Below are 237,681 nucleotides of genomic sequence, written 5' to 3' on the forward strand. Positions count from 1 at the left end.
TTAGCAGAAGTTTCTGCATCATTAACATATTAATGAAGTTTTAAATAACCTATGAACCTTCCCTTGCTGCTCCACCCTGGAAAATCCCAGCACCCTTTGGATCAGTGGGAAGGGCTGCCCTGGGGGGGGGAGGTTCTCCCAGTTGATCCAGTCATTAATTTTGGAATAAGGAATAAGCTCTGGAAAACTCTTTGGGTGGCTGAAATTCCCCTAAATCCCCTGGGGTTCCTGTCTGTGGAACAATCCATCACTTTGCAGCTCCAGGCCCTGAGGAATCTGCATTTTTATTTCTCTTACTGCCAACATTTTTTCATTATTCGCTGGATTTTTTTTTTCTTTTTCACACACAAACACGACAGGGTAAAATCTCAGCAGGGATAATAGATGCTTGATAGGTGCCAAAAATAAAATATCAGCAGATGCTACACAGGAACTAAAGGTGTTGAAGAGCTTTCACAGCTCTCGTGCTCCCCGAGAAGTGCTGCTCCTTCCCTCTCTCAGCTCCAGGGCTGAAAATGCAGTTTTCTCCCCAGTATTTCGTGCTGAAGACTCCAGTTATTAACCAAGGATGTGCACTGGGGCACAGAAGATCTATCCCTCAGCCTGAGAGAAAAATCACCCTGGATAAAATTGATTCCTTTGCTCCTCGAAGCCCTTTATTTCACACAGGTGGCTCTTGCAGCTTTTCCTGCAGAAACTCAGGCCAGGCAGACACTGAGGGTGATTATGTTTCATTTCTCCTCTCTGCTCTCATTGCCACAGGCTCAGAAATCTCTCCTGAAACGCAGCTCTGCTCGTAAAGGGCAAAGCTCAAGCTCCAGCCCCGCCTTGGGATTGATGAATCCAGCACCATCCCTGCCCTGCTGGGGCTTGGAAAGCTCCCACATTTCATTTCCCTGCTGTGATTTATGGCACGGAGCAGGGCAAGGCCCTGCTTGGGTTCTTTTGGGAGGAAGGTGATGGGTTTTGCAAAAAGAAAACTGCTCTGACCCCAGCAGCAAATGGCGAGGCCCAGACAGGGAGAAGGACATGGAAACTTCTCCAAAGGCTCTCAGAGCTGGTGATGACGAGGAAAAAACATCCTGATCTTGCCTTGATTGCCTGTCAAGCAGAATGATTCCTCCTGGGTGAGCAGATATTTTCAAGGCTGCATTTCTCTGGTGTTTAACCATATGGGCAGCGCATCCAAACGGAGCACGACGGGTTTGGAAAAGCAGCTACACCCCAAAGCTGGGCAGAACTGGGAATTTTTAATCTTTTCCCCATTTTTGGAGGAGCTGGAGCCTCTGAGCATCACCTCAGAGGAGAAACCTGCTGTTGGGAAGGTTTGACAAGAATCTCACAGCTGTGTGTGCTTAGCAGGAAAAGCAGCAATACTCAATGATTTATTTCTACAGCCCGCTGAAAAGTTTCCCTCAAAGCATCTCTTTTAGGAATAAATGGCTTTTTAGCAAGATGGACACCTGGAAAAGTTTCTCAACCAGAAGAGAGTAATTTCTGAAGATTTCTGGAATTTTGAGCGATGATGGAAAAAGTGATTTTTTTTTTTTTTCATAGGTTTCCTCCCCAAAGAAGAGGGACAAATGTATTTTAACCTAAATTTCAGTGTGGTTTAGATGTTTTCCATGTAGGGATGTGTTACAGGGCATTCCCAGCATTACCTGACATAGAAAAATCCCTGCTCCAACGAACCAGACTTGAAATAATAAATTAATTATGGGAAAAGAGAGCAGGACTGGGAGAGGGCCACAGGCTGAGACCCAGGCATGCCTTGGGTCCCTTTATCCACTCTAAACTCCTCATGCCCTTGATTGGATCACTCAAAATTCCTTCCAGGAGCTGTCCTGGAGCTCCTGGCTCCCTTTCCCTGCTGCAATAATGATCCCAGTCACTCCAAAAGGAGATTCCCACTTCCCCTCGCCCTTCATTGGATTTTTCAGCCTGGATTGTTGAACTCCTCTTTATTCCAGCCCATTTACACCATCTCAGCTGCAACAAATGGGAACTTTATTATCTGCAATTGGCCCTGCCAGAGGACTGGGGCTGTTCTTCTGCTGGCTCTGAGCTCTGGTGGAGTTTCTTTTTTCCTCTGAATGATATTTCCAAGCCCTTCCCCCGGCGAGGAAAGAGAGAGAACATTTGTTATTGATAGAATTTCCATTTAAATTGAGGATGTTGCTCAGTGCAACACGTGTTCAACCAAACTCCTTCCCCCCAGCGAAAAGCAGCGAATTAAATGAGTGGGAAAAAAAAAATAAATGTTGGGAAGAGAAGGGGGTGAAAGGGAGAAATCACAAAAGCTGTGAAATCCAGCTGGAAATCCACCCTGTAATGAGACATCTCGATCTTAATAAGGCTGTGGGTAAAGCTTGGATTACACACCCAGCTTTGTGCTGCTCAGCAGCTGCTTCCCCTGGCAGCTCCTTTCTGTGCTTGCCAATCCGATTAACTCTGCAAAACGAGAGACAAAACAAGGCAAAATCTCGGGCTTTTAAAAAACAAACAGGAATTCAGGCGTGTGGAGGGTGCTGGATGGGCCCCAGCAAAGCCTTTCCAAGTGGCACAGACGTTTTCAGGTGGGTCCCCTGTGAGCTGCAAGGGGCTGTTGGTGCTGGAAATTAAAGGTAGGGATCCCCAAAGCGACTGGAAAACCCATCCTGATGGAGCCTGGGAGTTCTCCCCATCCCTGGGCAGCAGGGAGAAAGCTCTGGGGCAGGGAGAGGAGGATGAATTTGGTCTCCTCCATAACCTCACTCCAGCTCTGGAGCGATGCTGGGGCTGATCTGGGGGGTCCTGACCCCCCTCACTCAGCTGGAGCCACCTGGGATCTGTCCCAGGGCTCCAAAGCAGTGACACAAACCAGGCCCTGCCCCTGGCACTGCAGTGTCCCCTCACTGCAGCCCCCAGGATGGGTTTGGGCCATGGAATCACAGAAAAACCCTGGGAAATCATCACATCCAGCCTTTAACCCAGCCCTGCCAGGGCCACCACTTGACCCTGTCCCCAAGTGCCACACCTGTGTCTTTTAAACCCTTCCACCCCTTCCCTGGGCAGCTTTTCCAGCACTGCCCAACCCTTGCAGTGATTAAACCTTTCCTGATTTCCAGGCTGACCCACTCCTGGCACTTCTCAGTTCCAGGAATTCTCATTTCCTCTCCCTGAGCTCAGTTTACCTCAGCAAGCCAAGGGCAGCAGGTGGGATTAGTGACCTGGAGATGTCCCTGCTCCTGCTCCTGCAGCCCTGGAGAGTGGGGAGAGACTCTCCAGGTCATGGAGAGAGCAGGGAGAGACTCTCCAGGTCTTGGAGAGAGCAGAGAGACTCTCCAGGTCATGGACACAGCAGGGAGAGACTCTCCAGGTCATGGAGAGCAGGGTGAGACTCTCCAGGTCATGGAGAGAGCAGGGAGAGACTCTCCAGGTCATGGACACAGCAGGGAGAGACTCTCCAGGTCTTGGAGAGAGCAGGGAGAGACTCTCCAGGTCATGGAGAGAGCAGAGAGAATATCCAGGTCATGGAGAGAGCAGGGAGAGACTCTCCAGGTCATGGAGAGAGCAGAGAGACTCTCCAGGTTATGGAGAGCAGGGAGAAACTCTCCAGGTCATGGAGAGAGCAGAGAGAGACTCTCCGGGTCATGGAGAGAGCAGAGAGACTCTCCGGGTCATGGAGAGAGCAGAGAGACTCTCCAGGTCATGGAGAGAGCAGAGAGACTCTCCAGGTCATGGAGAGAGCAGAGAGACTCTCCAGGTTATGGAGAGCAGGGAGAAACTCTCCAGGTCATGGAGAGAGCAGAGAGAGACTCTCCGGGTCATGGAGAGAGCAGAGAGACTCTCCGGGTCATGGAGAGAGCAGAGAGACTCTCCAGGTCATGGAGAGAGCAGGGAGAGACTCTCCAGGTCATGGAGAGAGCAGAGAGACTCTCCAGGTTATGGAGAGCAGGGAGAAACTCTCCAGGTCATGGAGAGAGCAGAGAGAGACTCTCCGGGTCATGGAGAGAGCAGAGAGACTCTCCGGGTCATGGAGAGAGCAGAGAGACTCTCCAGGTCATGGAGAGCAGGGAGAGACTCTCCAGGTCATGGAGAGCAGGGAGAGACTCTCCAGGTCATGGACACAGCAGGGAGAAACTCTCCAGGTCATGGAGAGCAGGGAGAGACTCTCCAGGTCATGGAGAGCAGAGAGAGATTCTCCAGGTCATGGACACAGCAGGGAGAGACTCTCCAGGTCATGGAGAGAGCAGGGAGAGACTCTCCAGGTCATGGAGAGAGCAGGGAGAGACTCTCCAGGTCATGGAGAGAGCAGAGAGACTCTCCAGGTCATGGAGAGCAGGGAGACTCTCCAGGCTGGTTTGTTCCTGCCAGGAAACCCATGATCCATGGAAAAGGTTTTTTTTTGTTTTGTTTGTAAGGTCACCCCTGAGCCTAAATCCCAGGTGAGAAGGAAGGGGCTCCATACTGCACATCACTGTGGGGGAAGAAATGCTGAATTTATCACCCCTTGCAAGAGCTGGAGAAAGAAAGATAGAAAGGGAAAGAGAGAAAGAAAAGGAATAAGAAAAGGAAAAAAAAAAAAAAAACCAAACAAACCCTCAGAATGATTCTGCCCGAGCTGCACAGGAACATTATTTATGGTTCAAAAAACCCCAGAAGCATCTGAATGTAAAGCAGAATCACACCATCGATAACGGCGTGCCCTGATCAGAGGGAAAAGACATCTGAGGAGGGCAGGCAGGGAAATGGCACATTGCAGCAGCTGCAGAGATTGCAAAGGGATTTTAATTCTGAGGAAGCTGAAGAAAATTGCAGATGAGAATAAATAGTGTCTGGTCATAGATCAGCACAAGTTGATTTTCTCCCCTTTAAGTGCCACGGTATCAATCTTGGGAGGGGAGGGAAGGGAAAAATCAAGGTGGCAAATGAATTATTCCTCAAACCTTCCTCCTCATCCCGGAGGAAAAACAAACCCTTGCACCCTTGCTGGGCAAACTGGAAGGAGCCTGAAATGCAGATCAGGAGAGGAAATGGGGGAGGTGGGAAAGAAGGTATTTATATACAATAAATATTTAATCCTGCTCGGTGTTTCCTCCTGAAGAAACTCATAGCAGGGATTAATTTGTACATTCCTCCCCGCTCCACTGGTGCCCTTCAGCAAGGTTAATCTTTGCCTGATGCAAGTTGGGAAATTAAATCCTTGGTGGTGGACAAACTTCCTCTGGGGTTGGGTTTAATTTCTGGCTTTTTCCCCCCTCCCAAAAATGATGGATGTGTGTGGGAGCCACGAAAGCTGCCTCGTGGAGCAGATAATTCCTGAATGGATGCTCCCCTCCTCCTTCTCCCCCTCTCTCCCTGTTGTGTGTCTTAATTAATGTTTTGAGGCTGGCAGGTTTTTGATTTCTGTTTCAACAGGGTCTCGGATCAACCTGTTTGAAGGGAAAATCCCAAAAAGGGACAATTTTGGGGTTTTTTTAGTGATTGCTGCTCCCTCCTGAAATTCAGCATCGTGCTGGTGGCAGTGAGGAGCAGGTGGGGTCCAGCCTTCAGCTCTGGGGGAGGTGGGGCTGAAGGGAGACACTTCCCAGCCCAGATTTCCATCTGGGAGCCCCCAGGAGAGCTTTGGGTGTGACTTTGTGCCTCAATCCTGAAGAAATCTTCCTCATCACCACACCTGGGATGGGTGAGACCACCTGTGGCACACCCCCAGCAGCTCCTGGTGACATTTTAACCTTAATAAGGCACAGTCAGGGCAATTTTTCCCCTCTGGATCCCCAGGCAATGACACAACAATGTCAATGCCCTTCCACCTTCAGGCTGTGGGATATTCCCAAATTATCAGCAGCAGCAGGATGCTGATGAATTATTCCTGATGCTCTCCTGACTTGGGACTCCCTTGGCACCTTGGAATGCTCAGGGAATCCCAGAATGGGTTGGGTTGGAGGGACCTTGGATCTCACCCAAGGACAGGGCAGGGACACCTTGACTATCCCAGCCTGCTCCAAACCCCATCCAACCTGGCCTTGGACACTTCCAGGGATGTGGCAAAAAAGCTCCCTCAGGCTCTGCTCTGCCCAGGCTGAGAAACACAAAAAATTTGCGAGCTCAGAAGCAGACAGGGAAGAAAAAAAAAAAAAAAAGAATAACAATCCAAGCACGGCGCAGGAAATTTTCCACCAAGAACAACATCTCACTGTCCAATTAACATATTAATAATTAGGCAGGATGAGAACACGGAGTGCCAAGCTGGCTCTGGCTGTCGAGCTGAGCAGCAGCAGTTGCAGGGGTGCCTCTGAGCGTGACAGGCAGCGCTTACAAGATGTAATTTCAGCGCTTCACAGCTCCCCTCCTTGTGCACCTCCGGGGGAACAAGCACGAGCAGCTGCCTTCTGCAGGCTTTCCGTGTGCTGGGTGTCTTTGGGGTGTTTGTTTTTGCTCAGGGCTGTTGGAGGAGTGCTGTGAAGAGGAGCGTGAGTTGGGTTTTGTTTGCTGCCCGTGGGTTGTGCCTCTGGAGAGAATCACTTTGCTGCCACGATGCCCCAGGATGGGGAAAATGTGCAGGCAGAGGAGTGGTGAGGAACAAGTGAGGTGGCAGAAGGTGCCACTAATAAAAGTACAGCTCACTGAACTCCTCCTGCTCTCAGATCCAAAGCAAAGTGGGGTTTCAGTGCCAGAACCCCAAATCCACTTCCACAGAAGATCCCCTGGATGGGAAAAGGGATTGCATTCCCCGGAGCTGGAAGGATGAATTAAGAAGGATGAATTATTTCCAAGGCTGGTTTGGGGTCGCTGCACAATGGCAGGGGAGCAGCCCTGCCCAAACAGCCCCTGACAGATGTTGGGAACATCAGCCCAGCTTGGTCTCAAAGGTTGCTCTTGCCTTAAAGGAGAAGCACGTGGGAAGAAAATAAAAACGAAGGAAAATCCAGATTAATTGATGGATAATTATGATAAATCCTTCCTTCCCACCTGCTCATGGCAGAGGGGCTCGTGGTGCCAAGTGACACACACAGCACTGAGCAGTCCTGTTAAAAAAATAGATTAAAAAACATGGGAGCTGTCTGGCTGGAAAGCAGAGCAGGTAATTTGCAGAGGCACAGCTCCTGGGCAAGGTGTGAAGAGAGGGGACACATTTGACTTGCACTGCTTCAGCTTTTCTGAGCACTCTGTAGATTAATTTACAGGTGGTGCTGAACTGCCAGAAGCACCTCCAGCTCACTGGTTTTTTCTCACAGGAAGACATGAGAGGGATTTTGTGGTTTTTTTCTCCTTTTCCCAGAGCTGTGGATCAGATCGATTCTGCTCTTTGCTTGAGACATTAATAAAAACAAACCCGAGTCAAATCCAGCCCGGCTGGGAGAAGCAGCAGGACAAAAAGCAGCTGAAGGACAAGAATAGCTCCATCTCCTTTGAATGCCATGAGAGCCTCACTCTACCCAACAATTTGCATATTTTCCCCATGCTAATTCATGCACAATCCTCTCCCCTCCTGATTCCAGCCTCCCACTTGGTCCTGCTGTTTCTGTCTCTGCAGGAGAGCTCTGGTGGCACTCAGGCTGCTCAGCCCTTTGTATGAAACACCCGTTCACAGCTTCTCTTCTTGTTTGCCAAAGCTCACCTAGGCAGGGAGGGGATGCCCAGGATCTGGTCTCTAAATTTAATCAGTGCCAACGCTCCTTTTTTGGCCATTTTTATTTTTACCAGTCTGTTGTAAACACAGGGTTTGAGGAGGTGGGGGAGGAACATCCCTTGGAGAGGAGACAGCAGCAGGAGCATCCCAACCAGAGCTGTGACATCTTGTGGAGAGCAGAAGATGGGGTCCTGAGGGGCAAAGGGAGGGGGACATGGCAGGGCTGTGATCCTGGTCCCCTTTCCCAGCTCCAGGAGGAACTGGGGTGTGCTGGTTTGTGCTGGTGCAGCCCCAGGTGGAAGCGGGGCTGGGGGAGCTGTGTCTTGTGGGAGCCTCTGGGCTCTGTTCTCTATCCCACTCCTACAAATCATGTAGGATGGGCTTCTTTAGGGACAGCCAGTGCTCCACCTGTTAGATCACAAAATTCTCCAGGCTGTAAAAGACCTCGAGATGATGGAGTCCAACTGAAGCAAGCCAAGGGAATCCAGGATAAAAAGCAGGGAGTCACTGGTCACAGAGGGGCTGGGCCTCTTCCTCCAGAGCAGGGCTGAAAACCAAAGCAAAGAACAGTTCCATTTCCCAGGCAGACAGCAAATCCCACAGCAGCTCCTGATTTACCCCTGGCAGCAGTGTGGGAAGCACATGGACACATCCTCGTGCCTGGGCCAGCTCAGGCAACTGCTGAACTGACTGTGTGGGGAAAACTGCAGGCTTCACCTGCTTTCCTCACACAGCAGGGCAGAAATCCCAGCCCAGGGCCCTTAGAATAAAACCCCCCAAGCAGGGCAAGGCCGAGGAGCAGCCCCAAGCCCTGCAGCCTCCCCTTCCCTGCTTTAAGAGCTGAGCTTGGTGCTTTTCATCCTCCCTTCGCTGCCTCCTGAGGTTTGTGCTCCTGGTCCTGCCCTTGTGGGAGGCAGCTGCTGCTGGAATTTGGGATGAGCAGCCCCATCCTCAGCCCGTAACTGAGCAGGTTTGGGTGCTGACACTCTGTCTCAATGATCTGCTGCTCTTTCTGTGGCTCTTCTAAAAACTGCCCCCAGTATTTCACCTGCTGGAGCTGCAGCTTTGGAGCTGGAGCACTAAACCACGGACTTTGTTCTGTGAAAAGAGGTGGGAGATCTGCCAGAGCTCCTGTGTCTGGCAGTGGCAGAAACAGTCAGATCCCTCCTCAGATCTCTGGTTTTCCCTAAGAGCAGATCAAAGCTTCCCTCAGCTCCAAGGCCTTTGCTGCAAGCAGCAGTGATTGAGTGCAGATCACAACTGGTGAGATGGGGCTGGGGTCACCTTGAAGCACGATCAAGGTGCAAGTGAAGTATTTCCAGCTGGCTTTAAGTAAATAAAGTTATATTCCCCTCACTTCTTCCTGCAGCTGTGCTACCTCTGCATTTCTGGGGTCCATCTGGATGAAGATTTGGCCATAACACCCCAAGATTTCCCAAAACTACTCCTAGAAGTTAAGGACAGACTAAATAACTAAAGATTAAACCATTTCAGGTCCTGCTTGGATGGGGTTTGGAGCACCCTGGGCTGTGGAAGGTGTCCCTGCCCATGGAACTGGCTGATCTTCAATTTCCCTTCCAGCCCACCCCAGCCTGTGACTTTGGCTCCTTCTCTTTTCTTTCAGCCAAGAATGAAGATCATCACAGACCTTCTGCAGCCAAAGAATGGAGGGCAGAAGCTTTTGGGACACAGAGCTTGGCTTGGTCACAGCAGAGCTGGGCTGGTGACCCACCTGCAGGGCTCCAAAGGTCACCTCCTGAAGGTCCAGCATCTCCTGGAGCTGCAGCACCACCCAGGGCTTGTTTGGAGGAGCCCCTGGGAACCAGAGTGACTCGGATCTGGGGTGCAGTTTCCCACAGGGAATTCCAGAGGATCCTGGAGTGAAACCTGCAGGAGAGGAGGAGAGGATGAGCAAAGTGTTCCCCGTGGTGTTTTCCTCCGCACAACAGAGCCCTGGGGCCAAGAATGGGAACTTGGGGGTTGAGGAGCTCACCAAGAAGCTGGAAAATGTTTTGTTTTTTTTTTCCTGAATTTGTCTTGGGATGAGAAGATCAGCAAGAGAAAAACCTTCCTCTGGTGAAGTTTCTGCTGCTGTGGAGAAGGTGAAGAGCTGGTGAAGAGCTGGTGGCCACACAATCTTCTCCTCCACATCCCAGCCACCGAAACCAGGTTGGATTTTTGCACTGGAATTTCTCACTGAGAAAAGAAAAATAAAAACAAAAACAAAGATTCCAGGCCCGGAATCCCTCCCCACGGCGGGTTTGGGTTGTATTTGACAGTATTTCTTTACCTTTGAGCACCTCCACTGCTGCTCTGATGAAGTCTCCAGGCTCCACAGGGCAGGGGGGTCCTGGGGAAATCCCACTGCAATCAACTCCAAGAAGAGATTCAACATCACGGGGGTTTAGGTGGAAACAGTAAACTTGATTTATTGAAAAAAAAAAATCTATTACATTTATTCCTTTATTACACAGGTTTAAAATATTTAAAAATAGCTCTTATGGGCATTACACTTAAATTTTATGACATGTTTATTGGACTTTGAAGAAATGTACAATACGGCATTTGACACTATATTTTAAAAAGGGCCTTATGTACTAAAAGTTGGGGTTTTTTTTTTCCATAGGTTTTATTTTTCTTATCAACATTTGTTCAAGTCAATATATATTAAGGGGAGGAGGGAAATAAAATTACACAAAAAGAAGGTCTGCAAATACAAGTAGTAATTTTATTGCAATATACCGTAGCTAAGTGGTCTGGGGGGGATTGGAACAGTTGGGAGCTCAGTACAATTACAACACTGTGGAATTCAACAGAGGAAAATTTTATTCTTTCTTCTTTTTTTTTTTTTTTCTTCTTCTTCTTCAAGCAGAGAAATCAAAAGGAAAAAAAAAAAAAAAAAAAGCTCCCTTGATGAGAAAATTGAGAACAGAATCCCATGACCTGGGCAGACACACACAGGTGTGGACAAGTATCAGAAATATCAGAAATATCAGGATATGGCTTTGCTGGGGTGTGCAACCTTTCCTGCCCTTCCCGCTGTTGCCAAGGTGACTGAGAAGCTGAATTCCTTATTTATTATCCTAAATTCCTTTTCATTGCTCTGCTGCCCGGAGTCTGCAGTTTTTAGGGTAGCACCTTTTGGGGTTTATTTATTTATTTTTTTTTTTCAATTCCCTAAAGTGGGAGAGAGAGCAGAGGAGAAGGAGGGAGAGGGATGGACACGGCTCCTCCAGGCCCCCAAAAGCACCGCCGGCATCGCCGCTCCCTCCAGCACGGCTTTGCCTCCCTCCCTCGGATGCTGCTGCTCTCAATTTGGGCAGGAGGGGGGAAAAGACATCATAGATAGGCTTTTTTCACAGTAAATGTGATGCCTTTTCCTTGGTGGTGAAAAATCCCCCTTGAGCTGAACGCTCCAGGCCGAAGGATAATAAAAATAATAATATTAATAATAATAATAATTTATAAAAACCCCCACCTTGCAACGGTTATTTTCCAGCTGAGAGACCTGAAGAAGGAAAACGGGCAAGGAGGGAAAATAAATGGGAAAAGAAGAGGGTGTCAGCACGTTGTGAGCCGTGGAAGGAATAAAAAAAAAATGTGGGAAGAGCAGGAAAATTGCAAATTCCCCGGATTGCTGGGTGGGCAGCACCCCCACGGCTTCAGGACACCCAACATTAACATAAATTAGCACCACAAACGTTCAGCCACTGAGGACAATCTGCTCTGCTTCCAACCGGGAAAAGACGTGGATATCCTCGGGAATACCAAAAAATAATAATTGTAATATAAAAAAATTTAAGGACATTTAATGCTTTTTTCTACACGGGCCCATCCAAGGAAGGAGAGGAGCAGGGTTTGGACAGAAGAGATAAGAAGGTGCCATGCATTTATCAGCAGCCAAAATCTGCCTGAAAGTGCCTAAAAAGCCAAGTGGGAGATTGGCCAGTGGCAGGGTATCCCCAGTGTTGTGTTAAAGTTATCAGATAGCACCACAGAGATATGTAAAAATAACTATAAAAAGCACCTTTTTTTCCTTCTTTTTTTTTTTTTTTTTTTAGGTTTTTTTTTTTTTTTTATTCTTGAAATTCAGAGAGGACAAATGGATTTCCCCTGCCACTGGGATCTGCCACTGGGAATGGATTCAGGTTTGATTCTTATCATTTTAAAGGAATGCTGAAAGAGAAAAAAGAAGAATGAATTTAAAATATGGGTGTTAGGCAAGTGGATGAAAAGGCAGAGACTCGGTGCAGATCCTGCTTTTAGATCAGGGGATTTGTAGGGAATTTGTTAAAAAAGTGGCTTTGATTTCCTCATTTGGAAAGGAATCATTCCAAAAGGCATCTGTGGCTCAGGGGCTGGTCTGCACCTGATCCTGGGGGTAATTCCAAGGCTCCAGATCCCAGTTTGGGGCTGGGGAGAGGCACAAGTGGGGACAGGAGCTGCTGTCTTCATTCCCAGCTGGAAGCTTGGCTGGGATGGGGTGGCTTTAATACAGACAAGGTCACTTGCATGGTTTGGAGGCGGAACCATTCCAACATTTCAAATAAAATACGACACAAACATTTACTCACAAACACACAAAAATAGAAGCACCTTTAAGACAAGGCAAAGAGATGCCCAGTGTGACCTTGAGTCAGCACTTTGGAAAACGTGGAACGAGGCAAACTCAGCGGAGGAAACGTGGAAAATTCTGGAATTGGCCATGCTGGAGCTGATCCAAACCTCGTGGAAGGCAACAAAACCCCTCTGAGGACCTTCAGATCCAGGACTGCCAGGACTTCAACAACATCGAGCTGGACATGAGGAATTTCAAGTTTTTTCCATTTTTTTTTCCCTTAGGAACAAACAAACGCTTCCTGGTGAGAAGAAGAGGAGGAGGAGGAGGAGGAGGAGGCAGGAGGAGTTTGCTGGAGGTGGGCTCAGCTCGGTGGCGGCAGGGACAGGGCCAGGTCTCCGTGTGTGGCTGCTGGTCATGAGATTCCATATCCATCCTGGGAATGGCTGGGGGGGCACAGAGGGGCTGGGGCAAAACCAGGGACACAACAAAACAGGTGGGGGAGGAGGGAGAAAAAATAATAACCCATCGCTGTCCAGTTTCAGACCGTGCACGTGACGAGGAATTCTTTTTTTTCTCCTTTTTTTTCGATTTTTTCTCTTTTTTTGTTTTTAATTAAACGGCGCAATGAGGTTACGAGGTTGCTCATTTGGAGACTAGGTTCAGGTGGCTCTTTTAGCCCAGGAAGCAAGCTGGTCCCACCTCGAATCCAAATTTCTGTGCCGCTTCTCCGAAGTCATTGAACATGATGTCGACTATGGGGACCTGCTCCACTTTGGGCGTGTTGATTTCCAGGATGGTTTTCTGGTAGCCCTTCCTTGCCTGGAAAATGAGGGAAAGAGGAGCTCTGAGGATGCCTCCAAGCCAACATCAGCACAACTGAATGATCACCACTCTGCTGGGAATGTGGGGGGTGATTTTTCCTGGGAATTTTTGGGCCCAAATCAGAGTAACCACCACCCAAACAAATTTATTTGCATGTGCTGAAAAACCCTTGGGAGATGCCCAGACCTTGAAGCAAAAGCAGATCACGACACTCTGACTCTGCTCCAGCACATTTCCAGGCTGGAATGGGAGCCTGGAAAAGCTGGGGCTGTGGAAAGGTTGTTTTCCCTCCCCCAGGACACGCCTGGCTTGTTGGGCAAATGGTAGCAATTTAATTTGAATATATTAGTGAAAAGATCACATTTAAAGCTTGGTGGAATGCACGAGGTGCTGCTGTCATTTTATCATGCCTGGTGGCCACGGAGTTGTTTCCAAAATATAAATAATTATTAGAGGAGCAGAAGTACCCCCTGAGGGCACACAAAGCTGCACAAACAAGAGGATTTATGGAGCAGCTTTGGGCTCTACCTTTCCCTGTGATTTGTGTGGCTCGAGAGAACAGACTGGAGCACAGCTGTGAGAAAGGGCTGGAAGTTCAGGAAAAACATATTCAATTGATGGGAAGAACATCAGCCTTGGCTTCAGCAGCCTCCCCACTACAGCAGGACCTTGGTGGCAACCCCATGTGGGGCAGCCCAACCTCATCTCCACAGGGCAGGGCTCAATCCTGGAAGCATTCAGGATGGAAAAGACCTTTAGGATCGAGTCCAACCATTAACCCAGCACAGCCGAGCCCGGCAATTGGATGGGTTGCAGCACTCACTCCCAAAAAAGACATAAAAGCACCTCTGAACTCCTGGTGGAGTTCTCTAAATTCCTAACAGCCTTTTTATGGGTCTAAGAGTCAGACTAAAATCATCTTTAATGGAGAGAATCCACTGTAAACCCCAAACTCCTTTAAGGAAATAGATAAATCTCAAATATCCTGCCTGTGCTTTGGGCAGCACCATCTGCCAGGGTAAAAGATTAATCCAATTTATCTGCCCAAAAGGGGGAGGTTTTCAGGAGGCTCATCCCCTTCAAAACATGCAACACGTGCTCCTCCAGCGAGCCTGAGGTTCAGAAGGGGAAGGGAGGAGAAGGTTCCTTTTCCCAAGGATGTTATGTCAGCAGGAGACACGAAAAACTTGAGGATAAACTTCTCCTGAGCGTTTCCAGAAGGGGGCTGGATGCCCTTTCCCTCTCCAGGAACGTGTTAAAAGCTCTAATCTGATTTTCCTCGTTGCTCCATCAGTAAAAAAATCTGTTTGTGCCAGAACAGAAGTGTTTCAATCTCAAATTACGTGAGGAGCTTTTTCTGTCAAACATCTCAATCTTTCTGTCCCGTGGGCTCCAAGTGCTGCAGTTCCAGAGGGTGGGAATTATTCATGTTTTTACACCAGCAAGCTGGGGCTCAAAATAAATGCATGCAACACCTGCTTTGCCAAATTTTTATCTCCTGAGGGCAGAATTTTCAGAGTTTAAACCCAAATCAAGCATCCAAGAGGAGTTAGAAGAAAAGGGAGGACGTGAGACACCTTTGGAAATTGTGGCTGTGCTTGTGCACCCCATGGGCAGCCCAGCCCAGAGCCCTCCTGGGGCTCCAGAAACAAAAATTCCAACCAAACCCTTCCTGCTTTGCCTCCAAGAATTCCTGAAAGCAGTTACAAAGATCCTTATCAAACCCTGCACATTTCCAACTCCAATTTTCAGAATTCCTGAAAGCAGTTACAAAGATCTTTTCCAAACCCTGCAAATTTCCAACCCAAATTTTCAGAATTCCTGAAAGAAGTTACAAAGATCTTTTCCAAACCCTGCAAATTTCCAACCCAATTTCCAGCTCCAATTTTCAGAATTCCTGGAAGAAGTTACAAAGATCTTTTTCAAACCCCACAAATTTCCAACTCCAATTTTCAGAATTCCTGGAAGAAGTTACAAAGATCTTTTTCAAACCCCACAAATTTCCAACTCCAATTTTCAGAATTCCTGGAAGAAGTTACAAAGATCCTTATCAAACCCAGCAAATTTCCAATCCCAATTCTCAGAATTCCTGGAAGAAGTTACAAAGAGCTTTTTCAAACCCTGCAAATTTCCAATTCCAATTTTCAGAATTCCTGGAAGAAGTTACAAAGATCTTTTCCAAACCCTGCAAATTTCTAACCCAAATTTTCAGAATATCTGGAAGAAGTTACAAAGATCTTTTCCAAACCCTGCAAATTTCTAACCCAAATTTTCAGAATATCTGGAAGAAGTTACAAAGATCTTTTTCAAACCCTGCACGTTTCCAACCCAACCGGGAGCCATCGCTCGCCTCTCCCCGTGTGAGGAACTGTGTGAGAACAAAAGCACAGGGAGGCTTTTAAAACAACAAGCAGCACTTTTAGGCAGAGAAATTGGATTAATCAGATTGATTTTACTCCTGGAGGTGCTGCACCTTCCAGCAGGATCACAGATTCCCACGGAATCGTTTATTTCCCACTTAGGCAAGAGCACGTTGGTGTCTCCCATGCCAAGGACAACCAGAAATTTGGGGGTGATCTGCTCTGGAGAAGATGGTGCTGGCCAAGCAGGGGAGGGCACAGAGGTGTCCCCGAGGTGTCCCCGAGGTGTCGCCAGGGCCAGGAGCCCCCACGTACCGCGCAGCCGTCCAGGGCAGGTCGGATGTAGGGGTTGTTGTCGTAGGACATCTCCTCGTCGTTGGAGCCCAGGAAGCGGATGGCCTTGTCGTAGCTGTTGGTGGTGGCATCGTGCCAGGCCACCGACTGGTAGCAGTTGTAGGTGATGTTCTGGCGGGCCGAGGCGCTCAGGAGACGCAGGAAGGTCATCTGCACCACCCCGATGGGGTTCCCGTCCGAGTCCACGTAGGAGAGCTGGGAGAGGGGGACAAGGGACAACACTGGGCAGTGAGGGACAGGGAAACACAGCTGGGGGATCTGAGGGACACCAGGGTCAGCAGCACACACTGCTCCTGAGGGACACCAGGGTCACCACAGACACTGCTCCTGAGGGACACCAGGGTCACAATACAGACACGGGTCCTAAGGGACACCAGTGCCACCACAGACACTGCTCCTGAGGGACACCAGTGCCACCACAGACACTGCTCCTGAGGGACACCAGTGCCACCACAGACACTGCTCCTGAGGGACACCAGGGTCACCAATACAGACACTGCTCCTGAGGGACACCAGTGCCACCACAAACACTGCTCCTGAGGGACACCAGGGTCACCAACACACACTGCTCCTGAGGGACACCAGGGTCACCACAGACACTGCTCCTGAGGGACACCAGGGCCACCAATACAGACACTGCTCCTGAGGGACACCAGTGCCACCACAAACACTGCTCCTGAGGGACACCAGTGCCACCACAGACACTGCTCCTGAGGGACACCAGTGCCACCACAGACACTGCTCCTGAGGGACACCAGGGTCAGCAGCACACACTGCTCCTGAGGGACACCAGGGCCACCACAGACACTGCTCCTGAGGGACACCAGGGTCACCACACACACTGCTCCTGAGGGACACCAGTGCCACCACACACACTGCTCCTGAGGGACACCAGGGTCACCAACACACACTGCTCCTGAGGGACACCAGGGTCACCAATACAGACATGGGTCCTAAGGGACACCAGTGCCACCACAGACACTGCTCCTGAGGGACACCAGTGCCACCACAGACACTGCTCCTGAGGGACACCAGGGCCACCACAGACACTGCTCCTGAGGGACACCAGGGTCACCACAGACACTGGTCCTGAGGGACACCAGGGTCACCACAGACACTGCTCTGCTCACCCAGGAATTTTTGTTCTCCTGCTGGATGAGGTGAGGGTGTCAGTGAAAAATTAAATCTCAGGAGGGAAGGGAAAAATAGACATGGGAATTCAGCCCTGGTTGCAAGAGGGTGAGGATTTGGGGATGTATCTCAAGTTTAAGCCAATATTGGGTGTATTTCTCCAGCTTTTGAAGAGGAGAGAATGTGAATTTTTGTGAGGGTTCAGGGCATTATTTTCCTGTCCTGTCTGACACAAATTTCTGACTGCTTGGGCTGTTTTGCTCTGCACACCCCAGGGAATTCTCCATTCATTTTTCCTGGGGTTTGAAGCAATCCTGGCCCTGCTGGTGAGCACTGGGGCTGCCCTGGTTGGAAAAGCTCAGCTCAGGTAAAGGGAAAATGGATTTGCTGCCCTGTAGTAAACACAGATTGTGAATCTCAGTCTTGCCCACTGGGATTTGCTCCATTCTCCCCACAAGGCTCCTTTTTCTCCCATGCAGGACAATTTATTCCTACAAAAAAACCCCCAATTATTGAAACCCAATCTCAGCTCTTGGGGGATCCAGGACTTTGTGGGACTTTCACAGCCCACAAAATGAGTTGTTGCAGGTACAAACTGACTGTGCTGAGGTGGCATCTCCAAACCACAGCCCTGGATGGACTGAGGGTTTCTTTAGAAACAACCAGGAACTAAAACCAGGCACCCAACCAGCGTGGACTTCCTCCAGGTGCCACCAACCCTCGAGTTGTGGTGCGGGCTGCAAACAGTAGAAGAGATTGATAACCACAAGAAAACACTGAATTAAAAGAGATAATCCAAATAAACAGAGATACCAACCGGTTGTCAGGATGCTGCTGCACTGTCCTCCTGAGAGTTAAATGTGACTGACCAGGAGAGAGCCACGCATGCCAGGAGGAGCTACCAGAAAGCCACCAGCACGTGGAAGGAAGGGGACAAAAAATGCCAAGGACTTGTCACACACCCAGTGTGGCACTGCTGAGCTGCAGGACCTTCTCTTATTTAGTTTTATTTCAAACCAGTGCTTGTTTTGCAGCCTGGCTGCCCTTTAGGGGGTATTTTGTTGTTCAGCCAGTGCAGATTTTGGTGAAGCCCTGTCCCAGCTTTCCAGCTGGAGCCACTGGGAGCTGGTTTTGTGCACAATGTTTGCTCAGTTTGGGAAAATCCAATCCTTTCCTCTTTTCTCTGTGCTGGCAGGGGTCATGTGGCTGGGAGGGATGGGATGGGATGGGATGGGATGGGATGGGATGGGATGGGATGGGATGGGATGGGATGGGATGGGATGGGATGGGATGGGATGGGATGGGTGCAGGCCTCGTTAGAGCTGATGGGAGTTGTGTGTAACACAGAGAAAACATCTGCAAAGCCTCTTATCCCTCTAAACACAGCTCTGCATCCCGAGGAAAGGTAAGGAATTGGCTCCAAGGGCTCCGTGGAATTGGTTAATGATGGCGTGGGAGCATCAAACCCAGCTGGTTTGGTTATATTTTATATTTACTGCATCCCTCTCACTTCAGGTGTGTCCAGAAGAAAGGCAGCATCTGCCCAGCTGTGCAATCCCAGAATTTATATGGAGCAGCACTGGAAATCTTCCCCTCAGCTTTGGGGTTCCCCAAGGGTTCAGCCCCTCAAGACAAGCAGGACCTTCTCCATGGAGTAACAGGAGCAGAGTTACACCCAGAGGGGAACTCAAACTCCTTTGGATTCTGCCCATCCACACACAAATTTCAGCTGAGGCAAATTTGCCAATCTCATGGTTCCAGGTTCTGACTGAAGCAAAATCAGAGCTAATCTTAAAATAAATAAAGAAGTAAATAGAACTTTTATGGCCTGTGTCTTCGGCTGTTTTGTGGTTTGTTTAGGTAGGTCTTCCACATACTGGTGGCTTTTTTATGTTTCCAAATAGAAAAAGCAGGACAGGTAAAAAAAAAGGAAAAAAAAAAAAAAAAAGGCAGGAAAATGACGACACAAAAGGATGGAGCAAAGAGCTCCAAGTAGCACCAGAAATGTTTTTATCTGAAAAAGAACAAGCCCTAAGCTCTAGGCTGGCAACTGAGCCTCTAACAGAGCTGGGAAAAAGAGAAGCAGGGGAGATGGAGAAGTGGAGGCACTTGGAACATTGACTGATGAAGTGCTCTGTAATTAAGCTATGAGTAGCTGCCCTCCAAGGAGCCAGGAGGCTGAGGCCTTGGCTTTGCAGCCCGATTTGGTGATGCAGAGAAGCCCCAGAAGCCGTGTCCTCCTCGAGGGCAGGACCAGAGCAAAATGTGTTTTAGTGGCGACGGAATGCGGCAAACGTGGGAAACAACCAGGGCTTGGGTTGTTTGCCCTTTAAGGTGGAAGGTGGGGCACTGCAGGAACCCCTGCCCTGGGGAGGGGACAGCCCAGTGGGACACAGCAGAGCATCTCCTGGCCCTGGGCAGGCTGGTTTTGTCCAGGCTGTTCCCACCTTCTCCTGGTCTGACTGAGCTGGTTTTGTGCACCCCGCTGATTCTGCAGGAGCTGATGGCCCAGGGGACATTTCTGGGGCTGGAGACACAAATCTGACATCCCTGCCCAGCACTGGGTCTCTGTGGGAATGAGCTCCCCACAATGTGCATGTCCTGTCACCAGAGAAGAAAGCAGAGCTTTTCCTGGTTTATGCCTTGCTGGCATCATGCCTTGTTTGACCAAAAATCAGCTCTTTCCCCATGAAGAAAATCCTTAATTGTGACTCAGTCAAATTCCTTTCCACTCGGCTTGGCTGGAAATCTTCCTTTAAATAAATGATTTTGGTTCTCCCAAGCTCTGGGGTCAGCATGGGAGTCCCCAGAGTGGTTCATCTCCACGTGGGGACAAAATCCATCCTCTGTCCTAGGGAAGCCATGGAGGTGCAGCTCCTCCCCTGGGGCCCAGCACCGTGCCCAGCTCGGGGCTGGGGCAGCATTTGGGATCTCTCAGCTCTTGGGGTAAGGCTGCACTGCTGGGGGACAGCAACGTGGGGACACCCCAAATGGGGACTGAGAATGAGACAGCAGCAGCTCTCCCTGTGGGATGGAGCATTCCCCGTGGGATGGAGTTCTACCTGTGGGATGCAGCTCTCCCTGTGGGATGGAGCATTCCCTGTGGGATGGAGCATTCCCTGTGGGATGCAGCTCTCCCTGTGGGATGCAGCATTCCCTGTGGGATGGAGCTTTCCCTGTGGGATGCAGAACTCCCTGTGGGATGCAGCTCTCCCTGTGGGATGGAGCATTCCCTGTGGGATGGAGCATTCCCTGTGGGATGCAGTTCTCCCTGTGGGATGGAGCATTCCGTGTGGGATGCAGAACTCCCTATGGGATGCAGCTCTCCCTGTGGGATGCAGAACTCCCTGTGGGATGGAGCATTCCCTGTGGGATGCAGCTCTCCCTGTGGGATGCAGAACTCCCTGTGGGATGCAGAACTCCCTGTGGGATGCAGAACTCCCTGTGGGATGGAGCATTCCCTGTGGGATGGAGCATTCCCTGTGGGATGCAGCATTCCCTGAGGGATGCAGCTCTCCCTGTGGGATACAGCACTCCCTGAGGGATGCAGCACTCCCTGAGGGATGCAGCTCTCCCTGAGGGATGCAGCATTCCCAGTGGGATGCAGCTCTCCCTGAGGGATGCAGCTCTCCCTGTGGGATGCAGCACTCACTGAGGGATGCAGCACTCCCTGAGGGATGCAGAACTCCCTGAAGGATGCAGCTCTCCCTGAGGGATGCAGCATTCCCTGTGGGATGCAGCTCTCCCTGTGGGATGCAGCATTCCCTGTGGATGCAGCCCTCCTGCAGGGCTCTGTGCAGACAGACCTGCCCCAGGGTCCCCAGGGTGTCCCCTCCTAACCCCGGGCCAAGCCCAGCTCCCCAGTTCCCAGTCAGGCAGACTGGAGCCAAGCCCCCCAGCAGCTCTGGGGTCTCTCTCAGGATTCCACCTTAAACATCTCCATGTGCTGGGAGGGGGGTTAGTCCAGCATGCAGAGGGCAGCAGCGTGGCCATACCAAAGCAGGTGACAAGCTCTGATTCAGGGCCAGGGTTAGCCACTTACCAAGGACCCCCGCTTGTATTGACTATACCATGTGGCAGGCTGCTCTTTGGGCCAACGAGCCATTTTACTCTGTAAAATATGACAGGGGGTTAAAGGAAACTGCAAGCACCAGGATGCATCTTACCAGTTTACCGCGCTTGAATTCACTGAACCACGAGCCTGGGTTTTCCTTGGGCCAGGAAGTAATTCTAGCCTAGTTTGTGGACAGCAAGGAGGGAAGAGAGAAAGAAAAAAAAATAATCAAAATTAAAAAGTTTACTTTCATTCCAGAGTCTGCATGTCTTATTGAAACTGTCCAACTTGCTTTAAAATGTTGTTGTTTTTTTTTTTTTTAAATTTTATATATCAGTAATGAGAGCAGAAGGTGGCTCTGAAGCAGAGGAGATGGAGTGGTGCTGCTCTGGCACCAGCCTCCTTTGCCAAGGGCTGTCTCTGCCTCCCAGGAACTTGGGATGCAAATCCAGTAGTGGTAGGAAAACTAAAAGGAAAGACAGAGAGGGAAAAAGGAAGGATGGATGGGAAAAGGTGCATGGCTCTTCGTGTGGGGGGCAGTGCTGGTGCTGGAGGAGGCTGGTGCCTCTCTAATGCCAAATCCAGGTGCTGTGGGGCTGGGAAAGGCAAAGGATGTGATGAAGGAAAAGCCTCTGCCTGCCTGAGGTGCTGGACACACAGGATGGAGCTCCAGGCACCCAGAGGGACACAGGGGTGACCTGGGCAAGGAATCAGCCATCAGAGCATCCTTAAGGCAGCCCCAGCTCAGCAGCTGAGTCAGAGCACAAGGAAGGAGCATGGCTGCTCCCTCAGCCTCCCACAACGCCCTCATTTGTGCTGGACATCTCTCCTGAAGCAGCAGCCCAGCTGCAGGGGGACTGTCCTGCCCTTGGCAGGATGTCACCTGCAGAGCAAATCCAACACCTGCAGTGTTTGTGCTGGGGGAGGGATGAGCTGAGAGGAGCCACGGCTGAAACTCTGCTGTGCCTCATCACAAACCCACCCAGGGCTGGGGTGGGGGCTCTTTGCATCCCTCTGGGTGGGAGAAGTTTTTTCTTATGGATCGATCCCAGCATGGAATTTGTATTTGAGGAGTTCTGCAGCTCCACAGAGCCCCTCACTGAACCAGCACAGCAGGAGCTCAGGCCCCTGCAAGATCATGGCCAGACTCTGCTTTTTGAGCTGTCAGATTTTGAGGGAAAACACAGCTCACTGATGCAGAGCAGGAGGAAATCCATCTCCTCTTCAAACAGCCCCAAGAAAAACTCAGGGAGGATTTATGTGGCATGTGCTTTGTGCTGTGCTGACACACATTTCTGGTGGATGAAATGCAGCAGGAGAACAGCTCAGCTTTGTCACAGCTGGAGCACAACTGTGACACTGGCACAGCTCCCCCCAGGCTGAATTGTTGTGTTTCTGCTTGGCCAGTGCCACAGCTGGTCCCCAGGCAGCAGGAAGAGCAGCTCTGGAAAACAGAGTGCAGGGATCCAGGACAAAAATGATGGGTATGGCTGAGCTAAGAGCATCATTACACAAATCACTTCATCAGCCTCGTGCAGCGGTGCCAGGGAGAGCTCTGAGCCTGCCTGACATCATTTAGGATCATTTACCCACAGGGAACAGCAGGAAAAATGACAGGAGGTGGACATTTATCTGCCCTGCCTGGAGCCACGGGGAGGGGAGGGCAATCAGTGGTGCTTGGGCATGCAGGCAGGGGAGCAGGGCTGTGGGAGGGAATGAGTTAAACAGAGCTCCCAATTCCTGCACCAACACACACCCCTGCCTTGGACAGCAAAGTCCAAAAAATTCAGGTTTTAGCATTTATTCTGCCTGGGAATCCATCAGAGGTTTGGCCCAACTCACAGTTTAAACCTGATTTGCTCTTTGTCGACACATTCTGTGTCATTGTGGAAGGTAATGTTGTGTAACAAAGGAACATTCTGGATCTCTGGTCCTTCCTTGCTGCTGTTCAATTGGCTGCCCATGAATATTCACATCAGGAAACCATCCACCACCAGGACAGAGGGGAAAGCAAAGGTGCTGTGCACTTACTCCTTCAGATTTCTTATCAGGGAAGATGCAGGTCTCTCCACCAGCTGTGAAATTGCAGTAAACTTTGAAAGAGTCCCTGGAACACCCCTGGTTGGGATCCACCCAGTATTCACCTGGATGAGGGCAGAGCAGGGGAGAAAGGATCAGCTCAGAGGGCACCTCAGCAACCTCCTCACCTGGGGTGCTTCCTCTCCCAGGGGTTATTATTTATTAGTAGTTTTTGAGAGCTGGCCATGTTCTGGCGCCAGCTGAAGGAGGTTTTTCATCCCATATCCCCATTTTCAGAACAGAACATTTCAGCTGGAAGGGCTATCAATGATATCCAGTCCAGCTCTACATATTCCTTCTCCACCAGCCACATGGACTCCCCAGATTCCTGCTCTTCCACCCCTCACTTGTGTGTGAAGCTGCAAAACCCCCAGAATTCCCTACACTGCCCCTTTCCTGGGACACACCATCTGGGAAATCAGGGTGGCAGAGCTGCAGGTCCTTGCAGGTGCGAGCTGGGTTGTGCTGAGTGCCCAAGGGATGCTTCATCTGCTCGATTTCCAGTTTCAAGGAGTTCAGGGAGCCAAAAATCTCCTCCATGCCATCAGCATAGTCCATGTAGTTGTCAGCATTGCCATCATCCAGCAGCTGGCTGGCATCAATGTTCCTCCTGGTCCTCTTGGCAGCCTGGATGGGCAGGGGCTGGATGACTTCTCCAGGAGGACCCTGATTTTTGGGGGGAAAAAATAAGACACAACTTCTCATTCCATTGGGAAAAGGACACGAAAGATGGACAAAGCAGCAACATCCCAAAATACACATTGGATGTGGAAAGCAGCAGTGGATGGTGCTGATAAAACCTCTGGCTCCAACATTTCCCACCTTCCATTGTCCTCTTCCCATCAATAATTCCTCCCTTCCCCTCCTTTCTCCCCCAGTGTCTCCAAGAGATTCCTTCCAGTTGGGAAGGAATTTTTCTCCAGAGATTTTTTCCTGCTTCCCAAATTCCAGCACCCATGAAGTCTGAACCTCATTTCATGCTTCACCTTATGGGTTCTACTTACAGGAGGCCCTGGGGGCCCAGGAAGGCCTGATTCACCCTTTGGACCTGTGGGACCCTGGATGGAAAAACAAGGGAAAATCAGGAGGCACATCAGGAGAATTCCCCTGGTACTTTTATCACATCCCAAACATTATTTCAACTCATGAAGCTTCATTTTTGTCCCTTCAGGTACACAAGAGGAGCCTCCCTGTGCCCACAGCCCAAGAAAATGGGTATTTTTGGTTATTTTTGGTGTTTAGGTGAAAGATCAAACACCTGGAGTTGCAGTCAGATTTTTCTTATTCTTCCTACGGAATGCATAAAATGCATAAAATCTTTAACTCTCCCAACCAACCCAACAGTCCTGCAAGTCAAATAAAATCCTCAAATTAATAAAACATCGAATTCTGGATGGCACAAAGACGCTAAGAAGTTGCCCAAAAGAGGAATTTTTAGCTGCCTGCTCAGCAGGTCTGCACCACGAAGCTCCAGAGTCTCATTTCTCACCGAGTTCCTCACTTCCCAACTTCCCACCTCCCGCTTTTCACGGGCTATTTTTAATCCCCTCCACTCTCCAGCAGCAGCTTTTCTCCTCAGGACTGAGCACTGGGTTGTGATCTCTGCTGCTCTGCTCTTCAGGGAAGGGCAGCTGTGGCACAGAAAGCTTCCCCAGTTGTCACTGCTGGCCTTGGGCAGCCTGCAAAGGCAGAGCTTGCTAAGTCCCCTCTGCTAATTGCATTAATTTTGCTGATGAGGAGAGGCCCTACACTCAACAAAAACCCCTCAGCCTCTTCCTTTAGCTGGGACCATACTCACTGATGAGCCTTTAGCACCTTTGGGACCAGGTGGACCCTGTGGAGAGACAAATACAGAAAGGAGTCAGCTCCTTTCCAAGCAGAGAGTGCAGAAAGGGAATTTTTAATAAAAAATTTTACTCCTTTTCTGTTTCCATTTTCCCCATCCACTTCAGCTGGGTGTTGCTTTTATTTGCCAACAGGCAAAAAGCTTTTGTGGCACAGCTCCACACTCCTGCCCCAGTGGGGACTGGGGAAGCTGCTGGGAGATTCCTGGAATGTGGAGCTGATCCCACTCCATGCTCAGGACACCCAGCTGGGCACCCCAGGGCCTCTGGCCATCCAAAAAAGGGATAAAAATCAGCAAAAAAGGTCAAGAAACCCCTGTGGGATTGTGGATATTCCAAAAGAAAGGGGGAGGGAACCAGGGTGGGATGATTTCTCCGTGCCCATCTCCCACATCTTCCCACCTCCAGCACTCCTGGGACTCATCCAAGGGTTTTTAAAGGGCTCAGCTAAAAAAACCCCAAACATTGTGCCCAACATCCTCCTGCAGGCATTCCTGGGAGCACCAAAGTGGCTCCTGAGGGCTCCCAAGGAATTCCAAGGCCACTGGTTGTCACCTACCGGTAATCCTGGGGGCCCTGGAGGTCCAATGGGTCCAGAGGGACCTGTGATACCCTAAAAAATAACAGAGAAATAACACTGATCTGCAATTCTGGCCTGAAATTACACATCCAACCCCTGCTCACAGGTGAGCACCCCGTTTTTGGGGGGTTCCAGTCCAATCTGGAGCTTCTCCTGGTTTTTAGAGCATGGGCAAGGAATCTCTGATCTCATTTAGGCTCACACTTCTGAAAATCAGCCCTTCAGATGAATATTTAATGGCAGCATCCCTCCAAGTCTATTCAACTCTTTCATAGGACCCTTGAGAATCTGCTTCCCACTAAAATGGGTCATTTTGGAGCAAATCCATGATTCACACACAGAATAAACCACATTAATACAGGAAATATCCCTCAAAAACTGCCCAGGATCTGCTGCCCATCTCTGCTATGCTGCACCTCCTGGAGGGTGCAGTGCTCCAAAGCACATTCCAGGAAGGTTTTAGGGAATATTTACCTGCTCTCCTTTGGGTCCTGCTGAGCCCTGGGGCCCTGGGAGACCTCTGTCACCCTTTTCTCCCTGCTCTCCTGGTGGTCCAATGAGACCAATTAAACCTGGGTGACCCTGGGGGGAAAGAGCAGATGTTAATTAGGATTTCTGACTGGAGAGAGAGCAAAAGACATTTCTAGATCCGGCCCCTAAATATCAGAGTGAGGTGAGAGGAGTTTGTAGCAACCCTTGGCACGTGGAAGTGGCAGAGTGGACAAAATCAGGAGATTTTTACAGCAGAAAATGCTACAAATATAGAAAGAACCTCAGCACTGGAGCAGCTGCCCATTCCCTGGGGTTATATAAATATATATGAGAGAAAAGTTTATAGGGTGGAGAATCACCCCAAAAATGGGCCAGGGCTCTGCACCTCCACACTCCCCCACAGCTCAGCGCCTTGGGGCACACTCAGAGCGCTCCAGCTCTCCTCTGAAGCTGTCCCTGGGGCTGGTGACACTGCCCAGCCTTGTCCTGCCAGCTGCAGGACCCCTGTGCAGTGCCATTTGTCCCCCCACACCCCAGCAGGGACCAGGCAATGGGATCCTGAGTGGATTCTCACCTTCTCCCCTTTAGGACCAGAGTCTCCCTTCAGACCAGGCAAACCCGGAGGGCCCTTTGGGACACAGAGGGAAAAGAAAAGAGGGAATGAATTCATGTCACACTCGTTCACCCAGCTCAAAAGCTCCTGGAATTGGATGCTCTGGACATACCATTGGGCCTGGAGGACCATCTGGGCCAGGGGATCCTGGGAGACCTTGTTCACCCTGTAAGAAAGTGCAATTCCCTCATTGCCAGCGACAGCAGTGCTCCCAGCTGGGAATATTCTGATTATTCACCTGTGCCAGGGAATGTTTGTCCTGGCTTTTCACAGGTGGAAAAAGCAAAAGGATTTATGTTCCTTCCATGCTCAAATCTCTGCTGGAAAAGGGACTTTGTGGGTCAAGGACAATCACTCCTGGTGAGTGGCTGAAGACCCAGGACTCAAATGAAGCATGTGGGAGATGATATTCACCATCCCATAATTCCCATGAAATCAGGCATTCCAGCACAGACAGAACACTGGGAAAAGGCATCTCCCAGGCAGGTGGGACACAGGAGCAGAGCTGAGCTTCCTCGGGCTGGGAATACTCACAACTGGGCCAGGGATCCCACGGAGGCCATCGGGGCCAGGCTTCCCTGGAGCACCTTGGGGACCAATGGGTCCAGTCTTCCCAGGAGGTCCTTCCAAACCAGCTTCCCCCTGGATGAAGAGGCAGGGTGTTGAATTTGAGTGGGATTGTCAGCTGGTTTTGTGAGAGGGTGCCAGGATGTCATGGAGTGGATGCAGATCCATGCAAAGCACCAGAAATGAAACTTTCTGCTCCTTGATTTTCCTGCTGCTCCCTTCACCTCAGGCACTCTCCAAACTCCTTCAGTTTCCAGCCTTGCCTGGATTCCAGCAGGAACCACCCTTTGGCTCTGAGCTCTGCTGGGCTCAGGGACACCCCTCCACCACCCATCCTCCCTCCCCCGTGCTGCCACAAGGGGATCTGTAATTTCCAATGCCATCTCCATTTGCCCAGCACTCCCACCCAGACAAAGCTGGGTTTGCCCTGGGAAAGGACACGGGGCTCTGCACACCCCATTATTTACAACCCATTACCCTGCCAAATATAGCACTTGGATGTTCCAAACCAGGCAACACATTCCCGTGACCTTACCAAGCCCTAATTATCTCCACAGAGCTTGTTAAGGGCTGAAACACAAGCTCAGATTTGAGGCCAGTGGCCCCAAATCCAGGCTAATTTGTTGTAACACACAGCAAAATCAACTCCCTGCCTCGGCAGAGGGAGATCCTCTTGGACCAGCAAGGACACGGCACAAGTGAAATCCCATTCAGCTCTCACCTTGGCTCCTTTCTCTCCTTGCCTTCCTTCAGGACCAGCTGGACCAGGAGGGCCCTAAAGAAAGCCCAGGATAGATGGAAAACACAATTAGGTGCTGTTGATCTGCAACGGTCCGTTGGAATTAGCGAAACGATGCTGCAGCCCCAGGGAAGGAGGCAAAATGGAGACAAATATCCCTGAAAAGCTTTTTAAATTAGCTCCTTGCTAAATGAATCCCTGGGTTCTGCCAGCAAGGCAGGAAGAGCAGGAGTACCTCATCCTTGGATTTTCTTTGGGCTGTTAACATCTTTAAAAAAAAAAGAAATAAATGGGATTTGCTTGGCAGCTTCCCATCAATTTCCAATGGCTGTGGATGGTGCATCGTTTTATTTTTTTAAGTTATCACATATTTGACACAGTATTTACACAGCATTTATTGTAGGCTTAGTAACACCATGAGTTTTTAAAAGTTAATGGAAATGCTTTTGGGAAAATCTTCCTAAAAAACCAACTCACCCTTTTTCCAGGGGGTCCAGAGGGGCCTGGCTCTCCTGTGGGCCCAGGGGAACCCTGCAGGGAGAGAGGGGAGGGGAACGAGCCATGAGTGCCCACCCACGGATGGAGGGATGGAGGGAGGGAGGGATGGATGGATGGATGGATGGATGATGGATGGATGGATGGATGGATGGATGGATGGATGGATGGATGGAGGGATGATGGATGGATGGATGGATGGATGGATGGATGGAGGGATGGATGATGGATGGATGATGGATGATGGATGGATGATGGATGGATGATGGATGGATGATGGATGGATGATGGATGGATGATGGATGGATGGATGGATGATGGATGGATGGATGGATGGATGGATGGATGGATGGAGGGATGATGGATGGATGGATGGATGGATGATGGATGGATGATGGATGATGGATGGATGATGGATGGATGATGGATGGATGATGGATGGATGGATGGATGATGGATGGATGGATGGATGGAGGGATGATGGATGGATGGATGGATGGATGATGGATGGATGATGGATGGATGATGGATGGATGATGGAGGGATGCATGGAGGGATGGATGGAGGGATGGATGGATGGAGGGATGATGGATGGATGGGGGATGATGGATGGATGGATGGATGATGGATGGATGGATGATGGATGGATGGAGGGATGATGGATGGATGGAGGGATGATGGATGGATGGATGGATGATGGATGGATGGATGATGGATGGATGATGGATGGATGGATGGATGGAGGGATGATGGATGGATGGATGATGGATGGATGGATGGATGGAGGGATGGATGGATGGATGGATGGAGGGATGATGGATGGATGGAGGGATGATGGATGGATGGAGGGATGATGGATGGATGGAGGGATGGATGGATGATGGATGGATGATGGATGGATGATGGATGGATGGATGGATGGATGGATGGATGGATGGATGGATGGATGGATGATGGATGGATGATGGATGGATGATGGATGGATGCATGGATGGATGCATGGATGGATGGATGGATGGAGGGATGGATGGATGGAGGGATGGATGGAATGAGATCCTCAGTGGGCAGTTCCCACTGGGAAAGAGGCTCAGTGTCCCTGGATCTGAGACAGAGCCAAGGGCACTGTGGGGAACAGCTCTCATCTCTCCAGGTACTCACAGTCTGTCCAGGTTCACCATCATCACCTTTGTCACCAGGGGGACCGTCTTGACCCTAAAAAGGAGGGAAAAAGGAACAGGGAGATGTTTTTAGGGTGTGATTGGTGCTGAGCAGAGGAAAGGCCAGGGGAGCTGCTGGGAATGAGCAGCACAGTTGAGCTTCACCAGGCCAGGGGGAGGAACTCTGTGAGACCAACACTTACAGCTGGGCCAGGCTCTCCAGGAGGACCAGGGTCACCAGGGAAACCAACTGGACCCTGCAGAGAGAGAAGAATATTCCCAAGTCAGGGATGCTGCACCTGGAGAGCAGCAGTGACAACGTGGGGAGCCACCCTATGGAGTAAAACCCCAATTCCTACAACCACAACCCCTCTTTGCAGCTGCAGTGTTTTCACCCTGCCCCAGCCCGTCCAGATCTGCATCCTGACTCCCAGAGCTCCAGAGGCAACGCTGGCACTTCCATCCCAGTTTGTCAGAGATCCTCTGGCTGGGTGACAGCAGAGTCCTCCCAGCTTTGGGAATGTGCAGGCTGGAAGGCTTTGCCTTTGCAAATATGTGACATTTCGCACAGGAGGAGCCTCTCAGAGCATTTAATGACTGAAACACTTCAGCATTCTTCCCCATACAATGTCTGTCGGGTGCTTCACATGATTGAAGAAGCAGCCTGCAACCCACCACAGATATCCCAAATCCCATCTGTTAGGAGGGATGACTAAACTCCCCTGCCTCCTCTGCTGCTTTTTGCCATCTTGCCATCTTATCTCATCATGAATTTCAGGCATCAGAGGAGCCTGCAAGATGAACCCTGTACCACTGTCCCCTGGTAAAATCAGCAGAGCTCCACAGGCTTCAGCAGAGCTGTGGAAATCAGCAGCAGCAGGGAGCTGGGTGTGCAGGTACAGCTCCCAAACCCAATAAATCTCCTTGATCCTGTTTTGGAAGCTCTGCTCTGGTGCAGAAGACCTTGGAAAGCCATGAACACAAAGTGACCCTACTGCAGCTCCTCTCCATGGGGTGAGATTCCTGACAGCCTGCAAAAAGCACTGATAATTCCACCATTTCTGGGAAATATGGTACAGTGGGGTCTTTCCCTCATCAGTACCCTAAGGAAGGGGGCTGAGCTCATGGATCCACCAGAGGAGCAATTCCATGGTTGGGAAATGAGTTTTAATTTCCACAGATATCTCTGGGAACATCTGTTGGTGCAGAAATCTCTGCTGGCAAGGCAGGGAAAGACTGAGGGGGTACTTACAGGGCTGCCTTTGGGGCCATCATCACCTGGTGGGCCTTTGGGGCCAGGTGGACCAGCAGCACCAGAGGGACCTGCTTCCCCCTTTTCACCTCTTTCACCTTTAGGGCCCTGTAAAGGACAAAAAACACTTTTATCATCAAGGAAAACAAAAAAAAAAAAAAAAAAACCAAACCCATCCTGATCTCTAATTATCCTTTAATCAGTTCTGAGCAAGAAGCTCTATTTGTGTCTGCAAACACAAGGACATGATTTAACAGCCCCTTCCCACGAGGACTGAGTGGTGCTCGTGGTGTTCAGCCGTGGGTAGCCCAGATTTGGTGACTAAACGTGATCCTATAAATACCCAGGAACGTGGCAATGTGTCATCAATACCCAAATCCAGGACAGGGCTGTTCAGTCCCTGCTGTCCCATCCACACCCACACCTCCCCAGCACATACATGCCTCTCCCAGGGGGCACCTACCGGCAGGCCAACCTCTCCAGGGAGACCAGGCTCACCAGATTCCCCAGGTTCACCCTACAGATGGAAAAAAAGGATGGAAATATTCACATTTCTGCAGGAGGATGAGTTTTCTGCTGGCACAGCAAAGGCACTGCACGAGTGCTGCAGCCAACTCCTGCTTCAGGCTCCTCAGGGCGCTTTACCTTCTCTCCTACTGCACCAGGATTGCCTATTCCTCCAGGAGGACCCTGTGGACCGTCTGCTCCTGGTGGCCCAGATGGACCTCTGGGTCCTGGTGGGCCTGGTGGGCCCTGAGAGAAAAGGAAGGCAAATTTCAGATGGGTTCCTCAGAGCAATGCCAGTGGTGAGATAAGAAAATTGGAAGCCCCTTACCATCTGCCCAACGTCACCCGTTTCTCCCTTCTCCCCAGGTGGTCCAGGCAGGCCCTGTGGAGGGGCAGAGGATGAATTTTAGCTGTGAACATCTCAGGTGAGCCCCAGCTCTCACCATCCTGAATGTAAGACCCTGGGTGAGGGATGGGGGGCTCCAGGCAGCTCTGCAAAATGCAGTTTGTTGTACCCATGAGTCACAGCAGTGCAGGGTCTGGGTGACAGAGCTGTGCCCACAGCTGGCAGCTCCAGCTGCAGGCAGGCCTGGAGACCCTGAGTTTAGGTTACACTGCATTCTATACTTTTCTTTAGGTCACACTGCATTCTATACTTTTCTTTAGGTTCCAGTGCATTCTATACTTTTCTTTAGGTCACAGTGCATTCTGTACTTTTCTTTAGGTTCCACTGCATTCTGTACTTTTCTTTAGGTCACAGTGCATTCTGTACTTTTCTTTAGGTCACAGTGCATTCTGTACTTTTCTTTGCTCAGCACCTCAATACAGCAGAACCAATCCATCCCTTCACTTTTACCTCTAGCCCATCACAACTCCTGTCATTCCCACATCCATGGCTCTGCTCTCCAGTCACTCACAGTCAGTACATCACAGTTTCAGCCAGAAGTTGTTTTTCAGTTTTCTTGCAGTGGAAAATCCTGAGCCCTTTTTCCTGCTTGCCCCATTTGCTGCCTTGTGTGCCTGTGCTCTCCTCCTGCTTGGTGAAAACATCTCCTGGTTTGGGGTGGGTTTATCCTCTGCTCTGAGCCATAACACCCCTTCTCACTAACACACCCTTTGCTCCTTGGCTACCCAGTCAGGCTGGCCCAGCAATTCTTTTCTTCTCTACCAAAACTTGCTTCCATCTCTATTCCTTCTTCAGACTCCACATCCAAAACTCTTTCTGCCAAGCACACACAGCTGTGAGACTCTTGTCAAACTTTCACCCTTCCCAACACCCAAACCCTCCCTGGGTGCTGCAAATTACCTGCAAGCCCACAGGGCCAGGGGGACCAGGGAAACCTCGGGGTCCTTCATCACCTTTCTGCCCAAAGAGACCTTGCTGTCCTCGGGGCCCGGGCTCTCCATCAGCTCCCTGCAAGGACAGGCTCTGCTCAGCCCAGGACAGACGTGGGGACACACCAACCCCACCCCACCACCCCCCTGCAGCAGTGCCAGCCAGGAATCATCCCAGTGCTTCCCAGGAGACTTTTTGGGGGAAAAAAAAGGGATTTTTGCTGATAGGGGGCAATACTCACAGCTGGGCCAGGCTGGCCAATTGGGCCCTGGGGACCTGTGGGGCCTGGGGGACCCTGTCACAAAAAAAGAAATGTCAGTGTTAGGAGCAGAGCAACAAATTCACCTGGAAAAGGTGAATTCCTTCCATACAATCTCCATGAAAACTCCATTAATTCCCAAAAGAGAGGTGGAGAAGAGGGTCAGGCCTCCCTGGACACCCCAGCATTCCTCTGCCCTGGTGCCAGTGGAGAGCAGACTCCTCCAAACACAGTTTTGCTGCAGCAAAGCAATGTCAGCACTCAGCCCTAGCTCCTGGGTAACTCATGTTCTTCCACAAGAAGGGTGTGGAACTGGAATTACCATAGAATTACAGGATGGTTTGGGTTGGAAGGGACCTTTAAAAGTCTTCTGGTCCACCCCTCTGTCATGAGCAGAGACGTCTTCAACTAAATCAGAAAGGGAACTTCAGCCAAAGACCCAACTTTGATGGCAGCACTGCTCATGTTTCACAGATATTTCCATGCTAAGTGGGTGATGTGGAAATATCTCAGTGTTCCTGGGAGCTGGAGGCTCCCACTTGAGGCTCTCACTCTTTTTTTACATCATGTGGGTATTTGATGAAGCACAGAAGATGAATCAACATCAGAAAGCGATATAAATTTAATTTCTATTTCCAGCAAGTCACACAACGAACCAGACTCAAGAGAAGCAGCTACAGCAGGGTCCCCTCCACTCACCTGCTCCCCCTTGTCACCTTTGCTGCCCTTCTGCCCAGGCTCCCCGATCTCACCCTGCCAGGAACAAAGGGACAGCATTAATCCATCACCACTTCCACATCTCAGCAGCCCTGAGCAGCTGCATCCTCATCCCAGATCCCACAGGGACTGATGGGTGAAGATTCCCAGAGATTTGGCCACTCCAGGTGCAACCAAACCCTTTTCCACCCCACAATTCCTCAGCTGCCACACCATCCATGGAGCTGCATCCTGCACACCCTTTGAGCAGCCACGAGGGATTTGTCCCAGCTGATTTTTCCTGGGAATTCTCCATTCCAGAGGGGCTTAATGAGAGAGGGAATAAATTTGGAGAGGCTGGGCATCCTTGGGCAGGTACCTGCTACAGGTTTGGGGGAGCCAATGTGGATTTCAGGGAATTTCTGCATCCTGCACACCCTTTGAGCGGCCACGAGGGATTTGTCCCAGCTGATTTTTCCTGGGAATTCTCCATTCCAGAGGGGCTTAATGAGAGAGGGAATTAATTTGGAGAGGCTGTGCATCCATGGGCAGGCACCTGCTACAGGTTTGGGGGAGCCAATGTGGATTTCAGGGAATTTCTGCATCCTGCACACCCTTTGAGCAGCCACGAGGGATTTGTCCCAGCTGATTTTTCCTGGGAATTCTCCATTCCAGAGGGGCTTAAGGAGAGAGGGAATTAATTTGGAGAGGCTGTGCATCCATGGGCAGGCACCTGCTACAGGTTTGTGGGAGCCAATGTGGATTTCAGGGAATTTCTGCATCCTGCAGACCCTTTGAGCAGCCACGAGGGATTTGTCCCAGATGATTTTTCCTGGGAATTCTCCATTCCAGAGGGGCTTAATGAGAGAGGGAATTAATTTGGAGAGGCTGTGCATCCATGGGCAGGCACCTGCTACAGGTTTGGGGGAGCCAATGTGGATTTCAGGGAATTTCTGCATCCTGCACACCCTTTGAGCAGCCACGAGGGATTTGTCCCAGATGATTTTTCCTGGGAATTCTCCATTCCAGAGGGGCTTAAGGAGAGAGGGAATTAATTTGGAGAGGCTGTGCATCCATGGGCAGGCACCTGCTACAGGTTTGTGGGAGCCAATGTGGATTTCAGGGAATTTCTGCATCCTGCAGACCCTTTGAGCAGCCACGAGGGATTTGTCCCAGATGATTTTTCCTGGGAATTCTCCATTCCAGAGGGGCTTAATGAGAGAGGGAATTAATTTGGAGAGGCTGTGCATCCTTGGGCAGGCACCTGCTACAGGTTTGGGGGAGCCAATGTGGATTTCAGGGAATTTTGTGGCTGGAAGAGCACAGGGAGCCCCATCTGCTGCTGCTCATCCCACGGGACTGCGAGTTCCACAAAACCCCTCCAGCAGCACATCCCACCCAGCTGTGGCATGCACCACTGGGAACGCTGCCCAGCTCCTGCCAGAGTGACCCCAGGCAGCAGGAGCTGTCCCCACCTTGTCTCCATCCTCTCCAGGAGGTCCAACAGGACCTGCAGGGCCCGGCAGTCCCACGGGGCCCTGGATGCCATCCCGGCCAGCCGGTCCTTGGGGACCTTTCTCCCCCTGGAAGCAGAAAAACAGGCAGGTCACACCCGGAGCTCTCTAACCGAGCCATTACAGCCCATTAAGGTTTTATTCAGCTGCTAATGACTCCTGGCTGGATGGGCAGGAGCAGCAGAGCCGCTTCCAGCTGATATTTCATCTGTGCTCCTTGTCTGAGAGGAGACAAAACTTCTGTCTTGAGGGGTAATAAAAAGAACAAGCAAATGTAAGCAGTGAATGCCCAGATCACAGCTGCAATTTCACTGCTACAGCAACATAATCTGATTTAATCTGAGCCCTCTGCCACCCCTGCCTGCATGACAAACAAGACCCCAAGTCATTTTTACTCCCACGAGGCAGATTCTGCTGATTCTGGTCCTGGCTGCCCCAGCTGCTCCCTCCCTGGCTGACCCCCAACTGAGGGGGGTTCTCAGGAGGCCCATCCTGAGATTCTGGACAAATAAAACCACCTGAAGCGAAGAAAACAATCTCTGTGTCAACATCTACTTGTACTCCTTCGAGCAGGAGTTTTCCATCAAATTTGTTTGTTTAGAGGGAATATATTCCAGTTTCCTCGTCCATGACTGAATTGCATCTGAATCCTGGGTGCTCTCCTCTGAATAAATTAGATGCCACCAGAATTGCCTGTTCATCCCTGCCCTGACACGTGCTGGAGGTACTCAGCAGCACAGATGTTCCTAGATGGGATTCACCAGGAAATCCTCACCTCTGGATCAGCTGCTGGAGTTTCCAACAAACCAGCTGATAAACACTTCTGCTATCAGTGAGCCACCACCAGAGCAGCCTGACATCACCAAAGCCACCTCTGGCTCCTTCTGCTGATGGGGCTGGCTCAGTTCTCTGCCCACGGGCCTGGCCTTTGGCTGTTTGTCACCAGGAGGTGACACAGGCTGTGTCACCTTTGCAGCCCCCAGGCCTTCTCCTTGCCTGAGGACACACCAGTCCCTGGGGTCACAGCCATGCTTGACAGGGGTGGCACTTGGGCAGCTGACACCCAGCGCTTTGATGTGCTCAAGATGAGAAAATTCCTTTCTAATTGAACTTTATATCCTTCTTTTTTAATAATTTAAATCTCCCCAGGCACTGGTTCCACGCTCAGCTCCCTGCTGCACACATCTCCAGCTGTCCCACAAGTGCTCCTCTTCACACTGGTACTTACTGGAGCTCCCTTTTCACCTGCAGGTCCTGGAGGTCCCTGAGGGCCAGGTCTGCCTGGCAATCCTATGGGGCCAGCTGATCCTGCAGGGCCACGTTCCCCAGGAGAGCCCTGTTGGGAGGAAGAGGAGGAGGAGGAAAGGAGCTTTAATTGCAGTATCAAGCTTCACCCATGCCCAGACAGAGAGAAATCCAAGCTCTTCATCCATGTTTGATGGGATCACTGCCACGTGAAGAGTTGGTACCACCAGCCTAAGGGGCCCTGCAGATTATTCTTTTGAGTTAAAATCCCTGGAAGGGCTGGATCCTCCTCTGGATGGTGCAGAGAGCTCAGCTCCTGGGGACACATAAACAGCCTGGAATAAGAGCATGAGCCACTTCACAGCCAGCAGGGAGGGTTGGATGATGAATGTTTCCTTCCAGGAGGACAGCCCTGAGCAGAGATCTCAAGTGGAGACAACTTCCAGAGGGAAAGCAGGTGGATTAGAAACAAAATCCTGGATGTTCTGAACCCCTGCAGTTCCCTCAGCCTGTCACGTACGTCCACAGCTGACCCCACAAATGACTGAGCTGTCACAGGCAGGGCTTGTGAAATGAAGGAACATGCAGGGATCATCAGGAAAATCAGGATAAAGCCTGGAGCTGTGACTAACCCTGGCCTGGCCCTGCCAAGCCTGTAAATGGTGCTGCCTGCAAGGACAGGGATACTCACGGCTGGGCCTGGAGGGCCTGGGGGACCTTCGTTGCCTTTCAGCCCTGGAGAGCCCTGGAGGAAGGAAAACAAAGTCAGCTGGGGAGGTGGACAACTGGAGCAGTTGGGAATTCACAACTGGAGCAGCTGGGAATTCACAACTGGAGCAGCTGGGAGTTCACAACTGGAGCAGTTGGGAGTTCACAAATGGAGCAGTTGGGAGTTCACAACTGGAGGAGTTGGGAATTCAACAACTGGAGCAGTTGGGAGTTCACAACTGGAGCAGTTGGGAGTTCACAACTGGAGGAGTTGGGAATTCACAACTGGAGCAGTTGGGAGTTCACAAATGGAGCAGTTGGGAGTTCACAAATGGAGCAGTTGGGAATTCAACAACTGGAGCAGCTGGGAGTTCACAACTGGAGCGGCTGGGAGTTCACAACTGGAGCAGCTGGGAATTCACAACTGGAGCAGTTGGGAGTTCACAACTGGAGCAGTTGGGAATTCAACTGGAGCAGCTGGGAATTCACAACTGGAGCAACTGGGAATTCACAACTGGAGGGACCAAGCAGGTTCTACTCACAATGGGGCCAGGGAGGCCTCGTTCTCCAGGGAAGCCTCTCAGCCCAGGGGGACCGTCCTTCCCTGGGAGGCCAGCAGGACCAGGATCCCCCTGCAAGGACAGGGAGAAAGAGCTGAAGCTCTGCTCATTCCATGGAGGCCCAGCTCACCCCTCAGCCCCCAGCTGGGGCGAGGCAGGAGCTCCATTTCCATTCTGAATCATCCTCTCCCTGTCCAGGGAGGGACGGGCAGCAAGGGGGTGAATTCCAGGCCCTACCTTGGTCCCTTCTTTTCCAGTGAGGCCAGGGAGGCCTTGTTCTCCCGGGGGACCTGGAGGGCCTGGGTGGCCTCGCTCACCCATGGGTCCAGTCTCACCAGTTGGGCCCTGGGAAAAACCAGTCAGAGAAAACGGGGTGGGGATTGGCAGAGCAGCTGAGGAAGGGAAAAGTGCAGGGGATTGGTTTGGTCCTTTGGGCTGCCATGGGATGGAGGAGGTGCCTTCAGTGCCACCAGCACTCCCTGGAGACATTCCCCCTCTGGCATCTCTTCTGGAAGTGGCCAACATCACCCTCAGCAGGCTGGAGACACCGGGAACCTCCTGAGAGGGCCCAAATTTCACCCAAATGAGATGTTACCACCACAACTATCACGCTTAGCTTTCCCTTTTTAATTGAAAACTTCCCGAGCACTCTCCAAGCCTGCTGATTCCTGCTCCTGCTCGGATGGGGCATAAATAATGCATGAGGCTCGCTCTCCCTGGCAATTACTGCCTGCCTCCCTGCCCTCCGAGGGCACTCAGGGTGACAAGTGTCACACAGGGCTCCCCAGGGGCTCCTTCTTAGGAGGACAAAAGCCACATGCACAAAGCCACGGTGTCCCTGCCCCTTGGTGGCTTTGGGGACAGGGCTGTAACTCATGTCCTGCTGCTGCAGGGGGGGCTTAGAGCAGGCAGAGCTCACTCAGCAGCCACAGATCACAGCAACTGCACCCAGCAGAGCCCCACCGAATTGCCACCCAGCCTAATTTGCACTTGAGAAGACAGACACAGCCGCCAGGGGATTGCCCCTAATCAGGGAATTTACAAATCAGGGACTTTATGGTGTCATTAGAGAGGACAAATTAATTGCTTTCTAATTAAAGAGCTGCTCCCCAGCAGCTCAGGGAAGAAGGCTCGACCCAAAGCCAGTCCTAAGCTCAGCGTGGGCTCACTGGAAGTTGTGCTTGTTGGAGGTGACTGAAAGCAGAGCAGCCCAGCTCTGACAGAACCTGGCAGCCCTTCAGATGAAAGAGGGATGACTTTCCTCACAGTGACATGGAAGAGCACTCTGGCATCACGTTTGCTCTGCCCTGACCACCAGCAGCTGCACAGCCCTTGGAGATCTCTTTTAACTCCCTGGCTGCTTCAGCTCTTTGAGCTGGGATGTGTTTTTTTAGATGTTTTGTGCTTTTCAGCTGGGTTGTCTTTTTCAGCTGGGTTGTCTTTTTCAGCTGTTTTCTCACCCTACTCAGGTTTTACACCAGGGTGCTTGTGCTGAGCTCACAGGAACCCCCTCATTTACGTTTTCCTAAACCCCATCCCAAGCCCTCAGCAAGGTGAGCTGGGGCCATGGTGGGGATTTCACACCTGCCTCAGGAATTTCAAAGCCACCTGACAAGGCTTTGCCTTCCCTGGAAAAGCAGTCCCTGCTGCACAAGACCAGTGCAGGGGGGAGCATTTCCTTCTTACCTGAGGCCCTACGACACCAGGGGGGCCTGGAGGGCCAGTCTTGCCTTGGAAACCCTGTTAGAGAAAGGAAAAGACAAAGAGGTGACACTTCTGTGAGGGTCACACTGCCACCAGCTGCTCCTCCTGACCAGGGTGGGCACCCGAAGGAAAGGGAAATAAAAAAAATCAAACAGAAAGTTGGGAAATGTCTTTGTGCATTTATAAAGGGTGAAACAGAGGAAGGAGAAGGGGTTCTCCAAGCTCAGCCCTGCTGTTTGGATGGAGCTGCTGTGCTGTGGCCATGTATATGTGTATCTATAAAAATCTGTTCCGCTCATAAAACCATGGAGGAAATGGCAATTAAAAACACCATTAATGGCTATTAAATGGCTCTTAAAATCAGTGTGAATTTCTTCAAGCTGAGCAACCCTTAAAAGCTTTTTCCCTTCTCCTGCTCCCCATTCTGGTGCTGGTTTAGGCTGGGTTCTGTCTCAGCTCAGCTCCCAGAAGCTCAGGGACAGCTTAACCCACTGGGGGCTGAGTGAATCTTTATCTCCTCCATCAACATTTGCTGAAAGGAAGCACAGCCCTGCTTGTCTGCAAAGGCTGATGAGCAGGGAAGTCTCCCTGACAGCTCCTTCCAATGGCATTTTGAAGAGTGACAACGAGGAACTCTCACCACGGCAATTGTTTGGCTCTCCCAGGCTACTCCTTAAAAAGCACATTAATTATGGTTGTTACTCCAGCCTGCTGACAAGCTTGAGGAATGGCATTTAGGGCACACGGGCTATTCTCTCCTTGCCACAAAAGAGGATCAGATAAATCCCATGCCAGCTCTAGCCTGTCATGCTGAAATAACTCCTCCATGCTACCCTGGCTGCCTGCAGATCAGAAAATCACTGCCACTGATGGGGAAATGGCAAAATATCCTTGGGAAATGAAGGTGCAGTTTAAACTCTGATCACAGACAAATATTGAGATCATTTATGTGGAGAACTTTCCTTATTAACCTGAAGAAAGGGCTTTCCTTTTGTGCTCCTTGAGCCTTGGGCACAGAGGCTTTAGAATCTGCCACGGATTTTTTAAAGCCAATCTTTGCAAATCTAATATGGCCCAATATCTCAGCATGCCTGTTTGCTGCTGAATGGGAACTTCAATCAGGGGAAGTGCTTGACACAGAGATGTCAATCTTGCACAAAGATGCTCTGCACTGACCAGGCTATTGATGTAGAAAGAGCATTTAATTCATTTTTTTTTGCTTCTCTCCTTGCATTTTGGCACTGTGAGGAGAAAGGGGACAAAAAGGGGACTTCTCCTGCCTGGGTCTGCATGGGAAAGTGATCTCTGCAAGGCTGATGGCACAGGTTGACAGAGATTCTCTTTCCTGGGAGAGGCAAATTGAGAAAAGCAATTAGGGACAGCTTTCAGACCCCAAAATAATTAAAAGACCATTTTCCATTCCCTCCTGCAGACTTGGAGGCTGATGCTTTTGACTGCAGTCTCAGAAGGTGATGACAGCAGGTGCTGTCAAAGCTCTCATTGCTCCCTCCACCTTGGATGTCATGGAAAACTCAAGGAAGGCTCAATGTCAGTCAGGCTCTGGCAGGTGAAAACTCTTCACCTTTAAGTTAATCCTGACCTGAGGACTTGGCTCAAAAATACCTCAAAACCCCCTTTGTTTTAAAATCAGCCTTGTGGCATGTAAATAAATACCTGGTGCTGGGCTGAGCAGTGTTTGCACTGCCTTGCTTAGCAAATGCCAGGCTAGTTAATTAAATTGTCTGGTAAGCTGAGGGGAAAAAGTGCACCATGTGCAACACCTCGTTAATGCTCATTTGCTGGGGAGAAACGAGCTGCTTCCCACAGAGACAGACCCTCAGGGACCCCAAACCACCCACACTGGGGCTGCATCTCCCCAGCAGCCCAGGAGGGCTTGGAGAACCCAAAATGAGCCTCTGGAGTAATGACCAGCTCAAGGTTTTTTTGGCTACTTACAGTTTCTCCTCTCTGGCCAGGGTGTCCAGGCAATCCATCCTTCCCAGGAGGGCCCTGTGGGAGAAGCAGCAATAAAACTGTGCCAAGCATTGAATCAGCCCTGCTTGCCCAAGCTGTTTCACTGGGAAATGGAGCTGCAGAGCCTAAAAGCTCCATCCCTTTCCTCCCCACACATCTCCCAAAGGATTGATCCCACGGGAGCTGCTCGCCACACCCAGGAAAGCATTTCCCAGGGTACAACAACTGCAGGGACAGCAGTGCTGTGCTGTCCTCCACGTCCACAGAGGGAAAATAAAGCCCAGAACAGCCACAAAAGATCCCAGAGATCCTGAGTCAGTAGGAAATGAACATTTATAATCAGCTGCAATTTACTGGGCTATTTAAAATCTGAACCCGTGGGGTTGTTATCAGCAAATCTCAGTGATGCCTTTCCTTGGGAACTCGTCAGGGAATCAGGCTGGGTGGGAAGGGCTGGATTATCCCTTTGGATGTGCCAGGAATTGAGTTACTTACAGGGGGGCCTTTTGGTCCAGGAAATCCAGTCGGTCCCTGCGGCCCTGGTGGTCCCTGGGATGAAAGACAAGGCAGAGAAGTTGGTTAAGGAACCTGCAGCACTTGGTAGGAAATATTGCCTCTGTGAGAGCAGCAGGTAAGCACAGAGGTCTGGAAAGGCAGATGCTGGGTGGTTGTGTAGAAAAAATTACAAACAGAACAAAACCCAGCGGGGGGAGAAAAAAACCCCACCAGAAATTGAGGCTAAAATCATGGAAGTCCCATTTTTTGAGGATTTCCCAGCTGACTGTGACCTGGAGAAAGCAGCAGGAGGTCCTAGAGAACCACATCCTCCCAAAGTGCCTGGGATGCTGGCTGCCTGCAGTCACCCAGGGGTGACTTGTCCCTTCTCCCCATCCCTGTGGAGTGATGCTTCCACTGCACACCCAAAATCCCACCTGAGCCTTCCCTGGAGAGCTCAGACAGGACCTGAGGTCTGGAGGTGGCTTTGGGGACCTCTCTCCACACCAGCACCTTTCACCTCGGATTTCTAACCAGAATTTGCCTTTTTTATTCCCTTTTGCTGAGCTGCAGCCTGCCCACTCCTCTCTGCTAGCAGGGCACCCAGGAGGATCCAAAACCCCTCAGCCCTGCAAGCCCACCTCCTCTGCCACAGCCTGAGTCCTGCTCTGCCCCTCAGCTCATCTTACCCTTTCTCCAGGAGGACCAGGGGGGCCATCACCACCAGAGTTGCCCTTTTAGGAAGAAGGAAAAGAAGAGAACATTTAAAAAAATACCCAAATCAGCATCACAGATTCTGTGTGCCAAGGCTTCAGATGGCACCGAGCCCATGGTGACACCACCAGCAGCTCCCCCAGCCCTTAATAATAACAATAATAATAAATATTAATTAATTATTATATAAATATAATAATAATATAATATACTATACTATACTATAATATACTATAATATAATATACTATAATATAATATAATATAATATAATATAATATAATATAATATAATATAATATAATATAATATAATATAAATATTATATATTTAATAGATTTAATTTATTTTTTATGTATCTAATATATTTAATTTATATTTTTATATTTAATATATTTAATTTTTATATTTAATATAATATAAATATTATAGCAATTAATTATTATATAAATACTGTATTAATATTTATATTAAATATAATTTAAATATTAAATATAATTTATTATTATATTGAATATTAAATAGAAAATATAATATGAAATATAATTTAAACATTAAATATAAATTATTATTAAATATAAATTATTATTATTATTATTATTATTATTATTATTATTATTATTATTATTATTATTATTATTATTATTACTATTATTATTATTACTATTATTATTATTACTATTATTATTATTATTATGTGGTAGGAACAGCAGCCACTGACAAATGAGCAGCTGCTTGTTCCCCCCACACGCCCTCCTAAAAATCCTGGTGAGATTGGGATATTTCCACCACACTGTGGCTCCCTCAGAGAGTTCAATGCCACCCCCAAGAGGGGGGATTAATCCAGAATTCGTGCCAACACAAAGCCCAGGGATTTGTTTGTAAACAAAAGCTTTGTTTCCATCAAGGCTGGTGAGCAGTGCTCAGGTAATCAGGGGTTGGTTTGGAGAAAAATCCCAAATTTTGCCTGGAGCCCAATCCTGGCTGGGAAGTGGGAAGGCAAAAATGGCTCAAAAATTGGCTCTCAGGGGGTTTAAATTCTATTGAAACCCCAAACCCGAGGGGCTGGGGAGGTTTAGGGGCTGTGGTGGCCTCCAGTCTGGGAGTGCCCTCCAAGTCCTGCTGGCTCCTGGGCCAGCACATTCCCACACCTGGGCACGTACTCTGCACCTGGGAACGAGCCCCAGGAGGGCTCAGCATTCCCAGCCCCATGGAAAAGGCAAGGGGGGAGATGGAGGCTGAGGGACCAGCTGCTCCCCACACCAACACGGCCCCAAAGGCTCAGACACAACCCCAGGAGCTCTCTGCTCCTCATCCACCAGGGACACTCGGCAGCAGGGTCACCTCCACCTCCTGATTCTTGTGTTTGTTGGAATTTGTAGCCCTTGGGCAGGGCTGGACAGTGATCCCAGACAACATCTGCTTCAGGAGCAACATCTGGATCCTTCAGAACCCCCAAGCCTTACCTTCGGGCCAGGTTTTCCAGTGCTTCCCCTGGGGCCTCTTTCCCCACGTGGACCCTTGAAAAAGACACAAAAAGTCACATTTGAGGCCTTTCTGCTGCCCCAAGCACCTGTGGGGTCAACAAATCATCCCAGCAGCAGCAAGGGCTGACAGGAGAGTCATCAGAAAGATGTAAAGCACGTTCAGTGGTGACACCCAACCCCAAATCTCTGTCCCCCTGGCTCAGCTGCAGCTGCTGAAGGCCAGATCCCCTCCCAGCGAGGACACAAAGCCCATCCCAGTTTCCCTTTGGCCAGGACGAGGCTTTGAAGGACACAAGGATGAGGAACTGGCTGCTTACTGTGGGGCCACGCTGTCCCCTCGGACCTGGTTTGCCAGGAGTGCCCTGGAATGGAAAAGGAGAAGGGATTAGGAACCCACACACAGCCCCAGGAGCTCTCTGCTGCTCACCTGCCAGGAAAACCCAGCAGCAGGTTCACCTCCACCTCCTGATTCTTGTATTTATTGGAATTTATAGCCCTTGGGCAGGGCTGGACAGCAATTCCAGACCCCATCTGCTCTCTGAGGGAATGAATCTCTTCAGGAGCAGCATCTGAAGTCCTTGAAAACCCCACAATGCTTTCAAAGATGAGGCCACCCCCTCAGCATCCCAAAACCCAGTGAAAACCTCTTCAGCTCCAGCTGCAATCCCTTTTTCCCCCAGTGATCCCTGCTCCTGGCGTGGGCAGGGTCCTCACCCCGCTGCTCTGGGCTTGCTGTGGGGTTGGGAAGGTGGCACACAGATTCCTGCACCCAGGCCAGTGAGGCTGCCCTACACATCTCCAAACCTCCCCGAGCTCAGAGCTAAAGAAGGAATTCCAGGTGTGGTTGGGCAGCAGCTGATGAGATCTGACAGCTGCCCTCGGCTCCCAGGATGGGCACTGGGATTAATCCTGCCATGGAAAAGGCACAGCCTGCTGCAAATAAACCTGGCAGCACCTTAAGCTGAGCCTAAAAGCAAAGGAATGGCCTCAAAGCCCAGTTTTGGCTGGTGCCAAGTGGCCAAAACACCACGGAGAGGTTTGGGGACCTGCAGCCTGTTGATGGCACTGATCCCCTGGAAAGGAAAGGAGAGCAAACCTCGATTGCCTGGGTGCTTAAAATATCCCTTTGCCATTTCCTGCCCCAAATCCATCACCTCGCTGGAGCCTGCTCAGCTCTGACACTCATTAACCAGCAGAACATAAAACAGGAGCTGCAAAACTTTCCCATCAACTTTCCTGCAGCTGCTAAAATTAGTCCTGCTGAATCTTCCTTGTTCTCACAGCTCCATTTATTAAAGCCTGCTGGCATTTTTGGGTTTCTTCTTTTTTTTTTTTTTTTTAATTAATGTCAAAATTCACTTTAAAATATTCCAGCTGGTTTTGTTGGAGGTTAAATTTGGAGCAGGTGGGGAGGAGGGGGTGCTGCCTCCCCTCAGGTAGCCCCCCACACTCCTTTCCTTCTCCCACAATTCAATTTTTTAAGCCAAATTTCTCCCTGCTTATTGCTGTCATTAGTCATGCACTCATGTACAGCTGCAAAGAATTTATATTCCCTGTAAACACACACAGACCTGTATTTGTCAAACAAGAATTTTGACATGAAGGCAGCTAAATTCAGATTATTTTCCAGGCACACCAAGAAATAGCTGGATTTGGGGAGCTCTGTCAAACTGGGCAAGCAGGGAAATCTATTGCCCCCTGCTAAAGGCAGAAAACAGCTCTTAAAATAAGATTTATTATTCATGTTTAACGATTGATTTCATGAGCAGGGCTTGAAAAGATGCTGAGCCCAGCTGGAGCTGAGGAGGGGCTCGGTGATGAGCAGCTCTGGGGGGATTTAATGGGTCAGAATTCTCCAGAAGCACCAAAGAGAGAACCAAAAGCTGCTTTGGGCTGGGAGGGACCTTCAACTCAGCTCATCCCAAACATTCCCATGGCCAGGGACACCTTCCACCATCCCAGGCTGCTCCAAGCCCCACCCAAAGTCACTCCAGGCTCCTTTAAACAGCTTTATTCCATCTTTTCTGCTCCCCCCAAAGCTTCTCCTCTGCAGCAATCCCACTTCTCCCAGCCTCATCCTCTAATCATCCCCATCCCTTTTTCCCAGCCCCACTTTTACCTTTCCAGCCCTTTTTTTTTGCACGACTGAACAGCCACGAGCTGAACTTTTGTGTTTGGGGATGTTCAGCAGCTCAGCACTAAAATTCAGCTGCCTGTGCAGGTCCTGCCCTTCCACCTTCGATTTTCACCTTTTTTTTTTTAATTATTTAAGGACTTGGGAAGACTCTCTGTGCTGCTGGAACAACAAGCTGAAAAGCTGAGCTCCATTTCAGGAGAGAAATGTGGGATTGGCATGATTTGGGCCACATAAACCAGGGAATTGAAGAGCAAAATGGGGATATTGTGATAAAGAAAAGAAAAAACAAAGGATTTGGGGTTTTTGCAGCTCCAAATTGAGTTATTCCACAATGAACTGCAGGGGGAAAAAAAAAACCCTGAAATTTTATTTCTTGACTCCATGTGAGCACATTCATAAACCAAATAAATTGAGTGGTCTTAGGAGAAGCAGAGGGGGATTTATCAAGTCTGACTCAACGAGGCTTAAATTAACATGAGGACTGGAGCAGAGTGACCCCAGCTCAGCCTATAATTCTGTGTATAATTGCTTTTCTCTTATTTCAAATGGGATATTTGGGAGGGAAAAAAAATAAATATATAGATGGATAGCAAAGCTGTTACTGAAAATCAACATTTCTGCTAGTCTTAAATTTCCAAGCTGAGCTCCTGTTGCTAATGGAAAGATTTGTCCATGAAAATCTCTCTCTACACTGATGAAGTGAATGCAGGTTGATTAATTTGGTATAAAATGGTAGAACCCATTGGAAATAAAAAAAAAAAAAAAAAAATTAAAAATTGGGATCACCACGAAACAAATCAACGTTTGAAAGGTCAAAAAGTCCTTTTTTTAATTCCTGAAGGGAAGAAATGTGTGGCAAGCCAAGGGTGTAACTAAATATCCTCAGCACCTCCATGAAAGGCACAAAGCTCACTTGGAATCAAAGGGAGGAAAATGCTGATTTTGTGTCTTTTCTTCTTTCTCATGGCTTGGTTCTGAAGCTGGGCCCTGTCCCATCAGATCTGCTCCTCCCCAACCCCTTTCAGGCTGCATAATGCCAAAATCCGAGCCTAAACCCCCTCAGGGTTTGTTCCAGCCTCAGCTCCTGGTACCTTCCCCACTCCCTGGAAGGTTTCCCATCCCCTCCCAGCTGGATTTGATTCCATCCCAGAATAGAATCCTTCATGGATGTGCAGGGATGCAAAGCAGAACATCCCTCCCCTGCTCTTCTACACCCCCCAGAAATCCAGCCCAGGGGGTTCATTGCTGGATATCTGAGAAGGAGGGGGGGAATTCCAGGGAATTCCAGGCTCAGTTTCCTGGCCTCCCTCCTCCTGCCCAGCCAGAGCAGAGGGAGGGATGGGGATGAGAATTTGCAGCTCCAAATGAAATGAAATAATAAAAAAAGGGGGGTGGATAGAACCCAAATGGCAGTGGTAGGAGACATTAATGCAGTGCAAAGTGATTTATATTTGCTGGGCTCCTCTCAAAGCTGCCTGTTAGAAGTCATTTCTATTTAAATGAGAGTAAAAAGGAAACTAATTCCACTTGCTGTCCTCACTCCCCCTTCTTGTCCCTGTGACCGGAGCTGGTGCAGAAAATGACTTTGTTTGTACTCTGAATCCTTTAATTCCAGCATGTTCTGCAGCAGATAAAAAATAAATCAGTATATTTAGACAGTCCCCACTCCGAGAGAAGGCTGTGGAGGTGGGGTGAGAGGCAGAGACAAGGCTGGGGGATGAAACCCCCTGATTTTTCAGGGTGTCTCTGAATTTTGAGCAGCTTATTAAAAGCACTGGGAGCGTTCTCAGCCATGCATTTCGAATTTCAAGTTAGGTGAAAGATGGTTCTGGCTGCTTCTGAACAGACTCAGCCATCTCTAATAATTACTGTTAATTAAAGAGCTCTTTGTGCCCTGAGCAAAGTCTGAGCTAGGGATTCAGGTTCAGAGGAGCCTCTTAAAATATCCTGAGGGTAAAATTCCAAAGATTTGATTGGGAAGCTGCTGGCTGTGCCACCCCCAGCATCCCAGGAACCTCATCCTGGGATGAGCCTTTTTGGGCAATTCCTGAGTGGAAAAACCTCTGGAGCAGCAGCCCAGCAATGGAATGGTTCCCAAATCTCTCTGGAGAGGAAGAAATGAGTGAAGCAGTGGGGAAGCAGCTCTTACCCGTGTGCCCTTCTCTCCGTTGGCTCCTGGGAATCCTGGGAAGCCGATGGAGCCCTTGGGGGAAGAGCAGAGAAGGAGGGAGAGGCTCAGGACAGCCCTGGGGCAGCTCCCAGCCCTTGTGCCCTGAACCTCCCTCCAACAACAGCAAAGCCACCAGGCCTGGGGCGCCCTCTGAAATTCAATTTTCCCCAAAAACAACATCAAAAAACAAACACCCGTGGCTCATTAGCAGTCACTACAAAACCCCCAAGCCCACGGTTGATGGGAGCCCAGGCAGGATTTTGGATTTTAGCTCCTAAGTCACTGTGGTGCACATGAAAATTTAACTCCTGGCTTGTTCCTGTCTGATGGCAACGCCTGGAGGATTGCTGCTGCTGCTGCTGCTTTTAAAATATGGATTAGTCCAAGAAAATGCAAAAAAACACCCCCTCCAAACCTTACTCCAGATATAAAATGTAAATTAAAAATAAACCAGCCCCACCACAAGCAGGAAACCGTCTCTTGCAGATGATTCTGTCTCCAGAATGAAACAAGCTGGGTTTTTTCAAGCAGTGAGCATGAATAATAAAACACCATGCTTACAGAAAAAGTTAACAAAACCAGAAGTTCCCAAAGCCTCCAGGGCATGTGAAAACTGGGCTGGAGCCTAAGACTGTGGGGTGGAATCCACAGTTTTAATTTAAAAAAAGGCCTCGGAAATGGCCCGAAGGAGGTGGGCGTGGAGAGAAGCTACAAAGGATGTTTGCAAATATGCAAATGGCAGCTTTCTTTTCATTTCAGGGAGACCCTGAGTCATTAGCTATTCCCCTTCATTAATTAGGTAATGCTCTCTTGGAAGAGAACAACCCTAATCCAAGGAGAAGCACTGTGATGCCTTTCAGCAGCAGGGGAGCTCCCAGGAGCCTTCCCTGCACATCCCAGCCCTTCTCCAGCTCTTCCCACCACTCTGGGACCCAAGCCATGCACAACCCCTGAATTCCACCCGCTCAGGGCTGGCAGCTATTTTTGTCCATCCCTATTTTTGTCCTGCAAGAGTGGGAAGGAGGGACCTCCCCCCACAAACGGGGGCTGAGCTGGGCTGTGTTCCTGGGCTCCACATCCCATCCTGAACCTCCCCATCACATCCCACCCCAACCTCCTCATCCCATTTCCATCCCAGACCTCCCCATCCCATTTCCATCCAAACCTCCTTATCCCATTCCATCCCATCCTTCTCATCCCAACCCATCCAAACCTTCTCATCCCATCCAAACCTTCTCATCCCATCCCATCCTGAACCTCCCCATCCCATCCCATCCAAACCTCCTTATCCCATTCTGTCCCATCCCATCCCATCCCATCCCATCCCATCCCATCCCATCCCATCTCATCTCATCCCAACCCATCCCGTCCCATCCTAAACCTCTCCATCACATCCCATCCCAATCTCCTCATCCCATTTCCATCCCAGACCTCCCCATCCCATCCAAACCTCCTTATCCCATCCCATCCCATCCCATCCCATCCCATCCCATCCCATCCCATCCCATCCCAAACCTTCTCATCCCATCCCGAATCTCCTCATCCCATCCCATCTCATCCCAACCTTCTCATCCAATCCCATCATGAACCTCCTCATCCCATTCAATCTAAACCTTCTCATCCCATCGCAATCTCCTCATCCCATCCCATCCCAAACCTTCTTATCTCATCCTGAATCTCCTCATCCCATCCCATCCCAAACCTTCTTATCTCATCCTGAATCTCCTCATCCCATCCCATCCCATCCCATCCCATCCCATCCCATCCCATCCCATCCCATCCCCATTACCTTGGGGCCCTGCCTGCCCGGGTACCCAGGCAGTCCTGGCACGCCGAGTTTTCCCTGGAAAAGAAGGAGAAGGGAGTCAGAGCCTCTGAGCCAGCAGGAAGGGGGATGCCAGGGGCAGGGAGGAGCAGGGTGGGGGGATGCCAGGGGCAGGGAGGGAGGAGCTGGGCAGGGGGGTGCCAGGGGCAGGGAGGAGCTGGGCAGGGGGGATGCCAGGGGCAGGGAGGGAGGAGCTGGGCAGGGGGGTGCCAGGGGCAGGGAGGAGCTGGGCAGGGGGGTGCCAGGGGCAGGGAGGAGCTGGGCAGGGGGGATGCCAGGGGCAGGGAGGAGCAGGGCAGGGGGGTGCCAGGGGCAGGGAGGAGCAGGGCAGGGGGGTGCCAGGGGCAGGGAGGGAGGAGCAGGGGGGTGCCAGGGGCAGGGAGGGAGGAGCAGGTGGCACCTGGGTGGGATGAAACTTTGGGGCACTGAAGGAATCCCAGAGGGGAGATGCAGAGTGAGCACTGTAACTGTGCTGGGAACCAGCTCGGAATGGTTGGGGTTTCATTGGGAAATTAGACTGGGGTTTTATTGAAATTTATTTAAATTAACCTTTCCGTTTCTCCACTTATTCCCCTCTGATCTTTTTGTCTGTTCCCAAAGAGACCAAAGCCTCCATGGGGCTGAACCCACCTCCCTGGGGTCTCCCTGCACTCAAAGCTCCCACAGCTCCTCTCCCCCCTCTGCCCCAACACCGTCCCCAGCCCGAGACACCCCAAGGAGCAGGGCTTGGTGTAAAACACAGAATTCCCACCCTGGGCTCACCTTCTCTCCAGCAGGACCAAGAGGACCTGGATCTCCATTGGGGCCAGAGCGACCTTTGGGGCCTTCGGGTCCATCCTCACCCCGGGGGCCAGGGGGGCCAATTTCCCCCTGTTAATTACAAGAGAGGTGTTAATTAGACAGGCAGGTCCCAGAGCCTGTGTTTGCTGGCAGCAGATATTCCATGGAGCTGCTCTGGGAGAAAGCTGGGCTTCACCAGGAGGCCCAGGGAGATGAAATTGTGGAGTGGTACCAAAGCCCTGGGGTTTTATCCCACAAAATCCAGGTGTTATCCATGAAATTATCCCACACTGGGAATACCTCCACCTATCCAGCCTTCACCAGCTCTGACTGCAGCCCTTCACCTTCCTCCCTTTCACCTCCACCTGGGTGGGCAAAGCAAGCCCTGGGAAGTGTTTGATTGAGGGCTGAGCTGGGCAACTGCAGGATCACTGTGGGAATTATTGGGAAATCTGAGCTGTTGACATGGATTGTGGCACTGCCAGCTCCAGCACGGGGGACAGCAGTGTCACTTTGTCACACAGGGAGCAGGAGATGGATCCATGCTGGGAACAGCCTTTTCCTGGCTCACCAGGAGCTGCTGGATTGATCCCACAGGTCCCAGACTCTCACCCGGTCTCCTTTGATGCCCATGTCACCTTTGAAGCCAGGGAAACCATCTTCACCCTAAAAATGGAGAGGGGAAAAATCACCCAAGGTGCAGAAATGGGGAAAAAAAAAAAAAGAATTAAAGTTTCTCAAGCCTCATTCGTTCAGGGAGGACAAGCTGAGGTCCCCACATTGCCTTCTCCAAATCCTTGGGGTGCACAAGCAGGAATGGAAACCCACCCAAAGCCCCAAAGAACCCCTGCAGTGTCCCCAAATGTCCCCTGCATCCCATCCTGGCTGCGAGCCAGCCCCACAGACAGGCCCAGGGTGAACAGCAGGGCCTTGGCAGCCCTGGGAACCAGTTATTGCTGAGGGGGAGCTGGGTTTGAGGCTTTGCCCCTGCTCCCAGGCAGCCTCCAGCACCCTGCAGTGTTTCCTTCAGCCAGGAAGGTTTAATTGCAGATTAATCAATGATGCATCCCACCCTACAGCTAATCCCTAGAGGCAGTGAAGGCACTTCCCAGGAAGTTTGGAAGTTTGGGAGATGCCAAGCTCAAAGTGCTGCTGAGCTGCTGGGGAAGGGCAGAAATGAAGGGAAGGCGCTCAGTTCCCTTTTTTTCCCCAGGAAAAATCCCTTGTGCAGGAGGAAACCTCCCATGGAATAGCCTGTGGGATCTCCCAACAAAAATGCTCAGAAAGTGCAGAAACACAACCCAAAGTGAGCTCACCTTCTCCCCCTTGGTGCCTTTCAAGCCACGAACTCCATCTGCTCCCTTGAGAGAGAAACCAAGATGTCACCAGGGTAGGGGTAAAGTTCAGAGTGAAGAAATTAAAAATCACTGTTAATTGTGGTGATTTGTGCTCTCTGTGATGTTTAATTGGATCTCTGCAAGCTCCAGCCCAGGCTGGAGAGCTCCAGTGACAGGGACACTGCTCCTGCATCTCCTCACCTTGACTCCACGTGGTCCTGGATATCCAATGGGGCCCTGAGGACCTGGGGGACCCTGAGGGATGAAATGGAAACAAAGGAAAACGCATTGAAAACCAGCCCAAAGGTGCACTGATGAGGAGAAGGTGTGGAAAACAAATCTCCTGCTTCCCACATGGGATAGGAATGACCTGAAAACAGCCCCAAATAGCCCAAAATAACCCAAAATAGCCCCAAACAGCCCAGAGAGCTGCAGGAGCATCACCTGCAGCAGGTGGGGTGGGCTGAGCTGATGGCAGAGCTCCATCCAACAGGAAAGGGAGGATGAGGAGGGTCAGGATGGAAACAATTTGTTGGAAAGGGGATTTACACACAGGGTGTGATTTGTGTTTTGGGCTGGAGAAAACCAGGGAGGAGGAACAGGTTCTTTCTGTAGGAATGCCCCATCCTGCTTCCAAAAATTAAATATATTTAATATTTAAATTATATATATATTTAATAGTTAAATTAAACTTTTGGTGATGATCACAGAGAGGAGGGACCACCCCCAAACCATTTTGATTTCTCCAGAGGAAAGGCTGGGATGTTCAGCCTCCTGTGACACCAGAGGGACAAGCCCAGCCGTGGCTGTGCCCAGCAGCACTCCTGGATGTCCCCCCAGCTGGGCTGAGCTCTGAGCAGAGACTTTTGACAAGTGCAGTGCTGTCTGAGAGCCTGGCTGCAGCAGGAGTGCAGCTGGCAAATCTCCTGGACAGACAGACAGACAGACCAGTGCATAATTCAAGGGCTCTGGCAATAATCCCTAATATATTGTTAAAGAGGGACTTGGAGGTGGAAGGGGACCAAAAAAAATCTATTCTCTCCATTTCCTGTGCCACAAAGGATATTTATTTGTGTCTGTCAAGAGCAAGCTTCCCTTCCCTTCCCTTCCCTTCCCTTCCCTTCCCTTCCCTTCCCTTCCCTTCCCTTCCCTTCCCTTCCCTTCCCTTCCCTTCCCTTCCCTTCCCTTCCCTTCCCTTCCCTTCCCTTCCCTTCCCTTCCCTTCCCTTCCCTTCCCTTCCCTTCCCTTCCCTTCCCAAACCTTCCCAAACCTTCCCAAACCTTCCCAAACCTTCCCAAACCTTCCCAAACCTTCCCTTCCCAAACCTTCCCTTCCCAAACCTTCCCAAACCTTCCCTTCCCAAACCTTCCCAAACCTTCCCAAACCTTCCCAAACCTTCCCAAACCTTCCCAAACCTTCCCTTCCCTGGCTGAGCTCTTGGTGTGGGCTGCTCTGGGGAGCTCTGCTGGCCAGGAGAGCTGGGAGGAGCTCACAAGAGACACCCAGAGATAAAATCTGGGCTCAGCTTTCAGATTTCAGCCGGGTTTGCTTCCCCCCTGCCCCCCCCCGGCCATGCCTGTGGAGATCCACCTGCCCCCAGCTGCCCTGACCTTCCTCAGGTGGAGCTGAGGGGTTTGTGGACACCCACCTGGCTGCCCTTCTCTCCAGGAGGACCTTCCTTGCCAGGATGACCCTGTGGAAAAAAGAGACAAAGAGAATTTGGGGTTTAGAGCTCGTTTATTCTGGGGTTTGGAGCCCATTGAATTTGGGGTTTAGAGCCCATTGAATTTGGGATTTAGAGCCCATTGAATTTGGGGTTTAGAGCACATTGAATTTGGGGTTTAGAGCATCTTTAATTTGGGGTTTAGAGCCCATTGAATTTTGGGGTTTAGAGCCCATTGAATTTGGGGGTTTAGAGCCCATTGAATTTTGAGGTTTAGAGCACATTTATTCTGGGGTTTAGAGCCCATTTAATTTTGGGGTTTAGATCCCATTGAATTTGGGTTTAGAGCACATTGAATTTGGGGTTTAGAGCACATTGAATTTGGGGTTTAGAGCCCATTGAATTTGGGGTTTAGAGCCCATTGAATTTGGGGTTTAGAGCCCATTGAATTTTGGGGTTTAGAGCACATTGAATTTGGGGTTTAGAGCACATTGAATGCTTTGGTAGCTGTGATTTATTTGTCAGAGCAGCTGCTCCCCAGGAAGCTCCTATGACACGAGTGGCCTCCCTGACCTTGCTTTTCCCAAAAGGAAAAGAGCAGCATTTGGACCCTTGGTGCTTTTCCCCCTGGTTATTTCTAATTTTCCCCTTCAGCACCTCCCAGCAGAGCAGCACGGAGCATTCTGGAATATTCTGTGCACAGCAGGACACCTGAGGGAGCTCAGCAGGAAAGCAGCACGGGGATTTTGCAAACAGATAAAATCCTGGTGGCAGGAGACTTGTGAAGGTCACAGGATGCCCAGAGTGGTCAGATCCCCTCACTGAGCTCCTGATTCCTGGAGTCCCGCAGCAGATCCCATGACCAGTGCATCCCTGGATTCCCAGCATTCCTCTTGGCATTTGATAATTCAGCATCCCAGAGTTCCCAACATGTTCTCATCACCTTTAGGGCCCTTTGCTAGGGTGGCAGGCAGGGAAAAATCCAAGTGTGAATGGCCCCAGGGAGAGCTGGGAGGGTCAGGGAGAAATGGGGAATCCAGGAAGGTGGTTTGGAGAGGTTTTCCTACAGCTGGATCCCAAATGGAGCTGGGATGGAAAAGAACTTTTGGTTTGGCACTATCAGGGACCCCTAGAAGGGCACTCAGGGTTTGTTAAGGATGATGGGAGCACATCCAGGTGCTCCAAAGCCATTCTGCACTCTCTGGTGTCTTCACTGAGCTCTCTCCTTTAAATTCACAATTTTCCACCCAAATCACAAAGAAGGCGATGAGCATTTTCCATCACCACTTTCAGAAGGGAATGGCAGACAAGCCAGACTCCCTGAGTTTAATAAAGGAACAAAGTGACAGCTGTCACTCCTCCAGCAGCCAAACGGGGGAGAAAACTCAAATCCCAGCTTGTTCTGTGATTTTAGTGGCACCAGCAGCACCAGGGCACAGAGGATCCCTAAATCCACTCCTGCCTTCAGCTCCAGGAGGAGCCTGCAGCAGGATTCCCAAAGCTTTGGTCCATCCCCATTTTCACTGTGCCCATCACCCTGCTGCTCCTGAGATCACAAAGTGAGGAGCAGCTCTCCCAGAGAGGCCCTCGGGGATTTTCAGGGGTTTTCCAAGACAGATTTCTATAAATAAAACCCTTTTTGTCCTTGCAAAGAGCAACCCGAGCCCACCTGAGGGAAAGGTCCCTGCCCATGCACAGCCACTCTGCAGCTCTTCCACGGCCTCCAGGCTGCTTAAAAATAGAATTTCTCCAGCAGGAGCTCCCCGGAGGCTGCTGCAGGAATTTCACATCAAAACCTACAGATTTAGAGATGTCCTGGGCTTTGCTGGAGCTGCTCTGTTGACTCAGCTAACAATTGTAGGGATGTTCCAAGTGCCCTCTGTAGGAATGACAATCCCAGGGTGGGAAATGCAATTTTTCTTCTTTTTCATTATTTTTATTTTTTTTCTCCTCGGGCCGTGCTCTGCATTTGCAGAATGAAACAGTTTTTGCAGGGTTTTTTTTTTCATTCTAAAACGAATTTTTCATTCTTGTCTCTCTGAGATGGGCAACAATGAGATGGGGTTGGAAGGCTTGGTGATTTTTTTGAGACTGATTTCGACAGCAAATCGAGGAGCAAACGATGTTTAAAGTGGGATTAGAGAGGGGGGAAGCTGCGAGAATGGAACATGGACAGGGAATTTCCACCTGCTCTTAGGGAATTTCCACCTGCTCTTATCACCCCTGTGAAACCCAGAGCGAGGGCAGGTGGGGCTGGGATGGGAATAAACACCCACAGGGTTCATCCATGGGGATAAACACCCACAGGATCCATCCATGGGGATAAACACCCACAGGGTCCATCCATGGGGATAAAACACCCACAGGGTCCATCCATGGGGATAAACACCCACAGGGTCCATCCATGGGGATAAAACACCCACAGGATCCATCCATGGGGATAAACACCCACAGGGTCCATCCATGAGGATAAACACCCACAGGGTCCATCCATGGGGAATAAACACCCACAGGGTCCATCCATGGGGATCAACACCCACAGGGTCCATCCATGGGGATCAACACCCACAGGGTCCATCCATGGGGATCAACACCCACAGGGTCCATCCATGGGGATAAACACCCACAGGATCCATCCATGGGGATAAACACCCACAGGATCCATCCATGGGGATCAACACCCACAGGGTCCATCCATGAGGATAAACACCCACAGGGTCCATCCTTGGGGATAAACACCCACAGGGTCCATCCTTGGGGATAAACACCCACAGGGTCCATCCATGGGGATAAACACCCACAGGGTCCATCCATGGGGATAAACACCCACAGGGTCCATCCATGGGGATCAACACCCACAGGGTCCATCCATGGGGATCAACACCCACAGGGTCCATCCTTGGGGATAAACACCCACAGGGTCCATCCTTGGGGATAAACACCCACAGGGTCCATCCATGGGGATAAACACCCACAGGGTCCATCCATGGGGATAAACACCCACAGGGTCCATCCATGGGGATCAACACCCACAGGATCCATCCATGGGGATCAACACCCACAGGGTCCATCCATGGGGATAAACACCCACAGGGTCCATCCATGGGGATAAACACCCACAGGGTCCATCCTTGGGGATAAACACCCACAGGGTCCATCCATGAGGATCAACACCCACAGGGTCCATCCATGGGAATAAACACCCACAGAACACAGAGGAGGAGCAAGAAGAGAGGAAGGAGAGGCCTGAAGGGATGGTGAGGAGTACCCAGGGTGAGCAGAGCTGTGATGGAACTTCCCAAACTGACCCCAGCCTCCAAAGAGGGTGAGCTGACCTTGCAGGATGTTTTTTCCATATTAAACTTTTTTTTTCCCATATTAAACTTTTTTTTTCCATATTAAACCTTTTCTCCCATATTAAACCTTTTTTTCCCATATTAAACTGTCTTTTCTTCCATATTCAACCCCATTTCCATTCTAAACTCTATTTATTTCCATTTTAAACCACCTTTATGCCAACCAAAAAACTTTTCTTGCTTTTGCCCTCCCTGTTCCCCCTCTTTGGAGCTGTGAGGGGCTCAGATCACAGCCTGGGCTCCCGTTTCCAAGCCCAGGGGCCATTCCAGGGTGGGCAGAAGCCCCTGGAGGAGGAGGAGGAGAGCAGCACTTACCGGGGGCCCATCAGCACCAGGCATGCCAGGGAGACCAGGTTTGCCCAATGGGCCCTAAAACCAAACAGAAAATCAGTCAGAGCCTCCAGAGCACCAGGGGCTGGGGATTTCCAGCCCCATTTCCTGCTGTTCCCAGCTGTGAGAGGCTGCAGGGGTGGAAAAGCTGCCACGGGCTGGAGGGAAATCTATTTCTGTGTGGCAGCATCCTGGGACTCCTCACAGGCTGGATGCAGCAACGAGAGCTTCAGGCACCCCAAAAACTGCCAAAAACCCAGGGTGCTGCACAGCTGGGTGGGGACAAGGTGAGGACACCAAACTCTGGGCTCACAGGGCCAAGAAATGGCCATTTTTTGGGGTGAAAAATGGCAAAGGAGAGGAGCTGCCCCAGCTGGCTGGGCTGGCTGCTCTAACACAGCTCAGGGAGCACCTTTGGGTCAGCAAAGGTGATTTCTCCCACATCAGGAGGGGCCACTCATCTGGCAGAGCTGTCAGTGGGCTCCTTCCCTGGGGATTGTTGATAATTCCACTCCAAACAAGCAGGAGGGGACACACAGGGACACACACGCAGTGTCCTCGTTGTGGGAGCTGAGAAAACCCTGAGTGACCTCTCTGAAGGACAAACTTCTCCTCCTTTAAACCCTGCTGGTCCCAGAGCTCTTGGAGGAAACTTCTCCCCCTTTAAATCCTGCTGGTCCCAGAGCTCTTGGGGAAAAGTTCTTCTTTAAATCCTGCTGGTCCCAGAGCTCTTGGAGGAAATTTTCCTCCTGTAATGGTCCCAGAGCTCTTGGGGGAAGTTTCTCCTCCTATAAATCCTGCTGATCCCAGAGCTCTTGGGATAAATTCACCCTCTTTAAATCCTGCTGGTCCCAGAGTTCTTGGGGGAAAGTTCTCCCTCTTTAAATCCTGCAGGTTCTAGAGCTCTTGGAGGAAACTTTTCCCCCTTTAAATCCTTAAATCCTGCTGATCCCAGAGCCCTTGGAGGAAACTTTTCCTCCTTTAAATCTTGCTGGTTCCAGAGCTCTTGGGGGAAGTTTCTCCTCCTTTAAACCCTGCTGGTTCCAGAGCTGTTGGAGGAAATTTCTCCTTTAAATCCTACTGATCCCAGAGCCCTTGGGGGAAATTTCTCCTCCTTTAAACCCTGCTGGTTCCAGAGCTGTTGGAAGAAATTTCTCCGTTAAATCCTGCAGGTTCTAGAGCTCTTGGAGGAAATTTTCCTCCTTTAAATCCTGCTGATCCCAGAGCTCTTGGGGTAAATTCTCCCCTTTTAAATGTTGCTGGTTCCAGAGGTCTTGGGGTAAATTCACCCCTTTTAAATCCTGCTGATCCCAGAGCTCTTGGGGGAAATTTCCCCCCTTTAAATCCTGCTGGTCTCAGAGCTCTTGGAGTACATTTCTCCCCTTTTAAATCCTGCAGGTTCCAGAGCTCTTGGAGGAAACTTTTCCCACTTTAAACCCTGCTGATCCCAGAGCTCTTGGGTTAAATTCACCCCCTTTAAATCCTGCTGATCCCAGAGCTGTTGGGAGAAATTCACCCCCTTTAAATCTTGCTGGTTCCAGAGCTCTTGGGGGAAGTTTCTCCTCCTTTAAACCCTGCTGGTTCCAGAGCTGTTGGAGGAAATTTCTCCATTAAATCCTGTGGGTTCTAGAGCTCTTGGAGGAAACTTTTCCTCCTCTAAATCCTGCTGATCCCAGAGCTCTTGGGGTAAATTCTCTCCCTTTAAATGTTGCTGGTCCAAGGCCAGCACCAGCCCCACGTTGACAGCCAGAAAATCAGAGGCAGAGGGAAGGGATCCACGGGCTCTCCCCATTATCATCCCCCTCAGACTCCCAAAAACCACAGAAAAAAAATCAATTTTCAGTCCTCTCCTCATGTTTTACCACAGGCTGCCTTCAAAATGCTTCTCCTCAGAGGGGAAATGAATGCAAATATGATGAATTAGAGGTAAACTGAGCTGGCTGGAGCTCTCTTCTGTCTGGAATGAGAGGATTAGACTTTCATGGCCACAGCTGCAAACAGATGTTGCACATGGGGCAAAGGAGCAGCTGAAGGAGCAAAATGCAAATCCATGGCTGAGGGAGGAGAACCCAGAGCTGAATTTCAACTCACTTTCTCTCCTGGGGGACCGATGGCGCCTTGTGGACCTGGAAGACCCTGTGAAAAGCCAAAAAATAATTAAAATTAAGGTGGTTAAGGAGCAAGTTACTCCTTCCAAAAGCATCTTGGCTGTGCATTATTTCAGTGCCTGTGAGGGCTGGGCCTCTCCCCAGCTCCATCCATTCCCAAAATGTCTTGGGAGGGGCAATAAAATGTCTGGAGAGCTGCAGGGGCTGTGGGCAGGCAGGCTCAGGCCAGGAGGGACCAGGGGTGCTCTGAGGAGCAGGATTCCCTGCCAGCCATGGGAAAAGCCTGGAGAGCTGGACTGTCCACCTGGCTCTGCAGGGACTGCACAGGGGGTGTGAAACATCCCACGAGGTGGGGTTTGCCCACCTGGAGCTGCTCTGGCTGTGCCACAGCCAGTGAGAGCTGGGGGATCCCACTCTGGGAGTGTTGGCAGGGAGAGTTTTGGACTGGAAATGTTTCCTCCAGCCAAATCTCTCCAAACACTGCTCCCCTTTCTGGTGCTGAATCCTCCCTCCTGTTTTTCCCAGCTGTGGAGAAGGAGGTTTGCTCTTACCTGAGCCCCTGGGTTCCCCTGCTGTCCTGGGGGCCCTGGCTCGCCCTGGGGGCCCTGGGAGGAGACAAGGGCAGGTGGGAAAGGTGAGATGGAAGCACAATTCCTGGATCTTACCTCAGCTGTGTCCCTGTATTCCCACTGCTGGACACACCTGAGCTGGATCCACACCCTCCCACAGCTCCCTGAGCCCTCTCTGACCTTCCAGGAGCTCCTGGAAACAGGAGCTGGGAAAAGGAAGGGGGAAGTGACTTCCAGGCACATTGTCTCTTCCCCAAGGATTTCCAGCCCAAAGGAGCTGAGCAAGGCTCTAAGATGCCTGCATTTGTTATCTGGTCTGCATTTATTCTCCAGGGAATCCATTCCATTCCATTCCATTCCATCCCAACCCATCCCATCCCATCCCCATCCCATCCCATTCCCATTCCCATCCCCATCCCCATCCCCATCCCATCCCCATCCCATCCCCATCCCATTCCCATCCCCATCCCCATCCCATCCCCATCCAGGATTTCCCCCTCTCTGTTAAATGTCTCTATTTTGATTTTCCTTAGCTCAGCACTCATCTCGAGGAAAATGTTTCATCTTCCATGGAGAAATGATGTGTAATTCCATCAGAAATTACAATAAATTAACATCCATTTGCTGCCTGGTGTTTTTCACGGGCTTTGATAGGAATCTAGACCAGGCTAAAAAGCAATTAGCAAATGGAATCTAACAGGATTGTGCATTTTGCCCCACAGGAGATCTGAACTGCCTGTAAAAATCCACAGGGAGGACTTACCACATTCCCTTTGGGACCTGTCTGTCCATCCATGCCAGCCACACCCTTTGGAAGGATTTAAAAAACACAGCAGTGAGAAAAGATCTCGTTATTTCACACCACCAAAGCAGGGAAATTGCTATAAAAATAATAAAAATATCGAGGAGTCCTTTGGACCACGTGGAGAGGGAATAATTTCCTGAAGGTGTTTGGTAAAGCAGCCAATTCCATGGATCCAGGAGAATTCCTGAAGGCATTTCAGTGCTTTCCCCTTTGGCTGATCCTGGCTGGATTGCATCCCATAGGCTTGGAGTGGCAAAGGAAAAGGGGGAAAAATCCCTGGCTGGTGAAGGGGACAGAGCTGTGCCAAACCAAAATTCACCTGGGACTGATCCTCCCTGAGAGGGGAACGTGGAGGTGCCCCCCTGGCACCATTTCGGGATCATGGGATTGTTCAGCTTGGAAAACACCTCTCAAATCACCAAAAACCATCAAACCCAGCCACGTCCCCAGGTGTCACATCCAGGTGGGCTTTGAGCCCTTCCAGGGATGGGGACTCCACCACGCCCTGGGCTCTGCTTGACAGAAATTTCTTTCTTTCCAGCAAGAAATTTCTCCTAATGCCCACCCCAAACCTCCCCTGGCACAACTTTTCCTCTCATCCTGTCTCTGGTTACTTGGGATAAGAGTCTGATCCCCCTCCCCACAGCCTCCTGCCCGTTGTGGAGAATGAGATTTCCCTGAGCCTCCTTTTTTCCAGGATAATCTTTTATCCTGTGGGGTGTACCATCCCCTCCGTGGGAGATGAGGCAGTCTGGGGGCAAACCCTGGATCCTCAGCAGCTCAGGAGCTCACAGCAAAGCTCTCCTCACATCCCAGGAGGGCTGAAAGGAACAAAATGTTCCCCATGAAGCACCTTGAGCTTTAGGGTTGGGGTTTTTAAGGTCTGGGATTGCAGAGGAGCAGAGATCCAGGGAGAGCCCCTGCATCAGCACTTCCAGGGATGAGCTCTGCTGGATAAAATCCCACATGCTCTGGCCTGGAAGATGAAGGAACTGCTTCAAAGCCCTGAAACAGCCCAGAGCCCCAGCTGATGGCAAAGGCACTGTGTGAATAACTCCCAATCCTCCCTTCCAGCCTGAGCAGGGAATTCAGGTGGGGCAAATCTGCCCTGCACGGACGTGCCAGCACTGAGGATGGGGAGAGGCAGAGCCACCAGCTCCTCCTGGGACCCCCCTGCTCCTCACTGCCCAGCTGGAAGGGCTGGGGCTGGGTTTTTGTCTGGAAGGCTCTGGGGAGGGCAGCAGGGACTCACCGGTGGCCCCGGGGGTCCTGGGGGTCCCTTGGGGCCCAGCAGTCCTCGGGGTCCCTGTGGGGAGGGAAAAACAGGGTCAGAATTCCCACCTGAGGGGGAGCATGGACACTGCAGCATTTGGAAGGAGCTTGCAGGTGCTGCAGCAACTTCCCTGAGCTGCAAACTGGGAGAGAAATCCTGTGGGCACTGTTCAGACAACAACAACAACAACAACAACAACAACAACAACAACAACAACAACAACAACAATAATAATAATAATAATAATAATAATAATAATAATAATAATAATAATGGCATTTATTCCTTGGGTTGGAACAAATTCCCCTTGAACCAACTTTTTTTTTAAAAGTTAATTTAATCCTACTCCTGGGTTCCCCTGGAACCCCCAATCTTTGCAGCCAAGTCATTCCAGGTGGGAATTCAGGAAGGATGAACTGATCACCACAAAAATCCATCCATATTGAGGTTTTGTCCTGGACAGCCCACACAGCTCAGCAAGGCTGGCCAAGGTTTCCATAAATGTGCATTTTGAAAGGTTTTGGCTCCTCCAGCTTGGACAGGTCAGGATTTCTGCTCTCCTGGTGTTTTCCTTCCCTTCCTGCCTTTCCCACCAGATCCAACCTGGCATTGCTGAGTTTGGTGGCCTGGGAGCATCCCATGGAACAAGGGAAACAGGGCAGGAGAATTGGAATTCCTGCGAAGGGAATAGTTGGATACCCCAGCCCAGCCCCTCCTGGAGCCCTCAGGGGGGTTTGGAGTGGAAGGAAAGGGATGTGAGCACTCACTGAGAGCTCACTTTTAACCACAGCCCCCTCCTGCAGTGAGGGGGACTCTGGGATTCGTGTGGATGGAGCTCCTTCCCTGCCATGGAGGGAAGAAAATCATTCCTGATGGATGGGCAGCTTTATCTGACTGCCCAAATATCCCACAGGCTCCTTTTTACGATGCAGAGAGGGCTGAGGAACTACAGTGAGGGCTGAGGGATGAAAATGAAACGTTGCAGGGTGGAATAGGAGCCATTAATGAAAAGTCTTGTCTTGGAGGTCACGGGGATTCAGATCCTGCAAAAAAAATTTGCAGTTTCCAGCAAAAACTGGGTGAGTCCAAGGGTCCATCCCAGCCCCTGGAGACCTCCTGCAGGAGCCCAGAGCAGAAACTCCACTGGTGAGGGCAGCTGGAAGGAAATGGAGCAGGATGAAGGGAAATCCATTCTGGAGTTTCAGAGCTGCTTTCAGCCACATTTGGAATGACTTTCTTTTGGCTGAGGGCACAGAGGACAAACCCCCAGCTTTGGGGTCTGTGTGTTCACAGCCCAATTCCCTGAAATGCCACTGAATCCTTCATCCTGGCCATCCCAGAGATTCTTACTCCTGCTGCTGAAATAAAAATCCATTTCCCTGCCTGTGCTACCCTCGTTCCAGCTCCTCTTTTGTTGCTGTGTTACCTGAGCACATAAATGCTTTTAAGAAGTTAATAAGCCATAAGTTATTGCTTGGGCATGTGCTAAGGAGATAGCTGAGTTGGTTAATCTTTCCCAGAAGTTAATCAGACATCTTGTCTATAATTTAGTTCCAGCCAGTCTTTAATGCCAGCCCTTCCCTCTCTGCCATGAACTGTGCCCAGCAATTCCCACCAATTAATCTCAGGCCAGCATGCAGGACAAAAATCAGGGGTTTTGGAAGAAATGATGGAGAATCTTCTTTTCATAGCAAAGGAAATGCACTCAGGATGGAATCAGCAGCCACGCAGAAATCTGCAGGCAGCAGGAGCAGCTTGCATTGCCAACAAAGTGAGAAAAACTCAGTTTTGGGGGGAAAATGCCTTTTCAGAGTGTTTCATGGACAGCCTGCCTGTTTGTTTTTTTTTAGTGGGTTCTCCTTGAAAGCATTTCTTTGGCTTGGTCCAAAGAGTTTGTCCAAGCCCAGTGAGATCTCCTCCATCCTTCCTGAGACCAGGAACTGCAGCTCCTCCTCCTCCTCCCTCTGCTTTGGGCCCCAAATTTAAGAACTGCTGTGCCCTGGCAGAGGGATATTGACCCCACTGAGGTCAGAAAAGTCTCCCTGAGCTCAGTCCTGCCAGGATTCCACCCTGAGGTTTGCCAGGAGCCACTGCCCAGGACAAAGTGTGGGGGTTCTGTGGTGAAGGTGCCACTGCCCTGAGATAAAACCCTTTTCTCACTGGAATTTGCTATGAACACTCACAAAAAAATGTATTTTATATCTATTTACCACACCTAATTTCTACCCCAGCCTGATCACCTCAATCCCAAAGCAGAGAGAAGGATACAGGCAGGAAAAATATGACATTAATTGAAGATTTATATTTACAGTTATGATTTTTTTTTCTGAGCAATCAATGAGATTTTTTTTCTTCATTAAAAAAACAAACAAACAAACCAAATCAAACAAACAAACCAAAGAACTCCCACCTTTGTGGGAGTGAAAAGAAGTTAAAATGATTAATGAAAATAAGCAGAGCAGAGTTGTTCACGTGGAGCTTCAAGCTGAGCTCAATCCCTGCAGGATCTCAGGGCAGAGCTGCCCCATGAGAGCCCTAAAAACACCTTTCCCACCCCAAATCCACACCCCACAAAGGGGAGGGGATACTCACAGGTTCTCCAGGGAGACCTCTGGGTCCAACTTCTCCATCATCTCCCTGGGCAGCAGCAGAGGCACGGAGAGAAGCAGCAAGAGACAGAAAAAAATCCACATTTAATTCACCCACCTCGCAGGGGTTTGGTCCTTTTTAAACAATATTCCCACAGAAAAGCAGTTTCTCTGCAGGACTGGCAGGGTTGGAAGCCTGAGGACTAAAATGGAATTTACCAGGGGCTAGGAAGGCCTGAGGATCCTTCAGAATTCCTGCTGGTGTTTAGAAAGATGGATTTTGCCACCAGACAAGGGCTGTGGGCACACCTCAGGGCAGGTGAGGCAGCTAACCCCAGGATCTGACCCCAAATTGAATGGCAAGGCAGGGTGGGAATGGGGTTCAGCCAAACCAGAGCTCCTCAGATAATCCAGAAGCAGCAAAAGGGCTCCCCTGGAACCCCCACTCTTTGCAGCCAAGTCATTCCAGCTGGGAGTTCAGGAAGGATGAACTGATCACCACAAAAATCCCTCCAGACTGAGGTTTTATCCTGGACAACCCACACAGCTCAGCAAGGCTGGCCAAGGTTTCCATAAATGTGCATTTTGAAAGGTTTTGGCTCCTCCAGCTTGGACAGGTCAGGATTTCTGCTCTCCTGGTGTTTTCCTTCCCTTCCTGCCTTTCCCACCAGATCCAACCTGGCATTGCTGAGTTTGGTGGCCTGGGAGCATCCCATGGAACAGGGAAACAGGGCAGCAGAATTTCCTCCCTCCTCTCCCATATCTGCTGGGATAAAACCCCCAAAATTATCCAAGGGTGCTTCCCCTGAGTTATTTTTCACCCCAAACCTGAGGCTTCCCCTTAGGAAACCAGCCCCAGCCCTTGGAAACCTTCCTCCAGTGCTGATCATTCCCTGCTCTGCTCCTGGAATTGGTTCCTTTTCCCTTTGGGATTCTGACTCTCCTCCCTCCCCCTCCAGCTTTGCTCTGCTCAGCCTCAGAGCACTTTTACAGCCCCAATTCTTTTACCCTCCCCAGGCTGTGGAGAGGGATCCTCTGAGTTTTACAGGGACACAAAAGCCCAGAGTGGGAGGAGGAAAACGCCATGGGAGGGGATGAGAGCTGGGAAATCCACGCTGGCTCCTCAGCTGAACCACACCCCTGTGGCTTCAGCATTTTTAAGCTCTCCCCTTAAACCAGAGCTGGGATCACTTAGTCTGGGCTTTGCTCAACACCTTCTGCCAGTGGCTGAAGGAGAAGTGAGCAGTTCAGCCTTTGATTCCTGCCTCTGCCTGGAATTCCTGCTGCCCAAACCTCGCTGCAATCCCCTGGATTCTGGAAATTCAGAAGCCATCATTTGCTCACTGGGAGCAATAATTCACTCTCTGTGCTGTTTTCTTTTTCCTTTTAACAAAACCTGACTTTCCTGACCAGATCTTTGAAGCCAAATTCTTCTTTCCACTTCAGCTCCCATCTCCCTGCCCTGCCTCCTTCCCAGGGAAGGCTCAAGGACTGGGAGCTCCTGCCTGATGCTGCATCTCCCCTTGTTCCCAGGGGTTCCTTAGGAATTCCCAATCCCCAGGCACACTTACCCTCTCCCCATCCTCTCCAGGAGCCCCTGGGGGGCCGTGGGGGCCTGGCTCACCCTGAAAAAAACACAGAGAATGCTTCAGAGGAGCTGCAAACACTGTGGCACTGGAAACCAGCAGGGAATGGGGCTGAGCCAAGGCATGGGCTGGATTTCTCTCTCTGTGCCCTCAGAGCTGCCTCTCTCTCGGCTCCAGGGAGGGGAGGGACACCCAGCCTGCCAAAATAACCTTCCCCCATTCCCCACCCCAATTTTTAAAATAGAAATTGTCATTTCAAGCCATTTCCACCCTGTCCAACAGCAGGTTTTGCCTCTTGACTTGCATTTGCAGTGAGGTAATTTTTTCCTCCCCACCCCAAACTGGAGCAGCCCCAGAAGGATCCTGCAGGGGGATTTTGCAGCTCCCTGGGATGTGAGGGCACTGTGACATCCCACAGGGACTCTCATCCTCTCCTGTGCCTCATCCCAGTCCCTCCCAACCTCCTCCTCCTCCTCCCAGGGCTCCAGCCCAGCCAGGAGTGGAAGAGCACTCACCCTGTTTCCCTTCTCACCAGGCAAACCAGCCAAGCCATCAAAGCCTCGGTCACCCTGAAAGCAAAACCAGTGTAAAACACATTTTAAACCAGTTTGAAACCCCTTCCCACACATTTCCAGCTGAATTTGAGCACCCTTCCTGTTTATTTCCTTTCTGTGGCAAGGAGGGATGGATTTTCTCCCTCAGGCATTCAGCCTTCACCTTCCATCAGACCAGGGATGATCTCAAAGTTATGGATTAAAACAAAGGAAAAAAAAAAAAAAAACAAAAAACACCTCCAAGTCTGTAGTGGTTTTGGTTTGTTAATTTGAGATTTTGTTGATTTTGTGATTTTTTTTTGGATGGTGTGTTAATGAGTGTGGTGGGTTTTAGTGTTGGTTAATTATTAGTGTGTTTATTTTTTGCTGTGAGGTAGGATGGGGAGAAAGGTAAAGTAGGTTTAAAACTTTAAAAAGGTATAAAGAAAAATTTATTAACAGCAACTAGAACAGAGAGTCATGAAAATTATGATAAAATTAGGGTAAAAGTTCTTATTATCTCATGTAAAAATTGTCATCTGGATAAACTCTTCCCTCTTCCCCCAGATGAAATGCTTTTCCACGTGGATTTCCAGCACAGCAGTTTCTTTCCTGCTTGATAATTTTGGCAGATCAGAGCAGAATGAAGGGATTTTGTCTCCAATAAAAAAAATTTAATTTCCTCACCACGCTTCCATTTCCTCACCTGGTTAAGAGGTGGGTTTTTTTTTTGGTGGTTCTACTCTAGAGGCTTTCCAGCCACTTGTTGTGTTTGTTTTTTGTAATTGGGACCCTGAAGTATTTGTTCTATGCTGCAGCATATTTCATCCAGCAGTTAAAAGTGGCATTAAAAAAAAACAAAAAAAAAAAAAAAAAACAAAAAAAAAAAACCAAAAAAAAAAAACCAAACAAACAAAAAAAACACAAAAAAACAAACCAACAACAACAAAAAAAACCCCAAAAAAACCCAGGAAAAAAAAGGGAAAATTGCTATTCTGCCTTCCAGGAGTGTGTTCAGCTTTCCTCTCTTCACTTCTATGTTCAGCTTCCCTCTCTTAACCCCCATGTTCCATGAAGACTTCCAAGCCTTCCCAAGAGCCTCTGAACCAGCTCAGAATCTCCTCCAAGCAAGCTGGGCTCCTTCTCCATGGCTCCCTCAGCTCATTCCTGCTGAAGAGGAGGTGCAGATTCCCAAAATTCCATAAAAAGCTGGCCCTACCTTGGGTCCTGTCTGGCCTGGCATCCCCCGGGCGCCGTCACTGCCGGCTCGTCCCTGCAACAGAGAACACAGAGTCAAGTCCCAAGGGTCACACAGATCCACAGGGACAGCTGGGACAGGCTTTAGTTAAGCCAGGGAGAGGGTTTGTTTGAGTCTGGCAGCTCCTCTTGGCGAGGGAGAAATCCCTGCTCTGTGTTTGAAGCCACATCCTGGGGCTAATGGGAGGTGGGAGACGAATGGCAGTGAAGCCACTTCACTGCCTGGTCCTTGGTTTTATGGGAAAAATGGTTTTCTGATGGTTTTATGGGAAAAAATGATCTCCCAGCACATCTGAGGAGATGCTAATGATGGTGGCTGCAAATTGGAATGAGAGTTTCTGTTCCCAGGAAGGCAGAGGTGGGTCACACACAAGACTTGCTCCTTCATTCCTCTGCCACGTTGAGTCATGGTGAGCCAGAGGGTGAAATAAAAACCAGAATTAGGGGTGGAAACAGAGCAGGATTTACACCTGCTCCATTTTTGGGACTGGATTCTGCCAGCAGTGGGGACTCCCAGCCAGTTCAAAGCATTTGTGCAGCTCAAACCCCAACCCCAGGGAGCCAGAACACCCCAGGATAAAAGGGTGGGATGTGCAGCTTGGAATTCCCCCCACACTGGTCAGATTTTACCTCCAATCCTTCTTTGTGTCCTCCCAGATTTTAACTCTCCTCCTCATTTCTGTCCTCCCAGTTTCCAACTCCCATCCTCATTTTCATCCTCCCAAACTTTAACTCTCCTCCAAGATTTCAACTCCCATTCTCATTCGTGTCCCAAATCTTAACTCCCATTCTCATTTGTGTCCCAAATTTTAACTCCCATTCTCATTTGTGTCCTCCCAAATTTTCACTCCCATCCTGATTTTTGTCCTCCCAAACTTTAACTCTCCTTCTCATTTGTGTCTTCCCAAATTTCAACTCCCATCCTTCTCTACTCCCAGATTTTAACTCCCATCCTTTGCCCTCCCAGATTTATCTCCCATCCTGGTTTCTGTCCTCCCAAATTTTAACTCTCCTCCCTCCTCATTTGTGTCCCAAAATTTAACTCCCATCCTTGTCAGATTTTAACTCTCATCCTGATTTCTCTCCTCCCAAATTTTAACTCTTCTCCCAGATTTCCACTCCCAAATTTGTGTCCTCCCAAATTTCACCTCCCATCCTTCTCTCCTCCCAGATTTTAACTCCTACCCTGGTGTCCTCCCAGATTTAACTCTCATCCTTTTTTCTGTCCTCCCAGATTTTCACTCCCATCCTGATTTCTGTCCTCCCAAACTTTAACTCTCCTCCTCATTTGTGTCCCAAATTTTAACTCCCATTCTTATTTGTGTCCTCCCAAACTTTAACTCTCCTCCTCATGTGTGTCCTCCCAAATTTCACCTCCCATCCTTCTCTCCTCCCAGATTTTAACTCCTATCCTGGTGCCCTCCCAGATTTTCACTCCCCTCCTTGTGCCCTCCCAGATTTAACTCCCACCCTGGTTTGTGCCCTCCCAGATTTTCACTCCCATCCTGATTTCTGTCCTCCCAAACTTTAACTCTCCTCCTCATTTGTGTCCTCCCAAATTTCACCTCCCATCCTTCTCTCCTCCCAGATTTTCACTCCCCTCCTTGTGCCCTCCCAGATTTTCACTCCCCTCCTTGTGCCCTCCCAGATTTAACTCCCACCCTGGTTTGTGCCCTCCCAGATTTTCACTCCCCTCCTGGTTTGTGTCCTCCAGGGTGGCCGAGCTCAGCCTGGCCGCCGGCCGGCTCTTGTGCAACGCCCTCGGAGCAGAGGAATTGTTTGGAATTGTTTGGCAGCAGGAGCAGTTCCCAGCAGCAACTGCAGCTCCTGCCTGCTCAGCACAGCTGCCAGGACACTCACCCTGCGGCCTGGCTTCCCTGCAGGACCGGGAGGACCTTGGATGCCTCGTGGTCCCTGCAAGCAATCAAGGGGAGAGGAAGAAATGTCACCTCGAGGAAGAAGTGTCACCTCAAGACCCAGCGATCAGTGCTCACTTCAGGCACTGCTGGGGCTCTCAGGGCCACCAGGGCTCCAAAATGAATCCCTGGAGCAGAGCCTGTGGTTCCAAACACTCGGGGAAGGGTCAGGGCTGAGCATCTCCAGGCAGGAATTGTAGGTGTTTATCCATGGGGAAGCTTTTGCAAGCAGGTGGTGGAGATGCATCCCTTAATTCACTTCTCTTGCCATCAGAAAATGGGAACTTTCCCTTAATGCAGGATTTAAGGCTTGGAAAAATATCCTGAGCATTAGGGAATTCTCCACACTTCAAATTATCTTTTATGTCCAGGACTCCTCCATGGGTGTTTTCCAGGAAGGGACCTGCAGAGTTTTACACTGCTGGCTCCAAACCACGTCCAGAGCCTGCACTCAGACACTTGGAGGGATATTCCATGCCAAACACGTGATCCCACAGCCTCCTGCTCCCAGCTGGCACAGGGTGACTGAACCCCTGCTTCCCAACAGCCTCTCAGGCAGGACTGCCTGCTCCACCCTCCTTTCTCCAGCTCCCCCAGTTCCACACTCACCTGAGGTCCCATTTCTCCAGCTTCTCCCTTCAGTCCTCCACTGCCTGGGGGTCCCTTTGGACAGAGAAGAGGATTTATTATATTTTTCCTCAAGGGAGCCAGAGAAGAAGATTCCACATTAAGGAAAAGCCATTCATGGATCCAGATCCCACAGGGAGCTGGATCAGCTGGGCTGGCTCCATCCTCTCCATCTTCAGCCTCACCAATTCCATCACTCACAGTTCCATCCACACCAATTCCAGCCTCACCAGCTCCATCCTCACCAATTCCATCTCTCCTCAGCTCCATCCCCCAAATTCCATCACTCCCCAATTCCATCCCACCATTTCCATCCCACCATTTCCATCACCCCCCTATTCCATCACTCTCCAATTCCATCAATCCCCAATTCCATCACCCCCCAATCCCATCACTCCCCATTTCCATCCCCCCAATTCCACCCCCCTAATCCCATCAATCCCCAGTTCCATCACTCCCCAATTCCATCACCCCCCAGTTCCATCAATCCCCATTTCCACCCCCCCAGTTCCATCACTCCCCAATCCCATCACTCTCCAATTCCATCTCCCCCCAGTTCCATCAATCCCCAATTCCATCCCCCCCCAATCCCATCACTCCCCATTTCCGTCCCCCCAATTCCACCCCCCCAATTCCATCAATCCCCATTTCCATCCCCCAATTCCATCACTCCCCATTTCCATCACCCCCCAATTCCATCACTCTCCAATTCCATCACTCCCCAATTCCATCACTCCCCAATCCCATCACTCCCCAATCCCATCTCCCCCCATTTCCATCACCCCCCAATTCCATCACCCCCCAATTCCATCACCCCCCAATCCCATCAATCCCCATCTCCATCCCCCAATTCCATCCCCCAATTCCATCACTCCCCATTTCCATCCCCCAATTCCATCACTCCCCATTTCCATCCCCCAATCCCATCACTCCCCATTTCCATCCCCCAATCCCATCACTCCCCAATTCCATCACTCCCCAATCCCATCACTCCCCAATTCCATCACTCCCCAATCCCATCTCCTCCCATTTCCATCCCCCCAATTCCACCCCCCCAATTCCATCAATCCCCATTTCCATCCCCCAATTCCATCACTCCCCATTTCCATCCCCCCAATTCCATCACTCCCCAATTCCATCCCCCCAATCCCATCACTCCCCATTTCCATCCCCCCAATTCCATCCCCCAATCCCATCACTCCCCATTTCCCTCCCCCCAATCCCATCACTCCCCATTTCCATCCCCCAATCCCATCACTCCCCATTTCCATCCCCCAATCCCATCACTCCCCATTTCCCTCCCCCCAATCCCATCACTCCCCATTTCCCTCCCCCAGTCCCACCACTCACCATCGGGCCCGGCCGCCCCGTCAGGCCCATGGGTCCCGCTGGTCCCCTCAGTGCCAGCTGCAACAGAAGGACAAACAGGGCTGACCTTGTGACAAAGCCACCGCTGAGCCACCAGCCACAGCCCTCCCCACAGCCACAAACCCCTGGAGCAACGTCCCCATCCCCAGGGAATTCCAGGTGCTGTCCCACCCACAATGGGCAAGCAGCTGCTCCTTGCCCAGATTTGCTGTGCCCCATCCCTGGCAGTGCCCAAGGCCAGGCTGGGACACTTGGAGCCCCCTGGGATCATGGAAGGTCTCCCTGGCCATGGAAGGGCTTGGGATGAGATGGGCTTTAAGCTCCCTCCCATCCCAAACCATTCTGTAATTCCATGAAAGCCCTGGACTGTCCATGAATCTGCTGAGAGGACAGAAATATTTACGACCCCACTTCAGTTCAAGAGAAATTTTTTCTTTATTGTCCTGGTGGTTCAATTTTAGAGGAATTTTTCCCTTTTTTCCTTTGGTTAACATCCTCCAAACTGAGCTCCAATTCAAGCTGAACACAGGGGGCTTTTAGCTCCATAATTAAGGAGTTGTGTTAACCATGCATCAACCCAGTAATTTCCACGGTGGGAAATGGAGCTGGGCCATGCTTTAAAACACCCCTCAGACAATTTGTTCCCTCGTGACAATCCAACACTTCCAAAGAGTTGTAATTATCTGTGTACTCCAGTAATTAAAATCTACCCAGTGACTGAGCTTGGAAAGGCAGAAATATTGCACAAATGCTGGGTTCTGTGGCATCTTTTTACAACACCCCATTAAAAGGGAGAGGCTGTGAACCACTGCTGGCTGCAACTGCATCCAGTGCCTAATGAAAGCCAAATTTTCAGGGGATAAATCAACCTAATAATGCAATTAACAGCAGTGGTAATGAGAAAAACCAACCCAAAATAGGAAAAGGTTATGCTTGCTGCAGGACCCTGTTTTCCAATCCTGTAGTTCCTTACAAAAATGACATTTATTTCCCTTTCTGCATCATGGTTTTCAGCCAAAATGTTGAAGTTCACGAAAAAAATTGATTTTTTTGTCCTTTCTAGAAATATTCAGCTTTTCATCCATAGTCCAAAACTTACCCAGGATTTATTGGGGTTTTAAATTTTTTTTCCCCCAAAACATGAAAATTTAAATAAAAAGGGACTTTGAATGAGGGGAGGGAGGTTATTTATTTTTTGGTAAATCACAATTTTCAGCAGGGAGAAGAAAAAAAAAAAAAGAACAAAAGCAGAGAGCTGGAGAAAGCAGATGCTTCTCATGAAACCTTTATCAGGTCAAAGCCTCAATTTCCCAGGAAAGTTAAATGCTGATGGAAAAACATTGGGCAGGCTGGAAATTAGGACTGACAAGGTAACACCAGGAACATAATCCAGGATATTATTGGCAGCACAAGGTTAATGGACAGGAAAATGCAGTGGCTGGGAGGATCAGGACTCTGCCTGACTCTGTAAAAAATCCATCTCCTTTGGAAAAGGATGGAAAGCAGAAAATTCCCTGCTAAGGCAAAAACCTCATTAAAAACCCACCAGGGGCAGGTGCCACCCATGGGGGGAGATCCTAATAGATTTTATGCCATATAAAGGTGAAATAAATTGAGTTTTTAGCTTATTTTAGCCCCAAAAAAATCTGTTTTCAAACCAGCAGACAGCTCAGAGTGACGAAGCAGCTCCAGCCACACATCCCAGCTGCAGCCAGATGTGGGCTCCGGAGCTGCCCCCAAATAAAACAGCCCCAGAGCTGTGTCCCTTTGGGAACTGCCACCCTAAAACATGTTCTCCTTCACGGCAAGGGTGTGTTTGCAGCAGAATTGGGTCCCTTTGGTGCAAACAGAGCAGTTTGGGAGCTGTGGGGCTCCTTCTGCTCTCAGGAAAGCTCCCACGAGCAGCCGGGGGAGAACAATTTCAGAGCTCCACTGGCTAAAAATGCAGTTTTATTTTGAAGAGATGAGTGCAAAGCCTTTCCCACTGAGGTGTCCATCCAGGCAGGGAGCAGGAGCTGTGCTGGGAACGTGCCAATCTTGTTGCACCAGCCAGCCAGGGATGATTTGGACATCAATCAATAAGGCCATCCGAGGAAAGAAATGTTCCAGGGATGGTCACCACGTATTCCCAAATAAATACATGAAATTACAAATCTGCCTGTGGAGATTCTGGGAGCAGCTTCTATCTGTGACAAAGGTTTCATCAGTAGGATTTACCAGGGGGAAAACCACACAGAAATAAGAAAATGCTCTGAGCACAGCTGCTCATAGGGACCCTGAAAACACAAATATAGCAAAGCCTGAGGTCTGCAGGAAATGAAAACCAGCTTTCCATCAGCTGGTCCTTAATAAAACCCCAAATCACGAAGGTGCAAGCCCGTGGCAGGTGAGAGGTTCCACCAGCAGCACTGGGGACTGCTGAGGATCTTTTGGAGGAGTTTTTGCAGGACAATGGCCACATTCAGCCAATGCACAACCCAGCCTGGTGGTGACAATGGACACGTCCACAAAGAATGGATAGTGGACATGCTCAGAAATGGGGTTGGTATGTCCTTGAGAAAGATGCAAGAAGAGTCATCAGCACTCAGCAAGTTTGAGAAAGTGAGAAAAAAGAGAAGCAATGGGTGGGCCAGACGACCAGAGCAAGGCGTGTGAAAAATGAAAAGATCCAACCAGCATTCTGTTTTGGGCACGTGAACAGCTGGGATTGACCAATCATGCACTAGCTAGAGACACGTGGACAGCAGAAACTTATTCTAAATATAGCTCTGTTGGGGATAATAAGTTTGGCTTCCCTTGATCACATTGATCATGGCGTGATGTCCCCTTCCTGATCCTCCGCACCCGCCGGGGACGAGCGCGGTCACAGAGGGGTCAGAGGCTCATTCTGCTGTTGCAGGCAGCTGCAGAGAGCCACGGCAGGCACTCCCAGCTGGCAGCACTCACCCTGGCCTGCTGCAGGATGGCCTGGGCTTGTGCCTCCTGGGCTGACACCATGGGGCCCTTGGAGCCAGCGTCGCCTCCGCCGCTGAAGCGGAACTGGTGGGAACAAGGTGGGCAAGGCAGGTCACAGCTCTGTCCCTGCAGCCTGCCCAGCCTGAGCCTGAGCAGCTCCCTTCAGCACGGCTGCCCTGAGCCCATCCCAGCCCATTCCATCCCAGCCCATCCCATCCCATCCCATCCCAGCCCATTCCATCCCAGCCCATTCCATCCCAGCCCATCCCATCCCATTCCATCCCATCCCATCCCATCCCATCCCATCCCATCCCATCCCATCCCATCCCATCCCATCCCATCCCATCCCATCCCATCCCATCCCATCCCATTTCCATCTCATCCCATCCCATCCCATCCCATCCCATCCCATCCCATCCCATCCCAGCCCATCCCATCCCATCCCAGCCCATCCCAGCCTATCCCATCCCATTTCCATCTCATCCCATCCCATCCCATCCCATCCCATTTCCATCCCATCCCATCCCATCCCATCCCATTTCCATCCCATCCCATCCCATCCCATCCCATCCCATCCCATCCCATCCCATCCCATCCCATCCCATCCCATCCCATCCCATCCCATCCCATCCCAGTAACCCCTGGGCTTGTCCTGTGCAGAGCCAGGAGCTGGACTCAATAATGCTGGTGGGTCTCTTCCACCCTGGGATATTCCATGATTTTTATCATTATCCATCACTGCTGGAAATTTTAGCCTGTCTGTGCTTTTGACTAATGAAGGAGCTCCAGTGCTTTGCAAAAAGTCAATTTATAACTGGAACCACCCAAATCCATCTTTTCCCTCAAGGAAAACGTGTCCTTGGGGTAAAGGGGATGGGAGATTTCTGCAAGAAGGGGCATTAAACAGCAGCCAACCCAAGAAATCTGACTCATTTTAGTCCCTCTTTAGTTCTGTTTGTACTCACAGGCAGCATCAGCATTGTCCCTGGTGGTCCTGGCAGTCCATCTGCTCCGGGGAGACCTGGGCGTCCAGGTGGGCCCTGCAAGAGGAAGAAATCAAAATAAACTCCTAAAATATCATTTTGGTTTTGTCCATGCATGAGCAGCTGTGGTTATGTCAGGATATTGCCACGACAGGGATTGAGTTGGTGGGAATCCCAATTTTTCTTCAATTTTCTCAATTCCCTCCTGCCCCTGCTTTTTCCAAGGTCTGCCTCGTGCAGTTTTGGAGCAACCCAAGTCCCTGCCATGCTCTAAGAAAACAGAATCAATGTTTAGTTGGGTCTGTTAAAAGCTATTAAAAAAAAATCCAAAAATAGATGAAACTTCCTAACTCAGTGAGAGAGAAATGGAGGGAGATAAATTCATTCCTGCACGTGGTCAATCAGCTAATTTTATTTTTCTCTCTTGTTTAATTTTAATTTTAATTTTAATTTTAATTTTAATTTTAATTTTAATTTTAATTTTTTTAATTTTTATTTTTATTTTTATTTTTATTTTTATTTTTATTTTTATTTTTATTTTTATTATTTTAGTCCTTTGAGGCTCCTTCTACCCCCAGTGGAGTGATCCTGTCAGGGGCTGTAAATCAGCCCAAATCCATGGATCTCCACAGAGAGGAGGATCTTTAACTGGCACTCAAGCAAGGAGTGGGCAGTCAAAGATCTATTGATGAAGCCATAAATTACCAAATATGGCCAATTTTCCCTGGCAAAAAGTTGAGGTTAGCCCAGATTTCCTCCTCATCCCACTGATCCCATATGCAAATGAGGAGGACATCAATGTGTGTGGCTAATTGCAATTTTCACAGCAGTTTATGGCAACAGGGATTTGGCCAGATCCCAGCAAGGCCAAAAACGCCCCAGTGCTCATTTTGTGACCAGCAGGGTGGGATTGAGGACTTGGCTCCTGCTTTAGTTAGGAAACACCAACTATAAATCAATTTCTAGGGAACTGACTCTCTTGGAAGGGCGAGCCACGAACATTTTTGTAGTTCTCGCTCTCCTCAAGCTGCCTGCAGCTTGTTCAGACCCAAGGAAAAAATGTAAATACAAAACCCTGCCACAAATCTCAGGGGACACCCAAAAGCCAGGAAGTCCTAAGGCCACCCCACAAAGGAGGTGGATAAAGGTGGGAAAGACAAATAGGCAACAAAGTGCCTAAAAACCAGAATATTTGAATAAAACAACCTGACAGAGCACCAAACCAAAAGATTGGTGCTTTGTCCTTGCCCCACACCCTTCCAGCAAGGTCTCCCCACCCCACATCTCTCTGCTCCCTCTTCTTCCACATCCAACTTCACAATTCCCTCATTCCCTCCCCTTAAAAACCCCCCAAAACCCCAAACCACTCAGGCTGAAGTTGCCAGCACAAACCAGAGCCCAGCCCTGGTGGGGGTGAGGAGCTGCCCCACCTGGCCAGGGCTGTGGTGTCCCCAGCTGGGCTGGCCCTGTCCCCAGCCCCACAAGGACAAGGCACCATGACCAGCCTGGATTAGCAACGCTGCTCCCAGGGCTGGAGCAGCAGGAAAACACCAGGAAAAACCCCAGCAGTGCCCAGGGGGGGCTGCAGAACTCTCCAGAACATCCATTTCTCCCCAGTTTGCTCAGCCTGGCCCACACCAGAGCCCTCAGCCCCACTGAGATCCCGTCCCAGACCCATCTGTTGGGGCAGAAATGGCACAAATCTTTTAGGCCAGGCTTGTCTTGTGTGATAAACCTTCTTTTCTCTCCCTCTCCTCCTATAACTCCAGCCCTGCCTATGGTGGAGCAGGGCTGAGCTTGTTTATCTCTCCTGACAAGTGTTGATGCAGTGCTTTTATCCATAAATGCCTCTTTTTGTTTCAGGCTGGGTGTGGGAGCTCTTTTCCTGGTGGAATGGACCAGCAGAGGGTGAGGGGAGTGTGGTGGGCAATGAAACACAGGAAAAAAATCAAACCCATAAAGCACTTTGGAAATTTAAATTCATGAATGCCTGGAAGAAATGCAGCCTGCCAGGGTCTGGGTGTAAATCTGAGTGGCTCTCCTGGTGGAAATGGGGATTTGCTGATGTACAGCAGCCAGGGATGGATGGGGACTGCAACCTGCATCGTTTGCAGGGCTCTGAAATGCAAACCCTGGGGTGACACTGCCATGGAAGGGTTAAACTGAGACCTGGGGGTGTCTGTGTGGGACCATGGTGCTGAGAATGTCTCTCTCTCTCTCTCTCTCTCTCTCCCTGGTTGTTTTTCAGCCCTGGACAGAAAATGACAGATGGGAGGTCAGAAAATGACATCACAGGAGATGTTTCTTGCAGTTTTGGGGGTCTCCTAGTTAAGGGAGCAGCTGGAAAAAGCAGCTGGAAAAAGCAGCACCCTGGAAGCACTCAGGAGCCAAATCAGGATTTTTGGGGATCCTTTTCAGGGATCCTGTTGCACTTCTGAGGGGCACAGCTGTGCTCAGGGGAGTAATTCCCTTGGGATCCAAGGACTGATGGGTTTGGAAGGTGAAGATACTTTGTGATGAGCCTTGCCCCGAGCTGAGCTGCCCCCCAGAGCCCCCAGACACCCAAATTCCCCAACCAGCAGCAGGCTGGGTGAGGGAGCTGCAGTTTGCTCTAGTGCTGCAGCTCACCCCCCTCCACACAACACATTTTCCCACTTCCTTCCTCCCAGGCTGGAGCCCCCATGGAACAGCTCTCTGCTCTCCTCAGTGCCATATTTCCTTCTTCCCACTGCTCCAGGAAAGCTGCCTAAATCATCCCAAAGCATCCTGAGCCCTCTGGAACCTCCCACACCCAGGCTGCTCCTCAGCTCTGCTGCTGACACAAACTCCTCTGTGCCTCCTGATCATGGAAGAAGCTTTAAATAAATAAAGCTCTTTTTTTTTTTTTTTTTACAATGAATAAACCAGAGCTAAATGAGTGTTGGCCAATATTAACAGAGCTGACTATTGTTGAGCTGTTAATTCATTGCACCTGCCTGAGAGCAGATAAAAAAAAATCTCTTTATCAGATGCAGGCAGAGGGAATGTTCCTCACTGCACCCAGGGAAGGGTCATGTAAATTCATGAGCTACACTCTCAGGGTTAATAATAAACAAATTAAAAGAGGAGCTGCTCTAATTGAAAAGGAGGGTTTAATGCAGTGGCAGCTCCTGTGTGAGTTCATCACTTCTCCCTGCACCCTGGGCTGGGTTACACTCTGCTCTGGGCACTGGTGCAGCCTGTGCTAGAATGCAAATTATCCCTCTCACTGGGGACACAGTGGCTGCTGCTGCTTGGCTTGGCAGGGCTGTGCCAGAGGAGCCTGGCCAGCAAATATCTGCATCTGCCTGGACAGATGACAGCAGGAGTGTCCCCTGTCCCCAGGGCCAGCATCCAGCCTGCCAGGAATGCAGGAGGAGAAGGGAGAGCTGAGCATCACACCGTGGAGACAGGCAAGACAGGGATGAGGCCACGGGGAAAAGCAGCACCCTGGAAATATTCAGAAACCAAATGAAGATTCTAGGGCTCTCCCTGGACCACAGGGAGATGCAAACCAATAAAAGGAAGAAGCCACAGGGAAAAGCAGCACCCTGGAAATATTCAGAAACCAAATGAAGATTTTAGGGCTCTCCCTGGACCACAGAGAGATGCAAACCAAGAGAGGGATGAGGCCACGGGGAAAAGCAGCACCCTGGAAATATTCAGAAGCCAGATGAGGATTTTTAGGGTTCACCCTGGACCACTGAGAGATGCAAACCAATAAAAGGAAGAAGCCACAGGGAAAAGCAGCACCCTGGAAATACTCAGAAACCAAATGAAGATTTTAGGGCTCTCCCTGGACCACAGGGAGATGCAAACCAATAAAAGGAAGAAGCCACAGGGAAAAGCAGCACCCTGGAAATACTCAGAAGCCAAATGAGGATTTTTAGGGCTCTCCCTGGACCACAGGGAGATGTAAACCAATAAAAGGAAGAAGCCACAGGGAAAAGCAGCACCCTGGAAATATTCAGAAGCCAGATGAGGATTTTTAGGGCTCTCCCTGGACCACAGGGAGATGCAAACCCCACCCAGCTCACCCCCTCTCTGCGAATCCAGGCTGCAGAGCTCCCTGTGTGGGCAGCAGTGCAGTGCCACAAGGGTTAAGCCAGGCCCAGGAGCCCCCAGGGCTGAGCCTGGATTGACTTTCCAGGCTGGCAGGCAGAGATGGATGGAGCTCGGGCAGGGCCCCTCGCCCTCAGTCATGTCCCAGGCACCAGAAATGGGATTTCTGCTCCATCAGGAAATGCAGCAGCACTGCAAGGCAGGGGAGGGTCCTCCCAGCACTGCTCCAGGGAAAAGGGGGAGTGCAGCAGCCCCAGGGCTCCAGCCAAGCCCCAGCGACCAAGGAGGCAACAAAGAACCTGACCTAAAACAAAGGCAGTGCCCAGACTGGGGACAGTGCCAGGGAGCAGCCTGCCCTGTATCCCACCATGAACTCCTTTGGGAGCTGCTCTCGCAGGATGAACAGGATTTTAACAGGATTTTAACAGGATTTTAACAGGATTTGAAGGCTCCAGGGACACCCCACAGCCCCACCCAAACTCCAGCAAAGAGGAGAAAGCCACGGGCACTCACCCTCTCCCCTGGGTCACCCATCAAGCCCACGGGTCCAGTGGGTCCTGGAGGTCCTGGAAGGCCCTGGCAGAGAAAAGGGGAAAAAAAACCTAAGCCACGAAAGAAAATGTGTTATTATTTGTAGCAGATTTCTACAAGCAGCAGGAACAACTCTCTGTTTATTTTTGCACCACAAAATCCACCCCAAAGCTCTCTCTGTGCACGTGCGTGGCAGATGGGAGCGACAGAGCCCAGGGACAGCATCCCCCACCCCAGGAGCAGGGGGAAAATGCCACTTACTGCTGGGCCTTCAGGACCAGGGGGGCCTTCCACCAGCATTCCCTGGGCAAGAGGAAGGAAAAAAAGGGATTAGACACGTCCTCAAAGTCATTTTGTCTGCAGGGAAATGCCCAGTGCTTGAGCTGTTCTGAAATATTTCAGCTCTTGCTGCTGCATGGAGAATCCCAGAGCTGGAGGGTTTGCACTCCCTCTGGATGACTTCTCCCAGAGGTGCAGAGGATCATGGAAAAGCCAAATAATGTGTGTTTAAATCCCACAGGCCAGCCCTTACTCCCAGCATCAGCCCCAGCACAGCTTCACCTTCCCCAGCATCACCTTCCCCTTCTCCCTCTGCTCAGGGAAAAGCAAATCCTGGACTTTGTCCAGCCCTGATGGTGCTGGAGCTTGAGGAAAAAAGCTGTTCCCAGCCCTAAAGAGCTTCACAAGAAGTTAGCAATCAGGTTGCAAGGTGGTTTTTAAGTGATTTTTTCCAGCAGACTGCACGCTGTGATTTCCTCTGTGAACGTAGGAAATCACTGTGTGGGAAAAATTCTGGGATATTGTTACTCCAACCTCTTCAATCTAAATATTTTGTCATCACTTTAGATCAGATCTATCATGCACTCAGGAAAATTAAGGTTTGGGGTTTTTTTTTTCCATCATGAGTATGTAAAAGGCAGGAAAGAAACTCCCAATCCACCTGGAAATGCTTTCCAGGAGGCATCAGGGGAATGGTTTGGGGAGAGCTCTGTCTCTTTTATCTCTGAGATAAAGCAGCTCAGGTGGAGTCAGCAATTCCCAGCTCACCTGTGGCAAACAGGGACCTCTTTGCTAAGGGATGAAATCCTGTAAAAATCTGTGGATGAGCAGTAGGAGCTGCTTTGGGGTCACCCTAAACTGTTCTCAGGCTCTGGTGCCAAAAGCCTCAGCTGACCCCACTCCAGCTGAGCTGAACGAATCTGAAATCTCTGCAGGAAAATCCAGGCATTCCTGCCCCAAAAACCACGCTCCCAAAGCTCAGAGCAGCAAAAAATAACCTCAAGCAGCCTGCCATGAGCCAGCCCTGCTTCCATCAGGGGGTCTGCACCAAAAAACGCGTGGCCAGCTCTGTTCTCTGCCTGTCCTGGTGCCCACACTCATCACCAGGGCATCTCAAAGCTCAGAGGAGACCTGGCTCCCACTGCAGCTGGGTGGGAGAGGGGGAATTTGCTGCTGCCACCACGGGAGAGGCTCTGCAGCTCCTCACCAGGGAGGAATTCAGGTCATGGTCACGTTCATTGCAGCTTCAGCCACGGAAATATTTCACTGGCTGGGAATCAGGGGTGAGTGCCACACGCCTGTCCTCCAGCCTGCAGGGAAACCCCAGAGATCCCAGCACATGGACACCCCAAAATGATGGATTTTGGATGGATCTTGAGATCCCAGCACAGGGGCACCCCAGAATGATGGATTTGGGATGGATCTTCTTGAGATCCCAGCCCATGGACACCCCAAAATCCATCCTTGTTGAGATCCCAGCACACGGGCACCCCAAAATGATGGATTTTGGATGGATCTTCTTGAGATCCCAGCACATGGGCACCCCAAAATGATGGATTTGGGATGGATCTTCTTGAGATCCCAGCACATGGGCACCCCAAAATGATGGATTTGGGATGGATCTTCTTGAGATCCCAGCACATGGACATCCGAAATCCCTCCCAGCATACAGACGCTTCAAAATTATGGATTTTGGATGGATCTTCTTGAAATCCCAGCATATGAACAACCTCAAACCCATCCTCCTTGAGATGCCATCATGTGGACACCCCAAACCCCATCCTTGTTGAGTTCCCATCATGTGGACACCCCAAACCCCATCCTTGTTGAGATCCCATCGTATGGACACCCCAAACCCCATCCTTGTTGAGTTCCCATCATATGGACACCCCAAACCCCATCCTTGTTGAGATCCCATCATATGGACACCCCAAACCCCATCCTTGTTGAGTTCCCATCGTATGGACACCCCAAACCCCATCCTTGTTGAGTTCCCATCGTGTGGACACCCCAAACCCCATCCTTGTTGAGATCCCATCATATGGACACCCCAAACCCCATCCTTGTTGAGATCCCAGCATATGGACACCCCAAACCCCATCCTTGTTGAGTTCCCAGCATGTGGACACCCCAAACCCCATCCTTGTTGAGTTCCCATCGTATGGACCCCCCAAACCCCATCCTTGTTGAGATCCCAGCATGTGGACACCCCAAACCCCATCCTTGTTGAGTTCCCATCGTATGGACCCCCCAAACCCCATCCTTGTTGAGTTCTCAGCATATGGACACCCCAAACCCCATCCTTGTTGAGTTCCCATCATGTGGACACCCCAAACCCCATCCTTGTTGAGTTCCCAGCATATGGACACCCCAAACCCCATCCTTGTTGAGATCCCAGCATATGGACACCCCAAACCCCATCCTTGTTGAGATCCCAGCATATGGACACCCCAAACCCCATCCTTGTTGAGATCCCAGCATGTGGACACCCCAAACCCCATCCTTGTTGAGTTCCCATCGTATGGACACCCCAAACCCCATCCTTGTTGAGATCCCAGCATGTGGACACCCCAAACCCCATCCTTTTTGGGGCCAGCGATGGCACACTCTGGAGTGGCAGGTTCCAAACCAGAAGTGAGTCAGAGTGCAGAGAATCCCAGCCCACCCAGGAGGTTTTTGGGGTGCTGCTGTGAGCACACACAGCACCGAGGCTCTGCTCCCCAGGACACTCCTCCCCTGGGGGAAGGGTCAGGGATAATTGGCCCATTTGGGATGCAAACATCCTTGGCATCTTCCCATATTTATCTGCTGGTTTATGTCGAGCTGGGGCCTTGGGGACATCTGGAGATTCTCCTTGGCAGGAAACCTCCTGTGTTTCCATGGATGTTCAGGAACGGGAGCAATGGAAACGTGGCAGGGTTTTAGGGACAGCACCAGTGGGGTGATCCCATTGAGGGGGGCAAGCCAGCCGTGGATTTGGGATTGTCCCAGGGGAAAACAGGGCAAGGGTTCCACTTCAGAGACCACCCACAAGTGAAGCCAACATCCCAACATCCCAAAACCAGCCTGAAATCCTGCTGCAGTTCAGAGGTGCTGAGCAAACCCTCCCTAAAGGGGAGCACCGGGGTCCCCTCAAAAGGACAGAGGGCTCTGAGGAGGTGCCAGCAGCCTGGTGACCCCACAGCTGGGATATTTGGGATCCCTGCATCCCTCCTCTCCATCCCTCCTGCCCCTGCCCTGCCCCGCTGCCTCCAGCAAGTGTCAGCACAGAGCAAGGATTGAAGGACAGCTGGGTTTGAAAGGGAAGGAGTAAAAATCCGCCAGAATCCAACTTGGTGCTTGGGTTGTATTTCCCTACTCCTGCAGCTCCCATCAAAAACTGGGAAAAAAAAAAAAAAAGAGCTAAAGAGCGCAGCAAATCCGAATTTCCCTGCTCAAGAGGAGCTGCACGGAGAGGGAGAAGGCAGCATTTGGTCTTGTTTACTTTCTGGCAAAAGCCATCCATGCTCCAGTGTTTTGAAATAGCAAAGGCGGCCAAATTCTTTCTGGATGATTAAACTTCACTATTTTGTTCGCTTTGTAGCTTTTCAGGCTGGGTTTCTGCCATCATCTTGCTGGGGTCTGGCTGCCCCCCTTCCCTTCCCACCCCTCTGATAAGGAAATCGCTGGCTCCTCCTTTTGTTTGCAGAGTGAGAGAGCCAGAAAGGAAGAGCAGGAAGGAGAGGTCAGAAATGTTTTTATGAGGGGCTCAATTGGAGTTTTGAAGCCACGCTACTGCACCCCAGCTTCTGCCTGGCTCCCCTCCCCAGCACCTGCAGAAATCTCAGGTGAAAGAGGAAAAGGAGGAAAAACTAAAAGGGAAATAATGGCCTCAGGATGATGGGAAGTGCTGTGCTGGCCCTCTGCCAAGGAAAATGAGGTTAATTGAGCTGTGGGTGTGCAGCCAGCAGGAGCTCAGCCCACAGGGACCGGGCTGGGGCAGGTGGGTGCAAGGAGCTGATCCCCCATTCCAGCCTGGGAGGAGCAGGAATAGGGTACCTGGGCATCCTGGCACACAGAGAGGGGAGAAAATGGGAATTAACCAAGAGCCTCTTGCTCTGCTCACAGGAACCCCTGAGCCAGCCCCACCACCAGGTTCCTTCCCCACCTCGGGGTGCTGGGTTGGGCACCCACAGCTTTTGCAGAGTGCAGAGGGCACACACAGCTTGGGATTGTTCTTCAAAAGGAAAATCAACCTCAAAATCAGGCCAGCAATACAAAGGAAGAGGGTTCCACAAAGGAGGAGCTGGTGGGAATGTGGAGCTGCTGCAGGAGCAAACCTCTCCACAGCTTTGTGCAGGGATTTATTTTATATCCCTTTTATTCCCACAGGGATAAAATTATTGCCATTGGTGGCCCAATTAAAGCCAGCCCCAAGGTGGGAGTTCAGGGCAGGAGACAACCTGGATGCTCCCAACCTCCTGAGGGATGAGGGCTGCCCCCTGCCTGACACTCCAGTCCCAGGTTCTATTTTGCTAAACGAGGGATTTCATGGGAATTCTTGCACTTCCTTCACGATTCAGGTCACTCCTTGAAGCTTTAAAACAAAATTATATAATTACAGCATTTTAGACTCAATGAACCAGGGAATTCTTCCACGGGAAGTTTTCCTCCCAGCTGTCCCAACGAGAATAAATTCCCTGCACCTTTTTCCATGGAGGGAAAAAAACCCAACAAAACCCCAAACTCAGGTGCTCCTTACCGGCTCAATGATGGCAGGTTCCCCCTTCTGCCCCTTCTCACCCCGGGGGCCACCAATCTGTGGGACACAGGGAAACACAAAGCCACAGTCAGAGAGGACGTTGCCACCATCACCATCATCACCACCACCACCAATCCCAGCAGGAACTGGAGATCCTGGCCCAATCCTGCTGAGGTTCCTGCAGCAAACACCCAGCGCGGCTCCTCCTTGTTTAAGTGCAAGTTGCAGCTGGGTGAATCCTGGTTTTCAGCACTAATTCTGCTCTAAGTCAGGGAAGGAGCAACATTTTGAAGCAGAATGTTTCTGGATGGAGCAGAAGGCCTCTCACCCCTTCGTAGATGGTGTCCTGGTTGGCTGGCATGCCTGGGCCGATGTCAGGAGAGGCTGTCCGGTCGTAATAGTTGTCATAATAATTCCCATCATATTCCTTTATGGTTTCCTCAGTGAAATCTTTATCCAGGTCATCCCCTCCTTGAGCAGCCTGGAGAGGAAAGAGCAGCAATGGGTCAGGCTGGAATTTTCTCCTAGCTGGATGTGCTGGAATGTTAATTGTTGTTAGGTTGAGGGGGGTGATTTTTGTGAATTGAGGATGCTTTATCACAATAGTGACAAGGGGAAAACCTGGGGAAAAGATAGATTCTGGAATTTTTAAGTCTCCAGTGACTTGTCCAACAGCAGGAAGACAGATGGGAGAAGCTCATGTCAAATACACACTCTGGCTTTCCCTGGGATTTCTTCACTGATCCCCAGTAAAACACTGAGAGTAGAAAAGCTGGAGTGAGGAAAACACAACACAGCCCACAGCTCGTGTCAGGAGGATCCTGCAAACTCCAAATGCCTGAAGAAAGAGGTAATGGGAGCTTCAAGCTCCAAATCCTCCTCATCTCTCACAGCCCTGGGGCTGGAGACCCTGGATTATCAAGGCCAAGGAGCCCCACATCCGTTCCCAGATTTCAGAAGCACACCAAACCCAGAGTGTGTCGCTGTCAGTGTCCAATTACAGCAGGAAATGTGGAAAAACCCAAGTTCACTTCTGTGAGAGCCTCCTGTTTGTTTAGTCTGGGATCCAATCTGTGCCTGGGCTCATCCAAGGAGCAGGAGTCATCCCAAATCTGATGCCTCAACCCCTGAATCCTCTCAGAATCCTCTCAGATGCCACAGAGCACAGCAAGGACATCCAGACAAGGCTCAGAATTTCCTTGCTGCTCTCCATCTCCCTGTGCTCCCAGCAGCCTGGCAGGCACAGGCCTTTGGCACCCCTCGCTCTGAGCAGCCCTGCAAAGAACAACATGTGCTGCTGAGATTTATTTGGTTTCTTTCCTATCCAGGTAATGACCAAAATAGTCCAGAAATTGAATTCTTTCCAGTGCTTCCTAGAGAAATGGCTCCTCACTACCACGAATTCAAAGTCACTTCAGTGTCATCACACCTTCCAGACTTCTTCCTATGCCAAAACTGCTCAGAGCTCATAAACATGAACATCTGGGTCTAAATTCAGCAGGTTTTAAATTAAGATTAAGCCTAGAACTAAGGTACTCACCAGCCCACCTTCTCTTACCTCTGCAAACACCAACTGGCCTTGGCAGAAATTACAGCTTGGCAGTCATTTAATTAGAAAACTTGGAAAAGTCAGGGTTATTTTTCCTTTGGGCTGGTTCAAATGGATCTGTTACTATCACACCCTCTCCCCCTTTTTTATCCTGGCTGAAATATTTCACCAGGTTTTGCACTTTGAAACCTTAAAACCTTAATCTAAAAAAATCTCATCTGCCTCTAAGGGTTTGGGGATAACAGCAAATTGCATGACATGAATATCAAAAATGTCTGGTTTGACATTTTAATTGAGGTCCTCAGGTCTATTTGCATGGAAAGATGATATTTGGAGTACGTGGGCAGTTCCCTGCCTGAGCTTTCCTCCTCTATTTCCTTTCCTTAACAACTCAAGTGGCCCTTGAAGCCTACTCCTTCCTCTTCCACCTTTTTTGTTTAAGGCCCCTCTATCCAATCTTTAATTCCTCTCTCTTACAAAGTCCAAGCTTGGCCAAAGATTTCTGGCTCTTGGTCAGGAAATGGAAAACTTTCCCATCCATGGGTTCCCTCCCGTTGTCTCCCTCGATTCCTGGAGCTTTTTCCTCTCTCCCTGTGCATCATTTTGGGCTCTCCAACCTCCTCCACCACATTTTGGCCAGACTGGATCCCCCCTGCCCTTGGATCTGCACCAGCCTCTCTCCAGCTGCTCAGATCTTTGCTTGGACACTTTCCCTGACCCCTTTTCCCTCAAATTTCCACCTCCAGGGATCTTGGCCAACTTTTGCTGTCTCTTTTGCCAGCCTCGAATTGTGACAGCCCCACAACAAGTAATTCTCCACTGGAGAGACTCTCCCCACAGCTCTTCCTGGGAATTAGGATGGGATTTGGAAGCATTACAGAAACATGGAATGGTGTGGGCTGGAAGGATTTGAAAGCTCATCCAGTTCCAATCCCATGGGCAGGGACATCTCCCACCAGAGCAGGTTGCTCAGAGAACAATTCCATGTTCTCCCAGCACTGATTCCCGTGCTGCTGCTCCTGGATAATGAAGGATTTGCCCATTGAATGCCATGATTTCCTTGCTCTGTGAGCACCCAGCTCCCCAAAAATTCATCTCAGTCTCACCCACATTCACCTGTTTCAGCATCAACTTAAAAAGCAAGAACTGGGCAAGCCTTAAGCACAGGAGAGTCTGGAGTGCAGCACTTCAGCTGGAGGATATTGAAGTGTGGGGAGGTAAAAGTTCAATATTCCAGCAGAAAAAGCTGTGGGGTCTGGGCTGGTCCCAGCTCTGAGCAGATCCGTGCACACAATCAAGGAATTCACTCCAGGTGGATGCAGCAGTTTTGAAATCAAGGCTTTGTCCCAGTGTTGAAATGGTTTTAAAAAAAAAAACCAAACTGAAAAACATAAAAATGCTTTTCAGTGGAAATGGCAAAATGAAAAATATTGATGCTCTCCAGCAAATCAACATTTTCAGGATTTATATTAATAACTTTGGGATAAAAGGCTTTTACTGAGATTTTAACAGCAACCCTCATTTCTCTTTTTGTCAGACAACCACTTCACCCGAGGAAATGCAGATGTCAATATGAGCAGCTTTTTCCAGGGGAATAATCCTTAACCAAATTCTAAATATCTGCATTCCCCACCCTAAAAAATCTGGAGTGAAAACATTTTCCAAGAAACTTCCTCTCCCTGCAGCTGCCTGAACCACTTATGGATTTACCATCTGGCTGCTCCTGTCTCCTTTGCTCCCAGGGCTATGAAACAGCAGAATTAATTAAAAAAAAATTAAAATTAATGAATTGAAATTACATCAGTCTCATTGTAGGTGACGACAGTGCTCGTGGGGAGTTCAGCTTCCACTGCATTTTCAGTGAGGCCACCCTGGGGATCGATTTCCTCATTGTAGTTGATATCTTCATAGGGCATGGGAGTAAAATACTCCTCGTTGATGGTCTCGTAGTTGTACTCATCAACCAGGGGATCATCCACTGCTCCGTCCTCCTTGGCCTGCTTCCCGGGGTTCCCTCTCTCAGGGGGTGCTGTGGGAGCTGGATAATCCTGTCACACGTGGGAAATAAAACCCCACAGTCAGAGGAACAAAATCATTCTGCATCATCCTCCCTTTTTACAAAGGTCCAGCACCTACACCCCTGCCAGGACCCGCCTGGTACCTCCTTGGTTTCGGGTTTCTCTGCAGCAGCCACGTCGGGAGGGCTGGGTTTGGTGGTGGGGGCTTCTGGTTTGACAGCTTCATCCACGTCCTCGTAGTAGGGGTACTCGTAGTAGTAAGTGTCACCTTCTCCCTCCCCGTCCGTGTACTGCGGGGAGAGGAGGAGAAGCAGGAAATGAGGGGGGTGTCCCTGCCAGCTCCTTTGGACATCACAGCTTCACACTGCGAGTTTAGATGGGATATCTGGGAGAAACTCCTGCCTGGAAGGGGTCACCCAGAGCAGCTGGGGCTGCTCCATCCCTGGAGGTGTCCAAGGCCAGGTTGGATGTGGAGCAACCTGGGATCGCGGAATGCGACCCTGCCCTGGCAAGGGGACGGAATCTGGTAAACTTTAAGATCCCTCCAACCCAAATCAGTGACTCCATGATATATTTTAAACCTTGGATTGCTGAAACCTCCCAGACCTGCCACACCTGACCCCCTGAGAGAGGAGCAGAAAGCCCTCGAGCCCCGTGGCCGCTCCGGCAGCATCCCTGCACTAACAGCACCCCTGTGACTTCCCAGGCACCCCAGGCCTGCAGGCTGGAGGCCTTGGAGGAGCAGATCCTTGCAGCCTTCCCCACAAGGCGTCAGTCACTCTTCAGCAAGAAACCCAAACAAAGGCTGGTCCAGGCGGGCACGGCCCCGCTCCTCGCCAGCCCAGCTCTCCCTGGCAGCGGCCGCCGGCGCGTGGAGGAGTTGTTCCTACATGGAGCAACACAGCCTCGGGACAAGCCAGCTCTTGTTGGACTGCTGGCTCCAAAAGAGGAGTTTTATTCTCCTGCTGCCACAGGTTTCCACCAAAGTGCTGTTTTATTTGTCTTATTTATTGTTTCTCCAGAAGCGCTGGCGGAGCGGTCGCGGCGCTTGCCTGGGGCTGCGCCTCGCTGTGAGCATCCCAAAGCCCTGCTTAGGTGCTGGATTAATTTAATCCCAAAGATAAACTGGCAGGGCTGATGGCATTACTGGTTCGTGGGGATTCCCTGACCCTGCAGGTCTGGGCTCAGCTGAAAGCAAATCAGCCCAAGAGGATGACAGGATGCCAGACAGCAACTGCAGCGAGCTGAGACCTCTTTAAAGAGGGCAAAATTCAGGTGATGCTCATCAAATTCAGCCACACCCAGACATTTCTGACTGGGCACCAACATAAAAATGCATCCTGCACCAGTCCTTTTTATTGTGTTTTCTTTTTCTAAGGAAAAGGCCTGGGGTGAACCCTTTATACAGAAATTATTGGGCACAGCAGCTCCTAGGGATGACTTGGGAGCATTTCTGCCAAAATGAGATTCAAAGGAAATCCAGGGGAAGAACGGTTCTCCCTCCTCTAACACCTGTTGTTTCACGGAATATTGAGAAAGAACTGTTTAATCCTTTCACAAGTCCAACAGCATAACTGAAAATTTAGAAACAGGTGCTGGTCTGGACAGGCTGGAGCTGCCAGGGAAGGTCAATAATCCCCACTTGGCTCACGTTGTCTCTCCTGTATTTCTGAGCTCCAAAAGGATGTTCCTTTCAGTCTCTGGAAATGGAAGGAGCTCAGAAAGAAGGGAAACTCCCAACAGCCAAACCCAGAACGTGCAAATCCTAAAAACAATCCCTGTCTTGGACGTTGGAGACGAGCTGTGGGGAAGCTGAGCGGGAGGAAGGAGCCACGTGTTTGACAGGGTGAAATAAACCCAGATTTTGGTGGTTGCACCCCAAACCATCCCCAGAGACTCACGTATTCATCCTGGTTGGGGTCCTGGGACTGGGGGGAGTCGGGGATGGCGGTGTCACAGTCGGGGCTGTAGTGCTCACAGTACTCCAGGGCTGCCCGCGGGTCCGCCACGATCAGGAGCTGCTGGATGTCACCCTGCAGGGAGGGGAGCACAGAGGGTCAGGGCTGGCTGCTGCTCCTGGAGACACCAGCCTGAGGCTGCAAACAAAGCCAGAAACACAAAGAAATGGAAAGCAAAACACCTGGCAGGGCCACCTTCCTGACATGGGCACATCCCCCGAGATGAGCCAGGAGAAAAGCTCCACGTCCAGGGAGCAGCTGCTTCTCTTGGGCTGCCCCACAAGGTGTGAACCCACTGGGCTTCATCCCCAGCTTCTCTTGGGCTGCCCCACAAGGTGTGAACCCACTGGGCTTCATCCCCAGCTTCTCTTGGGCTGCCCCACGAGGTGTGAACCCTCTGGGCTTCATCCCCAGCCCCTCTTGGGCTGCCCCACAAGGTGTGAACCCACTGGGCTTCATCCCCAGCTTCTCTTGAGCTGCCCCACGAGGTGTGAACCCATTAGGCTTCATCCCCAGCCCCTCTTGGGCTGCCCCACAAGGTGTGAACCCACTGGGCTTCATCCCCAGCTTCTCTTGGGCTGCCCCACAAGGTGTGAACCCACTGGGCTCCATCCCAGCCCCAAATCCACCTCCCCAAAAGAAAAATCACCCAGTACCACAGCCCCAAGCAAGCCAAGTGCAGGAAAAATAAAAACAACAGGGCTTTGTACCCCCCCAAATCAGCAATAAAACAACTCCTTTCCACCTGGTCCTGTGCAGGGCTGCAGAGTCACCCTGGCCAGTCCCAAAAGTTGCTTATTGGCCTCAAAACTTCTCTGCTTCTCCCACCCCACCAGCTGGTCTCACATCATCTCCATTTTTTTGCATCTTGCCTCACCTTGATGTTCTACCCACAACAGACACAGCCAGAGATTAGAAATGCATCTGATAAAGCCAGACAAGAGCCAAAGGGAGGCTTTTTTATTCTAAAAACCAGGTGCAGGGGAAGCTCATTAGGCACCAGGGCTGGTTAATGGAGCAGCTGCTCCCTGGAGCCCGGCACAGCCACAGCCAGAAGGTCAGAGCAGAAATTGCTCTTGAGTTTCCTAAAGAGCCACCACGCTGCTCAACCACGATGCCAAAATCCAGTTCATTCAGCAGACAGTTACATAAGACTTTACTACTTGGATGCTTAGAGCTGATACTTTAATTAGGGGAGGGAAAAAAAATTTCTTATTTAATAATAGACAAACATGGCTAAAGCATCAGGGGGAAAAGCAGGAGCGTTACAGCAGAACTGGGAGGATGATTTGGGCAGTAATAGGAACCAGAAGCTCCAAAGGGAGCCTGGCCAGACTGGCAAACAGCCCTGTGGAAAAGGATATTTTTGAAATTTTGGGCCAAATCTGCCTTGGTGTGACTGGATCGTGGATGGGTCGCACTGACTTCCCCCCGAAAAAGGGAATGCTGTTCACATTCTGGGCAGAGATCCACTGGGGAAGGAGCAGCTCAGAGGAGCTCCCTCCTCCCTTCCCAGGTTGTCACTTCCCTCCCTGCAGCACCTCTCAGACCTAGCCCAGCCACCCTTCACTGAGCATTCACTGGAGCTCAGTCATTGTTTCCAGTGAATAACCTTTACAAAATTAACAGACGTGTCTGCAAAGTGGGTTTCAATTTTCCATTTTTAAAACAAGAAACATCTTTCCTTCCCTTTCCCTTTTCTTTTTTTCTTTTTTTATTTTTTGTTAATATAAATCCAGTCCTGCCATTACTATTCCAGTTTTTTTCTTTTGCAATGTGACCACCAAAACTGGGCTAAGATTACTGGGGAAATAAAATATCCCAAGATTTTTGCCTTGTAGAACATTTCCTTTTTCCAAGCAGGTCTGGGACCCACGGGGGAGCTGGGCCATGGTGGGACCTCCAGGACACCCCCAGCCCTGAGCTGGGGGTCCTGGGGGTGTTATGGGGTTACTCAGGCCATAGATTATAAAACCATCCCTGTCCCCAAAGGCACTCCAGAGCTCCAAACCTGTTCCTTTGGAATTCCCTCCAGCAGGGAATACCCAACCCGGCCAAGGCAATCTGTGGCTGATGGGAAAACCCTTCCAGCTGCTATTTCTGCCCCCAGGACCTGAGCCAGCCCTCCCTGACACCTCAGCTAAGCCACTTGGGCCCTTCTCTCCCTCAGGTGCTTAAAACTCCCAGTTTTCCATGGGAAGATGGGAAGTGCCTGGCATTGTTGGGATAAGCTGAAGTAAACCAGCCCCAAAGCAGACCTGGGACTCGTCTCCAAGAGGCAGGGGAGGCTGAAAAAGCTTTTTCTCCCTGATAAGGGTGGATTTACACCTCATGGAGAGCTGATAGGCTGCATCCCATAAGTGAGCAGGGCTGGAGCTGCGTTTCCTCAAGGAACAGATAAAGCAAGGAAAGGCATCTTGGCTAAACACGGTGCCAAAGGTTAAGCAGAGGAGAATTTGCTAAAGCTGGGTTTGTTTTTAGTCTCAGCTGATGGCAGCTCCTGAGCTATGCACGGGGAAAAAAAAACCTTGAGCCCACCCTGCTTCCCTGCAGGAGCTTGGGAATCCTCAGCCTTGGAGAATATGGAAAAAAGCCACCTGCAAATCCCTGAGGAAAACTGGACCTCAACACACCAAAGGACAGCGTGGGCCCCGCAGTTTGTGCTGGGTGAGAGGGGGAGGCTGAGCAGAGGTCAAGAACTTGGGGAAATCCGTGTGTGACTGAATAAATTTGGGATGTGGGGGGTGCCAGGAAAAAGCATCAGACGGCTCCGTTGGAGCTCACCACGCTCCACAGGCTGTGCTTCCCCTCTCCTTTTCAAACCCACTCAATCACCCTGCCCAGAGCTCATCCTTGGCTTGTTCCAGCCTGCAAAACCCAGGGGAGCTGAGGAGAACCAAAGCAAAACCCAGGAGAACCAAGGAGAGCCAAAGCAAAACCCAGGGGAACCAAGGCTGATCCAGTGAAAAACCCAGGAGAACCAAGGCTGAGCCAATGCAAAATTCTCTTCTGCTTAACCAAGGCTGAACCAAAGCAAAACCCAGGAGAACCAAGGCTCAAACAATGCAAAACCCAGGAGAACCAAGGCTAAACCCAGGAGAACCAAGGTTGAACTGATTCAAAACCCAGGAGAGCCAAGGCTGAACCAGTACAAAATTCTCTTCTGCTTAACCAAGGCTAAACCAAAGAAAAACCCAGGAGAACCAAGGCTGAACTGATTCAAAATCCAGGAGAACCAAGGCTGAACCCATGCAAAATCCAGGAGAACCAAGGCTGAGCCAGAGCAAAACCCAGGAGAATCAAGGCTGAACTGATTCAAAACCCAGGAGAACCAAGGTTGAACCCATGCAAAACCCAGGAGAACCAAGGCTGAACTGATTCAAAACCCAGGAGAACCAAGGTTGAACTGATTCAAAACCAGGAGAACCAAGGCTGAGCCAGAGCAAAACCCAGGAGAACCGAATTTGGGACAACTGAGAGCCCCAGGGAGCACCCAAGGCCCAGCAGAGAGGCTGAGCAGCTCAGGGGAGGGGGAAGGAGGAGAGCTCAGCCCATTCATCTTTGTTTCACTCCCAGCACTGGGGGATACCCCGTGCTAGCACTTGTAAAAAGCAGCCAGGAGTAAAAACCTTGTTAGCAAGATTCCCGATCAATTGACCTCATCCCTCAGCAGCAAACAATAAAAGGGGCTAATTTAGGCTGCCATAAAAAGCCCCACTATCTGCACCTCACAAAAGCTGCACAAAGCTCTGCTGTCAAGAGCCCCATTCCTGGGATTTAAAAAGCAACTTTCAATGGAGCCAGCCACGCTGGGAGGTTCGGGAGCCTTTTGTGTCCTCTCCAGTGTGCTGCTGCTAATAAACTGTGCCCAGGGATCCAGGGATCCTGCCTGGCAAAGGGGAGCCAGCCCTGCTCCCATTCCACCCTCAAGTGTCCGTTTGTTTCCCCGTTTTGGTCACAAACCAGCCCAAAATCTCCTGCCCAGCTGGATTTTTTGCAGCACTAACAACGATCCCGTTAATGCACGTGCACAGCTGGGTGTGGGACAGGGTTTTCCAAGAGAGACAACTGAAAAATGCACCAATAAAGTGGTTTAAAGGCCTGACCAGCCAAATCAAAGACTTGTTTTCAAGTAATGAGTTGTTTCAGGCCGGGAGCAAGACGGAAGCACTCTGGTGTTGCTTTGTGGAAGTCACCAGCAGCGTCCTCCAGCCACCCACACAGTGGGTAAAGTTCTTTTTTGGCCTGGCAATGAGCTGGGCACAAGGTCAAGGAGGTTCCAGTGACTAGAGCACTTGGTAGCATCCAGGGGCTGAGCTCAGTTGTGCTTTGCTGGCTTAACAAACAAAAAAAATTGAACCAGAGAATAAAAAAGTCTTTTTTTTTTTTTTTTTGCCTGCGAACAGCCACAATTTTATAGATTAGGAGAGGCAGTGTTTAAAAAAAAGGATAAATCACACTTTGGCCTTTATTCCTAAAACTTCTGGCTAAGAGGAAGAGGCAGGACAGCACATTTCTGAAGAGGGCTGTGAGTTGTGAGGGTTTCATTTGCTCCACCAGACAGATGGAAGTGCTAACTGTCAGGACCAGTAAGGATCTGCCTGACATTTATGGTAAAGCCATTTATGCCTGATGACTCATTTGCTTTATGGATTAAGTTCCATCAAAGCCAGTTTAACTCAACTCCCCAGCCAGCTCCCAGACAAGGCTGGAAAAGCTCTTTCTGGAGCATTTTTTAACACTTATTCTATATGCTTGCAAAAAAATGTCACATCACTTCCAATGACATCAACTTCAGGAACTCAGAGGAATCGTTGTGGTTCAATGAAAAAAAAAAAAACCCAGCTGGAGAGGAGGATCAGAGTGACTTCATCTGGCACTGGCAGCAGCTCCCTAAATCCTGGGATTCTTCAGGGCTCCCACTGATCATTAACTGGACTTGGGTTAGGGCATGGCCCCAAAAGTCTGAGATTCAGCATCCCTGAGAGAAAATCCTGCTGGATTTTGGAAACTCCTGCATTTCAACTGGAGAAACACAGGCTCAGGGTGAGGAGTGATAATGTAAAATCTCCCCAGTTATTGGGAATCACTGAGGTTTATCCTGACAAACTCCCATAACCCCAAACCCACTCAGAGGCTGGGCAGGGGCAGGGGCTCAGTGCAGCTCCAGGATGAAGTGGAAACTCAGCTTCCAAAACCCCTAATCCCTGTCCTGGAGCCAGCCTGGCAGCCCTCAGATGTTCCACTTGATAAATCCTGTCACCAGCACTCCCCATGGATTCTCACAGCCCAGCTCCAGCCTGGAGTGGTGTTGGAGACAGCAGCAAAGGCCCAGGAATCACCACAGCTCTGCCACGAGGAAACTTCAAAAATCAGAGGTGCTGGAGGTGCTCAGAGCATCCCAGAGTCCCTCCTTTAAACACTGCAGCTCCAGAAAAGCAGCAAAACTGCAGCAAAGGGGTCAAACAAAGCCTCCCCATCCCCCAGTCCCTGTCCCCATGTCCTGAGCCCTCTCCCGGCCAGGCACAGACAGGAGTGACCCCACCAGATAGAGCAGCTGGTGCCTGAAGAGCCTCCTTTGGGCACCACAAGGTGGGAAGGCAAGTGTTGAAAGTTTGGCTAAATAATAATAAATTAAAACCAGAAAAGCCTGACTCGGACACAGCCGTGACTCAGCTACAAACTCCTGGTGGTTTGGCTGAATCCAGCTGGATGTTTGTGTCCCCATCCTGCTCAGAGGGGCTGCAGGGCTGGATGGGGCTGCTCTGGGGTTACCCCAAGAACAGCTCCTGCTGCTGTGGGCACTCAGAGAGCAGCCTCTGCCCAGCTCTCTTTGGAAAAACCAGGTTTAATGCAGCAGAGCAGGGACAGAAGTGTCACCAGCATGAAATGTGGCACCAAACCCTTCAAGGGCTGGGGACAGTTTCTCTTTTTCACTGCATCTCTGTGTGGGGACTCCAGTGAAAACCTGGGATCAGGGATGCTCCTGCCTGGGCTGGGGCTGGGAGTGCAGCACTGGGCTCAGGGTTTCACTGGAGTCCCCCACACAGAGGTGCAGTGAAAACCAGAAACTTTCCCCAGCCCTTGAGAGGGTTTGGTGCCACATGTGATGCTGGTGAAACCCTGAGCCCCGTGCTGCACCCTCAGCCCAGACAGGAGCATCCCTGCTCCCAGGGTTTCACTGGAGTCCCCCACACAGAGATGCAGTGAAAAAGAGAAACTTTCCCCAGCCCTTGAGAGGGTTTGGTGCCATGTCTGATCTGGTGAAACCCTGAGCCCAGTGCTGCACCCCCAGCCCAGCCAGGATCATCCCTGATCCCAGGCTTTCACTGGAGTCCCCCATGCAGAGATGCAGTGAAAACCAGAAACTTTCCCCAGCCCTTGAGAGGGTTTGGTGCCACATGTGATGCTGCTGAAACCCTGAGCCCCGAGCTGCACCCTCAGCCCAGCCAGGAGCATCCCTGGTCCCAGGGTTTCACTGGAGTCCCCACACAGAGGTGCAGTGAAAAAGAGAAACAAACTGCCCTTGAGAGGGTTTGGTGCCATGTCTGATCTGCGGAAACCCTGAGCCCAGTGCTGCACCCCCAGCCGAGCCAGGAGCATCCCTGCTCCCAGGGTTTCACTGGAGTCCCCCATGCAGAGATGAAGTGAAAACCAGAAACTTTCCCCAGCCCTTGAGAAGGTTTGGTGCCTTGTCTGATCTGGTGAAACCCTGAGCCCAGTGCTGCACCCCCAGCCCAGCCAGGAGCATCCCTGCTCCCTAGCAGAGCACAAACCCTGCAATTATCCCAGCCCACGAGCTCTTCCCCTGACCACAGCAGCAGTGGGAACCACCAGCCCTCTGCCTCGCTGCTAATTAACCTCTCTGGTAATTTCCCAACCTCTGTGTTTTACAGCCCCAGGGAGGAAGGCCATTTCCCACCCTGTGAGGATCCCTGTTCCTCCTGGCTGCTGGGTTGGAAGGAACAGGGCAGGGAAGTGTTGTCCCCTCCTTGTCCCCTCCCCTGCAGCCTGCACTTCTCCACGCTGTCCCCAACACCCAGCCCTGCCCCAACAAGAGACCAAATCCTATTTCTCCCCCCGTAGCTGCTGCACCCATGCACCAGCAGCCTCGTGGCTGTTGTTTGAAATGCAATTAAGACTCGTGCCTTAAAATGAAGAAGTTTTTTGGAGCAGAGAGCCCACAGAACACTTGAGGTGTGCCTGTGTGCCATCCCAACCCCAGCTGTGGAGCAGCTCAGCAAGGACTCCTCGCTGGAAGGGAAGGACAAGCCATTCCCTCCGAGGGGAACAAACACCAGATGGCTTTGCTAATTCTGGAAAGCTCTCCTGAAGGAGCTGTCGCTCTGCCAACACCCCAATACCAGTCAAGGACTCCGTGGCAGGCCAGGAGGCACCACCACAGGGCCCATTCCCAGGTGGATACTTCCCATCCCAACCCCAGATCACCCCAGAGTCAAGAACCCCGAGGCAAACACAACCCTGAGCACCCTGGCAGTGCATTTCTCCAAGGTTTTTTTGGTTTTCCAAGCTGGAAAAGGCTCTGAGGGAAAGGCACAGCACCCCTCAGCAGGGCTGTCCTAGCCAGCCCTCATCCATGGGGGACAGAGCCAGGCTCACGAGAGCCACAGCTGGGATTTCCTGCAGAAAATGGGAAGGTTCAAGGCAGGGAACACAAGCAGGAAAAAGGTGAGAGAGGTTTGAGCATCCTGTCCCTGCATCCCGGGCCAGGCAGGTCCCTCCCAGGCAGGGGACGTGTCCAGCTGTCCCCTGACTCGTGTCTGGGGCTCCAAACCACCAGACGTGGGCTCTGTGCTCCCCCTCAGAGCACAAAAGTGGTTTTTTTAGTGGATTTTTCAGTCTTTGCTGCAGGGAATTCCACCAGAGAGCAGGACCCACCCTGAGGAATAATGATTCTGTGGCTTCTGCTTTCCCTGCTGCCTGACATCAGCCCTGGGAGCCTGGTGGCATCACCACTGCAGCCCTGTGGGACCAAATATTGGCACAATTTGGGTTTTCACTTCCACTTCACTCTCCCTGCTTTTCACCTTCCTTTTCCCCCCTGCTTTTCACCTTCCTTTTTCCCCCTGCTTTTCACTTTTCCTTTTTTTCCAGGGCCTTTTTAAAACTGGATTTCTCTGCATTTCACCTCAGTGGGATGGGGAAGTGCAGCCAGAGAAAAGCAGCCAGGCAGTGGGGACTGCAGGAAAGGGAAAAGGCAGCCAAGGTGCCTGAAAAAAATAACAAAGCTGCTAAAAACACCTAGAGAGAGAGAGAGAGAGAGAGAGAGAGAGAGAGAGAGAGAGAGAGATATCCTTAAATCAACAACCCGCCCAGCCACTCTGCTCAGCTATTTTTATATATTTATGTCTGTTGAACAAACCACAATTTATCTCCCGGGGTTTTTGGGTGCAAAACAATCAGTTCTGGGCACAGAAAGCAGGATGGGGCTGCAGGCCCAGTCTGGAAGGGTGGCTGGGCTGGGAGAGGGGCTGCTGGCACAAAAGGCTGATTCATATCCCCTCCTTCCCTCCACCCTGGCCAAGCACTGTGCTGGCACAGGCAAAAATCACAGGAGAGGCAAAAATCATAGGAGAGGTTTCTGCAGCTCTTTTGCAAAGAGGGGGGAAATAATAATGGCCCAGTTCAGGTTTTTAAAGGGGAAAGAATAGAAAGAAAGGGAAGAAGAAGCCCCTGCCAGTCCCACTTCTCTCCACCCCAATAAAGAGAGAACATCACAATAGGAAAATGAAACTGGAGAGCAAAGCCAGCCTTTACACTTGCAGAAGGAGCAGTTTGGAGCTTTTCTTTTTGAACTGTGGGCTCTGAGCAGATGGCCTGAGCCCCCCCAGCAGATCAGAAACACGTGTGAAGAACCAGCAACCTGAACCTCAGGTTTTTATTAAACTGTAGTTCAAATTTCACCCCACTGAAGGGAATATTTTCCCTCTGCAGCAGCAGCTGTGTGGTGGGTCACCCTCAGAGGGGCTTTACAAATGTCCCCACAGGCAGCTGCCCCTGCCTAGCTGTCCCTGGGTGCTGATGTCCCTCAGGGATGCTGTGGCTGCCTGCCTGAGGCTGATTTTGGTCTCTAATTCTGGATATTTGTCCCTTTGGCACCTTCAGATGTCAAGCAGTGCTGACTTCAACCAGCTCCTCCACTGAGAGAGGAAAAAATCTCCCAGATTTGGGTAATTCTGGGGGATTTCTGGCACTCTGCAGGACAGGAGCTGGGGCTGGGTGCCCTGAGGTTCTCACTGGGTTATAAACCTCACAGTGCATCTAATTTGGGTCTAATTAACCCATGCCACAAACCAGCCTTGACTGGAAGAAGGAATTCCTCTGCTGGCTTAGTCTGGAGCTGCTGGGCAGAGCTGTCCCGTCGATTTCTGGGGGAGAAGGGGAAAAAAAGGCAAAAACCTGCCTGCAGAAAATCCTCCCAAAGTGCCTCAGCTTCCTTTGGCTGCTCCCAAACTCCCATGAACCCAGCAAGGAGTCTGACCTGCTGTTCCTCCTGTGCAGTCTGGACTGAAAAGGGGGAAATGGAGAGGGGAGAGAGGAGAGGAGAGAGGAGAGAGGGGAGAGAGGGAGAAGAGAGAGGGAGAAGAGAGAGGGAGAAGAGAGAGGGAGAAGAGAGAGGGAGAAGGAGAGGGAAAAGAGGGAGAGGGAAAAGAGGGAGAGGGAAAAGAGGGAGAGGGAAAAGAGGGAGAGGGAAAAGAGGGAGAGGGAAAAGAGAGGGACAGGGAAAAGAGAGGGACAGGGAAAAGAGAGGGAGAGGGAAAAGAGAGGGAGAGGGAAAAGAGAGGGAGAGGGAAAAGAGGGAGAGGGAAAAGAGGGAGAGGGAAAAGAGGGAGAGGGAAAAGAGAGGGAGAGGGAAAAGAGAGGGAGAGGGAAAAGAGAGGGAGAGGGAAAAGAGAGGGAGAGGGAAAAGAGAGGGAGAGGGAAAAGAGAGGGAGAGGGAAAAGAGAGGGAGAGGGAAAAGAGAGGGAGAGGGAAAAGAGAGGGAGAGGGAAAAGAGAGGGAGAGGGAAAAGAGAGGGAGAGGGAAAAGAGAGGGAGAGGGAAAAGAGAGGGAGAGGGAAAAGAGAGGGAGAGGGAAAAGAGAGGGAGAGGGAAAAGAGAGGGAGAGGGAAAAGAGAGGGAGAGGGAAAAGAGAGGGAGAGGGAAAAGGAGAGGAGGTTTGGGGTGTGTTGATCACAGTCACATCCCAGGGAGGAGCTGGAAGGAGAGGAGAGCAGGTTTGGGGTGTGTTGAGCACAGTCACATCCCAGGGAAGGGCTGGAAGGAGAGGAGAGCAGGTTTGGGGTGTGTTGAGCACAGTCACATCCCAGGGAAGAGCTGGAAGGAGAGGAGAGCAGGTTTGGGGTGTGTTGAGCACAGCCACACCACAGGGAAGGGGATGCTGAGCTCAGAGCTGGGGTAGGTCCTTAGCAAACCTCTCCTGTGTGGGGCTTTAATGGGGCCTCCAGTCCCAACCAGGTCGGTTTTAACCCCCACAGGGAGCTCAGGCAGGACTGGATCTCTCCCTGCAAGGATCCTACTCAGAGGACAGGCTTGGAGTAGAGCTGTTGTAGGGAAACACCTTCAGCACAGGAGGAACCCTTTGCAAAGCCAGTTCACAGCTGCTCATCCCTAAACCCTCACCAGAACCTGGGGGAGGGATTTCATCTGGAGCTTTAAAGCCAGCCATGAGGAAGCTCTCTCTCCTCATCAATTCATTAGCATAACCCTGCATTTTTTTTTGGCTGATTTCCCCCCAAAATCAAGCCCTGGGTGATCCCTCTGTGCAGCCCCAGGTGTGTCTGTCTGTCTGTCCCCATAATTCTTCTGCCTGGTGGCTGATTTCAATCACTTCTGACAGGGCAAAGAGGCTCAGGATAATTAAATTGCTATAAATGTCATGGAAACAGACAGCTCAGGAAAAGAAACCATCCCAGAGCCCTGTCTGTGGTGAGCTCTCCTCTGATCAGCCCCAAACATCTCTTTAATGTCCCCACCACCCCTTTCATGTCCCTACCAGCAGCTGAGGGAACCACAAGGCACAAATTAGAAGGGATCTAGGCCTGGCTAATCCCAGAGCATCTCTGAGCTTCCCAATCCCCACACTGCTGGAAAAAGATGGGCTGAGGCACCACAAAATGAGCACTTTGCCTTGCCTTTCTGCCTATCCATGGAAAAAAAAAAAACCAAAAAAACCCTTCTCCTCAATTTTCCAGCCCCAAGACAGCTGGAGGAGGGAAGGGAGCGTGGCCAGGACTCAGCTAAGGCAGATTCCAGAGGGATTTCAGAAGATCCAAGGGTTTGTGGCTACCTGTCAGCAGATCCAGGCTGGCCCTGCCCCCTCAGGTGAGCCTGCTCCATCTGCTCAGCACACCTGGAATCGTTCCTGCCCCTCCAAACACTCCCTGGAGTTATTTTTTCCCCCTCTGTGACCACACAGCAGCCCGGCCCTCTGTGATTTCTGCCTTCCAACTCCTCGTTTGGTGCCTCCAAATCAGCATTTCTGTCCTTCTGCCCACAAATTACAGCCCTGAGAATAGAGGCCCCACCACCAGCCCGTGCTGTGCCCTCGCTGCTTTCACCTCCATCCTTGGTGCTGTGCTCCCTGCACAGCTGGCTGGGCCTTCTCCCCCTCCAGAGGAGCAATTCCTAGAGGATAACTCTGAAAGGAATCCTTGAGAAGCTGCTCAAATGTGAGTTTTCAGGGTTTTTTTTTTTAAATCAAGGCACCTTCCCTCTGTTTATAATATTAATCCCATCCCCTGAGAGGGACTTCATAGCAAGACATCCCTCAAAACCCCCAAATCCATCCCTCAGAAACCTCTCCAGAATTCAAACACGGAGGTTTTTTACCCTTTCTTTTAGTTATTCTCTATTCCAGAGCTTTAACAAACCACCAGTGTGAAAAAGCCCCTCAGCAGCAGTTTTTTTCCAGCAGTTCCTTCCCATTATTTTCCAACAGGAGCTGATTTGGCTCAGGTACATTCACACGGAGTGGTTTTGTTCCCTAATTGAAGCATCAAGTCAGATTATGCTTCTGAAGCAGCAAATGAGACTATTCACCAAAAAAAATCTCTTTATCCTTGCTCAAAACGTTTGCTTGCCTGGATATGCTTATGAAGAATAACTCAGGGAGCTCCTAAAAATGGGATTTTACAATTTTAGCCTCGTCCTGACAGCCAGGAAAAGAAATTTCCATGCAGGGACAAAGCAATGGGACAGGGTGACACAGTGGGGCTGTCCCTGAGAGCCACCCCATGTGCCAAGCAAGGCTCAAACCCATGGACAGCATCCCAAAAACCTCATTTAGAGCCTCTGGAAAGCTGCATGAAATGATGGCCTGCACATTGTGGGAGGCTTTACATAAAGGGGGAGAGGGTCAGCCTGACCTTCAGTGTCCAAAGTGGAGATTTCAACAAAAAAAAACAACAAAAAAAGAAAAAGAAAAGAAAAAAATCCCACAAAAGCCCAGCCCAGGCCTGTGCAAACTGAATGGGGCCAAATGAATGGCTGGCATTGTGTGCCCTGCCATGCCAGCCCTGGCACTGAATAAAGCTGGGATGGGCAGGAGCAATCCTGAAAGAATCCCCTGGTTTTGTGTCAGGGCTACCCCAAAGGACACCCACTCTCAATACCAGGCCAGCCTCAAAAAGAGATTTGCTCCATTTTCCTCATCCCCACTCATTAGGGATCCCTGGAAGGAGCCCAAGGCCCCATGTCCCCACGTCCTCCACTGCTCTCTGGGCACCAGGTATTCCAGGCCAGCTGGGCTGTGCCACCACCCTGTGTCACCTCACGGAGGTGACATCCCCACAGCCTGGCTGCTGTCCCCAGCTGAGCAGTGCCCTGTTACCCAGCTGTCACAGGAATCTGCAGAGGAAGCACAGGCTGCAAAAACTCCCCTCCATCCCAAATTCCAGGCTGCCCAGCCTTCCCTTGGGACAGCCTGGGCTGTGCCACCTCACGGAGGTGACATCCCCCCAGCCTGGCTGCTGTCCCCCTCTGAGCAGTGCCCTCTTACCCAGCTGTCACAGGAATCTGCAGAGGAGGCACAGGCTGCAAAAAGTCCCCTCCATCCCAAATTTTTTAACTCCAGGTTTTCATTTGGAGAATTTAGAAATATTTCATATGATCAGGGCTTTGTTTTCTCCTTTTCTTTTTCTAATAGTACCAACTGCTAAATGAGATATTTTCAAAACTGATGAATTACTGCCCATAAACCAGAATTTATACAGAATTTATTTACATTATTCTGTATAAAGTATTGCCATAATCTGTGACTAAAAATCATAGACATTAAATTGTAATCTTGATGAAGTTTTGATTTAAGGAATGTGGAGAGGGAGCTCTGTGTTTTCCTAGCAGCACAGCAGCCCAGCCTGGGCTGTGCCACCCCTCTGTGTCACCTCACGGAGGTGACATCCCCACAGCCTGGCTGCTGTCCCCAACTGAGCATGGCCCTCTTACCCAGCTGTCACAGGAATCTGCAGAGGAGGCACAGGCTGCAAAAACTCCCCTCAATCCCAAATTCCAGGCTGCCCAGCCTTCCCTTGGGACAGCCTGGGCTGTGCCACCTCACTGAGGTGACATCCCCACATCCTGGCTGCTGTCCCCAGCTGAGCAGTGCCCTCTTACCCAGCTGTCACAGGAATCTGCAGAGGAGGCACAGGCTCCAAAAAGTCCCCTCCATCCCAAATTTTTTAACTCCAGGTTTTCATTTGGAGAATTTAGAAATATTTCATATGATCAGGGCTTTGTTTTCTCCTTTTCTTTTTCTAATAGTACCAACTGCTAAATGAGATATTTTCAAAACTGATGAATTACTGCCCATAAACCAGAATTTATACAGAATTTATTTACATTATTCTGTATAAAGTATTGCCATAATTTGTGACTAAAAATCATGGACATTAAATTGTAATCTTGATGAACACAAGTTTTGATTTAAGGAATGTGGAGAGGGAGCTCTGTGTTTTCCCAGCAGCACAGCAGCCCAGCCTGGGCTGTGCCACCCCTCTGTGTCACCTCACGGAGGTGACATCCCCCCAGCCTGGCTGCTGTCCCCAGCTGAGCAGTGCCCTCTTACCCAGCTGTCACAGGAAACTGCAGAGGAGGCACAGGCTCCAAAACTCCTCTCCATCCCAAATTCCAGGCTGCCCAGCCTTCCCCTGGCTCCTTGCTCCTGCAGACCTGACCCCAATTCCCAATCCCTCCACATCCCACCCAAACTCCATCCCCTGATGTCACCCCCTCACCCAGCCCTGCTCACACCATTCCAAGTTTCCCCTCTCCCCCCAAACCAAAGGATCAGCCAATGAGCCAGAGCTCTCCTGGAGGAGTTCTTTTTCCATGACCTACGTGTGAAGCATCAGGGATGGTTTAAAACCAGATTCCCCCTCATTACAAGCCCAGCACAAAGCTGCTCCTTTGTGTCCTCCCCCTCTGCACCACTGCCTGGCTCTGGTTTCACCTTGATTTATTTCCCTTTCATCTCTGGAAAATTAGGAATTCTGCTGCCCTCAGGAGGAGGGATAGGCCAGTGGGTTGTGAGGGGGTCTCACGGTGGAAAATGTGGAGCAAAGCAAAGCTTTTGGATTGAGTTTCTCATCTGAGAACTCCCTGAGCCCGAGTGGAGGCACTTGCTCAGGTTTTAGTGTCAAAAAAGGGTCAGAGTCTGCCTGGGAGGTGTCAATCCCAAAGATCCAGGGGGTTTCATTCCCACCTCTGGCCACAGCAGAGGTTGGGGATGCAAAGGGAGAGAGAGGATCTGGGGAAGGGGGGGAACAGGAGAGGCTGGAGGAGCAGCTGCTCGTCAGACAGAAAGGGAGGGGCAGCAAAGAAATCCTGAGATCCCAGAATGGATTGGGCTGGAAGGGACCTTAAAGTGATCCCGCTCCCCCTGGGCTCCCTCCCAGTGCCAGAGGATTCCAGAGCACATCAGGGCATCCAGTCCCACCCCACAGGAGTCCTGAGGCACCCAAAACTTGCTTTTTCTCCATTTTTTTTTCCCCTGAAAACCAAATTAAAGTGGAAGCTGCTGTTTCCTCAGCCCCACAGAGAGGATTTCCACCCTGAGCTTTCCTCCACACCAGGGTGGCTCAGGACCAAGGGGGTTTGTGTGCACAGAGGTTTTTCATCAGCACTTGGAAGGTTTTCTGCCCCAGGAGGTGAACACAGAACCCAGGTTTTATGGATTAAAGGCAATAGGGGGAAAAAGGAGCTGGCTGCCAAAGTGATCTGGGGATAGAAATGGGATTACACCCCTCAGCTCAGGGAGAGCTGCTGACACACTCAGAAAATGCAACTCAACACCAAATTTTGGTTGGAAAAAAGGATTTTCCTGCATCTGGCTGGCAACAATCACCCCAGCATGGAGCAGGGAGCTGCTGGACCACCCGAGGAGGAGGCTTTGTGCAGGTTCCTGCTGCTAATTCCCACCTCTGCTGGAAATTTGGCTGCTGGGGAAAGAGCTGGCAAGAGAAAGCTGAGCTGGTGTGCAAACCTAGGTGTGACACCTCTCATCCACACACCTTCCTCCCTTGTTTTCCAGGGAACTCAAAAGGGCCCTTTGCTAAGGTGCACACCCCAAAGCATTTTTGTTCAATTGGGTTTTTCTTTTTTTGGCCATGAAAAATGGTTTGGGTTTCATTTATTCCATGCAAATGGAACAAATTCCACCTCAAATTCAGAGTTTTTTAAAAAAATGAAATCTTGCCTTGGAGGTGGGCTTGGATGATCTTTGGAGAAACCTGATCTTTCTGTGATTTTTTTTAAGCACAAAACCTGCAGAGTTCCATGAAATAGTGCCCCAACTTTCCATCCCAAGGAAGGGAGCTGGGTTTGTGCACCCTGGGCCTGAAAATCAGGTGTGAAACCCATCCCAGAAAGGAGGTTCTCCAAGGCAAACCCATCAGGGAACAGGACTGGATGCAGTGGAGGCTGAGCATCCCCAGAGCTTGGATTCCACCTTTCTGAGCATCCCCAGAGCTTGGATTTCACAGTTCTGAACATCCCCAGAGCTCGGATTTCACCTTTCTGAGCATCCTCAGCCCAAATTTCACCCTTGGATTTCACCATTCTGAGCATCCCCAGCCCAGATTTTACAGTTCTGAGCATCCTCAGCCCAAATTTCACCCTTGGATTTCACCATTCTTAGCATCCTCAGCCCAGATTTTACAGTTCTGAGCATCCTCAGCCCAGATTTCACAGTTTTGAGCATCCCCAGCCCATATTTCACCCTTGGATTTCACCTTTCTGAGCATCCTCAGCTTGGATTTCACAGTTCTGAACACCCCCAGCTCGGATCTCACCCTTCTGAGCATCCCCAGCCCAGATTTCACCCTTCTGAGCATCCCCAGATCTCAGATCTCACCTTTCTGAATATCCCCAGCCCAGATTTTACAGTTCTGAGCATCCTCAGCCCAGATTTCACCCTTGGATTTCACCATTCTGAGCATCCCCAGCTTGGATTTCACCTTTCTGAGCATCCTCAGCCTGGATTCTACAATTCTGAACACCCCCAGCCCAGATTTCATCCTTCTGAGCATCCCCAGATCTCAGATCTCACCTTTCTGAACACCCCCAGCCCAGATTCCCCCTTGGATCTCACCCTTCTGAGCATCCCCAGCCCAGATCTCCCCTCCCTGAGCAGCAAGCTGGCAGAGGGGCAAACCAAACCTGCAGATCAATTTGCTCCAGCGAGGCATCAGCGCCTCAGGAGAACCTTGCAGTGTTTGCAGCCCTTCCAGAGCAGGGAACAGCACCCAAAAGTCACTTCCAGCCCTGATTTCCCCCAGACTTTTCCCTGCAGTGGCCAAAGCTCTGTTTGTTCAAGCAGGTCTGACCTCCTGAGCCCCAGCCAGCGCTGGCTGCGCGTGCAGAACAGCGAGCCCACGGTCAGGGATTTATTTTCCATGTTCTTGCAGGGGATAGAAAACTCCCAGACACCCCAATCCCCATCCAAATCTTCTGGAGAAATCATTAGGAATCCCCTCTTCCAGCTGCCATCCCAGGGGGATGTGTTTATTGGGAACATTTCCATTTCAGCTCTGTCAGGGGGAGGACTACACCTGCACGCTGGGGATGGCTGCAGTGGGCTTGGATTTTCCTCTGGGTTTTGGCAGGCAGCCCAGGCTGCCTCCAAAAAGGAAAAAAAAAAGGACTAGAAAGACCTCACCATGTGTGAGGAACATGTGTTTCATCTGTTCAGGCCTCAGGGATGAGGGAAGGGGGTGAACATGGAGTCAGCCCAGAGGTTTTTGGGTTGGGAAGGTTTTTTGTCTGTCCTTCTCTCAGAAAAGTGGGAAAAGGCAGGAAAAGAGCAAAGGAGATTGAAATTGCAGAGAAGCAGCAGCTTGAGCACCACCAGTGGGACAAGGCCACAAACCCTGATCAGCCTCATCATCCTCCTCCTCCAGCTCCTGGGGTTTGGCTCAGATCAGCCTTTACTTCCTACAAATTCACTGCAACAATCCAAACCCACCACCCTTTTGTAAATAAAAAAAGGATTTTTCCCTAGTTACAGGCTTCTGCTGCAAAAAAAATTAACTTTTATGCAAATAGGACTAATTGGTGAATAACCTCCCAGGTAGAACAAGGCTCCCAAGTGAGCAGGGAAAGGAACGTGCCCTGCTCTGGGCCAGGGCTCCCTGTCACGCTCTGCTCCCAAAAATCCTTTTCCATCTTGCTGCCAAAAACCTTCAGCTGGAAACTTCTCCCCCAAAGCACAAGGATTTGGCTTTTCTCCGCTGCTCAAGCTGAGGAAAATCATCTTTCCCAATCCCATCTGTTTGCTGCTGCTTCCCAAACCCCTCTGTGGTTCTTTCCCTGCCCCTGGAACTCCATCCTCATCCCTGCAGATCCACAGCAGCCCTGCAGACCTCGCAATGATGTCACTGGGGAGAGGAGCAGCTTTCCAGCATTACATCAGCCTGTCTGGGCTCAGCAATCAGCCTCCTGCTCCTCAGACTTTCCATGGAAGAAATTCATCCCCCTTCCTCCCTCCTCCCATCCGAGGAGGGGGGAAACAAACTCCAGAGGGAGCCGGGGCTGGGAGAGGAATGACCCTGCACCTCGGAGCATCCATCAGCCCAAAGGGGCCTGGGGCTGCTCCTGCCAGCCCTGAAACACTGAAATCTGCCAGGGGATGGCAGGAACAGCCAGCCCCAGCTCCCCAAATCCCACAGAGCCCCTGGGGGGGTGGGAATTGCCCCAAAGGATGAGTTTTGCATCCCAGAGATCGCGCTCGGTTTTCCTCTGGGGGTTTTTTTTTAATGCTCCTTTCTATGCAGGAGGGACCCCAGGTCAGGGAAAGGGACACGAGCTGCTTGTCCCCTCCAGGCCAGCAGGGATGGAGAGCCCTGCAGCATCCCAAACTCAGGGCAGAGCCCGATTTCCCCTCAGCATCCCTTTGGGAAATGCTCCTCCAAACCAGCTCTCCTGCAGGTACCCAACCACTGGGCTACAAACTGCCTAGTTGGGGGATAATATCCAAAAAAATGTTGGTTTTCCACTGGCACAACCCAGGAGCAGCAGGGTGTCAGTGGTTCCTGAGACAGCAACGAGGTCCCACGTCCTCCACCAGGAATTGGTGGCATTAATCCTGGATTTCCAGGTCTAAGTGCCTCATTCCCTCAGCATTGCCCACCCTTTGCCAGCAAAACCCTCAAAAGTGCCATCCTGGCCCAAAAACCACCCAAACCCCCAAATTCCAGACTGGTTTGGGGTGGGAGGAACATTAAAAATTCATCTTTTCCCCCCCAGTGGTGGCACCTCCTAAACCCAGGCCTTAAATCTGGACCAGCTCTAAGAGCACTCAGCTTCCTAAGGCTGATGTTTCAAACTCCCAAATTCCAGACTGGTTTGGGGTAGGAGGAACATTAAAAATTCATATTTTTCTCCCCCCAGTGGTGGCACCTCCTAAACCCAGGCCTTAAATCTGGACCAGCTCTAAGAGGACTCAGCTTCCTAAGGCTGATGTTTCAAACCCCCCAAACCCCCAAATTCCAGACTGGTTTGGGCTGGGAAGAACATTAAAAATTCATATTTTTCCCCCCCCAGTGGTGGTGGTGGCACCTCCTAAACCCAGGCCTTAAATCTGGACCAGCTCTAAGAGCACTCAACTTCCAAAGGCCAATGTTTCAAATCACCCAAACCCCCAAATTCCAGACTGGTTAGGGGTGGGAGGAACATTAAAAATTCATCTTTTCCACCCCCACTGGTGGCACCTCCTAAAACTGGGCCTTAAATCTGGACCAGCTCTAAGACCAAGCAACTTCCAAAGGCTGATGTTTCAAACCCCCAAATTCCAGACTGGTTAGGGGTGAAAGGAACATTAAAAATTCATCTTTTCCACCTCCACTGGTGGTGGTGGCACCTCCTAAAACTGGGCCTTAAATCTGGACCAGTTCTAAGAGCACTCAGCTTCCTAAGGCTGATGTTTCAAACTCCCAAATTCCAGACTGGTTTGGGGTGAAAGGAACATTAAAAATTCATATTTTTCCCCCCCCAGTGGTGGCACCTCCTAAACCCAGGCCTTAAATCTGGACCAGCTCTAAGAGCACTCAGCTTCCTAAGGCTGATGTTTCAAACCCCCAAATTCCAGACTGGTTTGGGGTGGGAAGAACATTAAAAATTCATCTTTTCTACCCCCATTGGTGGCACCTCCTAAACCCAGGCCTTAAATCTGAACCAGCTCTAAGACCAAGCAGCTTCCTAAGGCTGATGTTTCACTTGGCACACTGAGAAGATAAATGATAGACTGCAGGAGTGTTTGAAACATCAATAAAAGCACTTTTATGATCTGTTTGAACAATAAAGTGCTTTGTAAGCTATCAGAGGCCCGCAGGCATTCGATACCAGCAAACTGCACTAATTATCCACACATGCCAGCACTGTTGCTTTGACAGTTCACCAAATGGAATTTACCACTGACCAAACCAAAAAAACAAACAGCCCACAGAAAAACCAACCCCCCAAAAAAAAAATAAAACAACCAAAAAAGTGGATTTTGTAATCATGACTAACGAGGCTCCATCATTACAGGCAAGGCTGACCCAGTCACCGAGCTTGAGTGCAGGCCAGATGGCTGAACCTGCAATTACCCAGCGAATGGAAATGGAAAACAAGAGTTTCAGCAGAGTGTATGCAAACAATCCAGCTGATGTTTCCAGCCAGGCTCTCGCTTTCCTCGCTGGCACCGAGGGGTCAGCGGAGCCAGCGCCACTCTGGGGTGGAAACGAAGCACAGAGTCGCTTTTACAAGCTGGTTTGCAATTCTTATTGCGGCCCAGGTGCTGCCCTCCCTCCCTGATAACACCAGATGACGTCCCTGGGCACCTGTGTAAGGTGATGCTGTGGCTGAGGTGCTGCCAGACGGGGCCAAGTGTCCCATTTTTGATCAGATCGACGGCACCGCTTGGACTGCGGCCCCAAAAACCTCCCTGGTAACTGCAAACCCATCCTCAATAACTGCAGACATTTTCTAGGCAGCACTGCACTCCTGGAAGAGCCCAGAGCTGTGATTTAATCCATATGTCTCGAGTGCACCATTTTAAAGAGGATCCTTTGGAAAAAAAAAATTAAAAATTAAAAAAAAAATAATAAGGCAGAGCAGAAGGAATGACGAGAAAACCAGCAAGCAAACGGAGAATTATTAGGAGACTGGGGAAAGCTACAGACATCTTCAATAAAGATCCCTAGGTGCTGGCTCAGGAGGTTTTATTTTCCATCCTCTCACGCTGTGGTATATGGTGGTGGTGTAAAACATCCCCTCTCTGCACTCCCTGAAAGGCTGCACAGCAAAGGAGGTGAAATCAGATTTGGCAGGGCCAGCAGAGCAGGCAGCCAGCTCTGTAAATTACCTGCTTTCAGCAGCCTGCCAAGGCAGGGAGAGAGAAATTGGGAACGTGGATCTATGGTGCATCCTGACAGACAAATCCAGGTTAGCGAAAAACACGAATTTTTAAAGGTGGTTTTTGAATTTGAATGAAAAGTTCATTAATCTGGGCTTTCCCTGCTCCTGCCTGAGCCCAGGCCTTGCAGGGTGTGAGGGTCCAGCTCTGAGCTCGTGGGGAGCTCTGGGGGTGCTGCTGCTGCTTTGAAGAGGTCAGAACCCCAGGATTATTTAGGTGGGAAAAGGCTCCAAGGTCGAGTCCAGCCTGTGCCTGACCCTCACCTTGTCACACACCCTGAGTGCCACATCTGGGTGTTTCTTGGACACCTGCAGGGCTGGGGGCTCCAAACCTCCCTGCTCAGCCCCTTCCCAATGCCTGACCACCCTTTCCATGAAGGAATTCCTCCTGAATCAGGGAATTTCTTGCTTCCCCTCTCTATCAGAAGTGGTGGCACTGCTGATGTTTGCACAGGACCCTCCTGCCACCAGGAACAGCCAAGACAGAGGTGCTGGGGCAAAGCTGGGTCTAAATGTGAATTAGAGCTGGATTTAGACCTGAGGAGCTGACAAAGTCCAGCTTAAATCAGCAGCAATTTCTCCAGGTTCTCTGCAGCCCAGCCCATCAGTCCTGGGAGGAGAGACAGAGTCAATCTCCTCCTGGAGCAGGCAGAGCAGAGTTTGATGGGTCAACAGCAGCTCTGCCTGCAAGAGGAGGCTCTGAAACTTCCCCAGCAAAAACCACCATCAAATGCACCAACATGTACAAAAATGTGCTTTTATTTCTACCCCTTCCACTGAGCAGAAGCTTTGGATCCAACCTTACAAGCTCAGAGTAAAATAACCAACAAAACTCAGAAAAGAAGGGCATTTCCCAGAGATGCAAGAGCTGGGGAGGGAAGGAGAACCCCCTGATGGGAGTGAAATGAAATCTGGGATGATCAAGCCCAGGGATAATTGGTTTTTTAAGTGTAAACAAGGCCCAAGATGAAAAGAGAGGTGGCATTTCAAGCCCAGGAGCAGCTGAAGGGCCCCAATGTCTGGGCTGGGAGCATTGATGTGTCTGTCCTGCTTTGTCCTGGGCTGCCTTGGAGCTCTCAGCAGCCCTAAGAGCACCTCTGGCACCCTGCCCAGCCTCTCTGGCTCATCCCAAATTGCTTTCCCTCCATTTCTGATGGCTTGATTTCACTCGTGGGCTTCAGAAAAACAAACAAACAAAAAAAAAAATCACAAAGGAGGAGAGGAAATCAAAAGCAGCATCTCTCAGCACCCTCCAGGGTGCTGTGTCCCACCCCAGGACAGGCTTTGGCACAATTTTTGTCAGCCCCTCCTGGCCACAGGTGCTGAGATCAGAGGAATCCACTTTTTTTTGGGTTTTCCAGCACCAACTACACCACTGAGACTCAGTTATGGCACTCAGCTGCACAGAATTAACTCCTCTTGTCTTCTAAAGGAGCCAGAAAAGAACCTTAAAAATCAATGTATTCATGCCCTGAGCTTCTCCACACATGGGAAAGGTCAGTTCAGCCACTCCAGGCACTGCTGCAAACCAAGAGGGTCAAAACCCCACTTAACTCGTGGGACAAAGCTGCAAAATTTCACACAGATGAACCAAAAAAAAAAAAAAAAAAATTGGCAGCAAAAGCAGTCCCTCATTCCTAGGCTGTCCTCAGGTTTTGCCAAAGCCCACTCCATTTTTTACCCCACAATTTAATGGTGCCAACTCCAGCTCTGGAGCCAGGGGCTGTGCAAGACTTTTATCAGCACACAATGGCCCCAGGCTGGCAAACCAGGGGACAAAATGGGAAATGCAGCAGGAAAATGGAACAGCAAGGGCTGAGCAAAGCTCATTTTGCTCTTCACTGGAGTAACACAGAGCACAAAACCAGGGCTGGGCCCCTCCCTGCTGCAGAAACCAAATTGCTCATTCAACTTCTTCCCTGAGATGCCTCCAAAAATTAAATTTAAATTCAGCCCAGGGGTGGAAATATTTCCCTGCCTCAGATTTTGGGCATTTCCCTCCCAGCTGTGGGATATGGGATTGCCCCATTCCCTGCTGGGGGGAATGCAGGTGTGACAGACCATGGGCACAAAAGGGGCATCACCAGGGTGGTTTGGGAATTCTTCCTGGCTTTCAGGCTGAAAATGCTTTTTTTTTTTTATTCTGCAAAAGAGCCTTTCCCAAAGTTCCCCCTCTCCCTATCCCTACACTCAACCACCAGGACTTGGTTTCTAATTTATATTTAAAGGAAAGTGAATGAGAAGGAGTTTTTCCCTCTAAAACTGAGACACATTCACATGGTTTCACTCCCCCCAGTGCTGCTGCCCCACAGGAGCACCCCTGACAAAGTTTATCCCCCACCATGGGCTGGATTTTTGTCCTTCCCTCCCTACAAAATAAATAAAAAATAAATCCCTTTGCAGTCTCATCCCCTTGAATCCTCCCAGCCCTGCAAGAGCCCATCCTGCCATTTGTAAACTCCTGTTTGCAACAAACCCAGCACAAAACTCAGCTTGTCCAACCTGGGCTCGGGGCTTGGCCCCTTTTCAACCCTCCCCAGACCTGCACAGAGACCCTCACAGCCTCCCAGCTAATTGAATTTTAATGAGAGGAAGTCATTTTTCCACTGGAAGAATGTTTTGCTAGAGAAATATTTTGAAATTCCTCGAACCTTTCCTGCCAGGCTTTTTAAAGTGTTTTTTGGGTTTTTTTTTTTGCAGCAGAACAAGAGTGAGGGAGTTCCCATCCAGGCTCTGAGCTGCTCCCGTCACAAGCCCAGCCTTTCCACAATCACAGCTTCCAAAATAAAAATATTTGGGGCTGGTTTGATTGCAGTCCTGACAAGGAGGATGTGAATTCCCACTGCTCCACAGCTCCTGTGCCAGCCAGAGCCAGCCCCAGCCCTGTCTCCAACCCCTCTCCCACCTCACTGGGTTCTTTCAATTTCCAGCAAAAGCAACAAACACATCACAGCAGAAAACCTCCATCCTGGTTTAGGGCAAATTTGGGAGAAAACAATAAAAAAAATACAAAAATATACAAATATCATAACATGACCCTAGGAACACCTCCTGAGGTGCAGGTTGGGTGGGACAGCAGCAGCTTCATCTCCTGCATGCTCCAGAGAGCCTCAGCTTCCCAGGAACACAGCAATGGAGCCCTTTGTTCTGAGCCTGCACAGCTTCTGCTTAGCCTTGCAGAAAGGAGAAGGGAGGGGCCAGAGGAAATGGAGTTGCTGAGAGATGAAGGAAATTAGGTTCTAGTCCACTGCCTTCAGAAAAGCTTCTCCCACCCCAGTTAAAGCTGCTGGTGGCTGCAGTGGTGCGTGAGGAGGTGACCAAAACAAAGAAAGAAAGGATAAATATCAGAACTAGAGGGGGGTTATATCCATCTTGTGTAATTTCAGCACATGCAAGACAAAGAAAAATAAATATTTTCTAATGACCCACTTCTCCTAAATGCCAGCAAGATCTTGGAGCTGCAGCTCACAGCCAGAACAGGCAAGAGGCTCAAACCTGAGGAGGTCCTGATGCCTTGGGAAGGGTGACTTAGAACAGAGGCTGGACAGAGCTAAAGAATAAAGCAGGGATTTATTCCAAGGATCCACCTTGGGCAGCACCAGAGCCCAGCCAGGGCTGCACCCAAGATGACCCAAAATGGCCCCAAAATGAACCCAAGATGACCCAAAATGGCCCCAAAATGAACCCAAGGTGAACCAAAATGGCCCCAAAATGAACCCAAGATGACCCAAAATGGCCCCAAAATGAACCCAAGGTGAACCAAAATGGCCCCAAAATGAACCCAAGATGAACCAAATGGCCCCAAAATGAACCCAGGATGACCCAAAATGGCCCCAAAATGCACGGCCGGGCACGGGGTCTCTCCCTGGGATCAGTTCTGCTCCATTTGCACCTTGCAGTTCATTGTCCCAGCCCAGCTTTAGCCCAGGCACTCCCACCCTGCTTGTTTTTCTCTCTCCAACCCACGGGGTTTGTGTTCCTGGGCTGAGATTTGGATCATTTGTCCTTGGTGCCCAGCTGGAGCAGGAATTGTTTTGTCTCCCTGCTCTGTGCACAGAGCTCACCATCCCCTGATGTGAAGCTCAGAATTACACACCAAAGCAGCAGAGAATCTGAAGAATATAAAAGCCAAACCTGAGCCATCAGCCCCCACAGCCCCTTGGGGTTTAAAGTCTTTTCAGCAAGGGACCCATGGCCACAGAAAGGGCTGAAAGCGGAGCAGGGAGCACCTGTGAACACCTGGCTTCAATTCTCTCCCTGGCAGAGCAATCAGCTGCCCCAAAGTCAGGGGAGCCCTAAAAACCACCTGGGAACCCCAAAACTTTCAGGGGCAGTTGTGGAAATCCTGTTCTTTCACAAAATGAAAGGGTAGGTTTTTCATCCAGCCTGGATGTGACACCAAGTCCTTCGGGTGGCTCTGCTGGACCTGAGCTGGAGAAGAACTCTCCACTTTTATGTAACAAGTCAAAACCCAGCATCCAGGGCTGAAGTATTTGGCAGAACGTCCAACACTTGTGAAAGACACTCCAGTGCCCATTAAACCCAGCTTTTACTTTCCATTCTAATTGCTCAACTTCCCAGGGAGGGTCTCTTAATTTAACACAATTTCAAGATCCAGGCCTCCCTCTGTCACTGGGATTTTGGCAGATCTGTCCAGCCCAGGCATTCCTGCTCTGGTTACAGCAGAGCAGCTCCCAGATGTTGGTGATATTAAACAGACTGGAACTTTCCCTCTGAGTGGCAGCAAAATGCAGGCAAGAAGTGGCTTTGCTATGGCTCTGATTAGCCAGGGATAGGAGATGTCCCCATCCCTTTGCTGGGCTGGGGAGGCCCAGGAGATCCAGCTCTTCCTCTAAATAAATTCCTTAAAAACAAAGAGCTAGAGATCAACTAGGCTTGATCATACCCCATTGCACTTGGTGCTTTTAGGAAGCAATTCCAGCTCTCAGGAAAGATCAGGAACAGGATTATTCTCATCCCCCAGAAAGCCTCCCAAGCGCAGCAGAAGACAAAAGTTGATTTTGCCAGGGAAATGCAGACATTAAAATGCTGCTGAATTATGGGGAAAAAGCTTCTCCCATCTGTACCTTGTCTATAAATAATGCTCTGCCTCTCTGCTTCCATCACACAACATGGGAACATCCCACCCCTCAGGAATTTGCTTTGCCTTTGGAAGCAGAGCGTGGGAGGTGACAACCAAGCCAACCAAGCTGTCAAGGAGAGTCCCCTCGTGTCATGGAGAAAACCAAGAATTCATGGCCAATGAGAAGAAAAAGAGCAAATTCCTACAGCCCCAGGGTGAGCTGGGCCTTGGGAGGGAGCTGCTTCCCTCAGCCTCCATCCACTGCCCCTGCAGCTCTAAACCCCAGCTCGGGGATGAATGAAAACCTTGTGAGCCCTTCCCAGTTGAAATGTGCCAAGAGCTACAAAAACCCAGTGCAGAGATGGTCCAGAACCCCAGCAAGGGCTTGAAACCAGACAACCAGAGGAGCTCACTCCTCCAAGGCCACCTGGCCCACAGTTTTCATCAAAGTCAGAATAAAAACTTTAAAATCACAAACAACGCTGTTCTAGTACGGAAAAAAAAACCCACAAAAATTTAAAAAATGAGCTGGAAGTGTCTCATCATCCCTGTGGGACAGCTGCAGAGCTGCTCCTTGCCGTGGCTCACCTCAAAGACCTCCTCATCCAATATCCTGGTGCCGAAGACGATGATGCCGTTGACGTCGATGATGGGGTGCTCGCTCCGGTCCAGGAACTTGGTGATTTTCTTTTTGCAGTCCAGAACCAGGGTGACGTTTTTCTTCTGCACACTCAGAGCCACTCGGTGCCACCTGCGAGGACACAGCCCACGGACGTGTCAGGCACAGCCCTGGGCTTTGCAGGACAAGGCAAGGATTGCACAAAAAACGAACTTTGGGGAATTGATGCTCTCATGGAGATCCTCCCTGGGCAGAGCCTCAAGGGTTGGCTGGCAAGAGAAATGCTGATTGACAGCTTTCACCCCTCCAAATCAGGCAGGAGAGGGCCAGCTCTGGCTTCAGCAAGAAGCAGGGATAAAACCACACTGTTGTCACCCTTTTCCACCCTCTTTTCAAGCCTCAGCGTGGATTTTGTAAGACAAAAATTTTTTTTTTAAGGCCCTTCGCAGGAAAATCAATGCTCCTATCCCCATAAGTACCAGGCAGCAGCACTGACTGCTCATTTACAATCCTTACAGATGTCAAATTAATCCACCAAAGGCCAAAATGACAGACTGGGGCACCTGTCAGCTGCCAGGGGTGTGCAAACACATTTCTATAGGCACGATTCCCATTTTACACAACGTTCAACATGCTGGCACGGATACAAACAATGAATGTTTTTTTTCCTTGGTGCACAAAATGTCACTTACTTGCCATCTGCTAGGTTAATGCCTCTAAAGAGAGGATAGTCTTCTGGGCCTGGCTTTCCTGTATGGTCTTCATACAGGAATACAGGAGATCTACCCAACTCCACACCAATTTGCTGGATCCCTTGCTCATTGTAAATTGAGATCAAGAAGGACTGACCTCCTTTCTTCGCTTTTACAGTGGTTAGAATGGAGAAGTCCTCTGGGAAGGGGGAAGCTGGAGTGGAAAAGCAAAGAGGTTAGTGAGGTTTCCTCAGCAATCATCCCTGCAGCAGCAGTGCTCTTCTCTGAGAAGCCATGGCTGGTTTGTCTCCAGATGTGTGCACATCTGCAGCCCTAAATGTTTATATAGGGCCAGCTGAAGATGTGACTTTCCCCCAAACACTCTGGGGTGAAACCCCTGTGCTGGGGAAACAAAAGTTCCACAAAAGTCATTGGCTTCAATTTGTTTTTTTGGCACCCAACCCTTCCAAAAGAAGCTCTCCTAAAGCTTTTTAGGACACAAGGCAGAAACTTCCATGGGGGGCTCCAAGTGAATTTAAGTTGTCAAAGGGACAGAGGAAATCAAGCATCAACACAATCTCAAAGGGTTTTTATTTCAGGGAGCAGAGAATTGCATCAGGATTTGTTCACTCCAGATGAGAACAGAGGATTTCGTGGTTTTGGCTTTCAGGGTTGCTGCAGACACACAAAAAAAAATCTGAAAAATGAAATAAATCTGGAAATCAATGGGAAATGCTAATTTGTCTGCCTATCAAACAGCATCTCATTTCCTGACCTTTCCTCCTCTCAGGAAAGAGCTGTGTCTGATCACAGGTGATTTCTGTCTTTATTTCTGCAAGGTCTGGAGGAGCCATGAAAGCCTGTCAGTACAGGGTCAATCTGCCAGGCCAGGCAAACACATTTAAAGTTTCAATCTGAGCATCACCCTCTTGCAGAAACCCAAATTCCTCCCACATCTTTGGGTTTCTCTGCCCTTCAGACTGAAAAAATGAGCCCAAACTGAAAATCCTGGATGCACATCCCAAAGAGAGCAGCTTGAAAACCACCAGGAGCATTCATAAAGAAGATTTCTTGATCAAATTATACACACACAACCCCCCTGCTGGTGCATTTCAGAGTGTGGTGCTGGCAGGGAATCTCCCTTTGGAGCAAACCAAGGATTGCTTGGTACCTCTGGAGAAATCCTCCAGCCCAGCAGGGCAGAGCAGAGTGGGGCAGCCCCACCGTGGGGTTTGTGACACGTGTGGCACTGCTGGCACCCAGGGAACACAGGGATCCTGTTTAAACTGCAGATGTGCAGCCAGATAAACCACAAAAACCATCGAGCTCAGTGCCCAGAGGCTGCAAATAGATTTCCTTCACTACTTGAGGCTTTTCCTAGGGGGGTTTTCACCCAGGGAGGGGATGAGGAACGTGGCAGTGGGGAGGTCTTGGCACCACAGCAAAGCTGGAACTCAAACACCGAATCCCTGAGCTCATCCCCCTCCTCTCCTGACTGGGAGGTGCTTTAATTTTTAGGAACAAAGTGTTTTTAATGTATTTATCTGCCCACAGCAGGGAAGGGGGTGAGGCAGGAGCTGCATCCCAACTGGAATTGCTGCAGAGCAAGGGGAGAATTCCAAGGGGATGACTGAGGGTACCTATGGAGAAACACTTTGTACCAAGTTAATCCCCCTCACCTTGGGCAAATGACATTTGGGAAGCAGCAGAGAGGCCTCCCAGTCAGGAATTAAATGCCATTAGATTCTGATTTATCCCCAGGACTCAGCCCCAGATATTTGGCCAAAGCAGCTCTGGTTTTGGTGCCTCCCTGAGCTTCATCTCCCTCCCCTGTGCACAAACCCTCCTGGAGGACTGAGTCAGGACCATACGCCTTCCTGGCTCCAATTACAGCCTACAGATTTGGGCCTTTTATGTAAAATAGTTCATGTCCAAAATTTCATTAGGAACCCACAATACAGCACCTTTCAACTCGGACAAGCTGCCAACTCATTAAAAAGCTGCTTTTAATTTTTTTTTTCACGATTATCAAAATGTCTCCATGGTGATGGGAGTTTCTCAACCCAAATAATCATAATGGATGAATTATAGCTGACATTACTCTGTTACTGCTCTGCTGTCCTGGCAAAATAACAATGCCTGCACTGTCAGAGGCAGAAATGACCCGGGCTGCTGAGCGAGGGATGAAAACACATCCCCACACACCCCAATACTGATAAATACATGGCCAGAAATACACCAAGCACGGAGAAACTGACCCAAATCCCTCCCAAACAATGGGGACACCCCTCCAACAAAGGCTTTGGGATGGAGTCCTCCTCTTGGATTCACTCCTCAAACGAGCTCATGCTGGGAGGGGCTGTGCATCCCTGGCCGGGGCTGGCTGGAATCCTCCTCCCACCCCGTGGCCAAAGCCCCCCAAACCCACCCTGTAGGACCCCCCCCAGCACGGGGGGGAGCCCCCAGTCCTGCTGGAGCTGCAGGAGCTCCAGGGTGGGCACGGCTGGATCTAGGGGATGAGCCAGGGTCAGGCTGAGCAGCTTCTGGCTTGAGCACGGGGATTAAAGGCTCTTGTAGAACCTTGGGGTCTTCAAAAGAGGGCAAGTCTGGACCTTCTCCTCATCCAGGTGTACCTAAAACCAGCCTAAACCAGAGTCCTGCTGCTCAGATTTTATCCTAATCCAGGTGTATCTAAAACCAGCCTAAACCAGGGTCCTGCTCCTGAGTCCTGCTCCTGATCCAGGTGTGCTCAAACACAGCCTAAACCAGAGTCCTGCTCCTGATCCAGGTGTGCCCAAACACAGCCCAAACCAGAGTCCTGCTCCTGAGTCCTGCTCCTGATCCAGGTGTGCTCAAACACAGCCTAAACCAGTCCTGCTCCTGATCCAGGTGTGCCCAAACACAGCCCAAACCAGAGTCCTGCTCCTCAGACCTTGCTAACCCAGGTGTATCTAAAACCAGCCTAAACTAGAGTCCTGCCCCTGAGACCTTCCTAATCCAGGTGTATCTAAAACCAGCCTAAACCAGGGTCCTGCTCCTCAGATTTTATCCTAATCCAGGTGTATCTAAAACCAGCCTAAATCAGGGTCCTGCTCCTGATCCAGGTGTGCCCAAACACAGCCTAAACCTGAGTCCTGCTCCTGAGACCTTCCTAATCCAGATGTATCTAAAACCAGCCTAAACCAGGGCCCTGCTCCTCAGACCTTCCTAATCCAGGTGTGCCCAAACACAGCCCAAACCAGAGTCCTGCTCCTCAGACCTTGCTAACCCAGGTGTATCTAAAATCAGCCTAAACTAGAGTCCTGCCCCTGAGACCTTCCTAATCCAGGTGTATTTAAAACCAGCCTAAACCAGGGTCCTGCTCCTCAGACCTTGCTAATCCAGGTGTATTTAAGCCAGCCTAAACCAGAGTCCTGCTCCTGATCCAGGTGTGCCCAAACACAGCCTAAACCAGAGTCCTGCTCCTGAGTCCTGATCCTGATCCAGGTGTGCTCAAACACAGCCTAAACCAGTCCTGCTCCTGATCCAGGTGTGCCCAAACACAGCCCAAACCAGAGTCCTGCTCCTCAGACCTTGCTAATCCAGGTGTATCTAAAACCAGCCTAAACCAGGGTCCTGCTCCTGATCTAGGAAGGGCAGGAAAGCTTGAGCAGCTGTGCAGCAGAAATCAGAAAAGCAGAGAGCTGCTCCCGTCCCTGACACAAGCACAAAGAGCAAAGTGGCATTTCCTGAGCCTTTACACCTTTCCTCTTCAAAGCCAAGCTGGTTTCCAATGGTGTCACCAATTTCTGCCCTTTTCCTTCAGCTGAGGAGACTCTCAGCTGAGCAATGACTTGTTTTTCTCAGGGGTTCAGGCTCTAACAGAGATTTCTGAGAAGGCAAATGACAACTGCAAATTTGATGGAAGCACACAAATGACATTTTGCTGGCTGCCACTGAAACCCTTGCCTTTCTTGCTTCTTTTTGTCTCACTTTTCTTCCTGGAAAAGCACAGGTTTTGTTGGGAAGCAGGACTTCTTCAGGGAGCCAGGACAAAAAGCACCTCAGCAGGTTTTTTTTTTCACTCATTTGAGCATGAAAAAACAAGTTTTGTGTGTGTGTGTGTATATATATATACACACACACATACATCTTGCTTTGCTGGCTGTGGCAGCAGAATGCAAAGGCCATGAAATTACATCTTAGAGAAGCACCAGCTTCTAATTAGCAGGAAATATTCTGTGCAGAGCACGTCTGCCAAGGGTGCTGTGGAGCAGGGAGGGAAAGCTCTGCTCCAACCCACCCTCCTGGTGACACAGGAGCCCTAAAACCACATTCCCCTGGGACACTGCCCTGCAATTTCCTTGTTATCTTTACCCCTCTCTCATCCAGGGGTGGGGGCTGAAGCCACATCTCGTTAAAGAGATGATGGAACATCCATGGATCTGCTGGAAAACACTGGGAGTTCTTCACTGGGCTCTTCCCCATTTCCTGAGCAAGCAGCAGAGGAGCCTCGAGGACTCTGGAAGTTTTCAAAGTGGGACTGAGCTGCTTCAAACACCCCAGGGGGGTCCAGGAGATGAAATGATGGAAAAGCTGCTCCATAACTCCATCCTGACCTTCCCACCCGAGGAAGATGCAAACCAAGAACTCCGTGAGGGTGAGGGCAGAAAAGCAATAGGGTATAAAAGAGAAAACCAAGGAAATCTTCAACACTGAGCTCTTTCCTGAGACCAGGATTGGATTTTCTCCAGGGACCAGGATTCAGCTGAGTCCTGAAGAAAACTAATCCTGGTCCCTGGGGAGAACTTTCTCCAGGACTCAGCTCTCCCCTGGGACCAGGATTAGTTTTCTTTAGGACTCAGCTGAATCCTGGTCCCTGGGGAGAACTTTCTCCAGAACCCAGCTCTCTCCAGGGACCAGGATTAGTTTTCTTTAGGACTCAGCTCTCTCCAGGGATGAGGATCCAGCTTTCTCCAGGACCCAGCTCTCCCCTGGGACCAGGACTAATTTTCTCCAGGACTCAGCTCTCCCCAGGGACCAGGACTCATCTCTCTGTGCTTGAGTTCCCCAGGTCAGACCTGCTGTGACCCAATTCCTCGTTAAACAATCATCCAGAATGTTCCAGCCCTGTTTTTACCCCTCCAGCTCAGCACCCTTTGCTGGTTTCTGTTACATCAAAGTCACCAGGCAGGACTCCACAGTGGCTACAGAAACTTCTGGCAAGCTCTCAAATCCACTCCAGCTGGATATTCCAAACTGGAACATTTCCTTTGAACACTTTGGAGCTCGTAGACACCAGGCCTAAAACTGGGGACAGGAAGGCACAGCCTGTCCAGCTGGGCACACAGTGACTTTATCTGGGATCAGAAAGAACTTCCCTGCCCTGGGCAGCAACACAGACCAACTTAGGGTCAGGTTTGCCATTCTGCAGACATTTAAGCCCAGCTTTAGGCCAGACTGAGCAGCTCCTTTGCTGATGGTTGCCCATGCAATGAAGCCCAGCCTGCTCCCATCTGTCCCCACATCAGGCTCAGCTTTCAGGTGAGACCCAGCCCGTGCTCCTGCTCACCAGGGATTAAATGCAATTATTGCCACAGCAGGAGCACGATGAGGGCTGGAAACACCCTCAGCAACGAGGGAAGCCCAGGAGGGGAGGGCTGGGAGCACATCCTCAGCCCAGCTCAGAGTCTGTGTTTGTGCCCCTGCCAGGCTGGGGCTGAGGGATGCCCTGCTCAATTAGGAGCACTGATGGTGGCACAGCCCATTAGCTCTGATTCAGCAGTGCTTTCATCCCCTCCCAAGCACTGAGGGAGGCTGGGTGAGCCTGCTCTGCTTAAATCCCCTCCTGCCTCCCACACCAGGCACAAGCACCTCCTTTCCTTTCCTTTTTCCTTTCCCATTTCCCCTTTTTCCTTTTCCCCTTTTTTTCCTTTCCCCCTTTTTTTTCCTTTCCTTTCCCCTTTTTTCCTTTCCTTTCCCATTTTTCCTTTCCTTTCCCCCTTTTTCCTTTCCTTTCCCCCTTTTTCCTTTCCTTTCCCCTTTTTCCTTTCCTTTCCCCCTTTTTCCTTTCCTTTCCCCCTTTTCCTTTCCTTTCCCCTTTTTCCTTTCCTTTCCCCTTTTTCCTTTCCTTTCCCCTTTTTCCTTTCCTTTCCCCTTTTTCCTTTCCTTTCCCCCTTTTTCCTTTCCTTTCCCCCTTTTTCCTTTCCTTTCCCCCTTTTTCCTTTCCTTTCCCCTTTTTCCTTTCCTTTCCCCCTTTTTCCTTTCCTTTCCCCTTTTTCCTTTCCTTTCCCCCTTTTTCCTTTCCTTTCCCCTTTTTCCTTTCCTTTCCCCCTTTTTCCTTTCCTTTCCCCCTTTTTCCTTTCCTTTCCCCTTTTTCCTTTCCTTTCCCCCTTTTTCCTTTCCTTTCCCCCTTTTTCCTTTCCTTTCCCCTTTTTCCTTTCCTTTCCCCCTTTCTCCTTTCCTTTCCCCTTTCTCCTTTCCTTTCCCCTTTCTCCTTTCCTTTCCCCTTTCTCCTTTCCTTTCCCCTTTCTCCTTTCCTTTCCCCTTTCTCCTTTCCTTTCCCCTTTCTCCTTTCCTTTCCCCCTTTCTCCTTTCCCCTTCCCTTTCCCACCAATCCTGCCTCAGCAAGGTCACTTTTCTCATCCAAGCCCTGCCCTGCCCAACCCCAGCACCCCCCCCAGGTGAATCAGGGACACCTGGCTGGCTTGGGGAGGAAGAATTCTGGTGCTGACAGCATCCCTCAGGCAGGGGAAGGGTTTGGGTCCATAATTTCTTCTTACAAACACCCAGTGATAATGCCTTGGCCTGGAAATTCAGCTCAGGCAGCAATAAAACGGGCAGTGCTCCTCAAGGGCTTTGTGCCTTCCTCTGATGAGCCTCCCCTCCCTCCAAAGAGCTTTCCTCAGGACATCTGCTCCTGTGGGCCAGCCTCAGGTACTTTTATCTGGTGATTATTTGTGTTAGGGCAGCCAGCAGAGCCCCAGGGCCAGACCCCAGTGACACAGAACAGAGCCCAGCCCGGGCTCCTCTGCTCTGTCCCCAGCTGGGTGTCACCCTGGGAGCGAGGCAGGAGCCATCTCCCAGTCTGGGAGGGAGCAGAGGTGGCACTGGCCACCCCCTCTGCAGTGACAGCCACAAACACAGGGCTAAAAGGACATTTCTGATGGCTGGAAATCTGCAGCCCCCTGAAGCAGCAGCAGCACTGCAATCACCCAGGGGGATGGAGGAACCAGACATTTCCACGGGTCAGATCAAAGGCTGGACTCACCAGGGTACAGCTGCTTTGTCGGGGCACTGAGCTGAGCATCTTTTGTCACTCTGTAAGCAACGTCTGCTTCTTTTGAAGATCTTCTGCTTGTGCAAAACCCCGTGGTTTTTGTGATACCATCAGGTAAATTATGAAAATCTAACACCTTCAGGAGGTCTGCAGGTTCAGCTGCAAAGAGAAGAGGAGAGAGAAGAATTAGGAGACAACAGGGGTGGCACTGCTGGGCTCCAAATCAGGCAATTGTCACAGCCTTCAACTCAGCTGAAATGTGCTTTCAACTCTCCCTGACTGCTCTTGAAGGCACATTTTTAGAGGAAAAGAAGCCTTAAACCCTGCTGATCCCTCAGGATCTGTGCAATAACAAACAAGGATTTCATTTCAATCCATTACACCTGCCAGTCACAGAGCTCAGCACAACCAGCCCTGGAAATACTTTCTCCCCTCAATCATTATCCAGAGTTTCATTTTCCCATCCTAATTTTTGTTTTCCCCTCCTAAATCCCATCTTCCCTAGCCAAGGGAAAATAAGGAAAAGAATTAAATATTATTCTCCCCCTCAAAAAAAAACCCCAACAAAACAACATCAAACCAAACAAACACAAATAAATAAACCCTGCAGAACACCCCAAGAACCCAATGGAAACGTTGCTCTGGAAATTCAGTGCAAGATGGGAGCTGCAGCTCCCAGCCTCAAAGAAGTCATTCATCCAAGCCTTATTTATGGCTGTAAGAATCATTTTGAGCACCTTGAACACCCCCAGAGCTCTGCCACGAGTCACTGCCGTGCTCCCTGTGCCTGTCTGTGCTCCCAGTGCCTGCAAAGTGACAAATTGCAGGCAGCAGACCTCAAAACAAATCTCATTTTTCGAGGTCTTTAATTAAATCCCCATCCCCGAGGAAAGGCACAGAGTTGGACCTTGTCACTGGGCTGAGCAGCTCCTGAGGCTCCCCAGAGCTGGGGACATTCCCAGTTCTCCCAGTGCAGGGAACTGGGCAAAAGGAAAAACCAGGTTTGTAAACAGAGCGTGGTCTGGATTCCAGGGAATTCCAAAGCTGAGCTCTGCCAAGGCAGGTCTAGGGAAGGTCCCTCCCAACCCAAACCTGACAAAATCCAGGGGGATTTCCTGGAATCTTTCTTCAACTTCCTGCCTTCCACCACCCTTCAAAATGGGAACAATCCATCTGGAGACACAAACTGACCGTGCCCAGCTGCCCTGCTGTGGTTTGAAGGCCCTGACTGAGACATTTGGGGTCTGCAGGAGGGGGTGGGCAGCCTGCAATGGGAGAATTTCCATCCCTATCCAGATTTGGAGCAGGCAAAGGACACCCCAAACCCCTCAGGGCTTTCTGGTGCAGCTCTCAGTCACCCTGTGGTTTGTGTGCCATGAAGTGGAGAAGGAAAAAGCATTCCCAGCTCATTCCAGGTGCCCTCTGCAACCTCCTCACCCTTTACCAGCACTCCCACCAGGCTGGGCATTTGCAGATTGGCTGGGATGGTTTTTGTTGGATATGAACCACAACAGAAAATTGGCATTTATAAAACCAACAGGGATCATTTCAGGAGGAGTGAAAAGAATTTCAGGCCACCTTGCACTGTCCCAGGGTGCTCCAAGCCCTGTCCAGCCTGGCCTTGGACACTGCCAGGGATGGGGAATTCACAATTTCTCTGCACAACCAGAGCCAGGGCCTCCCCACCCTCACACTGCTCCAGATTTTTCATGGAAAAAAGTGTTTTCCACCCCGAGCCTCGAGGGGTCAGAACAGCTGAGGAGGAACAGGAGGAGCCCTTGGTGACCCCAAAGCTTCAAACCCAACCTGCCAAACCCACCCGAGGCCAGGCTCCCTCCAGGAAGGAGCAGAGAATCCCCAGGGCACAGGGATTGCTGCTCCAAAGAAACCCTTCCCCTTCCAGCTTCACCAGCCTGCAAACCCTTTTTCCAAGATATTTTTAGCCCTAAATAAACACTCAATTATTGCCTTTGCAGGGCCCAGCCCAGGCAGGGCACAGCCCTCTCCTCTGGGCTTCTCACTCCCTAGAGGTTGCCTTCAACATCTGGGCTCAGATTTGAAATTCAACCCAAGAGATATTTATATTTTCCACCCTAATTTAGGGATATTCTATTATTCCTAGAGTTCCTGTGGCAGATCCAGAAGAAATAAAAGCGAGTGAGGACTGGAAGTTGTTTCCCCTCAGTTCTGCCTTTTCTATGGAGCTGGGAGTCTCCTTTTCAGCCTCCTGGGATTTCAACAATTTTGCCTCCTTATCTAAACACTTTCCACCAGAGCTGACCCGGCTGCAGCCCTGGCATAACTGACTAAAACAGGGTCTAAAATGAGAATATCAGGCCCCAGCATCCTCTGGATGGGCTGGACAGAGCCTCTTAAATTCTTCAGCATCCCAGCAGCCCAATAAAACACAATTATTGATTTGGGCAAAGGGAAAAGGCATTTTGGAGAGGGAAATAGAAGGATGTGAGCTGCAGGGTTGGAGATATTAAAGGTTGTTCCTTAGGAAGGGGGAGAATGGAGGGAATTAAAACCAAAACAAAATAAAAAGGCAGCTATGGAAGGGGTCAGAACTCATCTGCTCCTCCCAAGAGCCACCACAGAGCTGTGTCAATTCACACTGCTCCAGATTGCAGAATATTTCACCCATGACTCATGACAGCCCCTTTTTTATTTATTTTTGCTTTTAAAAAAAGCCCAAATAGTCCCAACTGGGAACAAAGGAGACCATTATGCAGAGTCAGATTGGAAGGATCCTACATCTAATCCCAAAAGGAAAAGAAACCAGCCCAGAACTGACTCTGGAGCAGCTCAGAGACTCCACAAAATTAAAAAAAAAAAATAAAAATCAAATAATCCCTGAGCAGAAATCCTTTTTAATTTTTCCTTTGAGCAGAAATCCTTTTTAATTTCTATTTTTTATATTTTTAATAATCAATCATTTGGGTTTGTAACAAAGCCATGCTGCTAGCAGCTAACAGTGAGCAAAGAGCAAGGTTTTCCTTCTTGGAATATCATGAAAATCTGCAAAATTTACAGCTACAATGCCCAGAAATCAGGAAAATGTCGAGGATTGGAGGGGAAATCCCAGCCCTGTTCAAGGACAGCAGAAATGCTCCTTGTTTGAGGAGATTTGGGATTTTCCCTGGGGAGGGGGAAGAAGAATCCAGCAGTGAAGGGATGGCTCAGAGGAGGAGGAGGAGGAGGAGCTGTTCCAGGACAATCCTTGTCCCACTGGGATTGTCCCCCAGGACCTGGCCCTGCCCAGGGGACAAACCCACCCCTGGGGACAGCAGCACCCACCCCGGGGATTTCACCATTTCCATGGAGCTGCACAAATCCTGGGAACCCCCCAGGGAACAGGGACAGGGGGTCCCCAAAGGGCAGCTCTGGGAGTGCAAGGCACAGCATTTCCCTTTCCCTGCTCCAGGGCAGCTCCACAGCCCTGCAGGGATCTGTGGGATCCTCCCTGGCCTTCCCCAGGGTCCCCAGGGCAGCTCTAGGGGACAGATTCCTCCTTGCTGAAGGAAAAAGCTCCTCCATGGAGCAAAAAGTCCTTTTAGGGCAGAGCCTGAGGCACATCCCTGAGTGTCAGTGCCCATTTGGAGGAGTAGGATCAGAGGAATGAGGTGAACCAGCAGCTCCAGGGGCTGCCCTTGCTCTCCTCACATCTCACAGGGCTGCTCCCATCCCATCCCAAACTTCTCATCCCATCCTGAACCTCCTCATCCCATCTCATCCCATCCAAACCTCCTCTTCACATCCAAACCTCCTCATCCCATCCCAACCCATCCCAAACTTCTCATCCCATCCAAACCTCCTCATCCCTATCCCGAACCTCCTCATCCCATCCCATCCTGAACCTCCTCATCCCATCCCATCCTGAACCTCCTCATCCCATCCTGAACCTCCTCATCCCATCTCATCCCATCCAAACCTCCTCATCCCATCCCAACCCATCCCAAACTTCTCATCCCATCCTGAACCTCCTCATCCCATCCCATCCAAACCATCCCATCCCATCCTGAACTTCCTCATCCCATCCCATCCAAACCTCCTCTTCCCATCTCATCCCATCCCAGCCTCCTCATCCCAACCCATCCAAACCTCCTCATCCCATCCCATCCAAACCTCCTCATCCCATCCCATCCAAACCTTCTCATCCCATCCTGATCCTCCTCATCCCATCCAAACCTCCTCTTCCCCTCTCATCCCATCCCAGCCTCCTCATCCCATCCCATTCCATCCAAACCTTCTCATCCAAACCCATCCCAACCCATTCTGAACCTCCCCATCCCATCCCATCCCATCCCATCCCATCCTCTCTGGGAAGGCTGCACAAAGGGGTTTATTCTGGTGATTTCCACCAGATTTCTCCCTTTTGGATGATTTTTCCAGGTTTCTTGGTTTAGATAAAAGATGCTCCTTGTCCTTCCTGTCTCCTGTGCCCTCACACCCCAGTGTCCAGCACATCCTGACCCCGTTTCTCCCCTGAGAGCTGCTGGAAGATGCTGAGAAGGAACAGAATCCTTTGCTGTGGGGTTTTCCTGGGCCCAAAATTCCATTTAAAGGTGGCTTTGTGATCCTTTTTGATACCCCTGAAGTGCTGGGAGGTGTGGTTGAGGTTATCCCATATCCAGCCGAGCTCTCCAAGCTCCCCCCTCCACATGGAGCAGGAATTTCTGGGTCACTGTGACATTTTGGGAAGTGCTCCAGCCCCAGTTTCCTTCCTGGCAGGAGCTTTGCCCTTTGAACCACTGAGGGTGGAATTTTGGGAGCTGTGAAAGCTCCAAACTCCCTCCCTCAGGGATCCCCAGATGGATTTAGGAGCAGCTCCTTAAAACCAGCCCTAACGGGATGAAATTTTTGTCTCCCTCACCCCCAGGCTCTGGTTTTTTACACAAAATCAGTTAAAAAAATGAGCCCTCAAAAAAAGAAAAATCAGCCTCAAAAAAAAAAAAAAAAAAAAAAAAAAATCAGCCTCAAAAAACCCCAAAAAATCAGCCTCAAAAACAACAACAACAAAAAAATCAGCCTCAAAAAAAGAAAAAATCGGCCTCAAAAAAACCAATTGGCCTCAAAACAAAAAAAAAAAAAAAATTGGCCTCAAAAAAAGAAAAATCAGCCTCAAAAAAAAAAAAATCAGCCTCAAAAAAAAAAAAATCAGCCTCAAAAAAAAAAAAAAATCAGCCTCAAAACAAAAAAAAAATCAGCCTCAAAACAAAAAAAAAAATCAGCCTCAAAACAAAAAAAAATCAGCCTCAAAACAAAAAAAAATCAGCCTCAAAACAAAAAAAAATCAGCCTCAAAACAACAAAAATCAGCTCTAAAAATCAGCTTGGGGTTCATTCCCAAGCCCAGAGCCTCCTGCAGCTCTCACACAGGTGCACTCCAAGGTGGAAAAGGAACTTCCAGCCTTTTCCCTTTGCTCTAAAGAGTCCCAGTGTTCCCAGACAATCTGGCACTGGGACAGCAGCAGCGCTTTCAAAGCAATTTGTAATAATCAACCACTTAAAACCCTGCAAGGCTTAATTAGGGGCCAAGCTTGCAGCACTTGGAAATCAACAAGAAGCTTTGCAAGGGGTTTTAATGGGGTGCAGAGCAGTTATTCCTGCAAGGAAGCATCCAAAGCTGGCAGAATCTTCTGGAAAAGGGGAAGGAATAAAGGAGAGCTGGCCTGAGAGTGGCCTCCTCCTCATGGCCTCCCTCAAAACCTCCCAGAATTGAACAAATCCACCCCAAAATCAACAGATAAAATGAGATTTTCCCCTGAAATGAAAGCCCTGCAGCCCTCTGGGTTGGGGTATGTGGGGGTCACTGGGATGGGAATTATTGCCCCAGGCTGGAGCCACCCCACACACTCAGGGTGGGGTGTCCTCCACCCAGGAAACCCCAACCCTGTGGGATTTCTGTGGGGTTTCCATGGGATCTCTTATTGGGATTCCCCATTGGGATTTGCCCCCATTGGGATTTCCCAATGTAAAACCAATTGGGATTTCTCCCATTGGGATTCCCCCCCATTGGGATTCCCCCCCTCATTGGGATTCCCCACTGTAAAACCAATTGGGATTTCCCCCATTGGGATTCCCCCCCATTGGGATTCCCCCCTCATTGGGATTTCCCAATGTAAAACCAATTGGGATTTCCCTCATTGGGATTTCCCCCACTGGGGGTTCTCCCCCCCCACCCATTGGGATTCCCCCCTCATTGGGATTTCCCAGTGTAAAACTAATTGGGATTTCCCCCATTTGGATTCCCCCTCATTGGGATTTCCCAATGTAAAACCAATTGGGATTTCTCCCATTGGGATTTCCCCCCCATTGGGATTCCCCCCCACCCATTGGGATTCTCCCCCCTCATTGGGATTCCCCCCCACCCATTGGGCTTTCCCCCCTCATTGGGATTTCCCAGTGTAAAACTAATTGGGATTTCCCCCATTGGGATTCCCCCACATTGGGATTCCCCCCCACCCAATTGGGATTCCCCCCCACCCAATTGGGATTTCCCAATGTAAAACCAATTGGGATTTCCCCCATTGGGATTCCCCCACCACTGGGGATTTTCCCCCATTGGGATTTCTCCCACCCCCATTGGGATTCCCATGCAGCCAGCAGCCTCCAGAGGTGTCAGGACACACATTGGGAACAGAGTGGGAACAATTTGGGGTTTTTTCTCCCCTCCTGAGCCAGTGGAAGCCCAGCAGGATGCTCCAGCCTCCCAGGATAACCTAAACCACACCTCCCAGCACTTCAGGGGTATCAAAAAGCACCACAAAGCCACTTTTAAACGGAATTTTGTGCCCAGGAGAACCCCTCAGCAAAGGATTCTGTTTCCTTTTAGCATTTTCCAGCAGCTCTCAGGGGAAGGGGGAGATGCTGGAGAAAAGGGATCAGGATGTGCTGGACACGGGTGTGAGGGCACGGGAGACAAGAAGGACAAGGAGCATCTTTTATCTAAACCAAGAAATCCGGAAAAATCATCCAAAAGGGAGAAATCTGGTGGAAATCACCAGAATAAACCCCTTTCCCTAGCCTTCCCACTCTGCTGAGTGGACGGGCCAGCCCTGAGCTTAATTAAGCTCATTAACAGAAGCACCTGCAGAATCAGCATCACTTCCAGCCCGCTAAGCCCCGGCTGAGCTCAGCCTCGCCCATCACTTCACCACTTCAAAGGCAGCAAATCCCCCCCGGGCGCTGCCCCACCCCGGGTAAACTCGGCTGGGATGCTCCCAAAAATACTGGGACTCATTTTCATGCACTGCAGGTTCCTCGGTTGTCTGTAAAGTTAATGGGAGCAGGCAGAAGTAATTTCATTTTTAAATATTTCATCGGATGATTAAAAAAAAAAAAAAACCAACCCAACCTTGAATTATTTCCAGCCCTGCTCTACACTCCACGATTTCGACACGGGGGGAGAAATGTAAAACCAATTATTTCCTGCAGATGCTTAAACCAACCAGCTCTGTGCATTTAGTTCATATCTGATTCCCCTCAAAAAAAAAACAAAAAACCACAGCCAGCAGGCAAATTTCAAATTAATACCTGCTCGTCTTCATGAGAAGCGCTCCTGAAGCTTATTTCCCAAAGTTTCCTCCGGAGCATTAACTCCTGAGTTTACATAAAAACCCAGAATTCACAGAATTTCATCCCTTCTCAGCCCCAAGGAGCTGCGATGCCCTCAAGGGCATCATTGAGAGCAGGGAGAAAGAAATTCCTCCCTTCAATTCCCCCTTCCCGGTGATTTTCTCACTTCTAATCCGCATTTATCCGGCGGGTCTCGCTCCCAATTCGGTGTTCACATGGATTTCCTTGCGAACATGGCCAGGGAATGTTGTTTTACCGCGGGCCAGGGGAGGTGTTTTATGATAATTCAGAACCCGGTGATCCCAAACACGCAGCAGGGACTCATCCCAGCACAACATCCAGCTCCTATTCCCTTCCCTTTTTTTAAATTTCATTAAAAATAAAACACAAGGTGCGTTTCCTCGCTCGGAAGTGGCACTTTTTGGGGTTTTTTGCATTAAAATCCTAAATATTCAGGGAGAGGGTTTGTTCCCATAGCTCCTGGCCAGAGCTCTGTGATCTCTGCTCCTCGGTCATCAGGGGAGAAAGGCAGCCCCAGTCACGGCCCCGAGTGGCATCTCCATTACAATCACAGCTAATTACTGAGCTAATTAGCCAGCTCCTCCCTCCCCATCCCACCTGCCGCGGGATAGGAACCTCTCCATAGGGATAGAAACCTCTGCAGGGGAAAACAGGTCCTCAAAACAGGGATCCAGACTTCTCCATGGGATACAAACCCCAAAACAGGGATCCAAACCCCCAAAACAGGGATCCAAACTTCTCCATGGGATCCAAACCCCCAAAATTGGATCCAAACTTCTCCATGGGATCCAAACCCCCCAAAATTGGATCCAAACTTCTCAATGGGATACAAACCCCCAAAAATTGGATACAAATTTCTCCATGAGATCCAAACCCCCCAAAATGGGATCCAAACTTCTCCATGGGGATAAAAACCCCCAGAAATGGGATAAAAACCCCCAAACAGGGATCCAAACTTTTCCATGGGATCCAAACCCCCAAAACAGGGATCCAAACTTCTCCATGGGATACAAACCCCCAAAAATTGGATCCAAACTTCTCCATGGGGATAAAACCCCCCAGAAATGGGATACAAACCCTCCATGGGGATAAAAACCCCCAAACAGGGATCCAAACTTCTCCATAGGATCCAAACCCCCCAAAATGGGATACAAACTTCTCCATGGGGATAAAACCCCCCAGAAATGGGATACAAACCCTCCATGGGGATAAAAACCCCCAAACAGGGATCCAAACTTCTCCATAGGATCCAAACCCCCAAAAATGGGATACAAACTTCTCCATGGTGATAAAAACCCCCAAAACAGGGATCCAAACTTCTCCATGGGATCCAAACACCCAAAATAGGAATCCAAACTTCTCCACGAGATCCAAACCCCTCCATGGGATCCAAACCCCTCCATGGGGATAAAAAGTCCTCCATGGATCCCCTTCATGGGACCCAAACCCCCAAAACAGGAATCCCAACCCCTCCCAGGCTGCAGAGTCACCCCAAACCCCCTCCCTCACAGCCCATCCAAGAGCTGATGGATCTTTCCTCACCAACATTCCTATAAAATCCTGGCTGCATCTGCCTGGAAGCCACCGTGGGGTGGCAAGGGGTGATTTTAGGAAATCTGGGTCACAGCTGCTTGTTCTTCCCCCTCCCTCCTTCCAGATATTCCCCATTAAAGTGGTTACAAGGTGACACTGGAAATATCTGCTGCATTTAAGAGCTGAGATGTCATTTCAGGTCTTCCATTCTCCACACAGGAGGAGTCAACCCCAAAGACAGCATCTAAAAAAATTGAAATGTGCTCCTATAAAAGCCAACAAGAAATATCCAAGATCCTCATCCAAAAAACTTTCCCAGGACTCGACCCAAGGCTGGCCCAGACAAATATTTACAGAATTATTCACATGGGTTTGTTTGAAATAAAGAGCCTTTTATGATCATTACTTTGGCATCAAACATCTAATTAGGGGCCAATGAGAGTTATAAAAATCTCTGAGCTCTCCTTGGCAGTGCTGCTGGGACTGGAGAGATGGCCCAGCCCTGCTGCTCCCCTGGGAAAATCCCAGAGGGACTGGGAGATGGGATGGAGCAGGGAGGGCTCTGCCTCCTCTGGGAAATGGAAAACTGATGGGAAAAGGGTCAGAAATGCCCACGGGTGGCTGCTACAGGCTGAAACTCTGGAATTGGCATTTTTGGCTTCAACAAACCCCTGGAATTGGCATTTTTGGCTTCAACAAACTCCTGGAATTGGCATTTTTAGATCTCTCTGCTTCACACAGCAGCTTTTGGGACGAGCCTTCCCCAGAATTCCTGCAGGACACCCACAGCAGGCCTGGACTCTCAAGTGCCCCACAAAATGTGATGAAATTCAGCAATCTGAGCCAGCCTTCAACACTGAAACCCCTTCGTGCTGGGTCTCCAGAGAGGACTTTCCCTTCCTGACTTGTTCCAGCCTCCAATCCCCATCACTGCTTCAGGTGCTGGCTCCTAAATCCCCTCCAATTGTCTCAAATCTATTAAAAAAGGGGTAAAACTCAACATTCCCATCACTGAGTTGATAAAACTCAACATTCCCATCACTGAGTTGATAAAACTCAACATTCCCATCATTTCTTCAGGTGCTGGCTCCTAAATCCCTTCCAATTTTGTGAAATGCATTTAAAAAGAGATAAAACTCAACATTCCCATCATTGCTTCAGGTGCTCATTCTTAAACCCCTCCCAATTTTTTGAATCTATTAAAAAAGATATAAAATTCAACATTCCCATCATTGTTTCAGGTGCTCATTCTTAAACCCCTCCCAATTTTTGGGAATCTATTAAAAAAGGGATAAAACTCAACATTCCCATCATTGCTTCAGCTGCTGGCTCCTAAATCCCTTCCAATTTTTGGAATGTATTTAAATAGAGATAAAACTCAACATTCCCATCATTGCTTCAGGTGCTCATTCCTAAATCACTCCCAGTTTTTTGGAATCTATTAAAAAAAGATATAAAATTAAACATTCCCATCATTGCTTCAGGTGCTGGCTCCTAAATCCCTCCCAATTTTTGGAAATCTATTAAAAAAGGGATAAAACTCAACATTCCCATCATTGCTTCAGGTGCTCATTCCTAAATCCCTCCCAATTTTTGGGAATTTATTAAAAAAGGGATAAAACTCAACATTCCCATCATTGCTTCAGCTGCTGGCTCCTAAATCCCTCCCAATTTTTGGGAATCTATTAAAAAAGGGATAAAACTCAACATTCTCATCATTGCTTTAGGTGCTGGCTCCTAAATCCCTTCCCATTTTGTGAAATGCATTTTAAAAAAGATAAAACTCAACATTCCCATCACTGCCTTGCAGGGAAGGGCCAGTGGCCACATTTTGATTTTATTTTGCTTTTTGATAATACTGAGGAGCCAGTTTGCCATCAGACAGCTGAATTCTCCAAAGGGAAAGGAACAAAGCCCAGCTTTGGAAATAAATCTGTTTTTAGAGGGGAGGTTTAGTGCAGAAGCTCCCCACAGAACCCTTCCAGACCCTAAATCCCACTGAGGAAGAACACATGGCTCTGCTTTCCAACAATCCCAATTTGCTCCGTGGCCATTTCCTTAACGAGGCTGGCAGAGCCTGGCTCCAAGAGATGGGATATAAATTACAAATCCCATTTCTCTAAGAGCACAGCCCAAAGCCATTCATTCCCAGGGTGCTGAGCAGAGAAATCACAGCACAGAGACACAAACAAGACCCAGCACAGCCACCCAGGGCACCTCCAGCAGCAAAGTCAGCACCCCAAACTCCAGGGCTGAGAGATTTTGCTGCTGCAGGGAATTCTGCAGCCCTGCAGGAGGAGTTTGGCTGCAAAGGAGCAATCCCACATGGCTGCACTGAACAGATTGGGGTTGATTTGTTCCCTGCCCGTGTCTTGACTCCTGAACAAGCAGAGCCCACATCATTCTCACCCTTCCAATGCGTGCAAAAAAGCAGCAGGTTGGAAGCAGAGGAGTAAAAAGCAGGAAATAAACCAATACCTGACAGAGATGAGTGAAAAGGAGCAAAGAAATCAATACCTGCCACATGCAGCCCTTCTCCAGCTGCTCTCTCCACAGCACACAGAGTTTACCTGGGCATTGGCCCTTTAAATGCCTCAAAGGCTCCCAAAATTCCCTGCAGATTCCTTTTCCTCTGTTCTGATAAGCAGGGTGATAACACAGAGGGCTGCAGCAGGGAGAGCTCCTGAGCAACCAGCAGAGCTCTCCTTAATCACCCACGCTCCTCATTAAGGCTTAATTAAACACCTGCTCTATAAACCTGAAACTGGGGGGTTTCTCTCCCCAAAAGCATCATCACTTCCCCCCCAAGCACCAGAACCTGCCTCAGCTCCCCAGCCCAGCCCTGGCATGGCCCCCAATGTCCCCACAGCCCTGGGACAGCTTTGGGGGGCAGGAATCTGCCCCAAAATCCCCCCAAAGCTGTTGTCACACCCAGAGCTGGCTGTGCCAAGCTCACCTCCAGGTTTTATCCTTCAGCACCCCAGAGTGGGGTCTGGCTTTGGAAAACACCGAGGTAAAACGGGATCCAGGCACTGCTGCTGTGCCAAGCACAGCCTGGCACTCAGACCAACAAAACATCACCCAGGGAAGGGAGCAGGACCAGAAACCCTTCCCAAAAATCACCCAGGGAAGGGAGCAGGACCAGAAACCCTTCCCAAAACATCACCGAGGGGAAGGGAGCAGGACCAGAAACCCTTCCCAAAAATCACCCAGGGGAGGGGAAACCCTTCCCAGAACATAATCCAGGAGAAGGAGAAACCCTTCCCAAAAATCACCCAGGGGAGGGATCCAGGACCAGAAACCCTTCCCAAAAATCACCCAGGGAAGGAAGCAGGACCAGAAACCCCTCCCAAAAATCACCCAGGGAAGGGAGCAGGACCAGAAACCCTTCCTAAAAATCACCCAGGGAAGGGAGCAGGACCAGAAACCCTTCCCAAAAATCACCCAGGGGAGGGATCCAGGACCAGAAACCCTTCCCAAAACATCACCCAGAGGAAGGAGAAACCCTTCCCAGAACATCACCCAGAGAAAGGAAGCAGGACCAGAAACTCTTCCCAAAAATCACCCAGGGAAGGGAGCAGGACCAGGAACCCTTCCCAAAAATCATCCAGGGGAGGGGAAACCCTTCCCAGAACATAATCCAGGAGAAGGAGAAACCCTTCCCAAAAATCACCCAGGGAAGGGATCCAGGACCAGAAACCCTTCCCAAAAATCACCCAGGGAAGGAGAAACCCTTCCCAGAACATCACCCAGAGGAAGAAAGCAGGACCAGAAACCCTTCCCAAAAATCACCCAGGGGAAGGGAGCAGGACCAGAAACCCTTCCCAGAACATCACCCAGGGGAAGGGAGCAGGACCTGGACACTCAAATCCAGCTTTTATCCCTGGAGTTTTGCCAGCTTCTGAGCAGAGCAGCTTCCCTACAAGCCTGCCCAACTTCTGCAGTAACAGAATTCTGGAATATCAGGTTTAAATTACAGAATTCTGCAATATCAGGTTTAAATTACAAAATTCTGCAATACCAGGTTTAAATTACAGAATTACCCTCACAGAATTCTGGAATATCAGGTTTAAATCACAGAATTCTGCAATACCAGGTTTAAATCACAGGATTCTGCAATATCAGGTTTAAATTACAGAATTCTGCAATATCAGGTTCAAGGACCATCAGGTCCAAGCTTTTTTTGGGTGATTCCAATCTCCAGAGAGCCTGAGGATTTATCAGGACACCAGTGTAAATAAAAAGCCCCACAACATCATTTCCTTACAGATCAGGGAAGGGTTTGGGGTGGATACAGTGGGATGGCAGGGAGCAAGCAGGACAACTGCAAGCAGGAAGCTGCTGCATCCCTGCCTTGCACAGCTGGGAAGAAATCCAAGATAAAATTCATCTTTGACTCCCCAGTCCATCCTTTTCTGCCAGACATTCCCTCCCCACCAAGCCCAACCCCATTTTCCCCATTAACAGCTGCTCCATCCTGCTGCAAATCCCAATTTTGGGGTCACACTTTAGGGGTTGCCTTTCAGCTCCTGCTTGGGTTGGGGTGAAACTGAGACAAGAATCCCTCTGTCCTTCCTTCCACTGGCTTGGGCATCTGGGAGAAATGAGGGAAGGAGCCCAGTTTGGGAGAAATGAGGGCAGGAGCCCAATTCCAGCATCTGGAAAAGCACAGGATGGCATTTCCAACCATTTGTGCACAGGGAGAAGTTGTGGTTGGTGTTTTCACACCAATCCCTGCACGCTGAGGAGTTAAAGGCCCTGGGAGAGGAATGAGGGAAGGAAATATTTAGGACCCTGGAGACAAGGCAGATGCTGAGTTATCAGCAAATTTTATCCTGTATTTTAGGGAGATTGATTCCTACACGGAGCATTTTGATGTTCTCCTCATCACTAAATAAACAGCACATAAACAACTGAGTGCTGGGCTTAAAATTGATCTGAGCCCGTTTTTCTGTGCCCTCACTTTGAACCCAGAGGGAAGGGAGGTTTTCCATGGCTACAGGAAAAGAAATGTTGTCTTTATAATGCAAAAAGATCACTCAGAGTGATCTCCCCATGAGCATGCTGAGAGAGCAAGGAGAGGGGAGAAATCATCCTAGAAAATACAACACCAGCTGCAGGCAGCACTCCAAAGGGGAGAGTTTGGAACCTTTACCTGGTTCCTCCTGGCCAAACCCACCAGGACATGGATGCAGAGAGGATCCAGCTGTGAGCCCATCACTGCCATGCTCACAGAATTGAATAATTCCATATAAACCCCAGGTAATATAAAAATCACATCAACCCCAGGTGAAATTCAGCTCAAAAGCAGCTCCTGCCTCACACCCATCCCTTAATTCTATATAATAACTCTGGGTTATTTCACCTCCAGGGCTCCTCAGTGATTATTCCCAGCCAGACCTGACTTCCCAGAAGAATTTCCCACATTTTCCTGTGTCAGTTGACACTGCCCAGCCTGCCCTACCTGTCTGCCCTCCCTCCACTCTCATCCCTGGCTCAATAAAACAGGAAGGAAATCCCCCAGATTTAATTCCTTGGGGCACTTTTGATACTCAGAGAACCCAAGCTCAGTTTCACAGAAGCTCCCTCTCATCTCCCACATCTATTTTTACACTTTCCATTGCCTAAAACTGAGTTTGGGCATTGTCAGAAAAAAATCACCAACATGACCCCAACAAAGCCCCAGATCCCACTCGGGGTTTCTGAGCTGGAGCAAAGCCTGGGGCAGATTTCCCTGCCCCAAAAGCAGAGGTTTCCCACAAAAAGCTCCATCCCAGACCACCAGAATGGGGCAGCAGCAGAGGCTCAGCTGTTTGCAGGCTGGCAGGGACTGTGCTGCTAAAAGGAGTTAAATGTTTGTTCAGGGTTTGGGATGGGTGTCCCCAGGGCCAGGAGGGCCCCAGCCTGTCTGGCCAAGGCTTTGGAGGAGGGAGGGAAACCCTGCTGGGCTCTCAGCACCCCTCAGAACATCTTTAACTGAGCCTCTGCCTCACAGCATCCCAGGGTTTATTGGTGTGGATTTTGATTCCCCTCAGCTGAGGAGCCCAAAGCTCTTTATGGGCATTCCCACACCCAAACCAAGCCCTGGTTCCTATTTCACAGGAAAAATCTTGTTCCTATTTCACAGGAAAAATCTTGTTCTATTTCACAGGAAAAGTCTGGAGCAGTTTGGTGTTATCCCTGTTTCCATAAGAAATCCCACTGTGTTTTCCTGCCCTCAATCCCACCCAGGGCTGTAAAATCCTAAAAAACTCCCATGGGCAGCAAAGGCAGCACATCAAGAGCAGCAGCAGGAAGAAATGAAGGAAATTTTGTAATCTGGGAGGTGTTCTGCACCTTTGCAGAACACCTTTACCTTGTGCTCTGCCTCACAGCATCCCAGGGTTTATTGGTGTGGATTTTGATTCCCCTCAGCTGAGGAGCCCAAAGCTCTTTATGGGCATTCCCACACCCAAACCGAGCCCTGGTTCCTATTTCACAGGAAAAGTCTGGAGCAGTTTGGTGTTGCCCCCATTGCCATAAGAAATCCCACTGTGTTTTCCTGCCCAGGGCTGTAAAATCCTAAAAAACTGCCCAAAACTCCCATGGACAGAAAAGGCAGCACATCAAAAACAGCAGCAGGAAGAGAGGAAGGAAGTTTTGTCATTTGGGAGTGATGCTGCCCTGCAGAAAACCTTTACCTTGTGCTCTGCCTGTCTCAGAGCATCCCAGGGTTTATTGGTGTGGATTTTGATTCCCTTCAGCTGAGGAGCCCAAAGTTCTTTATGGGCATTCCCACACCCAAACCAAGCCCTGGTTCCTATTTCACAGGAAAAATCTTGTTCTATTTCACAGGAAAAGTCTGGAGCAGTTTGGTGTTATACCCGTTTCCATAAGAAATCCCACTGTGTTTTCCTGCCCTCAATCCCACCCAGGGCTGTAAAATCCTGAACAACTCCCCAGAACTCCTGTGGGCAGCACAGAGAGGATTCCTGCAGGAATCCTGAATTTCCACGGAGTGCCAGCATGGAGAGCAGCAGCAGGAGGAGATGAAGGGAGGTTTTGTCATTCAGGACTGATGCTGCTCTGCTTCTTCCCTCCCAAATTCCCAACCCCACAGAGGCTGCTCCCAGCCCTGGATCCACCCCAGCTCCACGGGGAGCAGGGCAGTGCTGCAAGAGCCTGAGGCACTGCCAGGGAGCCAAAAATTCCCAATTCTGCCCAGCCAGGGGCTCTGGGCCAGGACTAAACTCAGCCTGAGCCTCAGAGGGTCAGAGCAGAGCCCTGGGGTGAATTTCAGAGTCCCTGAGGCTGGAGAAGACCTGGAGGATCAGAGTCCGAGCAGGATTCCCAGCACAGGAAGCACAGCTGGGTGGGAATCTGGGGATGAAGGGCTCAGCATCCTCAGGTGTCACTGACAGGTTTTAGGGAAATCCTTCTGCTGGGGTTTCTCCTTTGAGAAGGCCAAAAGGTGCCAGAAAAGAAATGCAAACAATAATTATCTGATGGCTGTGGAATGTGGTTGGGGGATGGTTATTAATAACTGCATTATTGATTGGTTGGATGTCAATTGTTTTTATTTAATGACTAATTATGGTTTGGTTGTGTGGAGGCTCTGAGTAATTGGGAGTTTTTATTATTCACTCTTTGCTAGCCTTCTGATGTCTCCTTTCTCTTTCTTTAGGGTAGGTCTAATACATCATTTTCTATGGTATGATATGATATGATATATGATGATGTAACATATAATGTAATATAATATAATATAATGTAATATAATATAATGTAATATAATATAATGTAATATAATACAATATAATATAATGTAATATTATATTATATTATATTATATTATATTATATTATATTATATTATATTATATTATATTATATTATATTATATTATATTATATTATATTATATTATATTATATTATATTATATTATATTATATTTATCATATAATATTATATATATCATATAGTATCATATCATATATCATATCATCATGTAATCTAATGTAATATCATATAATTTTATATAATGTAATGAAATATATAATGTAATATAATAGAATGTAATGGAATATTATAGAATGTAATGTAATGTAATATAATATAATATAAAATATATAATATATAATATAATATAATTATTATAATATAATATAATATAATATTATATATAATATAATGTAATTTAATGTAATATAATGTAATGTAATATAATATAATATAAAATAAAATATATAATATACTAATTAATATAATATAATATATTTAATATAATATAATATAATATAATATAATATAATATAATTATTATATAACATAATATAATATAATATCATATATAATGTATTATATTAATTTATATTATATTAATTTATATTATATTATATTATATTATATTATATTATATTATATTATATTATATTATATTTATTATATTTATTATATTTATTATATTATGTTATATTATATTATATTATATTTATTATATTTATTATATTATGTTATATTATATTATATTCTGTAATATGATAAAACACATAATATAATGTAATGTAATGTAATACAGTGTAATATAATATAAGATAAGATAAATTATAAAATAATAAATCAAGCTTCTAAAACATAAATTCAGGATTCTCCTCTCTTCCCTCCAGCCCCCCCCACTCAGGGATGGTGCCAAAGGCTCCGGAGCGCGCTGGCTCTGCTGTGCCGTGCTAGGGGCGAGAGGCTGACCCTGCCCAGCCTTTCCCAGCCCGCTCGGGGAATGCCCGGGCTTGGAAAAGCCTGTGCCTGCTCCCTGCAGCCTCCCGGCTGCCTGAAACAGCTCCTGAACTGCAGAGCACTGGGAAAAATGGAAATCTGCAGAGCAGATCTGGCCCTCATTGTCCTGCCCTTCTGCATCCTGCAGGGATTCAGAATTTGGAGGGAAAAAAATAAAAAATAAAAAAACCCCAGAGCCAGTTCGGGTCTGTTGGCTCCTCCTCCCATCCCAGCTCCTGAGGTCAGCAGGGAAAGCCTCCAAGAGCTGCAGAAAAGCCAGATTGTTTTAATTTAAGCACTGCAGAGAGGCAGAGTGAGGGACTTTCTCCCCCCAAGTGCTCAGGACGTGATAATGTGCCTCTCCCGGTCCCGGCTGAGAGAACATTCCTCGCAGTTTTCCATCGGATCCCGAGTGCCAGAGGGAGAAATCCCCTTCCCTCCCAGCCCTGCTGCCTCTCCTGGAGCACAGACACCGCTGGGGACTCCCGGGACCTGCCCTCCCTGTCCCACCGGGCAGGACACGCAGAGGGGACGAGGAGAACACCAGGATGAGGGTTGGAAACCAGGGCTGATCCTTCCAGGAGCCCCCTGAGCAGCCCCCGGGCAGCAGAGCTGTGTTTGAGGCATGGCCAGCCTCGTGCTTTCCAGTAAAACCCTCCAAGGGGCATTTCCAGGGAGGTTTGTGCCCTGCTTCAAGGCTTCTCCCATGGAATCACATCCAGCCCTGCTCCCACCATCTCCACCCCATCATCCCCCTGCAGAAATCCCAGATTTTCATGGAATTCCAGCACAATGCCAATGTTTCACCCCAAATCAGGCTCAGCCCCCCAAAATCATCTCCAGCCCTCGGTCAGCTCTGCTCCCACCATCTCCAACCTCATCATTCCTCCTCAGAAATCCCAAATTTCCATGGAATATCAGCACAATCCCAATGTTTCACCCCAAACAAGGTTCAGCCCCCAAAAAATCAGCTCCAGCCCTCGATCAGCTCTGCTCCCACCATCTCCCTGAGAAATCTCTGCAGAAATCCCAAATTTCCATGGAATATCAGCACAATCCCAATGTTTCACCCCAAATCAGGCTCATCCCCCCAAAATCAACCCCAGCCCTCGGTCAGCTCTGCTCCCACCATCTCCACTCCCTCATCCCTCTGCAGAAATCCCAGATTTCCATGGAATACCAGCACAATCCCAGTGTTTCACCCCAAACCAGGCTCAGCCCCTCAAAATCATCTCCAGCCCTCGGTCAGCTCTGCTCCCACCATCTCCACCCCATCATCCCTCTGCAGAAACCCCAGATTTCCATGGAATTCCAGCACAAAGGTTACAATTCCAATGTTTCACCCCAAAATCAGCCCCAGCCCTTGGTCAGCTCTGCTGTGCCACGCCTCTCCCCTCCTGTCAGCAGGAAAACTCCTCCCACCTCATCATCCCTCTGCAGAAGTCCCAAATTTCCATGGAATACCAGCACAATCCCAGTGTTTCCCCCCAAACCATGCTCAGCCCCCAAAACCAGTTCCTGCCCTTGGTCAGCTCTGCTCCCACCATCTCCCTGAGAAATCTCTGCAGAAATCCCAAATTTCCATGGAATTCCAGCACAATCCCAGTGTTTCACCCCATATCAGGCTCAGCCCCCCAAAATCAACCCCAGCCCTCGGTCAGCTCTGCTCCCACCATCTCCACTCCCTCATACCTCTGCAGAAATCCCAAATTTCCATGGAATTCCAGCACAATCCCAATGTTTCCCCCCAAACCAGGCTCAGCTCCCCCAAACCAGCCCCAGCCCTCGGTCAGCTCTGCTCCCACCATCCCAACTTCATCATTCCTCCTCAGAAATCCCAAATTTCCATGGAATACCAGCACAATCCCAGTGTTTCCCCCCAAACCAGGCTCAGCTCCCCCAAACCAGCCCCAGCCCTCGGTCAGCTCTGCTCCCACCATCCCAACTTCATCATTCCTCCTCAGAAATCCCAAATTTCCATGGAATACCAGCACAATCCCAGTGTTTCCCCCCAAACCAGGCTCAGCTCCCCCAAACCAGCCCCAGCCCTCGGTCAGCCCCACTCCCCTCTCCCTCCCAGCCCAAACCATTCCATGACTCTGTTGCCTCACCAGCAAAGCCATCCCAGTTCCCAGACATTTGCCACCCACTGGAATTCTGGTGGAATTTTTGGCCACCTGGGGTCAAAGCCGAGCTGGCAAATTCATTTGCAAAGCTGTTTATGGAAGTTATCCCCATTGGAGGGGCAGGGAGCAGGGCTGGCTTTGCTCCCTGCTGGAGGTGTGCTCTGAATGTGCAGAACAAATCAGGGCTCTGAAGCTTTCAGAGCAATGTCGATTTCACAGCAGCAGGGTGATTTCAGAACTGAAAAATCCCATGGCTAGAAATCAAAAATGTCAATATTCCTCTGTCCTTTCAGGGCTCCAGTGGTGCCAGAGCCCCACAGGAGTGCTGGACAGTGAGCAGGGGTCTGTGGCAGCACACCACCATCCCAAAGGCACTGGGGCTGCTTCCTTGCCAGGACAGCAATCAGCCAAACTGACAAACCCAGAGAGAGGAGGGTGTAAGAAAGGAAACCCACAGGTAGAGGAGCCCAGGATTTAACTCCACCCTATTAAAAAAGCATTGACAAGGCCTGAATTCCTTCTGTGCCCTGGGCACTGCTGCTGCTCCAGTGCAACTCCAGCAGCAGCCCAAGGGAAAAGCTGTGGGCAGGTCCCCAGCCCATGGCACCTCCTTGGCACAGCCCCCCCAGCTCCTCGGCCACATTCCCCTTGCCAGGGCTGTGCCAGGGCTGCCCCAGCTGCCTGGGGCTCCTCGGGGCAGGATTTGGGCAGGAAATTCCAAAAGGTTCATTTGCCAGTGGGTGTTTGCAGAGGGGAGGGCAGGGCACGGGGCTGTGCTCAGCTCAGAGCCAGGGGTCTCTGCTCCAGTCCTTCCCTGGGATGCTGCAAGGAGAGATGGGGACCCCACCCCTCCAAAGCCCAGCAGAATTTCAGGGATAATCATGGAATCCCAATGGTTTGAGTCAAGAGGGACCATAAAGCTCATCCAGGGACACCTTCCACCATCCCAGGTCACTCCAGCCTGGCCTTGGACACTTCCAGGGATCCAGGGGCAGCCACAGCTGCTCTGGGCACCCTGAGCCAGGGCTGAAACATCCCCACAGGGAACAATTCCTTTCCACTGTCCCTCTGGCTGTTTAAATCTCTTCCCCCTTGTCCTTTCCCTGTGTCCTCTCCTTCTCCTTCAGCTCGATGAAAACTGGAATTATCTTTATTTATATCTATTATTCAATTGATTTCTCAGACTAATTATTAACAGATATCTGCCTCAATCTCCCTGTCAGCTGGCAGATCCCTGCCTGCAGCCAGGGCCAGGGGAACCCTTTCAGAATAAAGAAAGCAAAAAGTGCTTCCAGGGCTCAGCTTTTCACCAAACTGCTCCAAGGCCCAAACCCCCCTCCACGAGCTCCTTCACCCCACCCTGGCTCTGAGAGCTGAGGGCAGGTGATGCTGGCTGAGCAGAAGGAATTCTCAGGTGGATCTGGAGGAATTGTTTCCTTCTGGGTGCCAGTGGCTGTGCAGGAGAGCCAGAGCTGCCAGCTTTCCCCAGGGCAGGGGCTGGATTTCCAAGCCCAGCACAGAGCCCAGCTTCCCCAGAGCATCCCCTGGACATTCCCAGAGAGCCCAACTTCTCCAGAGCATCCCCTGGATGTTCCCAGCAGAGCCCAACTTCTCCAAATCATCCCCTGGACATTCCCAGCAGAGCCCATCTTCTCCAGAGCATCCCCTGAGTGTTCCCAGCACAGAGCCCATCTTCTCCAGAGCATCCCCTGGGTGTTCCCAGCACAGAGCCCAACTTCTCCAGAGCATCCCCTGGATGTTCCCAGCAGAGCCCAACTTCTCCAGAGCATCCCCTGGATGTTCCCAGAGAGCCCAGCTTCTCCAGAGCATCCCCTGGATGTTCCCAGCAGAGCCCAACTCCTCCAGAGCATCCCCTGGACATTCCCAGCAGAGCCCAGCTTCTCCAGAGCATCCCCTGGATGTTCCACAGCAGCTCCAGCTGCCAGAGCCCAGCTCCAGCCCCTACCCAGAAGGTTTGGAGTGGATATTGGGAAGGAATTCCTGGCGTTTTGAGGTGCTGGCACACTCCAGCAGACCCCAGCCAAGATTTCCTCTGGTTTTCCCTGCGAGTCCAGGGCTGGCACCAGCTGGAACACCTCGCCTGGACGCTCCTTTTTCTCTCCTTTTTCCCACTTCTCCTGAGCAGAATGACACTTGTGTTCACTGTGACTCATCTCCTTGACCTTTCTATTCACTTTTAATGGTGCAGGCTGGAAATAAGGGCACCCAAACAATGCTTGCATTATTCAGCTGGTGAACCACAGCCCTCGGAGCAGATCTCTCCCCTGCAGCACACACAGTAGGTATCTCATTCCAGCACATCCAGCAGGGGAAAAAAAATAAAATAAAATCCCACAAACTCACTGCTTAATTCATAGCTGAGAGCTGAATGAGCTGCAGCAAAAAAATCCCAGTGTAAAAGGCTGCAGGAGGATGAGAGATCCTGGGAAACTGGCAGTGTCATCTCCAGGAATTCGGCTGCAGTGAATTCTTACTCCAGTATTGTCTTGGAAACACAAAAAGGGGGTGGAGGGAGGAAAAGCAGAGGAGGAGAGGCCAGCCAGGCTCAAGAGCTCGGGCTCCTTGCTGAATTTCCTCAGCAGCTCCAGCTGACAGGCACAGGGAGCACAAAATCCAGTCCCTAAATGTGACAGTGACGAGCAGGGACGCCCTCAGTGACCTCTCCTTTCCCACTCAGCTCCTTCCTGAGCACTCAAACTCCCCTCCTCTGCAAGCTGGAGCAGAAAGAGAAGGGAAAAAAACCAGGTCCTGGAGCAGTTTGGTGAAAAGCTGACCCCAGGAAGCACTTTTTTTAAAATTTATTCTGAAAGGGTTCCCCTGGCCCTGGCTGCAGGCAGGGATCTGCCAGCTGACAGGGAGATTGAGGCAGATATGTGTAAATAATTAGTCTGAGAAATCAATTGAATAATAAATGTATAAAATATAAATTGAAGGTAAATAATTTCAGTGTTCATGGAGCTGAAGGGGAAGAGGCCACTGAACATCCAGCACATCCCTCTTGAGAAAACAGCTCCAAATTTTCTCTGCAGATCTAATTCTAAATATTCTGAGAGTAGCCAGCAGAACAGCAGAGTGGTCTGGGTATAACCTATAAAAACCTGTCCAAATTGAAATACAAAATCCAAATAAACTCCTGGATTTGCTGGGTGAGGAGCACTAGGGATACCCAACAGGGGAAAAAATATCCCAAGGAAGAAAAGTGGTTTTAAAGTAAAAAAAAAAACATTATTAAAGATGAACTCCAGTTCATCACCATCCAGCACATCCCCCTTCCATTTGCACCCCAAAAAAGGGAATTTTTTCCATAAACTGAAGGATTTTTTGTGGCTGCCCAAGTGATCTTCTACTCCAAATTTCCTCTGCAGATCTAATTCTAAATATTCTGAGAGTAGCCAACAGAACAGCAGAGTGGTCTGGGTATAATCTGTAAAAAACCTGTCCAAATTGAAATACAAAATCCAAATAAACTCCTGGATTTGCTGGGTGAGGAGCACTGGTGTTGCCCAACAGGAAAAAAATATCCCAAGGAGGAAAAGCATTTTTAAGGTGGAAGGAATCAATGACCAACACAACCTGAGGCACAGGGATGGAAAGAGACTCCTGGAGCTGCTGGAAAACCCAGATTTCATTGGCACATCAGCAATAAAATCCTGTTCAAGCAACCCCCCAGGGCCAGGCTCCCCACAGGGATGCAGGAGCAGCCCCAGGCCATGGGAAAGCCAGGGCTTTGCCTGAGGGCTGGCACAAAACCCACAGCAGAGTTTAGGGATGAGCCCTGGGGCAGCTTTTCCACTCACTCCTCCCCAAACTCTCCTTTTTCTCTCAGGCTCATTACACAAACTCAGAGAAAAACTCTGCTGTAAATACATTAATACAGCTTTCCTCCTTTTAAAAAATGACATCTCGTCATGGTGAGAGCTTCCAGATGATGTTAAGAATCCTCTTGGCTTCTGGAAAGAAGGAATAAAAAAAGAAAAAAAAAAAAAAAGAGCCCAGACTTGGAGCAACCGACCTCAAAAATGCCTTTTGTGTAGTTCCTTCATTTATTTATTTTAGTTCCACACATTTTCCAGACACGTCCACAGAGAAACCACGACATCATTTGGATGCTCCAGCCAGTGCTAGGCTGAATTTCAGGAGCCCTGGGACTTGCCAGCAGTAACCAGTGCTTAATTATACCCCGTTGCCAGCCCAATTTTTTCCACATAACATTAGATTTCAACAAAATGTTTCCATTCTTTCATGTCTCAACCTTTTTTTTATTTTTTTTTTTAATTTTGTTCCCCTGGTTTTGCTCATTCTTCCCGTCCCCGGTGTTGCTTTGTTTCACACAAAGGTTTTATTTTGTTTTTAAGGACTGAAAATTCAGTCCCAATCATGTCAAATTTAAGTAGAAAGAGTAAAATATTTGATATAAAGTGAGGCTAGGCTGGAAGTGAAGAAACTTCTCCCAAGGAAGAGAGGAGATAAAAAGAAAGGGAATTCACTTTATTTTCCAGAGAATTCCTCTCACTTTAACCAGCACTTCCCATTTACCTAAATCTGGGAATTACAAACTGACACCCATGCCCAAAAAATATTTAATACTCTGCCATACCATGTTTTGCACTCTTTATGCAATTTTTTATACTTTTCTCTGCCAAATGATCCATTTTCTAGAACATCCTGGGGATCAAACTCCAGCTAAACTCAGCAGGCAAAAGGAGAGGTGGGTGAATAAAAATCAGAGGGGATGAAATTCCAGATTTATCCTGATTTCCCTGTCCTGGGGGCTGCTCACTTGAAAGTGAATTCCCACGAGAGCAGAGCACCAGCTCTAAATGGAGCTGCTCTGCCCAAAGGGTCTCAGAGCCCTTCAAGTGTTGAAAACAAAATTTGTGAGGGGTTTTGGATGAGGGAATGGCTTTAAAGGGACAGAAGGAAGGTTTGCAGTGGATATTGGGAAGGAATTCCTGGCTGTGAGGGTGAGGAGGCCCTGGCACAGCCATGGCTGCCCCTGGATCCTTGAAGTGTCCAAGGCCAGGTTTGACAGGGCCAGAAAGCCCCTAAATGTCTGTGAAAGCATTCCCAGCTCTCTGCTCCCTGCAGGTTTCCACATTTCCACAGGGACTGCCATCCATCCATCCATCATCCATCCATCCATCATCCATCCATCCATCATCCATCCATCCATCATCCATCCATCCATCATCCATCCATCCATCATCCATCCATCCTCCATCCATCCATCATCCATCCATCATCCATCCATCATCCATCCATCCATCCATCCATCCTCCATCCATCCATCATCCATCATCCATCCATCATCCATCCATCCATCCATCCATCATCCATCCATCCATCCATCCATCCATCCATCATCCATCATCCATCCATCATCCATCCATCCATCATCCATCCATCCATCCATCATCCATCCATCATCCATCATCCATCCATCCATCCATCATCCATCCCTCCATCCATCATCCATCCATCCATCATCCATCCATCATCCATCCATCATCCATCCCTCCATCCACCATCCATCCATCCATCCCTCATGCATCCATCCATCCATCCATCATCCATCCATCCATCCATCATCCATCCATCCATCCCTCCATCCATCCCTCATCCATCCATCATCCATCCCTCATCCATCCACCATCCATCCATCCATCCATCCATCATCCATCCATCCATCCTCCATCCATCCCTCCATCCATCCATCATCCATCCCTCCACCCATCCATCCATCCATCCATCCCTCCATCCATCTATCATCCATCCATCCATCCATCCATCATCCATCCATCATCCATCCATCATCCATCCATCCCTCCATCCATCTATCATCCATCCATCATCCATCCATCCATCCCTCCATCCATCTATCATCCATCCATCCATCCATCCATCCATCCATCCATCCCTCCACCCACCCACCACCAGCTCCCAGATCCAGCAGCTCCAGGAATCAGGACACCCCACAAAAAGTGCTTCCTGAGGGCACCAAGGCCCAGTTGTCACTGCCCAGCAGACAAACCCTCACAGGGAAGAGCAGTTTCCTGGAAAGCACTCCCAGGTTTTTCCTGAAGTCCAGACTAAACTCCGAACATCTCCAAACGCTGCTGCACACTGGGCATGTCCCACAGCAATTCCTGCTGCTCCTCTGGCTCGGGGTGGGAATCAAACCTAACTCAAAGCAGGTGAGAATGCAGCTCCTGCCCTGGGGACAGGGGGACAGGGATGGACAGACAGCACCAGGAGCTGAGCACAGCTCAGGGCAGGGGAAAGCAGCCAGGCACTGCCGAGGGTGACAGGGACATCTCTGTGCCACTCAGGGCCTCTGGGACAGGCACAAAATGGGAAAAATGGAAAATCCCCTCAGAATTAAAGCTGTGATTTGCTGGTGTCTAACTGAGGGTGGTGTTCAAAGGCTGGGCTCAGGATTTGGGAATCTTTTCCAACCCCAGGGGGTCTGTGCCGACCCCCTGCTGCAGCCACACTCAGGGCAGAGAACCCAAATTAACTCCAATTAAATCAGGGGTGTCCCACCTTCAGCAGATATTTGAGACCCCCCAAATCTGAGACATCAGCACAAGCCCTGCAGCGCTGAAAACCTGAAAAATCCATCTCCAATTCCCAATCCTAAAGGGCAGGGACAGCACCCACTCAAAATAAGGATTCACAACCCCTTTCCAGCCCCCCCTGATTTCTCCCAGGGCACACAATAAACACTAGAAACAGCACCAAGGCAGCTTTTTTAAATTTAAACTTGCCACTAAAAACAGGTTTTGGTCAGAGCCAGGAGAGTCCTCACTGCTGTCCCCGTGTGCACACCAAAAATCAGCAACTCCCCAGAGGGTTTTGACTTAGAGTTACCCCAAAGAGATGAAATGGGGCTGGGAATGGGGTTTGGAATGGGTTGGAAATGGGATTTGGAATGGGGTTGGAAATGGGAATGTAAATGGGAATGTAAATAGGATTTGGAATGGGTTGGAAATGGGGTTGGAAGTGGGGTTTGGAATGGGATTGGAAATGGGGATTGGAAATGGGGTTTGGAATGGGATTTGAAATGGGAATGGAAATGGAAATGGGATTCCTCCTATTCCCAAATGTAAGGAATTCTCTGAAATCAGGGAATGCTCAGCACCGAGTTTTCCTCCTGCCCCTGGAAGAACAGGACAAGACCTTTGCTGTCCCCTCTGCTGTCCCCTCTGCTGTCCCCTGGCCAGGCTGGTCCCACAGCTGGGTGCTTTTTTAAATTCCAAATTCCCACTGCAGCCTGGCAGGGCATTGACAGCATGATCCAGCTTTTACAGGGGAAATTGGAACTGCCACCCATTCCAGACTTACAAAGTCAGATTTCTTCTTGTAAAACAATACCAACACTTTTGATTGGCAAAGTATTGAAATAAACCTGTCCTTTAACTGGCTGGATAAAGATTTTTTTTTTTAGCTCGTTTAGGTGACTGGGGAAGAGCCAAGGTAACAGGATACAACATAATTTCCATCATTTTTATTTTAGTTTGGATCCTCATTACTCTTTGCCACTAAAGGAAATTGCTGCATCCAAAAAAGTTTCACCCAGAAACCCGATTTGGTTTTTACAGGGATTTGTAAGAGCAGAGAGGGGTTCCAGCTCTGTCTGTGGGTTTGATTTTGGTGTGACATCATCTGTGCAAATATGGGAAAATCTGAGCTGGATGGGCAGTGGTGGGAGGCAGCTCTGACATTGTTATTTCCCTGTTATTTGCTGGAAATCCTCTGTGCCAGGTGCCATCCCACAGATTACAGGGAAATTTCTCCTCTCCACACAGAGAAACCAACTATCCTGAAACTAAAACACGCTCTGAGCTGCGATAAAACCACAGACAACGTGGAAAAATGTTTAAAAAAAAAAAGAAAAAAATCCATCAAGACCATTAGTCAATGCCATCAGCAGCCCCAGTCTGGCTCCTCCCTCACCCAAATGATTTGATGTCCTATTAGGCGGCTCATTAGGAAAACTCAAAGCCTTTCACCACAAGAGTCATTCCTCAGAGCTGCACGCTGGCCCCACAAAAGCTCCCAGCCATCCCCTGCCCCGGCAGCTGCCCCCAAAAGCGGGTTCCAAAGTCACCTGGGAACTCCCAAAAGCAGTTTGGGGCAGTCTGAAGGATGAACACAGGCAGGGGAGTGCCTGAGGATGCTCTGGGAGCGTTACAGCCTCGGCTCAGGCACCAGTGAGAGGAACAAATTGTTGTTTTTCTCTTTGAAACAGAGCGGTCTGGTGATAATTCAATTTTCAGCTGATACAAAGTACCCGAGCAGGCGGCCTGACAAGAGGAGCTGGTGGCATTCCAGCGCTCCAACATCCCAACCCCAAACTCGGGGATCTCCCACCGGCCCCGCATTCCCCTGCAGGGATCTTCAGGACATTTTATTCATTGAGTTTTCCACCCTGCTCAGCCTCCACCAGCAAAGCCCTAATGGAAGCATTCCTCCAACGCCCACCTCTTCTTCCTTAAGGTCATTTGAAGAGGCCAGAAATGAAAATAATTGGCAATCCCGCTGCTTGACACTGAGAATCCCACTGCTCTTCGTGCTGCTAACACTCAAACAAACCCTGCAGAAAACACTGAGTTCGGGCAGGGAAGCTGAATCCCAGACAGCCCAGCTCTTCAGGGCACTTCTCGGCTTCTCAAGTTACCCCGAAGAACTCGAGTTTTAACTTTGCAGATTTCAAAACTCGGCTCGGCCAACAAATCCTGCCCTGAAATCCAACACAAACAGAGCTCGGCAGCGCCGATGCCTCCGAGTGTCCGCCACAAACCGGGAAAAAGCTCTGCAAACACCCAAAAACTCCTCCGGCACCCCCACCAAATCTCTCTCCGCCCTGGCATTTCCCAGAAGGCAGAAATTTGGGAAGCAAAGCTCTGGAAACAAAACTGCACGGCCCCAAAGGGAAGCAGAAATGTGTTCAGTCCCTCTTCTGCACGATTAGGAGAGAGGAGGGGGGAGAAAAAAATGACATTCCAGTGGTTTTCTGTGCTGCTGCACATCTGGAAGCTCAGAGCTTCCTCCTGCTGCACTCAGCCCCGGTTTTAGGGAGAAACCCTGCGGGATTGGGGTTGGTGAGGGGGCAGCGAGCTTTGGGGTCCCCGGGCGGCTCCAAAGCTTTTGTGTCCCGAGCTTTGATGCGCGGAGGGAGAGCGGATTCCTGCGGGACAAAAAAACTTTCTGCTCCTCAAGGAGGAGGAACTACGCAAGCCCGGAGGTTTCCAGGGGACTAAATATACATTCACGTATATAACCAGAAAGAACCAGAGCCTGCAGAAACTCATCCCCGACTTTTCCTCCGGAAAAAGCAGCCCGGCAAGAGGCGGCTCTTGCTCCAAGGAAGGCGAATAAAGAATTGTTTTAAGTTTTTTCCCCTTTTACGGGCCCCCTGACAAATGGCATTCAGAGACTCGGGCAGCTGAAGGAGGTTGGGTGGGTTTTGTTGGGTGGTTTTTCCTTTTTTTTTTTTTTTTTTTCTTTTTGCTGGAATGCACAGGGGGAAGGAAAGCCAAGAGGTTTTTGCCCCGCACCAAATCCCCCCCTTCTCCCACTCCCCCAAGACCCCGCAGCTTTGGGGGGGGCTCGGGGACCCCCCTTACCTGCCCGGCCGAGGGACAGGGCACCCAAGAGCAGCAGCGCAGCGGGCACCGAGCAGCTCCGTATCCAACTGCGCCTTTTCCACCGCGTGTGCGTATCCATGCTCCCCAAAACACAAACGGGCCACCAGCTCGGGACAGCTCGAAGGGAGGATGAAAAAAAAAAAAAAACCTTTAAAAAATTCAAACCAAACCAATCCAAGCTGTCTCTAGAAGCGCAGAGCAGGCGCTCAGCCCCCCCGGCAGCCCCCCCCGGGGAGCAGCCCTTTATAAAGCCATGGGGCGGGCGGAGGGTGCGGGGGCTCCGCCGCGCTCAGCTCCGGCCCTGCCTGCTCCTCCCGGGCTGCCGGAAAAGTTTTCCCTTCTCTCTCTCTCTCTCTCCCCACACCGCCCTTTTTTTCCCCCTTCTTTTAAACCCGAGGCAGGAGTTTGTCAATCTCGGAGCAGCGCAGCAAATCAGGGCCGGGCGGAGCAGCCCCCCCGGCGCCCGCCCCCGGCATGTCCCGGCCCCCAAAAGAGATTTTTTCCCCTCATTTTTCTCCTCGTTTTTCCCCCCCGCTGGAATAGCAGCAGACGGAGTTTTTCCGCCTCTTGCTCCGTCTCCTCGCTTTTCCCTGCGGGTTTTTTTTTTTTTTGGGATGTGTCCTTGTTGGAGACCTGGAAACTCAAAATTTTGGATTTTCTGGGCTGACCCCCAAGGGAGCACTGAGGAGGAGGAGGAGGCTTCCAAAGTGGAATGACAGAACTGAGATTGGGATTATAAAGTTTGAGTAGAAGCGTGTAATATCACATGGTTGAAAACTTAAAGTTTTAGAATATATATATTCCATATATAGAATAAAAAGGTTTAGAATATATGAGTTTATAGAATATAGAAAACTTAAAGTTTTAGAATACAGTATAGAGATTAAGATTATAAAGTTTGAGTAGAAGTGTGTAATATCACATTGTTGAAAACTTAAAGTTTAAGAATATATATATTCTATATATAGAATATAAAGATTTAGAATATAGTTTTAGAATATATAAATTTATAGAATATAGAAAACTTAAAGTATAGAATATAGTATAGGGATTATGATTATAAAGTTTGAGATTATAGAATATAGAGAACTTAAAGATATAGAATGTATTATAGAGATTGTGATTATAAGGTTTGAGTAGGAGTGTGTGATATCACATGGTAGAAAACAGAGTTTAGAATATAAATATTCTATATATAAAATACAAAGTTTTAGAATATAATTTAGAATATATAAATTCATAGAATATAGAAAACGTAAAGTTATGGAATATAGTAATATATAGAAGGCAAAATGGGAGTTTGGGGGTGAAAGCTGGATCTTCTTCACCCTCTTCTTCATGAGCTTGGGTGATATTGTGTAATTGGATAAAAAATCCACACTGCAGGCCACGAGTGGTTGGTTATTGGGTTAAAAGTAGAGATAATTGAAGTGTCATTTCCTAATTAGACAGTTTATCCTTAAAAGACCTTGCAGAGGGAGAGACACGGCTCTGGGTTTTAGCTTGTTAGAAAAAAGGGCTGTAGGACTCTGGGTTTGTGGATAAAAACCAATCCACATCTGGAATACCATCTGACACATTTAATCCCGACCTTGGCAGAAAAAATAAACAAAGAATCCCCATCCCCTCAGCTGCCCAGGGAGAGGGAAGGGCTGGAGCTGGGGCAGGAGCTTGGGGTGGGAGAGCAGGGCCAGGTTTTACAGCCAGAAGGTGCCAGGGGATGGTCCCAGCCCCAAAGCTCAGTGATCCTGCTCAGGGTGGGATTCTGGGGTCAGGACTGGGCTGGATCCCTGTGGGTCCCTTCCAGCTCAGGATATTCTGTGATTCCATCCAATGGGGGGTGGGAAGTGCAAGGATTTGGCACAAAGAGGAGTGTGTGCATGGGGAAGAAGTGGGAAGGGAACCCCCTGGATAGGTGGGAATTGGGGTGGCAAAATCCTCTGGTAGGGAAGGGATGGAAGGGCCAGAGAGCTGCTGGTCCTGGGGCTCTTTTTGTCCCTGTCCCTCAGCCCCCACCCTTCCCACAGCAGTGACACTGCTAAAACACCAAATTTCAGGGTTCTGGCACTGCAATATCAGGACAGGATTGGAACTGGATCATCTTTAAGGTTCCTTCCCACCCAAGCTTTTCTCTGATTCTATAGAAAAATAAAAGCTCCAGTTCCTTTCCTGTCCCAGGAGAGGACAGATCACACTGCACAGCTGGGTGCCCCACAATGCTGCAGATCCCTCTACAAAACAAAAACCTGATGAAATAGAGACCAAAGAAGGAAAAAACAACAAAATCCAGCCCTTTCCCTTAAATAAATGCCTTGAAGATCCTTGCTGCTATCAACTCTCTCTCTGTCAGGGCCATCAAGGACCTGAACATCACTGCTGGCACCACTGGTGTCACATCCAGGTGACAGTCCCAGCTCCTTTGGAGCTCATTTTCCCAGAGCACTGATGTCCCCTGGGCCACACCAGAGTGTCCCAACCCTCTCCACTCTCCCTGCACAGCAGCAGAACTAAGGCCCTCACCATCCACAGGGAAGAAACACTTCCATGAGCTGAATTCCCACCCTCTGCCCAGCCTGGACTCCCGTTCCTCGGTGGGTTTGGTCACCCAGCACCCAAGGAAGGACAGGAAGGACAGGAAGGAGTTTGGGGTGGCTCATCCTGCCCCTGGTTTTGGCTGAGTGATGGAAGAACCTGGCCCCATGATGAGTTTTAGCCATAAAGCTTTGACCTGGTGGAATGAGAGTTCCTGGGATGGATAATCAATATCAAACACACCAAGCCCTAAAAGGACAGGAGGCCAAACCCCCCGGATCAAGCAGTGGGAAAGGGATGCTCCCTCTCCACTCAGGGAAGGTTTCTGAAGGATTCAGCGGGAAGAGCTGTAGGAAATCCCTCCCTTTGCCTTCCCCCAGCTTCCAGGCTCGCTGTGGAACGGGAAAAGCTGGAGCCTGAGCCAGAGGCAGGAAGAGCTTCCCTGCTGGAAGAGCGTTTGAGCAGGCGGGGGTGAGCGGCAGAGCCCGGAGCCCCGGGGCAGGGCGGGCAGAGGCAGCGCTGCACGAGTGGGGACGGTGCCAGCGGCACTCCCGGGCACATCCCGGGCTGCAAACCCCCTCCGGGCCTGCCTTTGTGAGGGCCCAGGTGACTGCAGGCTGGCAGGTCAATCCCACCGTGCTGCTTCTCCAGGAGGAGCCTGCAGGTGAGATCTGCCGGGGCAGCACCTGCGCAGCCCCGCAGGCACCTGTGCTGAGCACCGCGGGTGGAGCTCGGGGCTGACACTCTTCATCCTCTCTCCTGCTCCAAAATATCCCAACATCCCGGGATTGACACTGTTCATCCTCCCTCCTTTTCCAAAATATCCCAATATTGTGGGATTGACTCCATCCATCCTCCCTCCTGCTCCAAAATATCCCAATATCCCAAGATTGATGCTGTCTGTCCTTCCTCCTGCTCCAAAATATCCCAATATTGTGGGATTGACTCCATCCATCCTCCCTCCTGCTCCAAAATATCCCAATATCCTGGGATTGACATTGCTCATCTTCTCTCCTGCCCCAAAATATCCTGGGATTGATACTGTCTCTCCTTCCTCCTGCTCCAAAGTATCCCAGTGTCCTGGGATTGACACCATCCGTCCGTCCATCCATCCATCCATCCATCCATCCATCCATCCATCCATCCATCCATCCATCCATCATCCATCCATCCATCCATCCATCCATCCATCCATCCATCCATCCATCTATCCATCCATCCTCCCTCCTGCTCCAATATCCCAGTGCCCTGGGATTGACACCATCCATCCTCAATCCTGCTCCAAAATATCCCAATATCCCAAGATTGATGCTGTCTGTCCTTCCTCCTGCTCCAAAATATCCCAATATTGTGGGATTGACTCCATCCATACTCCCTCCTGCTCCAAAATATCCCAATATCCCAAGATTGACACTGTCTGTCCTTCCTCCTGCTCCAAAATATCCCAGTATCCTGGGATTGACATTGTTCATCTTCTCTCTTGCTCCAAAATATCCCAGCATTGACTCCATCCATCCTCCCTCCTGCTCCAGAGTACCCCAATATTGTGGGATTGATTTGTCCATCCTCCCTCCTGCTCCAGAGTACCCCAATATTGTGGGATTGATTTGTCCATCCTCTCTCCTGCTCCAGAATACCCCAATATTGTGGGATTGATTTGTCCATCCTCCCTCCTGCTCCAGAACATCCCACTATTCCCAGGTGGGCCTTCCCACAGGCTCCCAGTGGCTCCATGGAGCAGGAGCTGTTCCACACCACCCTGGAGATCCTTTCTCTCCCCTCCATGAGTTCAGACTGTGAAATATCCCAAGAATTTGGACTTGGAAGCAGGGTGGTGAAAGCCCCAGCAGAGCCTGTGGGTTGCAAATCCCCTCCCTTGTCCCTTGGGTTGGAATTTGATGATCTTTAAGGTGCCTTTCTACCCAAACCATTCTCTAATCCTGTGATTCCAAATGATCCCTGATTATGGCACCAAGGGAATCAGGATTTCCCTGGCTCTCTGCTCACCCTGCCAGCTGGGGTGGGGGTCCCATTTCTGCCCAAAATTCCAGGATTCTGGACCTCCCCTCCCTGATTTCTGCCATACAAGCAGCTCAGTGTTTGGGAAGGAGCACCTGGATTGTCTTCTGCAGCTGTGAGGGAAAATCCCAACCCCCTGGACAGCCATCCCAGCCATTCCCTGCCCTTCCAGAGGCACTCAGCCATGGGGAGGGGGTTCCCAAAGCCCCAAAACACGGCAGAGAAGGAAATTAGAGCAGCTCAGAGCAGTGAACTCCCACACCTCCCTTTTTCCTGCTCCAGACTGACACCAAAACCTCCAAACCTGGACCTGGATCAGATGCAAAGCAGAAAACCTGGCCCAGGAGCTTCTGCTGAGCAGGAAGTCTGAGTTCCCAGTTGCTTCCCAGGTGATTTGGGAGCTTGCACAGACCTGTTTGCTCCTCCTCAACAGCAACAGAAATGCAGAAATCAGCTCCTGCTGGCAAACTGGAAAATTCCAGCGGGCACGTGCCAAGTTTGGGAGCCAACCCTGCAGTGGGAGAGGATCAGATCAGCTGGGGGGAGCTCCAGGAGGGGTCACAGCAGCTGGGGGGGTGATGGCAACCTTAAACCCCAACCCCAAATACCAACCCCAAACCCCAACCCCAAACCCCAAATCCCAACCCCAACCCCAAATCCCAACCCCAAATCCCAACCCCAAACCCCAACCACAAATCCCAACACCAAACTCCAACCCTAAACCTCAATACCAAATCCCAGCCCCAAACCCCAACCCCAGCCCCAAACCTCAGCCCCAAACCCCAAACCCCAGCCCCAAACCCCTAACCCCAGCCCCAACCCCAACCCCAAACCCCAGCCCCAAACCCCAAACCCCAACCCCAAACCCCAACCCCAAACCCCAGCCCCAAACCCCAACCCCAACCCCAAACCCCAACCCCCAACCCCAACCCCAAACCCCAGCCCCAAACCCCAAACCCCAAACCCCAACCCCAAACCCCAGCCCCAAACCCCAAACCCCAACCCCAAACCCCAAACCCCAAACCCCAACCCCCAACCCCAAACCCCAAACCCCAGCCCCAAACCCCAAACCCCAAACCCCAACTCCCAACCCCAAACCCCAAACCCCAGCCCCAAACCCCAAATCCCAACCCCAAACCCATCCCCAAATCCCAGCCCCAAACCCCAACCCCAACCCCAAACCCATCCCCAAATCCCAGCCCCAAACCCCAAACCCCAGCCCCAAACCCCTAACCCCAGCCCCAACCCCAGCCCCAAACCCCAGCCCCAAACCCCAAACCCCAGCCCCAAACCCCTAACCCCAGCCCCAACCCCAACCCCAAACCCCAGCCCCAAACCCCAAACCCCAACCCCAAACCCCAAACCCCAGCCCCAAACCCCAACCCCAAACCCCAAACCCCAAACCCCAACCCCAAACCCCAACCCCAAACCCCAAACCCCAGCCCCAAACCCCAAACCCCAACCCCAAACCCCAACCCCCAACCCCAACCCCAAACCCCAGCCCCAAACCCCAAACCCCAACCCCAAACCCCAAACCCCAGCCCCAAACCCCAAACCCCAACCCCAAACCCCAACCCCAAACCCCAGCCCCCAAACCCCAAACCCCCAAACCCCAGCCCCAAACCCCAACCCCAACCCCAAACCCCAAACCCCAAACCCCAACCCCCAACCCCAAACCCCAAACCCCAGCCCCAAACCCCAAACCCCAACTCCCAACCCCAAAACCCAAACCCCAGCCCCAAACCCCAAATCCCAACACCAAACCCATCCCCAAATCCCAGCCCCAACCCCAAACCCATCCCCAAATCCCAGCCCCAAACCCCAACCCCAAACCCCAAACCCCAAACCCCAACCCCAAACCCATCCCCAAATCCCAACCCCAACCCCAACCCCAAACCCCAACCCCAACCCCAACCCCAAACCCCAAACCCCAACCCTAAATCCCAACCCCAAACCCCAAACCCCTCCAGCAGGCAGCCAGGGCTGTGTCTGAGCAGCCAGAGGAACCCAGCAGGGGCTGGGGGCCAAACTTCTTCAAGGAACAAATTTCTTTGTGGAGATGTTTTCCTCCCAAATGCATCTGGAGCCCGGCTGGGGGTGTTTGTGGGATGGAGGAGATGGCTGTGGGCTTCCAAAAGCAGGAAAAAGGCTCAGGGGATGTAGGTAATGTAACAAAAGAAAACAATTGATCTGCTCTGAAATCATCAGCAGCGTTCAGCCACCGCTGAGTGGTTTGAAAGGACTGGGATAAGTTTGAAGGAATTATTGATAAACACTCACACCCCACGGCCAGCTGAGGGGAAGAGGCTGAATTGAGGAAATAAAATGACCTGAGCTGTTGTATAAATAATTAGGACAGGCAGCTGCTCTCAGGAATGATTTCCAATACCAGAACACGTCTATAAAATGCACATTTTCCCTCCTCAGCCTCAATGCCAGCCTCTACTCCTTGCAGATTTATAAACACGATGGCATCTCTGCCATTAATTCAATTTTTATCAATTTTCTGTGCCCCAATCCCAGCCCTGATTTATAATCCCACACCTGGAAAGGATTGCTCCCAAATTCAGCTTTGAAAAATGGAGGATTTAGCCCTGAAGAGACATTTTGGATGGAGAGGCTTGGCAAACGAAACTCTCCATTTATCCACAGAGGAAACTTCACATCTGGAATCCCAGAGCTCAACACTGCCCCAAACTCAGAGCTCTGGGTGGTCTTTAATTTGAACAAGGAGTTCAGTGCATTATCCAGGGCTGCTCCCTCCCATTCCCACCCTGCAGAGCTGCAGCATTTCCCCCCAAACCTCCCCGAAAACGCTGCTTGGAATCCCAAATCCACATTTTCAGAGGATGCTGATGGGCAGCCCATCACCACTGACAGCAGAAGGCTGCAGGTTTTCAGGCAGAACAGGTAATTAATGCTTTAATTGGAACCCAGGCACGATGAAAACATCCAACAGGCACCTCCCCAAGGGCAAGAATCAAAAGGAAAACTCTTTCAAGAGTTCAATTTTCCCCCCAGAAAAACCCAAACTCCCACCCCCCTGAGGCTGAGCACCTGCTGGGGCTTTGCAGGAGGTGGGCAGGCAATTCTCCCAAATCCCAGCTGCTCCAGGGGGAATGGAAATGGGATTTTTGCCATGAGGTGGCACCAGGACCAGCCCCATCCGTGGAAAGAGCAGGCAGCACAAGGTGGGGTTTGTTTTTGTGCATGTTTGGGTGGTTCACAGCTCTGCAGAAGAGAGGAAATAGCTTTATAAAGGGAACAGACTTTCCACTCCTCCTCTTTTTCCAGCCTTGTTGCCTCCTCTCCAGCTCCAGGGTGATGAGGCCAAGCCTTGGATGGGTTTGAGCCATCCCAAGCCGTGAAATTTGGGATAAATTGCTCTGTGAGGAGGCTGAACTCAGCTGCCCTTGCCCTCTGCCTGCCCAGTGCCAGCCTGGGGCCAGGGAGGAGCTGCCATTCCCTGCTCCCATCCTGGGCCTGAATTCCCCCTCTCCCTCTGCTCTGCAGGCAGAGTTTAGCTCTGACTAAACCCAGATAATCTGTCTGGACTGCAGGAGATAATCCCTGGGGGTACACAGAGTGTGGTGTGAAACCAGGAGCTGCCCAGGAGCAGGGAGCTGCCCCTTGCCTCTGATCCCCACAAGGGTCAAGCACTGAAGAAGTTCCTGAAGTCCCCCTGACCCCACAAGGAATCCATTGAACAAAAATTTCATTTTCCAGCCCCGCTTTGCCCATCAGAATCACGACTGAAGATTAAAGGTCACAAGTTTACAGAGGCAGCAGCAGCTCCAGAGGTTCAGCTTGGGTGCCTGATCCCAAAATTTTCCTCCTCACCCCTGGGGTGTTCATTCTGGTTGGTCAGAGATGTCAGCAGAATAAGGAAAATGGGATGAGGCAGGGCAAGGCCTAGCTGGAATTAAATCTGGTCAAGAGCAGCAAAAAGAGCTTCTTCAAATACATCAATAACCAAAGAAAAACCTCCTCCAAACCTTTCCACATTCAGAGACAAATCCAAAGCCTGGGTTTACCTTAGACCTGCCCTAACCCCTCAGCTAAACTCAGCCTCTCCCTTCCCACAGAAGCAAAGCCAGCAGAGCCTTTGCCAGCTCATTCCACCCCTGTGATTCCCATTTCTGGGGGCTCTTCCCCCTTTTCCTGCCCCAGTGCCTTTCCTGGACCTGTCCCCAGCTCCTTTTCCTCTGGCCAGGCTTCCCCCTGGCTCTGTGCTCATCAATCAGGAGGCCAGAGGGGTTTGTGTTTCACAGAGGCCACGGGGCTTCCACAAATTAAGTTTTGTTTGAACTGGAGGATCGTTTTTAGTAAACCAAACAAACTCCTTGACCTGACTTGTACTGCAGCAGAACGAGCCCAGAAAGAGCTCCTGGCTGCAGCAGGAAGGTATTTTGTTAAAAAAAAAAAAAATAAAAAGTCAAAGTGAAACAGCTTCTTGTGGCACTGCTGAGGGAATGGAAGGTCTGAGGAGACACCCTCAGCTCAGACATTCTCCTGGGCCCAAATGTGATCTCTGTGAGGGCTCTTTATCCAGCCCTGGCAGCCCTTACGTTGCCATTTTGCACTTTAAGATGCTTTTCTTGGTGTGATGTTTGGTCCCACTGAGCAGTTTTTCCTCTCCTTTGGGTCCCTGGCCTCAGCAGCAGGATTATATGGGGTTTTTATTATATTTTAGCCAGCTAAGATGCTCAACTGATTTAATTTTGTTCCATCAAAGGCCATGAGCTGCTGCTGCTCACAGCACCTCTGCCCCATCCCTTCCTTTAAAAAGTCACCTCTTCATCACCAAACATGACAGGTTCCACTGCCAGCATGGCCATAAATCCCATTGCTGGACTTTCCCCCTACAGCCCCACAGAAAGCCCAATTCCTTGGCAGGAATTGTCCATCTGATCCATCCCCAGCTCCTGCAGAGCCCTCAGGACCTGTCCCACACATGGGGCTCCACTCCTGCCATGTCACACCCAAGACCAGAAATTCTGGGACTCTTTGCCCCAGCTCTGTGCTCAGCTCTTCACTCCAAAGCTATTTTAGCACAAATCCCACTTTTTTTTTATTCCTTTATTTTATATTTTCTTTAAGGAGCTGTGTATTTTAAAAAGCCAGACGAGGAGCTGCAGCTGAAGGATTCAATTGACAAAGGTCAGCAGCAAACATGACTAATCCATTATGCTGTTAAACAACTCAACATGCAGGGGTTAATCAATGCTAGCCCAAGGTCTAATCCCTCTTTCTGCTAAATAACTCACTGAAAACAAACTCTGCCTGCTAATGTCCTGCAAAGGAAGATAAATGCACACCAGGCTCGAGGAGGTTCAGTTTTCAGAGCTCTCAGCTCCTCCAAAGCCTGGCCAGATGTAATTCCCATCCTTGCAAGGAGAAGGATTAGGGGAAGGTTTGGTGGCATCCTGCCAGCTTCAAAAAAAGAAATAAAATAATAATAATTCAGAGTGCTGGATTGCTCAAGCTGGGCTAGCAGGGCTGTCCTGCCCAGAGCCAGGCCCTGTTCCCAGGGGATATTCCCAATTCCTGTGCAGATTCCAGCCCCCTCCCTATTTATAGCCCTGATCTGGGCTTTTCCAGGATGGCAATTTCATGCTGCTCACAAATGTCCTCCTGCAAACTGGCATTTGTTGGGCATCTTAGCTGGCTAACATGTAATAAAAAATGCTCCTCTAATTCTGCTGCTGAGGCCAGGGACCCAAAGGAGAGGAAAAACTGCTCAGTGGGACCAAACAAGGCACCAAAAAAAGCATCTTAAAGTGCAAAATGGCAACGTAAGGGCTGCCAGGAGGAATCCTCCCTCTCCTTGCTGGGCAGCAGCTCTGCCAGACCCCAAAATGCAGTCAGGGGCAATCAGAGCTCCCCTGTGCTCTGACTGGAAGGGTTTGTTCCATCAGCATCAGCTGCAGGAGGTGTTTGGGGGTCTCTGGCAGCATTTCCCTGCCCAGGACAGAGCTCCTGGCACCACCAACCCTGGCAAATCCCATTTGGCATTATGGCACAGAAGCAGTGGTGCCTCCTGATTTTCCTGGCCTTTCTCACACCCCTGGGATGGCATTTCCCCCTCCAAAGGGAGCAGGAGCTTTCCTTTGACATTTAAAGACGTTGGGAGCACGCTAATCCTGGTTCAGGATTGGAAATACAAAAGTTAATTTGTCTTTCAGTCCTTCTGTGTCCCACTGATTTATCCCACAAAACTCCTTGGGATCAATTCACACAGAACTCCTGCAGGTGAGTCTAGCTTTTAACAAATTCCACAAGCAGGGATTGATTGTCTGGCTGCAGAGGCTCAGATGCCACATTTTCCTCTTTCCCTGGCCATGCTTCCAGCACCAAGAACTCAGGAAAGCCTTCGGGCTGTGCCCATCCTTGGGTTTGTTCCACCCAGGGCTGCTGCAGTGAAACAGCTTTTACTCCCAACTCCTCACTGCTGCATCAACAGCCTCTTTATGCTGAGACATGGTGCTCAATCCCTGAGGAAGAAATGATTAAAACAAACCATTTTCTCAGCTGCTTCCACTGCAAAGGCCCCTCAATTTCCAGATAATTTCATTTTTCATCAGGACTCTCTCTCCTGCCTCTGCTCAGCACTGAGTAACCTGCAGGGGGGTTGCTGCTGAGTTAAGCACCCACAATCCTCACTCTTTTTCTAATCTGATTTTTTTATACATCCTTGGGGATTGCAAAGTCCACAAAGTGGCTCCATGGAGAATTTGCTCCTTTTTTCCCCTCTGAGCTCTCCAGCACCACCTCGATCTGATTCACCCTTGAGAAATTGTGACTCCAAAGCTAAGTCTAAAACAAAAACCTCTTAAACCTCAAAAAAAAAAAAAAACAAAAAAAAAAACCTCAAGTCTCCTCTGAAAGACCCCAGGATGGAGCAGGAGGCAGCAAATGTGGAAAGCAGATGTGAGAGGGGAGGAAATCGGGATTGCAGGAGCAGAGGAAGCGCGGAGCCCGCGGGAGCAGCACCTGCCCTGCTGGATCCGGGGGTTTCTCCCAAAAAAACCCCTCTGGAGCAGGGGCAGGCACTCCAAGCCCTTCCCACAGGCTCTGCTGGTTTGTCTCCAGGCAGCAGGAAGCAGTCTAGCCTGGGAGAGAGCAGGAGGAGCAGCAGGGACTGGGATGAGAACTCCCAGCAATCAGATGTGCAGAATTCCTGCCTGGAGCTGGCCGTGAAAAACCAGGGAAAAGTGGGTCTGGGTTTTCATGAAAAGCCAGGGAAAAGTGGGTCTGGGTTTTCCTGAAAACCCATGAAAAGTGGGTCTGAGTTTTCAGGAAAACCCAGGGAAAAGTAGGTCTGGGTTTTCCTGAAAAGCCAGGGAAAAGTGGCTCTGGGTTTTCATGAAAAGCCAGAGAAAAGTGGGTCTGGGTTTTCCTGAAAAACCCATGAAAAGTGGGTCTGAGTTTTCAGGAAAACCCAGGGAAAAGTGGGTTTGAGTTTTCAGGAAAAGCCAGGGAAAAGTGGGTCTGGGATTTCCTGAAAAGCCAGGGAAAAGTGGGTCTGGGTTTTCCTGAAAAGCCAGGGAAAAGTGGGTCTGGGTTTTCCTGAAAAGCCAGGGAAAAGTGGGTCTGGGTTTTCCTGAAAAGCCAGGGAAAAGTGGGTCTGGGTTTTTCTGAAAAGCCAGGGAAATTGGGTCTGGGTTTTCCTGAAAACACAGGAAAAAGTGGCTCTGGGTTTTCATGAAAATCCAGGAAAAGTAACTCTGAGTTTTCAGGAAAACCCAAGGAAAAATGGCTTTGGGTTTTCATAAAACCCCATGAAAACCCAGGGAAAAGTGGCTCTGGGTTTTCCTGAAAACCCAGGGAAAAGTTGTTCTGAGTTTTCATGAAAATCCAGGGAAAAGTAGCTCTGGTTTTTCAGGAAAACCCAAGGAAAAGTGGCTCTGAGTTTTCACAAAAACCCAGGGAAAAGTGACTCATTCACTGAGCCACTGGCGTGGGGAACAAACTGAAAATATTTCCCAGCTCTCCCACAGACTCCCAGTGAATCAACCCCCGAAGCTGAGCAGCAGTTTCTGTGCAGGCTGCACAAGTTCTGCTGAGAAAAGCCCTGAATTTGGGTGTTTTGAGCTGCAGAACTGATTCAGAGCACAGATTTACACCTGGCCTCCCCCTCCCCAGCCAGCAGAGAGAAATGAGAAGTTTCCACAGGGCTCAGTCCCAGAGAAGCAGAGCTTGCCAACCCCAAAGGAAGCAAACATGTCAAAATCATTCTCAGACAGCTCTGAAAAATATCCTGCAAGTCTTCCACCTGTGGCTTTTCACTTGATCCAATCCAAGGCAGGAAAAACTCTGAAGTGGCTTTTTCTTTTTTTCTTTTTTTTTTTTTAGGCATAGAGGGCTTTAATTCAGTGCTAATTTTGGGGTGCAGGATTTGAGTGCCTGAGCAGTGTTGAACTGAAATTGCTCAGTCACATCATAACACAACTGAGGGATTTTTGGCACATTTTGTGGTAGCTGAGCTGTGTTTTAGTGTGGAGAACACCCCAGATGTGCTGGTCCAACCCTTTCCCAACACGCTGGGCCTCTCCAGCACCTGCATTTTTGCACCCCCCAGTGAATAACTAAAAACCCTCTGCAGCTTTGTATTCCTCAAGCACAGCCTGAGCAAATTCCTCACCCAGGTTGGAAACAAATCCACCAAAAGCTCAGCCTGTGCTCCCCTGGAAAATCATTATCCTACTGATCCCCTGGGTGGGAGCAGGGCCAGCCCAGAGTGCTGCTCTGCCCTCTCCTTGCTGCACCCCAAATCCTGACCCTGCAGCAATTCCAGCCTCCCAAGGGAACCTCTGGAATCCCAAAGCAGCTCCCCCAACATCCCAGCAGTGACTCTGCTCATTTTTCCCTGTGATTCATTCCACCACCCCCATCCACCCTGGGATGGGACAGAAACGTGGCTGGGGCTGTTTTAGCTGCTGCCAGCATCTGATAAACCAAATCTGTGTGTCCCTCATCATTTCCCTTCACTGAAACCCCATGGGCACAGCAGGAGAATATTTTGCAATAAATTGTCCCTTCAGACTCACTGAACACTCCAGTCCAGAAGTTCAGAAATTCAGAATTTCAGTTTTTATAGCAGGGTTGAGAGCAACATTTGCTGTTCAAAGTTCCCACTCAGTGGGGCTGAAGCTGGTTCACCTGCAGATCCTGGAAATTCATGCCCAAAAAGAAACTTTGCTGGGAATTATGCCAACAGCAGAGCAGAATCAGCACCAAGGATAAAAAATACATCTGGAATCAAGCACAGAAATTTTGGGGTGAAGTTTGAGCCATTGGGGCAGATTATTTACCTCAGGGATAGTGGGGAAAGTGGTGTGTGATGAGAGCATGGGCATGAAGAGAAAGCCCTGAAGAGAGCAGGGATGAGCCCAGCACCCCAGAGATGCTGCCTGCAGGGATTCCTCATGGATGTGGAGCTCTCCATGCCCATGGAGCCCCTCAGCAGCCCAGCAGAGCCTCAATCACTGATTTTCCCCAGCTGGGATTGGGCTGCAAACCCTTCTGGAGCTCTCCTTCCCTCTCAGCCCCATCCCTCGTGCCCAGGGAAGGTCCCCCAAAGCAGGCAGAGCCTCCCAGTGCTGTGCTGCAGCCAAAAGGCAATTACCAGGGTGAGTGCAGCCCTGGCAGCCCCTGCCACGCCAGGCTGTTCATATCATTGCTCCCAACAGCAGCTCTGTTGTTCCCCAAGTGCTCTGCTGGCACCAAAACCTCTGGGGAGGAGGAGAAGAGCTGCTCTCCATAGCATCCCTCCCATTCCAGCTCAGGAATATGAGCAGGAGATAATCTGTGGCCTTTGTTAGCAGCAGGAAGGGCTGAAAAGTGCAATTTTGGTGATTCTGTGAGCGTCCCTCCCCAGCAGAGCTGTCAAACAGCCTTGGCTGGGCACCCAGCACGTGTTTTTTCCCAAAAAAAGCAGGAATTTCTCCAGTGTCCCCCCTCTCCCTGCTGCCACAGTGACTGCAGCAGCTTTTGGGGTGCAGCAGAAGTTCAGAAATGCATCTGTGCCAGGGGAACAGCAGGAACCCAGCCCTGAAATAAATCAGATTTGTCACCCTGGCTTTGCCTCGTGGCACTGCCACCGTCTCTTCCCAGGGTGTTGGAAGTGTCTCTTCCCTGGATTTAGTCTGGAAAAATCCCCACATTCAGAGGTGAGAGACAAGATTCCTGCCACACTTCAGGGGAAGGTGGAAAGACGAGGTGAGTGCCATCAAAAATGTTTTTCTCCGGCGCTTGTTAAAATCCTGCATGAAAATTGGGAACTTCTGGAGGGCAGGCGGCAGGAATGGGGATTCAAAAATACAAATATTTCTGTTTCACATCTGTGGAAGAGCCAAACATGAGCATTTTCAGGATATTTAGGAAGGTTTAATTAAATGTTTTCCAAGGAAAAAACAGCGCAGCACATCAGCCTCCTCCAAGAGCTGAATTACTCTTGGCTTTGCCATTTCCATCACGGATCCTTCCAGAGCTTTGACAACACACAACAGAGGAGAGCCAGGGCCAGGCTCAATCCCACCCTGTGGAATCCACCCCATCCTCTTCCCTGCCTTCCAGAACGACCCAAGAGATTTGCATTTCTCACAGCTTTTGACTCGAGGAGCAGAAAAAGGGAATTTTTGCCTTGCCAAACACATCCTGCAGCTCCAAGGCACCATAATGAATCCAGCAGCCCGCTGAGGTATCCTATGGAAAAAGCTCCAGCCCTCCAGGCTCTTGGACAAAGGTTCCTTTTTCCCCTTGTTAGGGCTGGGATGGACACAGGGAACAGCTGGGATGTTGTTTGGGTTTTTAACAAGGGCAATCCATTTCATGGAATGGGAAATTTATGAGCTGCTCAGCCTTAGGAATCGTTCAGTTCAGGGACTCTGGGATGCAGAGGGATCTCAGTAATGGAAAATTTGTGTTCTCCAGGATCTGTGAGCTGCAAGGAAGAAACCCTGAACGCCTCAGGGATTGATGTTCCACAAGTGGCACCAGCAGACAGAAGTGGCATCCCAGCTGTGACCTGGAATATCCCACTCCCAGCAGGGATTTGCATTTCTCCTGGGCTTTTATTTCCCTTAACTGCCTCCAGCAGCACCAGCCTGGAGTTTTGGGAACCAAAGCTTCAGCTCCAAGCCCAGTTTCAGCTCAGAGATTGTAAATCCACGAGCAGAATGACTCCTACAAGAGGAAAAGCTGCCGTGCTTGAGGTGCAGCACAGCTTCCCAAGGCCTTGGGGCTGGGGGATGAGCAGTGCCTCCCTCCCTTCCCCCTCAAAACAAAGGTCCCACAAACCCTGGAGAAATAAATCCCACGGTAATGGTGCAAAAATGGGATACCTGCATTGGGAAGGAGCTGCCAAGCCACTGCCTGTGAGACAGAAAGCAGCCTGCTCAGAAATCCCAGGGCAGGAAATCCATCCCAGGAGGGAACAGACACAGCTTTTGCTACTGTAAATAGACCTTTTCATTCTTCTGCAGCGTTTGGAGGCCAAAAGACTGTCCCAGCCTGCTGGAAAGTGTAAGTCAGTGTCTCACTTCTCTGCAGAAGAGAACATTCAACAGGCAGGGCAGGACAGATGGATTCATTCTTGCAGGGAGCTGGCAGGGCAGGGACACACACACATCCCAAAATGCCCCCAGCCAGGGTGGAAAGAGCTGACACGGAGGGAACAGAGCTCCAGGACGTGCCTCTCTTGGCTAAACACTCCAAGGTGACACATTTGCAGGCTGGGGTGGGGATCAGAAATGGTTTTTGGAAGCCTGCTGATGGCTTTTTCCTTTCTCTCCAAAGCTGGGAGGTCTGTGTGCCTCCTGCCTCGCAGCACGGGGCTGGCACAGGGTTTGTCCTGGGCAGGAAATTGTTCAGGGGAGCAAAGAGTTAGGGCAAAGGATTTTTCCAGGAAATGTGACTGCCACAGGTGACTCCCCTCTGGCAGCCCCCTCTGACCCTGCTGGGAGCCCACAAGGACTCCCCAAATATCCCTTAATAAAGGATGGGAACAGCAGGATCAGCTGCAGGGGAAGATTTGCCCTGGCTGGAGCAGCTCAGCTTGCTCAGCCCAGCAGGATTCGATGTCTCTGGTGTGACAAAAAAATAACAACATTCCCTAAAATCATCCCCCTCTCTGCAGCCTGGGCCCAGGACAGGTCTCTGCTGGAAGAGGAGGGTGCAGCCAGAGCTGGGGCTTCTCTGGTGCTTCCTCAGCTAAGACAGGATTTCCATTCCCTGCTTTAGCAAGGAAATGCCATTCCTGCTCATTCCAATTTGGGAGCAGCTAAATAAGAAGTAACTCGAGTGAGGATAATTGCTGGCTGGTAAACAGAGGAGGCAGAACCATTCCAGCCTTTACAAATTGAGCCCTTCATGGTTATTAGATGATGATTTTATGGGAACTTCCCCATTTTCAGCTGGGTCTCCTGCAAAACCTTGGTGAAACCTCCCCAGGAGAAGATCCCAGCACACCTTGACTTCCAAGCATGGCTGGGAGGGTGTGAAATTCCTGCCAGGAGCTTCAGGGACAGAGACAGAGCCTGAGCAGCACCCTCAGGGCTGCTCCAGGAGCCTCTGGTGACAGTGACTCCTCTGGCTCTGCTGAGCCCTGTCCTGCCTTTGGGAGGAGCATGCAGCTGCCCCCAGAATTCCAGTTCTCCAGGAATAACTCTCAAAGCACAGCTTTGGGCCCAGCCTGGGGTTTTGTCTCCTGCTGGCTTTGTGGGGTGAGCTGGCAGCTGTGCACAGCAGCAGCCTGGAGGGGACAGCAGTGGGAGCAGCACCTTCCCTGGGATGAGCAGGATCAATCAAATCCCATCCCAGGCTGGGCTCAGCATTTTGGAAATGATTTTTGTGCTGCTTTATCCTCACTTGTTCATGACCAGCTGGAGGAAAAGAGGTGCCTGGGATTAACTCTGACACAGCAGCACAAACTGCCCCAGTTTGGGGGCTGGGGAAGGGTTTTGTTTGTAGCCTGGAGAGATGGAAATAGAGAGGCAGCTTGGGCTGCTGGGAGTGCCATCAGAAAATGGTGGGAGTGGGAGATAAACCCCTGCACAGGGTGTGCACTGCTGGGAAAGGTTTGGATGCAGCTGGGTCACCCAGAGCAGGAATTCCTGCCTGAGGATTTGGGATTGGTGGAGTCCAAAGTGGGGTCATGGAGCATTTCCATAAGTCAGTCAGTCCCAGGGAGATTCTGCCTTGGGAGGAAAGATTCTTGTTTCCTGTAGCAATTGGGATTGCATTTTATTGTTTCTCCAGGATGCAGCACCCAGAGAGCTCCTCCTGGCATTTTGTGTGCCCAAAATTAAATTTTTTAGGGGAACTCCCCAGTGTCAGCTCCCTGGGTGCCCACGAGTGTCCAGAATGGATTTAATGACCAAGCAGAGGAAGGGAAACCTAAAAAAAATCCCTACCCCAGGACAAGCCCTGTGTGTGGAACTTGCTCCCAGGTGGGTGCAGGAGCCAGGCTCCCCTAAAGTGGATTTCTTGTCCCTGTGGGATTCCTCTTCTGTGCCACGATGGGAGCAGAAGGGGCTGTTCCAGCCAGAGACCCTAAAAAAATCAGTGGCATCTAATTCACTTCTCCAGGAAGGCTTTTGGAAGGCTGGCATATGGAAGGGGCTGTAAAAATCCATCTCCTGCTCTATAACCCCTGTCAGTGCACCAGTTAATTGCCCATCAATATGCCAGGGTTTTACAGGGTAATTCCTTCTCCTGCACTCCAAGGAGCTGGCTGGGGAAGGAGAAAATAGAAGAAAGTTTCTTTGTTGTTTTCTGGCTTATTTGAAGCCTTCCCTGAATGGGTGTTTGCTTGTTTTCCTCGTGTTTTTAAAGCCCTCCTTGGCCCTGGTGGTTTCTTGGTAGAATATTCAGCTTTGAAGGAGAAATGTGGCTGCTCTGGGGCTGAGGAGCTGCTGAAGGAATCAGGGACAGATGAAAAAACTACAACTGTGCTTCTTCAGAGGAAAAAGAGTTCTTTTTTTATGTGCACAAGCAGGCAGTGCTAGATCCTGAGTTTGATTAATAGTTGGCTGGAGATAATCTGAAACTATTGGGGATTAGGGAAACAGTCCTGCAACATGGAAATCTTGGAAGGGAAACCTGCCTGTGAGCCAAAAAAGCTCCAGCACCAGCCTAGGAGCAAAAGAAGAGAGGAAAATTGCTGTGGGCAGAGCCTGAGCTGGTGAGAGCAGTGCTGGGACCTGTGGGGCTGGGGGGTGTCCATGGCTTGGGAATGCTGAGGGCTGATGGAATTGAAGCAGGGAAGATCAGGTGCTGTCTCCTCGTGCTGTCCTAAGGGCATTTGAAATGATTTTATTCACATCAAAGGTTAAAAAAATCCCCAGCAGTGCCCCCCACAGCCCCTGTGCTGCTGGAGGGGAACCTGGCCTGCCCCCAGGTGATTCCCAGTCCCACACAGAGACCATTTAACTCAGCAGGAAAAGCTGCAGGTAGGTTTGGTCACCTGCATTCGAGGTCAAATCTCACTGATTTGGCCTTGTCACAAAAGCTGTCACTCTGGAAGCTGAACTGGGATCACTGGAAGCTGAAGTGGGATCACTGGAAGCTGAACTGGGATCACTGGAAGCTGAATTTTTAAGGGGAACTCCTAAGAAATGGGACCACCTGAGCCAAACTGAGTCCCTTGTGGTCCAAAACCCCAGTGAGAGCTGGTGCAGAGACCCCAAACCTGCTGGGGCATCCCTGCAGGGCAGAGCTGCTCTGAGCAGAGCATCTCCTCCCACCTGGATCTCGATTCTCCCAGAGCTGTGGGGGCTTTGCATCCCTGGGGAATCACTTCCAACCTTAATCACACTCCCTGCAAGAAAAGCATGGCCTGTTTTCCCTTTTTTATTTCCTGTGGAGGAGGAGGAGCTGGATCAGGTGCTGGGAGGATCATTAGGAATGTGCACATAGCCAGGGCTGATTTCTTCCCTTTGATACCAAAATAACTCCCTGAGGAATAGTTAGGAGCTTTGCTCAGGTCTCTGAGAGCAGGGCTGACCTCAGCTGATTGCATTCTCAGACCAAAAAATCATCTGAAAACCACGTGGTTCTTCCCCAGCAAGAATCTGGACAATAATTTCCTGGCTGGGAGGAAGGTGATGTTGGTGTGGCTGTACATAAACCAGCCAGGGGCTGCATTTCTGCACCAATCCAGGCTGGGACAGCAGCAAGGGCCTTCCCCAGTTTTGGGAATATAATCACCAGGAATCAGGAGCAAGGCTGGCTTCCACCACTGCACAATTTCTTGAGAAATGCACCAGTTTGTCTGTAAATCTCCTCAAAGATGCACAAACACGTTTGTCTGGTGAAACCTCAACCTGCTCTTAGGGAAATTCCCTTATTTGTCCTCATTTCTGAGTGCTGGGTGTTCTAAAGTCCCAGATGATGGTTTCTCTGTTTCATTAGTGTGTGTCTGCTGACAGATAATAATTGGAATTAGGATTTTATCCATTTGTGGAGTCAAGTTTACGAAGAGATCCCTCACATTTTATTTTTTCTTCGTGCATTAGAGACATCTGCTTTCTGAATGTCTGCTAATAAACCAAGGACTGGATTTAATGGCAGAGGTTTTATAGATTTCTTTAAAATATTAGCCAATTATTGGAACCATACCTGCTGAAACACAGCAAATCTGTAAGGGGGCTGTGCCTACAGCAAATCCTCAATAAATAAATATTTATTCATTTCATTGAATATAAAAATAAATATTTCTTTAATAACCTGGATTTGTGGTCCAACACCCACCTTGCCCAGGACAGGAGCTTCTCCAGTGCTTGGCAAAATCTGTTCTCCCATGTCAGAGGGGAGAAAGGATCTGCCTCCACATCCCAAGGAAATGAAATTCCTTGTTCCACATCCCTTCAGGAATTCAGGGACATACCCACCCCTCTGGACCACAGCATCCCTCTGAGAGCTTCCAGGTGGACACCAGCTCAATCCTGGTGCCAAAATGGGAATTCTCCTCCCCAGCATCAGCACCAGGCACCTCCCTGTGGGTCCTTCACTCCCAAGTGCCATCCTGAGGGAATTCCTGGCCCTGGGTATCCCAAACTCTGCCCAGAGGGAAAAGACAATGAAATAAATGCAGCAGGAGCAGTGCCAGGCAGAGGGGAACAGGAGCTGGATTTGCTGGGGGCTGGATGATCCCACTCCTGGCCTGAACATCCCTGGCAGCTCAAAATCCAGCATGGGCTCCTCAGCCTTGGCTCCTTCCCAGCAAAATATCCCACCAATCCTGGGGTGATTTTGGGGTCCCTTGTCGTGGGGAGGAATTGATGGATCTGACTCCGTGTTCTTAGAAGGCTAATTTATTATTTTATGAACTATATTATATTAAAGAATATAAACCTATACTAAACTGCACTAAAGAACAGAGAAAGGATACAGACACAGTCCTGACACAGCCTGACTGTGATTGGTCATCAAGTCAAAATAATTCACATAAAACCAATGAAACAACCCCCTGTTGGATAAACAATCTCCAAACCACATCCCAAAGCAGCAAAACACAAAATAAGCAAATGAGATAATATTGTTTTCCTTTTCCTCTGAGGCTTCTCAGCTTCCCAGGAGAGAAATCCTGGGTGAAGAGGATTTTTCAGAAAATGTGACGGTGACAAAACCCAAACTCCACTCCTGATTCTCTCAACCCTGATGTCACAGCTGAGGGCTTCCCTGGAGGCGAGTCCCTGGCAGTGAATACTCCCAGATTTTGGGTGGAGCAGCGGGGTCCCTCTGCACCTGGAGCTGCCCCGAGGCACAGAGCAGAGCCAGGCCACGGATTTTGGGAGTCATTCCTCCCCCTGAGCCATGGCAGAGGCTGTGCCCAGAATTCCTGTGGTGCACACAGGTTTGTGTTGGCCTGCTGCACGTGAGCTGCGAGGGCCAAGGCAAACACGGGGGGAGGAGTGATTCCAAGGATTGGGTGCATTAAAGGCACTGCCACTTCCAGGAAAAACAGGGGAGGTGAGATGAGGCTTTTCCTTTTGTGTGGCAGAGCACGGGGCTTTCAGATTTGTCCAGCTCTGGCACAAAGCATCACTTGTGAGCTCTGCTCAGGGATGCAGAGGATAAAAGGCAGCAGCAGCAGCAGCAGCAGAGCTGAGGCACACGTGGGTGCAGCCTCCAGGAGAGCAGGGAGAGGTGAATTCATGGAAAACCTGCTGGACTGGCAGAGGAAATTCTGCTGCTCCAGATGCTGGGAGCTCTGCACAGCTCCAGCAGAGCTCAGCCAAGCTGGGAATGTCCCAAAGACATTTTTACCTGGGACAGCATCCCCAGCCCCACAGTGGGGCTCCAGACCCTCCTTCCATCTTCTCCTTGGGAATTTTAGCAGGATTAACAATTCCAGGATGCTCAGCCCAGTGATCCCAACAGCTGCCCAGAGACCTCTCCCTGTCCCACACCCTGGATTCTCTGCTGAATTAATTCTGCAAATCAAACCCCTTCTGCCCTCCACCTGTGACATGTTTGCAGCACCAGTGGCCACTGGCAGGGGGGTGGCAGCTGCCCAGGCCCTGCTGGCACCGGGGGCAGGTGTGGGGAAGGAAAACTCTCCAAATGCAGCAGGTTCCTGCCCGTCCTGCTCCTCCCAGGGCTGTCAGAAGGCATTAACAGCAACACTCAGCTCCTGCGCTGCCTCCCAGCATCCTCCTCCTTCCAGCTCATTTGCATCTCCCAAGTGGATCTCACGCTGCAGCAATTACTTAGCAAAAAAAGAGGACACTAATTAAAAGGCTCGTTAATGGGGTTACTGCAAGCACCACTTAGGCAGAGATCTCCCTTTGAGGCAGCAAGCACAGAACAAACAGGGAAGTGGCCTGGGAGTACTGAGGTTGTCCCTGACCTTCCAGGAAGGGATTTTGTGCTGGGGTTTGCCTGGTGGGGTTTGGGATCCCCTGTGAGTGCTGGTGACCCCAAGAACAAAGCTGAGGTTGCTGTGAAATTCAGTTACAGCTTCGTGCAGGTCCTCAGTGCTGGAATTTGAAATATCAGCACAAAGTGCCTTAGGCTGGGGGAGATCCCACTGCTTTGAGCTGGGAGCGTTGCTGGGTTGATCTCCAGCCCAAGCTGGAGCCCAGCCAGCAATCCAACCCCAGCTGCTGCCAGGGGAGGGACAAGGATCACCCCAAACCCTGTGCTAAAACCCGGAGAGATGGGTGAAAGTGCCACGGAAACATCGAGCAGCTCTGGAGAGGGGAAGAAAAGGAAAAAGAAAAGAAAAAAAAAGGAAAAAGAAAAGTCCTTCATGAAGTTCTGCTGAGTGGAGGAGAGTCCTGGTGGCTGCAGTGGGACAGCTGGGCATGAAGAGAAGGAAAAAGAAGAGGAAGAAGAAAAGGAAAAAGAAAAGGAAGAAGAAAAGGAAAAAGAAAATGAAAAAGAAAAGGAAAAAGAAAAGTCCTCCAGGAAGTTCTTCTGCATGGAGGAGAAGCTGGTGGCTGCAGTGGGACAGCTGGGCATGAAGAGAAGGAGAAGGAGAAGGAGAAGGAGAAGGAGAAGGAGAAGGAGAAGGAGAAGGAGAAGGAGAAGGAGAAGGAGAAGGAGAAGGAGAAGAAGGAGAAGGAGAAGGAGAAGGAGAAGGAGAAGGAGAAGGAGAAGGAGAAGGAGAAGGAGAAGGAGAAGGAGAAGGAGAAGGAGAAGGAGAAGGAGAAGGAGAAGGAGAAGGAGAAGGAGAAGGAGAAGGAGAAGGAGAAGGAGAAGGAGAAGGAGAAGGAGAAGTCCTCCATGAAGTTCTGCTGTGTGGAGGAGGTCCTGGTGGCTGCAGGGGGACGCTGGGCAGGGCCAGCTGGCCCCAGGTGCCAGAGGAAGATCCCTCAGTGCAGGGACTGCAAAGGGCCACTGGTGGAGCGAGGCAGCAGCAGGAGCAGGCTGGGAAGGGCTGTCGGGGACACAGCTGGCAAAGTCCCCTGCAGGCTGACACATTTTCCATCCAGAAGGGCCAGGATGCACTGGCCAGACAGCGCTGCCTGCACGGAGCTGGGCACAGAGGAGAAAACAGCCCCAAAGTTCAGGAGAAGGTCAAGTTTCTGGAGCTCTCTCTGGCATGGGCTGTCCAGCGGTGCCTCCAAGGGAGCCAGGAACATGTGCTGGAGCTTAAGTGGAGGAGACAAGCCCTAATCCTACCACAACCTGCAGAATCACACGGATGTAAAAGCACATCCTCACAAAACAGCTCTTTACAGAGGTTTTTCCCCTCTCTCCAGGCCAACCCTTTCTTGAGATTCCTCAAAGTTTGGTAGCTGGAAAAGGGAAAGCCAGGAAAGAAATAAAGCTTGCATGGGAAAAGAGAGAACAAGGATTTTCTGACCCTTCCCAGGCATGATTTGTCCTGTTAGATTTGGTTGGTGTTGCTATTTTTATTTGCATGGCTTCCAATTGCTTTCTCATTCATGAAAAACATGTGCTCCCTCCTCGGTTCAGGGAACAGGGGAAGTGGTGGGAGAAATCCATCAGCTCCCCGTGCTCCCATCCCTGCTGACAGCACAGGGGGGAGATGAGGCTGCATCCCATGGGAACAAGGAGATGGAAAGAGAAAACAGGGAGTTTGAGATGGTGGGGATGGAGGAGGAGGAGAAGCAGAGGGCAAGTTCCCCTGAGACAGGAGGATCTTCAGGGACAGCTTGATGTGGAGCAGAGGCCCTTAATTACAGAGGAATCTGGGCCTCATTTGGTGTTGATTCAGCCCTGGGAGGAGGAAAAGCACGTCAGGAAAATGAAGGTGGCTTTTTGACACGTGCCCTGCAGGGAGGGTGGGGACCAGGGACAGGCAGGGTTTGCTCAGGGGTGGCAGCAGCCAGGAGGGTTCTGGGTGTCCCTGGAGCATTCGCTGGGGATTTGGGGAGGATTTGATTTTTGCATGATCAGGAAAGTGCTCCTTGAGACACTCCAATCCCCTCTCAAAGATCGTGGTGTTTTCCCAGCCTGGCGTCCTCTGCACTTCACACCTGCAGCTCTGGAGGTGCCAAACCTGAGTTTGTGAGGGGAAAAAAATCCAGAGGATGAAAAAAGGAAGAGCTCACATGGCCACCAGCCTCCCCTTAGCAGGAGGGTGAGCTGCCTGACCCCAGAGTTTCTGAACCCAGAGTTTCTGCCTCCATGGCTTCTAAAACCAGCAGGAGTGAGGGTGGAGTGGAATCGTGGGATCCCAGACTGGTTTGGGGTGGAAAGGACCTTAAAATTTATCCCATTTCACCCCCTTCCATGGGCAGAGACACCTTCCACCTTCCCTGGTTGCTCCCAGCCCTGACCAATCTGGCCTTGGACACTTCCAGGGAAGAATTTCTCCCCAATATCCAATTTAAGCCAGAGCAGATGTGAGATTCCCCACGTGGCCCAAGTGGTTTAGGATGAACCTGAAGAAGGAGTGCAGGGAGGGCTGGCTCAGAGGTTTCCACCTCTGTGCTGGACAGGAATGGTTGAAGAGCAGCTGCCAAGCCCTCAGCTGGTGGCACTCCATGGGTGACACTGCAGACATCCTTTGCCTCAGGGCAGAGCAGCTGCAGCTCCTGCAGCATCTGCAGCACCCAGGGCTGGGGGAAAGCCCCACTGCAGCCCAGCCCCAGAAATTTGGGGGACTCTGAGTGATGCCCAAAGCAAACACTGGAGGCTGCACAAAGGAAATCAGCCATGGAGGGTGGGATGTGGATTTTTAATGCTTGGATCTGTCAGGGCACTCGATGAAAACAACACAAAGTTGGTGTTTCATTGCCTCTGCTTCACTCTTTCCCCTCAGCACTTTATTGATTCACCAGGACTTTCTAAATTCAGTTAATAGTGTTTTTAAATGTTTATGTTTGCAGTGCTTATGTTGATTAAGGAAAGGCTTCCTTTTAATATTGGCCTTTTCTTTCTCCTTCAGCTGGCAAGCAGCTCCCAGAAGCTTGTGCTGATTCTGATCAGATGCCTCAGACTTTCCACGTAGGACGCCAAATTAACATCTCTGCCTGCAGAAATGGCTGGGGATAAACACATGTATATCTAGGAAAAACAAATGCTGAGGAAAGGATACACAGAGCTGCGTGTGCAATAAAAATGCCTCTCTCCTTCCCCGTTAGAGCCCTGCCAAGATGTGAGATGGGGAGCAGGAGAGGGGGAAATGGGAGGGGAGGATGCAGCTCTTCCCTCAGTGCCCAGATCTGGGTGATACCAAGGGGTTGGGAAAGGAGAAACTCTTGTGTAGGGCAAGGGGAGGAGGAAAAAGTGGGATCAATAAAAGGCATCTCCGTGAAGGCTGATACCACACTCCTGCTTTTCCAAGGCAATAAATAAGGGGAAAGCTCCCAGAGCAGTGGTTAAACCAGAGAGAATTGGCAGACAGCATTCCCAACATCTGCTCCCTTTACAAACATATGTCTGTGAAACACAAGCGCTGCACGGGGCTCTCTGAAGGTCCCTCTCAGGGAAGGGAGCTGGGAATTGCAGGGCAGGGTGGGATGGAACCCACCCAGCTGCTCTGTGCTCACCTTTCCCTGCAAAAGGGCTGGAAAAGTCTCCAGGAGTTTGCCATGAGCTGCACCCAGGATAAAAGGTTGAACAAAGGTGAGCAAACAGGGCTTGGTGAAATCTGTTTGTTCCCCCTCTTGTGGCTTCTCCAGCAGCCTTTAGTGCCTCTCTGGCCTGACACTTTCATCTTATCACCCCCAAATCCTGCCTCTGGTCCAGGGACTCCATGAGGGGCTCATTGAAGGTGTCCCTCTGTGCAGCCTTGTCCCCAGTTTGCCACCGAGTGCCAAGCCAGACCCAGCAGGTGAGGATGGAAAGTTAGGAAGTAGGCAGGAGTTTAGAGCTCTCCTCTTCCTCCTCCTCCTCCTCACACACTGGCTCTCCTGGCTCACCAGGACCTGATAAAACTGATGCACACTCAGGGAATGTTGCTCATCCCAAGCTTGGCACCTGGAAGGGAATCTGTCATGGGAATGTGGAAGGCATCAAGGAGGCCTTGATCCCTGCCTTCAGAGCAACAGCACATCAGGAATGAGACAAAACTCAGCTGCAGACCCATAAAGGCTCCTTCTTCCTCACCTTTAACCTCCTGCTGAAGGAAAAACTGCCAGATTTGAGGGAAGGGCTCATCCCACTCTCCCAGAGCTTTCTCTCTCTTCACACTCCATCCTCAGAGCAGGTCTGGCTCTGGTGACACCCCCATTTGTGTCATTCCCCATCCCATAATGGCATCCCAAAGGGACTCTCCCTGCTCCTTGCTCAGCTGCTCTCCATGGCACTGCCCTGTCCCTGCCATGTCACCAGGGCTCGGGTCGTGCCTTGGTCACATGCAGATGAGGAGCTCACAGTGTCCATGTGGCACCATCCTCCCACGGCTTCAAAGCCAGCCCTGCATCCCCTTCCCTTCCCTTTGGAGCAGCAGGGACAAATTCCAGAGCTGAGGTTGCCATCTGGGTCCTGTCCATCTGTGCTGAGGCTCTGATGAAACGCGAGGGCTGGACTTGAATTTTCCAATAGCTCAGAAACGTTTCCCTGAACTCTCCACTCGGTGCTGTGCATTTAATAAAGGGCTTTTTGGTCATGTTCTGTATTCATAGCAATGCTTGCATAGCAGCAGGCTCTGCTTCCAGTTACTCTGGATTTCCAGAGGCCATTCCCCAGTTTCTGCTCATGGAAGGAGGAGAAGATGGTCTGTCATTTGAATTGCTGGTTGAAATGCCATAAAGGAAAGTGGGGTTTCTGTCTGGTTGAGAAGCCGTGCTGTTGGCAGATGTTTCCAAAGGCCTCATTATAAATGCAAACAAAACCGAGTTTTTGCACTCAGAAATTTGCCAGGGGATGCAGAAGAAAGCAATAAAACCCTGTTAGGTGATTCACAGGGCAGCCACCCAGGAGACTGAAAAAATATATATTTACCATCTGGTGCAATCAGACGCCTTCCAAAATCATCCAAGCCTTCCCCTTTTCCTCAGAAATATCTTCATGAGCAAGGGACAGAGGCATCCTTGGAGGCTGCCAGAGCAGGGCCAAATCAAGGACAAATTTGGAGGAACAAGTCTCTCCTTTCCCCTCCATTTTCTGTTTCTAATTTCCACTAATCGTGTCCATGTTATTTTTAATTTCTCCTGTGTTTCATGAGGAAAAGGGCTGGTCTTTTCCCTCAGGGAATGAGGGCTCAGTCTGGGCTGTGTTTTAGGGCACACTGGTGACCTTTTGGTTTTTTGGGGAGAAATCAGGTCAATCTCTTTTGGGCACAGCAAAGTTCATGGAATCCCAGAATGGTTTGGGTTGGGAGGGACCTTAAAGATCATCCAGTTCCAACCAGTTCCAGAGGCAGGGACAACTTCCACTATCCCAGGGTGCTCCAAGCCTGTCCAGCCTGGCCTTGGATACTTCCAGGTGTGAAGCAGCCACAGCAAATCTGGGCAACTGTGCCCAGCCTCACAGAGAAGGATTTCTCCCCAAGATCCCATCTAACCCAAATCTCTGTCAGTTTACAGCCTTTAAGGGTTCCTTCAGACCACCTGATCCTCAGGCACTGCCATTTCCCTTACTGCAGAACAGTGAGAGCTTAAAAACAAAGGGAATCTCTCCCTTTTGAAGAGGCAGAGCCATTTTTTGAGTGGTTCCTGGACACTTGGAGCCATTGGGAGCAGGAAGGTGAGGGTGCAGCAGCAGCAGCAGCAGCTGGGTGTGTAGCAGCAGATGTTCTGCACAGGAACATGTCAGGGCCATCCCAGGAGGAACATCTGCTTTGAGCAGGGCTGGGATGATCCTGATTCATGTGGACAGCACCTCCTGCTCCTCAGGGAAAGCTTCGCTGCACCCAGCACTGCTGGAGCAGATCCAGGCCTGGAGCAGGTGTGGGCAGAGCTGGGGGCTCCCAGCACATGGATGAAGGAATGTTCCTGCCAAGAAGCTTTCAAGGAGCACATTGTCTTAACAGGGATTAGTTTGGAGAAGGCTGCTCACCTTGGAGTATCCCAGGAGTGACAGGGAGCTGTGCTTTCCAACACCAGGGCCACGCTGGATCTCCCTCTTCCCAGTTGTCTCTTATATCCCACTGCTCAATCATCCATTTTATCCCTCTGTCCAACTGCCCATATTGTCCCACTGCACAGTTATCCATTTTATCCCATTCCCCAATTGTCCATTTTATCCCACTCCCCAATTGTCCATTTTATCCCACCCCCTAATTTTCCACTATATCCCAGTCCCCAGTTGTCACTTATATCCCACTGCCCAGTTATATATTTTATCCCACTGCCCAATTATCCATTATATTCCACTTGCCATCAGTCCATTTTATCCCATTCCCCACCTGCCCATTTTATCCCACTCCCCAATTGTCCATTAAATCCCACTCCCTAATTTTCCATTTTATCCCACTCCTCAATTATCATTATATCCCACTCCCCAAATGTCCATTTTATCCCACTCCCCAAGTATCCATTTTATCCCATCCCAGGCCCATCAGCATTCCCAGCAGCACAGCACCAGCTGTGTCTCCTGCTGAAAACCCCACTGCAATGGCAGGGCAGGTGACAAAAGCCACGCCGAGGTCCCTCAGCTCCCTTCCCACAGAGACTCCTCCAAGCAGCCCCTGCACTTCCCAAGCACCCAGACAGCATTCCTCAGCCTCGTGGATGAAGGAAAAGGCTTTTCCAGAGGCTGTCTGCAGCCCAGATGCACTCAAGGGACAACTGGGCTCTTCTTTCCAGGAGCTCCTTTGATCTTGGACAGAGCTTTATTATTATTTCTCTTTTTTTTGTTTCTTTTTTTTCAGTCTGCGTTGCCATCTCGGGGAGATGCACAAGACGTGGGACATTTGGTTATCATAAAACAATGGTTTCAATTAGCTGAGCCCTCCTGCCCCCTCTTCAGTCCCCTGGCCTGCCTGTCACAGATGTTGTGATGGCATCTGGGGCACACGTTGGGAGCTAAAGAGGTTCTTGGTTCTCTTCCCTTTCTGTGCTGTCCATGGAAAACATGCTGCTTTAATACAACCCAAATTAAAGTGTCACTCACTCAAAGACCTCATCCTTATGGATGGATTTTCTGGAGGCAGAAGCCAGAGGAGGGTCACAGAAAATGGTGCTGTTTTGCTTTTTTTCCCTCTCCTTTCTCCTTTTTCCTTTCTTTTCCCCTCACTATTGGTGCCACGTCACAACGGAGCTGGGGGATGCTGCAAGGTGGCTCCAAAAATGGACAAAATGTGAGGAATTGCAGCTGGCCATGCCATGCCCACATTCCCAAGGGCAGCGTGGAGCCCAGGGATGGAGTGTGGGATGCCAGAACACCAGGACACGCTCCAGGACATCCCCATGCTGGGTGCCCATCCCTGGAAAGCAGCTGGCTGCCTTTCTCCACTGGGTGTTATTTCTTGCAGAATCCACTTTTTTCCTCCCTGTGTTTTTCTTGGCATTCAGGAATTCCCCTTTGCACCCCAGTGAGCAAACACTCCTATCAGTTATCCACAAGGCAGCTTCCTCTCCCTGCCAGTGAGGGCCGAGCTGCCACGAACCAACCTCCAGATGTTTCTCCTCTCCCCTCCCTTCTCCCACATTCTGCCCCACTGCAGGAATGAGCTCAAGAGCTGGAGCTGAGCTCTTGGATCCCAGATCCTTTCGTGGAACAGATTCCTGGAGATGCACTCCCAGTGTTTCCCAGTCCTTTGGAGGAGGAGGAAACACGTGGCAGGAAGGAGGGTGGATGAGGAGAGGAGATTCCTGAATTTCTGGTGGCTCTGCAGCACCTACGTGATGCAATCACCATTCCACTGGCACATTTTTAGACTGTGAGTCAGGTTTCATGGAAGTTTTGCAATCATCCCAAGAGCACGATGGATTTACAGCTGCTTCCCACCAGAACACAGGGAAGGACACTCCAGCTCTGCTAAGAAGAGCTGGAAATTATGCAGAGAGGGATTCTCACAACAAATTAAACCGGGAGGACAATTCTCCTTGTCTGTGGAAAATGCACGTTGGTTTTTTTGCCTTGTTCCCTCAATCAAAGAAGCCCCAGACTCGAATTAGCATTTAGAATAAAATTGGAGATATGTGGATCCAGCCCTAGATGTAATTCCAGCCTGCTCTGAATGCAAAGTGGATTTAATGATATTTCTTTCTGAACACAGACACGTGAGTCCTGCTCTAATTCCATCGGTTCGCTCTGGATTTCTGAGGGAAAACTTTGATTAAAAGGGAAGTTTCATGCTTGCAACAGGAGAGCAAAGCACAGCAGAAGCTGCTGGTCTCTGCTTGGATGCAAAGAATTTAATGACATTTTAGGATGAAATAAAATCTTGGTCCTAAATTATTGCCTTGTGACTCTAATTAAACACATCCTAATTATCAATGAGCAGGGTTTGTGTAGTTCTTTGCTTGTTGGGCTTACTAGAAAATGACTCTGTCCCCTCTGGTCCCTCATGATTTGGGGAGAAAGAGCTACCTGAGAAACCTATGGATGCTGCAGGGCAGGGAAATAGGGATTAAAACTCCCACATCTTTCAGCAGAGCAGAGCCCCAGGCTGCACATCCCCTTCAAGAAACCCCAATCCCTCTGTCCATGCCCTCATTTATCCCCTCCTTTGGGTAAGCATCCACAAATCCTGCTGCTTCTAGAGAAATATAAATCTAGAGCTTGTTCCTAACAATTTGCTCTTCCTGAACAAATTTGGGTGCATATTTATTTCCCAAAGGATGGAATTGGGGGTTCATTTTTAGGGCATTCAGCTATTTTGGAGCCAGGCTGGAAGGAGGAAATGGGACAATTCTAGCAAATAAAAGCAAACCCCCAATGCAATGGGTGTGTGTGCTGTGTTTAATCACATCCACACACAGGATGTCCAGGGAATGTTTGCATAGCTGGAGAAATCCAAGGCTTTTTCTAGGAAATCATCTCCTCAAGGCACCAGCGATATGAAAAAGCTCCAGAGGTTTTCTGACGTGGACTGTGCTGAACCTGAAGGTTGGATGAAAATGAAAAATTGAGCTTTAATGGCCCAGCAAAATCTGAAGTGACATCCAAGCTTTCCACAGCAGGAGAGGGAAACACCACATCCTTCAGAGGTGGGAGAGCAGCGAGGGATGACGTGTTTAGAGAAACATCCCCGAGGCTGGCTCCTTTCCAGCACATTACTCGCAGCACAGGAATGCCTTAAACAGCTCTTGGAAAATGTAGGTTGGAACCTGGAGCTCCATATGTCCTGTGTCACCACCTTTGGGATGCATGGCCGGCCTCCCAAAAGGCACAGCAGGATTGGGAATGTGCCCACAGCTCATCCTGAGCACCCCCACCCTCCTCCTGCCCCTCTGGGGTGTTTTATCCCAAAATTCCCAGCGCAATCCCAACTGCTCTGCCCGCGATGGCAGCGAGGCACGGGTGGGGATTTGTGCCTGAGGAAAACCTGCAGTTCATCAACTCTGTCCTAATCCTGCTGCAGCAGGGAATAATTCAGGCTATTCCAACAAAACAGGGGAAGCAATGCCAGTGGAACACCTGGAATTAAGGAGCACAAACCCTGAAGGGGCTGTGGGGGCAGCACAGGGACAGGGTTGGGTTCCCGCAGTCCCGGCATCACCAGCTCCAGCACCGGCACCTTGGGAATCTCAGAGTCAGGGTCCAGATTCCCTTTTCCCTGCTGGTCAAACCTGTTCAATAACAACCCCTTTGCCTCCGTGGCTTCTCTGTTTCATTGCTTCCAGGTACTGGCGGGGTCAGCTCAGGCCAAGCAAGTGGTGCTGGTTAAGAACTGGCACGGTCGGAGCGGCCGGAGCGAGGGACAGCCAGACCCAGTTCCTGATGGGAATGTGTCTGTCTGGGTCAGGATGGGACCTGCTCACCCTGCCCTGCTCCAGGAAGCCTCAGCACGGAGTTATTCCTCTTTCTTCTCTTCTTTTACTCCTCTCTCTCTGTGTCGAGGTTCCCTGGAGTGCTGGGAATGTCCAGAGCCAGCAGAAGAAACGGGTTTGTGTTCCCAAATCCATCCCATGGGATGGATCTGTTCTGGGGAGAAGGGTTCCTCACCAGCCAGCCAGGTTTTCATCCCAAATCCTGAGGAGAATCTGGACCTGGGGATTTGGACTTTATGATCTCAGATGTCTTTTCCAACATTAATAATTCTATGATGTTGCTTCCTGTTATTAAACAAGAGCCTCATGTTGAGAAATCCCGGATAAAGTCAAGGAGATGCTTATCCAGGCAGTGAGATAAAAGTCCCTTCCACACTTACAGCTCCTGCAGTTATCTGGGGCTGCTGCAGAGCTCGAAACAACTTCAAATAGACAGAATTACAGTCGCCTTTATGAGTTATTTTTCTGTTTCTTCACTGCAGAAATAAATCCCTTTGTTCTGTCAGATAAAAATGTGCCAGAAGAGACAGTCCTTAATACAAACTCTACCACTGATTATTCCTTAAAATAAACAAAAAAGAGATGTTAGGAAAATAAATGGAGTTTTCTAAGGATAAATCTGAAGCTCTTGTGCATTTCAGGTGGCAGCAGGGGGTCGTGGCCCTTGAGGGCACAGACTTTGCTTGGGGTGTCCAGCTCAGTGGGAATGGAGTGGGAGTGCTGACCCCCAGACTGGATTTGGGCTCTGATTTCCCAATCAGGGGTGGATTAATCCTGACCCAGTGCCCAGAGCACAGAGCTGGGAATAGGTCAGGCTGTCTGCAGGAGCCTTTTGGCTGACGTGGCCAAAGGTCAGAGGTTGTGACATGAAAGCTGCCAGGAATTCTCCATCAGGGCCTTCTTTTAGTTCTTTCTTTATTTCTCAGCCCAAAGTAAAAATTCTGGCAGAAAATTTTGTCCTGTACCTTTGCTGCCTTTATCATCCTTTATTTTTTTCCTCCTCATCACTGCAACAAAGAGCTCTTTCCACCAGGAAAAGAACAACAGAAAAATTATGGTGGGAGAAAAATGAAGGAAATTTGGTTTTTCCCCAGTGCCATGTTAGATCTGTGGCAGCAATTAAAGTGGCAATTCCCAAAGAACCTGTGGCATTACTTTCCAAGGAATTTAAGTGCCAAATTCCCTCAAATTCCTGAGGAAAGCATGGCCCAGCTGCCTGTGGAACAAGAAGTAACCCTGAGCTTTTCCCAGCTCTCCTGCCTTTCACGTCAGCTCAAGGGTTAAGGGAGTCTTTAACTTCTCTCCAGCGGATTGAGCCTCAATTTTCCATTTCATCTCCATCCCCAGAACTCCTATTGATGGCAATATCCTGTTCGGGGCTTTTCCTTCCTTTTGATGTTTGATTTTCTCCTGCTGGCTGTGTGCTTGTACACAGAGGCTGATCAGAGGAGCTGACATTTATTTGAACAAGGGACCAGAGGGAGTGGGATGTTTTGTCTTGCTCAACACACCCTGCTCGGGGAGAGGAGGGAGCTGTCACCAGATTCCAGCTTGTCCCACATGGAATCTGCACTTCCTGGGCTGTTCATGGCAGGGAAGGGATTCTGCCTGGGCTGCTGAGGGAGGCTGAGGTGTGGGGAGGGCAGGGAGCTGGGCTGGGATGCCAGCCACGTTCCCATCCCGTGGCAACTCCCGGGCATTGGACACATGTGGCCAGCTGGGGCTGCTCCCGTGGCAGGGCGGTGACAGCTGCAGACTGCCACGTTTCTTGGCTGCCTCCTGAAATCCTCCTTCCCAAAAAACACCAGCATGGGCACTCCACATCCAGCTCGCAGCTGCTTCTGCTCCAAACGTTGTTTTGATGCCCCTTGGATGAGGATGAGAAGTTGGATTTGCAACGTGCTCTTCCTACAGATCACTCCTGAATAAATAATGCTCCTTTCCCCTTTGCAAAGGCACAGCAAAGTGCCATAAAAATACCTCACAAAATCAGTATTGGTGTTGGAGCACCTGAATGCCATGAGCTGCATCCAGGCAGAAAAAATTGGCCGTGAAAATCTTCCCTAAATTTTTTCATAGTTCTTGATAGAACTGTCGCCAACTCCAGGGCTTGGAATTCAAAATCTGGGTCCAGATTTCCTTTGGCAGTGATTTCTCCAACTTAGGATGGGCTGACACAACTGGGGAATGAAGACATGGACTGAAGTCCGAGACAATTTGGCCTCTGCTCAGAATCCACAAGTTCAAGCCTTGTCTTCGCAAATCATTCCTGCTGCCGAGGCTGCTCGGACTCCTGTCCTCTGAGGAAGGGTTGGGGTCTGGGAAAGGGCAGCTCCAGGAGCCCCTGCACCCACTGGGTGTTGGGTTTATTGCTGGAGGAGCTGACCCCACCTTCCCTGAGCTCAGAGTGATTTAACAACCAGGAACTGCTCTGGTTTTTGGGAATAACTCCGACCACAGAGAGCACCGTGGTTTTTCCGTGCCCTTCACCTCACCAGGAAAAAATGCAAACCCCACCAAGAACAACTGAGGTCTGCACTTTTCCCAATCCCCAGAGCATTTTGCCCAGTGGCTGGAATGTTTCTGATGTGGCATTTCCTACCATGCTGTTGGGCTGGCAGCTGCAGGAACCCGGCTCAGGAGCAGGGATGGTGGCACTGGGCAGGCTCTATCCATGAGGGAATTCCCCATCCAGTCTTCACAGATGGGAAATGATCCGTGGGACAGGAGAAGGGGGACACAACCACAGCCCTGCAGGGCAGATCTGGCACCTTCAGGCAGCCACTGCTTTTTTTTATAAATATTTTCTAATTTTTTAATTAATTACCAGGCTTATCACTCAATCCTAAACCTTTTCCTTGCTAAGCTCACACCCTGCAATCAATAAGTCAGCACATCTCCAAGGATTTGGGATTCCCCAGAAGGAAACAGGGCAGATCAATAATAATTAGATCACTTTGAAACCAGTTACTTCTCTCTCTGGATCAGCACAGAACACTCTGACTGTCACAGCAGACATGATGGAAAAGATGATGATGATAATAACGAAAATAATAATAATATTAATAACAATTGGTGAGATAATAAATTGTTATTCAAGTCTGCCAGCCAGCAGGAAAGCATTTCCCTGGCCTCTCTCCATATTATAGGGTTTAATTAATACAATCTATGGGCAAACATGTATTTTATTTCCAGAATGGGAGTTGTAATTTCCTGAGGCTTGGAAACCCAGATGGTTTTGAGTTTAGAATATATCAGGATTTGTTTTTAAAGAGTATTTCAGTAAAGGTTGGACGGGGAGGGGGGAGTGGGGTGCCTTTTATTTAGTTCAAAGTTTAATTTGTGTGCCTTCAGCTGAAGTTCAGAGCTTCCAATGGGAGCAGGACTAGGGAAGGGCTCAAATATGCAGACAGCCACAGGACAATAGCTGTGGGAAGCCTTGTCTGCCTTTGAAATGAGCTGTCATCCAAGGGACTGCGATGGTCCCGGGCTGGGAGAAGCCTGGGATGCTGAAAGGGAGCAGGGATCATGGCCTTGGAAAGCCAGACACTGCTCCCAAAATAACCCTGGCCTTGTGGCACCAGCCTGGTGTGGCACTGGGAGGCTCCCCAGGCTGGCTTTGAATGATACCCTTGAGATGAAAGTTAGAGGGTGCCTGGGGTTACTCATCCCCAGGCAGAATAAAGATCCATTTCTTCTTTTTCCTTCTTTTTCCCTGGGTTTCTCTGCCTTGGAAGGGCTGGAATTGTGACTCACATCTAAAGCACATTAAACCTTTCTCTGTGGGCCTGTGGATGGAGGAATCATTAAGGGCTTGAAGACATCTCAGGCACAAAAGTCAGCACACACTGAGTCATTCCATGCTCCTGAGCTCTGGATGAAAAGCACTTTGTGCTGTCTCCTTACCCCTCTTTCCCAGCCACTTTTGGAAAGCTTGGGATTCTCATTAAAGGTTTTGCAGTCCCACCACCCCCACAGAGCTCAGAAGCTTTATTCCAGATGTGCAGTGCCAGCCTCTTCCTGGTGCTGCTTCCACACTCAGGGCATGGAGCACTTCTCCAAAAGAAAGAGACACAAAGGCCAGCTGAACTGAAGAATTGAAAAAGCACAGAATTCCTAATTTTTCCTCTTATCCTGTCATTCTTTTAATGCCACTGCTCAGGAGAGCAATTGCAAATCAGCTCTTCTACCAGGACCAAAAAGCTCTGCTTTTCTCCTTCTAACCCTTTTAGGAATTAATATAAATTTAATTACATCTCAATTAGTGTCTCACTTTATTTCCCTTTGTTTAGTTCACCAGATCAGAGAGTCACCATACAATAAACTGCTTTTTGCAGGGCTGAGCAAGCCCCAGCAGCCCCTGCCTGGCCAAATCAGGATCTCCTGCAGCAGAAATCGATTGTGGCAGAAGCAATTTCGTACCCAAACACTCCAGACCCTGCTTTTCTCTACACCTACTCACACACCACTGTTTGTTCTTCGTGGAGCCCAAAGAGTTTCAGCCAGATTAACCCTGGAGATCGACAGCGTGGTTGAGAGGCCAATAATTGTGGGGTTTGTAAGCAAAGCCAGGGCTGAGAGCTGCAGAACCACTCACCAGGATTGTCAGGGGATGGAAAACACAGCCTCAACTCGGCTCTGCTCAACAGCTTTAAATAATGGGGCAATTAAGGGACTTAATTTCCCAATCACAGGGAGTACCAGTGAGAATTGCACTGGAGATGTGGCCTCAAAGTGTCCCCAGATCAAGGTTTTTGTGCTGTCACAGCCACCTGGGACACAGCTGATTGGGATCCTGATGCTTTTCCACAGGCAGAATAAAATACTCTTAGGCTGAGCCTAAAAAATGTGTCCTGCCAGCAGCAGTTCAAGGCCAGGCTGCAGACTGGGTTTATGCTGAGGATGGCTGGGATTGGGAAAAGCTGAGCTCCAAGTGGAAAGGCTCAGCTGCCACATGGAGTCCCCTGGGGCATCGGCCCTGTGTGAAGCCTTTCCCTTCAGAGGGTTGGGTGGATGCTGGGGAAGAAATTCCACAGGCAGCTGGAAGTTCTGGGCTTGGGGAGTTTTAAGCTACACAAATGGTCTGAAAGTTAGCAGGGTCTTCTTTGTGGGAACAGCAACCCCCAGGTTCAAAAGTCAAAATATCCCATTTAATATCAGTGCCGTCCCACCGTGAAAAGCTTCCAGCTCCCAGCTCCAACTTTTCTATGATTCCATGATTAAATTCCACCTCGATGATCCCATCTCTTCCCAGGAATTGAGCCTCTTGCCCAGAAGGGTTTCATTAACAACCAGCAGAATTCTCCTCAGTTCTGCAAAATTCAAGGGCTGTCAGTTGCCTTGAGATGGCTCAAAATATCCCATTTAATATCAGTGTTGTCCCACCTCAGAAAGCTTCCAGCTCCCAGCTCCAACCTTTCTATGATTCCATGATAAAATTCCACCTCTAGAGGTCCCATTTGCTCTGGGAGCCACTGAGGGTCACCAGAAAATACCAAATATCTCGAAACTGCTGATAAATTGAGGAGTGGCCATTGGAATCAACTGATCAGATTTTTGGGAAGTGATGTCAATCCCTCCATACCTTTGTCCTCTAAATTGGGACCTAAAACCAGAGGAGGCTGTGGCTGTCTAGACAGATTTTAATCAAGAGCTCATTCTTTTCCCTCCTGCTATTTAGCATGGAAGTGCCATGGCTGGAATCATCTTCCAAATGCAGGAGAGACCTCATGGAATTGCAGGGAGGAGGCACCACCATATCATTATCCTGCTCCAAAGAGCCTGGATAAAAATATCCCACATATCCATGCAGGCTTCAGTGGCCAGAGGGGCAGCAGCCACCAGCTCAAAGGGATTTTCATTTGGGATAAGCAATCAGCTGGAATTCTGTGCTTCTCAAATCTCTGTTGTGGATTCCTGGCTGAGATTTGGGCTCCCATCTTCTGCTCTGAGGAATCATGTCAAAGTCCATTGGGTGGGGTGGGACATTCCAGGTGAAGGAGGTGATGTGTTTTTGGAGTGGGAGGGAGCAGCAGCCACGAAACCACACAGAAAAAAAATTGCCCAGAGAATTTGTGGTTGCCCCATCCCTGGAATTGTCCAAGGCCACGTTGGAGCAACCTGGGATAGTGGAAGGTGTCTCTGCCCAGAGGGTGGGACTGGATGAGTTTAAGGTTCTTCCCAACCCAAACCACTCCATGACCCCACAATTCCAGAGGTGGTTTGGGGGCTGTTGTGTGCATGTCCATGCCCTGAGGTTGTCTCCTACTCCCTCCCAGTGCCAGAGGGAAGGAGGATGTCCAGCAGCTCCATTCCTGCTCCTCTTTCCAGCCAATGTCATCTTCCTTCTGCTCATGTTCAGCTCCTCAGACCATGAGCTCATTTGGCTTCTCAGGGCAGAGGCAGGAGCCAAAGAGAAAAAAGGGGGGAAAAAAAAAGGAAAAAAAAGTACAAAGCAAACAAGCTCCCTGTTTTCCAGGGGCTGGGGTGGCACCAGCTCCTTTTCCATCCAGTCCCTTTGGCACTGCAATCCTGTATTTTTTGGGATCACTCCCTGCTCTGAGTTTTCCGTTTGTGGCTCGCCACGCTCAGGACATTTTTCATGCAGTCCTGGTCCTCTCTGGAGGACACAAAACTCAGGAATGGGAATATTGCAGCTCTGGGAGGCCTCTCCTGCCTCCATTCTCCAGAGGGATTGCAGTGGGTGAGGTGGGAGAGCCTGGGAATCTCCCCTAGCATCTCTTCCAGGATGTGTAAGGAAGCCATAAAAGCCCCTCTCCAGTCCTTCCACTGCTTTTTCCACACACTTCATATCCAGGAGCTTCTTCCAAATGTTCCAACCCCCAAAAAATCATATGGGAAGGGAGAAGCTCCTGGGAAAATTATGCTGAAATAGCAAAACCCAGAAGGAAACATTTTTTAAATTATTTTTTGGTGTGTGGTGGGGGTTTTTTGGTGATTTTTATTTACCAAATGTTGAATAAAAACAGAGCATTTCTATGTACACATTAAAAAAAAATTTCACCTTTCACCACCAATCCAAACTCCAGCTTTTCATTGCAAATGAAACAAGGGAATGGAGGAATCTCCCAGGACAGGAAAACTTTACTCTTTTCTGTTCCTTCTCCCAAAACCTGCTGAACACCTTAACATAAAATCAATTTTCTGAGGAACTGATAAGGGAGGGCTTTGGCCTTGCTGCAGGCCATTAGAACATGAGAACTTGCCAGATTTGGAGCACACAGGATGTTTAATTCTCTCCTGGGCTGTGCTAAAAATGGGGCTGAGAAAAATAATTAATGATGACTCTGGTACCAAGGGAAACTCCCAGTGGGTTCCTGGATTCACCAGTGCCCTGCCAGAGTTCTCTGTCTGCTGGTTTTAGGAGACGAGAAAAACACAAAATTCATGTGGGTCAGAGAAAGGAAAATGATGAGAAACTCCAAAACCAGGGCTATTTTGTACCCTTGGGAACACACAAAAAATATCATTTATTTCTCTCCCCAGACCAGGGCACCTTTGGTGATGATTCTGGCACCAGCTGGGCCAAGGGAAGCTCCCAGTGGATTTCTGGACTCACCAGTGCCCTGCCAGAGTTCTCTCTCTGCTGGTTCTATGAGATAGGTAAAATATAAAATTAACGTGGGTCAGGAACAGGAAAATAACGAGAAACTCCAAAACCAGGGCTATTTTTGTACCCTAGGGAACACACAAAAAATATAATTTCTTTCTCTCCCCAGACCAGGGCACCTTGCCTCCTGTTTGCAAACCTCTCCAATGCTCCCATCTCCCCCCAGGAACTGAGCCTCGTGCCCAGAAGGGTTTCATTACCAACCCGCAGAATTCTCCTCAGTTCTGCAAAATTTGAGAGTTCCCAGCTCTGGGAAAACATCAGGCTTCCCATGGCTCTTTGTTGTAGGATCATTGGAAGCTAATGGCCATTCATGAACTCCCAGAGTTGCAACATGACCCCTTTTATTTTATTTTTTTTTTTTTTTCCAGGATGATTTAAGAAAAAGAGGAAAAGAAAAAAAGAAGAAAGGCTTTTAGCAGAGACATTTCAACAATTCCTTTAATAGCTACAGAAACAGGATCAAAATCAAACAGCAATTAGATGGAATTAGACTTCAGCCCAAAAAATGCCCCACATGTTGAATGATTTCCATGGGGGCTTTTGGGCACACTTGGCTGGCACAATTCTTCTGAGTGTGTCTTTCAGGAGAGAGCAAATTCCTTCCCCTCCTGGCTGATGGGTTTTCCCTCTCCCTGAGGAACATCCATCCTCAGTGCTGGCTTTGGCAGTGGTTGGAGCTGAGCAACCTGAGTGGAGAAGGCTGAAATGAATGAAAAAAATCGGAAAAAAGTCAGAAAAAAATCAGAAAAAATCAGAAAAAAAAATCAGAAAAAACATGGGTTTTAATTTTTGATTTAAAAATAAGCACATTTTATGTGTGCTAGTGGGACTGGTGGTAATTGGAAGCTCCAAGAACTGGGAGGTTTTTGCCACCTTCCTGTTCCCACACCTGGCTGGGGCTAAGGCATTTAAAGGACATTCCAATTTTCCTAACCCTAAGTCTAAATCTAACCCTAATCCCCACTAAACAGCTGAGTAAATGACCCCAGTGAAGGGCTGGGCTTGGCCTGTGGAACAGCTGAGGGAGATGGAGCAGACCTGAGTTAAGATGCTCTGATTTATGCATTTGTTGGGCCTGCTCTGGGGTGCACCCTCTGTCTCCACTTTCCCGTGGCTTGAACCAAGTGTCAGCCTGGATATGGTGAAAAAAAAGCAACATTTCTCAGTTGTAGCTGGGATTGCTGCTGGGAAAAGTGACTCGTTTACTTCTGAGGGCTCAGCAGGAGCTGCAAGACCCCTGGGATATTCCAAATGGAAAACATGTCTGTGCTGCCTCCCAAAAGGAAGAAGAACAAACTGCCAAGGCTGAAAGCACAGGCTGTTTCATGGCACCCAGAAGGTTCCTGTGTGTGTGATTGATTCTCCTGCTCAGGCATTTCTCGATGTTTTTGTGGCTTTTAAGTGAAGGGAGAAAAAAGAGCCCAGGCTCAGTGTTGTGGAAGGATTTTCAGTCAGCTTCATGGGGCTGCCTGAGATCCCTCCTGAGGGGTAAAACCCTGTGGTCCATGTGCAGCAGCAAAAGGATGGCAAAACAACCACGGAGCCTCCTGAAGACTTTGGGAGAGCTTTGGATTCCTCCTTGTGAGCTTCCATCAGGCCCTCGATTCCAGCTCTGAGGGTGTGGATGTGTGTTCTTTCGGGCTCTGAGCCAGCTGAGCTCAGTGGGAGCCCTTTGAACGTCCTCTCCTCTGCCCTGAGCAGGCCCCGGCCCGAGCTCGGGCTGGGAATCCTCCTGGGGCAGGACTGACTTGGAGGAATGTTCTGTGCAAGGAGAGCTTGCAGGGCCTGTTGATAGAAAGCCATTACTGAAGTCATAAATAAGAGCATTGGCACTGGCAGGGGTGAATGAAGTGAGGAGTGCATTAGGAGCAGGGGTCATCCAAAGCCAAAACCCAGGCAAGAGAGGCTTTTAACTCCCAGAAAACACTCTCACATGCTCTCAATCCTCCCAGAATCTTTGATTTACATCGCCTGGGCAGGCTGCTTGCAGCGTGATGTGGCAGGGGGGAGCAGAGGCTGTGTGAGCACTGCAGCCCTGGAGTTTTGGGGTTTATTTTTTTTGCACAGAGAGGTGAATAGTGAAGTGCTGGAGCAGTCAGGGAAGTCCCCGCTCCAGTGTGGTGGCAGCACCTCGGGGACAGGGCCCTTGTCCTGTGCCGGGCCCTTCAGCTGCTCTGGCTGTTTGAGTGCTCTCCTGGCCTTCCCCTCACAGCAGCCGTGCCAAAGCTTGAGTGGAACCAGCTGATAAAAGCTGGAAGTGTATCAAAGATGGGATTTGAGCACAGCGATCCAGGCCTCAGCTGCAGGCCAGAACCACCATCTGCTCAACGCGGCCCGGCCCGCTCCTGCTGCCTCCAGGCCGCGCACAGCACCCCCGAGCCCAAAGGAGCCCAAATCCTGATTTTCCCCTTCTCTGGGGAAAGGTGCTGGGTTTTTATGGGTGTCAGAAACAGGAGAAGGAGGTCCCACGTTGCACAGCCTGTGGAAATAGCAGAAGGTGGTCAGGGCACCAGAGGGATCTGTTTGTAGGGGGGATTGGAGCTTGGATCTGAAGGGGAGGAGGAGGAGAGGGCAGAAAAGCAGCCTGGAAGGATTCCAAGGGCGTGAGCACAGAGAACTGAGGTGGAATAGGAGGAATTGGACTTGCAGGTGTGACAGGGAGCACAGGAAACACAGGGAAGGTGCAGCACAAAGTGAGCAAGATCAGCCTCTGGCCCAGTCTCACACTGCTGCCATGCAAAGCCAGAAAATAGAGATTTTTAATTCAGCTAACTGCTTCATTTATTTTGTTGAAGTGCCATTAAACATCACCACTTTTTTCCAGATGGTTTTGGAACTTCCAGAACAAATCATACAAGGTTTTTGTACACAGCACCATGAATTGTGCAGTTCTAGGAGTAGAACTAAATACAGATATTAAACTATTAAACCAGAGGATATGGAAAAATTACTGTTTTTTCCACAATAAATTGGCAAGAAGGCAGGATCTGTACGCTAACAGATTTTAGTCTCCAACATGTGTGATTGTGGAATTTCATCTATTTTTCATCTTTGACTGCCCAAATCTCTGCTGGCGTAAAAAAAGAACTCTGAGAATGGCTACACTTTATCTTAGCCCAGAGTTATTCCTTAAAAACCTCTGCATATTCTTACATCATGCCCTGGGAAGCTGTCACTAATTAGGGACAGATGAATCAATCCAGATAAAATTAAATCCTGGTTCAACTTTTGCCCCAGTTTCTCCTTTCCTGCCGCCCACAGGAGCCTGGAGTGCCTGACTTGTTCTCACGTCTTTGGTTGTGTTTTGGTGACTGGAATTCTTCGGGAATACAGGAATGGGATGGTTTTTGTCCTATCTAAAAGAAAAGCTGTGCTTGTTTCAGCAAAGAAACCTCAGACTCAACAAGTCTCAAGGGGAGGTGAATAGAAACCAAAGCTTTACTTTGCTAAAAAAAAAAAAAACAAATCAATTTGCATTAATCAAAAACCTCTTAAGAGATTTCAAACGTGGTTTTTCCAGACTCAAGTTGCTTTGGAGGCAGAGATTCCCATTGGCTGGGTTGGAGTCTCTGCTGGCATCCATTTGAGGTGTCTAATCCAACAGATCTCCCACTGATATCCACCAAATCTCCCCTCTTGGAGGTTCCTCCATCAAACCAAATCACCTGCAGTCCAAGGAGCGTGTGCCTGTGGAATGGCATCCAAGGGAAAGCTTGGCATGTCAGCAGAAGTACATTTAGAGCTGATTTATGTCGGGTGTGTGAGTGGAAAATGGCCTTTGCAGTGTTGGGATGGACACCAGCAGCTTTTCCCTCAGCCAGGCTGAACCCCCAGGCTTCCTGAAATTCATTTATCACCGTGCTCCCAATCTCCTTGGGAACAAGCTGAGGGGAATTCTGCATTCCACAAACTTTCCTCTCCCACTGCTGCATTCAGGGAAGGCTCCAGTTACTCCCCTGACCAGGATTTGCTCCTGCACAAATCCCTCAATCAAATATCCACAGGAACCTTCCCTTTGGGACAGAAAGTTGAGGAGTTCTCCTGAACAGGTGACAGTCCCATGGCAAATCCCTTTTACAACCTGGTTACCAACACCTTCATTTTTTAACAGGGAAAACTTGTTATTTTTCCTAGAAAACACATTTAAATCTCATTTCTGTGTTTTTTTTTTTTTTTTTTGTGGGTTTTTTTTTTTTGTGTTTTGTTTTGCTAAAACATTTATTTTGCTGTGCCATCCCCCTGGGATTTTTTGCAGGCTGGGACAGTGAGGTAGAGAGAAGGGTTCAGGAGGAGAACTTTGCTCTGTGTCCTGATGTACATGTGAGCCAACACTTGTGTGATTTTCACAACCAGGATGACTCAAACAATCAAAAAAACTGAAATATTTCCTGCCCAGGAATCAACCCTGCCCCTGCTTAGTGTGACAGCATCTTGGGATGGCATTCTGGTCTTTTTTGGGGTCATTTTCCATTAAAATTTCCAGCTGAGAAAGACATTAAACCCCCAATTTCCACCACTCTAGCCTCTGGGAAGAGGATCTATTGGAGATGTGCAGGAGCCAGAGGTGGTTTAGGGAGGTTTCTACTTCTCCTTTTGTTTGCTGTTTGGGTTCTGATTTTAGTGTTGGGCCTCTCCCTCCTCTCCAAACGGGCTCTGTTTTTTGTAGGGAAAGCAAGAAGGCTTCAGCCACCACGAGCTGCAGCCAAATCTCCAAACAAATCTGTTTGAAGGTTCCTGGTCTGGGAGTGATTAATCCAAGGTGGAGGAGGGGAGAGAGAGAGAAAAAAAAAAGGGGGAAAATCAAGATAAGAAAACCCTTTTTGCAGGGATATTGCAATTATTCTGGGTTTAATTTATGAACTCTCTGGCCTCTTTGCAGCGTGTTCATCTCGGTTTGTCTGCGGTGAGCAATGTGCCTTTCAACAAGGCCAGGAGAAACTGAAGCTTGGGTCAGGCTGTCACAAATGTTTTCATTCTTCTGATGGCCTCAAAGACCAGCAGAGAATAGCCAGTCTCCAGGCACAGGGCTGCAGCCAAGAGGGAACAAGACACAATCTCCATGGGCCCAGGGCAACCAGGGATTAAACACCATCCTGGGCACAATTCCAGCACGGGCCCTGGTGATGAATTAGATCAGTTAAAATGCTTTCAAAACACCCTCCACAAAATATCTTGGCTTCCTCGTTGGTGAGTCAAGTGAAGAGCACCAGGAGCACGCGGGAACGTGGCCACCACGACGGCCTTTCATTCATTCTGGGGATGCTTTTGTTGCATGGAAAGCCTTCCATAAAAAGCAGAGCAGTGCTGGGATGAGCAGGCTCTGTCCCTGCTGGGGTAAGGACCAACTTTTCCATGGCTGGAAAGAAGGAATCCAAGCTCCAGGTTTCAGTTCTGCTGGAGAGGCATGGCTGCAGCTCAGTACCTGCGCCTTCCCTCCCCCTGCCAGCACCAGGGATTCAGGAACTGGCACCAGGGATGCAGGAATTGGCACCAGGCATGAGGGAGTCTGCACCAGGGATGAGGGAATTGGCACCAGGGATGTGGGAATTGGCACCAGGGATGAGGGAATCTGCACCAGGGATGCAGGAATCAGCACCAGGGATGCAGGAATCAGCACCAGGGATGAGGGAATCTGCACCAGGGATGCAGGAATTGGCACCAGGGATGAGGGAATTGTGTCCCAGCTGCTGCTAAAGCCATTGGAGGGGACGGTTCAGTGCCGGGGCAGCTGTTCCAGCCTCCTGTCTCAGATGCTGCTTGTGCAGAGCTCAAATTTTCCATCCATCCCTCCAAGCTCTGCTCGCTGTTTCGGGGTCTGACGCTCTGTCCCTGCTCCGAGCCCGATGTCAAATCTCTGTTTTACAGAATATTGAGAAAAGCTCCGGCTAGATTTTCTCCCTGGGTAATTTTCTGGGTTTGGAAGGATTTTGCTGCAGGGTGTTTTGTCACCAAATCCTGGCATCCTGTGGTGATGCCATGGGCAGGAAGCAGATTGTTCCCAGCCAAGGACAGAGGATATGGGGATGATCATCCTATGCTCACACCCAGGGTTCACAAGTAGAGCCTGGAAGGTGGATTTTGTCAGGATCCTTGCAGAGAAAGCCAGGCTTCTGAAGAGGGAGGCTTAGGGGCCATCCCTACCACCCAGGGAGAATCTGTATGGAAAAGGAATAATTTCTTTTTCCTCCATCACTCTTACAGCACTGGCAGCCCACAGGGTGGTCCAGAGAGATGGGAACACACAGGGTTAAAAGCAGCCCTGGCTCCACTAAAACTGATTGCAAAACCCCTTTTGGCTCCAGTGAAGCAATTTTCCCACCACCCTCACCAGTTCTGCCTTCCCAGAAAGGTGAAGGACACGCTGGGGAGTTGCAGCCAGAGCCGTGCAAGGAATGCAGATGCTTTATTAGGAATCTGTGCTGGTGCTCCTGCAGCAGCCTCAGTCCTCCTGCAGCCCTGCCTTGCAGCTTTGTTCTTGAGAATCCTCTGGGGAGCTCATTTAAAAAGCAGGAATGCTCACCAAAATTCTGTCTCCTGTGGGCTGGGAAGTGGAAGGGAAAAGCAGGAGAGGCCTTTGAGAAAGGCAAAGATCCATCGAGTCAGGGCACAGGGATTGTTTGCTGCAGCAAAGCCAGGATCTTACCTCTGGATTTGCTGCTGGCTCTGCCCCAACACTCTCCAGAGAGCTCCAGTTGTCCTATTTTTGGTTTAGCCTGCAGGCTCTCCCTGCAAACCTGGGCTCAATTATTTGGGTACAGCAGGCTGGAAGTTGACCTGCAGGTGCAAAGAAAAATGTTAATAAACCAATGGTGTCTCTCCAGCAGAGAAACAGAAACAAAACCTGAATCAGGCACCGTAAGGCTGTGAAAAATTTGCAGAGCAGAGGTGTTTGCAGAAGCACTGGGAGTAATGTGAATGATTAAGAAATTAGAGTTGTCTTTGCTGAGACAACTTAGAAATAAATGCATAAATTAATGGGAGTTTGATGAGAAGGTTTTAATCATTTTTACAGACAGCTGTGCACAGACAGCAGCTCGTTTTCCTGAGTAGGAAAAAAACTGTATTAATTCTGATGTCAAGATGCCACTGAAGGGGAATCAGGGTGTGAGAGGAAGGCCCTGGGAAGTGAACACCTTTATTCAGGATGAATAAACCCCTTGGGGTAAACAGATTTCTCTAATCCCCCTCTCTCCTGGTGTAACTCCTCCGATGGTATCAGATCTTTGCTAGAACCAGCAATTTTTCCTACCAATTACCCACCAGTTCCAGCCCATCTCCCTCTGAAATAACAGGCAGGGCATTCACATCAGATTCCAATCAGATGATAAGGGAATTTATTGCTGAGATGATCACTGCAGCCATGGTGATGAATGGCCTCAGAAGGATTTTAGGGCATTATTTCCCCGTGTTCCCTTTTTGTGCCTGTGCCTGCAGGCCGGCTCCTCCACGGCCTTTCAGGGCTATTTCTGCACAAGGATGGACATTTTTCTCCAGATTTTATTCTTCATCCAGCTCTCCTTGCTCAGAAAACAAGAGAAGGACAATTAAATCCATCACAGGGATGGTGCTTTTGATGGGGTTTGTTGTACTTGGCACCCTGTCAGCAGCGGGGCCTGCGATGAAAAAGGTGCACGTTTAAGGAGCTTTAATCATTGCTGAAGAGCTGTGTAGGGTGTTAAAAATGAGCTGCTCTGCTTCTGAAGCTGCTGAGGAGATGCAGTTTGAAGATGGGTTCCCTGCTGCTGCCCAGCTCCAAGATTTGGGTTGTTCTCTTTCCTAGAAATGAGCTCAGTGGTTTTATCTGGAGCTGTTTAATAGCAAAGGTGGATCAAAGGGGAAGATTCCCTGCTGCAGCCCAAGAAATTTGGCTGGTGGTGAAGCAGGCTGGCATCTGAAAGGCTGGTCCAGCTCATGGTTCAGGTCAGGCTTTTTAATAATCCCAAGCACCAGAAGCCACTTTCCTTCACCCAGCCCAATTTAGACCAGTGACAGCAGCAAGAAGCAAAGCAGAGCCAGGGAAATCCCCAAATTGCTGCTTCTGCTGGAGAGGAAAAACAATCTGATGGCTTTTAGCAGCCCTGCAAAGCCTGAATACCTCAAGACAGCCCCAGCAGATCTTCCCAGACAGTTTTTCTCTCCAGCCAAACTCTTCAGTGTCCTTTTCTCATTAAGGATCATCTGTTGGATCACTCTGAGGGAGCAGAGGGATGTCCAGAGCTGTCACTGTCATCTCACACCAGTCAGTGCCAGTGATGCTGTCACGCTCCAAGGGAAGAAAACAGAGCTGAGAATGCAGATTTATGGTTTATTTATGCAGAAAAACCTGATATTTTAAAAATCTGGGGCAGTACCCTGATGGTGTCCTAACGAGGAAGGGCAGAGGGCACTTCCCAGGGTTTATAAGCAGCTGGAAGTTTGAGCCCTGGCTGGTTTTCCCATTCCCAGAGATGCAGTCAGGGTTACCATGCCTTTATGTCATTAGAACCTGGGTGGATTTTTGGGTTTGGCCAGAGAAAGACAATTTCCCAAAGGAAGTGCTGCTCCTTTTCTGAGCTCTGCATTTGGTTCAGCTGCCTGAAACTCAGGATACTGAAATTTAGGGATCATCAGTCTCCTCCAGCTGGGCCTCAGCTCCAATATCTCACCCAGACAAAAGTCCAAGGTGTTTAAAAGCAAGATCCTTTGCTAAACTTACAGAGATGCAGATTTCAGTCTGAGCAGGGAGCAAATGTTTGATCTGGGTTCAGCCTTTCCCCCACTTTATTGGAAGACAGTCACATTTGGGGCTCTGCAGTCTGGATCTAATACACAGCACAGCATTAATAGATGTTGGAAAGGGTTGCTACAAGCTATTACTGAGGCAAAGTAAAAGAAATCAGATGTTTATGTACAATTATGTTTTTGTACAGAGCTGTGGCCAGGAGAGAGCAGAGACAGTAAAAAGGAAAAGTGCCTTTTTCCATTTGGGGACGGCATCGAGATGGATGGATAAGGACAAGGAGAGAAGGCACCAGGGCTCAGGTTTCCCTCACATCCCCCTGACAGAGCAGTACAGGGAATAAATAAACCCCAAATCTGCTGACTCTGCCTCAGGGAAGGCAAAAGGGGTTTTGCTGTGGTGCCTCTGCTGAGTTTCCAGTCAGGAGTGGAAGTGCAGGCCCAGCCCTCACCCTGCCCACGGTGACATCTGTGTCCCACCCATGGCACGGGCAGCAGCCCCTGCTCTGCTCCCTGTTGGCTGCAGGAGCAATAATTCAATTTCCAGACACTTTGCTCTACTTCTGCATCAACCCCCTGGCTCTGTAACCCACCCTGCAGCCATCAGATCTCCAGCACAGCAGAGGAGCTTCATCTCCACCTTGATCCTGGGTAGGTGGATCTGTGGCCACATTTCCCTGACACAGCTGGAGCAGCTGCATCCAAACCCCCTCACAGAGGTTCCCCAGGCAGTTGTGGTGCTGAGCCAGATCCCATCAGGGTGCTGGCCATTCCCAGTGTCCCTCATGCCACCCAAATTTAGGGACAGAGCCATCTGTGGCCCTTGGCAGCAGGACTTTTGTGTCACTGGGCAGAAAGGGAGAGGTGACCAGCAAAGGGAACATGTCTCCAGAGCCTTGGGAGTCGCTGCCATTAATGACAACACAAGGAAGATGTTCCCCATCTCTCCACTTGTCCCCAGGCTGTCAGGGGGGAGGACCAAGGTGCTGGATGTGTCCCTGGGATGTTGACAGAACTCTGCTGCTCCTCCCAAGGATGAGCCCCTGTCCCCAGCCTCCTGCAGCTCCCTGGGGCTGCAGAAGGGTACAAGCCACCAGCAGAAAGGGACAAGCCACCAGCAGAAAGGGAAAAGCCACCAGCAGAAGGGGACAAGCCGCCAGCAGAAGGGGACATGCCACCAGCAGAAAAGGACATTTCATGGCCTGCAGTTGCCCTCCCCACAGTCCCAGCTGTAAAAAGCCTTGCCAGCATCCCCAGGCCAGTTCCCATCGCCAGCGCCCCGGCCATCCACGCAATCCGTGGGAGGATAAAGGCAGGCAGAGGGAGAAGGGGGAGAGATAAACAATTTCCTACACAGTTGTGGCTCAAGCCTGTCTTACAAGAAACACATGGTCCCTGACACAATATTTAGCTCTCCTGTAACATGGTCCATTTGGAGGCTGGTGGCTGTGTGGAGAGCTGTAGTAAAACATTCCTCACTGGTAACACACACACACAGAGAAAAACCCAACCTCAGGAGGAATGATGGGGGTTAACTCCATAAAGGCTGGAGAAAGGGGATGGCAGGGAGGTTCTTCTGCAGCAGGGATGTGCCTCAGCATCTCCTCAGGATGAGGAAAACCCAACTCCATTGGTTTGAAAAGCTTGTCCTGATGGGTGGTGGCCCCTTGGCTTTGCCCCATTAGACCCAGAGGAGAGGAGTTTTTGGGGCTGGAAGTTTTCCTTCACTGCGCTGTTCTCTGCTAAGAAAACTGTCCCGGGGAGGATCGCTGTGTTAGGCCAAAAAAAAAAAAAGAAGCCCTTTTTTATTATTATTTTTATTCAACTTTTGTGCTCATTAGCTCAGGAACTTACAGTTGGAGTTGTCACTGGGCTCCTCCTGCCAACATCTTGCAGGGCTTCACGGGAGTTACATCATTTGGCCTCGGAGGAGCAGCTAAGTGGAAACACATTTGGGTTCGCTCGTGTTGCTCCGGCTCCTTTCCCCTCTCTCCCTGATTTCCCAGGGCAGAGCAGGAGGTCAGGCAGCTCTCAGTGCCCACAGAGCACAGGAACCCGTTGGGACACCCACCCCATGGGCATTGCACTCCCCAAAACCATCCCAAATCCTCCTGCAGTAGGGCCAGATCTGCTCCAGTCCTGGGTGAAAGTGTGAAAAGCTGGGTATTTAACTCACCCTGGCTCATCCCTTCTGCTTCCTTAGGTTTTCCCTCAGATTTCTCCTGGAGCTGTGTCCTTCCCCTCCCAGTTTGCTCCAGGCCAGCGTGTCCCCATGGCCAGCACTCTCTGTCCTTCCCACTCCTTCTCTTTCTGCTGTGCAGGGCAGGCTTTGCTTTGCCCAGACATTTTTATTGTGGGATTGAAAACACTCCCAACACCAGCCCAGTCCTGGCATCACCGAGGGCAAATCAGATCCCACAGCAGGAAATTTGCTGGTGATGTAGCCTGAATTTTTTCCTGACCATGGCAGGACTGTGTAGTGACAATTGTACCTAAATGGCTTCACTTGCTCCTCAATTCATCCATTAACAAAATTCCAAGGGTGGCTGACACCCAGCCTTGCCCACCAGAACTCTGGATGTTGTGTGGTGCTGGCGCTTTTCTAACCTCAAAGCCAAGGAGGAAGGGGATGATAAAGCAAAATGAAAGTCCCAGTTGCAGGCTGGAGTGGATTTTTAATTAGTTGCAGCCTGTGGGCTGGCAGCCACTCGTGCTCTCCTGTGCCCAGGGACGGGGACTTGGGGACTTGCTGGGAGCCAGAGCGGGTTTGGAACTTCCCCCCCAGTCTTGTGTGTCAGTGCAATCCCAGCTGCTCCTCTCCCTCGTGCCCCAACGAGCTGCTGAGGAATAGCTCATTATTTATAAAAATAAAGCCAAGAAGCTGTCCCAGCAGAGGCCACCCCAGCGAGCTCCCTGCCACCCAGGTCATCAGCTCTCAGAAAGGAGCTGCTTTGGGGCAGCCCTCACCAGCACACCCAGCCCCTCTCCCTGCATCTGCTTCACACCACGACACCCACAGCAGCCTTTCCTCTGGGCTGAGGCCTCGCTGATGGGTTTGAATTAAATTGATGGTCATGGTTCATTTTTTGGGGTTTTTTTCTGTCCGTTGATGTTGAGTCATGAGGAAGCAATTCCTTGTGAGAGCGCCCTGAGCGTGTCCTGCTCCGGGGTGGGTTTGTCCCGCAGGATGCGGTGCAGGGCTGCCTGCACTGACTCACGGCCCTGGCAGCCCCGGGGAGCTGCAGGAGGCTGGGGACACGGGCTCATCCTTGGGAGGAGCAGCAGAGTTCCGCCAACACCTCAGGGACACATCCTACAGCACCTCGACCCTGTCCCTGACAGCCTGGGGACAAGCGGAGAGATGGGGAACATCCTCCTCCTGTTGTCATTAATAGCAGCGACTCCCAGGGCTCCGGCGACCCCCAGGAGCCCCCTGAGCATCCCCGGGCGCGGCTCCGCTGCTCCGGGAGCTTGGGAAAAGGCAGCCGTGAGCACCATCTAGTGATGCTGGCGGCGGGCCCGGGGCTGTCCCCTCCGCGGGGACCGCAGCGGCCCCAAAAGCCCCGCAGGAAACGGGCAGGGCAGGGCTGTGCTGGGTTTGGTACCACTGAGGTGCGTTTGGGTCCCGGGATGGGTTGGTACCGCTCTGCTGGCTGCTGTGCCTAGCATTCCACCCTTGGCACCGCTCTGCTGGGTGCTGTGCCTGGCATTCCACCCTCGGTACCACTCTGCTGGGTGCTGTACCTGGCATTCCACCCTTGGCACTACTCTGCTGGGTGCTGTGCCTGGCATTCCACCCCTGGCACCGCTCTGCTGGCTGCTGTGCCTGGCATTCCACCCCTGGCACCGCTCTGCTGGGTGCTGTGCCTGGCATTCCACCCCTGGCACCGCTCTGCTGGGTGCTGTGCCTGGCATTCCAAGCCCAGGGAGGGATGCGAGGAGTGCCCGTGATGCCTTGGGAAGGCTGACCTAGAAGAGAGAGGCTAGACAGGCTGGAGTTAAAATGACAGAAATCATTTGGGAAGGGATTTTCAGTCTCACTCTTCAGGGTTTAGGTGGATCTGTTGTTCCTAAAGACAGGGATGAGACTCAATAGGGGCAAGAACACAGAGCAGCAGAATCTGGCTGCTGCCAGAGACCCAGAGGGGCTTAAGGTCTCATTTAACCTGGATTTCCTGGGGGAGGTTTGGTTGTGTCACTCAGCCCTGCTGCTGAACACCAGCCCGTTTTTAGGGTGCATCTGATGCTCTCAGATGAGGGACAAGGGCTTTGAAAGCACAACTGCCAAATCCAGGGATTTCCACTTCCCAGGTGGTTTGGGAACAGTGGGGCTGGGGAATGGCTCTGTTCAAGCCTGTGAAGATGAAGGGAATGTGCCAGGATGTTCCCCCAGAGCTGCCCACTCCCCAACTCCTGAGCTGTGCTCCCTGTCAGCCCAGCTCCATCTCTCCCTTTTTTTAAGGAATACACAGCCTGTTCCCAGACTGGGCTGAGGACCAGTTTTCCCTGTATCCAGAGGCCCGCTGGCCCTTTCCTAGGTGAGCTCAGCAAGCACAAATGTCCTCCCTAAACAACAGCAGAGAGGAGACAGCTGGATCTGAGCACGCCGTCCTGCTGCAGGCTCCCTTTCCAGTGAGTCATAAAAGTTCCTTGGCAGCTGCCTGTGTGTCTCTAACTGGGATCAGGTTAGGGGCAGAGTGGAGAGCTGGGGATGGAAAATATGTGTTGAATTTACTCCTCTGTCCCACTGCTGATCCCAGGGCTTGGGAACACTCCTGCTGGAGCCCTCTGCCACACGCCAGCTCTGCTCTGACCTCTCTGGGCTTGCTGTCCCTGCAGTTCCCTCTCCTATGTGTCCTCCTGCATTCCCACCTGGAATGCAAGGCAGCAGCCTCCAGGGACTCAGCACAACTCACATTGTCCAGGCCACAAAAACAGCCTGAGGACTGAGGCTTTTCCATCTCTTTTTTTGGTCTAAGCAGCAGCAACAAACAAAAATTCCCATTCTCTGCCTGCAGCACCTTCCTGTCCCTCTCTCTAGGAGCCCTGACTGGTGCAAAGTGTGTAACACCCCCAGACCTGTGCCAGCCTGGCTGGGTGTTGGACCAGAGGATGCTCCCACTGTGTCCTGACACTCACCTGCTCCGTGGCTATGGACATGGGAGCTGGATGTGCACATCCCACTGGGAAACACCCAGGGGAGAATGCTCCCAGTCCTCTCCAGGCTTTGTTTCACCTCAGGAAAAGTGGCAGGGCCTGGAGGCAGCACTGTGTGGACGCACAGCTGGGATGTGGTTCCAGCCCAGGACTCTCAGGGCTCACCCCAAACACCCACAGCGAGGGGAGGAAGGATCAGCACAAAGCCCTTGGAAAGAGATTCCCAGGAAATGGAGTTCCTGAAATCCTGGAGGAAATGGAGCTCTTGGCATGGAGCAGAGCTGTGCTTTGCATAGATCTGTGCTTGGGTGGGAGGAAGAAAAGCCCCCCTAAGGAGCCTCTGCTCTCGAGGCAGAAATCAGCACCCTGCTTTGAGCAGAGCCTGGAATAAGGAGGGAAAATCTCCCAAAACCACGAGGAGAAGGTGCCAGATCCCCTCTGCAGCCCTTCCCTTGTCACAGCATGGGAGCCCTCAGCCCCAGCAGCAGCTGCCAGGCACTGCTGTCCATGCTTGCCTCCCATCCCACTCCCAAACATGACAAAAGCAACTTGGGAAGCCCCCCCGGAGCACCCAGAGGCTCCAGGCAGATCCTCTCCAGGCCTGCAGCCAACAGAGCTGCTGGTTCCTCTGTTCTCAGCCATCTCTCTGCCTGAAGTGGACACTGAGAGAGGAAAAAGTGAGACATGAGCAGAGAGTGCTGGGCCTGCAGATGTGTGGGGCCTTCCTGCCAAAATCCCTGCTCGCTCCTTGCCCTGCGTTCCAGCTTGAGGAAATCTTCCAGGGGCTCCTCGGGGTGTGAGGTCACATTTCTGCTTTTTCTGCTGCAAACGGGGAAGTGGCCAAGGCCAGGCTGGACAGGGCTTGCAGCAAGCTGGGATGATGGAAGATCACCTTGCCCGTGGAATGGGATGAGCTTTAAAATCCCTCCCAGTCCAAACCAGTCTGGGATTCTGTGCTGTGTCCACATAAATCCCATTTCTTGTGGCCATGACCACAGAAGGAGCAGGAAAGGAGCAGGAAAGGCTGATCCCAGCAGGGAGGGTCCCTGTGGATGCTCCCTCTGGGGGATGTTTGCAGAGCTGATCCCACGTCTGCAGTCTCAACTCTTGAGTGTTATTTTTAAGCATTCTCCTCCTGGGGTGTGAAGAGATCACCAAAGGAACTCTGCCCTCTCTCAGCTCACACTTTTCCCAAAGAAAATAAGTTTGGCTCCCCACCAAAAAGCTGTAAATTAAAAAAAAAAAAACCAAACCTCATCCTTTAAAGTTAAATTTTTCACTGATTTTTGGCATTCAGATGAAAACTTCAAATCAAAAATATCTCTCCAGAAATCCTGAAGTGGTTATTTTGACAGAAAAGTTGGCGCTGCTAAAATTTCACGCGGAAAAAAAAAAAAATATTGAAGAGCCATCCCAGCAGGGATGCAGATCCTGCAGCACCACAAGAGGCTCCCAGGGCTGGATCAGTTCAGGATTTCTTTGGAATGAGAGATTTTCCCCTTCCAAGAAGAAGGACTGAAACAAAAGCAGGGAGGAGCTGTGGTTCCCTAATTTTAGGACACTTTCTCTAAGAGATGAGAATTTCCCCCAGGCAGTGGGAAGTCCCTGCTGGGGTGGGATGTTGAGTAATGGGGACCACTGGGTTGATTTCAGATTTTCTCAGCAATTTTACAAGCCCAAAATTCCTTAAATTACCTTTCCTACCCCAAAACAACCCAAAGATGAGCCAGCCCTGCCACCACTCAGCACCACGCTCTGTCAGGAGCCACAAGAGGGCATTGGATTTGTGGTTTTTCCCCATCCAAAGAAATCCAAGATATTTCCTCGATCCTACTCCATTTCCCAGTGCCCAGGTAGGACTGTAGGAATATTTAGTGAATCCTAAAGCCTTAATAAGGCAGCTTGGCTTCCTTTTCATTCCTGCAATTTGGCTTTTTGTTGCCTCTGTGGAATAAGAGGAAAGGCAGGGAGTGGGAAAAGCAGAACATTTTGAAAATAATGAAAAAAACCCCACAAACAAACCCAAGCCACAACATTTCCAGTGCCTGCAGGAATTGAATGGGCATGAAAGAAATTAAATAAATATTAAATAAACTTTTGGAAATGGTAAAGGAAGCAGGTTTAGGGGGCTTGCAGGGATTCCTCCTGAGCCTGGATTTCATGGAGAGATTTCCAACTCTGACAGCAGCCGTGCTCAGGCCTGTCTGGTGTCACTCATAAGTGTCTCCCTGTCCTTACCTGAGGTCATTCCTCCAGTGAAATAACATTTATAGGACCAGGACCACATCCTGGCAGTACCCTGAGAGTGTCAAGGGACATTTTTCAACCCTAGACCTCGACCCCTTAATTAAGAGATCATTCAAAGCAGCTGAAATCATCAGGCTGCAGCTGCAAAAGAATCAGCAGAGGCCCCGTGTCTTCAAAGTTGAAGTTTTTCAGCCATATCAGCCCTGAAACAGGTAAAGAAATGAATGCAGAGCCAGGTGTGCAAACATGAACCTGCCAGAATGCTGGTCAGAAGAGGAAGGTGCTGTTCCAAATGTCCCAGCTGCTCTGTGCATCCACAAAGGAGGGAGAACATGAGGTCTGCAAGGACCTAAAACAATAAAATAAATTAAAAAAAATTCAAAACTTGAAGCAATTTAAGGAAGATTTATTCTCTTTTTGTTCTGTGCTCTCCTGGGCTGCCTGACACATTTGGGATTCAGGGAGATGTGTGAGCCAGAGAGAAACTTCCCAGGCCAGGAGGGAAATGCAGATGGAGCCAGCCCTGACTTTGCTTTCCCAGCTAAACTGTGTCCCAGGGAAGTGTGGCACCAAATCCAAGGCAGAGCTGGCCTGGATTTGACTTGTGGTGGCCTCCCAGTGCCTGGTGGCACACACAGCCCTGACCTGGTGTCCCCATGTCAGCCAAACCCCTCAGGAGCTGAGCATTGTTCCACTGAGCAAATCTCTTCATCCTCAGCCCCTGGAAGGAGGAACATCAGCCCTGTGGGCAGGAGGAACATCAGCTCCAGGAAGGTGGAACACCAACCCCAGAAAGGAGGAACATCAGCCCCTGGAAGGGGAACATCAACCGCAGGAAGGAGGAACATCACCCCAGGAAGGAGGAACATCAGCCCCGTGTGCAGGAGGAGCTCAGCCCCAGGAAGGTGGAACATTACCCCTGGAAGGTGTAACATCAGCCCTGACGGCAGGAGGAACATCAGCTCCTGGAAGGTGGAACATCAACCCCAGGAAGGAGGAACATCAGCTCCTGGAAGGTGGAACATCAACCCCAGGAAGGAGGAACATCAGCCTTGAGGGCAGGAGGAGCTCAGCCCTAGGAAGGTGAAACATGAGCCCCAGGAACATGGAATATCAGCCCCAGGAAGGAGGAACATCCCCCTAAGAAGGAGGAACATCCCCCCAGGAAGGAGGAACATCAACCCCAGGAAGGAGGAACATCAGCCCCGTGTGCAGGAGGAGCTCAGCCCCAGCCATGTGCTCAAGCCTGAGTGTCTGCAGGTGTCTGGGACAGGAACTGCTCCAAACCCTCTCCAGCACCAGCCCTGAAGCGCTGGAGAAGGGCTGGAGCTCTGTCTCTCCTCTTTGGGGGATTTGATGTTCTTCCAAGCCCTGCTGAGGCTGCCAGGTTCTGCAGCTCCAGGGGAAGCAACAACAACAACGCTCGTTAATCACAGGAGCCTCGGGTTCCTGCTGCCAGCACGTGGCTGCCACACATCCACTTCCCCAGCTGACAGCTGCCATCCCGGGGAGAAACCAGTGCATTCCAGCCCAGCAATACCTCCCACAGCAAAAATACCTCCCACAACACACCCAGCCCAGCCAGGCCTGCACGGAGCTGAGGGAACTCACCCAGCATGGAAAATAAACCCCAGACACCCCAGCGGGGAGGGGACATCCCTGTCCAGCCTCTTCCCCCAATCCTTTCCTTTCCCAAAGCCACCCTCAGCCCTTAAAACATGTTAAGCACTGCACCCCTGGTGTTTTCTGTGTTCCTCTCCTCACTAATATGATTTATTCTGCAGGCCAGATAATAAGGCTGTTCATTCTTTGGCTCCTGCTGTGCCCAGTTTAATGGAACATGACAAGAAAACAGCGTTTCTTTCGTGGGAGTAATTATTGGCTGACTTTAAGTCTTTACCTACAGCAATTGCTGTGAGAATAGCCCCATTAAAGGCAGGTGGGGACATTAAATCCTTGGAAATTGGAAGTGTTTTTTAAGCTGAAAGACAGCAGAAATGACCAGAGCTGGGACAGTCACCTTAGTGCAGAGGAAATATTTTCCTGAGGGCAGAGCAGCTGCCCTGGCTGTGGCAGAGGATCCATCCTGTGCTGAAGGAGGGCATCAAAGATATCCATTTATTCCAATTTTTCAAGGAGGAGCTTGCTTGTGGGATGCACCCCCCCTGACCATTAGGAAAAAAAAAATCTTTAATGGAAAAATAAACAGGGGGAGAACAAATAGGATGGAGGAGGTGTGTCACCATGGTATTTTCTGAAAAATATCAGAAATGCCTTTGCCAGGATTTTTCTCCTGAGAAGCTGAGAAGCCTCAGAGGAAAAGAAAAACAATAATCTGCTGCTGTGGAATGCAACAGGTGCATCTTTGACTGGTCCATGTTGGTAGTTTCTAATTAATGGCCAATCACACTCAGCTGGCTCGGACTCTCTGAGAGTCACGAGCTTTTGTTATCATTCTATTCTTTGCTGGCTTTCTGATGAAATCTTTTCTTCTATTCTTTTAGTATAGTTATAATATATCATTTTCTTTTAATAAATTATATATCATAAAGTAATAAGTCAGCCTTCTGAAACATAGAGTCAAGATTCTCATCTCTTCCCTCATCCTGGGACGCCTGTGAACACCACCATAGAGGTGTGAGAGCTGCAGGCAGACACAGCCCTGACCTCGAGGCTGCCTCAGACAAACGATTTCCCTCTGCTTTCCCTGCAGGACCGAGCTGGAAAATCCTCCTCAGGCAGCTGAGAGGATGCAGTGTGCTGTCGGGGCACTGGTCCCACTGGTTTATTGTGGTGGGCTTGCTCCCGGTGCTAGGAGACGCCGTGTTGCTGTTGGCACCGGGGGATGGATGCTGGCTCTGCTGGAGCCCACATGTGCAGGGGAGGTGACTCATGAGATCTGGATCCTGACTGTCAGGCTGCCTCGAAAATGCTGGAGAAGAACATTCCCTTCTGCTGACACACAGCCATGCAGCTCCTGACAGACAGCCCGGAGCCCCACGGGGACCTGAGCACCTGCAGGGCTCCCAGATCCGTGGGGAAGAGCCCTGGAGGGACTGTCCCATCCCTGGAAGTGCTCAAAGCCACCTTGGATGGGATTTTGAACAACCTGGTCTAGTGGAGGCTGTCCCTGCCCACTAGAACAAGATCTTTAAGGTCCCTTCCAACCTAAATCTCCCACAGTTACCAGATCTCCTCAGAGCCCCTTACCAGTGCTCAAAAAAACCAGGGGATTTCCCTTTTCCCTGGGGATCTTGCACTAAATATTGCCTGAACACCCCTGGATCAGCTGCTCTGGGTGCCCAGGCTGAACACAGGTTTTGCCATCATTGTTGGTTATTTGGATAATGTCCCACTGTTGGTCACCTCCCCCAGCTCTTGGCACCCAAAGTTGTGAGGTCCAAGCCCTTGCACGGGTGGAAAAAGCCACCCCTGAGGAGCCACGTCCCCACTGTCCCCAAGGACAGGGGCCAGGGCCAGCCCAGGGCTGGGCTGCAGCTCTGGAAGTGTGGAGGAGTTCAGGAGTTCAGCCCTGGCTGTGAAACGTCTCCAAGCTGCAAAATCAGCCTGGAAAAGCCACGTCCCAACCCCTGGCTGCTCTTGAAAGTCAAAATCCCAAGAGCAGATAAAAACCTCAGATCCAACCCCCCTCCAGGAGGGTTTGCACTGAATTCAGCTCCGAGCTGACACCCAGCACCACGCAGCTCCCACCTCCTCTCTTTTAGTGATGTTTTACTCCAAAAATCAAAGAGCTGCAGGGATATTTACTATCACACACTGACATGAAGCCCAAGACTTTGTATCCCACTCTCCTGCTTTGCTCCCCAGTTTTCCACATCTCCTGGCAGCCTTTGGAGACACAGAGTCACTGTGGGTGCACCCTGTGTTGTGCCTTGCCTCTTGTCCCTGTCCTTAAAAAGCCCTGGAATGTCTCCACTCAGCCCCTCATGTGCCAGCTGGATCCCTGGAGAGTAAGAAATCTGGCATTCCAGCTTGCACAGATGTCCTAAAAGGAGGAAGGAAAAACTGTTCCTCAAAAGTGGCCCTTGGTGGGACAGAAATCCCAGTCTGCCCTGGTTTGTGGGGCGCCTCGCTGGGGCTGCTCTGACACGGCTCCTGGGGGTGCTGGATGATGCCTGGCTGCATTTTCGGATGTATTTCCCTCTGCTCTGGGCTGTGGGACCTGTTTTGGTCGCTGGGGTTCTCTCCAGGTGGTGTTGAGCAGCTCAGAAGTGACAAAGAGCACAAGGGTTACAACCACCCTCTCCCTGATTCCCTCAACCTGCCCCGTTCAGGCCATCCCTGAATTCCTTCAAACCCAGTGTCGAGGCTGCCCCTCGCCTGCAGAGCTGCCAAACCTCCTCCCAAACCTCTCTGCCAAAGCTGGCTGAGGCCCAGAGGCCCCAGGGGAAGAGTTTGGAAGAAGTTCCAGGCAGAAGTGCAGCTGGAGGAAGGCGGGAGCATCCCGAGAGCACCCTGGCAGTGCCAGGAGAGCCACCAGCGATGCCACACACACGGCCCTGCTCTGGGGCTGGGCACGGGGATGCTCACACGTGGCCTCAAGCTGCCATCTAGTGTTTCCCACATGGATCCTGCTGCCAGAGCCAGGGAAAAGCAGCCCTGGTTTGGCTGCAGCTCCAGCAGGACCCTGAGAGCAGCAGGCCAGGAGGGCAGTGCTGGCTCCCAGCACCAGGAATTTCAGCCATCAAGGTGATGGGATTGTCCAGATTGGATTTTAGCTCTGCTGGGTTGGTGCCATATTCTGAGGAAACAGAGTATTCAGAGCTTTAAAGTGTTTATAAAAATCAGCAATTTAAAAACTGGCAAGATGAAGTCAGTGCAAACAAAAAAGGCCAGCTCTAATCACAGCAGGATGGTGTCACATAAACAGGGAAGGGGTGGCCACAGGGCTTGTTGGGAGTCAGATGGAGCTGCCTAAGACAACAATAAGGTTATTTCTTTTGTTTAGAAAAGAAAATAACTTTCTTTGAGGAAGAAATTTGAGAATTCCAAATTGGAGAATTCCTTTTTGAATCTGAGAATTTTCAAATTCTCGAGTTTGAAAACTTTGAGAACTTGAAAATTCAAATTCAAAAACGGAATTGGAATTGAAATTCAATTCAATAGGAATTTGAAGCTTCAAATTTTTGAATTCCTTTGGGAATCCCAGAGTTTTGCCCCAGAGCAGATGCAGGTGACATCTTGGGATGCACCCCCCATGTCCTGCTGGAGCTGCCCCTGGGCCGGGAGAAGGGGACTGGAGGGGTCACCCCCAGCACAGGGGTGGCACCAAACGTTCTGCCTTGTGTCAGGGACAAGCTGTGGCCACCGTCAGCCCCATCTGGCCTTCCCCAGCCTAAGGAGCTCCAAATCACAGCAGCTTTGGGCAAGCAGCCTTGCCCATCTCTGAGCTTCCTTTTGTTCAATTAAATTCCCTCTGCCAACCGAGAGGAGTTTGACATCAGGTGCTGAATTCCCCGGGCCCCTTTGGAGCAGCAGAGTGCTGGTGCTCAGAAGCCACAGTGGTTTGTTTGTTTTGCACATCAGGGCCCCTCCCTCCCTCCCTCCCGGCGCTGAAATCCAAGCCCTTCCCACCGAACAGAAGCTCCATTCATTCCCTGTTCGTTCCCTGTCAGCTCAACCCCTTCCGCAATCCAGAATTTTGAGACTTCCTCATTAGGATCAAGAAGAGGGAGCTGATTTGTCTGTAATACTGGTGTCTTTTTGGGGTTTAGGATTTTTCCCCCAGCTCTTTGTTTGAGAGATGCAGCTGCTCATCAGGCAGACTCAGGGGTTGGTGTGGGCAGAGGCTCCCAGGTCAGGCTGGGATCTTTTGGGATGGGATGCTCTGCCTGGAATGATGTGGGATCCCTCTGTGGGCTCAGGTGCTGCACCCTCTGTTCTGGTGTTTGCAGAGGTGCCAGGATGAGGGAAGAGATGAGAATCTTGATGAGAATCAGAAGGCTGATTTATTATTTTATGATATATATTACATGAAAAGAAAACGATATATTAAAACCACACTAAAAGAATAGGAGAAAGGAGACATCAGAAGGCTTGAAAGGAATAGAAAGGAATGATAACAAAATCTTGTGGCTGCTCACAGCCAACTCAGGTGGCTGCCATTGGTCATCGAGTGAAAACAATTTCACATGCTGGGTAAACAATTCCAAAGCAGCAAAACATGGGGAAGCTGAAGCTTCTCAGGAAAAAATATCCTAACGAAAGGATTTTTCATAAAATATGTCTGTGACACACCCTGCACTCAGTGGGGACAGAAATGTCACAGCAGCCACCTCAGTGCCACCAAATGGACGTGCCCCAGGACATGGATGGGCTTGGAGCAACCTGGTCCTGAGGAGCATCAGTGTTCTGTGAAAATCAGATTATTTACTTGTTGTCATTATCATTTCCGGTCCCCACTTCAACCTCCCAGTGTCCCCATGAGAATTCCCTGCAGGAGCCCCCAGGCTGGATGGATTCTGCTCCTTGTGGCCCTCCCCACCCCCTCCACCACCCCCTCCACCAACCCCTCCAGGCCTCCTGGCTCTCTGGGACATGGCCTCAGTGTGCAGGGCTGGTCCCACATCATCCCAAATGCATCCCAGGTGATGGGAGAGCCCAGCAGGGCCCAGCCTTGCAGGGATAACCCCTCACTGGGCAGAAAGGTTGGGATTTGGGGGATATTTCCATGTGAAGCCTTTCCACTGATTTCTTGGTTCATCCTGCTCCCCAGGGAGTTGCAGCACCACCTTCCACCAAAGCAGGTTGTTCCAAACCCCATCCAAGCTGGGCTTGAACACTTCCAGCCACTGCTGGTGGCTGCACAGCATCACCCCTCCAAGCCCAGACTCTCAGGGAGGCTCTTTGCACAAATAAAAATAAAAATAAAGAAGGGACTGGCTTAAATTAAATGGCTCATCTCACTCTGACAAACTCAACTGCAAGAACCATGTGAGTTCAGCAAAAAAAAAAGCTGCTCCCTGCACAACACAAACACAAACAACCCCCGGAGCAGATGGGAGCAGCTGTCTGGGAAAATTGGTACTAATTGGTGCTTTGCAGGAGAATTCACAGCCTCAGCTCCAAGCAGGGAGAGCTCCCAGGAACGAGGGGATCAGCTCTGCTTTGGGTTTGGGGAAGGAAAGGAGGCTGAGGGGAAGAGTTGAACCCTAAGAGTGGCAATGATTTGAACCCTAAGAGTGGCAATGATTTGAGCCCTAAAAGTGGCAATGATTTGAACCCTAAAAGTGGCAATGATTTGAACCCTAAGAGTGGCAATGATTTGAACCCTAAGAGTGGCAATGATTTGTACCCTAAAAGTGGCAATGATTTGTATCCTAAAAGTGGCAATGATTTGCATCCTAAGAGTGGCAATGATTTGAGCCCTAAAAGTGGCAATGATTTGAACCCCAAAAGTGGCAATGATTTGAGCCCTAAGAGTGGCAATGATTTGAACCCTAAAAGTGTCAATGATTTATACCCTAAAAGTGGCAATGATTTGTACCCTAAGAGTGGCAATGATTTGCACACTAAGAGTGTCAATGATTTGAACCCTAAGAGTGTCAATGATTTGAACCCTAAGAGTGTCAATGATTTGAGCCCTAAAAGTGGCAATGATTTGAGCCCTAAAAGTGGCAATGATTTGCATCCTAAGAGTGGCAATGATTTGAGCCCTAAGAGTGGCAATGATTTGTATCCTAAAAGTGGCAATGATTTGTATCCTAAGAGTGGCAATGATTTGTATCCTAAAAGTGGCAATGATTTGCACCCTAAAAGTGGCAATGATTTGAGCCCTAAAAGTGGCAATGATTTGAGCCCTAAAAGTGGCAATGATTTGAACCCTAAAAGTGGCAATGATTTGAGCCCTAAAAGTGGCAATGATTTGAGCCCTAAGAGTGGCAATGATTTGAGCCCTAAAAGTGGCAATGATTTGCACCCTAAAAGTGGCAATGATTTGAACCCTAAAAGTGTCAATGATTTGAACCCTAAAAGTGGCAATGATTTATACCCTAAAAGTGGCAATGATTTGAGCCCTAAGAGTGGCAATGATTTGAGCCCTAAGAGTGGCAATGATTTGCACCCTAAGAGTGGCACTGCCCAGGCACAAGGAGGCAGAAGAGCCTGAGGTGACCCAACGGTGCCATCACCACCCAGTTGTCCCTTGGTGGGAAGGTTTGAGCAGTTTGATCCCAGTGACACCTGGAACCAGGTCTGTTCTGGCAAACACTGGACAAATTCAAACCTCGCCCCAGCTGCAGGATGGAGACAGCCCCTGAATCCCAGGGATCCCCAGGGAATGGGCACAGCACAGAGATTGCAGAATTCAAGGAGCTCTGAGCACAGGGTGGGATTGTTGGGGTGTCCCTTCCAACTCAGGATATTCCTTGATGCCCTGACTCTCTGATTTAGCCTAGAGGAGCCCTCAGCACATGGTTTCATGTCCCAGATCATCTTTAAACAGGATTGAAATGCATTTCCAGGGTTTCTCTCTGTTTCCCAGGGAGTATCAATCCATCAGGCTGTGAATGCTGCAGCAGAGCCGTGCCTGAGCTCTGCTCCTCCTGCAAAAACCTCCTGGCAGCTGCAGGGAGCCTCTGCCCAAACCTGCCCTTCCCAAGCCCTCATTCAGTTCCCAACACCCAGAGATCTCTGCCCAGTTTGTGCCATTATCCCCCAGACTCCGTGCTGGGAAAGGAGGTGAAATTTCCCAGCTCCTGTCATGCTCCAGGCTGAGCCAGGAGCTGAGAGTGAGAAACCTGGAGAGGTTCAGCCTCTCCAGCAGCATTTTCATGCTCGAGTGGAGTCACTGGAGCTCAGGAGAGGGAGATATTATGGCCTAATGCAAACAGCACTGAGAAGACTGAACATAATTAAGGCCCTAACGACAAATGTTGGACTTGGGTTTAAGCTGCCAAAAAAAATCTCCTTCCTAACATCCCTGCAGAGGGATAAAACGCTGAGCAAACCTGGGGAAAGAGAGAGAAGATCATGCTTTTCATTTCCTAGACTGATTTATGCTCTCCAAACAGCATCACATGCTGTCGCTGACAATTTCATGCTGAGTTACTCCTGCTGCTCCCCTACCTACAGATGGGAAGGAGATTTGGTGTGCCTGCAGAAGAAGAGGGGGAATATTTCTAGTTGACAGCTTGTTTTCTTTGGTCAATGCATGGAAGGGTTTGAGTTCATTATTTCATGTCTAGGCTCAGTTCCCAGCCAGCAAAGGCAGAGCTGGAGATGGGGGGTTACACACAAACCCAAATGCTTCTCCTAAATTTGCCTGAGCAAGTGAGCAAGATGTGCCTGGGGACATGGAAATGAGTTAATTGCTGTAATCCGAGTCCTGGAGAACATTTTGATGGGGTTGCAAAGGGGAATTCAGTGCTTTAAAGCTCTTTTGGAGCCAAAAACCTTGAGGTGCTGGGCACCCGTGGGTGCTGTGCTGGGGCTGAGCCCTGAGGGAGGAGATTCAGGAGGGAGAGGATGAGGAGGAGGCACAGAAGCAGCTCTGGGGATGGGGCTGAAGGGCACCTCCTGCTCCCAGCCCTGCCAGGGCTGCTCAGGGAGCTCAGCCAGGCCTGGGGTGCAGTGGCCTCACCCCCACCTCACCTGCCTCGTGTCCATCCAGGATTTGGGATTGGTTTTGGCTCCAGCCAGGGAGGTTGGAGCTGTAACCCGAGCTGCAACAGCTCAGGGCAAGAGCCTGCATCAAGAACTGCACTGGAGGAATAACATCTTCTTCATGTGGTGATTCAGAAAGCAAAGATGGGGTTTGGAGAGGGTTGGAGGGGTTGGGCACCTCCTGTTCAGCACAGCTGGGACTCAGGTGCCTCAATAAAATTTCAGTGCTGTCTGTGTGACACAAAGGGTGCTTGGACAGGAGAATCCCTCACAAGGAAGGGCTGGAGAACATTTGAATTCTCATTTGCACTCCTGCCTCTCTCTGGGGGTCTGCAAAGAGCCAGCAAAGCCTTGCAGGATGCTGAGAGCAGCCTGGGCAGGGTGCTTGGGGTGCACTGCCCAAAGGCCTGACCTGCCTCTCCACAGACATGTCAGGGGATGCTCTTTGCTGTCCCCACTGAAAAATCTTGTAGCAGGTTCAGGACATCACTCCTGAGCAGTGTAAACAGCTTGGAAAGGTCAGGGCAGGGAAAACACACACTGCCAGGGCAGCTGGGCTGGGAGTGGCTGCGTGGATGGAATGCAGAAACGGGGAGCTGACGGAGCACTGTCACCTCAGCAGGACACTGCAGGGACAGGAGCCACAGGGTCTGAGCAGTTTGATCCCAGTGACACCTGGAACCAGGTCTGTTCTGGCAAACATTGGACAAATTCAAACCTTTCCTCTCCTGCCTCACCCCAGCTGCAGGATGGAGACAGCCCCTGAATCCCAGGGATCCCCAGGGAATGGGCACAGCACAGAGATTGCAGAATTCAAGGAGCTCTGAGCACAGGGTGGGATTGTTGGGTGTCCCTTCCAACTCAGGATATTCCTTGATGCCCTGACTCTCTGATTTAGCCTAGAGGAGCCCTCAGCACATGGTTTCATGTCCCAGATCATCTTTAAACAGGATCAAAATGCATTTCCAGAGTTTCTCTCCGTTTCTATGACTGTCATGTTCCAGGGACACATCCTGGCACCTGCTGAGCTGAGCTCTCCTCCTGCTTCTGAGGGCTCTGCAAGGTCAGTCTGAGGTTCCACCATGAGCACACCCAGCTGCTGGGCTCATCCTTCTCCTCTGCAGGAGCCCTTGTTCCTTGGCTCCCCACCCACGGGTGCTCCTCACACCCCTCCCTCCCTCCCGGAGGTTTTTGGGTTTGCCTTTGCTCAAACCCACATCTGTCCCCGTGCCCACACTTGCAGCCCTGCTGCTTTTGCTTTCCAGGAACATTTCTGGCTTTGGGGCTTCCAGCAGGTAAGGAAATCAGCTTTTGGCAAACCCTTCCTGGAGCTGGGCTGGCTCTGGCTCTGCAATGCCAGGCTTCCCATGGATTCACAGCAGTGCCAGGCTCCCCATGGATTCACAGCAGTTCCAGGCTCCCCATGGATTCACAGCAGTGCCAGGCTCCCCATGGATTCACAGCAGTGCAAATTTATCCATGGATTCACAGCAATGCCATTTCCCCATGGATTCACAGCAGTTCCAGGCTCCCCATGGATTCACAGCAGTGCCCATTTCCCCATGGATTCCCAGCAGTGCCCATTTCCCCATGGATTCCCAGCAGTGCCAGGCTCCCCATGGATTCCCAGCAGTGCCAGGCTCCCCATGGATTCACAGCAGTGCAAATTTCCCCATGGATTCCCAGCAGTGCCAGTCTCCCCATGGATTCCCAGCAGTGCCCATTTCCCCATGGATTCCCAGCAATGCCCATTTCTCCATGGATTCACAGCAGTGCCAGTCTCCCCATGGATTCACAGCAGTGCCCATTTCCCCATGGATTCCCAGCAGTGCCCATTTCCCCATGGATTCCCAGCAGTGCCCATTTCTCCATGGATTCCCAGCAGTGCCCATTTCCCCATGGATTCACAGCAGTGCCAGTTTTCCCATGGATTCCCAGCAGTGCCCATTTCCCCATGGATTCACAGCAGTGCCAGGCTCCCCATGGATTCACAGCAGTGCCAGGTTCCCCATGGATTCCCAGCAGTGCCAGTTTCCCCATGGATTCCCAGCAGTGCCAGTTTCCCCATGGATTCCCAGCAGTGCCCATTTCCCCATGGATTCACAGCAGTGCCAGGCTCCCCATGGATTCACCACTCCCCAGACTGCCCAGTGCCAGGCAGACAGGTGAGCTGGGAGCTGTCTGAACACAGGAATTCTCATGGAATTCACAGGAATTGCTAAGCTGGGATCGATATCTCCTGCTCATCCCATTCACCAGCTTCCAAAACTTCATGGGCCCTGCTCAGGATGAGCAAGAGGAGCCCAGCCTGGGATGTGTCTGGGCAGGGAGAAATCCATTCCCAGCTGCCCAGGAGGATTTTGGGACTCGTGGCAGACCCAGGCAGCAGCAGAGATCATTTGGAGGGATCCAGGAGGCAATTCCCCTCTCCCACGGGATCAGCAAGACCCAACCAAGCCCAGGGAAGCAATAAAGAAGAAATCCATCTGGACAACACCCTTCTTCTGATTCAGAATGGGAAATAAAATGCCAGAAAAGGAGCTTTTTCTCTATTTTTTTCTCTTTTTGAACAGCCAGTAGGGCCTTCATATTTTCCCACTGACATCATCCAGCATGGTTTGAATCTACAGTGACTGGTAAAGCCTCAAAGGCATAATTGCAGTTGTCTTAGGAAAGTGAAATCATATGGTGCTCCCAAGTTCCCCTCCCCCTTTGCTTTTTTCCTCTTCTTTTCTTCCCCCCTCCCCCCTTTTAATGTTTCTCTCTCAGCTTCCAGATGTTTCCTGAGGAAAAAAAGAAGGAGAGCAAGAGGCAAAGCGAGGCCCAGAGCAGGATGCTGGAGTGGAAAAGGCCACGTGGCAGCTGGAGCTCCACAGGCAGAGGAGGGGAGCGCTGGGAGGAGCAGCCCGGGGCTGCTGGGACGCGGAGATCCGGCGGGACACTCCCCCCATCCCATCCCAAACCCGCCGGGAGCTGGCCCAGCCTCTCCATGGCCCGGGAAGGAGCTGAGCGAGGTGTGCTGGGCACAGTGCGTGCCCTGGGCACTGCCAGCCGCCGCATCTGGGGAGTGCCAGAGCCGGGAGGGAATTTTGGAACCCCACGGGATGGGGGGGGGGGGGAGGGCGGGATCCAGGATGAGGGATGAGGTATGGGGGATGTGGGGGGCAGAATGCAGGATGGGGGGTGGAGGAAGAGGGATAAGGAATGTGAGGGTCGGGATGGGGGATAAGGGATGCGGGAAGGGGGATGAACCATGAGGGATGTGGGGGGGCAGAATAGGGAAGTTGGGATGCAGGATGGGCACTGTGGAATCCAAGATACGGAATATGGGATGAGGATGAGGGAGTGGGGGGCGGGATGCAGGATAAGGGATGGAGGAAGGGGAATGCGGGAAGGGGAAGTTGGGATGCAGGAAGGGGGATGCGGGATGGGGGGGGGGGTGGGAAGGGGGATAAGAGATGCGGGAAGGGGGATGAAGGATGAGGGAGGTGGGGATGCAGGATGGGCATTGCAGGATGCAAGATACGGGATCTGGGATGAGGATGCGGGATGTGAGCTAGGGGATGCAGGGCCTGGGATTTGAGATGGGGATGCGGATGCGGGATGCAGGATGCGGATGCGAGGGCGGTACCCAGGGCCGGCCGTTGCCATGGAGACGCTGGGGATGCGCGGGGCTCGGGCGCCACCCGGTGGGGACGAGGGGACATCGCAGCCCCCAAAATCCCGAACCCCCGGGAACGGATCCGCGGGATCCCGGCCCGAGGGAACCCCAAAAAACCCCTCAAAACCCCAAACCCCGCCGTTTGCAAGCCGGGTTTTCACGGCAGCCCCTTCCCCACCCGGCGCAAGAGCAGAGCAGCAGAATTGAGGGAATTCTTTCCCGTTCCTGACCTGCAGAGCCAGATTTAAAGTTCTTCCTTCCTCACGTGATCCTGATGTTAACGAGCCACAGCCTTCCCCCACCTGCCCCAAATCTGCTTGAATGGGGGCAAGCTGGGACCTGTTGGCACCAGGAAGGGAATTTTGAGAGGCACAACAAGATCTATTACCCGGTTTGATTTTTTGAGGCAGTTCTTGAAAAAAACATTAAAAAAGGGTGGCTTGGTAAAGGATAAGACACTTGTCTTGTAAAAGCAGCTATAGTAGTTTGTAATTGAGAACTGTTGGCAAGATGCTACTCAAAATATTAATTTTGGACAGCTAAAACAATTTTTTCAGGATTTCAACTGGTCAATTGAACACATCATTTATGAGCTTTAATAATAATCATTTTAGCAATTATCAAAAAAGACTAGGGGTAGTTTTTATAGACTGAAAAGGTAAAAATAACTCTTCTAAAATATGGAAAGGGTCTTCCCACTTGGTGGTCTTTGGGAACTTCCTGAGGCTTCCTGAGAAACCTGTCCATCCCCCTGTCTTGTGATCCTGCTTCCTAACACTGGTTTCCATAACTTATCCCTTTCAGATCATGCAAATCCCGAGAATGCAGCAGGCCCAGGGAGGTTCCCAAGTGGATGTGCTGGATTTTCCTTTCAGGTTGGGTTTTTCCCATGGGAAAAAGGAAAATTATTCAGCACAGAACCCCTACACACGCTCCTGGCTTCAAGGATAGTGGAACCAAAAGTGTGGGAGAGGGGCTCTCTGCAGCACCAGGCACCAAAATGAAATCTCTCAGCAGAGGAAAGAGAATTTGGGCAAAACCCCAGAGCTGGAATGGTAAAATGTCACCAGTGGGAAAGATCTGGGTGTGTATTAGCAGGAGAGGAATGGCAAATTTTGGAGCTCTCAAGCAGAAGCCAATCTGCACACAGAGCAGGGAGCTGTGTGTTTTGGTAAAATAAAGTGGAATATGCTGAGTGCTGCAGCTAAAATAGAGCCAAGAGACAGAGCCACAGAACAGGGGGCTGCTCCTGTGCCATGGATTGTTCAGAGCAGGAAAAATGGGGATTTACATACCTGGGAAAAGAATGAGACCAGAAAAAGTGATTCTGAAGAGTTGGGTTTGGAGAGCAGGAGGGGGGCTCTGGGAAAAGAGGAATTTCCTCATGGCTGGAGGGAACATCCTGGGGTCGGTGAGGTCCTGGAGGAGCAGGGGATGCTCCGGAGCCGGGTGAGCGCGCTGGGGGGAGCAAGAGAGCCGGAGCGAGGGAGGGAGGGAGGGAGGGAGGGAGGGAGCAGCTCAGGGGTGCGACAAACCCGGCACCAGCCCCGGTCCGGGCTGGCCTTTGCTCCCTCCGGCCCGGGACAAGGGACATGGCTGTGTCACCTCCCAGGGCTCTCCCCTGGTCTCAGCTCCAGCCCTTGGGCTGTTTTCTGCTCTCACTGGGAGGTGGAGAGCTCCTCTCTCTGCCCTGTCCCCCCTCAGCCCCTCTGTCCCAGCCCCTCCCAGTCCTCACCTTCAGGTGTCCTGCCTGTCCCCAGGGTCCCCCAGGGATGGAAACTGCTCCAGAGGGACAGACCTGCCCTGCCCAGACCTCTGAGCTGACTTTATCTGTTCCCAGGCCAGGCCTTGCTGTGCTGGTGTCAGGCAGGAGCAGTCCCCAGGCTCTTGGTGACCTCCTTAGCACCCAGATTTTGGCTCTGCAGAAACTCCACTTTTCTAAAACTCTATAAATAAATCCCATTCTGCGTGCTTGAGTTAACATTAGCCTAAAACCCACCCTCCTTATAGCTCCTGTCAGGCAAACAAGACAGCCTTGATAAGTGGAGAGAGTGATTTATAAAGGCACCATATGGGAGCTTGTCTCAGAATCATAATTGATTAGTGAGCTGCAGAAATATTGCTGTGGTGCAGACACCGAATCCCTCGGAGGTTCTGCTCCTCTGAGGGGCCTGGCACTCATTCCAACACAAAAACCACCCTCCATCCTCACCCTGGGGACACCCAAATTCCCTGAGGGGCTTCTCAGCCCTGTGCCACCTTTCAGTGATTCTGGAATCATCCTGAGAGCTGGAGGGCAGCGAGGAGAACGGGGCTGGGGGTGAGTGCAGCCATCCATCTGCCAAGCCCTTTGATTTGCTCCGTGCTCCAGGAAAAACTTCTGGCCTGGGATCTGTCTAGACACTGCAGGCAGGTCCCAGGCCCGGGGGATTCTCGTGGCAGGAGCTCCCAGTGCTGACAGACAGTCCCAGCAAGCAGGGAGGGGAGGAAAACACCCTGGATTCCCTCTTCTCCGGGGATTTGGGGCTCAGTGAGAGCCTGAGGATCCCTCAGGACACATTGCACCTTGCCCAGGGCCGTGCTGAGTCCCAGCATGAGGCTTTGGGGTCTCTCAGTGCTGTCTGTGCATCCAGAGGGTCCTCGTGGCCTCCCCGAGTGACTGGGCATGAAGGGAGACATAAAATACTCAATTTAGAGCACGTGCCAAAAATCCCTATTTCGAGCAGCAGGCAGCATCCAGTGCCCATTAGCCAAGAGTTGTTGAGTTAATTAGAAATGTATATTTGATAGCAGGGCCCCGCACGCCGCCGAGGTTTAATAATTGATTTGTAATTTATTTGCCCATTAATTCTTCCTCTTTCAGAGGCCAGGCAGGAGCTGGTGCAGCTCGTCCATCATCCTGGGCAGCAGCAGCAGCAGCAGAGCAGCCCCTGCTCCCCCTGAGCTGTCGGGGGTGACAGACTGGAGCCTCGTGCAGCTGTAATTAGTTACTGACTTCAGAAGCTTTTTATAGGAGCTGCGTGTGCCTCTCGAGGAAGATTAACAAAGGGCTCCTTTCCCATGGACTCAGGCCGTGTGTCAGCACGAGCCAGGCTCCAGAAATTATTGATTCCCTTTCCATAAGGTTTGCATTTCCAAGGTAAGTGATTTGGCTCTTACAGGCAGCGGGTCCCAGGGCTCCATCCATCAGCGGGGCTGACCCCAGCACCGGCAGCAGGTTCAGCTTTAAACACAGCCTGCAACGCTTTCCCTCTCTGCCACCACTGCTCATGACAGGCAGAAGGGTTTCCAAGGTGCCCATTCCCAGTTAATCAGAGGGAAAACACAATTCCAATCCCCCAGAGCCCCACTCATTGCTGCTGTCACGGGATCAGGGGGTCAGTGCTGTCTGCTCGCTCCTTCTCTTTGCCCTGGGTTTGCTGAAATGTCAGGGCTGTACCTGGAAAGATTGCACCTGGATATTTCAAAGCTCCCAGAGGAAAACAGAGTTTTCCAGATGCCTGGAATGCCCCAAGGTCCTGGAAATCAGGGGCAGCCTGGATGGACCAGAGGAGACAACCACGAGCAGCAGGACAAGCAGGCAAAAATCCCAGCAGGGTAGGAACAACAACAGCTGGCAAGCAGGAAAATGTTTTGAATAGTCAAGAAAAATATTTCACAGAGGTGAAAATCCCATTTTTAATCAAGAAAATACAGCCCACACTCTCACTGGGAAGGAGAGCCCTGAGCCTGCCCAGTGCTCCCCTCTTATCTCAGCAATCCTCATCCTCCTCCACCTGAAACCTCTGGCTGTCAGAACATGCCCTGATAGAGGACCAAGGATGGGAAAAGTGGGTTGGGATGGGGCAGGAATGCCAGCTCCCCACATGGGCAGGGTAGAGACTAGACAAGAGCCTCTGGGAAGGTTGGGAGGCCCGGGGATGATTTTGGCAGAACAAGCCAATCTTCATGTGTGAAATCCCACATGGAGCTGCTGCTATAAATAAGGCTGAGGGATTGATTGCCATAAATCACAACCCTGCTGACACCCCAGAGCTCTCACAAGCAGCAGGGATGCTCGTGGGGCTGGTTCTGGTCCCTTGGCAGAGGCAGGAGAGAGATTACTCATTCCTTGTGTTTCCTGGATCCACCTCCTCCCTCCCCCACAGGAAGAGAAGGATGGATTGAATCTCCTCAGGAAAGAGTCAGTGACATCTCTTCATCGTGGGGGTCCCCAGACTGGCAGGATCAAGTCCTTGTATTTCCAGGGAAAGTGATGCTTTCAGCAAGGTTACAGCTTGTTTAGGGCAGGGGGAATAAATCCAAATCCTCTTCCTTTGAGGTTAAACTCATTATTTATTTACACAGAGCTGTGGGGTGGCCCTGAGCTCTGGGGCAGATCAGAGGGGACACAGCTCTCACCTCAGCCTGGGGCTGGCCTGCTCCAGAACAAAAGCCACGGGGCAGGATCAGCTCACCCCTGCCTGGAATGACCCTTGGGAGCACAGACCCACCCAGGGCTCTCCCTAAACCTGGTTCAGTGCTGACCACCCAGGCCAGTACAGAAACACCTGGTTCCTTTGTCTGATCTGCCTGTGCCTTCCCTGGCTGCAGCAGCATTCCTGATTCCCATCCTAAGAGTTTTCCCTGGATAAAATCCCTTAGCAAAACCCAACACCCCCAGTGACACCCCCAGCCAGCACCAGAGCCTGGAGCTTCCCCCTCTCCTCCAAAACCTTTTCCACAAACACACTTTCCTTAAAGTTCACAATGTTCTGGGCATAAATCCTTCCCCTCCCTTCCTTGCTGCTGGAAGTTTGCTACTGGCTATATATTTTTAGATTTTAAAAATGTCACCCTCAAGTGCTTGGAGCACACGTAAGTACTGTGAGGAACAAACCCATCTAGACTTGCTGTCAATAACCCAGCCTCAGATGGACTCCCTGCAGCCCTGGCACGGTAAATTACAGCCTTTCCCCCCTCCTCAAATGATGGCTGGCTGCTTATTATTGGCTTTCATCTTTATTGCCTCGGCAGGTGGAATGGCTGGAGTGACAACAGCAAATAGCCAGGCACAAATTGTGTCTGCTGCCAGCCTTGCCTGCAGGCTGAGGGGCTCAGGGAGCCTCCAGAGCCCTGCAAGGACGCTGGGGTGGGCTGGCCACACAAAACCAAGCAATCCAAAGGGAATTCCTAAAGCCCAGAGGGAGGATGCAGGGCAGCTGGCCCTAACTCACCCTCTCACTCACCCCACTGCAGATTCTCCTTCTCTGGGAGCATCCCCTGTCAGACCCCAGGGAATCCACAGCTGGCTGGATGCACAAATGGCTCTGGAATTGGAGAAGATTTCCTGGGGCTGATCCTTTCATGTCACCCTGATTTTTAAAGATTTTCTGGGCCTTCTGATGTTTACAATCTTGTAACTTTCTCACATATTATGTAAATAACTTATTGCTTTGCATTCTGTTATGGAGGAGGAGAAATTTGATGGGCTGTTGGTTTGTCCAGTGGCATTGGAGAGGTGGCACTGTCACCCTGCAATCCACTGTCACTTTGGGAAGTCAGAGATTAAAAGTTCTCTTTTCACCATCAGAAAGCTGCGTGTCCGTGTCATTTCCTGCCCTCCAGTGACACTTTCACTGCCACAAACTGACCCCCACGTGTCCCCGCTGCCACCAGAACAGCCTGATTTGTGCCTGGAGACGTGGGGCTGGCTCAGATCAGAGTTAAACTGGCTGCACTGAGCTGGTGTGCCTTTGAAACTCGTGGGGGGCACTTCCATGGGCTGGGGGGACTCTCCTGTCACTGATCCTCCTCCAAAGGGGCCAAGCAGAGAGCTCGGGAAGGCAGCGAGGGGGTGGCAATGTCCAGCAGAGGAAGGTGGCACTCTGAAAAGAAAGAAGGCAATTCCTCAGCACGTAACAACCAGAGCCTTGCAGGCAGGGGTTAATGCCGGGGGGCTCTGGGGAGCCACCCCCACCCTGCAGACAGCAGGAAATTCTGTTCTGTGCCATCGGGAGGGAACAACCCCGGAGCGGCCCAGGCAGGCCAGAGCAGGCTTTTCGGGAGGATCCAGTTTCAGGATTAGGCAACGTCCCGGGAAGCCCGGGGCCGGGGGGGCTGGGAGGGGACACAGGAGGGGATGGACAGCCGGGAACAGCCGGGCCAGCCCGGCACTGCCACCTCCCCCTCACCGAGAGGGCGTGGGATGGGACAGGGACCGGGCAGGGGGGGACGGGGATGGGGCAGGGCAGGGATGGGGCTGGGATGGGACTGGGACGGGACTGGGGCAGGGATGGGACTGGGATGGGACAGGGATGGGGCAGGGATGGGGCAGGGATGGGACTGGGATGGGGCAGGGGCAGGGATAGGACTGGGACGGGACAGGGGCCGGGATGGGACTGGGATGGGAATGGGATAGGGCAAGGGTGGGACAGGGATGGAATGAGGATGGGACTGGGATGGGACAAGGATGAAGCAAGGTTGGGACAGAGGTGGAATGGGGATGGGACAAGGATGGGACTGGGATGGGGCAAGGGTGAAGCAGGGTTGGAACAGGGATGAGATAGGGATGAAAGGGATGGGGCAGGGACAGGACAAGGATGGGACAGGGCTGGAGAAGAGTTGGGGCAGGGACAGGACAGGGATGGGACAAGAATGGGACAGGGCTGGGACTGGAATGGACTGGGATGGGACAGGGCTGGGACTGGGATCAGGCAGTGCTGGAGCAGGACTGGGATAAGGATGAAGCAGGGATGGAATGAGGGCAGGACAGGGCTGGGACAAGGATGAAGGACTCTGGCTGGGGGCTGATGGGGTCCAAGAGGGGCAGCAGGACGGTGCCATCCCTCTCTGCTCATCCTGTGGCATTTTGAGATCAGAATTCATTTTGGTGCCAGCCTGAGGAAAGGCTTTTCCCTCGCTCTGGGCAGCCCCCTGAGAGGGCAGGAAGGAGCTGGGAGCCCCAGCCTGCAAAGCTCACCAGCAGCAAAGCAGGAGCACCCTCAGAGAGTCACAGAATCACCCAGGCCGGAAAAGAACTTCGAGATCATCCAGTCCAACCTTCCCAGTCTGCTCCTGACTCGGTGGCCAGGAAATTGCCCCTCCATCCCTCAGTGCACTCACACAAGGATGGGGCTGCTCTTCTCACAAGCAGGAGGCTTTTATGTTGTAAATTAAAAGATCCAGACCAAATGAACCCTGAGAGCTGAGTCCCCAGGAATCACAATGACTCAAACATGAGCTTTTCACAAGAAAATAAATTCAGTGCTCTGGCTGCTTTAATCATCAGCCTTTTCTACCTTTACCATCACCCCAGCAAACACTTGTGCCTTCATTTAATGCTCTTCAGCCTAATACCAGCCACAAAAGAAATCCAGCAGAAAGCCTGGCTGATAACTTCAGCGAATTTCCATCTGACCCTCCCCTTGGGTTTTGGGGTGAGTGTTGAGTGAATGAGCTTTAAAAGCATCTTTTCATTTAGCAGAGGCTCGCCGAGCCAAGAATCATACCTCACTCTGTCAGAAGAAAAACAAGATGTGGGCTCAGAGCAATTGAGCAGTGCTGGAGCCCAGGATGGAAAATCTTGCCTCCAAAGCCAAACAAGGTTTCACTGCCAGTGTTGTAAGGCACAGAGATGCAAAAATTTTTGTGGCTGATGTTTCTCACTGTGCCTTCAGATCTGGGGCTCTTTGGGAATGAAAGAGCCTGGGTTTAGGTGATGCTTTAAAGGAGAATTTGTTAACCCTTGGTCAGGCTGTGAGGGAAGAGCAGGCACGGGCATCCCGGGAGGGCAGAATGAGTGAAAATGGGTTAAGATTCAATGGTTGGGCTGTGCAACTCGCCTCAGCAGGAAATTTCAGTCAGGACAGGAATTTTAGGGTCAGGACAGGAATTCCAGAGCCGGGACAAGGAGGAGGGAAGGAGCTGGAAGTGACTGAGAGCAAAGCATCTTTTAGGGGCAGAAAACTGCTCAGGAGGACCTGGTTTGGGGCACTGTGGAGTGAGAGAGGCAGAGCTTCACTCCATCATCTCCGCAGCCTCTCAGGGTGAGGGCAAAAGAGAATAAACAAAGAAACGAAAAAAAAAACTTTTAAAACCCCCAAACAATTCCTCTTTTGATTTTTTTTTTTTTCCCCCTCTATAGATTGTTTATTCCAGCCCCAGGGCTGCTCTGGGCAGGGGAACGGGGGCTGGGTTGGGGGAGACGGAGAGGGCAGGGGAGTGGGATCCCGGGAAAAGGGAGGGGGATCCCGGGATGAGGGAAGTGGGGTCCCGGGATGAGGGAGGGGGATCCCGGAAAAAGGGAGGGGGATCCCGGAGAAAGGGAGGGGGATCCCGGGCCGGGGAAGGGCATCCCGGGCAGGGCTCGCCGCGGTCGGGAGATGGCAGCAGCACTTTGCTCTTTGCTCGGACGGGCCAGACCAGCCCCCGGGGGCTCCCGAGGCTCTGCCCCCGGCCCCGGTGGGATCAGCCCCGCTCCCGGAGCCTCCTGGCCCGCAGCCGCCTCCGCAAGCCCGGCCCTGCTGAGCCTCGCTCAGCTCCTACAGAAGGAACCGCCCAGCACTTCCCAGCCCAAAGTCCCACCTGGAAAGGCTTGGAGCGCAATTCCCACCCCGCCCTGGGCAGCTGGGGATGGAGGGGGAAGCGCTGGGGCATGGGAGAGGATCAGCTGAGCTCCCGGGATGGTTTGGAACGGAGTGTGAACCTGAAATGCAGCTCCCGTGGGCTCCATTCCCACCCACACAGGGCGTGCCTGGGGCTGGGTGTCCCTGCGGCTCGCTGGTGCCGTGGGGACACCCACGGCAATGTCACTGGGAAATGCAGAATGCCAAGGGGCCCTCTGTGCCCCGGGGCGGGGGGAGGCGGCCCCGAGAGGACCCCGAGCCCGGCCCTGGGGCCAGCTGGGGTGAAAAGGCTGCTTGAGAGAGGTCAGGAGGAGAAAACCAACCTGCTTTTCTTCGGCAATTATGAAGTGACAAATTACCAGTGAAAGAGCTCATCTGTCTGGATTTGTTTGGAGAGTCCCCTCCTCGCCGCAAACCCGAGGCACGGAGAGGGCCGGGATCACAGCCCTGCTCTTAAGGGTTTCCAAACACTCTGCTGACACCCCACTCCATCTCTGTCAGAGCTGGGAACTCTCAGAAATTAAGCCGCGCCTTTCCAAGAGCGAGCCCTGCACCCCCACCCAGCTCAGCATCTCCCACTCTTCATCCATCCCCACCAGCACAGGGAATGGCATTTCGCAGGGCAGGCTGGAGTCCTTCCCTGATCCCACGTCAGGATTTAAGGAATTGTGGTGTTCCTGATAAAGCAGAGAGCCCCGGAGCTCTCCGATGCCTCCAGGCTGCTCCCAGGGCAAGCGTGAATGCCGCGCACACCCAGCCCGGAGACACAACAAAAGCCCGCTGAGAGGTTTAATTGCATCACAATCATCTGCTGGCATCAAGGAATGGCGAGGAGAGTCAAAACAGGCACTTTGATCCCTGCAGAAGCTGGAAAAACAGCAACGACTTGGCCAAGGTGCAAACCTCCTCCTCCTCGAGGGAAAGCGGAGCCCTTCGCAGATTTGGGGCTCTGGGAGTGCCCCCCAAGCAGAAAACACAGCAGGAACCAAACACAGGATTTTTTAAAAAACACCAAAAATCAGTGGCCGGCTGAGCTTTGCTTTCTTTTCTGTTTTGAGCATCGTTTAAAATAGAAGCGAGCCCGATTTGCAGAGCGGGATGCGGTTTGCCGAGCCGCGGGCAGCAGTGACCCGGGCAGCCCACGGGGCATCCCGGGCTGCCCCACCCGGCACCGGGGGGACACAAACCCTCGGGAGGGCGGTAAATATTGACTCTGCAAACACCGAGAGCCGCCCGGAGGTTAACGAGGCACACAAGCAGCCTGTGCAGCTGGAGATGGGAGCGTGGCCGGGAGGGTGCTGCCGACTCCCGAAGCGGGGCAGGGAGTGGGAATGGGCAGCTTTGGGTAAAGAACCCCCTGTGCCCCCTCCCTGTCCTCCACAAACCTCCAAAAATGACAAAACCTCGTTTTTTCCCAAATGAGAAAGCACGGATCGGCGCTAACCGAATTGAGCTTCTGATTCTCCATCTCCTCCCGCCCCCGGGGGAGGACTTATCTCGCCTCTAAACCCGACTGCGAGCTCAATCTCGTTTGCACCTGGCAACAAATCCAGGTTAAGCGCAGCCTAAAGGCTCCCGCTCTCCCACCCTCTGCTGCCAGCGCCGCTCCTGCTCCGGGAGGGATTGGGGCTGGCAAACATCTCCATCATCCCATGCTGGGAGTGCCCCCAAATCCCTCTGTGCCCCCAAACCTCCCTGTGCCCCCAGATCTGTGCCCCCAAATCCCTCTGTGCCCCCAGATCTGTGTCCCTACATTTCTCTGTGCCCCCAAATCCCTCTGTGCCCATAGATCTGTGCCCCCAAATCCCTCTGTGCCCTCAGATCCCTCTGTGCCCTCAGATCCCTCTGTGCCCTCAGATCTGTGCCCCCAAACCCCTCTGTGCCCCCAGATCTGTGCCCCGAAATCCCTCTGTGCCCCCACATCTGTGCCCCCAAACCCCTCTGTGTCCCCAGATCTGTGCCCCGAAATCCCTCTGTGCCCCCACATCTGTGCCCCCAGATCCCTCCGTGCCCCCAGATCCCTCCGTGCCCCCAGATCCCTCTGTGCCCCCAGATCTGTGTCCCTACATTTCTCTGTGCCCCCAAATCCCTCTGTGCCCATAGATCTGTGCCCCCAAAGCCCTCTGTGCCCCCAGATCTGTGCCCCCAGACCCCTCTATGCCCCGAAATCTTCCTGTGCCCCCAAACCCCTCTGTGCCCCCAGACCCCTCTGTGCCCCCAGACCTCTCTGTGCCCCCAGACCCCTCTGTGCCCCCAGACCCCTCTGTGCCCCCAAAGCCGAGCCCTGGCCCGGGGACAGCCCCCAGGGTGGCCTCAGTCACCGCGGTGCCACCAGGCTGGCACTGCAATGCCATCCCTGAGCCACAGCGGGCACCTAAAGGGATTGGGGAATCCCTCATGGAAAATCCCTGAGGGAAAGGGAAAGAGTCCCGGGGAGGGCTGGGGCTGCTCCTTCTTCCTTGGGTCTGGGGACCCTGCTGGGGACAGCCCCCAGTGAATAACTCGAGGCACACCAATAAGAACAAACGAGGACTTGGACTGGGTTATATTTTAAAATGCTCATATATTTTCTTTTTTTTTTTCTCCTTTTTTCTTTTTCTCTTTTTTTTTCCTTCTCTTTTTTTTTTTTTTTCCACAATTCTAATACAATTGTTCTCAAAATACTGGCGTTTCCAGCAGCAGTTCTTTCTTTTTTGTGTTTTTTTTGTTTTCTTTTTTTTTTTACCTTTTTTGTTGTTTTTGAAGTGAATAATAATATACGGTAGTGATTTCACAGTAAAACAGACCTGCGGGAACGCCAGAGATACGTGACAAAAGACACCCCCCAGACCAGCCCTCCCCCTCCCTCCCACCCCCCTCCCATCCCCAAAAAAGATTTTGGAAGTGGGGGGGAAAAAAAAATAAAAAGTTCATTCAAAAAAATTATTTCAAAAGAGATTTCATATAAAGCCTTTAAAACACGGTCAGAAGTTTCTCCCTCTTCTCCAGATCCCTGTGGCTGAACACTTACAGAGAGAAAGAGAGAAAAAATAGAGAGAGTTTATAACAATCTCTGTAGAAGAAACAAAACAATCCAGGAAAGAAAATATCCAAGGATACGGTAAGGGATAAAATTACATTTGTACAAAAATAGATTTTTAACTTTATTGATGCTTTAGATATTTTTTTCCTTATCTTTTATCTTTTTTTTTTTTGTCATTCTAAATTTTATTGTATTTTTTTTTAATCTATGTATCCCATAGCCAAGGCATCCATCACTAAGTATTGGGAATTGCTAAAGCTATTCTTTACTCCAAACCACCTGCTCAAAAGAAAGAGAGAAAAAAAAATAAAGGAGGAAAAGCAAAAGAAAAGAAGAAAAATGAAACAAAAAGAAGAAAAACAAAACAAAAAGGCATCTTAAAATAGATGCAGTTCCTTTGTCTCGAGGAATAAAAATCCAGATTTGGCTTCTGCCAATTCGGAAAGGGATTCAGATACAATGGAAGCAAAACACGGAAAAAAAACCAAAATAAAAAGCCTGGAGAGGGAAAAAAAAAAAAAAAACAACAAAAATCCAAGAAAAAGTATTGAGCAAAACCACAAAAAGCCAGGAAAAGTCTGTAATTGCTACAGTTCTCTAAGTGTATATGTGAGTGGGGTATTATACAGTGTCAATATCTACAGTACACACACGGACACACACAGACACCCCCGAGCAGGGATGGGACAGCACAGCTCTGGGCCTGGCTTGGGGATGGGGACAGCACAGCTCTGGGCCTGGCTTGGGGACAGCACAGCTCTGAGCCTGGCTTGGGGACAGCTCAGCTCTGAGCCTGGCTTTGGGGATGGGGACAGCTCTGAGCCTGGCTTTGGGGACAGCTCAGCTCTGAGACTGGCTTGGGGACAGCACAGCTCTGAGCCTGGCTTGGGGACAGCACAGCTCTGAGACTGGCTTGGGGACACCACAGCTCTGAGCTGGCTTTGGGGATGGGGACAGCACAGCTCTGAGCCTGGCTTGGGGACAGCACAGCTCTGAGCCTGGCTTGGGGACAGCACAGCTCTGAGCCTGGCTTGGGGACAGCACAGCTCTGAGCCTGGCTTGGGGACAGCACAGCTCTCAGCCTGGCTTGGGGACAGCTCAGCTCTGAGCCTGGCTTGGGGACAGCAGCCCAGCCAGGTTTTATGATCAGCTCCCAGCCTGGCTTTGGGGTCAGCAGCCCAG

General features: G+C 50.4%; 1 protein-coding gene across 3 annotated transcripts; it reads right to left on the reverse strand.

Moving 5' to 3' along the window:
- Positions 1-10,323: 10,323 nt before the first annotated feature.
- COL5A1 (collagen type V alpha 1 chain) lies at positions 10,324-155,821 on the reverse strand. Of its 3 annotated transcripts, none has more exons than XM_059864825.1 (66): positions 155,457-155,821; positions 125,787-125,954; positions 118,538-118,751; positions 117,815-117,977; positions 91,178-91,309; positions 89,420-89,566; positions 89,058-89,306; positions 86,038-86,190; positions 85,710-85,766; positions 80,951-80,992; positions 80,672-80,734; positions 76,061-76,135; positions 75,087-75,179; positions 72,123-72,179; positions 70,755-70,808; positions 70,090-70,143; positions 68,192-68,245; positions 66,955-67,008; positions 66,425-66,478; positions 64,858-64,902; positions 62,245-62,298; positions 60,951-60,995; positions 60,170-60,223; positions 59,602-59,646; positions 57,496-57,549; positions 53,810-53,854; positions 52,363-52,416; positions 52,141-52,185; positions 51,437-51,490; positions 50,807-50,914; positions 50,009-50,062; positions 48,199-48,252; positions 44,230-44,274; positions 43,892-43,945; positions 42,403-42,447; positions 41,714-41,767; positions 41,201-41,254; positions 39,227-39,280; positions 37,778-37,885; positions 37,523-37,612; positions 36,964-37,017; positions 36,256-36,363; positions 34,989-35,096; positions 33,517-33,570; positions 32,800-32,853; positions 32,529-32,636; positions 31,551-31,604; positions 31,361-31,468; positions 31,179-31,232; positions 30,716-30,823; positions 29,667-29,720; positions 29,465-29,518; positions 28,289-28,342; positions 27,794-27,847; positions 27,040-27,147; positions 26,618-26,671; positions 26,467-26,520; positions 25,875-25,982; positions 25,380-25,433; positions 24,775-24,810; positions 23,981-24,034; positions 23,384-23,642; positions 22,929-23,041; positions 20,886-20,954; positions 15,674-15,907; positions 10,324-12,995 (listed from the first exon to the last, which is right to left on the reverse strand). In XM_059864825.1, exons 1-66 carry the CDS (start codon positions 155,554-155,556, stop codon positions 12,849-12,851), a joined length of 5,514 nt encoding a protein of 1,837 aa, XP_059720808.1. In that variant the 5' UTR covers positions 155,557-155,821; the 3' UTR covers positions 10,324-12,848. The 3 variants fall into 3 exon arrangements, with proteins under 3 accessions (XP_059720808.1, XP_059720807.1, XP_059720810.1); XM_059864824.1 differs by lacking the exon at positions 20,886-20,954 and adding an exon at positions 21,010-21,078; XM_059864827.1 differs by lacking the exons at positions 20,886-20,954; positions 155,457-155,821 and adding an exon at positions 21,010-21,078 and having other exon boundaries at positions 118,695-118,751; positions 125,787-125,858.
- Between the last annotated feature and the right edge of the window lie 81,860 nt (positions 155,822-237,681).

Source organism: Haemorhous mexicanus, chromosome 21 (assembly GCF_027477595.1).
Source record: "Haemorhous mexicanus isolate bHaeMex1 chromosome 21, bHaeMex1.pri, whole genome shotgun sequence".
In the NCBI taxonomy this organism is placed as follows: Eukaryota; Metazoa; Chordata; class Aves; order Passeriformes; family Fringillidae; genus Haemorhous; species Haemorhous mexicanus.

What these genes read in the sequence shown, in the direction of transcription:
- COL5A1 (XM_059864825.1), bottom strand. Translation starts at nt 155,556, where the DNA reads ATGGATACGCACACGCGGTGGAAAAGGCGCAGTTGGATACGGAGCTGC. An exon ending in CTGGAGAGAAGGGCAGCCAG is followed by an intron (nt 52,417 to 53,809) that starts GTGGGTGTCCAC and finishes TTCATCCCTCAG; the next exon opens with GGTCCCCCAGGTCCTCAGGG. An exon ending in CCACCCTGATTTCCCAGATG is followed by an intron (nt 23,042 to 23,383) that starts GTGTGTCCCAGG and finishes GCCCTCATCCAG; the next exon opens with GTGAATACTGGGTGGATCCC.